Source organism: Lissotriton helveticus, chromosome 5_1 (assembly GCF_964261635.1).
Source record: "Lissotriton helveticus chromosome 5_1, aLisHel1.1, whole genome shotgun sequence".
Taxonomy (NCBI): domain Eukaryota; kingdom Metazoa; phylum Chordata; class Amphibia; order Caudata; family Salamandridae; genus Lissotriton; species Lissotriton helveticus.
This window is the reverse complement of record NC_136065.1, coordinates 124,430,729-124,719,086: the sequence shown is the minus strand read 5'-3', so window position 1 is coordinate 124,719,086 and position 288,358 is coordinate 124,430,729. Positions and strand designations below refer to the sequence as shown.

Below are 288,358 nucleotides of genomic sequence, written 5' to 3'. Positions count from 1 at the left end.
TTCAGGTGTCTGAACTTCATGCCCTCACCAGAAGCTCATTCTTGGCCAAAGATAAATCAGCTAACATCTACACTGATACTCCTCATACCTTTGGTACTTCCTCTTCGGCTCAATTATGAACCCCCAATGACAATGTTTCAAGAGATTGCTAAGCTACAAGACAAAGCACCAGAAGATGAGAAACAGCAGCGGAGGTGGGAATCATGTGAGCTACATTTGGTCCGCTGATGGTATTCCCAAAATGGCTGTTTGGAGTAGTGCTAAGGGACCTAGCCCCATACATTGCTTGCACTAATCATGGAATGGTGCATGCCAGAAAGAAATGGCCTATTGGTAATGTAAGAAATGATTACCCCATGTCTCAATACCACTTCTGGAGAAGCAAGAAAAAAATGTACCTGCCCCTTGGTCAAAGAACCACAATGTATTGGCATCCTACTCATCTCCAAGCCCCACACAATGTTTTTCTGTGTCACAACAACAGGCATGCACCTGGTGGTCTACAATTATACACAAAAGTACATATTGCATTGTGCCTATCAGGCTGATCTAATAGCATGGGTACAAAAGAGACTGTAAGGGACTGTAGAAGGAGTGAATCCTACTAGCCACAATTGAGAGCAAAGAAGTGTACAGGAAGATGTGGAAGGAATCTTTGGCAGTAAAAATTAATTTGTTAACACGATTGCAGGATTGCAGTGAATAAGGAATTGAACAGATGTCAGGAGAAGGTGAACATGCTGGGTAAGGGAGAAATTCAGGGAGTGGAAAGGTGGAATAAAATTAGCAAGGTATGGCATGTTGAATCTAAAGTTGCTCAAATGCAAAAAAGTAGGTTTAGTTTGTTTATTTTATTTAAAAAGGCACTTTTTTCGTAAATGTTCTTTAAAAATTTAACAGTGTATCCAGTAAAAACAACACCATATTAAGTATGATCAGCTCAGAGCATACTACTTTGTTCTACACTTTCTGTCTTCTAACATGATGCATCTATACTCTGGCATAGCTCAATATTTCTATACACAAATGAAATATACAATCACTCATACACAAAGAAAGATAAAACAATACTAATGATAGTCCTTTTGTCTACGCGTTTCGGTGTCTTTTGAGTTGTTTATACACCTTCTTCAGGACAGATCAGTTAAAAACAATTCATCTTTGATCTAAAAATAAATATATACCGTTAAAATCATACATACCTGTATGCGTTTACAAATACAAACCCCTATTTTTACATGCATTTTAGTGATTGTAATTCAAATAAATGTGTCATGTAGTCTGGTCATCAAAGAAATATTTCCTTACATACTTGTTTGCATTTGAACAATCTTTAAGTTGTGTCATGGTAATCATTAGATGGTCAATTCACATTGTGGTATTTAATTGAGTGACACAGAAAGGAAATCCTTTTGTTTATTGTCTATATTACCCAGTGCTTTCTGGTCTGTTTGGGGAACTCTCTCTTTTTAGAGGTATTGTACAGCTCCTGTAGCTGGAGAGTGAATTCTAGTCTGCACCATGGATACATTACGTACCTTCGGTTTTTCAGAAGACCAATTTAAGAAAATTATAGGGGGTACTTCGAAAACCATCAACTCTATGACCCTATCTAAAAGCGATGATGATAGGTGGAATAAATTATGGAATCTAAAGAAAAAAATGATCCGGACGGAGTTACATGCAGAATTTATAATTCAATACTGCAAAAAGGGTATTATCCCTAAGGGACTGCAAATTAGAAATGAGCCACGCCTCTTTGTTAAAAATGACAAGTTCAAGGAAAATTGGACATTGATCGCGAACCGTTGTAGTCGCGATTGGATGTTACTCATAATAGAAACGGCTCAGGAAATTATCATAATAGAAAGAGAAGAAATTGAAACACTCGAGAAACAGTTAAATGAAAGTACTATTCTCGAGGACGCCAAGCGTAAATTGGATGAAATATAGGAAGACATTAGTGGCTACCAAGAATATATGATTAATAAGAAGTCTAATAAATTAAGCAAAGACATAGCGAACTTTAAAACAGAATCGGTCTATCCTTATTTACAAAAAGATTACTATGAACAACCAATTTCATCTGACTATAATGCTAGGAATTACCAACATAATACAAATAGATACTTTAAGAAGAACATAACCTTCTCTGATACATCATATAACAGTACTGATTCAGAGGGAGAAAGGAATACAGAAGGCAGGAACAGAAGTGACTCCAGGGAAGAGGCAGCAGGGAACAGCAGAGATTACCCAGTTTTTTTAGGCCAACAAGAGGCGACAACCCTGAGCATTTCGGACGCGGGGGAGGGGCCGTCTGGGGAATCATCAAAAGGAGGGAATAATGAGGAGACCCTACATGAGGACACGCAGCCACAAGGACTGGGAGTAGAAGAGATCAGCTTTAAAGCCCCCATTATCAATTTGTCGGATAAGATATTAACTGATGATGAAATTTTGGTATTGGAGAAAGGTTTAGGTTTTGCTCCTAGTACTCAGGGCTGTAGATTTTCTATTGAAAAAGATGTTAGGGATTTATTCAGAAAGATCAGAATAAAAAGATTTTTTGAAAACAAAGAAACCACTACCACCAACAACAAATCAGGCCTTAGGCCACTGTCCACATGGACACCAAGTGGTGGTATGGTGGGGCAAGAGGTAGATAGCTTTGAGAAAGCAGTCACCATTGGTTTAGAAAAACTGTTAGATGAGAAAGTTTGGACTCCTAATAATTTATCAAAAGGAGAGAGGGCAGCCTTAAAAAATTTAATGAACCATGATGAGGTCACAATCAAGCCTGGGGATAAGGGCGGTAGCATAGTGGTCTTAAATACACAAGACTACAATAGAAGAATGCAGCTACGTTTGGACAATAAAGCACATTAAAAAAAATCTTGTGCCACAGAATGGGATAAACTCAAGAAGACAGTGAAAAGTGTAATAAATCTAGCCAAAGAAGATGACATCATCTGTGATGAAGAATATAGATTCCTAATAAATGAACATCCAAAAGTCCCTGCCCTATACGGGTTACCCAAGGTACACAAGAACATGGAGGACCCCCCCATACGCCCTATAGTTTCAGGTATAGATTCAATAGAGGAACCATTAAGCAAATATGTTGACCATTTTATTCGGCCATTAGTTGAAAAATTACCTTCGTACATCAAAGACACGACCGATATGATCTCAAAGGTTGAGGGATTAGAATTTAACAGTAATTGTCAGTGGCTGGTCTGTTTGGATATAGAATCCTTGTGTACGAACATACCTCAGCAAGATACAGTCATGATGATGAGTGACATTTTGAGCAATGAGATTGGCGATCTCTCTACCCTCAACACGTTTATCATTGAATGTATAGACATTATACACAGGAATAACATCTTCCTGTTTAACAGTGACTTTTATTGTCAAACGAAGGGCACAAGCATGGGAGCAACATGTGCTCCAAGCTTGGCCTGCCTTTATGGAGGTAAATTTGAAGAGCTTCATACCTATAATGAAATAAGCCCCTTCTTTGAAAATGTGAAAAAATGGTCTAGATTCATAGACGATGTGTTTTTTATTTGGGAAGGGTGTGAGGAAGACCTCAACAGTTTTCTGGAATGGATTAACTGTGGGGATTTGAATTTAAAATTCACAGCCAATAAGAGTCAGGAATCGGTAGACTTCCTTGATATAAAAATCAGAGCGAGTGAAGGCAAACTGTGTGTAGAATTATTTGTCAAACCATCGGACAGAAATACGCTTTTACATCATACAAGTTATCACCCTAAGAGTCAGAAAGAGGGGATACCTTTTAGCCAGTTTCTTAGAATTAGGCGTGACTGCAGTGATAGAAAAACATTTGAAATTCATGCAGAGACGTTGAAACTTAAATTGGCACAACGTGGTTACCCTAAAAGACTAATAAAAGAAGCATACAAGCGGGCCAAATATTACAATAGAGACAGTCTCTTTGAACCTCGCAACAAGACACCCAATGAGACACAGGGAATTGTGATTGTATCGAATTTTAATGGAATGAGCTATAAATTGAAGAATCTAATTAATAAAAACTGGTCAATATTAAATAAAACCGGCCCCATACCCTTGCAGAAACCCATTTATTCATACAGGCGGAATAAGACTATCCGCAATCATTTAGTTCAGACGTATAGAGAACCAAAGCAAGGGTATCAGATGAACATTACGAATGCAACTGCAATCAGGGGAAATCTCCCTTGTGGTACTTGCACCCATTGCAAGTATATTGTAAAATCGGACAGAGTAGAGATCAACGGGATCTCACATTGGATGAACGAGCATGTAAATTGCAGGACTTCCAATGTAATCTACCTAATAATTCGTCCATGTCAGAAATGCTATGTGGGAGAGACGGGGCGTGAGATACGTCTACGTCTCACCGAACATAGATCTGCAATTAAAAATCATAAAAATAATGCACCACTAGTTGAGCATTGGATGTCAGAGAACCACAAAGAAGAAGATTTAAAATGGTTCATAATAGAAAGAATAAGAATATCTGCCCGGGGTGGTGATATGGAGAAAAAACGGAAACAAAGGGAACAATTCTTTATGTCCAAATTTAAGTCGTATTACTTGGGACTGAATAATCGGGAAGAGTGGGAAAGAATGGTTAGATAAAAGCAAAAATGTGGAGTTAGGTAAATGTACATAAGCAGGACACATTAATGTGCATGTGTTACAGCATCCAATTTACCCTTTAGATCGCCTAAACTGAACCATATTGTTTTGTAAACTGAATAGAATGATGCAACATATAAGAAAGCCACTAATGTTGTTATTGTCTTTGGGCTAAATCACTAATGAACTGAAAGTTAGAAAATGCACTTATGATGTGAATACGGGCTTAATGAAATTGTTAAAACAAAATGTATGTACTGTAGATGGCAATGGAGCACCATAGGGGGTAATAATTCTGTAGTATATATATTTGAAAAGGGTTTTTCATAAACGTTATGCCCCACTGCACGTGGCTAACCCATAACTCTTTCACTGGGAACTGGGTGCTATACTAACAATTTAGTGTAACACCTAGTCTCTGGGGCTTAAAATTAAAAATTAATAATTAAACTTGGATGCTACGCATGAACACCATTTTCAATGTAATTTCCATTGAAATGAATGGGCACTCCATGACGAGTTACCCTTGTCATTAGCATCCAAGTGGTTAAAATTAAATGTAACCAAAATTGTGAACTCATCCAGATGCCCCATTTCCGCTACAAACTGAAACGTATGAGAAATTATTGAAAAAATTTGGCAGATTTTATGAATAATATGTACATAAAATATGATACAATTATGATAAATTGGAGACTAGGCTGAATACTATTGTTAAAAATTCAATAGATTACAGATTTTCGATATGTGATTAAGATACAAGAGCATATACATGGCCATCTAGTGAGAATGAGATAATGCCCGTAATAAACAGAGAGAATTAACTACCAAAATGGTGGCTAAATTAGAACAAAAATATATATAGAAACTGAGGAAATCACTTTCGAGCAACGATATTGATAAATTCAAATCAACACTAAATAGACGCATTAACAGGTTACCAACGGGGGCGTATTGAGATTAAAAATGAGACTGCGAGAGGAAAACATGAATACGAGTGTCTGTATAAAGGAAAAATGGATCGAAGTAATACTACAAATATGGCGCTCACTGAATCTCTATTCAACAGCTACAATGAGAAGAGCGCCGGTTCGGGCGAGAGTTAAATGTACCGTGGATTAGGAAACTCTAAACATTTGAAGACGTGTAGTTATATATAACAGCAATATATCACTAGAGTAACGGTAAATATATGACCTACAAAGAGGGAAGCGGGTGACACAATACACACCTATCGCCATGGCAAACGCAGTAACAAACTACAAATATGGCGCCGAATAGGTCAATTATTACCCCAACAAGGGTAATTGACACCAATTGGGCTAATTAAATCAGTTGAATAGGGGCATATATACGCCCGCGGTACGCAGTCATTTGAAAAAGGAGAAGACGGGAGTGAGGACGTGAGACTCGCTGAACAAAGGTAAAAGGGATTTGTTGCACTATTCCTAATAAGAACTCGAAGTGGGGAAGGTGTATCTATGTTAGGACGATCAAAGTACTTGTGAGATGTCAAATGTGAAACGCATAGGGTTAGAATGTCCGAAAACAAAAAATTGCCCTGAGAAGCTATGTAGCAATAATCACTATCCTTGTTACACAAATTTCAATATGTGGGGCACGTAGAGGGATTTGGACTGAATAGATGTAATCCGGAGTCATGCATCTTTAGTAAATAGGACTGCGTGTACTCAACGCCAATGCTGGAGAAGGTGCAAGATGTAAGAAACATAAGTATTGCCTAATGAAGCATGCGAGTGATATAAAAAAAAAAGAAATTTAAATAACCAACATGTCGGGCTGCAACCCAGGGCATTAACTTGTAGTCAAATGAACCCTCAGCCCTGTATACATACATTAGTAGGACCGCAACTATAACGGTCTATATTAGAGGGATATATATACCAGTCATGCATACATGTAGCCCTAATATGTGCTGCCAGACAGGAGATCGATGGCAAGAGTATGCATCATATCAGTGTCTCACAATAAATGATGAGTCACAAACGTGTAAATAACTGCCAGCCAGATTAAATAGTAATTAATCACTAAGGAAATAGAGAAACGAAGTGATATCATATATACTACCCCATCTTTTTAGGTGCCCAATAGACCACGATTGAACAGGTGTGGCTACAAGATATCGAATGAGGTTGTCGCAAATTAGCACCCTGTGGGACCATAACGAGTAGAAGGTTGGACCTACAGCACAAAGGGAACATAAAATAAACCCCCTTCTCATCAAGTAAGTGTTTATGGATTAATACATAGGTGATGTATATTAGGAATGAGGATAACTCAATACTAAAAGTGAGTTTCTAGCCCTCAACATCATAGGGAACGGATGTGCAAGTTGTTAAACATTCCCATGAACAAAGAGAACCTGAGAAGTAAAGGAGAAGGTTCACCACTGCATAAATGAAAACCTATGCACTGCCTATTTTATGTAAGGAAATATCATTTCTTTGATGACCAGACTATATGACACTTATTTGAATTACAATCACGAAAATGCATGTAAAAATAGGGGTTTGTATTTGTAAACGCATACAGGTATTTATGATTTTAACGGTATATATTTATTTTTAGATCAAAGATGAATTGTTTTTAACTGATCTGTCCTGAAGAAGGTGTATAAACAAGTCAAAAGACACCGAAATGCGTCGACAAAAGGACTATTATTAGTATTGTTTTATCTTTCTTTGTGTATAATTGATTGTATATTTTATTTGTGTATAGAAATATTGAGTTATGCCAGAGTATAGATGCATCATGTTAGAAGACAAAAAGTGTAGAACAAAGTAGTATGCTCTGAGCTGATCATACTTAATATTGTGGTGTTTTTACTGATACACTGTTACATTTTTAAAGAACATTTATGAAAAAAGTGCCTTTTTATATAAAATAAACAAACTAAACCTACTTTTTTGCATTTGAACAATCTTTAAGTTGTGTCATGGTAATTATTAGATGGTCAATTCAGATTGTGGTATTTAATTGAGTGACACAGAAAGGAAATCCTTTTGTTTATTGTCTATATTACCCAGTCCTTTCTGGTCTGTTTGGGGAACTCTCTCTTTTTAGAGGAATCTAAAGTTGCTACATTTGTTTGGATTGAGTGATCAACTGCACGTACATTTCACCCCATAATTAGCAGACACCATCATAGGGTGCATCAGAAGAACATCTAACACAACTACTTGCTTAGTAAGCTGTATTTGAATTAGCCAGCAGCCATGTACCTTTTGACCTGGTAAAAAATGCACATTCCACTGTAAAGAAAAGGTTACTTCTGCTGTAATGAAAAGGCTCCAGGGCATTTGGTAGGTACTTGGCTTAGTTCCATCGTCTCACATCCTGTCACCACAAATGGCCAATGACTTTCCTGGATATTGGAAATAGACATGGAAGTGTGAAAGGGCATCAGAAGTGGTCAATGGAGTGCTCCAACTACAATGCGAGTGCAGCAGTTTCAATTGATATCTCCAATGCACTCTGGAAATGATACTCACTTGGTCACCATCACCTGTGCCATATCAATGTCCCCCATCTACAGCCCCCTTGAGAGCATTGAAGTTGTGGACAACAAGTTACTACTGGATCAAGCTTACTAGATCCGAACGCCAACCACAACTTCCTAGTGGGCAAGGGGAAATTGCATGATGTATTTGAACGCACCAGACTAATCATTGTGTTCTCAGCAGGAATACTATGAGGTGCTGGAGAATTTATGCCTAGAGCTCCAGTTCCTTATGTACAGGAACTGATATATGTGAATTAATGCAAAATAAAACATTGAGAAAGCACTTTGGATGAAACCAAATCATGGAAAATCTATTTTACGGAAATCCAAATTAAGGAAATACAATTATTTATTTTATTTATTTATTTATTTATTCAAAGTTTTATATAGCGCGAACAAGATCCTTACGGATATCAGAGCGCTTCACAGAGCCAGGGTTAGGGGCAGCAGGAATGGACAGAGATAATGGGAGCAGTATAATAGTCACTAACATAATAGGATAACAATAACATACAGAAAACATAGCAATATACAATCAGGTAAACAAGTAATATAAGACGGCACAAGTCATTGATCCCACTACAGAAGGGTTCAGGTAAACCTTGGATGTGTGGATGGCTTATATCAGTTTCTTAGGATAGAGAGAACACTGGGTGGGGGCATCGGGAGGGTGATTCAATAATCCAAAGTGTGTCATATATTGGTCGGTAGTAAGAGAGTAGCGTAGTAGTGTCACCATCAAGTAGGAGTATAGTGCCAAGGACAAGGTGATCAGTGGTACAAAGCGATGCAGAGTCTCTGATCCAGCACCTGTAAAGTTCAGGAGATCTTGGCCAGAAGGATGGTTTTCACCTCTTTCTTGAAGAGTGCAGTGGAGGAGATAAGCCTGGTTTCAGGAGGGAGCGCATTCCAGATCCTGGGTGCCATTCCTGAGAAGGAGCGCTTGTATGTTTTTTCTTTCCGGAATCTACGAGGGTTCAGGAGTAGATTTTTTGTACTTCTATTGGATCTCGAACCTCCTGATATAGACAACTTTTGAGCCAGGTAGTTGGGTGCATTGTGGTGCACGGCCGAGTGTGTCATAACTGCAATTTTTAGCTGTATTCTGGCATCAAAAGGCAGCCATTTTAGGGACTTTAAGTCTGGGGATATATGCGAATGTTTTCTTGAGCCAGTAATGAGTCTCGCGGCAGCGTTCAAGGAGGCTCTTAGGGGTGCTGTTGTGGATAGCGGGAGTCCGCTGAGGGCCACAATTCCGTAGTCTATGCGAGGGATGACTAAAGCTTGTACAGCAGTTTGGAAGTCTTCGGCAGGGAGGAAGGGTTTAATTTTCCTCAGTGTGTTGATTTTGAAATTAGCTCCTTTTGTGGCTTTGTTAACGTGCTGCTGCATGTTGAGCTTGGCGTCGAGTGTGATGCCTAGGGATTTCGCAGAGTCCACGATGGTAGGTTGGACATTGAGTGCTGTTAGGTTATTGAGCCAGGTTTGGGTGGTGGAAATTTTCGCCAGGGGTGAGATGAGTAGGAACTCAGTTTTCAGAGCATTTAGTTTGAGGTGATTATCGGCCAGCCAAGATTGAGTGTTACTAAGTGTAGAATTCAGAAGTTTGATATCTTCCGGGGATTGTAGCTTTAGGTAAAGTTGTGTGTCGTCGGCATACATATGGAATTGAACATTGGATGCTTGGAGCAAGGTGGCGAGCGGTTCCATAACGAGGTTGAACAGTGTGGGGGAGAGGGAGGGAGAGGGAATTAAATAAAAAATTAAAGGAACCATTTTAAAAGAAAGATAATATTAAGGAAAAATCCCAAAATACAATAAATTTATATGGCGTTTAGGAGTACTGGGGGTTTTTTGGGTTCCAGGATGGGTGATGTTTAGGGCTGAGGAGGGTGTGTCAAGAATCAAGAATGGGTGGAGTTATGTGGCTGCAATTAGGGGTTTTAGGGTTCACGGATGAGTAGAGTTTTAGGGTTGGTTAGGACCTTTTAGGGGTTAGGGATGGGTGAAGTGTAAGGTGTGTGAAGACGTTGTAGAGGGGTAGTGAAGGGTTTTAGGGTTCATAAATGGGTGAAGTTTGGTGATAGTAAGTGGTTTTAGTATTTAGGAATCGGTGGAGTTTAGGGGTACAAAGGGCTTTTTGGGTTCAGCAAGGGGTAGACTTTAGGTGTCAGGGATAGTTGAAGCAAGCGTTTTTAGTGTTCAGGGATGGGCGGAGTTTAGGGGTAGAAAGGACATTTAGGATTCAGGGAGGGATGGAGTTTAGAGCTCAGGGATGGGTAAAGCTTAGGCATGGGGAGGACTATATTGAGGTATGACATGAATGGGGCGTAGGGGTTATGAGGGGGGTCAGGAAAGGACAGTGTTTAGGGCTAGTGAGGGGTCAGCGAATTAACAGCATCTAAACTAGTTGATTAACAGTGTAAAAGATATAAATCCGAAAGCCCTTGATGTACAGCACTAAATTAAATATCTCTGACAAAAATGTTTCTGAGAGTAAGGTCTGCACACTTTGTATTTACACCTTCAAAATATGTAGGCCTGGAAGTAAAATTTAGTTTTTGGAGTTAGCAGAATTTGGAAACTCCGCACTCCGCATGTTACGCGGTGTTTCTGCTTAACTCTGCCAATTTGTCGTGCGCTGGACTTGTTTTGTCACGTTCTGGCAAGCACAACGTAACTTGATGGCCGCTCACCGGTGCGTGTGTGATTTGCCATCTGCTAGAGTACTTCTAGCCGCAATGGCAACTTCCAGCTCCTATTTGTGACGCTAGCGAGCGCAAGCAACCTCGGCTGCACCTAGAGCAGATTCTCTGCTTGAGAAGCAGATAAATGTAATTGAAAACAAGTTTTCAAGTCAATATTCTACTCCAACATTCAAGTTGTTTTTTAGTGCAAGGAACCTTTATTTTATTGTACTTTTTTTTCAGCAAGAAGGAAGTGCCCCGGAGACTCCAACTTCCTGTTCCTGTCCAGAAGACACCTCCCAGTGCTTTGTCCATCTCCTGGTCACTTTTCATTTGGATTTGGAGCAGGAAAGATCACTCTCTTTGTCTGCTGCATATATGCCATTGGATTTAAGGAATTTGTTTTTGTGATTTCATAAGTAAGTTCAAAAACTGTTGTAAAAGAGTGTTGTGTATTTGACAGAGGGCATGCATAAGAATGTATTTGTACTGTTATTCAATATTTTGAATTGATTGTGGTTGGTGGTCTGAACTTACAGTAGGGGCCTAGTTATTATGTTGCATTTTATTTTTAATCTTTTGGAAAGGACAAATGTTGCACAGTTCAGTACATTTTTTTCTATGTTTGTTAATACATTTGTAATATTAATTTATTTTACTATGTGGCCTTCTAGCCAGCAGGCCCAGTACTAGATATGGGTGCATGAAACAACTGTTTTTGTGGTGTCTGTTGAATTAAAACATAATTTAAGCCATGAATGGCATTGGATTAAATAAACAATGTGGGTGTTTTTTTGTATTTCACATTTTTTTCTACAAAGAGTGCATAGGTGTGGTAATATATATTTGATGCCTTCGGGAGATGTGTCTTGTTGTAAGGGTTTTACAGCGCCTCCTTTGTCTGGCTAGTGTGTGAGTGAGTTTTCCATAGGCCACCATTTGTCTTTGTTCCCCATGTGGCCATGGACCAATTTATGTAGTCAGTGTCCATAAGCCTGAAAGTGTTCTTTGTTTTCCATGCCTCTTTGCTTGTTGTTTGACCATGTGGCTAGTGGCCATTTTGTGTAGTCAACCAGTGTGCTTTTTGCCATAGGCCCTGCATGTTTTCTATGTTATGGCCATGCCTCCTTGCTTGTTGTTGTTTGACCTTGTGGCTGGCGGCCATTTTGTACAGCCAACCAGTGTGCTTTTGCCATAGGCCTCCATTTGTTCTTTGTTGTGGCCATACCTCCGTTCTTTGTTGTGGCCATGCCTCCTTGCTTGCTGTTGTACTAGTTTGACCATGTGTCAAGTGGCCATTTTGAGTAGTAAGTCAATGTGCTTTTGCCATAGGACTGCCTGTGTTCTTTGTTGTGGCCATGCCTTCTTGCTTGTTGTTGTTTGATCATGTGGCTGGCGGACATTTTGTGTACCCAGTCAGTGTGTTTTAGCCTTAGGCCTGCATGTGTTTTTTGATGGTTGACCATGTGGCCAGCAGCCATATTCTGTGTAGCCAGCTAGTGTGCTTTAGCCATAGGCCTGCAAGTGTTCTTTTGTTGTGGCCATGTCTGCTTCCCTGCTGTTGTTGTTTGATCATGTGACCGGTAGTCATTTTGTGTAGCCAGCCAATGTGCTTTGCCATAGGCCTGCATCTGTTCTTTGTTGTGGCCATGCCTTCGTTCTTTGTTGTGGCCATGCCTCCTTTTTGCTGTTGTACTAGTTTGACCATGTGCCAAGTGGCCATTTTGAGTAGTAAGTTAATGTGCTTTTGCCATAGGCCTGCCTGTGTTCTTTGTTGTGGCCATGCCTCCTTGCTTGTTGTTGTTTGACCATGTGGTCAGTGGCTATTTTGAGTAGCAAGCCAGTGTGCTTTAGCCATAGGTCTGCATGTGTTCTGTGTTGTTCTTTGTGGGCTGACCATGTGGCCGGCAGCCATATTGTGCAACCAGCCAGTGTGCCTCAGACATAGGCCTGCATGTTTTCGTTGTTGCAGTCAGGCCTCCTTACTAGCTGTTGTTGTTTGACCATTAAGCCTGTGGCCATTTTGATTTTTTGGGGTCAGCTAGTGTGGGTTTTTTATCCTCAGCCTGCATGTGTTCTTTGTTGGTTGACTATGTGCAGCCACCTTTTTTCCAGTTTTTCAAAGCCATTTTCTATGGAGATTGATAGGAGAGGCCTAAGCTTTTTTGTTTGTCTTCACTTTTTTACTTAGCCCTGACATTAGTTTAATATTCATATGCCTGGGGCCTAGTCATTAGTATATTATGTATAGGACTCCCGGTTTTATGGTATTTATTTTTTTGCCATTTACGTCTGTATTTATCCATATTTATTTTTTGTCAACTTTATCTGTATGTATCCACATTTATTAACCCCTTTAAAGCTAGTAAACAAACCTCCCCAGTGCTGCGCTGTCCATTATCCGGTGCTGAACTGGACGTCCAGCGGTCGCACGCAGCACTGGGGAGGTAGTGCCCGTGACGACCGTTGGCCGACGGCAGCACTTAAGGGCTTAAGGGTTTTGTGAAAAAAATAAAGCTGAAACTAGTATATTTCCATATTTATTTAACCAATAAATATGCAGTCATGCTTGAATACCTGCCAGGTTTCAGTGATATGAACACCAACAGAAGAAAAATTAAAGCACTTATATGATCATCTGCACATTTCAGTATCAGCCTTGTGCATATCTACTGCTGTTTACGTCTCTTTACTAAAATTCATTTTTTTTAAGCCCCTTACCTATCAATCCACACAGTCTGGCCTGGCAGTCATGGCAAAGTGTATTTAGAATTACTCAAAAAGCACCCAATTTCCGTTTTTATCAACATTTAAAAATAAATACAGACAAGAAAATAAATGATTTTCTGTCTGTATTTATCTGTAAAAATCAGTAAAAACGGAAAACAGGGAGCTTTAATTATGTATGTTATGATAAGGATTGTTTATTATATGCATCTATTTGCATTTTTCACCTGCACCTCCTTGCCTCCCAAGTCTCAATGGGTTTTTCATAGTCACCTTCTAGACTGGTAATTAATGTTTTCTTTTGTATTTTTTTCCTTTGTTTTTGTTAACTTTTAATAATATTTTCCACCGTCCACCCACCCTCTGCCTGTCATAATTGCACAGCCGCACAACAGCATTAATTTTCTAAGGATTATTCCATTTCCCCTTGGGCCCCCTGCATGCCATAGGGGAACAAACCCCAGCTTTCTTTTTTAAAGGATTAGTTTATTTTTGCCTGCTCTTCTCTGACTGCCACAGGTGTCTCCCTTAGATTCACATAAAGCAAACAGTTACATCTGTATGTTGTTGGTATCCTTCCTGGTTGGAAATTAAATATTATGTTATGGTGGTGTGGTCTGACTTTGAAATGGATACACTGTACTGTTTTCAATTATTTATAACTTAGGTAACTACATTGAATTATATTGTCTTTATCTGTACTAATTCAAATGGCAACAATGCCATGTTTCACTAGTGATTTTCCTGCTTGTTTGCATTTAGGTGCACAAGATAAGAGACATCACCCATAGTACTGCCAGAGAGAAGGCCTGTACAACCTTGTTCACATGACCACACAACATGTGATGTCGGTCCTCCAGTCTCTTAAGCTTATGCAGCTAAGTGCCACTGCCAACTGACCGCTCCAAGATGGCCCCAAAGAAAGGTACTGCCAAGAAAGTGGCCAGTGAGAAGTAGCAGCTTCCCACCACTGGTGTGCCGACCTCACCCTTTTTCCAGAAACTTGTGGCTGCTGCACCGGCCTCCAGGGAGCAAGCTGCGAGCAGCACTACCACATCAATCGCACCATTCCGACCTAAGCCCAAGCCCTTGTGTGGCACTGAGGCAGTCACTGCAATCATGGCAACACAGGGATGTTGAATCGTATTGGTCTCTTTTGCAAAGTAGTACCCAGTTGTTGCCGGCAACTAGGCTAAGTGGACAACAACAGCCAGCAGTTGTAGATCCTCCCAAAGTAGGAGCTGAACAAGAGATTGAGGGGTATATTCACAAGAACGTGTGATAATTACCGCAAGAGTAGCGTAATGCAACTTTCAACATCGCAGCCTATTGCGGGAAAATAACTTTGTGTCAACATGGAATTCACAACAAGGCGGTAGCATGCGATAGACACCAGATAACGCTGCAAATGTCAGCATTAAAATCAACGCCATGCCGCACAAATGCGATACGCGAACGCAAAAAAAATGCAATGAAGCAAATCGCGGCACAAAAATCAGAAAACCAGCCACAGGCCTGCAAATCCCATGCGTCATGCGGGAAAATGCACTATAAAAGAAAGAAAAAAAATATTAACCAATTCTTACTGCATTGCACCATGGATGCACCCGGACAGAGTGCAGAGGACAAGCCAAACCGTACAAGCCCCATGGAGGATCAGCATGGAACCCAGTGTTCGGGGAAGGGCAAGGAGAAGAGGAAGAGGAAGATGGGGTTCAGTCCGCAGGAAGACCGGATCATCGTCACGGAGGTCGTAGGACACCATCAACAACTGTTAGGCACTTCCACTGCGGCACTGGCAACCCAAACAGAAATATGGCAGACAATCGTCACCAACGTCAATGCAGTCGGAGTTCGAGGAGGTCACTGGAGGAGGTCAAGAGGCACTGGCATGAAGTGCACAGCCAAACCAAGGATAAGCTCTCCGCCAACAGGAAAAGAGCAAGGGTGACTGGATGTTGGAGTCCTGCGACAGAGGAGGAGCTTGATGATCTGGAGGAAATGGTGGCCACAGTCAACAGTGTGGAGACAGTGGAAGGAATTGGGGGCCTGGACACAGCACGATACGACCTGACCCAACAGAAACAGGGTGAGTTACGACCAGGGACGGGGGGAGGGGTGGAGATAGGCAAATTTTTCGATGTTGTCTCCTTTGTTTTTTCTGGTATTAGATGCTCTGGGCGCTGTGCCACTGCCATTCAGTGCCACAGCACAAATGCTCCCTGTGTAAGTATGACTGTGAATTTATATATATCCCTGATTGGCTTATTTGGTTTACCTGCTGGTCCCTAGTAGTGTGGCTTGTGTGTGCCCAGGGCTGGTAACCCAAATGCTGCTAGTGGGTCTGCAGCGCTGGTTTGCACCACCCACAAAAGCAGCTTGTAAATGGTACCTCAGACCTGACACTGCAGTGTCTCTGTGCAGTCCAGAACTGCCATCTTGACTGAGAAGTGCCCACACTTCCCAGCCTCTGAACTTTCCCTTGGCATCATATCAGTCACCCCTATGGCAGGGTGCCTTGTGTGTGTAAAGTAGGACCTGGCTTGATATGTGTAGCATATCCTGGTAGTGAATTACACCCCATTTCGTTTTTCACTGCTGCAAGGCTACCTGTTCTCCATAGGCTGGAATGGGCTATTACATCTTATAGTCCTATCTGACTCAGGGAACATGGTAGAAATTCGAGTGTAGTATGCCTGCAATCAGAATGATAAAATACAACTTTTAGCGAAGTAGGTTTTAATATTCTGTTTTTGAAAATACCACTTTTAGAAAGTAGGTATTTTCGTGCCTAAGACTTCCAGTGTACTCTGCTGTTATGTGTATTGACTGTCTAGGTTTAGGGGGACAAGGCTGGCTGGGTCAGACCTGGGTTGATTAGAGAGATCTGCATTTGGAGTAGGGTAGGGTTGACCCTTTGATCTGAGCAGGACTGTGCCTGGTAAAGTGAATGCTGGCTCCACCTCCTCCTGTGCGTCTGATGGAAGACCCCCTCTTTCTGAAAGGAAGGATGCAGCCTGGTAAACAAAGTGCTCCAGGCCTGAGAAGAACTGGTTCTGGCTGGGTTCAGTGACTAGAGACTTTTGAGAACAAAGACTTTTGGGGTATAAATATCTGTGCCCAAACCCCTGATTTTTGGTATTGCTCCTGGATGTCAAGAGGAACCTCTGTCCGTGTTACTGGAGGAATCTGCAGGAGAGGACTGTCCTTGTGCTTGTGTGCTATTTCTTGGATTGGCCTGTAGTAGTTCCCCTTGGAGGGAAAAAGACTTTGAGAGAACTTTTATTTTACTAAAGCAATCACCCAAGGGCTAGAAGACAGCTAGCCTCCTGCTGGAGTCACAAGCACATCTGACTCCTCCACCAGCCTCCTGATTCCTCCCAGTGAGGATTTCTATCTGCAGGTGAGGCTCCTGTGAGTTCCAGGGCCTCTAGTTCTACTAAAGAGAAGAGAGTGCTGAAATTGTTGCTAACGTACATTTGCGAGCCGCCGCAGCTGAAGAGAGTAAGAAAAATCATCTCCCAGATGCTGCCGAGTGCTCGCAAACCAAAAAATCATCACATCGCACGCTTGCGGGCCACAGAGTGCTCGCTAACACCCCAAGATCATTGCATTGCACGTTTGCGGGCTTTTCAAGTGCTCGCTAACCCCGGTTCATCGCATCGAGATCATCGCATCACGACATCGCAGTGCGGGCGCCGTGTGTCCGCCATTTTCATCGCATCGTACCCCGATCATCGCTACCTCGCGGAGCACCATTTTCTTTCATCGCAACTAGATCGCACACGCAACAGGGTCAGCACATCATCCTCCCTCGCGGAAAGGATTCAACGCATCGCTGGCCTAGCGTGAAGAAGTCTGTCGCTTTGTTCCGCACGCATCGCAGCCCGGCGCATCATCCTCCCTTGTGGCAAGGATTCAACGCATCACCGGCCTCGCTTGAGGAAAATCTTCGCTACAGCCCCTTTGCAACATTTTGGTTGTTTTGCTACAAAATCCAGGTACTTTGTAAGTAAAGGGGTCGCAGAGACCACTGCCTTGAACTGAACTCCTTATTTTGCACACTTTGAACTATTTTTCCATCATCTCAAGAGAATCCCTAGTTTACAGTATTGTGGCTTTTTATCGTTATTGGTCTTGTGTTAAGTATAGACTTAACACATCTTAATATATAGATTAAGATACGTATTTTTTATAACTACTTGTGTGGTGTCCCTTTGTAGTGTTCTTCACTGTGTTAATGTGCATGATCATAAATGCTTTACACACTGCCTCTGAGATAAGCCTAGCTGCTCGTGCTACATTACCACAGGGCTGAGCAGGGGTTATCAAAGGGTGTAGCCCCCTTACTCTAACTTAGGAAGAAGAGTCCCAACTTGGACAGTGGCCAGGCATTGCCAACTAGAGACCCCCATTTCTAACAGTATGGATGAATGGCTGGATGTAGGGACAATGATTGCACATGAAGGTACACCATGGTAACTGACATGTATGCGCATGTGTGTCCCTGAGACACATGGCAAATTGGATGACTGTGAAGTTGAGTACTAGCTGTGGCCCCATTGGACATCAACAACAATCCCATGAACCCCCAACGTAGGCTCACGCCCATGTGTTGAATAGGGCTATGTGTAGGAGTGGCCAAATTGGTAGCTGGTCAGGAGTGGTGTCCTACTTCACATGTGACAACAGAACTTCACGACACATACCTACTTAAACACATCTGTTTAGACACATTCTGTTTTGATATATGACATTGCTCCACATGGTCAGAGGTTGGACACCATACTCACATTGCTGAAGTCACGCCAGTGCACATGTAGGCCAGCACTTATCCCAAATCAATTTCTGGCTCACAGAGGTTGTGCTTGCAAAAGGGACCCACCCCCATTGCACATGCGTCAGTCAGTTCCTCCCTGTGTAGGGATGATGCTCATTGTGGCACACGAATGGAAAATCAAATTAACAGACCCCACAATTAGACACCAGTGGGGTGGCATAGACTTTATTGGGATGTGCGTGTCAGTGTGGACAAAGCAATGGCCACAACAGGGAGGGACATTCTTAAGACACATACACGCAGCATGTGTACATGTCGAGGTTCAGGGAATGGTGGTGCAAAAATGTACAACAACCATCACGGATAGCAACTCTCCCAGCCCACCTTGCCTTTTACTGGATAGTCATGTGTTGTGTGGCATATGGCCATTGCCCCGTGTGAGAGGGTACGACTCACTTCCTATGGGATCTGCATAGTGCTCTGCCACCGGTGTGCTTCGATTGTCTGCTCTGCTGACAGTATTCAGGTGAAAGGGTCCGACAGGTTCACATGTCGTGCTACATTGCCATGTGTGTACTATCCCCCAGCAGTGTGTCCGAATTGGCAACGTTGACAAATTACGCTGTGTTGCTCCGACCATGGACTTGCATCACCTTGCACAGGTGTGTGTACACATGCGTTGTGCCACGCACATGCATCCAGAGTCAGGACAATAGCAGACGTGTCCTCTGTTGTGGTGGAATATGTGAGAAATCCCCATGATGCAACGAGTTGTTGGTACATGTGCTGTGGGTAACAATCGGATGTGGCTGCAGGGACGTAGTTACTAGCCCATGAGTGCCTGTGCTGCTTCATGTGTAATGTGTTCCAATAGTACGTCTTTGTCGTGTTCAAGGAACACCAGGATGAGCCAATCCATTAACTGGTCTGAACAGGTGTGCTCAGCCCATGCCGTTTAACCAATCTGCAATACAGCCCAATAGGGAAGCCCCTCTATGTGGTCACTGCACACGAGGAATTGTGAAAATTCCCATGCACAACTGCCAATACATACGCAGTATGTCAAGGCATCCCATGCTGTCTCGGTTGCACTCCTGTTCGTGTTCCAACAGTAGACGCACACTCAGTTCATAGTTCAATAAATCTATGGTTGTGTTGGATAGGCAGACATCCATGGGACACTCCAATGAGCATGTTCGGCAGTGGAACCAGGGCGGGACACAGGTGACGTAGGTAATGTGGAAGCTGAGCTGGTAACTGATCCACAGCACTGCCAGTGGCACTGCGCCCAGTAATTGCAGCATATGTACACGGTAATGTTCCACGTGACGGGGGCTGTGCACGTACCAGGTATGACCTGCCATTGCCTTGGTATGTCTCGTGGAACCAGCACTGTTCTCAACTGCGGCAGTTATGTGGAGGATATACCACAGCTCTGGGCAATGATTCAAATGTGTGTGCAACTTTGGGTTGAATGGGTTTCTGTTTCCATGAGTGTCAAGGGCATCCCATGCAGGGGCTTCTGTGTGTGGGGTGTGGATGAGTCGGATAGTTTATTTGCGCTATGTGTGGGAGTCATCCACATCTGCCATGGCATCTCTCTCAGGGTGTTCCAGGTGCATTCTGGACCAAGGTCAGAGGTGAAGGTGTCCTCCCACCTCATGCATTGGGACAATAGAGCTTTCATCCCTGATGTTTGTCTGTCATCTACTTGCGTTTTCAGACTGTGATGTGGTTTTGGCACTGAGATTGGGACACAGCCTTGGGCTCATGGTGTACGGATGGCGATGCACACACACACGTTGGGACGGCAAGCCATGTGCTAAGCAAGGCCTTGCGCTGCTTGTGCAATTTGACTCTGTCTCTCTCTCCCACTCTCTCCCTCTCTTTCCTTTGTTGGGCGCATGGCACACCTTCTTCTATTGAGTTTAGTGATCCAGGCTGTGTCCTACGGATTGTCCAGTGCGGACCTGCTAGATCTCATCCGAATGGTTGTTTTGGCATTTGTTTGAGTGGTGTTTTGTGTTGGTGATTACCTTGCTTTATGACTGTTTCTCCATTTTCTGGCCACGCATGTATGTTGATTTTCCTGCTTGTGCGAGATCATGCAAAATATTTGTTTTGGGATTCATGGTGTTGGTGTGCAGTATCTTGGTCCGGAGTTGGGGGTGGGGGGGGGGGAGGGGGTAGGTCGTTACGGGCCTGGGTGTGGTGTCAGTGAGTGTTGTGGTCCTCTTGGGTGTCCGTGCTGCATGTTCAGTTGCTCCATGGCATCTGTTTGTCTTCAGGTATGGCTGTGGGCTGTGCTCCCTTTTGCGTGGGTGCAGGCTGCGGTCTGGCTTTGCACGGTCAGAGCAGGTGTAAATTTCCTGCTACCAAAGCGCCTTATTGCGTGTTTTGTGTTCTTATCGCTGATCTGTCTGGTCGTTGTGAATGTTGAGGTGTGGTGTTGTCATGGGTTTTGTCATGGGAACGCCTACTCTGCATCTTCTTAGCGATAGTTGCGGGGGTCCTCTGTGACGATGTTTTTTGCGTCTGCTATCATGGGAATACTGGGGCTATGGGCTGTTAGCACCAGCTTGTGAATGGTGGGGTAAATTTATCATGACTTTGGATGCGATAAAGTGCCATTAATTCGGCGATAGCTCCCAGTGAGGATGCCTCCGAGTGTCCTGCTGGGCACAAAACTCCTCTTTCAGAAGATCCATTGGCTTCCAGATCTCCAGCAAAAAACGTACTCCACCATCTTCTCCACGCATCCCTTCTGATGATCAAGATGTGGATTGGAACCCGCCTGAGTCCGAGTCATACCAGGAGAGGCAAAGGAAAAGGAAAGGTTCTTGAAAGCCTCAGAATTATGGATGAGGAAGCTACCCCTCCCAAACCTGCCCTGAGGGATATAACACTGATACCACCACCACCAGCACCAGCTCCCATATTTGGAAGGCCCCTGATACCTGCATCCACAACTACCTCAGTAGAAGTACGCACTGCAGAGAGGCCATCGTCAACATACCTTCCTACCTCCACTTCTTCTGGTATTGGCAGTGGCGCCAGTGGCCCACTGAAAAAGTTCACCTCCCCAGTTTGGAACTTGTTTACGATTAGCAAGAGGAGGATAACATTGCCGTATTCTCCGTTTGCAGCGTGAGTGTCCGTTGAGGTAAGCTTGGTTCACACTATTGTACTGGAGGCCAAATGACTCATATGAAATATCATCATGCAATCTGCCTGGAGAAGCACCTTAAAAAAATAGCTGAAGGTGGTGGTAGTGAAGGTGATGAGAGCAGGGAATCTGCTCCGATCACGGTGGAAGGAGAAGGTGATGAGGATGTAGTTGGTGTTATCTTTACACAAAGCAGCCCTGTCCCCAGCAGTGCACCTGATGCGCCTGCATCAGTAACATTGAAATTAGACAAAATTCAGAGTCAGATGGAGACACCACAGCAAAAGCATACAGTGACTGCCCCAAGACATTGAGTCTACCTGCTGGTTCATCTCTCTGGAAATTGCCTGCATCAGTAGCACCATAAAATAAATCCAAGCTCCTATTACTGGCATGTTTAGGCAAGAGGGGCTATATGAACCAGCCACCCAACTGCACATTTGTACAATGGAAAGCTGGCTAAAATGTTATCACTGGACCTCCTCCCTTTTTCTTGTGTGGAAGGAGTAGGTTTTCCAGAGTTTGTGGCAGCCTCTGCCTGAAATGTAAAATTCCCAGCTGACTCAATTTTGCCTGAGTGCCTGTTCCCGCGGTCCATCACAATGTGCTGGAATTGACTGGACAAGCTTTGCAGCAGAGTTCTGTTCACACTATCCACCTCACGACAAACATGTGGACCAGTTGTCAAGTCACTGATTGCATGTGTATCACTGCACATTGGATCTCTTTTGTGGAGGTTAGACAAATAATATCGTCAGGTTTTGATGCTGAATATATTTTTAATGCACTCTGCAGCATGCAATAGTAGCCATATTTGCCATGGAGAAATCTCATACAGCTGCATACATCTTGGAAGAATTTAACAACAAGGCGGCTCAGCCTTGGATCTGTTGCCACAGCCAATGGCAGTAATATAGTTAAGGCCATGGAAGATGCTGGCTATTTCAGGGTCTTGTGTTTGGTGCACTGCTTCAACATCATTGTACAGGACTATCTCAAAAAATAAGGCAGAGTCAGCAACGTACTATCCACCTGCAGAAGAATCTGCACTCATTTCAGCCATTCTTTTAAAGCCCGGAAGTAGTGGAGGAACATTCAGTGCGATGATAGAGACCAGTTAAAGCCCTCATACAGGAGATCCCAACACGTTGGAACTTGACCTATTACATGTTGTAAAGTTTGTTTGTGCAGTACAGACCAATCAATGATTATGTCATTTTAAGAGGGGATGAAATTACTGAAAGCATGATTATTGATATGGATAAATGGGGCCTAGTCAACTGCCTGACATAGATGCTACTTACTTTTGAGGTTTTCACACAGGAAGTCAGCAATGAGGACAGTATGATGGGCCAAGATATCCTGTTGTTGCATCTGCTACAGTACCAGTTAAAAAGGTGTCTGGAATGTACGCAGGTGTGGACGAAAAGAAAGATGAGCTTTAGTTGCTCTAGGCTGTAAAGAGACATTGTGTCATCCAACAAGTACTTCTGCGCCACAACACTTGATATATGGTACAATCAATTACTGGCCACTTTCATTCCTCTTTCAGGAGGGGATGTTTCACAATACAAGATATGGATTGTTGAGCAAGCCAGAGACCTGGAAGAAGAACGACTGGAAATTAGAGGCCCACTCCCGGGCAGAAGTCCTGAGGTGCAGCCATCATCATTAAATCTTTTTTCTGCTGTTGAAACAACCATAAAAGAACAAAGTAGTACAGCAAATACATTTATACAGATATAAAACATGTGCATAAAATAAAAATGGATACAAAGTTGATATACAGACCGCTATATAAACAGAGAACCATTATCACTCAGGTCTAGAAACCCTAGATCTCAGTGTGGCTCGTAAAAAAACAAGAGACAACCTATAAAACATAGTCATTGGGAAGCAACTGCAAATACAATTTGTAAAGTGTCCTGCGGAGACCTATTGTTTCAGCCGGGGCGACATGGAGCCAGGATGAACCCATCTCCCACAGTGATGCTAACAGATGGTGTAACAAATTGAATCTGAACCTGGCCAAGGCAAATCTGTCCCTCATCTTGGGTACCTGTGCAAGGTAATGCTTCAGGCCCTGTACTGTTTTAAAAAGGATGTGTCCCCTCACTGAGGGTTTCATCAGCTCAGCCTGCTCTCTAACTAGTGATGTACACTCTAGAAACAGATCCTTTACCCTTTTCAGTTCTAAAAGTGACAAGGAATGAGATCCAGGAATATATCCGCATGCCCTAGGGAAGCAAAAGCAGCCTTCGGAGAGGCAAGCCAAGGGATTCTATGTACGTGATCAAGCGAAAGACAATCCAAAAGAATCTGTCTGTTCAACTTAAGACTCTCCAATATCCAGATCGTTGTCCAAAACTACAAAGGCCTAAGGGCAACTATGTTAGATAGATACCTTGTTCCCAAGTCTGCATGAACAGAAAAGGCAGGAGTGCTATGAGGAACCTGCACTGGTTTTCAGCTATCCTAATTTTATCAGTCTCCGTGTACCACCAGACCTCACTGCCATACAGGACTTGTGACACACATTTGGTTTGGTAGATCTTAAGCAGATTATGAAGTGACCAAGAACCCAACCTTAATGCAAAGCTGACCACTGCTCCTGGGGTCCTTACAAGCTCACTCCTCCTCCCGTCAATCAGGGGCTTCCAGTTTTTATTCACATCAAATAACACCCCTAAATATGGAAAGGCTGGGATTTTTGCCAGGGTATGATTAGCCACCTTACATGTCTTGGAACTGGTGTTCTGGGGGCCAACTATCATGATATCCAATTTAGAGAAGTTTACTGCTGAATCAAAACTCACCATGAAGGCAACAAACTTGTCCAATAGTAGCTGCAGCCCTACAGCAGTTCAGGCCATGAGAAACACATCATCTGCATATAACAATACCGTGAGCGATCTCAATCCCACCCTCGGACAATCTGCCTGGACATAGAGAAGTGCTTGCTCAAAACCAATGATGTAGAGAGTGAACAGGAAAGATGCAAGAATGCACCACTGGCGAACACCCCTACTTGTGGAAAAAGGCAGAGTGCGGTTATTTCCTTAAGGAAACCACACCGATGCCAAAGTGCCAGAGTGCAGGTCAGATGAAAGGGCCACGTGATTCTGGACCATCCCTATTGTGAAGGTACAAACCCCACAATTTAGCATGGTTAACCCTATCGTAGACAGACATAGGGTCCAGGAATGCCAAATGGAGGGATTCTGACTATGTACGTGCTAATAATTATAAGTTCGAGCATTGATCGTATGTTGACCAGCCGTGCCTAAAGCCATATTAATCCTACGATAAGATGTCATTAGCATCCGACCTCACCATCAACCTGTTTAGGATTACCCTTCCTAGAACCTCAAGTACTGCATCAATCAGAGAGATAGGGCAATAACAATAGGGTTGTCTTTATCGCTCTTCTTAAAAAATGCCGCAATCACCTCTGAAGGCCATGAGGGTGCATGTGCCGCAGGATTGAAAACCAAGGTCAAAACTGGGCCTAAAATATCAATTTAGTCCAAAAGCAAATACAGGAGGATCCCATTAGGGCCAGGGGCCTTGTTCAGAGAAATCCAGCAAATGCCCTGGGTGACTTCATCCAATGGAAAAGCCACACTGGCCCTACTCATCACAGCTTTCTCCCTATGCACTCCTCCACCATCGGCCCTAGAATTATAAATCCCTGCAAAGTGGTCAGTCCATTGTTGCTCTGAGATATGGTGGCATATTGCCGGACCAATTCTCTCCTCAAATCAGGGCCTGTTTATCACCATTCAAAAAAAGAGCTTTCTCTAAGCTCAGTCACCTTGCCTAGCTCCTCCCAGACATTATCCTACAGTACAGATTTACGGTTGGTTGGCCTTTTTGTAAACCAGCTGACAAGAGGCAACAAGATCGCTGTCTTTGGCGGCCTACTTGAGAACCTCCCTCAGACAATGAAGGCTCCCAGAAGAGACCTGATCAAACCACTTAGGGTCCTGCTGCTTGAACCTTTTTAGCAATGTCTGCAAATGCTTGTAAGACATCACTCTCTGGGGCACTTGGGTCCAGACAGGTGGAAAACTCCTGCTCATAGCTAGAAAAGAGGGACACTTTAAATTGGGAGGGTACCACTAGAGCCCATTTTAATCTCCTGCCTTGAACCACAAGGGAAAGATCACTTTGTTCCTCGCACCATGTCCCAGCAGCAATTAACCACTCAATGACTAAAGAAGCCCTTTGCATTGCAGAAGTTAACCAGTACTATCAGGGTAGAGCCCAGGATGAATTTCTTCAGCCCCTGCAACATGTGCGTATCGCATTCCAAAGCATTGACATGCCCACATATTTCCGCTGCAACAAAGGTAATCAAACCCCCACTGGCACCTACCTGCCCCTGAAGGGGGCCCTGCAGGGGAAATAAAGGTCTTATATCCTTCTAAAAAGAAAATATTTTTCTCCACCAGGATTCCTGAAGGCAAATGATGTGGTAGGATTTAACAGACTGTGCCGCGGTACTGTAGTTAAACTTAGCAGATAACCCAGTGCTTAATTTGTAAAATATTAAGTCCAGGTGCTCAAATTTTTGTTGGAGGCCACACCCACTTTCCTGACACCACCCACTTCCTTCATTGGCTCCACCCCCAGTCTATTGGCTTCACCCACATCCTCAACTGGCACTGCTGAAAGCTAGATGTAATACCGAATCTGAATTCCTACCTTGGAAATATGATGGTTGACTTGAAACACATATTGGTTTTCAAGCTTCTTGGGAAGGATATCTTAATCAAATCAAGGCAAACCCGCAAAAGAAACTGGATGTCATGACTTCTGTAAATGAAGATAAAGACTATAAAGTAATGCTGAAAAGACTATCTACTTCTGTTGTATTTTGTGTTTCCCCAGAATTGCTTTTCAAATAACACCTTACTTACTTCTCTGGACCAGTCATTTAGTAAAAGAGAATACCACACCTTACACACATCTCAATTATTTTGCTCTGAGAATTTGGGAAATTTGCCACTGATATATGTAAATTTTGTTGCCAAAGGATATAGGACATTATAGAGCTCAGAGGCACTAGCCCACTATGAAGGCATTTATCACATGAAGATTATATTGGACTCTGCAAGATGCACAATATGCACCTCTATGGCATATGCAGAACCTGTAACTGATTTATGCATATAATTCAGCCCTGTATTATGCCAATATGGACAGCTAAAACATCTGATTATACACATATATCAGATCTCCAAAATGTGCACATATCATAGGCTCCTAAAAATGTGGTGTCACACATATGCCTATTGTATGCAATACAGACCCTTTATATATGCACAATATGTAATGCTGTGGTATCTGAAAATAACACTTTTCAGATGTGCAGATGACTTAAGCATTACAGCGCATATAATGGAGGTCTGCAAACTGAACAGAAATGGTCAGAAATGTCCACCTGTGCAGGTTTCTGTTTGGACCACTCACCCTGCACTCACACAGACACACCACTCTGCCTCCACTCATACAGGCACATCGCTCAACCAGCACTTATACAGTCAGACCCCTCATTTTGCAAGCATACAGGCACATCACCTGCCCTGCGCTCATACAGGCACACACCACCCACCCTGCACTCATACAGGCATACCACTCACCCTACACTCATACTGAAGTACCGGGTTATTTAGAACCCAGCGGTGCCAGGGGACACACCCGAAGACTTCGGATTCTCCTGTCTCAGACTACAGAAACACAGAAACTTCTTGGTGACGTCAGAGATCAAGTTTATTGGCTGCAGCCAGTAACAGGTATCCTAGAAGTACAACACGGTGTATGTTCTCAGGAGACTGCTCAATTTTACAAGGCTAGTCATCCCTTTTTATACCAAATATTATGCTTCAGGCAAACATTCCTTATTTTACAGTTGACCATTCACATGTTTTCACGAAAAAACGCAGAATCATGATGACAAGCCCATTTTTCAGTTTGTCCAGCCCACAATCAATTTGTGCTCAAACCCAACATTCTTCATCAGACAGGTCGATCGAACCCACCATAAAAACGGGCACATCCCCATCGTAAACGGACCATAAAGAAAGGAGCAGAGACAGGTGTGAGCAAGATAAGACATAGTTGTGCGTAATAAAAGGTTTGATGGTGTTCTTCTTTTGATCAGCAATCTCGATCAGTTACTGGGAAAGGAACTGGCTTAACAAGTTTGGCTTCAGGCAAGAGGGTCGCTCGCTCAGGTCATTCAGAAGTCAGCTAAAGTGTACGTGTGCTTGGAGACTCGTTCGGCCACTGTCATCGGCCTATGTGAGGGCAACCACAAAATGGCTGCCGTACACAAAATGGAACCCGAGGGTTCAGAACGGAAACTCTGATTTCACGGTGATTTCGTCACTCGAATATGACGAAAATACTTGTACACCTTACACTCGCCATTTTTGGTCTGATGCTACCAAAATCGTCATGATACGACGACTTTTATGAAACGGGTTCAGAATTTCAGTACCTCAGACCCTCCTTTTGCCCTTACATAGGCAATAACCTAAACCCATGTTAGTCTGAGTCCAGGTCTATACTCATCAGGTCATCAAGATGTTGCTGTAGCAACATCTTATTACTTAGCACGTCTCTTGATACAGGTTTCCTCACACACGATGTAGCACAGAGGCCACATATAGCAGGAGCACCCTGTACGCACAGACAGAACAGGAAAAGAATGGCTAAGATCCTCCCAATGACCATCAGAATCCTCCATCCCCACGTGGATAACAGTTCCCAGAACCATCCCATTAACGACCAATCTCCTTTATCCTCATGTATAGATTCGGAGATTTTATGCAGTTTGGAAATGGCCTGGTACACTGTCGGAGCATTATCTGGAATGAAAACACAGCAACTTGATTGGATCACTTTACATACCCCACCTCGATCTGCAAGTATGACATCTAACGCAACTCTGTTCTGGAGAGTCATAAGACGATCCGACTAGAGCTCAGCAGTCAAGTTACTAAGAGCACCGGCAGTTTCAACTACGGTGGACTCAACCACCCTCGTCAATTGCCGTATGTTCCTGCTGTTACCCACAGGTCCCCAAAATGGCAGAAAACCCTTCAAGAAATCTCCCAATTCTTGTCCTGCAGTATCTTCCTTACTGAAGACGCCTCTAACTACCCTTGTCTTGTGGTAATCTGCTGCAGCTGCGTAGGTGGGAGGCAACAGGAACGAGACAAAGCATGTGCCCGAGAAATCAGGGGGCAACCATGTGTATGCTCTGTCATAACAGATGAAATAGGTACCCTTAGCTGCTAGGAATGATGGGGAAGTCTGAGACGCAAAAACATACGTCTCAGTGCAGATACTCTTCCTAACTGAGCTCTTGGATTCTTGCCATTACCTTGCAGACATAGATGACCCTGATGGGGTACAATCCAAATCGGAGAGGATCTTTTTGCTCGCTGGTTCTCGCTCAGACTCGCTCCATATCCAGTCACGTTCCATCCAATATACGCTAGTGTCTCATCTTTCGGGATAGCCTCATAGGAACTAGCTCCCTTTACCATGTCGACTATTCCCTTGACTAGAGCACTATTCTTTGGGTTGTCTTTCACAGAACATAGGGGGTGGACTTCACGAGCATAGATGAACATCGTTCGGTATGCCCACACAGAACCATTATAGCTGAATGGCAGGACTAAGTAAGGAATACCTTTATCAGTGGTATGAGGCATAAGACCACACACCCAACAGTTAGTTGTGTTCACTACTAATTGGTGTTGGTGCAGAAGCTGAATGAAGGAGTTATTGATAAACTCTAATCTTCTAACGGACTCATGTTCAGGTAGAGGGTGAAAAGAATGCGAGGAAACAGTAGAAGGGAGGTATGGGCTGTGTAGCGGGTGCAAACGTCACTCGAAAAGAGAATAAAACATATCCCATTAAAAACATCATTACGCTAAGCAACATTAAAATACATAATATCAGAAAACGTTTTCTAGTCATTATTGTACACAGTTTGGCTCTAAAATTCATCTCTTTGGCAGGTCTCTCCATCTCGAAAAACTCCATCCTTTAACCTTGCTGCTCGCGAAGGTAGGGTGTTCTGTGCTAAGGAATGCGCCTGTCAGTCCAGGGAATTCCCACGGACCAACCAGAACCGTCGACCTTGTGTCTTCGGCTTGCACTCCAAAGTCCTGACGCCGCGACCCTACAGCTGAACCCGGATGGCGGTTCGAAAAACAAAAATCTGTCAAAATAGTTTCTCAGATGGGAGAGCTGAACTTTAAAAAAACAGTAAAAAGAATCTTTTATTTGTACATGATTCTTGGTCTCAAATTATAACGGCTTTTTCCAGATAACGTCTGGTCTTGGAATAGGAATTCCAGCATTTTGCCATACTGGAGCCAACAACTTACAGATCCCTTTCACACTGATGTGAGCCATTCCATGCGCCATCGTAACCACTGCAAGCACGTACGCATCGGGTAACAACCATCGCTGATGCTCTGACAACTCAACCCAACAACCATTCGCATCCAATTTACCCGTATTCTCTCTCCACACACTCAATTCTTTCTCTGTAGCTTCAGCTTGAATAGACTTCACACTCTCTATCGTATCTTCACACATTCCAACGTCACCAATCCATCTTGCAGGGCTCGCAACATACATTCGACCCATCACATCTCTTGCTGTTTCTTTTGCAACTTCATCAGCAAACGCATTACCCCGACCAACATCATCAGTAACCTTCTTATGTGCACTGCATTTCACAATCGCGACTTGCAACGGCAAAGTAAGTGACTCAAGAAGCTCATTCACCAACTGACCATGCTGTATCTTAGTTCCATGCGAAGTCAGAAACCCACGCTCTTTCCACAATCGTCCAAAACTATGAGCCACACCAAACGCATACTGGCTGTCAGTATATATGGTCACTTTCATTCCTTTTGATAATACACACGCTCTCGTAAGTGCAATCAATTCTGCTGCTTGAGCTGAATTATGTGGGATACGTGCAGCTTCAACAATCGTATGCAAAGTCGTAACAGCATATGCCGCAGTCGTATCACCATCCGGAAGCTTGAAGCACGAACCATCCACCCATAAGGTACCATCGCACTTCACAAGAGGAGTGTCCCTAAGATCTACTCTCCCTTTCGTTTCTTCTTCTGTCCTGAGAAAACAATCATGCTGTTCATAAATATCTGTCTTTGTTACAATCGGCAACAACGTAGCTGGATTCAACGTGTTGCATCTTTTATGTGCACATGACTCTCTAAAAGTGTCAACTCATAACCTGACAACCGAGCACTAGTTAAGTGCTGTGTCTTGGTCCTGTTTAGCAAAGTGTCCACTGCATGTGGAACCATTACGATCAACGTATTGTTCATCACCAAACCAGCAGACTGCCGAATAGAAACAGCTGCTGCCGCTGTAGCTCTCTGAAGTTGTGTTTTCAAAGCCTGACTATAGATTGACGGGCTCTCACAATAGCCTTGAGGAATGCGCTTGAACGGGAAGCTTCGACCTCCTAGAGAGATTCCAAAAATATCCCTACTCTCCTCGGCAATTGGGATGCTGAAGAAGGCATTTTTCAAATCAATCACTGAAAACCAAGTGGCGGAAGCTGGAATCATAGTTAATAAGGCAGTGATATCAGGAACAACAGGAAATTGTGGCACAACGATTTTATTCACCTCTCTAAGATCGATCACAAACCTGTAAACGGGTGGCTGAGAAGAGTCAGTGCGTTTTAAGACAGGCAAAACAGGGCTATTGCAAACATTACCTCTTCTTTCTTCAATCACATCCTTTTCAATCAAATCATAAATGATCGCTAGCAACGCCTTCATTAGAGATCTTGTATTTGGGAATGCGCGGCATTTTAACATTCGCTTTCAACGTCACAACATATGGCGGTATTTCCAAAAGACCCACGTCATTAGGACCAGTAGCCCACAGAATATCAGGAAGAGATGACAATTCTGCCAGAAGTTTATCCTTCGACAAATACATCGGGGAGACCACTTTCTTATCCAATGTGAGTTGTACTCCCGAAGGAGAACAATACAATGTTGCATACAATCTTTTCACCAGATCCAATCCTAACAAGTTCTCACCACAACCTGTCGTCAGAATAAGGGGTGCTTCGAATTCACAAGGTCTAACTGAAAGAGACATAGGACTAGAAATCGGGTTCCTAACCGGGGCGCCAGAAAAACCTACTGAAACATTCGTCTCGCCAGACAAAGGTGCGCCAGGGAGTTTAGAGTGCATAATAGAACTCTTCGTAGCACCAGTATCCAACAGAAAAGGCTCTGACACACCTGATGCAATCACCTCAACATAAGGTCCATTCTGATCTACTGGAACTGAAACAACTCCCTCTCTTTGTCTATGGCTGTCCTAGCAATCATCACCTTCCATATTCTCACCTTCTGCACAGTAGTCATCAGCATAGTTCTGAGTCGTCCTACCAGACGCGTTAATCTGCTGATCAAAACTATTCATTGAATTTTGAGGAGGAAATGGACGCGCGTTCTGGGGAAAACCTCCACGTCCTCTACCTCTAGGAGCTTGTGGAACGCCCCGACCTCTTGCGCTAGAAACACCATTCATGCGCTGTAACAACACAGGGCAGCTACTTTTAAAATGACCCTCTTCTTTGCAATATGCACACTGATTAGGGCCTACAGGAAAACGTTGTTGAGAATGCTCGAACCTTTGCGAATTGCGCTGAAACTGCTGAGGTTGCTGATAGTCACGCTGGTTACTACGGGGCGGATACGCTTGCTGTAAAAGAACCTTCGTCTTTAACTCTTTAGTTTTCTTGTCTGCTCTGTCCTTCTCATCCTTATCCCTATTTCTGTAGTATTGTGCAGTAGCCAATATCTGTGCTGAAGAGGAAACGGCCCAAGAACTCTCTGAATCTTTCAATTTCTTACACCACTCCCGGAAGCAAATTGTGCACAAACTTGTCAACGAACAACCGTTGACCGCCTTCTGTACTCATGTCTTGACCACTGTGGTCGATAAACGTCTCTTCAAACCTAGTGAAGAAATCAGACACGGTTTCCTCTTTCTTCTGCTTGCATGCAGACCATTTATCCCAATTTACACGCATCGCAGGCATTAAAGTCTTCATGTAAGTAATGATCTTACCAGGGAGTTCTGCTACTAAAGGCTCAGGTTTAGCACCGCCTACTTGTCTGTCATTTGCCACACTAATATTAGCCCATGTGTCCCCTAACTCCTGCGCATGATCCGTGTGGCGAATCAAACCCCATAAAGGCTGTGGGACCACATTTCCAAACAACATGTCTATATCAGCTAAATTCATAACACATGAGTCTGCAGTCTGTAATAATTCCTTATAATAACCTGCAGGATTTTTACAGGGGTCAGGTAAGGTCTGTTTAAGAGCCAAGACTTCAGCTCGCTTCCATGGAACATGTATCCAAACACGCTGAAAATGAGGCTGAACAGGTGGATTAGCGGTTAGATCCCCTTCTTTCCAAACTGGGGGAACTTCTCTCATGGGATACTGTCTCATTTTCCTCCTAACAGAGGGGGCAGGCTCAAACAAAGACCGAGAAATAGTCTCACTCCTAAACGACAACAATGTTGCAACTGCTCTCTCAACATCGGAACCCACAATCGTTCCTTTCGCAAACTCGAACCGTACACGGCACAACTCAGGCGGCTTGGATTCTAAATCATTATCCTCCAATTCTTCACAAAGAAAAGCACACATTTTGTCAAAAACATACCTCTGCTTCGGTGCCTCCCATTGGCGGAAGACATCCATAACAGACTCTAACTCATATCTTGTAGGGTCGGTAACCCATCTATGCGCCAAATGATCCAATACTCCCTTCTCTCTAGAATCAGGCAGTTGGCTACGCAACTGTTTATGCTCTGAAACGGGGGTCGTGCTCAATGACCCAAAGAAAGGAGACAGAAGACTAGTAACAGTATCCGTCAATCTCTGTCGGACAGAAGGAGAAGTTGACAGAAGAGGAGATAGAGCAAACTGAGAAGAAGCTAATGTAGGAGCAGTGGCAGAGGAGGCAGCGAGAACAGGTGGGAAAGTCATAGGAAGTAAAGATGGAACAGGTAGCAAAGTCGGCAGCCCTTGAGGAGGCTGCACCAGAGGAGTAGGAGCCAGCTGAAGAGGAGCTAGTGGCTGTGCAATAGCAAGAGGCAAGGCAACCAGAGGTTGCGCCACTAAAGGCTGCGGAGGTGCTGTAGCACTCTGCGCATAAGGGGGGGGCGAACTCAACAAATGTGACATTAAAGGGTCTTTTTCCAGTTCCTTTGCTGCTTCTCGCTGGAGAGGCGGCAGAACTGAATAGTATTTATCAAATTGCCATTTTACGTTGCCTGTGCAACTGCTCACTTGCTTGTTCTTCTTCGTTATCTTTATACTGCATAGCAGCTTGCATTATCGAGATACCCTTTTCTCTTTTGTTCCTCTTTGCTAATTTAATTTCTTTCTGTTTGGCTTCCTTTCACCATAGGCGGAAAGAGTCAAACATCGCCGGCCGGGCTTTCTTCTTAAAAAGACTGACCTCTAGATTATCTAGAATTTCTGTGTCAAAACTACCATATCGGGGCCATTGTAGGACACTGTCCTGTTTTGTGTAACGAATCCTCACTTCGTTATATGTGATGGGGCCCACGCCATGCTTCACATAGAGTTCATAGGTTGGAGTTCCAATTGGAGGAACCGGACACGAGTCCTCCAATCGGGAATCCCTATTCCGACCACAACAAAACAAATTTCCAAGTCTGCTAAGACCAGGCATCTTCGCTCTCTAGTCTAGCTTCAAACTTTAAGGGAATATCAAGAAACGATAGTCTCGTGAATACACGAGTCCCTCGGCTTTGATACTTGCAAGTTCCAAATCAAAGATCCCAAGGGTGAAGAAGTGTGGCTCAATGGTTAGAGCGGCAGACCCTGATGCAGAGGTCTAGCCCGGGACCAGGGTTCAATTCCCCGCCTCGGCGGGTCTTGGGCTCAAAATTCCACGGACCTGATAATTCTCGCCTTGGTGCCTATTCTAATCATGGAGTCCCACTCTGCAACTCTGGGCAATAGCTTGCTTAATCTCCACAACGGCCCCCACAACGCTAAGGATGCCGGCCTCCACCTTGGGGGTGCCCAGGAGTGGACACCTCACAGGGAAAGCCAGGATGGGTTCCACAGCGGTATTCGTACAAGCGCCTTGAGACCCTTGCGGGTGAGTAGTGCGCTATACAAGTATCAATTTACATTTACAAGGGGATACCCAAAAACTAAGGACTGGGAGACGCTCCACTCATACTTAACTGAGGTATCGATGACGTCACCAGAAGACTCGTCTATCGTCTCACTCTATAAATCATCAAAGGCTCCAAGACAGGGCGATAGTCAGGGCAGCAGTCCTTCGTAGCCGTCGGAAAGCGGGGAACCTCGCAGTAAAGACTTTCGGACCACGACGACATACAGGGGTCGATGAAGTGGTTGGCCTTCCTCCAGAATTTTCACACGAAGCTCCTCACGAACCTTAGGCTTGGACCGGTACCGCTGAAATCACCCCACGCTGGGCGCCAAATGAAGTACCGGGTTATTTAGAACCCAGCGGTGCCAGGGGACACACCCGAAGACTTCGGATTCTCCTGTCTCAGACTACAGAAACACAGAAACTTCTTGGTGACGTCAGAGATCAAGTTTATTGGCTGCAGCCAGTAACAGGTATCCTAGAATTACAACATGGTGTATGTTCTCAGGAGACTGCTCAATTTTACAAGGTTAGTCAAGGTTAGTCATCCCTTTTTATACCAAATATTATGCTTCAGGCAAACATTCCTTATTTTACAGTTGGCCATTCACATGTTTTCACGAAAAAACGCAGAATCATGATGACAAGCCCATTTTTCAGTTTGTCCAGCCCACAATCAATTTGTGCTCACACCCAACATTCTTCATCAGACAGGTCGATCCAACCCACCATAAAAACGGGCACATCCCCATCGTAAACGGACCATAAAGAAAGGAGCAGAGACAGGTGTGAGCAAGATAAGACATAGATGTGCGTAATAAAAGGTTTGATGGTGTTCTTCTTTTGATCAGCAATCTTGATCAGCTACTGGGAAAGGAACTGGCTTAACAAGTTTGGCTTCAGGCAAGAGGGTCGCTCGCTCAGGTCATTCAGAAGTCAGCTAAAGTGTACATGTGCTTGGAGACTCGTTCGGCCACTGTCATCGGCCTATGTGAGGGCAACCACAAAATGGCTGCCGTACACAAAATGGAACCCGAGGGTTCAGAACGGAAGCTCTGATTTCACGGTGATTTCGTCACTCGAATATGACGAAAATACTTGTACACCTTACACTCGCCATTTTCGGTCTGATGCTACCAAAATCGTCATGATACGACGACTTTTATGAAACGGGTTCAGAATTTCAGTACCTCAATACAAGCACACAGCACTCATCCTACACCCATACAGGACACAGCACTCACACCATACAGGACACAGCACTCACCTTTCACACCACACATGACACAGCACTCACCCTTCACTCATACAGGACACAGCACTCACCCTTCACTCATACAGGAGCAACACTCACCCTGCACTCATACAGGCACAACACTCACCATGCACTCATACAGACACACTGCACTTACCCTGGTCTACAACCCATCTACAAACACAGAGATCATGTGATTTGAGCAGAATGATCCCTAGAATGTTTTGAGTTAACTTAATGTCAGAATGCATAATTTAATTTGTCATTGCCTGTTCATCCTTCCAAAGTGGGTAAATTGAATGGGGTAAATTGAGCGACAGTAACATCTGATATTTTTATAGCACTAGAAATGCCAAAAGTGTGGCGTTTAAGACTAGAGGTAAAAAACAAGATTGCTTTCTTCAACTTAATAAACTATACAACCATAAATGTACATATGTTTTAAATGTATTTAAATTTGTATTTACTTTCTGTCTTGGTTTTGTCCTTTAAGTACGTTGTGAGAAGAGTTTGCCGCATACTCGGGCACAGAGGGAGTATATTACCACTGCTGTTCATTTGTTCATAAAGTCCGCAGCTTCCAACCCCGCCGATTCCCGCCCTCCTCCCCGGGGGTATTGCCTACTTCATTGGCTCCAACGAGCCCTTGCGGTGGTTGCCGACTGGTGGGAGGGGCGCTGACCCTCCTGCGGGCCGCGCGCTGCTGGGGAGACCGACCCCGGGCCCTCCAACAGCTCCCTGGGCCCCAGGACCGGCGAGGATGCGGCGTAAAAGAGGCGCGGCAGACTCCACCAATGACTGGACAGGACGGACGTCGGCCGGGCCCCAGAGCCAATCCGAGGCTCGCTTGAGAGGGTCTCGGCTGTACAGCCAATCCGGGGCAGCACTGGTGGGGGCGGAGTCCGTGACGGCGCCCCATCACGTGATGCAGGAGGCGGCTTCGGGGCCTAGCGCGGCCCACTTTGCACTCCGGCAGCCCTCTCCTGGCACCGAGGGCCGCCGCAACACTGTGCACCTACGGGGGCCTCCCTAGGCAAGCGCCGGGCCGCGGCAGGGACAACGAGGCCTGGGCTGCCTCGCGACGGCACAGAGACCGCGCCAGCAATCCCCGGGCTGCGGGGGTCAAAGCGACAGCGCGTGACTTGGCGCCCGGGCTGCGACGGTACCTCACGGCCCCAGAGGACCTCCAGACAACGCAGGTAACCTCGGGCTGCAGCGGAGGGCGATAGCGCTCTCTGGGCACAGCGCTTGAGCAATCTACGAGGCAGGGGGCACAGTTTTGGCAATGCAGCACTCAGGAATCACGGCGCTAAGCAGTCCTTAGAGTTCCAGCTCTTCTCAGGGGCACAGCAGTTTCCAGAGTCACAGCAGGTCTGCAGATTGCAGCGCTTCTCAGGGGGCAGAGTGGGAGAGCGCTTGGGGGGCAATTTAGGCAGTTCGGAACCACAACTGCGACAGGGCAGCCCAGAGGGGTACAGGCTGAGCAGGGGAGCGCAGAGATGATACAGCACCAGTACCTGGTTGATCCTCCAGCAGTCCTTCTGGCAGATAAGTGTTTTTCTTGGCGCTTGATGGCTCCTGCGCCCCTTCTTAGACAGTTTCTTGGAGGGATTGGTGATAGGGGGGGGGTTGAGTTGGTGGCTTAAGGTCAGGCTGGTTCCTGGAAATAACTGCAGGTGGATCCCTGGGTTCCCGCCATGCTGGGCCAGATCAGTGGGTTTGGTAGAGTCCCTTACACAGCTTAGAAGGCAGTGCCTAGGCCCAGTCACTTCCAGTGGTATAGGTTCCTCCCCTAGGCCCTACCCCCTAAAACTCCTGCGCAGGTTCCCCCAGGTCAGTGATGCCCCAACTGATTAAAAGATTTCCCTCCTTTCCTTAAATAATCCCAGGTCAGGTGACCACTCTCTAAGGCGGCAAAAGAAGACCCCTCCCCTATTTCGTAAGGTTCCAGGAGCTTCCCCCAGTCTAGCTATGGGCAGAAAAGGCAGGCTGATGTTGCAACAGTATCTTAGGGTCCTAGCCAGCTCCTGGCTACTAGGGTGCTACTAAAAAGACCACTCCGCAGTAGCAGGGGCCTGTGGCAACCATGTTGGTAGGAGAGAGCACCTGCACCTTAGCACTGATTAGCAATGGTAAGGCGCCCGGAGACCTAGGTCCAACGAAAAAGAGGGTGGAAAAAAAAGGCAAGGGAGAAAAAAACAAGGAAAGACCACCCTAGGACTGACAGGTCTAACATGGCCTCACACGAAGCATTACAAACAAGAGCAATGGGTGACTGTCCAGTTGTGAATGGTTTGGAGTGCCAACATAGCCTCAGGTCTTCGTTGAGGGGAGGGCAATATATTGTTTGAGATTGTGCACAAACTGCATCCTGGTTAATAAATAAACATGCGCTGGGGAAAGAAAGAATATTTACACTAGTGCTGAAGGCATATCACGAGGAGTGTGCACTAGGGCTGGGCGTAGTTTGCGTAGCGCCGCTACGCACACTACGCAGAATTTTGGGAAACAAAATGTGGAAAACGGGGGTGCGTTCTGAGGGTCCGTGTGCCCGGGACAGGGGTCCCTCGTGCCTGGGCAGACTTCCTGATCTCCCCGGCCCGGTTGGAGCCCGGGAGCCCTGCAGCCCTGGAGCCCAGGTGCCCCGGAGCCCTGCAGCCCTGGAGCCCTGGATCCCTGCAGCCCCGGAGCCCTGCAGCCCCGGAGCCCTGCAGTCCCCGAGCCCTGGAGCCCTGGAGCCCCGGAGTCTTGCAGCCCTGGAGCCCCGGAGTCCTGCAGCCCTGCAGCCATGGAGCCCCGGAGCCCTGCAGCCATGGAGCCCCGGAGCCCTGCAGCCATGGAGCCCCGGAGCCCTGCAGCCATGCAGCCCCGGAGCCCTGCAGCCCCGGAGCCCTGCAGCCCCGGAGCCCTGCAGCTCCCGAGCCCTGCAGCCCCCGAGCCCTGCAGCCCCCGAGCCCTGCAGCCCCTGAGCCCTGCAGCCCGAGCCCTGCAGCCCCCGAGCCCTGAAAGGGCAGGCGGCAGCCCTCCCGCGGAGGCTCGGGGCAGGCAGATTGGCGTCATTTCGTTCCCGGCCGTCTGGTTGTCCCTCTTGCCTCGGCCATTTGGTCGCGCCCAATGCTTTCCTGTGGGGCGATCAGAAGGCCGGGCTTCCCTAAGTCCCGATGAGGTGCCATTCGCCTCCCGGATCCCAGCCAGGGCTCCAGGAGGTCAGGCCCATTTACGCCCTGGGTCCCCTCTGTCACCTTGTGTGCACGGATTACAAGAAATTTTCCTCCGGATTACTAGGGGCAAGGGTATGCCCAAACACCCTCCTGGGGCTGGTGGTTCCCTGCCGGGGACCAGATGGGCGATGCCCAGGCAACACCTCCCAGGCGTACGGGGCTCCGGAGCCCCGAAGCCCTGCAGCCCCGGGGCCCCGGAGCCCTGTAGCCCCGCAGCCCTGCAGCTCCCAAGCCCTGCAGGCCCGGGGCAGGCAGATAGGCGTCATTTCGGTCCCGGCCATCTGGTCGCCCCTCTTCCCTCGGCCATCTGGTCTCGCCCAATGCTTTCCTATGGGGCGACCAGATGGCCGGGCTTCCCTGGAAGTCCCTATGAGGTGCTAGTCGCTTCCCGGATCCCAGCCAGGGCTCCAGGAGGTCTAGCACGTTCGCGCCTAGGGTCCCCTGAGCCTCGCGGTTTGCACTTGTTCCCAGAAAGAGGGGTAGCCTTCCTCCAGATTAATAGGAACAAGGTACTCTGGGACCCATCTCGGCCTATCGGTGCTCAGCCGGCAGCTGGACGGGCCAGGATGCGGCCCCAGCCCCGGGTCCGTCCCCGGGCCTGCCGTGTGGCAGGGTGCCCTGGAAGGGGTCCGGAAGGGCCCGGGGAGGCACCTCCGGGCCTGGGGCCTATCCCCCGGCCTGCCGGCACTGCCAAAGGCCCAGGAAGTGGTTTTGTTGTGCCCAGGGAGACTCGCCTTGCTTGGCTGGGTTCAGGAGCTCTGGCCGGGGCCCCCCGATGGCCCCGGGGAGGGCGGCCTCCCCACCCGGGGTTCCGTCCTGGGTCCTGCCGCGTGGCAGGGTGCCCGGGGACAGGGTCCTGAGGGCCCGGGGAGGCTCCCCCGGCGCCTCCGGTCTCGGGCCCCCGGCTGGGGACTGGAACCAGGGGCTCGGCCGGGCCCCGGGTCAGGTGCTTGGGCCCTGGGCCCTGTCCCCGGGCCTGCTGCACTGCCAAAGGCCTGGGACGGGGTTCCGTTGTGCCCAGGCAGGCCTCCCCTGCTTGTCAAGGTTTTGCGCTACTGCTACTGTGCCAGGGCCAGGCCCAGTCCTCACACCATCGTCGGACGGTCGGGTGAGGTCGCACAGGCTGGCACACACACACTCAGACCTTAACAGTCGTTGGGGGCTCGGTGGTGGAGTGCGACCCTGCAGGTATGCTGGGGCGAGGCTGCGTCGCAATGCGCAATCTGAAACAATCTGCGCACGCCACCTCACGCTGCCTGCTGCCCCACAGCCCGGCCCAACTCCCACAGAACCAAAATCAGTGTACCGCCCACCGGGACGGAAACACTGTGAGTGTGAAAGAAGTTAAACTAAGGGCCGCAGCAGCCACCACCACGCCATCAAGAAGATTGAAATTGAGATTCATAATGAATCTCCATTCTCTACTTGGCTCCGCCAGAGCAGGCTCATAATGCCTTCACAGCTTCGCTGGGAGTGAGACAGATGGGACGAGCAGACAGACAGTACCACTGCAGACGAGAAGTTGTTGAAGTTGCACAACACTCCCCACGTCCAGTAGTGAGGTAAATAACTAAAAGAAAAAAGAAAAATCAATTATGTGCAGCAATGCTTGTAGACTCGGCCCTGGTAATTAAGTGCCGGTGCTAAGCACCGGAAAGCACCAGCGCAAATTAAGCACTGGTTGGCGGTTGTTTTTGTGGTGAGTGCGGAGGCAGCGTACCCATTTGAGACATTCTATTCCTGGGTCACCTTTCCTGCTGTAGTTGCTAATTCTGGCGTGTTTTACGTTTATACTCCCACCGTCATCCCTCTACATTATAACCCTTATAGGACACTGGAAATCCCTACTAATGCTTGGCAGCATCGCGTTTGGTTTGATGCCGCCCTCCCCAATCCTTAACGGCGGTTCGGTTAGACCTCTGGTTCACCACTGCCACCCTCTGATTCACCACTGCCACCCTCTGGTTCATCACTGCCACCCTCTGGTTCATCACTGCCAACCTCTGGTTTGCCACTGCCACCCTCTGGATCATCACTGCGACCCTCTGGTTCATCACTGCCACCCTCTGGTTCATCACTGTCACCCTCTGGTTCATCACTGCCACCCTCCGGTGCATCACAGCTCCCTCTGGTTCATCACTGCCACCCTCTGATTCATCACAGCACCCTCTGGTTCACCAATGCCACCCTCTGGTTCATCACTGCCACCCTCTAGTTCATCACTGCCACCCTCTGGTTCACCACTGCCGCCCTCTGGTTCACCACTGCCACCCTCTGGTTCCTCACAGCACCCTCTGGTTCACCAATGCCACCCTCTGGTTCACCACTGCCACCCTCTGATTCACCCCTGCCATCATCTGGTTCATCACAGCACCCTCTGGTTCACCACTGCCACCCTCTGGTTCACCACTGCCACCCTCTGGTTCACCACTGCCACCCTCTGGTTCACCCCTGCCACCATCTGGTTCATGACTTCCACCCTCTGGTTCACCACTGCCACCCTCAGGTTCACCACTGACACCCTCTGGTTCACCACTGCCACCCTCTGGTTCCTCACAGCACCCTCTGGTTCACCAATGCCACCCTCTGGTTCACCACTGCCACCCTCTGATTCACCCCTGCCATCATCTGGTTCATCACAGCACCCTCTGGTTCACCACTGCCACCCTCTGGTTCACCACTGCCACCCTCTGGTTCACCACTGCCACCCTCTGGTTCACCACTGCCACCCTCTGGTTCACCCCTGCCACCATCTGGTTCATGACTTCCACCCTCTGGTTCACCACTGCCACCCTCAGGTTCACCACTGACACCCTCTGGTTCACCACTGCCACCCTCTGGTTCATCACTGCCACCCTCTGGTTTACCACTTCCCCCCTCTGGTTTACCACTGCCACCCTCTGGTTCATCACTGCCACCCTCTGGTTCACCACTGCCACCCTCTGGTTCACCACTGCCACCCTCTGGTTCACCACTGCCACCCTCTGGTTCATCACTGCCACCCTCTGATTCATCACTGCCACCCTCTGATTCATCACTGCCAACCTCTGGTTTGCCACTGCCACCCTCTGGATCATCACTGCGACCCTCTGGATCATCACTGCGACCCTCTGGTTCATCACTGCCATCCTCTGGTTCATCACTGTCACCCTCTGGTTCATCACTGCCACCCTCCGGTGCATCACAGCTCCCTCTGGATCACCACTGCCACCCTCTGGTTCATCACTGCCACCCTCTGGTTCATCACAGCACCCTCTGGTTCACCACTGCCACCCTCTGGTTCATCACTGCCACCCTCTAGTTCATCACTGCCACCCTCTGGTTCACCACTGCCACCCTCTGGTTCACCACTGCCACCCTCTGGTTCCTCACAGCACCCTCTGGTTCACCAATGCCACCCTCTGGTTCACCACTGCCACCCTCTGATTCACCCCTGCCACCATCTGGTTCATCACAGCACCCTCTGGTTCACCACTGCCACCCTCTGGTTCACCACTGCCACCCTCTGGTTCACCACTGCCACCCTCTGGTTCACCCCTGCCACCCTCTGGTTCATGACTTCCACCCTCTGGTTCACCACTGCCACCCTCAGGTTCACCACTGACACCCTCTGGTTCACCACTGCCACCCTCTGGTTCATCACTGCCACCCTCTGGTGTACCACTTCCCCCCTCTGGTTTACCACTGCCACCCTCTGGTTCATCACTGCCACCCTCTGGTTCACCACTGCCACCCTCTGGTTCACCACTGCCACCCTCTGGTTCACCACTGCCACCCTCTGGTTCATCACAGCAACCTCTGGTTCACAACTGCCCCTTCTGGTTCATCACAGCACCCTCTGGTTCACCACTGTAGATTAGGGGGAGAAAGCACACCTGCCCAGCCTCAACTGGGGGCTCGTTAATGTGTTACTGAATTTGAGCTTCAAGTCCGGCACCTGCTTCCTTATCTGTAAGTGCTTCCTGTTGTGGTTTCATTTTTGTGACAGCCTGGAGCATTTTGCCATACTTGTAACTATTCTCTGACCCTGCTTCGAGGGTCAGAGCAGTGTCAGAGAATAGTTGCAAGTAGGCAACAACTCTGGAGGCGTCCCTCAAGAAGCACTTACAGAGTTACAGCATGTGCCCAAGTTGAAGTTAATTTCTTTGTAACCATTTTGTAAATGGTTAAAAAGAAATTTGCTTCAACTTGGGCACCTGCTGTAACCCTGTAAGTGCTTCATGTACTTCAGTTTTTGAAAATCCGTCCCGCACGCGATTTTGTGGATTTTTCTGCAATTTCGTGAGATTCGCGGACCGCGAAATTGCAGAAAATCCACAAATTCAGCAAACAGAACGGATTTTACGCCCATGCTTACTTGCAGCCCTGAGGAAGCCCTATTCAGGGCGAAACGCGTTGGCTGCAATTTTGGATGTTTTGTTCCATCTTCATACCCCATGAAGTGGTCCAAGAATCCATTAAATGATTATTTCCAACATCCTTGAAGAGTCCAAACCTTTTCGTTTACTATGCATGTTGACATGTTCATGTTGCCTCTCTGTGCTTTCTCTAATGTACTATAACTGTGTGGTCTGTTGGCAGTGGACCTGGGAGGTGGGCAGCTTTAACCTTTAGTCGCATTTTGACTTGTTGTATAGCTAGGGAGTGCGCCTTCAAATCATCCCTTACTGCCTTTCTTCTGTTTATAGTGTGCTAACACGAAAGGAATTACAAGCCACATACCACTCTCACCTAGGTGAACTCCAACAGTAGGACTAATCAAAGATTATCCATCACAGGCAGCTAGATTGAAAGAAAACACAAAGTTAGTGGGTTATATTATTTTTATCACAACTTTAGAAAGACTGAAACAAGACTACCACCATGACACAACAAACAAGACCTGATGTTGTAACAAAAACTAGCAATAGTAACTTCTTCTAAGCAATGGAGAGCTAATATTTAATTAAAACCAAACTTACGAAATCCTCCAGTCAGGAGAAGTAGACTCAGAGTCAGGAGTGGACAAGATTAAGTGTTTATGCAACACAACACAATGGCTGAATAATGTTGACAAATTATGTTCTTCTATACCTAACATATTTTGTGAAGTAACAAGGGCCCCCTGGTAAGGATAAGAATCCTGGGTCAGGGAAAACATAAAATGTGAAGGTAAACACCCAGGCTATCTGTCAAACAAAAACTAGCTATGTACTCAACTGCATAATTCCCAAACAGAATAGAAAACCTAAACCATAACACAGACAATCATGATGATATCAAAAATAGTATTTTTTAATAAAAACAGAGATAAATTTTTACAATGTGAATATACAATTATAATGGATTGTTGATAAAAAATGATGTATTTTTTATATTAAGAAAACATAAATTTAAAAAAAACATATTAGAAGGACAGTGATACATGTCCTATCTATTGTTGCTGTGGCTGTTGTATGTGAGTCAACGCGTTTCGACACGTCATGGTGTCTTCCTCAGGACAGTTATAGTTTCAGCCAATTTGTCTATAAAGAACAAAATACTATTAGTTCTTATACTTTCTTAAAAACAGTGTCACAGTTTACAATTTCATTTTAACCATTCATAATTGATGATTGACAATAGTGAACCCCAAAATAATTATTCATTTCATTTATGATGTTTGGTTCATTTCAGTTAGCATGGGAATATCGAATGCAGTTCATAATTTAGTTTCGAGTACTATTTAATACATAGTATAGTGTACATGGTATACAGTGTCACTGGAGGTAACATAGAGAGAACAGGCCTAGACAATTGCAATTTTTTTATATAATCTGTTTTGTCTACGATGTACATTTATTTCGCTGTTGATATTCGTTAAAAATCCTGTTCAAATTTCGTTTAATAACATCGATTTTTTTAAATATTCAACCTTCTATCAAAAGTAGGCAAGAGAAACCCAGAAAAAAGTTAAAGCAACAAGATAAGTGAGTGAAAGAGAATTTGCAACTAAAGAGATAGCAAGGTTCAGTCATTTCTTTCTCATAAGGGCTCAAGTATTAGTTTTGACCACACCTACAACCGGTATGTTAACTTCTATTAACTCATGTTGCTAATACTGCGTTTCTATTCTCAACAATACTATGTTTGCGTTTAAGTTGCTCTATACCTATTCCTATTTTTATTTTCCCACAATATTAGGCTTCCTATGTCTTTACCTGACAAGGACCTCTCTTCAGGGTTTGTCAGTCGATATCTTCAGTTAAAAAACAGAATGAGTGAGGCACCGTTATTTCCTTTCCCTAAAATCGGCATGTGAAACCTGCAGAGGAAATAATTTCATGTTTCTTAATCACCATTCTGTTTATTCCCTTGGCATGATAGAGAACAGCATATAGTTATCCGCATTATCTCTTGTTGTCATATTGCATACCTTAGTGTTAAGGATTCACTGCTCCCATCTCAATCAGTCTGTATTTCCACTATTTGGTGGTTTTCTTCAGGTAAACGAATTTCTCTAAGCTATAGGTAAAACCATATAAACTACTCATCATAATGAGACACAGAAGTCTTACACTGATACAATTAAATAGGCTTGCAGTGGTATCTTTTCTCACCTCGTGTAAAAAAAGGATCGTTCAAATATACGGGGTGATAACACATCGGGCAGTGACAGGATGATTTCCAAGCCAAACTACGTGGTGCCTTTAAGAGATTACAGCTCCCCGCGTAAAACGGCAACTGTTCGGGGAAAATGAAATGCAAAGCATGTTTATCTATTCGGACAGGTATTTTGCAACACGCTTCTGTTTAAGCCTCGTGGGATCGGTAAAAACAGCCTGTGTTCATACCTTCAGAAATCTCTTTTTCGAAGAAAGGACCGTTCGGAGTTTTCAATGTTTGAAGACAATGCTGCCCGAGAACGGGTCTCCTCGTCTCTTCCCTTCTCACCGCGGGGATCAGCAGTGTATATTATTGAGCGTTCACTTCTCGCAGGGCTCTATTCTTTTAGCAGAGTACCTGGGAGGTTTAAGACATTTATTGCATCAGTTTGTGAACTATTCTAGATCTATAGCATTAAACTAGTGGGAGCCAAGGGGACCATTTCTTTTCCTGCTTACCTTTTTGGCGCTCTTTCTCCCTCTGGGGATGGTCCAATCAGCGGGCGGCTTGTAACGGCAGAAACCGAAGGGATTCACAAGCCGTAGTTCTATTGGTATTTATACTCTACCTTGTTGACCTCATTACCCTAAAACTCCTCCCCTATTTAAAGCTACAATTACTTTTTTACCTATGTGGTTTGTTTCAGACAAAGAAAGGAAAAATAGAGATTCTTTTCGTGTATCAATTTACTTTTCCTCGTTTTTTTTCCCCACCGTTTTACATCGGTTAGTGCTTAATCTATTTGGGATAAATACATTAATCCTTTCATACTCAAGAGGTTAAGGTTCTTTGAAAATTAATTCAGCATTATATTAAGATGGAATTACCTCTACATCTTAGTGAATGGCTCCTATACAGTTGTCCATGGACTTGTACTTTCATTTGATGATTTGGTAATTTTGTCATATTATAGCATTTGACCACGGGCATTCTAAATTCAGGCCATGTTCATATGTGTCAAGAGTAAAAATCCAATATAGTTCTCGCTTCTTCCTAATCTTTTCCCCTCCTTTGTCATTTGACAACTGTATTTTCTCCAAAATTCGCCATTTTATTTCTTCAGGAGAATGTCCGAAGTCCAAGAAGTGGCTAACTAAAGGCGCTGTTACTTTTTTCGTTTTTATTGCTCGGTCAGCCTTGTTTTTATTGCTCTTCCTGTCTCGCCAACATACCCTAAATGGCAAGGACATGTAATAAGATACACCACATTTTGTGTGTTACATGTCCACAAGTCTTTTGCCTTTATTTCAACATTGTTCAGGGTCATTGTCTCTCCGAGATGGATGTTCTTACAAGACTTGCATGAACCACAGCTCGATGTGCCTTTTATTGGGTTATTATTCAAAAAAGACCTCTGCACAAATGGTGGATTTTCAGGACTTTTACTGAATCTGGATCGGACAATTTGATCCTTCAAGTTTTTATTGCGCCTGTGCGCATACATAGGTTTGGGTATTTTTTGTTGAGTATTATTCAAGTTCAGTAGGTGCCAATTAGAGTTAATAATCTGCCTAATGGTCCCATCTATGGTAGAGTGTTTAGTTATACAAACCAAGTTCGGGGCATTTTTCATTCTATTTGAATTTAGGAGTGCATCCCTATCATAAAATCTAGCTCTCTTGTAAGCCTCTCTAACTAGGCGACGTGGGTAGCCTCTTTGTATGAATTTAGTTTTCATGTTCTCTGATTGTAGATCATAGTCTCTTAACTCGGTACAGTTGTGTCGTACCCTCAAAAATTGGGAAAACGGAATACTGTCTTTTTGACATTTCGGATGGAAGCTTTTGAAGTGTAGCATTGTATTCCTAGCGGTAGGTTTGGTGTATAAGTCAACCTTTAGTCTGCCTTCATTATTCTTGATAAAGATATCAAGAAATTCTACCTTATCCTTATTAGTGTGGGCAGTGAACCTCAGGTTCACATCTGCCTCGTTCAGCCACAGAAGGAATTCCTCAAGAGTCTGTTCCCCATTGGTCGGACGAGGACTTTGCCACCTTAGTGGGCACTAGTGCTTCGTTTGGAAATAGTTCCTCGAGCAATTCCCTTAACAACAGTGACACTAACAAGCTGATAGATCTACAAAAAAAACTCATAAGGATAGAAGCCCATGGGGAATTCATGCTGAATTATCTTAAGCATGGTATAATTCCCTTAGGACTGAGAGTTAGGAATATTCCTGGACTCTTTGTTGATATCAAGACTTTTCTCAACAAATGGAGCATGATCGCTACTCGCTGCTCCAGAGATTTAATGATCCTGATAATATCTACAGCAAAAGATCTGGCCACAGATATAAGAAAAGAAATAGAGGAACTTGAAGAAAAGCTTAAAAAATCAACAACAGTTGAGGATGCAAACAAGCAATTTGACATCATAAAGCAGGATATTGCCTCATTCTCAGACTATCTAAGAAAAAGAAAGGAAGAAAAATTTGCCAAGGATAAAAGGTTCTATACCATAGAACGGACTTATCCGTATCTTGTGGAAGTTTTTTTTAAATCAGATTATCAACATGGGGCACCCAGATACGAAACCCAACAGAGAATCAATACCTTCTCTGATTCCTCAGATCCAGAATCAGAGGAAGAAGGGGGAATGGGGTTCCATGATGAAAGATCCTTTGACCCAAGAAACAATCAAAGAGGCAACCGTCGACCTTTTTTAGGGAACAGAGGGGGGAGAGGGGGACGGAGAAGAGTAAGATTCCAGAACCCAACGAGAGGGAACTATCAAAATCACCAATATGCCCAGGAACCTCAACAGTACCTGGAAACAAGAAGCAAGCAATATTGGAGGAACGGGATGTAATCCCGATATTTAATCTTTCCTCCTTTAATTTAGCACCCTCCGACCTCTCAATTCTATCAAAAGGATTATCCTTTGTCCCCCATGCTCAGGTTAACATCTTCGAATTGTATCAGGATATTCATGCCTTTTTCAGAAAAATTAGGTTAAAAAGATACTTCACAGAGAATGACCCTCTAACATTAGATAACATATCCCCTAATATAGTTGCCCTACCATCCACCTTTACACCAACCCTAGAACAGGTAGGTCCAGAGATTGCTATCTTTGAGAAAGCAGTGTTAAGTAAATTAGATCAAACCTTGAAATTTGTCCCTAAACCAATCTACAACATCACAAAGGACGAGCATGATTCAATAAATAAATTCAAGAATAACAAAACTGTCACTGTTAAAAGTAGTGATAAAGGTGGGGGAAATAGTTCCGATAGACACTGCAAGATATGAGAGCAAAATGTTAGAGATGCTTAACGATCTGACATTCTATAAGAAGATTAAGCTGAACCCCACAAATAGGATAGTGAAAACAATCAATAAGATAACAGCTAAAGCCTTAGAAACAGGAATTATAAACAAAAAGGAATTTGAATTTCTAAATAAATCCGAAGGGAAAATATCATGTATTTACGGACTACCCAAGGTCCACAAAAACCAAGAAGACCCTCCATATCGTCCAATAGTATCAACGATAGGGACCCCTTTGGAGGCCGTCTCGAAATATCTGGACAATATTTTGCGCCCCTTTATCTCTTTATCGCCCTCCTATATTAAGGACACAGGTGACATTATAAAAAAAGTGGAGAATCTCCAATTCAATCCACAGAGAGACATTTTAGTGACTCTTGACATCGAGTCACTATATAGTAATATACCACAAATTGGAGCAATAGAGACAACATTATGGTTTATTGAAGAACATCAGATCCCTTGCTGTAGTAATTTCATAAGGGAATGTCTAACTCTTGTACTGAAAGAAAACTGCTTTGAATTTGGTGAGCAACTTTTCCTACAAACAAAGGGAGTCAGCATGGGAGCCTCGATGGCTCCTTCAATAGCTAATATATACATGATTGCTTTCGAAACAAAAAATATCTTTAATGAAATGGCCCCTTTCTTCGAGTCTGTTTCCCATTGGTACCGCTACATAGATGACATTTTCTTTGTGTGGACCAATGGGGAACAGACTCTTGAGGAATTCCTTCTGTGGCTGAACGAGGCAGATGTGAACCTGAGGTTCACTGCCCACACTAATAAGGATAAGGTAGAATTTCTTGATATCTTTATCAAGAATAATGAAGGCAGACTAAAGGTTGACTTATACACCAAACCTACCGCTAGGAATACAATGCTACACTTCAAAAGCTTCCATCCGAAATGTCAAAAAGACAGTATTCCGTTTTCCCAATTTTTGAGGGTACGACGCAACTGTACCGAGTTAAGAGACTATGATCTACAATCAGAGAACATGAAAACTAAATTCATACAAAGAGGCTACCCACGTCGCCTAGTTAGAGAGGCTTACAAGAGAGCTAGATTTTATGATAGGGATGCACTCCTAAATTCAAATAGAATGAAAAATGCCCCGAACTTGGTTTGTATAACTAAACACTCTACCATAGATGGGACCATTAGGCAGATTATTAACTCTAATTGGCACCTACTGAACTTGAATAATACTCAACAAAAAATACCCAAACCAATGTATGCGCACAGGCGCAATAAAAACTTGAAGGATCAAATTGTCCGATCCAGATTCAGTAAAAGTCCTGAAAATCCACCATTTGTGCAGAGGTCTTTTTTGAATAATAACCCAATAAAAGGCACATCGAGCTGTGGTTCATGCAAGTCTTGTAAGAACATCCATCTCGGAGAGACAATGACCCTGAACAATGTTGAAATAAAGGCAAAAGACTTGTGGACATGTAACACACAAAATGTGGTGTATCTTATTACATGTCCTTGCTATTTAGGGTATGTTGGCGAGACAGGAAGAGCAATAAAAACAAGGCTGACCGAGCATCGGTCAGCAATAAAACGAAAAAAGTAACAGCGCCTTTAGTTAGCCACTTCTTGGACTTCGGACATTCTCCTGAAGAAATAAAATGGCGAATTTTGGAGAAAATACAGTTGTCAAATGACAAAGGAGGGGAAAAGATTAGGAAGAAGCGAGAACTATATTGGATTTTTACTCTTGACACATATGAACATGGCCTGAATTTAGAATGCCCGTGGTCAAATGCTATAATATGACAAAATTACCAAATCATCAAATGAAAGTACAAGTCCATGGACAACTGTATAGGAGCCATTCACTAAGATGTAGAGGTAATTCCATCTTAATATAATGCTGAATTAATTTTCAAAGAACCTTAACCTCTTGAGTATGAAAGGATTAATGTATTTATCCCAAATAGATTAAGCACTAACCGATGTAAAACGGTGGGGAAAAAAAACGAGGAAAAGTAAATTGATACACGAAAAGAATCTCTATTTTTCCTTTCTTTGTCTGAAACAAACCACATAGGTAAAAAAGTAATTGTAGCTTTAAATAGGGGAGGAGTTTTAGGGTAATGAGGTCAACAAGGTAGAGTATAAATACCAATAGAACTACGGCTTGTGAATCCCTTCGGTTTCTGCCGTTACAAGCCGCCCGCTGATTGGACCATCCCCAGAGGGAGAAAGAGCGCCAAAAAGGTAAGCAGGAAAAGAAATGGTCCCCTTGGCTCCCACTAGTTTAATGCTATAGATCTAGAATAGTTCACAAACTGATGCAATAAATGTCTTAAACCTCCCAGGTACTCTGCTAAAAGAATAGAGCCCTGCGAGAAGTGAGCGCTCAATAATATACACTGCTGGTCCCCGCGGTGAGAAGGGAAGAGACGAGGAGACCCGTTCTCGGGCAGCATTGTCTTCAAACATTGAAAACTCCGAACGGTCCTTTCTTCGAAAAAGAGATTTCTGAAGGTATGAACACAGGCTGTTTTTACCGATCCCACGAGGCTTAAACAGAAGCGTGTTGCAAAATACCTGTCCGAATAGATAAACATGCTTTGCATTTCATTTTCCCCGAACAGTTGCCGTTTTACGCGGGGAGCTGTAATCTCTTAAAGGCACCACGTAGTTTGGCTTGGAAATCATCCTGTCACTGCCCGATGTGTTATCACCCCGTATATTTGAACGATCCTTTTTTTACACGAGGTGAGAAAAGATACCACTGCAAGCCTATTTAATTGTATCAGTGTAAGACTTCTGTGTCTCATTATGATGAGTAGTTTATATGGTTTTACCTATAGCTTAGAGAAATTCGTTTACCTGAAGAAAACCACCAAATAGTGGAAATACAGACTGATTGAGATGGGAGCAGTGAATCCTTAACACTAAGGTATGCAATATGACAACAAGAGATAATGCGGATAACTATATGCTGTTCTCTATCATGCCAAGGGAATAAACAGAATGGTGATTAAGAAACATGAAATTATTTCCTCTGCAGGTTTCACATGCCGATTTTAGGGAAAGGAAATAACGGTGCCTCACTCATTCTGTTTTTTAACTGAAGATATCGACTGACAAACCCTGAAGAGAGGTCCTTGTCAGGGAAAGACATAGGAAGCCTAATATTGTGGGAAAATAAAAATAGGAATAGGTATAGAGCAACTTAAACGCAAACATAGTATTGTTGAGAATAGAAACGCAGTATTAGCAACATGAGTTAATAGAAGTTAACATACCGGTTGTAGGTGTGGTCAAAACTAATACTTGAGCCCTTATGAGAAAGAAATGACTGAACCTTGCTATCTCTTTAGTTGCAAATTCTCTTTCACTCACTTATCTTGTTGCTTTAACTTTTTTCTGGGTTTCTCTTGCCTACTTTTGATAGAAGGTTGAATATTTAAAAAAATCGATGTTATTAAACGAAATTTGAACAGGATTTTTAACGAATATCAACAGCGAAATAAATGTACATCGTAGACAAAACAGATTATATCAAAAAATTGCAATTGTCTAGGCCTGTTCTCTCTATGTTACCTCCAGTGACACTGTATACCATGTACACTATACTATGTATTAAATAGTACTCGAAACTAAATTATGAACTGCATTCGATATTCCCATGCTAACTGAAATGAACCAAACATCATAAATGAAATGAATAATTATTTTGGGGTTCACTATTGTCAATCATTAATTATGAATGGTTAAAATGAAATTGCAAACTGTGACACTGTTTTTAAGAAAGTATAAGAACTAATAGTATTTTGTTCTTTATAGACAAATTGGCTGAAACTATAACTGTCCTGAGGAAGACACCACGACGTGTCGAAACGCGTTGACTCACATACAACAGCCACAGCAACAATAGATAGGACATGTATCACTGTCCTTCTAATATGTTTTTTTTAAATTTATGTTTTCTTAATATAAAAAATACATCATTTTTTATCAACAATCCATTATAATTGTATATTCACATTGTAAAAATGTATCTCTGTTTTTATTAAAAAATACTATTTTTGATATCATCATGATTGTCTGTGTTATGGTTTAGGTTTTCTATTCTGTTTGGGAATTATGCAGTTGAGTACATAGCTAGTTTTTGTTTGACAGATAGCCTGGGTGTTTACCTTCACATTCTATACCTAACATATGCATCACTTTTATGTGTGGTATCCATTTATGGTGTAAATTAAGTCACAGGAAAGGTGATTTGGGGAAAGGTGTGACAAAGTTAAACGCTACACAGCAACAATATTCATCAGGGCGATGAGCAGCACATCAACTTCAATCTGTTATGGAAGGAAATGAAGGAGTGAGTTGACACAGTTCAGTTAAATGCATTGTAAACAGTCCTTCAGACCAAGAGACCCAAGTTATTATTATATATCTACATGTTTGGTCATCTAGGTTTGCAAAATACAAATTATGGAGTTAAGTGAACCTACACAGTTAAAAAATGTATGATTGTGCCAAATTAGGCGGTGTTTCTGCATTCTTCTTGGATTGTCCGTCAATCTTGGGTGCCTGGCTGAAGCGGTCTGGTAAGGTAAGCAGGAGTGTTATGGAGCTTTCGCCTTTTGTGCAGGAGAAGAGTAGGCCTGTGGATTGTAAAACAGAAACAATATTGTAGAGTTAAGGAGAAGGACAGAAGGTAAACTTCATGAGGAGTGTACCAAGAAAACTCAGAGGCAGAGCATGAGCATAGTCTGCTGCATCATTCAGAAGTGAGAGCAATTTACAACCATTAATGGGCAAGTAGCTGCATGTACTGGGCTGATCAATCTCACAATGGTCATCATAACATTAGCCGAGTGCTTACATAATTTGATGATGTGATGTGTCTAGTTACTTATAACAACAGGCCCCTTATCAGACCACAACCTCATAATGGAGGAGTTTCACATTTGAGCCAGCACACACACTTAGCAGCATCGCACTTCCCAAATGAACACACCTCTTACTAGTTCATAGACCTGAGTAGGCCCCTTTGAGTCATTATCATGTTGGTTTTACAGAAGTCGATAACTTCCTTCTTCTGGCTGTTGTAGAGTCCTTTCATCATCCTCCTGACTCCGAATAACGAATCAGTCCAACTCCTTCCCAACTCAAATGAGAGAGATTGACCTGTATGAGAAAAACACTGAGTATTTTTTTGTTTGTAGATTTGTGTTTGTTAACTAAACTGAATGCTCTAGTCTCTGAAGATTGAGAACCAGACAAAAAACAGTAGACCAGTGTTAGACCTGTCTGACCTTTTGCGTAGTCCCTCCAATTTATTATTTATTTTGTCCCCTTTTTGCCCCTCATGCCTTTATTTATTTCTGTGTCCACTAGATTTTTCAAGGTGTTGGTCTAGGGGATAGGTGCTCTTTCGCCCTCATAATTTTTCACCTCAGGCCTAGAGGCCTTTCCTGACAGGAATTTCCTGGGAGCCACAAAATGGTGGCTACCAACTGTCATAACTGACATACCTGGAACCTGTCCCATAGGATAGAATAGGGTATTCCAGAACCTTCTGGTCCCTTCTGGACCTCTGAGGGTCAGCCTATAAAAGGCGGAATGCTGGACAGCAATTTTGTCTTGCTAGTGAGGAACAGCTAGAGTGAAGGCTGAGGTCTGGTAGGGGTAGGGTCCTGAAGGGTGGACTGCTCTACAAGGGTTGCCCTCTGTCTGGGTTCACCAACCCCCCATTCCTGTTGTCCTAGCCGAGTTAGTTTCGTCCTGCTGACCATGGACAGTTAGGTGAAGGGGTTAATGCCAGTGGACTGTGGAACTGCGAAGGTCCCTGCTGTGAGAACGGAACTGAGTGCCCCCCTATCATCAGCCCCTGTCCAGTACAGAGAGATAGTAGGTCCCTGATAAGGATAGAGAACTGGGAGCTTATACGTGAGGAGATTCATCTCTATTACCCATCTCCTTGGGGGTTAAAGTAGGTTACTGCCCTTGTGACCCTGAGGTCCCTTACCGGTCGTGCAGCCGGCGAATCACCTTTTCCACTCGTGAGTCAGAGGAAGGAGAGGGGTGTCGGATTCCTAGTGGCAGCGCCGATTCAGCCGTGATCAGGACCCCTGGGGCACCGGCCGCGTTGGTGAGGCGGCACCACTGACCTGAGGTAAAGGGGACTGGCTGTGCGGAAGTCGGGCGCCTTTGCGCATGCCCTAGGCGGATTCAGTTCTCCCTGTCAGGAGGGGCCTAGGAGCGAGCAGGCCCGCGGGAGAGCCACTACCAGCGGTAGGCGGCAGGGGCAGACTCTGGTCTTGGTCCGCTAGTCTCCCGCACGTGCGCGGTAGTACCGCTGCGGGGGATACGTCGCGGATCGGCTGACGGGAGATCCCCAAGGAAGCGGGCGGGAAGCGAGCACTGGCGCTTCTCCGCTTGTGAAACCCCTTTCTCTGCCTAAGCTCCAACGAGAAGGAGCGGACTTGAGCAGGGGAGGAGGGGCGAAGGACCGCATCGAGTGCCGGGGAAGATTGGTTCCTTCCACCCCTGCCAGACAGAAACACAGGCCCACGGGGGGCCCAACACAAATGAAGTAAGGAGGTTTTGAGGGGGAACGTTGGAAGCCATAGAGTCTCCTTCAAAGGAACAAAGACTTCCAGTTGGCCAAACAAGGATTGGGCTGGTACTGGGGAATGCCATCAAGCTTCTTGTAAGAAACTACTGAGACATAATTTTCAATGCAGGATGTTCCCCCTCTGTGATTAGACTACTTTATACCAATCCCTCCCCCTTACTTTTGTTAGATCTGGTGAGGAGCTTTTATAGGGCAACTAAATTGAGTAAGGCTCACCAATTCTTCTGGATGTTAGTGGTGGAGAGGGAGTAAATGTGCAAACCTTTTCTAGGGAAGTGCAGACACTGCTTCTTGTGAACTACTGTAATGTGATGCAATGTTAGAAAGCCAAGTAGTGTGATTGTTTTGGCAATTCTGAGCAACTTACTAAACTCATGACTAAATGTAATGTGCTGTTAAGTTGAAAAACTGCTAAATGACATGATTTGGCAACTTTGAAAATCATAATAGTTTCATGGATAAATGTAATAGACTGAACTGTGATTTCTGAAGACAAGAGAGCAAAGAATATTTTTATAAACAAGCTCGTATTTTTCCAAACCTTGCTGTAGCGTCATTTTTGAGTGATATTGCATTGGATTACTGCTGGGTGGTTTGCAACCTTGACACATGTGCCTCTTTTGATTTTTGCCTCACCCTAGGCCAGGCTACCCTAGGTGACCTGACATCATTAGGTTCCAACAACCAGGCAAACAAATCTCGCTAAGTGTCAAAAGGGAAGGACCAATTACCTTCAGGAGAAATGATCACCCATCAGGTCCCAAACATTGCAAATCATCACAATCAATCTTAGAAATTAGTTGAACACCCTCCCTCACTGTCTGCCACCACATGAATCATCAATAATCACTCACAATTTCTCAATAATAAATCACTCATTGGTGCATTGGTTACGTTTTCCAATCCAAGCATTGTGGTACACAGTTGTATCTCCTCTTTGATGCAAACAACACACATTGGGCAGTCTTGTAAATCAAAGGTCCTGGGGCAGTCCTGCTAGGGGATGAAAAAAAAGTTTAGGCATGGGATGGAGGCAGGCATTGTCTCTCCAATGTCCTTGAATGGAATTTGAGTGTGCTTTCTTCACTGCACACTGGTCCAACTTCAGTCCGGCCATACATGTGCCTAAAATGGTGAGGCTGCATAGGTCAGTCAGACACAGCCAAACAAAATATATAATGTTCCCCTAGCTATATCCATTTTTGTGGGTAAAAATGTCTATGGTGGCCTACTTAGTCAGAGAAGTAGAGTTCATCCTCAAACTTAGGTGGTTCGCCCAGAAGTTGGTCAGCGAACACACTTTGACCTGAGTCTGACCAAGTGCTTAATTTATGCCAGTGATTTCCGGTGCTTAGCACCGACACTTAATTACCAGGGCCGGGTCTACAAGCATTGCTGTACATAATTGTTTTTTTCTTTTTTCTTTTAGTTATTTACCTCACTACTGGACATGGAGAGTGTTGTGCAACTTCAACAACTTCTTTTCCGCAATGGTACTGTCTGTTTGCTCGTGCCGTCTGTCTCACTTCCAGCGAAGCTGTGATGGCACCATGAGCTTGGCCTGCTCTGGCTGAGCCAAGTAGAGAATGGGGATTCATTATGAATCTCAATTGCAATCTTCTTGATGGCGTGGTGGTGGCTGCAGCGGCCCTTAGTTTCACTTCTTTCACACTCACAGTGTTTCCGGCCCGGTGTTCGGTACACTGATTTTGGTTCTGTGGGGGTTGGGCCGGGCTGTGGGGCAGCAGGCACCGTGAGGTGGAATGCGCAGATTGTTTCAGATTGCGCATTGCCACGCAGCCTCGCCCCAGCATACCCGCAGGGTCGCACTCCACCACCGAGTCCCCAACGACTGTTAAGGTCTGAGAGTGTGTGTGCCAGCCAGCGCGACCTCACCCGACCGTCCAACGATGGCCCTGGCCCTGGCACAGTAGCAGTAGTGCCCGTACTGGCAGCAGCACCAGGTGAGGTTGGCAGGCAGTAGGCCTAATCAGTCAATAGTTGAACTGGTAAGTCACTCTTAGTCTTAACAAAGTTAAGCAAGCAAGCAGAGCTGCAGCACTGAAGAAGACGTTTAGTTAAGTAACTAGTAGTAGCGTAGCCCGGCTGCCATGATGACAATAATATGCCGTGGGTGGGTGGCGGAGGCTGTTGTGAAGTTGTTGTGTACCTCACCTCGTTATTGTGTGCCTGCGATTAAGTGCGTACCTGGGCCATGCATCCTGCACATGTGACGTCACAGCCGCCGCAGGGACTGCTAATGGATGATAGTGAAGCAAGGAATGCGCTGGGCCGGCTCTGCTTTGTGGTGGCTTATATTGGCGAGGTGGGTGGATCAGGTCTGGGGCGCAGTCGTGGCCCAGCTCTGGACTCGCAGCTTCAGGCTGTGTATGAGAAGACTGAGCTGTCTATGCTTCGGGGGACTGCCGGGGGGGAGTCGACGACCCAGGCGGGGGCCACGCCATCGCACCGCAGCCATCAATCCGCAGTGCCGTCTTTCACACACTGACTAGGCGAGCTGCATAATGGCGGGGGCAGACATTCATCTCTCATCTGTCTCACTGTTTTACAAGATGGCAAGAGTAGCTGCCCGCCTTCATTCACCAGCCAACACTTGAACGCTTTTATCACTCTCTGTGGTGGTGGAGGGGTATTTCCGTGCGTGCCCACAGTTTGTGTCTGAAGCCAACATCCTGCGATGAAGTTCACGGAAAGCGGAACTCATTTAAGCCTATAAAAGTGCCGCTGAGCTGGCACCGACTCTCCTGACGCCCGGAGCCAGCCATGCCTCGACCGGGTCAGACGCTGGCACTGCTGCCGATCGGACAACTACACCCCAGGGTACCCAGAAGGCCGGGTCCGTGCTGTAGCACAGGCCCATCCCTGAATGGCACGCTTCTAAAATTTCACTATACATTTGCAGCCAGGCATAGCCCCCAACTGATATTTCTAGCGCGGGGCTAGTTGCCAGAGAAGAAAAGGAGCTGTCACTCATAAAGAACCACGTGGTGCACACTCCTCGTGATATGCCTTCAGCACTAGAGTAAATATTCTTTTTTTCCCCAGCGCGTGTTTATTTATTAACCAGGATGCAGTTTGTGTACAGTCTCAAACAATTTATGGACCCCCTCAACGAAGACCTGAGGCTATGCTGGCACTCCAAACCATTCACAACTGGACAGTCACCCATTGCTCTCGTTTGTAATGTAATGCTTCGTGTGAGGCCTGTAGTCCACTTTCTCCCTATAATTACTTAACTTTCATGTTAACTTGCAATGACTAGGCCTCCGTGAAGCCACCCAGGGAATCGGCGGGGTTGGAAGCTGCAGACTTTATGAACAAATGAAATCAGTGGTAATATACTCCCTCTGTGCCCTAGTAGGCAGCAAGCTCTTCTCACAAGGTACTTAAAGGACAAAACCATGACAGAAAGTAAATAAAAATGTAAATACATTTTAAACATGTGTACATTTATGGTGGCTTGGTTTATTAAGTTGAAGAAAACAATCTTGTTTTTTTACCTCTAGTCTTAAACACCAGACTTTTGGCATTTGTAAGTGCTATAAAAATATCCGATGTTACTTTCGCTCAATTTGCACCATTCAGTTTACCCACTTTGGAAGGATGAACAGGCAATGAACAAAAATAAATGTTGCATTCTGACATTAAGTTAACTCAAAACATTCTAGGGATCATTCTGCTCAAATCACATGATCTCCGTGTTTGTAGATGGGTTGTAGGCCAGGGTGAGTGTTGTGTGTCTGTATAAGTGCAGGGTGAGTGTTGTGCCTGTATGAGTGCATGGTGAGTGTTGTGCCTGTAGGAGTGAAGGGTGAGTGCTGTGTTCTGTATGAGTGAAGGGAGAGTGCTGTGTCATGTATGGTGTGAAGGGTATGGTGTGAGTGCTGTGTCCTGTATGGGTGGGAGTGCTGTGTCCTGTATGGGTGTAGGGTGATTGCTGTGTGCTTGTATGAGTGTAGGGTGAGTAGTATGCCTGTATGAGTGCAGGGTGGGTGATGTGCCTGTATGCTTGCAGAATGAGGGGTCTGACTGTATGAGTGCTGGTTGAGCAGTGTGCCTGTATGAGTGGAGGCAGAGTGGTGTGCCTGTGTGAGGAAAAAAGACAAAGTTTAAGAACTGTTGCAGGGATTCTGCTCCTACATAGAACTGTGCACAGAGACCCAGGACCTCAGTGAATTGTGGTGGACCAAAAAACTCACCTAAGTATCTAGAAACCCTAACCAGCTAGCATCAGTGTCACATTAGCTCTTCGTCCTATAGCAAAGGAACCAAGGATTAGACAACCCAGAACAAGCGACATAGGTTATACTCAGGAATGGTGAGATGCAACACTCTTTCGTTATACTCTCATACCAGTCCATAACAGGAGTAAACAAGCATTAGAAATGCAATCGGGCTCGGATTTATTTGAGTTTGAGCTAATGGCATTGTAAATGCCAATGTATTGCTGCTATATGTTATGGAGTGTGTTCATGTGGTGTGTACTGCCAGTGATCTCCTTGTGAGTGTGAGAATATTGCACCGTTACTGCCTGTGATGTCCTTCTTGTGAGTGTGAGAAGCTTGCACCTCTACTGCCTGTGGTCTCCTTGTGAGTGTAAGAAGCTTGCACAGCTGCTGCCTGTGATGTCCTACTCACTACTCTACTCTACTCACTACTCTGCACTCACTACTCACTACTCACTACTCTACTCACTACTCACTACTCACTACTCACTACTCACTACTCAACTCACTACTCTACTCACTATTCTACTCACTACTCTACTCACTATTCTGCACTCACTACTCTACTCACTACTCTACTCACTACTCACTACTCAACTCACTACTCACTACTCTACTCACTACTCTACTCACTACTTTCTACTCACTACTCTACTCACTACTCACTACTCTACTCACTACTCACTAAAAAACATACGTCCTTAAAAGTGTGCAATGCAGAGTGGAACGACACAAGTACAGAGACAATGTTCCAGGACAGACACAAAATGGATAAGGCAAGCCACCGAATTTTAAGCAAAAAAATTAGCGTGGCAGGACCAATGATTAGCAGTGTGTGTGATTCAAGCCCAATATGTGCTTGGTAAGCCCACAATTTGTCTCGCAACAGACAATGCATGTACCGTCTAATAGGCACAACCAAAAAAGTATTCCCTAATAAATAGAAAACCATTGTGGTATGAAATAATTATCCCTATTTCATTCAGCTAAGAAGCATGCTCAATATGTCACTGATCTGTCAGACAAAACTATTTGAGGGCTTTCAGTCCATCCTGTTGTTCTTTGACTGTATGTAAAACACATACATCCGAAGTGAGCAGAACCCAACCAACACATACTAGCAAACACTTTTTTTTTTTTTTTAAATCCCTTTATTCGCATCAGATTGGTCCGTACAAGCATACAAGCACATAGTAAACAAAGTACAATGAAAACTGTAGCAGTCATTATACAAAATAAGCAGCTGGTGGACGTGACCAATAGTATTACAGGCGGTGCAACACATTCTAGAAGACTCATTTTCCTTTTTCCAGTTCTACAGTGGAATCGCACATGTGGAAGAATGATGTAAAGAGATATATATGCTTTCAAACATAACGAAAATGAATATGCCATCGTGAGAGAGAGAGCGACCAGCAACACAACAATCATTATTAAGGTGGTAACAGCATTAGTATAGGCAGACGTTGATCAAGGAAATGACATATGAGGAGATGTCAGTTGTGCAACATCATCAAATAGGGGCCAAGTAGGCAATGACATAGAGAAGAAAACACCCTTTCCCAAACATCACTAACCATGGAATCAGCAGTTCCCGCCCACCCCGTCCCAGTAGTGTTTTACTGACGAGACCTTCATAACGCAACAGGCAAAGCTCAACTGTCATGCTAGTGATACTTATCCCACCCCTTGCGGGACAATAGAACTGGCAGCTTGGGATTGTGTAGCTTGCGTTAATTTGCTAACGTACTGTCGGTATGGGCCCCAGATATCAGCTGGGCGTGAAGCTGTTGGGACCTGCGTGGAATATTCCACACTATTGATGTTGCATTGGGCAAGACTGCATAACCATGCCTTGGAGTTGGGGATTCTTCTGGACCCCCATAATAAAGCAATTTCCCTTTTCGCTAGCAAGAAGCCTATGGCAGCCAGCTTCCGCGTGGCGCGGGGGAACTCAACCACAAAACCAAGCAGTGCAATCTCTGGTATGGGCTGCAGCTCACATTCCAGAATGTCACCTAAGATGTGGTGTACTTGTAGCCAGTAGTCATGCAGTTTGGGACAAGTCCATGTAAGGTGTGCAAAGTCGGCATGCAGGGCCTTGCATTTGGGGCAGCTATGAGGCCTGGTTGGGTCGATTTTGTGGGCCAGGTCCGGTGTGAAGTACACCCGCCTCAAAAACTTGAAATGTATCAATTTGTGCCTACTATTAATGGAGACATCTTTAGTAGCTCGGCAACAAGCGGCCCATTGGTCATCCGAGATAGTTCTACCTAAATCGGTTTCCCATGCCGCACGGACCCTCGCGTCCGAAGCAGGAAGGGCCGCCACACAGAGTCCATACAGCCTAGAAACCATATGTGCGCCTGTGTGGGACTGGAGTAAGAAGGTTAGGGCAGCCATGTCATCTGGGGGTAGTGGGAACGAGGGGAACTGTGCTCGTAGCATGGATCGCACTCTGGTCAATACAAACGAATCCATAAACGTCCGGTCAGTGAATCGCTGATCCTCTGACACTGAAAAGACATGTCCGTCTGGGAACAGGTCCCCTATTGTGGTGAGCTGATATTTGGATAGTGTGTTGCAAACCACTTTTTCAGCGGTGATTGGGAACCAGTGTGGGTTCGGTAGTGGAAGAGCCGGAGAATACAACACGTCTAACTGGAGTAGTCTACGCAGTTGCATCCAAGCCCATGATGTAGTGGAAACAGTCTGTATGTCTTGCGGGTCTCGGGGTAAGCCTTTTGGCAGTACCGTGTTGAGGGCAAGCGGCAATACCAAGTCCGCCTCCGGCGCAGATATGGAATCCGAGCGTCCGGGTGGAACCAGGGGTGTGCATAGGCGCATTGCGCGACCAGGTAGTAAAGATAAAAATCGGGCACTCCAAAGCCTCCTCTTTCATAAGGCAGTGTCAGGATTCGGCAGGAAACTCGCGGGTTCTTGTCTCCCCACACCAACCGTAGCAACAACGAGCGTAGTTGGGTGAAGAAGATTTTAGTGAGTGGGATCGGAATGTTGTTAAAGAGATATAAAAAACGGGGGAGCACGATCATTTTAATTATGGAAATACGGCCAGCCATCGATAGAGGAAGGCGAAGCCAATGTGCCAGATTATCTTCCGGGAAGTCCAACGCCCGGCCATAGTTCAGTCGAATCATTGATACCGTGTCTAAATGAATGTGGATACCCAAATATTTCACCGAATCAGCATTCCATTCAAGCGGGAACGGGCAGTCCCAGCGTTCAGTGGAGGGGGTGAGTGGAAAGATGTCGGATTTGTGCCAATTAATACGAAGGCCGGAGTATTCCCCAAAGCGGGTGATCTCCAGTAGCAGGGGCGCCAGATTCGTCTCCGGGGATCTGACATACAAAATGGTATCGTCCGCGTATAGGGAAATAAGAAGCGGACCCGTTCGAAACTGGAGCCCACGGTGCATGTGGTGTTCCTGAAAGTGCCGCACCAAAGGGTCCATGGCCAGGATGTATAGCAGAGGGGACAGGGGGCAACCTTGCCGGGTTCCCCGAGAGAGAGGGAAGCGATCAGGAACAGTGCCATTCAGGCGCAGCCGTGCCCTAGGGGCGGTATAAAGCAGTTCGACCGTAGAGACGAACAGCGGCGGCATGCCCATCCGTCTCATGACAGACAGAAAAAAGGGCCATTCTAAAGAGTCAAACGCCTTTTCGGCATCCAAAAACACCGCAGCCGCTGGTGTATCTGGGTCTATTCTGTGGAGCACCGAAAACAACGTCCTGAGATTAAAGGAGATGGATTTGTGGGGGACAAATCCAGACTGAGCTGGCGAGATAATAGACTCCATCAGTAAAGACAGTCGGGTTGCTAGTACTTTGGCTAAAATCTTGTAGTCTAGGTTAAGTAGGGAAAGGGGTCTGTAAGAGCCGCACCTCGCAGGGTCCCGGCCCGGCTTAGGGAGTAGAACGATAACAGCTTCTCGGAGCGTGGGTGGCAAAACCCCTGTTTCGAGTGCCTCCGCATACATCTCTATCAAGCGGGGTACCAGCTCCTCTTTGTATTCTTTATAAAAAAGTCGGCCGAAAACCCATCAAGCCCCGGTGCCGAGGAGCCCCTCAATGCATCTATAGCCTCAATGACGCAGTCCGGATCGATAGGCATAGCCAGGAAATCCTGCATATACTTTTCCAGGAACACCATGGAGATCTCGTTGATATAGGGGCCTGGGTCGCGATGATCCCCTGTCAGAGTGGAGGTGTACAATGTTTTGTAGTAGGATAAAAAGGTTTCGCAGATGGCAGGGGTGGTCTGATGTCGAACGCCCAAGTCATCCACCACTTCAGAGATGTATGAGGCCTGTCGGGGAGGGCGGAGCAATTGAGCCAAGAGCCTGCCAGGTCTGTCTCCTTCTCCGTATTGCCTAGCTGAGTGTTGTGCGCCTAGATATTTCAATTCCCTATCTGCAGTATCCCTGAACTCCTGCAGTAGCTCTAACCTCTTCGCCTCTACCTTACCGTCGGTGTCCGTGAGTGTGTCCCTGTCCAGTTTGGATATTTCTGTCTCGATACGTGTCATGGCGGCCCGAATCTCGCGCAAGGCCCCTACGTGTTTAGTGATGCAAACCCCTCTAATAGTGGCTTTGAATCACTCCCACAGCGTGGCCCAAGTGTCTACAGTGCCCGTGTTGTGCTCAAAATACTCCTCTATCGCTGTACGAATGTCTTCCTTGAAGACCGGGTCAGATAACGCCTTGCCGGGGAAACGCCAGTGTCTCTCGTATCCCCCCAATCTGGGAACCAGTAGGGTCAGTACAATAGGAGAGTGATCCGACAACGTGCGTGGGAGTGTCGAATGATCCTTCACCCAACCGGCCACTCCTGGAGAAAGGAGCCAGTAGTCGATCCTGGTGCTAGTGTTGTGATATCCAGAGTGATGTGTATAAGTGGGCGTGCTAGAGTGCAAACGAGCCTCAATATCAATGAGCGGGTAGTGTGTGCACATGTCTGTCAGTACCGCACGTGAGCGGGGTTTGCAGTCTGGGGAAGAAGACGTGCTATCCCTGGCAGGGTCCATCAACAAATTAAAGTCTCCACCTATCACCAACATATCGGTGTCCAGGCGTAGCAAGGCATCATGGAGACTTTGGAATAAGACAGGGGAGTCTGAGTTGGGACCATACACTCCAGCAAAGGTGATCTTGAAGCCAAGAAGTACCCCCGTAACAATGACATATCTGCCTCCATCGTCAATTACACTGAGTGCACAAAGGGGACCCGCCTATGTATCATTATCGCCACACCCCTCGCATATCTGCTGTCGCCGGAGAAGAACCTATAGGCGCCCCAACCCCTGGCAAATGAGGAGGAGTCATTCCGCACTAAGTGTGTCTCTTGTAGAAACAATACATCAACCCCATGTCGCGCTGCGTAGTTTAGGACCTGACGTCGTTTTCTCGTGTTATTTAAACCTCGGACGTTCCATGACATCAGGGTAAGTCTGGAAGGCCCAGGTTGCTGTCCTACCTTAGCCATTCAAAACCGAAGGAATCACAATGAAACAAGTGTGTGCACAGCAGCCGCCTCCCTCCCGCAAAATAGGCATCATTCATGAATAAAAACAGTGCAATGTCATTAACATTATAACCGAAGAATGAAACAATCCCTCCCACCCTCCCACCACCCAGCCTCTCCTTAAGCCCCAGGAGGCATCTCCCATCCCGAATAAGAACACCAATATCATCCGACAAATGCAATGGTCCAGTAATACAACTGAAAAGTAAAAGCCAACTAAGAGAAAAGCACAATACGGCTCGTGCCATGTGGGGGGTGGCAACGCTCCGCCACGCGGGTACCCCGGCCGGGGCGACATTCAATTCTCAACAAATATAGAAAACACTGCAAAAGTTACATCATCGTTAGGCGCAGAATACTGAAAGGAACGGCCATTCCAAAGAGAAGGGGTACAATTCAGCCTTGACCGCTCTCCGCAAAAAGGTCAGTACTAGCCTGCGAGTCAGTGTGTGGCGGAGATTTTTGTGCTTCGCCTGAGGACCTAGGCGACCCTCTGTTTTTGTAAGCTTGACAAAATTCCTGTGCCTCAGCGGGGGAATCAAAAATACGAAACCTGCCATCCACGTCTACTCTGAGCCTGGCAGGGTACAGCATTCCGTAGCGCAACCCCAACTTGCGCAAAGTGGCTTTGACACCAGTGTATTTTCGGCGCGCGTCCTGGACCATAATTGTGAAGTCTTGGTAAAAGGATAGCACTCCGCCTTGCCATTTCACCTCGCCAGCCTCCCTGGCAGCTTTTAGTGCCGCGTCTCGGTCTCTGAAGTTCATGATTCTGGCTATGATGGGCCGGGGTGGTAACCCCGGATTAGGGCGAGGCCCCAACGATCTGTGTGCGCGCTCCACTATGAAGCCAGCCGTGAATGTGTCCCTGCCAAATAGTTCGATCAAGAGATGTTCCACAAACGTGTCAAAGCGTCCGGTCGCCGTCGTCTCCGCAACACCAATTATGCGAATGTTATTGCGCCTACTGCGTGCTTCTAAATCCTCGTTCTTAATAGCAACATCCTTAAGGATCTTCTCCACGCGTTCCAATCTTTTCAGCGTCGACGCAGCTCCATCTTCTAAGTCGGAAACTCTGGATTCAGTTACATCCAAGCGCCGATCCTGCGATTGAATCTTCGCGCCCATGTCCGCCATTTTTTTTTCGAGAGTGTCGAAGCGGGAGTCCAAGGCCTTAAATCCAGCACGCATTTCGCCCAACATTTCGGCGACCATACCAGCGGTGTCTCCCGGTGTCACTGGGCCTTCAGCGTCCGCAGCATGTGTGGGTGGGTCTTCAACTGTACGGAGGGCAGCCGCTTCGAAGGTAAGTTTCCGCTGGTTAAGATCTCGTTTACCCATAATGGAAATGGCGGTGGACAAGCACCAGTGCGTCAAGATACAGCGACCAGCAAGAACGTTGAGCACAGTTACAGGGCACCTTGCAGGCGAGGTGTACAGACCAGGACAAATGGATCAGGGGTCGTAAACACAACTCCGCGTTAGGTGCTATCCGCACCGTGGAGATCGCAGGGACGCCAAGGCAGAACCGCGCAGTCCAGGGGGTCCTATGCCAGGGTGACAAGGCAGCCTGGAGCAAATCTGGAGGTCGAGCTCTTGCAGTAGGGAGGGCCAGTGGAGGGTCGCGGTGGCAACAGTGAACCAGCAGGTAAGTCTATACCCTCACTGTCACAAGGCAGCAAATGGCAGCGTAGTAGGAAGACCAAGCATTTAGTTCAACGAGGCACAGTCAAATGAGTCACCAGGGCCATACAGACTGCTCATGGTATTCCAGCATGCTCACAGGCGTGTAGCGTGGGTGGCCGGTTGCTGCATTCAAGGGCTGGAGAGTGCGCTGTACGTGGGCGTGTTGGGGGACAGGCGCGAGTCGGGGAAGCGTGTTGGTGGTGGGGGCGAAGATGTGGAACCCCCACCAAATGCAGGGATGCGGGGCCGCCTGGAAGTCGCCCTGGAGCCCCCCGGTTGCACCTCACGCCACCCCCCAATCACATGCAGGGCCCGCCGCCCGCCTCCCCCGCCCGCCGCCACGCAGCCCAGGCAGCCACCAAAATCGAGGCCCCGGCTCCCAAGGCCGGACTAGGCCGCAAGGGCCGGTCCCGAACCGAGGGTCCGCTCCTCCACTACTGGAGACCACCGGGGGCAAGCAGCAGGCCCGGGAGAGCCCGACAGCAACCCCAATGCCATGGGGGGGAACCAAAGGGCCACCCAGAGGACTCACCAGGCGCTCCGGCGCAGCAGGGTAACGTCCGGCGAGGCCCGAGAGGCCTCACCACCCCTCCGCAGCTGCACCCGTTCTCGCCGTCCCCCGGCCTCCAATCCCAGCCAGTTCCATCAGGCGGTGTCAGGGGTTGGCATCTCGCAGTTTCCGACCCCTGTGCAGTGTCGGATCTCCTGGAAACGGCCCCGTTTGCGGCCCGCTCGGCGGAGCTCTACGTTCAGGCGGCCATTCCGCTCGCCCGCGTAGCCACGCCCCCCCATACTAGCAAACACTTCAACCTCCCAATACCATCATCTGATTGTTTTAAATATGAGGATAGTGAAGTGACATAAGGCATCAGAAATCTATTGAGATAAATAAACATATTTTCTGTGATCCCGCTTTTATACTCACATTGGTACTGCCTCTTAGTTTCATCTGGTCTTATGTATGTTGGCTAAGACATATGTTGAGGGACCCTAGTTCTTCTGAACTTTGCGACTAGATAATGAAACTTCTAATGTCTCAAACAGGAAAACACCTGAAACTAAAAGTAGTTGTTCCCCAACGTGAATTAACACAATCACAGCATTTACCGTTTGTCTATACCTTCCTCTTGTAGTAAAATCCGCCTACAGTGGGCTGCAATAGACTGTTTTTTTTGCAGGTTTTCATAAGGAATGAATTCTCACTAATACACTTTACAGTGTGGTTTACTTAGTGCTGCCTACTTAATTATGTGCATAAAGCTGTATTCCTAATTTTTATTCAGTTTCGGGTTTACTTGATGTTTACCACACAGGGACTTTAGAAGAATGTCTTTTGAACTAGAAACAGTCTGACAGAACGGTAATGTACATTACATGTTCATTACATACATGTCTCTCTAGGATCCACTTTAAGTTTCATGTCATCAGAGTTTGAAAAGAGATACAACTCGTGTATGATTGTTGCACTCTGGGCACCCTCTTGGAAACGACTGCTGCTTTGACAACACTGGGGTGTAAATATGAATCTGCATGAAGAGTGAAACTGAATCTGAATACGAGGTGGAAGGGGCAATATTGTCTTCCTTTTTAATTACATTTAAATCATGTTTAGGGCGATTGTTTTCAACTACAGGCAAAACACCTGCACACAGTCCATATTGGTAACTGTTTCACTCTGTGTTTTACAACTCTCGGAGAAGGAAACGAAGAGAGAAGAAAAACTGAGCGTGAAAATAAAATAAGTACATTGAAGAAGCTATGGCCACAGAAATATGTTTTTCCAGGGGCACTGGGTGCTGCATGAATGGCAGTGCAAGTGTTTTTCCTATCAAAAGACATGTGTTGCATACATGATGAGCAGGAGACAGAAGAGGTAGATCAGGCCACAGCAATGCAAGCTTCTCTGACTTAGAGAACAAATAGGACACTGGTATCAACAGTACAGGCTTCCTTCACACGGCACTGGCAGCCAGTTCAAGCTTCCCTCACACAAACAGAACATTTCTCCTATCAAAGCACATGCAAATCTGCACCCAGTGCTTAATTTAAGCGGGTGGTTGCTGGTGGGGGGCTTTGGCACTTATGTTTGGGGACTACACTTATTTTTCCTCATCAAACTTTTACCACAGCAAGAGAGGGAAAAAACACAAACAGGAAAGAAAGAGGAAGAGAAAGGTGGGGGGGAGGGGGGGGGGAGTCACAGAGGGACGTAGCAGGAACATGAAAGAGTGAGTTAAAGGGGAGGGAGTGCCTGGCAGTTGATTAAAGAGTCGTGAGGTGGTTTGAAGACTACACAGCCTTGGTGTGTGGCCTGTCAACATTAAATAGCGCCGGCCGGGCTTCTGAGGGCGGCTTTGGGCACTAGCACTCATTCTTCTACAAATTAAGCACTGCTCCAGATGACTTATGGGACAGGCAGTTCCTTTGCAAGCTTTGCTAAAGTCCAGAGAAAGGTCAATCTAAGGCTGATGCGGCTGAGATGCAGTCACAGGCAGACTAGGTACAGGAAATATAGATAACTTTAGTGCCAGTACAAAGAACTGGTGCAGTACTGGCATCAGCGCCAGCTTCACACACAAGCACAAACACACACTAAAGTAGAGCTGACCCCCTGAGGACAACACGCAGCCAACGCTGCTTTGGATTACATGCGCTGCTCGCATTTTAACGCCTGACAGTCGCGCTCCAGGGGGCATGCATCAGACCGGATCACTTCGAGCCAGTGGTGATGGAACGAGTTCCAGGGTGGATCAGCGTTGCATCTCCCAAGTCAAGGGGATTGTGTCTGTGAAACATCCAAGGTCACACAGGGAGCAAATGAGCCACGCGGCCGCCGATCAGCAGGAGAGTGAGCGTAGATTACATGTGCCATGTGGCTGGCGGTGCATGTTGGAGCGCACTGTCACACATGTATTAATAACGCACGGTGTGGTATGTACCGCACTGGCTTTTGCAGACAGCACATTTCCCATTGACAGGGCCACTAAATTTGAAAAGAAATGCAGTTTTCACAGGTGCACAGATAACACTGTGTGGAAATCGGGCAGGAAGACAGGGAGACATGCTAGCAGGGAGGGATGCAAACGGACAAGTCGATCAGCAAAATGTCATGGTGAGCACCTTTCAAACACTGTAGACATGCCATAATACGCAAGCATGCTGCAGAGAACGCTGCTGTTTTCCTGCGGAATTGACCACGTGCAACGGACTACCAACACCCCCCTCGCTACAGTAAATCCAAGAGGAGAGAGAGATGTTACCTATAAGGACTCGGGCTTGGTGTGCGTCGATCCACATGTACAGAGAGTCCTCGTGCTGCCCGGCCTGGGAGGGCTCCGCCAGCCACAGGAGGGCCGTGCAGAGAAGGAGGGCAGCTGCCGGGGCCATGCTGCTGCAGCGCGCTCTGCCTGCGTCCTCTGCGCGGTGCCTGGTCCTTGTCTGGCTCCGGTACTTTGTTTGACTCTGTCTTCTTGGCGCTGTTGTCCGCCCGTCGGTTCATAGCCAAACGTGTTTGCGCGTGGAGCAAAGTAATTCACTTTATGCTAAAGGACACAGTCGCAGTGTGAATCTCTTCGCGCTTATGAAATCTGAAGCCTGTGTGCACGTGAGGAGGACGCGCGCCCGACAAACACACTGCTCTATGGTGAACGCGCGCACACCATCTGGAATGCATTACACGGCCACCCTGACAGCTCCTAATTAAGATTAATGCACTGCCGAGCACGTAACCGCACGAAAAATGCCCAAAATGGCGCCCAAAAATTACAACTGCCCAATAGCATCAAGACTACTAAAAATACATCACCGCGAAGACCAATGACCATTCAGATAATAAAAAAAATAAGGAATGTGTCTTTCCCGAGCCCTTAACACACTTTTTTTTCTTTCTGTACTAATAGGATCTCGGCACTCCGCCCCGAGCCCTAAAAAGAGACACAGGAAAGGTTAAAATATTTCTTTTAACAACGTGCTGACAGATGCAGTATCTTTGCTAACATAAGCAGACATATGATTAGAAATAATATGATCAGCATTGTTACAACTCCATGAAACACAAAAGGAGAAATCATATTACAATGATGGTGAAAACAGGTATTATAGCACCTAGTATATCACCCTCCCTTGCTAGGAACTGTGGGGCATATTATCAAGGAATCGGTGTTAAAATTATCGCTGTTTTATCGGTTTTTATCGTTTTATCAAGCCCATTATCGCCGATTTATCGGCAGTTTACTGCCGATAAAACAGCGATAATTTTAACATATGTTGTATAAAATATAGATGGTCTCTTAGGCTTGTGTGGGGGACCCCATACCTCTAAGATCAGCAGGAATGAATCATATCAGGATCTGCAAAAGCTCTTTCTCTCTAGAAACGGAATTCTTCCAAGTGCCTGAAATCATGCCTACAGTGTAATATTAAAGGCGCCAGAATGTCCGTTGGCTCACACCTGCATGTATGTTATGGCTAAAACGTGAACCGATCAGTCCGAGCAACAGCTATCTTGTTATGATAACCTTGGAGGCTTTAGCACTCACTGTGCAGACTAGGGTCGCGATCTAAGTCTAGGTATGCCGAATCTCAATTTCAATCTTCTTGATGGCGTGGTGGTGGCTGCTGCGGCTCTTAGTTTAACTTCTTTCACACTCACAGTGTTTCCGGCCCGATGGGCGGTACACTGAGTTTGGTTCTGTGGGAGTTGGGCCGGGCTGGGAGGCAGCAAGCAGCGTGAGGTGGTGTGCGCAGATTGTTTCATATTGCGCATTGCCACGCAGCCTCGCCCCAGCATACCCGCAGGGTCGCACTCCACCACCGACTCCTGCAGTACTGAAGAAGATGTTTAGTTAAGTAACTAGTAGTAGCGCAGCTCGGCCGCCATGATGCCAATAATATGAAGTGGGTGGGTGGCGGAGGCTGTTGTGAAGTTGTTGTGTATCTCACCTCTTTGTTGTGTGATTGCGATTAAGTGCGTACCTGGGCCATGCATTCTGCACATGTGACGTCACAGCCGCCGCAGGGACTGATAATGGGTGATAGTGAAGCGAGGAATGCGCTGGGCCGGCTCTGCTTTGTGGTTGTTTTATATTGGCGTGGTGGGTGGATCAGGTCTGGGGCGCAGTCACGGCCCGGCTCTGGACGCACAGCTTCAGGCTGTGTACGAGAAGACTGAGCTGTCTATGCTTCAGGGGACTGCCGGGGGAGTCGAACACCCAGGTGGGGGCCTCGCCCTCGCACCGCAGCAATCAATCCGCGGTGCCGTCTTTCACACACTGACTGGGCGAGCTGCATAATGGCGGGGGCAGACATTCGTCTCTCATCTGTCTCACAGTTTTACGAGATGGCAAGAGTAGTTGCCTGCTTCCATTCACCAGCCAACACTTGAACGCTTTTGCCACTCTCTGTGGTGGTGGAGGGGTATTTTCGTGCGTGCCCACAGTTTGTGTCTGAAGCCCACACCCTGCGATGAAGTTCACGGAAAGCGGCACTCATTTAAGCCTATAAAAGTGCCGCTGAGCTGACACCGACTCTCCTGACGCCCGGAGCCAGCCATGCCTTGACCGGGTCCGACGCTGGCACTGCTGCCTATCGGACAACGACACCCCAGGGTACCCAGAAGGCCGGGTCTGTGCTGTAACATAGGCCCATCCCTGAATGGCACGCTTCTAATGTTTCTCTATGCATTTGCAGCCAGGCATAGTCCCCCGACTGATATTTCTAGCGCGGGGCTAGTTGCCAGAGAAGAAAAGGAGCTGTCACTCATAAAGAACCACGTGGTGCACACTCCTCGTGATATGCCTTCAGCACTAGTGTAAATATTCTTTCTTTCCCCAGCGCGTGTTTATGTATTTACCAGGATGCAGTTTGTGCACAGTCTCAAACAATTTATAGCCCCCCCTCAGCGAAGACCTGAGGATATGCTGGCACTCCAAACCATTCACAACTGGATCGTCACTAAGCATGAGCGCAAAATCCGCTACGCTCGCGGATTTTGCGAATTTTCGGTAAATCCGCGATCCGCGAACTCTCGCGAATTTACCGAAAATTCGCAATCCGCGACCGGCGGATTCCGAGGCCAAAAGTTCAAGCCTTCCTGGCCTGTTGTTGTAACTAATTTACGATGGCGCCGGCAAGCTGCCAGCGCCATCGTAAAATAGTTACTAAATTAGCTTCAACAGGAAGCACTAATAGATAAAATCAAGCAGGCGCTCGTGCATCTGCTTTATTTTATCTATTCGAGCTTCCTGTTGAAGCTAATTTAGTAACTATTTTAGGATGGCGCTGTTAGCTTGCCGGCGCCATCGTAAAATAGTTAACAGGCCAGGCAGCTGTGCCCTCTTCCCAAATATACCATCGAAAATCGGCTGTGATGCTGGACAGAGGCCTTTGCATCCTTGACTGTCACGAGCGCAATCCTCATGCTGTTCCTGGGGACAGGAGCTTTTATAGCTCACTCAAGGGACCCCTGCGCCCTTCGGCGCTATTGCATAGTAACACACACCTGGTCGCTGTAGACAACTCTCTGGCACTTTAGGCAGCTGTAGTGTAGTGTAGTGAAAGCACTATACATTTAGCCAACGAGGTATGGCACAAAACGGTGGGGTCTTCTTGAATAAATATGAAGGGCAGGGTTCATTCTGGCACGATGGTCCTGGCACAAAAATTAAACCTCAACCGGAAGCACTTACAGATATCATTTAAGCATGTGCCCTAGTTGAAGCTTAAATTCAGTGACTCATTCATCGGCCCAAAAAGCAATCGTGAGCGTTGTCAAGGCTGGGCAGCTGTGCCCTCTTCCCAAATATACCATCGAAAACGGCTGTGATGCTGGACAGAGGCCTTTGCATCCTTGACTGTCACAAGCGCAATCCTCGTGCTGTTCCTGTGGACAGGAGCTTTTATAGCTCACTCAAGGGACCCCTGCGCCCTTCGGCGCTATTGCATAGTAACACACACCTGGTCGCTGTAGACAACTCTCTGGTACTTTAGGCAGCTGTAGTGTAGTGTAGTGAAAGCACTATACATTTAGCCAACGAGGTATGGCACAAAACTGTGGCGTCTTCTTGAATAAATATGAAGGGCAGGGTTCATTCTGGCACGATGGTCCTGGCACAAAAATTAAACCTCAACCGGAAGCACTTACAGATATCATTTAAGCATGTGCCCTAGTTGAAGCTTAAATTCAGTGACTCATTCATCGGCCCAAAAAACAATCGTGAGCGTTGTCAAGGCTGGGCAGCTGTGCCCTCTTCCCAAATATACCATCGAAAATCGGCTGTGATGCTGGACAGAGGCCTTTGCATCCTTGACTTTCACGAGCGCAATCCTCGTGCTGTTCCTGTGGCCAGGAGCTTCTGTATCTTCTTCATCCGCTGCTCTGATCGGTCTCTGACCTTTTATACACACAAGAGGCATGTGCACTTGCATGGAAGCCCCGCCCCAAATCAGCAAATCCGCTAATCCGCAAATACGCGGATTTTGCGGATCCACGATCCGTGAATACGCAAATCCGTGAATCGTGGATCCACAAAATCCGCCCATGCTTAAGATTCGTCACCCATTGCTCTCGTTTGTAATGCTTCGTGTGAGGCCTGTAGTCCGCTTTCTCCCTATAATTACTTAACTTTCATGATGACTTGCATTGACTAGGCCTCCGTGATCCCGCCGCCCCCCCCCCTCCCGGAATCGGCGGGGGTGGATTCTGCGGACTTCATGAACAAATGAACAGCAGTGGTAATATACTCCCTCTGTGCCCTAGTAGGCAGCAAGCTCTTCTCACAAGGTACTTAAAGGACAAAACCATGACAGAAAGTAAATAAAAATGTAAATACATTTAAAACATATATACATTTATGGTGGTTTGGTTTATTAAGTTGAAGAAAACAATCTTGTTTTTTACCTCTAGTCTTAAACGCCACACTTTTGGCATTTCTAAGTGCTATAAAAATATCCGATGTTACTTTCGCTCAATTTGCACCATTCACTTTACCCACTTTGGAAGGATGAACAGGCAACGAACAAAATAAATTATGCATTCTGGCATTAAGTTAACTCAAAACATTCTAGGGATCATTCTGCTCAAATCACATGATCTCCGTGTTTGTAGATGGGTTGTAGGCCAGGGTGAGTGCCGTGTGTCCGTATGAGTGCAGGGTGAGTGTTGTGCCTGTATGAGTCCAGGGTGAGTGTTGTGCCTGTATGAGTGATGGGTGAGTGTTGTGCCTGTATGAGTGAAGGGTGAGTGCTGTGTCATGTATGAGTGTAGGGTGAATGCTGTGTCCTGTATGAGTGAAGGGTGAGTGCTGTGTCCTGTATGGTGTGAGTGCTGTGCCCTGTATGGGTGGGAGTGCTGTGTCCTGTATGGGTGTAGGGTGAGTGCTGTGTGCTTGTATGAGTGTAGGGTGAGTAGTATGCCTGTATGAGTGCAGGGTGGGTGATGTGCCTGTATGCTTGCAGAATGAGGGTTCTGACTGTATGAGTGCTGGTTGAGCGGTGTGCCTGTATGAGTGGAGGCAGAGTGGTGTGCCTGTGTGAGTGCAGGGTGAGTGGTCCAAATAGAAACCTGAACAGGTGGACATTTCTGACCATTTCTGTCCAGTTTGCAGACCTCCATTATATGCGCTGTAATGCTTAAGTCATCTGCACATCTGAAAAGTGTTATTTTCAGATACCACAGCATTACATACTGTGCATATATAAAGGGTCTGTATTGCATACAATAGGCATATCTGTGACACAACATTTTTTTTTATATTTCTTTTTATTAATAGTGAAAAAACGAGAGGAAATAGTATACGTAGCGGGCATCATACAATAAGATATTATTCAATGGTGAGCAGGCGTATAGACCAATACGACAAAATCAAGCAAGGGGTATGAAATGTCAACATTAATACGTACGTAAAGAAATCAATACAATCATCAACCCCGCTAGCTGAAAACATCAATGCCCGTCTACCCACAACTCAGGATAATTAAGACAAGAGTAGACACCCAGAAATGCGGAAAGGTTCAAATCAGGATAAACAAACACCTCTCTAAAGGAAAGAAAAAGGCCATAGAACTAAAACAAAGACAAAACAAACCCCCCCCCTCAATTCTCCCCACCCTGCACCCCTGCAATGGCTACGGCCTAACCCTACTAGCAGCGTGCCTGTCGCCCAGAAACTAAAGACCTAAAAGAAGGAAAAAGTGGAGGAGGAGAGATCATACAGTCTCCCGGTCTCCCGTATCCCCGGCCAGAAGCAAACCACCCCTAAGTATAATCAAAACATTATGTAAGCGACAATTATAAGCCAAACATACCGGGGAAGGTTACAAAAACCACCTGACTCCCGCCACATTATAAGCTGCAAGTCCCGTTTCAAATAGAGTCTTTATATAAAACCCAGACAATAGAACTCATCCCTGGCCCCTGCGATCTTTAGTACGAACTCTCTCTGCTCGAGCTGCCATCTTGAATGAAAATCCAAAGCGTTTTACAGAGTCAAAACCATTACAGTTAAGTCGATACCACAGTGTTAGTTCTCGAAGTCCCGGAATCAAACAAAGATATCCGTCCATCGACAATGAGTCACTAGGACGTACTAGGACCAACTGGGAGGGGAAGAGCAATAAATCAGTCCGATAGGTATTTAGGGCGTTGTCCAGGAGTATACGATCGACTATGTCCCGCTCGGGTGGTATCACCACTGAGAATGCTGAATGTTTGGTAGTACCAAGTTCATAGGCTGTAGGTCGGGAGCTGACAAAAAACATCAGATCTGGTTTCCGTACGGGGCCCTCTGTCTCAGGCGGGATCAGATTCGCGGGAAACACAGCATGTTCCAAATCTGGCAAAGGGTCGTGGTCCGGTCTCAAGCACAGATTTCCAGCTGTTGCGATCATTTTATGGAAGATGGCAGTGACTTGCCTGTGTAACGTCCCAATGGCGGCTATTACGGTCTGCAGCGATGGCGTACATTCCGCCCGTTCCATCTCCTCTCGCGGCAACAAATCAAATCTATTGGCCCCGGAGGTCGACTAATCCGGGGCCACAGGCACAGGCTGCGTAGACGTGACGGCGTGTATCCGTTAAGCTCACAATCTGGACACCATCGCCGACCGCCGGGATCCAAATCCGTCGACCCCGGGGGGTCAGCAGGGTCTTCGGACGACAGACCCCCGTCCACAGCTATCGATGCTTCTGGCCGCCGTACACTTGGTATCAACCCGGTCACAATACCACCATCCGAACCGGGAAGGATATTCTCCACTTCAAGAGACCGGACACAGCCCAGGTCCCGCAGCCGATGTTGATCAACTCCAACCCGGATGGGTCAGAAATCAAGGCCCCGGCTTCCACGCTGGGTTAGGCCGAGAATGAAAACACGACGTAGCATCACCATTCGAGATGATAGAAAGCTCGGGATTGCAGCTTTAGGCTCAGCGACACTTCAGCCACACGGGAGTCCGGTGCGAAATCAGGATCAATAGCAGGATTTATGAGCAACTGCCGGAGGTCGACGGAGCCGGGAGCTTACGCGGCCATCTTGGTTCCTAGTGTAGCTCCACCGACACAACATTTTTATGAGCCTATGATATGTGCACATTTTGGAGATCTGATATATGTGTATAATCATATGTTTTACCTGTCCATATTGGCATGATACAGGGCTGAATTATATGCATAAATCAGTTACAGGTTCTGCATATGCCATAGAGGTGCATATTGTGCATCTAGCAGAGTCCAATATAATCTTCATGTGATAGATAGATGCCTTCATAGTGGGCTAGTGCCTCTGAGCTCTATAATGTCCTATATCCTTTGGCAACAAAATGTACATATATCAGTGACAAATTTCCAAAATTCTCAGAGCAAAATAATTGAGAATTATCTTCGCACTCTTCCAGCCTGCTGGAACCTGTCCCTTAGAGAGGGAAGTATTCAGTACACAATTAACGGTAGGAATCAAAACCTTGGCCATGGATGCCAAAAACTTGGCTGGGCAAGGGTCCACCGGCGAGCCCGTTTTCAGGCCCTTCATTATTGCCAATGAAGTTGTTAATGGCATAGGTGTCATGAATCTTCGAACTCCTCAGGATCAGGGCGATGCTTAAAGGGGTCCACCTCCTGATTTCCCCACACTCTGACTGAATGACCAAACACAGAGCATAGAGGTAATCATGCCAGAGATGATAAAGGGAAGGAGCAGCAACGGAAGGGATACCTGAAACAAGAAGATGAAAGGGATTAACAACATGTATCTCTAACTACGCTCAATAATTCTCGTTAATTTGTACACCTACCTAGAATAACTACTTACGAAGGCGAACTCTTCCTCTCCTGACTGGTGTAGTAGATGCGTCTCTAATACACTGATCAGTAGCTTCCCATAACACAAAACAAAAGTTACACTAATACAAAGCTCCCCCCACTCGGAGGAAGACTCCCTGGTGCACAGCGCAAAGAGACACGGGGTGTCTTATAAACAGTTCATCAGATTAAATCCAAATGTTAAATCCAATACTCAGAGAGGTTCCATGATTGTTTAATTTACATCAAATCAATAGTTCATCAATGTTTCGAAGGGACGTATACATCATCCAACTTAAAGGGTCATCCAGCAATTAATCCTCCCAATGCATTTCGGGCAGATGACTAGCCCTTCCTCAGGGGACAGCTCTACAAACATAAAAGAAAATATCCAGATATCATAGGTATTCAACTGACTTCTTTCTAAAACACCAACTGGTTCTAAATATGGTGTGGTGAATCTCATGCGTGTGAAATGAAAAAATAAATAAAAAATGTCATCAAAAACCATCAGAAACTGACCTGTGTCAGCAGTAAAAGACCAGGGTAAATGCCCGTGAAAGATTTATGAACAGTGAACAAGACTAAACCAAACATCGTGGTGAGCGAACTATTATTGTCAAAGCTCAAGACAAAGTGAACAGAAACGAAAATTCTCCTGATGTGAACGTGAGGAAAGGATAGAGTGCCAGACAGTCTCAAGCCACCAAGGTTACCCAAAAATGCTGAATCACCGAGGGATTCATGGAAACCACAGTTCAGTACTCACGGAACAATTACATCCGTGGTTGATCGTTACGCCAAATCTGCGAATGAACGCATAAACATAAGTATCACATCGTTAACGTGAGCGCACTTATATGCATGCTAAGTCAGGTCCCCCGTGAGGAGTACTTACAGGATAGCCGATATGTGGTAAGTCTCTATTCAACGCGGTGACTAGGAACCCCGAGTATACTGGGTCCCGATCAGTTTAAAGTCGGCGTGTGACGCACACATAAAGATAGAAAGTGGACTAAGGGTGCAACGCCGAATGGGCGCCATCTTGAGGTAGAAAAAAGAAATGAATGCTCCTAATGAATAAGCTAAAGAGAAGTTCCAATGTCAGATAGAAAGCCGAAACGTAAATGCAATATATCAAAAACATTACAATAATAAATCAGGGATGTGCCAACGTATTTTGGAAAATAAACATAAATAATGAGACTGGAAGGTGATATCACCATGAATGTAAGCACGCGAGTGTTCACAAATATTCACATCATCAAATCAAAGAATCATCATGATAGGACAGGCATATACAGATCACAAATAACACAGAAATTCCATCCGGTCATTTAAACCGTGTGGTTGCATCGTCGCCATGTAGCGGATCCAGAAATTCTCCCTCTTTAGGAGGGTCTGTTTGTTGTTGTGTGTGGGGGTCACTTGTTCCAATACAAGATACTTGAGTTGAGCCACTGTATGTTTTTGTTCAGCAAAGTGTACAGCTATTGTGGATTTAGTGTTCCCAGTCCTTATGTTACTCTTATACTCCAGTAAACGGGTTCTGATTTTTCTTTCCGTGTGGCCAACGTAACATTTCCCGCAGGGACATTTCAACATGTAGATCAAATTATTAGAGTTACAGGTGGCATTCACTCGCAGTTTGATGGGGTGACCCTTCATGGGATGGTTGGTGATATTGCCCTGTATGCAGTTATTACAATTGCTACAGTAGTAGCAGGGTCTGAGTCCTTTGAAGGTTTCGGGTTCAATCTGTACATTGGGTTTAGACAAGATCTCCTTGAGATTGCGTCCCCTTGTGTACGCAAACATCGGCGGCTGTGCAAAAATTCCTTGAAAATCAGGTTCTAGACTGAGTAAGGACCAGTGTTTAGAAATTATGTTCCTAAACCGGTTACTCATGATGGAGTATTTAGAAACAACGACCATCCGGGGGTTGTCAGTTTTGACTCGTATTTGTAACAAGTCATCACGATTCATTGCGTCAATGAGATTGACAGCCTTCTCCAAAGTTTGTGGGGGATAACCCCGGATCTTAAACCTTTCCAACATGTTGGTTATTTCTTCTTGACACACCTCTTCAGAAGATACTATTCGTTTGACACGCATGAGTTGTGATAGGGGTAAGTTGCGTTTCAACCCAGGTCTATGAAAGCTTTGATGATGTAACAGAGAATTGCGATCAGTCGGTTTACGAAATATGGTGGTGTTCCATTTTCCCATTTTTCGTTGGATCTCGACATCCAGGAAATGAATGCTTACTCTATCTAGGTTCCATGTGAACTGGACCCGGTCATTGATTGAATTCCAAGTACTCAAAAAATCAGTCAATTCATTCTCAGTACCCTTCCACAGGATAAAGATGTCATCGATGAATCTCAAGTAGAGTTTCCCATGATTCTGCCACACTACCTGATTAAGAATGTGTTGTTCTTCGAAGGCCTTCATGAAGATATTAGCGAACGACGGAGCCGCACAATTTCCCATGGCTGTTCCACATAGTTGGTGAAACCACTTATTGAACACTGTAAAATAACTGTGGTAAAGTGTGAATACCATGAGTTCCATCAAAAAAAGTTGCAGGTCTGCATCAATATCAGAATTGGATAATTCGTGTTCAATGGCCGTCACGCCCAAGTCATGAGGTATGGATGTATACAGTGAGCATACGTCCACCGTGCAAAGTATGAGATCTTGATCGTCCAATTTGTTGGTGGCTTCTTGGAATTTTACCAGAAAGTCTGTGGTGTCTCTAACATGTGATCTGGTGTTTACCACAAAAGGTTGGAGGTATTTATCCAAGAATTTTCCAATGTTCTCGTGAATACTTCCTTTAGTGGACACAATGGGTCAAACAGCAGACAAGGGAGGCGCCCTTGTGATCATGGATGCAACAGACTTTAAACTGATCGGGACCCAGTATACTCGGGGTTCCTAGTCACCGCGTTGAATAGAGACTTACCACATATCGGCTATCCTGTAAGTACCCTGGTCTTTTACTGCTGACACAGGTCAGTTTCTGATGGTTTTTGATGACATTTTTTATTTATTTTTTCATTTCACACGCATGAGATTCACCACACCATATTTAGAACCAGTTGGTGTTTTAGAAAGAAGTCAGTTGAATACCTATGATATCTGGATATTTTCTTTTATGTTTGTAGAGCTGTCCCCTGAGGAAGGGCTAGTCATCTGCCCGAAATGCATTGGGAGGATTAATTGCTGGATGACCCTTTAAGTTGGATGATGTATACGTCCCTTCGAAACATTGATGAACTATTGATTTGATGTAAATTAAACAATCATGGAACCTCTCTGAGTATTGGATTTAACATTTGGATTTAATCTGATGAACTGTTTATAAGACATCCCGTGTCTCTTTGCGCTGTGCACCAGGGAGTCTTCCTCCGAGTGGGGGGAGCTTTGTATTAGTGTTATTGTTCCACGCTGTTTAGGTACAGACAGCGTTCTTCCCAGGCAGCACGCCACAAATTACTACTGTTAAATTTTGGTCGTACTGAGCTGTGCAAGTCCGTTCTCTTTCATTTCACAAAACAAAAGTTACCATTACCGCCTATTAACCTCTCTATGGTTCTTGAGTAAAAGCACACCATGCCACATACATACCATTTTAGTGCTCCCATTAATCCAAAAGAAATACCCTCTCCAGTAACTAAGGTAAACTATAGGATTGACGTGAACATGGAAGAGATAAACAAAGTACTTTATCCAGGAAGATGCTGTTTGACAAAGTTATAAAAAGAAAGAAAAGTTTTCACAGTACCAACAGCTGCGCCCAGCAATAAAGTTAGAGGTAGAGTGGTAAATTAGAACTGGATCCTTAAACGAGTACACATTTTAAACCTCCTCCGAGGCTTACCAGACCGAACTCTGCCGATTCCAGAATGAAATGGCCACGAACGGAGCTCCGAAATGGGGTGGAGGAGGATTGCTCTGAATCTCCGATGTAGCTGTCCGCCAGCCATCTCCAATGAGTTGGAGTCACACTAGACTCAGAAGAAAATAGAAATCTTTCCCCGCCGCAGCCGCAAGCGGGAAGGAAATAAGAAAATGCTCTGCCAGTTCAAAGCAGAATGCTATCAGAAGCGCGTCTCCGTCGAGAACGTGAGGAGCCCTTCCCCGCTGCAGCCGCAAGCGGGAAGGACAACAGGAAACAGATCCGGCTCAGCCGAGCAGGATCAATGGAGCGAAATTCCCAGAGGAAGGACCCGCGTCTCAGCTGAGAACGCGAGGGGGTCCAGGAACAGAATACAGCAAACAGAGCGTACCGCTCTGTAACAGGTCAAGAACACACTTTGGATGGAGAATCATGTACGGCACTGCCTGCGCGACGTGAGCTTAAATATCCTAGCACCTCCCAGCCGGCAGGAATTCTGGGACTTGTAGTTCTGTAGTCAGTAGATACGGCACGCGCCTCGGTCAGACCATGACAGTATGCCCTCCTCCCAAGCGCCTCCTAGCTCCAGGCTTCCCCGGGTTCCGGACATAGAACAGACGCACTGCACGAGGGCTTGGACCCCTGGGCAAGGTTCCCAGGAATCGTCCTCCGATTGATAACCTTTCCAAGACACCAAGAACCAGAGCCGGCCCATCCGATACCTGGAACACAGTATACGCTGCACCTCGTACTCCAATTGGCCATCCCTCATCACTGGTGGAACTGCCTTGCGATGCGCAGTCCGTGCTGGCTTCAGCAAACTGCAATGGAACACTGGATGGATCCTCAACGAGGCGGGGAGTTTCAATTTGTACGCCACCAGATTGATTCTACGAATAACAGAATAAAGCCCAATATACGGTGGATGGAAGATACTGCGGAAACGGAAACGTATGTTCTTCGTCGACAGCCAAACCTTGTCGCCCACTTGATAAAGGGGGCCCACTTGTCAATGCTGATCCTCCCACCTTTTGTAGGTCGACTTTGCCTTGTCTAGGTGTTTTTGTATTCGCCGGTGGGATCTGAGAGAGCCTTTATCTGAGCTGCGACGGTAGGATGGTTCTGTACATCACTTGGAATGACATGGGGCAACGTATTGGCGTCGAAACTGGTGTTTGCCCTGAAAGGAGTCTCTCCAGTGGAACAATGCCACACGTTGTTGTATGACAGTTCCGCCAGCCACAACAAGGACAACCAGGAGTCCGCTGCCTCCTCCGAGTAACAACGTAAGTATTTCTTGAGAGTCTGATTCAACCTCTCTACCTGCCCATCGGACTGGGGATGGAAGCTAGTTGACAAGGCATCTTTCATATGCAATGCCTTACACCACATGTGCCAGAATCGTGCAATGCACTGGGGATCTCTATCGGATATGATGACCCTAGGGATTCCATGTAGGCGCACCACCTGCGTCAACACCAGTTGCGGCGTCTGGTTGGCAGTCAGTAGATTTTTGCAAGGGATGAAGTGTCCCATTTTTAGCAGACTATCCACCACCACCAATATCGCGTTGCATCCCTTATCCAAGGGCAATCCCAAGACAAAGTCCATGCTGATCATTTGCCATGGTTGAGATGGAGTGGGCAGAGGCATTAGCATTCCTTTGCTCTTTGTCTGTTCACCCTTAGCACGGGCACATGTCTCACATTGACCGACCCATAGTTTCACGTTTTTTGAAATCTCTTCCCACCAGAATTGTCTCTGCAGTGAGTGTAATGTTTTCTGATGTTCCGGATGGCCTGCCACTACAGCGTCGTGGCACCAGTTGAAAGCCAGCAGCCTCAGGGTGTGTGTAGGGAGGTAGAGCCGGTTTCAATACTTCGGCATTCCATGTTTAAGAGTACGCTGGACGTCTTGATTGGCCCACTCCCTCCATTGCATCTGAGAATGATTGTTTGTGATTGATTCAAGAAAATGATCCACTGTTACTGTACACAGAACCATTTCCGGCGATATAATGGGCCTATTCTCTCCCTACAGAGGTACTGCCATGTCTCCTTGTCTGGACAGGGAGTCTGCTTTCTTGTTCTTGGTCCTTGGCCAATAAGTGATCGCAAACTCATACTCCGCAAAGAAAAGCATCCACCGCATTTGTCTCTGCGATAAATGCCGAACGTTCTTCATGAACTAGAGGTTCCTGTGATCGTAGTATACTGTGACGGGATGTTGTGCCCCCCAGAGGTAGTGCCTCCATTCCTGAAAGGCCCTCTTGACAGCCAAGAGTTCCTTCTCAGCCACAGTGTCCTTGACTTCGGCTGTGTTAAGTTTTTTCGAAAGAAAGGCCACCGGGTGCAGTTGACCGGTATGCTTGTCTCTCTGGGACAGCACTGCTCCAATCGCTACATCTGAAGCATCTGCCTCCACAATGAAAGGGACGTCTGATGAGGATGTCTCAGAATTGGAGCAGTACAAAAGGCCTCTTTCAATTGTTGGAAGGCTTCCATAGCTTCAGGTGTCCAACAAAATGGAGTGCCTTTCCTCAATAACCGGGTTACTGGAGAGGCCAACTGAGAGAAATGAGAGAGAAATCTCCTATAATAATTGGAGAACCCCAAAAAACACTGAGCCTCTCTCACATCCTTGGGGACCAGCCACTCCTGAACCACCTCAACTTTCCTCTCAGCCATCCTGAAACCTCGGGGATTTAAAATAACTCCCAAAAACTCAACTTCAGTGACATTAAACTCACACTTGCTGAGTTTGCAATACAAACTGTTTTCCTGCAGTTTTTTGAGTATTAAGATTACATGGCTGACATGTTGAGTCGGAGAGACTGAATAAACCAAGATGTCATCGATGTAAATGACAACAAACTGGTCTATATAGTCCTTCATCACGTCATTAAAAAAATACTGGAATGCCGCAGGGGCGGTACACAACCCGAACGGCATAACCAAGTATTCGAATAGTCCAAAACGGGTTTTGAATGCCGTCTTCCACTCATCCCCATCTCGTATTCTTACCAGGTGATAGACCCCTCTTAAACCCAGCCAGGTGTAGATGTTTGCCTCTCTCACCTGGTCCAACAACACAGGGATGAGCGGAAGAGGGTACCGGTTTTTCACGTGTTTTTGTTTAGCTGGCGATAATCGATGCAGGTGCGTAACTCGCCATTAGCTTTCACAGTAAAAATGAGAGGAGAGGCTGCCGGGGAACGTGAGGGGTGTATAAGACCAATGGAACAAAAATTATCCAGATACGCCCGCAAATGTTTCGTTTCTGGGTCAGACAAGGCATAAACTCTACAAGAAGGTATGACAGACCCTTCCACCAGATCGATCCGACAATCATAGTCGCGGTGAGGTGGAAGTCTCTCAGCCTTCACCTCACTGAACACATCCCTAGACATTTGGTAGTCGGCATGCAACACCACTTCCTTTTCGGCCGCTGTAGCAACCCGTAATGTCTGGGCCAACGAAAACGTGTGTGACTCATTGTTTCTCATAAAGCAGGATAGGCAGTCGTCTGAGTTAAAACTGATAGTCTTAAGCCTCCAATCCATTGTAGGATTGTGTTGTCATAACCATGGCATACCTAAGATAACCTCGTATTGAGCCTCAATGATGTTCAAGACTATGTCTTACACGTGATCCTGTGGATGACCCTTTAATATCAATTCCACCATCTCAGTGTGTTCGGTGATGGGATATGACTTTAACGGGGGTACCATCCACTGCTAGGACCGTCTCAGGTTTCGAGGCAGGCACTTTCACTAGTCCCAAACGATGGACCAACCCATAATCAATGAAATTTCCGGTAGCTTCATAATCAATCATCGTACATATCGGATATTGTTGTTGACCATTTCTTAGGATCATGGATAAAACGATGTGTGATTCCGACTCTTTTATCCCTGAGACCGCAAGTGAAGGTATTTTCCACTCCTGTGCAGTAGTGTCTTCCCTCATGGACCTCTCACTGTCAGTCCGCTCTTTTGGGATTCTCCCCCCCTGTCATCGTAGCCACCTGTTTTCCTGGGTAGAAGATATTTTTCTTTTTAGGCTTCATGGTACACTCGATCACATAGTGCATCTTCTTACCACAATACATTCAGAGGCCTTGAGCCCGCCTACTCTCCCTCTCTGTTTTTGTTAACGGGAGACGAATGGCCCCAATAACCACCATGGGTTCGGGACCTGCCTTTTTCTGAGTTGATCGGCCTGCATGTTCCATTCTAACCCCCTGTTCTCTCGCTTCTCTTACGATCTCCTCCCCTCTCCGCCATCCGATGATCCACCCATAAGGTGAGGTTGATCAAATCGGTACAGGTGGTGGGCTGTGGGTCTATTTGGGCTAACACATCCTTAATCTCATTATTCAACCCTTGATAATACAACGCCATCCTTTTCACTTCTGGCCATGCTGTTTCCACAACTAGCCTGTTGAAAGTTGTCATATATGTCACTAGGTCTTTCCTGCCCTGTGCAAATCCAGTAATTCCCGGTCTGCACTAAGAGTGGTGGCCCGCCGATCGAACACCCTCTCGAATTCCCTCCGGAATTCGGCCCAGTCTGCAAGTACGGGATCATCATATCGGACCAGCAGAACCGCCCAATTGGCCGCCTCTCCGGTGAAGTAAGAGATAGCAAAAGCCACTCTCAAAAGGTTAGTGGGAAAAGAGGCCGGCCTACAAGAAAAATGTAATGTGATCTGAGTCAGAAATGTCTGGATTCTATGGGGGTCGCCTGCATACCTCTCTGGACTAACCAACGGTATAGGGGGGGGGAACAGTCACCTGAATCTGAGGTGCCCCTGTAGAAGCATCAAAGGGATTTCTAGTCTGCCTGTCCAACCTTTCCTTGAGAGCTGCTGTCTCGGCACTGGATGTTGCCAATTCTTGCTGCACCAATACCAAGGCTTGTAAGACATCATCTAACGTAACCATCTCTAAGCAAACCCCTGACCGGGAGGTGACAGTTTCGTGGGTACGTGCTTCTGTCACGAATCTTCGAACTCCTCAGGATCAGGGCGATGCTTAAAGGGGTCCACCTCCGATTTCCCCACACTCTGACTGAATGACCAAACACAGAGCATAGAGGTAATCAAGCGAGGGATGGGAAAGGGAAGAAGCACCAACGGAAGGGATACCTGAAACGAGAAGATGGAAGGGATTAACAACAAGTATCTCTAACTACACTCAATAATTCTCACTAATTTGTACACCTACCTAGAATAACTACTTCCGGAGGTGAACCCTTCCTCTCCTGACTGAGGTAGTAAATGCGTCTCTAATACACTGATCAGTAGCTTCCTATAACACAAAACAAAAGTTAACATTACCACCTATTAACCTCTCTAAGATTCTTGAGTAAAAGCACACCATGTCACATACATACCATTTCAGTTCTCCCATTAATCCAAAAGAAATACCCTCTCCAGTAACTAAGGTGAACTATAGGATTGACATGAACATGGAAGAGATAAACAAAGTTCTTTATCCAGGAAGATGCTGCTTGAACAAAGTCGTAAAAAGAAAGAAAAGTTTCCACAGTACCAACAGCTGCGCCCAGCAATAAAGTTAGAGGTAGAGTGATAAATTAGAACTTGATCCTTAAATGAGTACAAAGATTTAACCTCCTCTGAGGCTTACCAGACCGAACTCTGCCGATTCCAGAATGAAATGGCCACGAACGGAGCTCCGAAATGGGGTGGCGGAGGATTGCTCTGAATCTCCGATGTAGTAGTCCGCCAGCAATCCCCAATGAGTTGGAGTCACACTAGACTCAGAAGAAAATAGAAATCCTTCCCCACCGCAGCCGCAAGAGGGAAGGAAATACGAAAATGCTCTGCCAGTTAAACGCAGAATGCTGCCAGAAGCGTGTCTCCGTCGAGAACGCGAGGAGCCCTTCCCCGCTGCAGCCGCAAGCGGGAAGGACAACAGGAAACAGATCTGGCTCGGCTGAGCAGGATCAACAGAGCGGAACTCCCAGAGGAAGGACCCGCGTCTCAGCCGAGAATGCGAGAGGGTCCAGGTACAGAACACAGCAAACAGAGTGTACCGCTCTGTAACAGGTCAAGAACACTTCAGATGCCTGCGCGACGTGAGCTTAAATATCCTAGCACCTCCCAGCCGGCAGGAATTCTGGGACTTGTAGTTCAGTAGTCAGTAGATATGGCAGGCGCCTCGGTCAGACCATGACAACAGGTGGAAATGTAGACAGTGAAGCCCCTTTGAGGCGATTTGTAAAAAGGCTGGTACCTCTATCACAGCAGGGTCAAAGAAAGCGGATTGTATGATAACAATTTTTGAATAGAAAAAAAATGTTAGATTACCAATCCACTCATCCGAGAGGGGGGTCAACCTAGCCTCCGCCTTCGGTGAGGAGAAGCTTTTAAGGATGTTGAAAATGTCCCTGCTTTTATTCCCCGCCAATTCAATTTTTGAGGCAAAAAAGCTCTTCTTCGCTGCCTGTATTTTTTTATGGTAATCTTTAAAGGCCTCTTTATAGTTCTTTTTATTTTCCACCTCAAAGTCCTTCCTCCAAGCTCTTTCCTGATGTTTGCAGTTCTTCCTGCATTGACGTAGGGTGTCGTTATACCAAGGGGCTAACATTCTAATTGCTCTGGTGGGGCAGGAGATGGGAGGAGCAAGGGTCAGAGCGCCCTGTGCAATCCACTCTACTAGAGCCTCGGCATCCTGCTCTATATCACCAATAAGCATAGGAGGATGTAAATCTAGCACATGTTTCAGAGGATCCGTGGTGATTTTATACAGAGGTCTAGAAATAGCCGACGGCCTCTTGGCCTAAGACTATGACTGTTTGGACAGCCTCGGTAAACTAAAAGTGACCAGATAGTGGTCTGACCAAAGCAAGGGTACAGGAAATTCTGTCTTAATTCGGCAGTTCGCAAAAATCTGATCAAGCGTATGTCCTTTCTCATGCGTAGGGGCAAATACACAGGGAACCATGCTAAGCGAACCCAGGTATTCTAGCAAAGAAATGGTCTCGGAAGTGTCCTGTTGGTCCATGTGTATGTTAAAATCACCCAGGACAAGAAAGTGTTTAAATCTGGAGGCCACCGGAGCACTTACATCCCCAATGGACTTCAGAAATGCTCCAGCCTGTCCCGGGGGTCTATACAAGAGAACTCCCGCAAGGCACTGATGGGGGGACAGGGTAGCCTGAAAACAAGCATTCCGCCCCTTCTAACTCCTCCAAGGCAATGCAAGTGGTGGCAATCTCGGCCTTGCTCATAATAGCAATTCCGTCTCCCTTGCAACCAACCGGATCTTTTCTCATAATGGAGTAGCAAAGGGGAATGGCTGAAGGTATAGAAGGATTGGACGAGTCCGACAGCCATGTTTCAGTCAGAAACACTAAGTCAGGTGTAGACTCCATCAAAATGTCATAAATGTGTAAAGCATGTTTGTTTAAAGAACGACAATTCAAGAGTAGAGCCTTAAAAAATAGCTGTTTGTTAGATGTACCCCCCGACTTAACTTGTTTATGGGTATGGGTATTATACACAGGCATCCTATTAAGGCTACCAGTAATATCACCCCAACTACAGCGTTGGCACCCTTGGAAGTAAGGGTTAGTCACTATGTCTGTTACATTTTTACATTTATGAACTGAGCCCAACTCAATAAGAGTCTCCTTATCATAGGTGAGTACCTTGTTAGGAAGTCGGTTGAGACCAGCAGAGTTCCTTGCCCCGGCCGCAAACACACAAACTGAGGGCACGCACGGAAATACCCCTCCACCACCACAGAGAGTGGCAAAAGCGTTCAAGTGTTGGCTGGTGAATGGAGGCGGGAAGCTACTCTTGCCATCTCGTAATACAGTGAGACAGATGAGAGATGGATGTCTGCCCCCGCCATTAAGCGTCTTGCCCAGCCAGTGTGTGAAAAATGTTACTGCGGATTGATGGCTGTGGCGCGAGGGCGAGGTACCCGCCTTGGTGGTCGACTCCCCCGGCAGTCCCCCAAGCATAGACAGCTCGGTCTTCTCATACACAGCCTGAAGCTGCGAGTCCAGAGCTGGGCCACGACTGTGCCCCAGACCTGATCCACCCACCACGCCAATATAGACCACCACAAAGCAGAGCCGGCCCAGCGCATTCCTCGCTTCACTATCATCCATTATCAATTCCTGCGGCGGCTGTGACATCACATGTGCAGAATGCATGGCCCAGGTACGCACTTAATCGCAAGCACACAATAAAGAGGTGAGGTACACAACAACTTCACAACAGTCTCCGCCTCCCACCCGTGGCATATTATTGGCATCATGGCGGCCGGGCTACACTCTTACTAGTTACTTAACTAAACATCTTCTTCAGTACTGCAGCTCTGCTCTGCCTGCTTCCTTAACTTTGTTAAGACTAAGAGTGACTTGTCAGTTCAACTATTGACTGATTAGGCCTACTGCCTGCCAACCTCACCTGGTGCTGCTGCCAGTACGGGCCGGTCACTACTGCTACTGTGCCAGGGCCAGGGCCATCGTTGGACGGTCGGGTGAGGTCGCGCTGGCTGGCACACACACTCTCAGACCTTAACAGTCGTTGGGGACTCGGTGGTGGAGTGCGACCATGTGGGTATGCTGGGGCGAGGCTGCGTGGCAATGCGCAATCTGAAACAATCTGCGCACGCCACCTCACGCTGCCTGCTGCCCCACAGCCCGGCCCAACCCCTACAGAACCAAAATCATTGAACAACCCACTGGGCTGGAAACACTGTGAGTGTGAAAGAAGGGCCGCAGCAGCCCCCACCACGCCATCAAGAAGATTGAAATTGAGATTCATAATGAATCTCCATTCTCTACTTGGCTCAGCCAGGGCAGGTCAGGCTCATGATGCCATCACAGCTTCGCTGGGAGTGAGACGGACGGGACGAGCAGACAGACAGTACCACTGTAGACGAGAAGTTGTTGAAGTTGCACAACACTCTCCACGTCCAGTAGTAAGGTAAATAACTAAAAGAAAAAAGAAAAATCAATTATGTGCATCAATGCTTGTAGACCCGGCCCTGGTAATTAAGTGCTGATGCTAAGCACCGGGAAGCACCGGCACAAATTAAGCACTGGGTCAGACTCAGGTCAGAGTGTGTTAGCTGACCAACTTCTGGGTGAACACCTAAGTTTGAGGATGAACTCTACTTCCCTGACAGAGTAGGCCACCATAGAAATTTTTACCCACAAAAATGGATATAGCTAGGGGAACATTATATATTTTGTTTGGCTGTGTCTGACTGACCTATGCAGCCCCACCGTTTTAGGCACATGTATGGTCGGACTGAAGTTGAACAAGTGTGCAGTGAAGAAACCTCACTCAAATTCCATTCAAGGACATTGGAGAGACAATGCCTGCCTCCATCCCATGCCTAAACTTTTCTTCATTCCCTAGCAGGACTGCCCCAGGACATTTGATTTACAAGACTGCCCAATGTGTGTTGTTTGCATCAAAGAGGAGATACAACTGTGTACCACAATGCTTGGATTGGAAAAGGTAACCATTGCACCAATGAGTGATTTATTATTGAGAGATTGTGAGTGATGATTGATGATTCATGTATTAGCTGACAGTGAGCAAGGTTGTTCAACTCATTTCTAAGATTGATTGTGATGATTTGCAATGTTTGGGACCTGATGGGTGATCATTTCTCCTGAAGGTGAATGGTCCTTCCCCTTTGACACTTAGCGAGATTTGTTTGCCTGGTCTACTGCTTTTTTCTGGTTCTCAATCCTCAAAGACTAGACCATTCAGTTTAGTTGACAAACACAAATCTACACACAAAAAAACTACTCAGTGTTTCTCTTCTTGCTCATCAACAGCCCTGCACAACAGGTCGATCGCTCTCATTTGGGTTGGAAAGGAGTTGGACTGATTCGTTATTCGGAGTCAGGAGAATGATGAAAGGACTCTACAACAGCCCGAAGAAGGAATTTATTGACTTCAGGAAAACCTACGTGATTATGACTCAAAGAGTCCTACTCAGCTCTATGGACTAGTGAGAGGTATGTTCATTTGGGAAATGCAATGCTGCTAAGTGTGTGTGCTGGCTCAAATGTGAAACTCCTCCATTATGCGGTTGTGGTCGGATAAGGGGCCTGTTGTTATAAGTAACTAGAGACATCACATCATCAAATTATGCAAGCACTCGGCTAATGTTATGATGACCATTGTGAGATTGATCAGCCCAGTACATGCAGCTACTTGCCAATTATTGGTTGTAAATTGCCCTCACTTCTGAATGATGCAGCAGACTATGCTCTTGCTTTGCCTCTGAATTTTCTTGGTACACTCCTCATGAAGTTTACCTTCTGACCTTCTCCATAACTCTACAATAGTATTTCTGTTTTATAATATGCAGGCCTACTCTTTTCCTGCACAAAAGGCGAAAGCTCCACTCCTGCTTACCTTACCAGACCGCTTCAGCCAGGCACCCAAGATTGACGGACAATCCAAGAAGAATGCAGAAACACCACCTAATTTGGCACAATCATACATTTTTTAACTGTGTACGTTCACTTAACTCCTCCATAATTTGTATTTTGCAAACCTAGATGACCAAACATGTAGATATATAATAATAACCTGGGTCTCTTGGTCTGAAGGACTGTTTACAATGCATTTAACTGAACTGTGTCATACTCATTCCTTCATTTCCTTCCATAACAGATTGAAGTTGATGTGCTGCTCATCGCTCTGATAAATATTGTCGTGGTGTAGCGTTTAACTTTGTCACACCTTTCCCCAAATCACCTTTCCTGTGACTTAACTTGCACCATAAATGGATCACACACATAAAATTGATGCATATTTTAGGTATGGAAGAACATAATTTGTCAACATCATTCAGCCATTGTGTTGTGTTGCATAAACACTTAATCTTGTCCACTCCTGACTCTGAGTCTACTTCACCTGACTCGAGGATTTAGTAAGTTTACTTTTAATAAATACTAGCTCCCCATTGCTGAGAAGAAGTTACTATTGCTAGTTTTTGTTATCACATCAGGTCTTGTTTGTTGTGACATGGTGGTAGTCTTGTCTTAGTCTTTCTAAAGTTATGATAAAAATAATATAGCCCACTAACTCTGTGTTTTCTTTCAATCTAGCTGCCTGTGATGGATAATCTTTGATTAAACCTACAGTTGGAGTTCACCTAGGTGAGAGTGGTATGTGGCTTGTAGTTCCTTCCGTGTTAGCGCACTAGAAACAGAAGAAAGGTGTTAAGGGATGATTTGTAGGCACACTCCTCAGCTATACAACAAGTCAAAACGTGATTAAAGGTTAAAGCTGTCCACCTCCTAGGTCAACTGCCAACAGACCACACAGTTATAGTACATTAGAGAGAGCACAGTGAGGCAACATCAACATGTCAACGTGCACAGTAAACGAAAAGGTTTGGACTCTTCAAGGATGTTGGAAATAATCCTATAATGGATTCTTGGACCACTTTATGGTGTATGAAGATGGAACAATACATCCAAAATTGCAGCCAACGCGTTTCGCCCTGAATAGGGCTTCCTCAGGGCTACAAGTGTAACATAGGTATAGTCAGATATTTCTTTCATAGCACAAATCAATTACATTGTATATACTCATGTTGAAAATAATGTTCCGTGATATACAGGTTACACAATATTGCCAAAGGCAATTTCTAACACATCATGTTGGTGATAATCACCAGTGAAACAAATTCCTCTACAAGTTTCAAAAACCGAAAAACAGCCCAAGAATAAAGGGGAAGAAAAAAGACATAAAGTTTAAGAACTGTTGCAGGGATTCTGCTCCTACACAGAACTTGTGCAGAGAGTACCAGGACCTCAGTGAATTGTGGTGGAGCACAAAAAGCACCTCAGTAACTAGAAACCCTAACCAGCTAGCATCAGTGTCACATTAGCTCTTCGTCCTATAGCAAAGGAACCAAGGATTAGACAACCCAGAACATGCGACATAGGTTATACTCAGGAATGGTGGTAAGCAAGAACACTCTTTCGTTATACTCTCATACCAGTCCACAACAGGAGTAAAAAAGAGACACAGGAAAGGATAAAACACAAAAGGAGAAATCATATTACAATGATGGTGAAAACAGGTATTATAGCACCTAGTATATCACCCTCCCTTGCTAGGAACCATGTTTCTATAAAATATAGAAGGTCTCTTAGGCTTATATGAGGACCCATACCTCTAAGATCAGCAGGAATGAATCACATCAGGATCTGCAAAAGCTCTTTCTCTCTGGAAACGGAATTCTTCCAAGTGCCTGAAATCATGCCTACAGTGTAATATTAAAGGCGCCAGAATCTCTGTTGGCTCACAGCTGCATGTATGTTATGGTTAAAACGTGAACCGATCAGTCCGAACAACAGCTACCTTGTTATGATAACCTTGGAGGCTTTAGCACTCACTTTGCAGACTAGGGTCGCGATGTAAGTCTAGGTATGCCGAAAAACAAGCCTTTCTCGTGTGAAATAATTCACGCATCCTAACTTATTATAACAGCTAAAAAGCAGTGTTGTGTGCAAAAGCAGCAAAAGGTAAAATGGCATTTAAACTTCTAATAAGCCCATGCTAACATAGCAATGTGCGCAAACGAGGCTCAGGCCACACTACACTCTCCCTTAATCGGAGAACGGTCATTTGTTAGAATGCAGAGTTCAAGTTCGAATGAGATAGAACCAAGTTTAACATTTTGCCAAACTGGATAATTGGGAGTAAATTCCGAATTAGTAACCATAAAACCTATGAAATCCAAAAGGGGGCTATAGTGTCAAAACACATTTGATGCGTAAAAAAAAATGAAGGAAAACATCAAGAGTCCAGTAGGTGTCTATGAAGCATAAAAAAATCAGCACTTCAATCCAACAGCGTATGGGCACAGTACGTTGCAATTGCCTATAATAGGAAGTCATCGTTTCCTTCAGTGAACAATTCAGCCATCCAATTCAGTAATGAAAAAGAACACACATGTTCTTCAAAAGCCAGAGCCTCTAGCACCATCAGAGGACAACTCGAGTATTCTTCGAGATAACTGCATGCCAGAAAATGATGGGCTGCAGTCCATATATTCCAATTGCCCAGGACTCCATGTGCCGCTGCGCAGGCCATTATTCCAATACCAGAACAGTCTAGTTCATGAGCAACTAAGGGACTCATTAGTAGATCATAATCTTGGTTAGAAGACACCGTATTGCAGAAACACAAATCCAGAGCCCATTCAAATTCACAATCCAGGCAGTGGAAAACAGGCTTCACGCATTCAAAGTATGAAAACCGGAAAGATAAACCATACGCCACACTCAAAGTAGCCAAAGGCAGCAATCCATAGTATTCAAGCATCCGGTCACGAAGTAAGAGCAGCCGGGGCAGATCGCCGTGGGGCACAGAATGTGCAACCATTTCGGAGTAAGCAAATTAACAGCAGTACAATGGCAGCTAAGGCAAGAATTAACGGTAAACTGTCAAACAGGCTGGAAAAGATAGAATGAAAAAATGCCGGTATCACCCCAAATATAGTTTGGAATGAAGTCACAAGGCCAGAACTTACTACTTTTAAAAAAGTGCGCCAAGCCCGAGGTTGAATATAGTGTGAATCAAAGCACCGAAATGCAGGGGTAGAAAAGTATTTAACAAGGCATGTACCTCAGTACGAGTGTTAGCCACGTGAAGGACGAATGTTTCACGCGCAGATGTAAGGGTGACTTCTTTTTGAGACAAAGGAGCTCTTTTTCGACTCATCTTGTTGAACTCTGCTTTCAAGGTCGGAATGGAAGGCCAGATGGATACATCGAGCTTCCCATGCGGAGGAGGAAACAGTACATTCTTACAACAGACTACACGTTGGGAGACAGTCACTATGTTCGGTATCCCTGCCAGCATACCACAGCAATCTTCATTATTTAATAATAAATAACTACCGTTTGCTAACAACATGAAAGTGGGTGTAATAGCCGGAACGGGTGTACCTTTTAAAATACAGGCCAATTTTGCTGCTTGTGATTTGCAGGAGCTGTGCAATTGTATACGTCTACAGACCAAGGAGTGGGCGGGAGTGGAAGTGCTTTATTCTCCTTTCAAATAAACCTCTTTACCATCCCTCAGACACCTATAGGTGAATGGCAGAGACCAAACTTCATGGAGATATGCGCTACCTAAAGGTTCATATCTGTCTGTGGCATTATGTTTCATGCATTCTTCAAATTTAAACAGTGGAAAAGGCAGCGTGATTAACCCATGTATTAGCCAAACAGCAGAATTTTTCTCAGCTACAGAAAACGGTAATGGTTCTAACTTTTCAATAGGCAAAATGTTGCATCTTTCATTGACATGAATTGTTGTTTAACAGTCAAATTAAATGGTAAAAACAATAAAGAAGTGTTCATATAGTCCCAAGGCACTTTCCCAGCCTTTAAACTTTGTAAAGTCAATGCAAACTGCATAATAGAACACAATTGATTTTGACCATGGTATAAAACTGGGACTTCATCTTGCACAGTGTCACCGACAGAAGAAACAATATTGTCTAATGTGTAAATTCAGAAAGAAAGTGTGTTAATGCTATTATCTACAACTCCAAGCACTTTTTCTAAATGAGCTTGATCAATAGCCCTTAACATAGAAGCAGCTTCATTTTGGGACAGTTTCCAAACTTCGTTGTAAACAGCATAAACCCATCTTTTGCGTCTACCTTTTACAGGACCTTTTACAAAATCATTCAAATCAACATCGTCAGTCAATTTGGATAAATGAAGCTTAACTGACGCTAAGGTGGAGTGTTTGAGCCAGTTCTGACATAACTTGCCTACAGGATAGGTAGTGACAGAATGGTCACTCTCAAAACGGAGATCCACCCGAACCTGTGTATAGCCAGGGGCCAAATTCAGAAAACCATGCTGACAGGAATCTGCACTCTTTTGCCATAATACCCAGCCCCGGGGATCCAAACTGGAAATATTAAAGGATGAATTTTGTAACAGTGTCTATAAGTCACTAAGAGACATACTGGTGTAATTATCCCATTCAGGGTATTCTCCCAAATCAGGAATAGAAGGAGCATTCAATTTTTTAGACGTTGCCAATCCAAATCAGGTGGTTTGTGAAACAGTAGAATTCAGAAACAACATATGATTCGGGATGAGACATGCACGATGCAAAGCCTCAGTGCCTTGCACTTGCCAATATTTAGAACCCCAAACAGATTTAAGATCAATAGTATCTTTTCACAGCCCATTTCGAGTGGGTGAGTCTAACTTTGGAAGAGGACTTCTCTGTCATCTTAAAATAAAATGCACCGGGATTGGACTGATTAAAATCAATAAAATAAGAAAACTTTTTCAAAAGAGTTTTGGAGCTGCCTTCAACAGGAGCGGGACAATGTTCCCATTGTATGTAATTAACCACATTTCAAAATGTGTTTACTTTGTGCAGAAAGTTTGTGCCATAATGTTGGTAACAAAATAAATCAGCATAATTCACCGAATCTAAGTACAAATCTTCAGCATCAAAGGCAGCATAATATTTCAAATCAGAAAACAGAGCCTCTACTGCCTGGACGTCCCAATCATCAGAGCGTATATTTTGTTTAACCAATCCCCCATTGAAACATGAAGTACATTAGGGACATTAATAACTTCAGTGGGTCCGTGGATTTGAAACTTAACAGCATCCCATACAATCCCATCTAAGACAGGGATATTCACAAAAGTCTGGTCCCTCTTCATAATGTGCGATGAGGAGTGGGGTGCCAAAGTCCCATCAATTAGTGTAATTGTAGTTCTGTCTTTGACGTAGTGTCCATTCACAAGAGGGAAAAAATACACCGCAAATCCAATGGACATGAATAAAAAAATTGAAAAAAGCACCAGCCAAATGTAAGTCCAAGGGGGAATCAAAACATTTTTTTTAAACCAAACTGCAAAAATCGAAACTTTTGATGGGGACTTTGATGTGGTAGAGCCAGTGTCAAATGAAAAACGTGATTGGTTAGCCACACAGGTCTCTACATCTGTCATCGATAAGTCTGCGGGATAAGTGTACTCAGTATCATCAAGAGGATCACCAGCTGGTGGATTCAATAAAGGATTCATAACTGTATTCATATCAATGGCAACATTAGGCCTGGTGGTAGGTGCCGGAGCTAAAACAGAGTTTCGCAGCATAGCTGGACAAGAGACCGCAGGTGTCATACTAAGAAGAATTGGCCACTTTGTGTAGTTTGAAATTGTCAATGGAGATGTACCTGTTTTCCTTTCAACCAGGAAGTGGAGGTAACATGACTGTTCTTGTACCCTGCACACCAGTCACAGGAACTGGAGCTCGATATGAGGGGCCGAATTCCTTCTTGTTCTTGACCTTCTCTCGGACCAGTTCACCAACTCGGGGTAGCCAGTAAACTACCGGAATCTGCAACGCAGCTTCAGCTGTGGAGGGCAACTGCTCCTTTGCAAGATTGTCTGGGGTCTTTTGTAGATTATGGAAAACAGCACAATGTTCATCTACGTCAAAGGGAGCAGCAGACGCTGCTTGGTCTAGAGCCTCAAGGTCTGGAACAAACATTTTGATACCAAAGAGCATTTCATATGGGGTCCGCCCACCCAGAGACCTTCTAGGGAGATTATTTAGGGCAGCTGTACGCCATTGAGGTGGGCTAGCCAGTTTCAGCCTGTTAGATCTGGGGTCACCGATTCCGACACAGTAGCTTGGCGGGAGGCAGGAAGGCACCTGAAGGCAATGTGAAAAGCAGTGGTGCGGCACACACTCATACTGACTCAGGGATACACATGCAATGAAGAGACACCACACCAGGCTGTTTTACAAAACAACACTATCGACTTTTATACAGGTAGGTAACCCTACGTTCTCACTTGAAACAGGGTAACCCATTCGCATAACCTTAGATCAATGCAGGTAACACTTCTTAGGCACTCGGCTAATGTATGCAACATTGCTTAGGCATAAATTCAATTCAGGGAACAGTTCTGATATTCAGGGACAACATAGGCAACGTCTCTTGCGCAAACATTAATAAAGGTAACATCCCTTCTGCACTTCTCAAATAAGGCAACACTTACTGTACACAGATTTAGGGCCAGTGACCATATCTATGCATGTGCACCCTAAAAGCAACAGTCCTTATGAAAAGGTTAATATAGGGCACAGTCAACTTATCTCCTCCGGTCTATAGGCACTACCAATATATATAACCGTATTCACCATGACGGGATTCATTTTAACCCCGACCGGTCCAACTGGACGCGGAGCAGTACCAGGTGCACCCACCTGGACGTTGCATGTCACATATTGTACCAGAGCCCTGTGCACTCTAACCAAAGAGGTATAAAGCACACAAAACTCCTAAACAGTGACCATGTTATAATGCTGATGCGGCGTATAGCCGGCCAAGACCGGCCACGTGGCCCCAGGAATGGACAAAGGGCCTAACCGAACCGCCGTTAAGGATTGGGGGATGGCGGCATCAAACCAAACGAGATGCTGCCAAGTGCCCCAGGAATAGAATATCTCAAATGGGTACGCTGCCTCCGCACTCACCACAAAAACAACCACCAACCCATCTACTGTAAGGCCGTACGCCAGCAAATGATTGCAGACTGCCACCCTACTATGTTGTGGAATGTCAGCATCAAACATAATGACACGGAAAAGAATAATAATAATGCAAAGTAAATGTAGCACAACTGGGTAGTAATCCAATAGAATCCGTTTAAATGATCAAGCTTGAAAAGACCTATGTGACTATAGGCAGGTTTATTCGTCACCACTGTCAACCGGAAACAATAGTGAGGGCGTCATGGACTGATATAAGCACTACTCGAGAGTCTCAAAACAAGACCACAAAGTTGGGTGCGCCATGTTGCAGGGATTCTGCTCCTACACAGAACTGTGCACAGAGACCCAGGACCTCAGTGAATTGTGGTGGACCAAAACACTCACCTCAGTACCTAGAAACCCTAACCAGCTAGCATCAGTGTCACATTAGCTCTTCGTCCTATAGCAAAGGAACCAATGATTAGACAACCCAGAACATGTGACTTAGGTTATACTCAGGAATGGTGGGAAGCAACAGCACTCTTTCATTAAACTCTCATACCAGTCTACAACATGAGTAAAATAGAGACACAGGAAAGATTAAAATATTTATTTTAACGACGTGCTCTCAGATGCAGTATCTTTGCTAACATAAGCAGACATATGATTAGAAATATGATCAGCATTGTTACAACTCCATAGAACACAAAAGGAGAAATCATATTACAATGATGGTAAAAACAGGTATTATAGCACCTAGTATATCATCCTCCCTTGCAAGGAACTCTGGGCCAGATGTAGGTAGCCAAATACCGGTCGGTAACGGCCGAATTCGGCCGTTACCGACCGGTATTTGGCTTTTGACATGTAGGGGGAAGGAAACAGGCCAAATCGGTAATTTTACCGAATCGGTAAATATACCGGTCGGTAAATTTACCGACCGGTATTTTTACAGAATCGGTAAAAGTGAGATGTAGGTGGGACTCTTCTGAGTCCCACAAGCCCTACGAATTCGGTATTTTACCATCAAATTCAATTTGATGGTAAAATACCGATTCAGGTGTGCATGCACATGTGTGCATGCACACCTGTGCCATATGACAGGCAGACCTGCCCTTAGGGCAGGTATGCCTGCCACATGGCCCCCGAACCTTTTTTGGGGGGTGCTAGAGGGTGTCAAAGTGATACGCCCTGCACCCTTGTCAAAATCGATATTTACCGATTCGGTAAATACCGACCGGCAATGCCCATTCATTCCTATGGGCTTCAAAGCCCATAGGAATGAATGGGCATTACCGGTCGGTATTTACCGAATCGGTAAATACCGATTTTTACCGATTCGGTAAAAGGAACATCTGGATGTTCCTACATCTCCCCCCTTCTTATTTACCGATTCTTATTTACCGAATCGGTAAAATTCGGTAAATAAGAATCGGTAAATTTTCCCTACCTACATCTGGCCCTCTGTTTAGTAAAATATAGAAGGTCTCTTAGGCTTGTGTGGGGAGCCCATACCTCTAAGATCAGCAGGAATGAATCACATCAGGATCTGCAAAAGCGCTTTCTCTCTGGAAACGGAATTCTTCCAAGTGCCTGAAATCATGCCTACAGTGTAATATTGAAGGCGCCAGAATGTCCGTTGGCTCACAGCGCATGTATGTTATGGTTAAAACGTGAACCGATCAGCCCGAACAACAGCTACCTTGTTCTTATAACCTTGGAGGCTTTAGCACTCACTGTGCAGACTAGGGTCACGATGTAAGTCTAGGTATGCCGAAAAACAAGCCTTTCTCATGTGAAATAATTCACGCAGCCTAATTTATAATAACAGCTAAAAAGCAGTATTGTGTGCAAAAGCAGCAAAAGGTAAAATGGCGTTTAAACTACTAATAAGCCTATGCTAACATAGCAATGTGTGCAAATGAGGCTCAGCCAAACTACAGAACACCCAGTGAGTCCTTGAAGAATACAAGAGAAAAGCCTGAAAATACAACCAGCATTTAGACATAGTTTATCTAAACTAATCCTAGAAAAATCGAGGCTCAGCCACACTACAGAACACCCAGTGAGTCCTTGAAGAATACAAGAGAAAAACCTGAAAATACAACCAGCATTTAGACATAGTTTATCTAAACTAATCCTAGCAAAATCTAAAAATGTTATGCAAAATCGAGTAGAGGTAATCATCACACTGAACTAACCATGCCAAATGTATACACAAGACACCGTTTAGTGCCTACCACTCAAGTCCCAAAAGGAGAAATCACACCTGAACTCAATCCTCACCAATAATCAAAAGGTTCAAATCCAAGACCAAAATTCAATTTCTAGATCTGGAACTATATATAGATCATGGCAAAATACAGACCTCTCTGTATGGAAAGGAAACTGCTGTAAATAGTCACATTACACTTTGAGAGTGCCCACTCAGCCAGCACCAAACGTGCAATTCCCTTTGGTGAATTGATCCGAGTTTGTTGCAATTGTAGCGATGATACCCAGTTTGAGAAACAGGCAAAGGAAACCCTACAAAGTCTTAAAAACAGGGGGTATAAGGATCAGGAACTCAATTGGGCACTGTACAAAGTTAGACATGTCCAGAGAACGGACACATTAAAAATAAAAGCTAAGACAATTACCAAAAAAGAACGTTTGGCTTTCATTACAACGTATTCACAGCTTAACCAGTATGTATTTAAGATATTGCAAATATAATAAGACATTGGAAAATCTTGAAGGGCACGCAAGGTGTAGGACCCCTCCTTTATGACAAACCTTCCATAACCTACAAAAGATCAGGCACATTGAGGGAGGTACTGTGTCCTATACACGGCTGTTTGATCAAATACTGCAGATACATGGCTTACACGTCCAAAGGGTTTCTTTATCTGTGGAGACTGTAATGTGTGACATATGGGCATGAATAAGACCACACGCTTTACATACAACAGTGGATATATACATGAGGTGAAACAATTTTTGAACTGCCAATCTACATTTGTAATTTATGTCATTATTTGCAATTGTTGTAAAATATATTTTGGCAGCACAGTAAAACAACTATGGGTACGCATCCAGGAACATCAAAGAGCAATTGCTAGAAATGATGGTACCAATGCCCTGGGGGCTCATATCTGTGAATCTGCTATTCCGAAGGGGAATTTTAAACTCCATGCAATTGATCTTGTCACACTGGACATACGAGGTGGGAATAGGGAATTACGCCTTAGACAACTGGAGGCTCACTGGATGTGTAAGTTGAGGGCAGTTACATCCGGACTGAACTGAGATAATGAAATGCATTATTTGCTATGATATATGTCACGGTTCATTCTATCTAAAAGTACTGTAAGCCTTTGTGTGATTCTCAGTAATTAGCTTATCAGTGTATAGGCATTGTGTTTTGAAATGAGTGTTACTGAATATTAGTCTGTATTTGAAGCAGTGCTTAATTTGTAAAATATTAAGTCCAGGTGTTCACATTTTTGGTGGAGGCCACACCCACTTTTCTGACACCACCCACTCCCTTCATTGGCTCCACCCCCAGTCTATTGGCTTCACCCACATCCTCAACTGGCACTGCTGAAAGCTAGATGTAATACCAAATCTGATTTCCTACCTTGGAAATATGATGGTTGACTTGAAACACATATTAGTTTTCAAGCTTCTTGGGAAGGATATCTTAATCAAATCAAGGCAAACCCGCAAAAGAAACTGGATGTCATGACTGGAAATGAAGATAAAGACTCTAAAGTAATGCTGAAAAGACTATCTACTTCTGTTGTATTTTGTGTCTCCCCAGAATTGCTTTTCAAATAACAACTTACTTACTTCTCTGGACCAGACATTTAGTAAAAGAGAATACCACACCTTACACACTTCTCAATTATTTTGCTCTGAGAATTTGGGAAATTTGCCACTAATATATGTACATTTTGTTGCCAAAGGATATAGGACATTATAGAGCTCAGAGGCATTATCCCACTATGAAGGCATCTATCACATCAAGATTATATTGGACTCTGCTAGATGCACAATATGCACCTCTATGGCATATCCAGAACCTGTAACTGATTTATGCATATAATTCAGCCCTGTATTATGCCAATATGGACAGCTAAAACATCTGATTATACACATATATCAGATCTCCAAAATGTGCATATATCATAGGCTTATAACAATGTTGTGTCACAGATATGCCTATTGTATGCAAATCAGACCCTTTATATATGCACAGTATGTAATGCTGTGGTATCTGAAAATAACACTTTTCAGATGTGCAGATGACTCAAGCATTACAGCGCATATAATGGAGGTCTGCAAACTGGACAGAAATGGTCAGAAATGTCCACCTGTGCAGGTTTCTGTTTGGACCACTCACTCTGCACTCAGAAGGGCACAGCACTCTGCCTCCACTCATACAGGCACACCGCTCAACCAGCACTCATACAGTCAGACCCCTCATTCTGCAAGCATACAGGCACATCACCCACCCTGCACTCATACAGGCACACACCGCCCACCCTGCACTCATACAGGCATACTACTCACCCTACACTCATACAACCACACAGCACTCACCCTACACCCATACAGGACACAGCACTCCCACCCATACAGGACACAGCACTCACACCATACAGGACACAGCACTTACCCTTCACACCATACATGACACAGCACTCACCCTTCACTCATACAGGACACAGCACTCACCCTTGACTCATACAGGCACAGCACTCACCCTTCACTTATACAGGACACAGCACTCATCCTTCACTCATACAGGACACAGCACTCACCCTTCACTCATACAGGCACAACACTCTTCACTCATACAGACACACAGCACTCACCCTTCACTCATACAGACACACAGCACTCACCCTGGCCTACAACCCATCTACAAACACGGAGATCATGATTTGAGCAGAATGATCCCCAGAATGTTTTGAGTTAACTTAATGCCCAAATGCATAATTTATTTTGTGCATTGCCTGTTCATCCTTCCAAAGTGGGTAAATTGATTGGGGCAAATTGAGCGACAGTAACATCGCATATTTTTATAGCACTTAGAAATGCCAAAAGTGTGGCGTTTAAGACTAGAGGTAAAAAAACAAGATTGTTTTCTTCAACTTAATAAACCAAGCCACCATAAATGTACACATGTTTAAAATGTATTTACATTTTTATTTACTTTCTGTCATGGTTTTGTCCTTTAAGTACCTTGTGAGAAGAGCTTGCTGCCTACTCGGGCACAGAGGGAGTATATTACCACTGCTGTTCATTTGTTTATGAAGTCCGATTCCCTGGGAGGGGGGGAAGGGTTCATGGAGGCCTATTCTTTGCAAGTTAACATGAAAGGTAAGTAATTATAGGGAGAAAGCGGACTACAGGCCTCACACGAAGCATTACAAACGAGAGCAGTGGGTGACTGTCCAGTTGTGAATGGTTTGGAGTGCCAGCATAGCCTCAGGTCTTCGTTGAGAGGGGGGGCTATAAATTGTTTGAGAATGTGCACAAACTGCATCCTGGTTAATAAATAAACACGCGCTGGGGAAAGAAAGAATATTTACACTAGTGCTGAAGGCATATCACGAGGAGTGTGCACCACGTGGTTCTTTATGAGTTACAGCGCAGTTTCTTCTCTGGCAACTAGCCCCGCGCTAAAAAATATCAGTTGGGGGCTATGCCTGGCTGCAAATGCATAGTGAAACATTAGAAGCGTGCCAGTCAGGGATGGGCGGTATACAACCTTAACAACGCAACTTTTACAACGACATACCATTACCACGCATTTTTTACAACGCAGGAACCATTACAACGAAGTACCATTACAACGCATGTATTTACAACGCAGGTACCTTTACAACGCATACCATTACAACGTAAGTATTGGTAAGTATATAATTTTATCTAAATTATTATAAGTTTGGGTTTTTGGGTAAAGGGTATTTTTAGGGTTCAGGGTCAGTTTTCAGTTTTTGGGTAAAGGGGTATTTTTAGGGTTCAGGGTCAGTTTTGGGTTTTTGGGTAAATGGGTATTTTTAGGGTTCAGGGTCAGTTTTCAGTTTTTGGGTAAAGGGGTATTTTTAGGGTTCAGGGTCAGTTTTCAGTTTTTGGGTAAAGGGGTATTTTTAGGGTTCAGGGTCAGTTTTGGGTTTTTGGGTAAAGGGGTATTTTTAGGGTTCAGGGTCAGTTTTCAGTTTTTGGGTAAAGGGGTATTTTTAGGGTTCAGGGTCAGTTTTGGGTTTTTGGGTAAAGGGGTATTTTTAGGGTTCAGGGTCAGTTTGGGGTTTTTGGGTAAAGGGGTATTTTTAGGGTTCAGGGTCAGTTTTCAGTTTTTGGGTAAAGGGGTATTTTTAGGGTTCAGGGTCAGTTTTGGGTTTTTGAGTAAAGGGGTATTTTTAGGGTTCAGGGTCAGTTTTGGGTTTTTGGGTAAAGGGGTATTTTTAGGGTTCAGGGTCAGTTTTGGGTTTTTGGGTAAAGGGGTATTTTTAGGGTTCAGGGTCAGTTTTAGGTTTTTGGGTAAAGGGGTATTTTTAGGGTTCAGGGTCAGTTTTGGGTTTTTGGGTAAAGGGGTATTTTTAGGGTTCATGGTCAGTTTTAGGTTTTTGGATAAAGGGGTATTTTTAGGGTTCAGGGTCAGTTTTAGGTTTTTGGGTAAAGGGGTATTTTTAGGGTTCAGGGTCAGTTTTGGGTTTTTGGGTAAAGGGGTATTTTTAAGGTTCAGGGTCACTTTTGGGTTTTTGGGTAAAGGGGTACAGGGTAAAAATTAAATACAATTAAATTTAAATTACATTAAATTAAATTGATTAAATTAAACTAAATTAAATTAATTACATTAAATTAAATTAATTAAATTAAATTAAATTATATTAATTTTAATTATTTTACATTTAAAAAAAATATTATATACTTACCAATACTTACGTTGTAATTGTATGCGTTGTAAAGGTATCTGCGTTGTAAATACATGCGTGGTAATGGTACTTCGTTGTAATGGATCCTGCGTTGTAAAAATTGCGTGGTAATGGTAGGCGTTGTAAAAGTATGCGTTGTAACGTCATACATCCGGGATGGGGCTATGCTACAGCACAGACCCGGCCTTCTGGGTACCCTGGGGTGTCGTTGTCCGATCGGCAGCAGTGCCAGCGTCGGACCCGGTCGAGGCATGGCTGGCTCTTGGCGTCAGGAGAGTCGGTGCCAGCTCAGCGGCACTTTTATAGGCCTAAATGAATGCCGCTTTTCGTGAACTTCATCGCAGGATGTTGGCTTCAGGCACAAACTGAGGGCACGCACGGAAATACCCCTCCACCACCACAGAGAGTGGCAAAAGCGTTCAAGTGTTGGCTGGTGAATGAAGGCGGGCAGCTACTCTTGCCATCTTGTAAAACAGAGAGACAGATGAGAGATGAATGTCTGCCTCCGCCATTATGCAGCTTGCCCAGTCATAGTATCAATATCGGCCACACTCACCAGCCCTCATGCAGCAATATACATGTCACATAAATAAGCAGACAAGACAACTTTTGATGGGAAAAATTGCTGCAGGTTTATTAGCATACCAACTATGCCAACATGGTGGGTTATCTTACAGATGATCCAAACTTGCATCGTGGCATTAGCCAATCGGTGCTTAGAGGTTGTGGTGAGTGGATAGACCCTCCCACATCCGGTGAACCATTGGTCCACCCTCTTGCTCACACCCTCCCCCTACGAGGGGTGGAGCGTTCAAGCGACCCCAGGTTGTACAGGTTTCCAACTACCCGTAGGATAGACGGGGAGCCGTCGCACCCCAGGGTCTACCGCACAGACTTCCTGGGGATATTAGGCCTCAGCACCCTTTGTGCTCCTGAAGAGGGTACCCCTTCCATAACAGATTGAAGTTGATGTGCTGCTCATCGCCCTAATGAATATTGTTGTGGTGTAGCGTTTAACTATGTCACACCTTTCCCCAAATCACCTTTCCTGTGACTTAATTTACACCATAAATGGATCACACACATAAAAGGGATGCATATTTTAGGTATAGAAGAACATAATTTGTCAACATAATTCAGCCATTGTGTTGTGTTGCATAAACACTTAATCTTGTCCACTCCTGACTCTGAGTCTACTTCTCCTGACTCGAGGATTCAGTAAGTTTAGTTTTAATTAAATACTAGCTCCCCATTGCTTAGAAGAAGTTACTATTACTAGTTTTTGTTATCACATCAGGTCTTGTTTGTTGTGTCATGGTGGTAGTCTTGTCTCAGTCTTTCTAAAGTTATGATAAAAATAATATAACCCACTAACTCTGTGTTTTCTTTCAATCTAGCTGCCTGTGATGGATAATCTTTGATTAAACCTACAGTTGGAGTTCACCTAGGTGAGAGTGGTATGTTGCTTGTAGTTCCTTCCCAGTGTTAGCGCACTAGAAACAGAAGAAAGGTGTTAAGGGATGATTTGAAGGCACCCCCCCAGCTATACAACAAGTCAAAATGTGATTAAAGGTTTAAGCTGCCCACCTCCTAGGTCCACTGCCAACAGACCACACAGTTATAGTACATTAGAGAAAGCACAGAGAGGCAACATCAACATGTCAACGTGCACAGTAAACAAAAAGGTTTGGACTCTTCAAGGATGTTGGAAATAATCCTTTAATGGATTCTTGGACCACTTTATGGCGTATGAAGATCGAACAATACATTCAAAATTGCAGCCAACGCGTTTCGCCCTGAATAGGGCTTTCTCAGGGGTGCAAGTGTAACATGGGTATAGTCAGATATTTCATTCATAGCACAAATCAATTTCATTGTATATACTCTTGTTGAAATTAATGTTCCGTGATATACAGGTTACACATTGTTGCCAAAGCCAATTTCTAACACTTCATGTTGTTGATAATCACCAGTGAAACAATTTCCTCTACAAGTTTCAAAACCCGAAAAAGAGCCCAAGAAAAAGGGGAAGAAAAAAGACAGAAAGTTTAAGAACTGTTGCAGGGATTCTGCTCCTACACAGAACTGTGCACAGAGACCCAGGACCTCAGTGAATTGTGGTGGACCAAAATACTCACCTCAGTACTTAGAAACCCTAACCAGCTAGCATCAGTGTCACATTAGCTCTTCGTCCTATAGCAAAGGAACCAAGGATTAGACAACCCAGAACATGCGACATAGGTTATACTCAGAATTGGTGGGAAGCAAGAACACTCTTTCGTTATACTCTCATACCAGTCCACAACAGGAGTAAAAAAGAGACACAGGAAAGGTTCAAATATTTTTTTGAACAACGTGCTGTCAGATGCAGTATCTTTGCTAACATAAGCAGACATATGATCAGAAATAAAAGGATCAGCATTGTTACAACTCAATAAAACACAAAAGGAGAAATCATATTACAATGATGGTAAAATCCGGTATTATAGCGCCTAGTATATCACCCTCCCTTGCTAGAAACTATGTTTTATAAAATATAGAAGGTCTCTTAGGCTTGTGTGTGGGACCCCATACCTCTAACATCTGCAGGAATGAATCACATCAGGATCTGCAAAAGCTCTATCTCTCTGGAAACAGAATTCTGTGAAACAACTGTGCACAAACTGCATCCTGGTTAATAAATAAACACGCGCTGGGGAAAGAAAGAATATTTACACTTGTGCTGAAGGCATATCACGAGGAGTGTGCACCACGTGGTTCTTTATGAGTGACAGCGCAGTTTCCAATTAGTCATTGCCCACCTCCTAGGTCCACTGTCAACAGCATTAGCCAATCGGTGCTTAGCGGTTGTGGTGAGTGGATAGCCCCTCCCACATCCGGTGAACCATTGGTCCACCCTCTTGCTCACACCCTCCCCCTACGAGGGGCGGAGCGTTCAAGCGACCCCTGGTTGTACAGGTTTCCCACCGCCCGTAGGATAGACGGGGAGCCGTCGCACCCCAGGGTCCACCGCACAGACTTCCTGGGGATATTAGGCCTCAGCACCCATTGTGCTCCTCAAGAGGGTACCCCTGAGTACCTTTCCACCTCTGGATCGTCCTTTGACTCCGCCACAGCCCTGGGTGTGGTGACCGTCACAACCAGGGTCTCCCACCAAGGCCGGCTCTCTTACTTACATCCCGTTACTTCCAGTGCCTCCCCCAGATCTAGGAGTAACAAATACATGCCTACTCTGGAAAGATGTCCCCCAGTATCCTCAAAACACCTTGTGGATTTGGCGTGCAGCAGCCCGTGTCTTATGAATCCAAATCCCATTTGCTCTGTGAATTTACGCATAGCGCAGTTAACTCTCCTGCGCGCATCCTCCATTGCTTGCCCAGATCGTGCTCCTTGCCACAATAGCAGTGGAGTGATCTCTGACCACCACAGTTCACATGTCCCTAACATGTTGATTATTTTGCAAAGTGTGGCTTTCATGTTCTGAAGCAGTGTCCTTTTACCCAGGGCCGTCAGGTCGTTCCCCCCCTGGTGTATAACTAACATGTCTGGGGGAGGGGAGATTCTACCCAGTTGCTGCTGTAGCATGCCCAACAACCCATTCCATCGCATGCCCGGGTATCCCAGCGAAGTTATCTCGGTGTTGGAAAAACCATGCCTCCACTTCCTGCTTTCCGCCCACTCTGCCAACCTGGAGACACACGAGTTGCCCATCACCCAGACCTTTGTTCCTGGCAAAAAAGAGATATGATGTTGCAAAATTGTTTATTTAACAAAACAAAACACCACACTGGAAACCGTAATAAACACCACACAACACACTGCTGTCAGTCCCGTGAACCGGTTGCTGCCAGCCAAATAACTTTAGTGGCAACAGGCCATACAAAATTTCAAAAGCAAATTCACTTCAAAACTCACTTTGGCTAGTCCCAGGAAACAGCTGTTGACAAATCAGATAATTCTTGGGCTCATGGCCGAATGTATCTTTTGAAACAGTGGGATTCCCACCGCCCCACCTGTTTGATACCCTCTGCTGACAAGCCTTCCTTAAACGCTGTAGTTGCTGCCCCTATGTGAAAAGAATGACTACAGAAACGCTTGCTAGGGTCATTATTACCAGACAGCGCCAGGCATGCGTGCATTATATGTTCCACCTGGTACTTTGTGAGGGGCGTGCTGTCTGCATGGAGAAAAAGGTAACCGTCTGCTACCAGGTGCAGGGCCAGGTATGCAGCGACTAGACTGACTGGGCAATACCTGCCTTATCCCAGGCTGTACAGCCAAAACACCCTTCCTTCCCCGCGCTGATCCGTCTTTGACCTTCTTAACGTCATTTTGAGTGAATCGCCTGAGTGCAACACATCCTGTATCTTCAAAGCCACCCCAGACATGTCATTCTTGGCTCTGGCCACCAACTCACTAATCCTAAATGCCCCAAAGAAAGCCATGCTGAACGTGGCAGCAAACAGTGCTGCCTCAAAAGTCGAGTGAGTGGCTTTGTGCACCCAATCTAGCATCCCCTGCAGTGTCTGAAAGTCTATGGGGGATCTATTGTCCGGTGCCTTTGGTTCGCTCCTAGCCCACCCTTTTAATGCTGCTTTGAGCACAAAGGATTTGGTTGGATCTGATTGGCCCCTTAGTCTAGCGTGGTGGCTGATTGCTGCCAGATGGCCTGAGATCCAAGAGTGACTCTTCCCGCTGTCTTTAGCCCACAAAATGAATGACTGTACTCTTATTTCTAAGGAAGCCCCGCCTTCTTCCCATGCTCCTACCATTGAACAAAATTTTTGAACGCAGGCCCTGTATCTCTTGTTTGTCCTTGGTGCTGGTAAAGCTCTCCCAGCCCCCTCATTCGATTTTTCACTTCAACAGGTATCAACGATGTGCTGGGAAAGGGGTCCCCTACTATCTTGCTCTCGGCCATGCCTCCCGGAATTGGCACCGCTGAAAATGAGAGAGAGCATCAGCCGTAGTGTTCTGTACGCCCTAAATGTGTCACGCCCTGCATTCAACATTACTGTAGAGACACGCCCGCACCAACTCCCTCAGGAGGCACAAAACCAGGGGGCAACTTGCAGACTGGGAGTTTATGGCCTGCACTAACGCCAGATTGTCTGACCACAAGAGGACCCTCTTAGCTGCCAGCACAGCAGGCCACAAGTGTAATGCCACCACAATCGGGAACAACTCTAGAACTGTGATCTTGGCCGTGATCTTTTTCTTGTGCCAGGCGTTGGGCCATTTCTCCGCGCACCATTTCCTGTCCAAAATGGCCCCAAATCCTTCCCTACCTGATGCGTCTGTGTATAAAGCTAGGTCAGGGCTGCCTGCCCAGGGTGCCCTCCAAATTACTGAGCCGTTAAAGTTGACCAGGAACTCTGCCCACATGGCCAGGTCTTGTGCATGCCTTTACTCAGTTTCACCATGTGGTGTTTCTTAGTGACCTTGGCAGTGGCCCTGGCCAACCTCCTGGCAAACACCCTACCCACTGGGATGACCCTGACTGCAAAATTCAATTTCCCCAATAGGCTTTGGATGCATTCCAAGGTGGCCCTGTCTTATCCAGCCATGGACTGAATGTGTTTTGCTAGGTCACAAACTTTGTCTGTTGGCAATCTGGCCTCCCCTGCAATGGTATCAATCTCGATCCCCAGGAACGGTAAGACCTGCACTGGACCCACCGTTTTACCTGGTGCGAGAGGGACCCCTAAGTGACCTGCTAATCGTTCAAAATCTGCAAGGGCCTGCTTACAGTCCTGCGTGCCGTCGCTCCCTATGAACAAGAAGTCATCTAGATAATGTGTCACTCCGTCCACCCCGTAGGTGTCCTGGAGAGCCTATTGTAGGAAGCAACTGCACGCTTCAAAATACGCACATGACACTGTGCAACCCATGGGCATGCATTTTTCATAAAAGTACCTGCCCTCCAACTTGAAACCCAGCAGGTGATGGTTGCTCGGGTGGACTGGTAGCAAGCGAAAAGCAGATTCTATGTCCGCCTTAGCTAACCAGGCCCCTCTGCCCGCCCTCCTGACTAGGTCCAATGCCACATCCAGAGTACAATAAGGCACAGAGAAGGTGTCCTCCTCCAGCTCATGGTTAACAGAAGCCCCTTCTGGGTATGAGAGATGGTGAATTAATCTAAACGCACCAGGTTCTTTCTTGGGCACCACCCCCAGGGGCGAGACCACAAAGTTTTCCAGCGGGGTTGCAAGAATGGACCCGCCACCCGGCCCAATGACTTCTCCTTCTCTACCTTTGCCCGGACTACTTCTGGTTGTTCTCTCCCCGATCGGAGGTTGTCGGCCTCTCTGCTGCCCAGGGCTCCCACGTAGTGAATCTTAAAGCCTTCGTGAAATCCAAACAGCAGCAAGCGGCTGTCTGTTTCATTGGGATACCGTCTGAGGAGAGGCGTGATGTTGGCCAGGCTGACAGGGGAATGGCCTATGGGTGTGTGCCCTGGGAGTAGGTGACTTGTCTTCAGAGAAAAAGCTCCCTGTTTGGACTAGGATGCTATCAAGGACCAGATGTTGTGCAGGAGCAGGAGATGGTTGGGGAAGAGGGGGGGGCTCGAGATACTGGTAATCTAGCCGCCTCAACTTTGTTGCCCACCTTTGCCGGCTGGATGTGTGCCCTGCTTACAGTGACCAGAAGCCGCTGGGTGAGGGCCACCACATGTGTGACATGCATGCAGGAACTTGCACGTCTTACCCCAGGAGCATGACCCGTTGTTAAAAAGGCGGCATGTTCCTGGGGGGGACCTCCTGAAACCACCTCTCTGTCCCCCCCTGCGTGCTCCGCGAAATGATTGTTTGCCCCTTGCACCTGCTTGAAAGGATCCCCTGTGTGGAGCCTGTCCCACCTGTGAATTAACCTGGGGGCCTGTGTTCTGCTGTGCACGGGCACCCATATGTTCCATCCAGAGCTGTATCTCTTTTTGATCCCAAACCATTTCCGGGCACTGGAACATCTTCCTCCTGAACTCGCTATTATAGTTCATCCAGCCATTTCCCCCCCATTTCATGGCCTCATTGTGAATGGTCCTAGAATACTGTACTAGGCCAGGGCCCTGTTCTGGAAGTTTCGCCATAGTTACAGAAGCTAGGATAGAAAAAGCCTCAAGCCAGTTGGCAATGTTCTTCTCTGGCCAAGGCTGATATTTTACTTTTTTGTCGTCCTCCTTCGCCCCTATCTTCCTGGCGTCCGGGCCCTCTTGTCCCAACATGAGCAGGGTAAAAATATCTATGAAATCCTGCTTCCAAATCCCTTCTTTGGCTGCCTGAGGCACCTGCCATGCCAGTGAGCATCGCCGAGACAGCAGCGGGGTGGTGGTGACGTTTTGGACCATGTGGGGTGTGGGTGTGGGTGTGATGGTGGACATTACTGAAGTGACCCCGCACTACTGCTCACAGAGGACGGAACCAGGCTGGATGTTTGAGGGAGGAGCGAGACAGGTGCTGTCACCGTGCTTTGCCTCCCGGAGGTAGTAGTTTCCAGAATACCCACAGCCCCCGTGACGCCCAACTGTCCCACTGGCTCACCTGCGGACCATACACTTGCTGCTGTTAACGTGGCCCCATCTTTATCCCTTACGCTTGAAGGACTGGACTTTTAAAAGAACCAGCGGTGCCAGGGAACAACACCTATAACCTTCATGGGATACCTGTTTCGGCGCACAAGTGACAGAGACACGGGACACTTCCTTCGGCGTCAAAGATCAGCGTTTATTTACTGCAGGGAAACAAGAGTCATTAGAAGTACATCGGCATGTAGGTTCTGCGAGTCTGCTTCAATTTGCATATGTAGGTCGCTCTCTTTTATACAAAATGTTGCCTTTGCACAACATGCGAACAAAAGATTACAATCCAGTTCCCACAGTAAACTTCAAAAGGGTCGCTTTCATGTTTTCAGAATCCCGGAACACAATTACAGTAGCAATGCCGGTTCCCAACTGTAAAAGCACATCTTCCCACCATTAGGCACACCCATTAGAGTTGTAAATGACCAAGAAGAAGAGACAAGAGCAGCTGCAAGGAAGTCAGACACGTGTAGAGAAAAGAGTGTGAGGGTAATATCGGAAGCATGATCGTAGGATCAAAGAGTTGAATCCTATCGCCTGTACGGCTGTCACAATAGACCGGCACGACCAGATTACCCTCAAGCTGAGCCATCTGCCTTCGCTGTGTCATTCCTCCGGCCATAAAGACGCATGAAAGGAATATGCGTCTTCCGCAAGGCTTGGGAAACAGAAGGTCAGGAGGCGAACAGTTACCTGCTCGCTGACTACGTGAGGGCAAGAAACAAAATGGGTGCCGTATCTAAAATGGAACCCGAGGGTTCAGATGAAGAACACGTAATATTAGGCGAACCCTATCAGGTAGTGTAGCGAAAATGCGTACACTTATCGAACTCACCATTTACGGTTCGTAGATACCAAACTCGTCCATATTCGGTAATGCCCAAAACGTCGTAATAATTTTTACGGAACCTCAGACGCTCCTTTTGCCCTCATGTAGGCAAGCACTAGTCGGAATCATAATCGATTTCGATATTCATCAGATCATTTAGATGCTGCTGATACATTATTCTATCCATCAATGCCTCTTTGGTGACAACTGGCTGTCTTATACACGTTGTAGCACAAAGGCCACATAAGGCAGGACCACATTGCACACAAAGACAACATGTGAATAGAAACGTCACAACAACCCCTATGATCATCAGAATCTTCCAACCCCAAGTCGATATCAGGCCCCAAAACCATCCCAGAAGCGTCCAATTTCCTTCGTCCACGTGTATGGACTCCGAAATTTTGTGCAACTTAGAGATGGCTTGATAAACCGTTGGAGCGTTATCAGGTATGAATATGCAGCAGCTCGAATGGATGACCTTACACACACCACCTCTATCTGCTAGAACAACGTCTAGAACCATACGGTTCTGTAACGTCATCAGTCTATCCGCCTGAAGCTCGGCTGTCAAATTACCAAGGGCACTTGCAGTTATGTTGGCAGTTGATTCTACTACACGAGTTAACTGCCTCAGGTTCCTGCTATTGACCATAGGGCCCCAAAACGGTAGGAAACCCTTAAAGAAGTCTCCTGCTTCTTGACCGGCAGTATCTTCTTTGTTGACAACACCTCTCACAACTCTAGTTCTGTGATAATCTGAGGCCACAGTGAAAGTCGGAGGCAAAAGATTTGCAATGTAGCAGGTACCCGAGAAGTCATGAGGTAACCACGTATAGGCTCGATCATAACATACAAAATAGGTACCCTTGGCAGTTAGGAAGACAGGGGATGAGAGCGTTGGTAAGACATATGTCTCAGTACACGCACTCTCCCCAAACTGAGCTCTCGGATTTCGACCGAGACCTTTCAGGCAGAAGTTACCAAGGTGAGGTACAATCCATATCGGTGATGAGCTTTTAAGCTGCCTATCACCCACTGATACACTATACTCAGCCTCACTTAGTTCCTTATATGCTCGCACCTCCTCCTCTGGGATAAGTGATGCGTCAAAAATATCTCTATCTAAATCAGCAATAGCTCTCGCCAGAGTCTTGTGGTATGGGCCAGGACCAAAGTTTGCTGAGCGTGGTTCTCGATGGGGGTAGGAATCTAGTGCGCTACGGAACGTAGTTTGCAATGCTCGAGCTGACCCTTAGGAACTATAAGGCAGCACCAAGTACGGAATACCCTTATCCATGGTATGTGGCATTAACCCACACACCCAACAATTGGTAGTGTTTACCACTAACTGATGCTGATGCAAGAGTTGAATAAAGGAGTTGTTTCTAAATTCTGCACGTCTGGCTTGTTCATGTTGAGGCAGAAGATGAAAGGAATGTGGAGAGACAGTTGAAACGAAATTTAGATCATGAGATGGAAGAGTAGGTATAGTAGAAGGCAGTAAGAATTGGGACCCAAAATATACTCCCCCTACCAGTAACATAGATATAGTCAGGAACAATATGAAAACCTGTAGCAAAAACCATTTTGTACGAAACATTTTATCTAATGCAGATCTTTGCGCCGACATTTTCTCTCTTTTCGACAGCTCAGACAATGACGATTCCATCCCCTAACGACCGTCCGCGACGTTCTGGACGCACTTCGTTCTGAGTAGCGATTATCAATTCCCAGGAGTTCCCAGAAATCGACAAAAGAAACCGACCTAGTGTCGATAGCTGCTAAACAAAAGGAAGTACCCGCACGGCCCTACGGCCAACCTGGATGATAGGTTCTAGCTAAATTGAACATTCAATTTATTATAATGTTCTTGGCTGTACGAAAAGGAAAAAAAATATACAATATACAATGTCCACTATGTTCAGGGCAAGTGTGAAACCTAAAAACAAAAATCTTTTTATTAGTTTCTTGTACGTGGACGAAGAAAGTATCAGCTGCTCCCAGGGCGAGTCTGATCTTCAAATAGTGGATTGGACGGCAAATAAGTGTCCGATTGTTCAGATGACTGTTCAGCACTCGAATTTTCCAGGGTTGACGGAAAGGAAATTGTTTGAGGGGGATCAACAAGGGTGTCAGAGACAAGCTGAGCTTCGCTGAATGGGACAAAACGTTGTGGAACGTCGGTTTCAGATGAAGTAAAACCTCTTCTCATCCAGGTGTCCGACGGCAAAGGAAGCGGGACCTTCTTGGTGTGGGTAGCATGTACCCAGTGCTTCCGTCCCTCCAGCCGAACTGCTGTCCTCGTTGCTAGTTGCACCTGGTATGGTCCCACGAATCTCGGCTCAAGGTTCCGTTTTCGGCCAAAATTACGGACAAGGATCCAGTCCCCGGGTTGGAGCCGATGACCAGGACCCTCTGTTTGTGACGGCAGAGCCTCAAAGACCTGTTGATGAATCAAACTCAATTTAGCAGTCAGATCATGAAGATAATCAATCAACATTGGATATTCGATTCTATCAAACTCTTTAGGCCTTGGGACTCCCCATATATTAGCAGGACGACCGAACACAATCTCGTATGGGCTAAGCCCTACTCGTGCGTGTACAGTTGCCCTGGTCGATAGGAGAGCTAGGGGCAAAGCGTCGGGCCATGATAAACCAGTTGTTGCCTGAATTTTTGCCAATTTTAGTTTTAAGGTGCCATTGTATCCTTCCACCAAGCCCGCTGATTGTGGATGATTGGCACTATGAAATTTTTGATTTATACCGAGGCCACGACACACACTCTTCATCACACTTCCCACGAACTCACTTCCGTTGTCTGACCATACAACCCGAGGCATTCCATATCGGGGAAAATACTCCTTGAGCAAAATTTTTGCCGTGGATAAGGCAGTATTATCCTTAAGGGGGTAAGCCTCAATCCATCTGGAGAATGCACATACCACAACCAACACGTATTTCAAGTTGTTGCATCTCTCCATGTGGATGAAGTCCAACTGGATAACTTCGAAAGGGTACGTAGGAGGGGCAAAATGGCCAGGTGGAGTGGGAGTGCCCTTACCGGGATTGTGCATCAAACACACCATACAATTCTTAACCACTCTCTCTGCACACTTAGTAATCCCATCATTCTTCCATACATGAGACAACAACTTGCATATGCCTTTTGTGCTTATGTGTGCTGTACCATGGGCCATTGTAACAACAGCGAGCACATACGCATCTGGTAACATCCATCTCTGTTTTTCTGACAAATCAACCCAACATCCGTTCTCATCCAGCCTTCCCGTGCTCTCTTTCCATTTAGTCTTTTCCGTCTCAGTGGCTTCATTCTGTATTCCCTTCACACTCTCAATCGTGTCTTCGCACATACTAGTCTCCGTTGGCCATCTCACTGAACTCGTAACATACATTCGATTCGTCAAATCTTTAGCTGTCTCTTTAGCCGTCTCATCAGCAAACGCATTACCACGACCCACATCATCCGTCACTTTCTGATGCGCACTACATTTGATTACGGCCACCTGTTTAGGCAATGTGAGTGCATCTAAAAGGTCATTCACAAGCTGACCATGCTGAATCTTCGTGCCGTGCGACGTAAGGAATCCTCTTTCTCTCCACAATCGCCCAAAACTATGGGCCACACCAAACGCATACTGGCTACCTGTAAACACATTCACCCGTTTATCTTTAGACAACACACACGCTCTTGTCAAGGCGATCAGCTCAGCAGCCTGAGCCGAATTCTGACCCAATCTTGCGCTTTCTACAACCGTACTCAATGTTACTACAGCATACGCAGTCGTCACATCACCATTCGGCAACTTAAAACAGGAACCATCCACATACAAAGTACCATCGGGATCTACCAATGGAGTATCTTTTAGGTCAATACGACCCTTTGTTTCCTCTTCAGTTCTTAGATAACAGTCATGTAGTGCTTCACCACTTGACTCCGTGTCGATCGGCAGCAATGTTGCTGGATTCAACACATTACATCATTTTATCCGTATATGACTGGCCAGTAACGTTAACTCATATCCAGACAATCTTGCGCTCGTCAAATGTTGAGTCTTCGTTCGGTTCAAAAGAGTGTCGACTGCATGCGGAACCATCACCGTAAGCATATTATCCATGACCAGCCCTGCGGACTGTCGAATGGACGCCGCAGCTGCCGCTGTTGCTCTTAAACAACTCGGCAAGGCTCTAGCTACTGGGTCTAAAGTCGAAGAAAAATAGGCGCATGGGCGTTGTTTGCCACCAAAAGGTTGTGTCAGAACACTCAATGCACAACCATCCCTCTCGTGAACGTATAGTGTAAACGGCTTACTGTAGTCAGGAGTACCCAACACAGGAGCCGAACACAACGCATCACGCAATTCAGAAAAACCTTTCTGACACTCTTCAGTCCAAGGCAAAGGAGATGAAACATCCTTGCACGTAAGGGCTATCAATGGTTTCGCCAACAATGAAAAATTTGGAATCCATTGTCTGCAGTAGGACGTAATACCTAAAAAGGCACGAACATCTCTCTGGGTTTTTGGCGCAGTCATTCGGGAAATCGCTGCGATTCTCTCTGGGGTCAACCTTCTCCCTTCTTTTGACAATAAGTGACCTAAATAGGTAACTTCTTGACAACAATATTGTAGCTTAGAAGGTGATACCTTGTGATGTAAGTCATGTAGGTAATGCAATAATGATACTGTAGTCGTTTTGCAAATAGCTTCTGTATCAGCTGCCACTAGCAGGTCGTCAACGTATTGAATCAAAGCCGCACCCGTCGGTAAAACAAAGGCATCAAGCTGACTTTTAAGTGCTTGACTGTAGATTGACGGACTCTCACAGTAGCCCTGTGGAGCGCGTTTTAGCCTAACTGCGACCACCTAATGCGAATCCGAATAGGTCTCTGCTTTCCTCAGCAATCGGGATACTAAAGAAAGCATTCTTTAGATCGATCACCGTGAACCAGGAGGCAGAGGCCGGAATCATTGTTAGCAAGGCCGTGATATCAGGGACCACGGGAAATTGTGGAATCACTATTTTATTTACTTCTCTCAAATCTATTACGAAACGATACACAGGAGGTTTGGATGGGTCAGTTCGTTTCAAAATAGGCAATACAGGGCTATTACACACGTTTCCACGAGTTTCTTCAACAACACCTTTCTTAATTAGATCATGAACGATTGCTAACAGCGCTCGCTCACCATCAAGAGAGATACGATATTGAGGTAAACGTGGTAATCGCACATTTGGTTTCAATTGAATCACATAAGGTGGAATGTCTAACAGACCCACATCATTGGGACCTGTGGCCCATAGAGACGCAGGAAGGGAACTCAATTCCGGTGGGAATTTATCGATCGACAAGTACATAGGAGAGATCACTCTCCGACCTAATGTAAGCTCCACTCCTTCGGGAGAGCAATACAAAGTCGCATATAGTCGTTTCAACAAATCCAGACCCAAAAGATTCTCACCACAGCCGGTAGATAGAATCAGCGGAGCCTTCAGCTCACGAGGGCCAATCGTAAGGGGCAAAGGACTAGAGACGGGGTTGCTAACAGGGGCGCCAGAGAATCCAACGGAAACGTTCGTTAAGCCAGACAAAGGTGCGCCAGGGAGTTTCGAATGCATGATGGAACTTTTCGTCGCACCAGTGTCTAACAGAAAAGGCTCAACTACGCCCGATGTAGCCACTGCAACGTAAGGTCCACTCTGATCAACCGGAACTGATACTACTCCCTCTGTTTGTCGGTGGCTGTCCTAGTAATGGTCATTTGCAACAGTCTCATGTTCCACGTAATAATCGTCCACATTATATTGTGCAGATCGAACTGACCCCGCATTTCGCTGGTCAAAACAATTATTCGTATCTAATGGATTTTGAAGTCGCTCAATTTGATTTTGGGGGGCACCGCGACCTCTACCTCGTGATGCCCGTTGAGGACCACCACCACGGTTTCCTCGTGTTGACACACCATTTAGACGGTCACGTAAAGCAGGACAATCATATTTTATGTGTCCCTCTCTTCTACAATATGCGCACTGATTATACCCAAGTGAAGATCTATAGTCAGAGTTGTCAGAACGCGGCTGCATCCTATCGGACTGTGCTCGCGGTCGATACTGCTGTTGTGAATCATTTTGGTTTGATCGTGGAGGATACGCTTGCTGCAACAAAACCTTCGTTTTGAGCTCCTTCGTTTTCTTATCTACACGATCACTTTCTTCCTTTTCCCTATTCTCATAGTATTGAGCCGTTGCTAATATCTGTGCAGTGGTTGAAACCGCCCATGCACTTTCTGAATTCTTCAATTTGTTGCATAGTTCAGGCAACAAATTCGACACGAACTTGTCGACAAATAACCGCTGGCCTCCCTCAGCGCCCATGTCCTGACCGCTGTGGTCGACAAACGCTTCCTCAAACCTTGTGAAGAAATCCGAGACACTCTCGTCTTTCTTTTGCTTACAAGCTGATAACTTATCCCAGTTCACCTTCATCGCTGGCATGAGAGTTTTCATGAGCGTAATGATTTTCTGAGGTAAATCCAAGATCAACTGCTCAGGCTTAGCCCCACCGACTTGCAATGCATCAGCCGCTATCAGTGCAGCCCAATCACCACCTAACTCATTTGCGTGGTTTGCTTGACGAATTTTCGCCCAAACTGGTTGTGGTACAACATTACCAAACAACATGTCGATGTCGGCAAGGTTCATAACAGAAGCTTCCACCAATTGGGATAGCTCCTTATAATAACCAGCCGGATTCTTACGCGGATCAGGCAAGGATTGCTTCACTTGCAAAACTTCCGATCGTTTCCATGGGAGGTGTATCCACACTCTTCGAAAATGCGGTAAAACCGCAGGGTTAGCTTGCGGATCACCAGGCACCCAAAGTGGCGGAACCTCTCTCATAGGATACTGACCAGGAGCCGCTTTCCAATTCTCAGTGGCATCATCAAATGACACTCGAGAATGCACTGTGGATCTGAACGCTAACAAACGTTCCAAGGCACGTCGTACATCACCCCCTACAATCATACCGTTCGAAAAGTGACTCTGGAGTTCAGTTATATCGGGCGGTACGTTATCTAGATCATCGTTATACCATTCTTCCCTCAAAAAGTTACACATTTCTTCGAACACGAATCTCTGCGTAGGCTCATTAAACTGAGAAAACGTGTCGAAGACCACACGTGGAGTGTAGTTAGCAGGGTGTCTTATCCATCTATGTGCCATAGTCACTAATGTCTCTTTTTCCCTTCCACTAGGGATCTGGCTCCGTCTCTGGGGAGTTTTGGAAAGATCAGACGGGAATAACTGACCAGAAAGCGGTGAATAAAGGGTAGCAACAGTGTTAGGGATACGATTACGAACAGAAGGAGAAGAAGAAAGAAGAGCAGGAGCAACGACATTAGAAGCGAAGGAAGGCATAGTAGAAACAGACAAGGTAGTCGGGGTAACAGGAATAACAGATTGAGGAGGTACAGGTACAGGGGCAGTAGGGACAGGGACAAGTGGTGGGACAAACGTAGGATTAACGACGGGCGGACCCGCAGCCACTGGAACAACGGGAGGAACAACAGGAGGAACTACAGGAGGAGCTACAGGAGCCGTAGCACCCTGTGCATAAGGAGGTGGTGATTTCATCAAATACGCTAACAAGGAATCCTCCTTCGAATCTTCTTCTTTTTTATCTAGACCAGTCGATAAAACCGGATAACATTTATCTACACTCATATGATGTAGTCTAGTGGAAACTGCCATTTCTTTTTCTTCTTTTTCTCGCTTACATTGTTGTACAACTTGCATTATCGGAACAAACCCTTCTCTTCGATCCTTTTTAAACTGTTTGATTTCTTTCTGCTTGGCCTCTTTACGCCACAGCCGAAAAGAATCAAACATAGCTTTCTTTTGAAATAATTTTGCTTGAAGATTATCTAAAATCGTAAGTTCAAAACTTCCATGTGGTGGCCAACTAAGGACACCGTCTTTTTTCGTTTAACGGACCCAGTATTCATTATATATAATAGGGCCCACACCATGTCGACTGTAGAGCTCATATATCGGAGTTCCAACTGGAGGTATCGGGCACGAGTCCTCCAACCGGGAATCCATTGTGCAACATTTGAAGATACCAAACAAAACACTATGGCTAGGCATCGTGCACACTAACCTAGTATCAAACTTCAAGGGTTACCGAAGTGCTAAATCTTCGTGTAAGACAAAACCCTCGGTTTTTGGCAATTGCAACTGTCAAATAAATACTAAGAACCACGACTAAGAACCACAAATGCAATGGAACCATGCAATACAACAAAGCCTTAAAAAGCTACAACAAAGCTTCAATGAGCTACAACAACAAAGCTTTAATAAGCTACAACAAAGCTTCAAGAAGCTAGAACAACCACTAAGGACTGGGAGCGACCCACAAATACTTAACTCAGAACTTCAATGGCGTCACCAGGAAGGCCCGTCTATCGTCTCGCTTGTACGCAAGGTCTGCGCCGGGCGTTGAAGACAGGTCGACAGTCAGGGCATCGGTCCGTCGTAGCCGTCAGGAGGTGGGAATCTTCGCAGGGAAAATCTTCGGGCCACTTATTTCGACAACAGGATCGATGAAGCGGGGTGCACCTTCCCTCGGAGATTTCACACGAAGTTCCTCACGATCGTCAGGCTTTGGACCGGTACCGCTGATGTCGCCCCACGTTGGGCGCCAACTGAAGGACTGGACTTTTAAAAGAACCAGCGGTGCCAGGGAACAACACCTATAACCTTCATGGGATACCTGTTTCGGCGCACAAGTGACAGAGACACGGGACACTTCCTTCGGCGTCAAAGATCAGCGTTTATTTACTGCAGGGAAACAAGAGTCATTAGAAGTACATCGGCATGTAGGTTCTGCGAGTCTGCTTCAATTTGCATATGTAGGTCACTCTCTTTTATACAAAATGTTGCCTTTGCACAACATGCGAACAAAAGATTACAATCCAGTTCCCACAGTAAACTTCAAAAGGGTCGCTTTCATGTTTTCAGAATCCCGGAACACAATTACAGTAGCAATGCCGGTTCCCAACTGTAAAAGCACATCTTCCCACCATTAGGCACACCCATTAGAGTTGTAAATGACCAAGAAGAAGAGACAAGAGCAGCTGCAAGGAAGTCAGACACGTGTAGAGAAAAGAGTGTGAGGGTAATATCGGAAGCATGATCGTAGGATCAAAGAGTTGAATCCTATCGCCTGTACGGCTGTCACAATAGACCGGCACGACCAGATTACCCTCAAGCTGAGCCATCTGCCTTCGCTGTGTCATTCCTCCGGCCATAAAGACGCATGAAAGGAATATGCGTCTTCCGCAAGGCTTGGGAAACAGAAGGTCAGGAGGCGAACAGTTACCTGCTCGCTGACTACGTGAGGGCAAGAAACAAAATGGGTGCCGTATCTAAAATGGAACCCGAGGGTTCAGATGAAGAACACGTAATATTAGGCGAACCCTATCAGGTAGTGTAGCGAAAATGCGTACACTTATCGAACTCACCATTTACGGTTCGTAGATACCAAACTCGTCCATATTCGGTAATGCCCAAAACGTCGTAATAATTTTTACGGAACCTTACGCTGTTGCCCAACTGCGCCGGGCTGGTGCCCGAAGTACCTGCTTGTAACCGTAACATGAAATTGTTCATAGTGTCCATCATTTTAGCCAGATCATCCTTAGTAGCGTAGTTACCTTGGGCAGCGGGACTGTCCTTCGAGGTGGGCGGACCCTGGGGCGGGGGAACAACCGACTGTGCTGTGACCTCCTTGGGGGTCATCACTGTTCTGCTTCTAGGTGGCAGCAGTGGGTCTTGCGGGAAATCCTTGATCGTGGGCTTGCGGACCCGCTTGGGTCTGGAGGGGCCCGCCTCTGCGCTGGGCTGCTGTTCTGGAGGGGGTGAATCGCCTACGATCCCAGAGTCTTCCTGCTCAGGGGCGTTCATAATGCTGGTCACCCACGCTAGGCCCTTAACCATGGCCATCTCGATAAAATTCGCCCATTGCGCATCTTGTGAAGAACCCGGCAACGAGTCCTCCACCTGGGACGTCTCCGGGAAAAGTGGGGGTGAGCACTGGCTGTCCATGCTGACTTCTGCTGTCACACGGAACGCCAATCTGAGAAGAAAATATTTGGATCAGCAAAAGGATTCACTGTGTTGTTCACTTACAGAGGACCTCTAAGTCCCCTGTTCTTGCAGACGTTTCGTGAACCCCACCTTCCCATATACTTACTTATCGTGTGGTAGCGTAAGTGACGTAGTGTGTAAAGTGTGCAAGAATCGCTGCGGTTAATCCTCTGCGAGCGAGGAAGGAGGGAGGGTAGGATGAGAAAACATAAATTTAGCTGAAAAACATGGCATGTGGTATGAACCAACAAAGTACTTCCTCTTTATGTTTCTGATACCCCAACTGTGGGCCAGACGCTATCTCCCTTGCTCCCCCCTTGCCTGCCATCCCATGACCCATACCTGCTGTCCCATGACCCATACCTGCTCTTAAAACATCTCTGTTTGTCCTTTTATCTGTAAGACCGCCTGCGCCCTCGCCACCAAAGCGATTGACTCTTCGTTCTGTAAATACAAAGACAAGTTGTAAAATTGCCAGTTTCCGACACCTTGACCCCTGCTGCATTTTCGACATTGGCCCCGTTCCCGTTCCAGCGTGTGCATTGCCCAATCCTCAGAAGCGTGCATGGTATTGTAAAACTAGAACAGAGAATGAAGGAATCCGCCCAATTTATTCACACTTGGAAATCATTAGGGATTTTATAAGAAGCCCTCACTCACCACCCTGGGTGGTGACATGCTTCATCATCGGGCCCACCAGGAGAAGCCGAATGCAACCCTGGTGTGCTACAACGCCAGATTACTGCGGAGCTGGTTTTGTGACAGTGGTGTGAAAAAATGGTGATTAAAATTGTCAAGAACCTGTACCATAGGAAAAACTTTATTCAGTGGTCAGCTTGACAAGATAAAATCATATGTGTTTGGAAATCTACCAAAAGTTATATTGGATATTTCCACTTAAAGTGGGGTCGACATGTTTCTGCCCATATGTGTGTAATTTAAAGGGCTTTCTTCAGGACCGTATGGATGTGTACCTAGGCGGTATGGGCACTCTAAGGCCCACCCTTGCCTTAGGACGTGAAAGTTAAAAATAGGTGAAAAATAGGTGCAAAAAACAAACCAACAAGTAGTGGGATTTACCTCAAAATTAGAGGAACCTGTATAGTCTGAAAAATAGAAAAGACATACAAACACATAGTTAGTGCGATCTGTCTAAGGGGTTTCGGCAAGAAACAGATCTCTGAATCGGTGTGCTTAAAACTTGTCCAGTAGTATGACCATGGTGTTCTTCATATATGTTAAGTGCAGAAAAACGCTGCTCTTGGATCAGGTCAGCGTGTGAACATGCACTATGGTAGGAGATGACTGCTCAATTGATGAAGTACGTTTAGTGCAGGAAACCGCTGGTCTGGGGTCAGAAAAGCGAGTGAACATGCACTATGGCAAAGGACGACTGATATGGCATCACTTGTGGTTAGCGATCAATGGGCCTGAAACACAGGCCAAAGGTGATGCAGTCACACATAGGACTTGGAGAAAAACTTTACACTAAGAAGTAAACATTCTTAAAATAAATGAAAGATTTCTCACTTGAAAGTTAAAATATCCACACCTCATAGGTCTCGGGAGCGGGGTGGGGGCGACAGTGGCACACCCTGCAGGGGGACATTAGATTAGGTAAATACGGGTAAGTTACATCGTAATGGCAAAGACAGTTCACTTAGCTCAGTAGTGGTAAAAGAAGAAAAGATCTTACGCCCTCAATGCCCAGCACCCATTTGGCACCTAGCGTTATCCTGCAACCGGACCTCGTGGATGTGGTCTCGGAGTCGGAAAACGCTAAAGTGAAGGTGTCGGTAGGGGCGGGGCCGGCCGGCAATGCGCAACAGCCAATCAGAACTCTGCCATTAGAATGAGGCTTGAAACTCAAGCAGGCTTGTGTGCTGACATCAGAGCAATGATCCACCAGTCAGCTACGGGAATGGAAGCGAGGCTTGGAACTCAAGCCAGGGTCATCGCGTGAAAATAACTTTATTAGTTCATACGGGGATAAACAGACAGAAAGTGACAGAGAGGGAACATGGGAGGGAAATGTCAATTTTATTGGTATCAACCTAAAATGAAGGTAAACCAAATAATCGCAGATCGATATCGAGTGATAGAAGGCAGAGGCCAGGACAGGTCTTCATTTGGTGGTGATTAGAGTTATTAGGGGAAACTAAGGAAGAAAGACATTAACAAGGGAGATGGTACTGCCACTAAGGCCACTACAGTGGAAGCAAAGGCTAAACAGCACCTAAGCTAGGTGGCTAGCGTCTAAGTACTGTGGACCAGGGAATTTGGTCGTTCAGGCCATTCAGATTCGTCCCCAGTCTATATATCCAACGTTGTTCTTTCTCGAAGAGGACACTGCTCGTGTTCCTTTCAGTGGTAATTTGTTCAATGATGGTCCAGCGGAGATCGTTGGGGGTATGATTATGTTGGATGAAATGTTCACTCATTTTGGTAGTCATTTTGCGGCATCTGATGTTACTGCGATGTTCGCAGATGCGTTGTTTAACTTTGCGGGTGGTCATTCCCACATACCTTTTTTGGCACGGACAGGTGATAAGGTAGACCACATTGGTGGAATTACAGTTGGTATGTGTTCTTTGCGTCCATGTTTTGCCTGGTTCCAGAGAGAGTTGTTTGGTATGTGTGGTCAAATGACACACATTGCAATTCGAACATGGGTAATGCCCAGTGATTGGAGGTAAGCCCCATACACTTGTGACAGATCTTACATTTAGTGAATTAGATGTCTGGGGTGTTGGATGTGTGTGTACCAAGGAGTCCTTCAGGCTCCTAGCCTTTTTGAATGAAAAAAGTGGTTTTTCCCAGGTTTTTCTGTTGCTCGTGATGATCTTCCAATGTTTGTTAATGGACTTCTTCATGGCGTCTGATAGGCAGCCGTAGGTAGTAACGCATGTCAATGGTATCTCCGTTTGTTCCTTAATGGTTTCTTCCAGCAGTGCTTCACGCGGTTGGTTTCTTGCCCGTTTGTTTCCTTTCTCCAGGATGTGAGATGGATAACCCCTTGATTGCAGTTTAAGAGTAAGGTCGGTGGCTTGAGTTTTGTAGTCTTTGATGTTACTACAGTTCCTACGTAGTCTGAGGTATTGACCATAGGGTAGGTTCTCTCGGAGCGGTCTAGGGTGGAAACTGGAGAACTCAAGTAGATTATTCTTGGCCGTGGGTTTGTAGTGTGTCTTTGTGGTTAAGACCGTGCCACTCACTGTGACAACTACATCTAGGAATACCACCGATTCTTTGCTAGTACAGTGGGTAAACTTAAGATACGAGTCTAAGGTATTTACCCAGATCAAGAACTGTTCCAAAGTAGTGTCATCACTTTTCCAGATGAGGAAGATGTCATCAATGTACCTCCTCCATAATCCTATGGAGGAGGTAAAGGGATTGGTTAGGGGTAGAATGTACTTGGCATCGAAATCATGGACATATAGTCCTGCTATGCTAGGAGCAAATGTGCTCCCCATAGACGTTCCAGTACTCTGGAGATATAGTTTGCCTTGGAAGTCAAAGTAGTTTTCTTTCAAGGCCATTTTTGCACATTGTAGTATAAATTCTTTTGGTGTATTGTATTCCCACACAATTGAATCCAGGGCAACCTTAACGACCCTGAGAGTGTCGTCCTGGGGAAAGCTCGTATATAAACTCTCAATATCAAGAGTGACCAAGATAATGGAGTCTTCCTCAAAAGTTACCTGTTCCAGTAATTGCAGAAGATTTTTGGTATCCTTGAGATACGAGGGGGTGTTTTGTATCAAGGGTTTCAGGTAATAGTCACAAAATGTGGAGAGGGGTTCTAGGAGCGAACCAATCCCTGACACAATTGGTCTGCCTGGGGGTGGGGTTATGTTCTTATGGTCTTTGGTAGCGTGTAAAAGTAAGGGGTGGTGGCTCCACCTGCCATAAGAAATGCCGCCTCATGTCTGGAAATCTGTTCATTCTCCTCAGCTTCCTTGACTAGGTCGTGAATACGTGCTTTGAGTTCTGGAGTAGGATCAGTAGCGAGGGGGGTATAGTTGGTTCTGTTGTTGAGGAGGTTGAGACATACTTTCTCATAATCCAAAGTGTTTTGGATCACGATGCCACCGCCCTTGTCAGCAGGCTTGATTGTGATTCCTTTGTCGTTTTTTAGGCCTTCCAGAGCCTGGTATTCTAAGGCTAGAAGTTTTTGAACGGCGTGGGTGCTGGTAAGGATTCAATGTCATTGAATACCGCCTGTTCAAATGCTGTTATTTCGGCTGGAATAGTGTGTGGAGGTGGCACAAAGGTTGACTTCAACCTTAGATTGGTATCGAACATAGGAGGATTCAATGTGGAGTCCTCTTTAGATTAAAAAAATGCTTTTAGTTTCAACTTTCTGAAGAATTCAGATAACTCACAGTGGAGTTTGAATTTGTCTGGTCTGGCAGTAGGCACAAATCCAAGTCCTCTCTCTAAGACCTTTGTTTCTGTAGGGTTTAATTGTTTGTTGGAAAGGTTTGTAATTAAACTCCCTGGGCACTTGTGCCCGGTGTCGGTGTTTTGCTGCGGGTATGATTCCCCACTGGGTCCTCTGTTTCCCATGATATCTGGTTGTTGCCTCGTCTCCTGCCTCTTCCCCTCCCGCCCCTCTCTAAAAAAGGCATCCTGTGTTGATTTTGGGGAAAGTGGGGCTGCATGTATGGGTTCCAACCCATCAAAGGGTAAGGTGGTGGTGGTTGGAAGAAAACCGGGGGAGGTTGTCCATTATTTGGTGTCCCATATGATGGCCATCTGGGTTGTTGATTCTGGTAATTTGACCTGCCTCTACCACCTCGTCGTCCTTTCTTTTGGCTGTAATTACTGGATGTACTGCTGTTGGAGGAGTTACTATCCGAGCCGTCTGATTTATTAGACTTCCTGCGTGATGCAGTGTAGTCAGGGTGTGAGTAAGGGTATACTTTCTCAAACTCAAATTTCTTCAAGTCTTTTTGAAACTTTGTAACTTTGGATTGCATTAGTGAATCCCTGTATTCGTTAAGTTCTTTGTTAAATTCGTCCAATTTCTTTTTATAGCCGGTTATGGTTGTTTTAAAATGAGATTCTGTTTTTTGGATTTCAACCATTAAAGTTTCGGATAGGCGTAAAGCTGTTTTGATGATTAAAACCAACCAGTCTCGAGTGCAGTGTCAGGCTATCATTGCCCATTCTTTTCGGAATGTGGCGTCATTAAGGAAGATACGTGGGGCATTGGTTACAAGCAGCCCTTTGGGTGCGGTGTTGGTTGTAAGATATTGTTTTAGTATTGTCCCATGTAAGATAGTTCTTATTCGGTCACGTTTCTGTTCAGTCAGCTTCTCCCATTCTGAAGTGTGGGAGATAGCTTGTGAAATAGCTGGGTCCGCAAAAAGATTGGGATCAGCAAGTAGTGCGTCCACCTCTGCATCGGAGTAGGTGAGACCAAAGTTCGCCATTCTTAGAAGAAGAAAAAGGGGGGAGAAGGTATGTACCTTCACTAAAAAACAAAAAAGATTATACTCTCACAGCTGTATGCTGCTCGATCAGTAATAACAATTGGAGAGAGAGGGAAACACAGGGACACTCTCAGTCCCCCGGGTCTATTTATGTAAAACAACAAAAGAGTGTCAAGCTAAATGTAAGCACTAGAACAGAGAATGAAGGAATCCGCCTAATTTATTCACACTTGGAAATCATTAGGGATTTTATAAGAAGCCCTCACTCACCACCCTGGGTGGTGACATGCTTCATCATCGGGCCCACCAGGAGAATCCGAATGCAACCCTGGTGTGCTACAACGCCAGATTACTGCGGAGCTGGTTTTGTGACAGTGGTGTGAAAAAATGGTGATTAAAATTGTCAAGAAGCTGTACCATAGGAAAATCGTTATTCAGTGGTCAGCTTGACAAGATAAAATCATATGTGTTTGGAAATCTACCAAAAGGTATATTGGATATTTCCACTTAAAGTGGGGTCGACATGTGTGTAATTTACAGGGCTTTCTTCAGGACCGTATGGATGTGTACATAGGCGGTATGGGCACGCTAAGGCCCACCCTTGCCTTAGGACGTGAAAGTTAAAAATAGGTGAAAAATAGGTGCAAAAAACAAACCAACAAGTAGTGGGATTTACCTCAAAATTAGAGGAACCTGTATAGTCTGAAAAATAGAAAAGACATACAAACATAAGACAAACACATAGTTAGTGCGATCTGTCTAAGGGGTTTCGGCAAGAAACAGATCTCTGAATCGGTGTGCTTAAAACTTGTCCAGTAGTGTGACCATGGTGTTCTTCATATATGTTAAGTGCAGAAAAACGCTGCTCTGGGATCAGGTCAGCGTGTGAACATGCACTATGGTAGGAGATGACTGCTCAATTGATGAAGTACGTTTAGTGCAGGAAACCGCTGGTCTGGGGTCAGGCAAGCGAGTGAACATGCACTATGGCAAAGGACGACTGATATGGCATCACTCGTGGTTAGCGATCAACGGGCCTGAAACACGGGCCAAAGGTGATGCAGTCACACATAGGACTTCGAGAAAAACTTTACACTAAGAAGTAAACAATCTTAAAACAAATGGAAGATTTCTCACTTGAAAGTTAAAATATCCACACCCCATAGGTCTCGGGAGGGGGCTGGGGGCGACAATGGCACACCCTGCAGGGGGACATTAGATTAGGTAAATACGGGTAAGTTACATCGTAATGGCAAAGACAGTTTACTTAGCTCAGTAGTGGTAAAAGAAGAAAAGATCTTACGCCCAGCACCCGTTTGGCACCTAGCGTTATCCTGCAACCGGACCTCGTGGATGTGGTCTCGGAGTCGGAAAACGCTAAAGTGAAGGTGTCGGTAGGGGCGGGGCCGGCCGGCGATGCGCACCAGCCAATCAGAACTCTGCCATCAGAATGAGGCTTGAAACTCAAGCAGGCTCGTGTGCTGACATCAGAGCAATTATCCACCAATCAGCTACGGGAATGGAAGCGAGGCTTGGAATTCATGCCAGGGTCATCGTGTGAAAAGAACTTTATTAGTTCATACGGGATAAACAGACAGAACGTGACAGAGAGGGAACATGGGAGGATAATGTCAATATTATTGGTATCAACCTAAAATGAAGGTGAACCAAATAATCGCAGATCGATATCGAGTGATAGAAGGCAGAGGCCAGGACAGGTCTTCATTTGGTGGTGATTAGGGTTATTAGGGGAAACTAAGGAAGAAAGAGATTAACTAGGGAGATGGTACTGCCACTAAGGCCACTACAGTGGAAGCAAAGGCTAAACAGCACCTAAGCTAGGTGGCTAGCGTCTAAGTACTGTGGACCAGGGAATTTGGTCGTTCAGGCCATTCAGATTCGTCCCCAGTCTATATATCCAACGTTGTTCTTTCCCGAAGAGGACACTGCTCGTGCTCCTTTCAGTGGTAATTTGTTCAATGATGGTCCAGCGGAGATCGTTGGGGGTATGATTATGTTGGATGAAATGTTCACTCATTTTGGTAGTCATTTTGCGGCATCTGATGTTACTGCGATGTTCGCAGATGCGTTGTTTAACTTTGCGGGTGGTCATTCCCACATACCTTTTTTGGCACGGACAGGTGATAAGGTAGACCACATTGGTGGAATTACAGTTGGTATGTGTTCTTTGCGTCCATGTTTTGCCTGGTTCCAGAGAGAGTTGTTTGGTATGTGTGGTCAAATGACACACATTGCAATTCGAACATGGGTAATGCCCAGTGATTGGAGGTAAGCCCCATACACTTGTGACAGATCTTACATTTAGTGAATTAGATGTCTGGGGTGTTGGATGTGTGTGTACCAAGGAGTCCTTCAGGCTCCTAGCCTTTTTGAATGAAAAAAGTGGTTTTTCCCAGGTTTTTCTGTTGCTCGTGATGATCTTCCAATGTTTGTTAATGGACTTCTTCATGGCGTCTGATAGGCAGCCGTAGGTAGTAACGCATGTCAATGGTATCTCCGTTTGTTCCTTAATGGTTTCTTCCAGCAGTGCTTCACGCGGTTGGTTTCTTGCCCGTTTGTTTCCTTTCTCCAGGATGTGAGATGGATAACCCCTTGATTGCAGTTTAAGAGTAAGGTCGGTGGCTTGAGTTTTGTAGTCTTTGATGTTACTACAGTTCCTACGTAGTCTGAGGTATTGACCATAGGGTAGGTTCTCTCGGAGCGGTCTAGGGTGGAAACTGGAGAACTCAAGTAGATTATTCTTGGCCGTGGGTTTGTAGTGTGTCTTTGTGGTTAAGACCGTGCCACTCACTGTGACAACTACATCTAGGAATACCACCGATTCTTTGCTAGTACAGTGGGTAAACTTAAGATACGAGTCTAAGGTATTTACCCAGATCAAGAACTGTTCCAAAGTAGTGTCATCACTTTTCCAGATGAGGAAGATGTCATCAATGTACCTCCTCCATAATCCTATGGAGGAGGTAAAGGGATTGGTTAGGGGTAGAATGTACTTGGCATCGAAATCATGGACATATAGTCCTGCTATGCTAGGAGCAAATGTGCTCCCCATAGACGTTCCAGTACTCTGGAGATATAGTTTGCCTTGGAAGTCAAAGTAGTTTTCTTTCAAGGCCATTTTTGCACATTGTAGTATAAATTCTTTTGGTGTATTGTATTCCCACACAATTGAATCCAGGGCAACCTTAACGACCCTGAGAGTGTCGTCCTGGGGAAAGCTCGTATATAAACTCTCAATATCAAGAGTGACCAAGATAATGGAGTCTTCCTCAAAAGTTACCTGTTCCAGTAATTGCAGAAGATTTTTGGTATCCTTGAGATACGAGGGGGTGTTTTGTATCAAGGGTTTCAGGTAATAGTCACAAAATGTGGAGAGGGGTTCTAGGAGCGAACCAATCCCTGACACAATTGGTCTGCCTGGGGGTGGGGTTATGTTCTTATGGTCTTTGGTAGCGTGTAAAAGTAAGGGGTGGTGGCTCCACCTGCCATAAGAAATGCCGCCTCATGTCTGGAAATCTGTTCATTCTCCTCAGCTTCCTTGACTAGGTCGTGAATACGTGCTTTGAGTTCTGGAGTAGGATCAGTAGCGAGGGGGGTATAGTTGGTTCTGTTGTTGAGGAGGTTGAGACATACTTTCTCATAATCCAAAGTGTTTTGGATCACGATGCCACCGCCCTTGTCAGCAGGCTTGATTGTGATTCCTTTGTCGTTTTTTAGGCCTTCCAGAGCCTGGTATTCTAAGGCTAGAAGTTTTTGAACGGCGTGGGTGCTGGTAAGGATTCAATGTCATTGAATACCGCCTGTTCAAATGCTGTTATTTCGGCTGGAATAGTGTGTGGAGGTGGCACAAAGGTTGACTTCAACCTTAGATTGGTATCGAACATAGGAGGATTCAATGTGGAGTCCTCTTTAGATTAAAAAAATGCTTTTAGTTTCAACTTTCTGAAGAATTCAGATAACTCACAGTGGAGTTTGAATTTGTCTGGTCTGGCAGTAGGCACAAATCCAAGTCCTCTCTCTAAGACCTTTGTTTCTGTAGGGTTTAATTGTTTGTTGGAAAGGTTTGTAATTAAACTCCCTGGGCACTTGTGCCCGGTGTCGGTGTTTTGCTGCGGGTATGATTCCCCACTGGGTCCTCTGTTTCCCATGATATCTGGTTGTTGCCTCGTCTCCTGCCTCTTCCCCTCCCGCCCCTCTCTAAAAAAGGCATCCTGTGTTGATTTTGGGGAAAGTGGGGCTGCATGTATGGGTTCCAACCCATCAAAGGGTAAGGTGGTGGTGGTTGGAAGAAAACCGGGGGAGGTTGTCCATTATTTGGTGTCCCATATGATGGCCATCTGGGTTGTTGATTCTGGTAATTTGACCTGCCTCTACCACCTCGTCGTCCTTTCTTTTGGCTGTAATTACTGGATGTACTGCTGTTGGAGGAGTTACTATCCGAGCCGTCTGATTTATTAGACTTCCTGCGTGATGCAGTGTAGTCAGGGTGTGAGTAAGGGTATACTTTCTCAAACTCAAATTTCTTCAAGTCTTTTTGAAACTTTGTAACTTTGGATTGCATTAGTGAATCCCTGTATTCGTTAAGTTCTTTGTTAAATTCGTCCAATTTCTTTTTATAGCCGGTTATGGTTGTTTTAAAATGAGATTCTGTTTTTTGGATTTCAACCATTAAAGTTTCGGATAGGCGTAAAGCTGTTTTGATGATTAAAACCAACCAGTCTCGAGTGCAGTGTCAGGCTATCATTGCCCATTCTTTTCGGAATGTGGCGTCATTAAGGAAGATACGTGGGGCATTGGTTACAAGCAGCCCTTTGGGTGCGGTGTTGGTTGTAAGATATTGTTTTAGTATTGTCCCATGTAAGATAGTTCTTATTCGGTCACGTTTCTGTTCAGTCAGCTTCTCCCATTCTGAAGTGTGGGAGATAGCTTGTGAAATAGCTGGGTCCGCAAAAAGATTGGGATCAGCAAGTAGTGCGTCCACCTCTGCATCGGAGTAGGTGAGACCAAAGTTCGCCATTCTTAGAAGAAGAAAAAGGGGGGAGAAGGTATGTACCTTCACTAAAAAACAAAAAAGATTATACTCTCACAGCTGTATGCTGCTCGATCAGTAATAACAATTGGAGAGAGAGGGAAACACAGGGACACTCTCAGTCCCCCGGGTCTATTTATGTAAAACAACAAAAGAGTGTCAAGCTAAATGTAAGCACTAGAACAGAGAATGAAGGAATCCGCCTAATTTATTCACACTTGGAAATCATTAGGGATTTTATAAGAAGCCCTCACTCACCACCCTGGGTGGTGACATGCTTCATCATCGGGCCCACCAGGAGAATCCGAATGCAACCCTGGTGTGCTACAACGCCAGATTACTGCGGAGCTGGTTTTGTGACAGTGGTGTGAAAAAATGGTGATTAAAATTGTCAAGAAGCTGTACCATAGGAAAATCGTTATTCAGTGGTCAGCTTGACAAGATAAAATCATATGTGTTTGGAAATCTACCAAAAGGTATATTGGATATTTCCACTTAAAGTGGGGTCGACATGTGTGTAATTTACAGGGCTTTCTTCAGGACCGTATGGATGTGTACATAGGCGGTATGGGCACGCTAAGGCCCACCCTTGCCTTAGGACGTGAAAGTTAAAAATAGGTGAAAAATAGGTGCAAAAAACAAACCAACAAGTAGTGGGATTTACCTCAAAATTAGAGGAACCTGTATAGTCTGAAAAATAGAAAAGACATACAAACATAAGACAAACACATAGTTAGTGCGATCTGTCTAAGGGGTTTCGGCAAGAAACAGATCTCTGAATCGGTGTGCTTAAAACTTGTCCAGTAGTGTGACCATGGTGTTCTTCATATATGTTAAGTGCAGAAAAACGCTGCTCTGGGATCAGGTCAGCGTGTGAACATGCACTATGGTAGGAGATGACTGCTCAATTGATGAAGTACGTTTAGTGCAGGAAACCGCTGGTCTGGGGTCAGGCAAGCGAGTGAACATGCACTATGGCAAAGGACGACTGATATGGCATCACTCGTGGTTAGCGATCAACGGGCCTGAAACACGGGCCAAAGGTGATGCAGTCACACATAGGACTTCGAGAAAAACTTTACACTAAGAAGTAAACAATCTTAAAACAAATGGAAGATTTCTCACTTGAAAGTTAAAATATCCACACCCCATAGGTCTCGGGAGGGGGCTGGGGGCGACAATGGCACACCCTGCAGGGGGACATTAGATTAGGTAAATACGGGTAAGTTACATCGTAATGGCAAAGACAGTTTACTTAGCTCAGTAGTGGTAAAAGAAGAAAAGATCTTACGCCCAGCACCCGTTTGGCACCTAGCGTTATCCTGCAACCGGACCTCGTGGATGTGGTCTCGGAGTCGGAAAACGCTAAAGTGAAGGTGTCGGTAGGGGCGGGGCCGGCCGGCGATGCGCACCAGCCAATCAGAACTCTGCCATCAGAATGAGGCTTGAAACTCAAGCAGGCTCGTGTGCTGACATCAGAGCAATTATCCACCAATCAGCTACGGGAATGGAAGCGAGGCTTGGAATTCATGCCAGGGTCATCGTGTGAAAAGAACTTTATTAGTTCATACGGGATAAACAGACAGAACGTGACAGAGAGGGAACATGGGAGGATAATGTCAATATTATTGGTATCAACCTAAAATGAAGGTGAACCAAATAATCGCAGATCGATATCGAGTGATAGAAGGCAGAGGCCAGGACAGGTCTTCATTTGGTGGTGATTAGGGTTATTAGGGGAAACTAAGGAAGAAAGAGATTAACTAGGGAGATGGTACTGCCACTAAGGCCACTACAGTGGAAGCAAAGGCTAAACAGCACCTAAGCTAGGTGGCTAGCGTCTAAGTACTGTGGACCAGGGAATTTGGTCGTTCAGGCCATTCAGATTCGTCCCCAGTCTATATATCCAACGTTGTTCTTTCCCGAAGAGGACACTGCTCGTGCTCCTTTCAGTGGTAATTTGTTCAATGATGGTCCAGCGGAGATCGTTGGGGGTATGATTATGTTGGATGAAATGTTCGCTCATTTTGGTAGTCATTTTGCGGCATCTGATGTTACTGCGATGTTCGCAGATGCGTTGTTTAACTTTGCGGGTGGTCATTCCCACATACCTTTTTTGGCACGGACAGGCGATAAGGTAGACCACATTGGTGAAATTACAGTTGGTATGTGTTCTTTGCGTCCATGTTTTGCCTGGTTCCAGAGAGAGTTGTTTGGTATGTGTGGTCAAATGACACACACTGCAATCCGAACATGGGTAATGCCCAGTGATTGGAGGTAAGCCCCATACACTTGTGACAGATCTTACATTTAGTGAATTAGATGTCTGGGGTGTTGGACGTGTGTGTACCAAGGAGTCCTTCAGGCTCCTAGCCTTTTTGAATGAAAAAAGTGTTATTTTTTTTTATTGTGTTTTCATTCACTCTGTTTTTATGTGGGTGTTGTAATCTAATATGTTTTGGTATGTGAAAAATTGAAAGGCTGGTCCTCACCATATGTGATAGATTGTAAAATGTAATTGATTGTTGAACTTAATAAGGTGATACGATAAATTAGGGATTATTTGTGCAAGCACCATGCAACGATTATGTAATAAGGGGGGCAACTTTTGACTTGGGTCCCCCTTTTTGTCTAGTCCATAGGCTAGGCATTTCATGTGAAGATGATGATTGTGTCTTCATGAAAGTTAGATGTTGCTCTCACCAAGGGTGGTTCTAATTTCTATTCTCTCTTATCTTTTACTCAATACTAAGATAAGGTAGTTTTTCTACAAGAGGATATGGCCTATAAAGTACTGAGCAAATTTAAAATAATGAAGTCTGTGATAAAAAGTATTAAGGGAGCAATAAGGTACGCGTTCTGAACTTTTTGGGGCTCCCCACGTGGTTCGTTGTGATCTGTCTACCATTATCGCCGAGATCAACGCCCTACTGAAAAAACCCAAGGCTGACCCAAGAGACCTCAAGAACTTCCGGCTCATCTCTCTGCTCCTCTTCCCGGTCAAGGTCATCGAAAATCGTTAACAGATAGCTAACCCGATACCTCGAAGAAAACAGAATCCTGGACCTTTCCCAGTCAGGGTTCCGCAGCAACCAAAGCACCGAGACCGCCCTCATCGCCGCCACCGACGACATCAAGACCATGCTGGCCAACGGCAAGACCGCAGCACTAATCCTCCTAGACCTCTCCGCTGCCTTCGGCACCGTCTGCCACCATACACTATGCGCACGCCTCCACGCCGTAGGGATCCGAGACAAGGCGCTGGAATGGACCTCTTCCTTCCTCTCCGGCAGAACCCAGAGCGTACCCCTCCCTCATTCCGATCCGAAGCCTCTGAGATCATCTGCGGCGTACCCCAGGGATCCTCCCTCAGCCCGACACTGTTCAACATTTACATGGCCCCGCTCGCACATGTCGCCCGACAGCATGACCTCAACATAATCTCTTACGCCAACGACACTCAACTGATCCTCTCCCTCACCAAGGACCCCATCACCGCCAAAGCCAACCTCCACGAAGGAATGAAGGCCCTTTGCGACTGGATGAAGACCAGCTGTCTGAAGCTGAACTCAGACAAGAAGAAGGTCCTCATTCTGGGCTCCAACCCTTCAGCCTGGGACGACTCCTGGCTGCCGACAGCACTGGGAGCAGCCCCGACCACGCACGCAACCTGGGAATCATCCTCGACTCAACACTTTCAATGACTAGCAGGTCAACGCCGTCTCCTCCTCCTGCTTCAACACCCTCCGCATGCTCAGCAAGATCTACAGATGGATCCCGACAGATACAAGAAAGACAGTCACCCAGGCCCGCATCAGCAGCAGACTCAACTACGGAAACACCCTCTCGCGGGAGCCCCGACCAAGCTCATCAAACGACTACAACGCATCCAAAACGCTTCGGCACGACTGATCCTCGACGTAGCACACCACATCACCCCCCACCTGAGGGACCTGCACTGGCTCCCCCTCAGCAAGAGGATATCCTTCAAGCTCCTCATCCACGCACACAAGGCACTCCACAAGACCGGCCCAGCCTACCTCAACAGACGGCTCTCCTTCTACATTCCCAACCGCCAGCTACGCTCCACCGGCCTCTCACTCGCCACCGTCCCGCGCATTCCAAGAACAACCACTGTTGGGAGATCCTTCTCCCACCTTGCCGCCAATGCATGGAACACCCTCCCACTGAGCCTACGACAGACCCAAGACCTGCTGACCTTCAGGAGGATGCTCAAGACCTGGCTGTTCGATCAGTAGCACCCCCCCCCAGCGCCTTGAGACCCTCACGGGAATGTAGTGCGCTTTACAGATGACTGATTGATTTATTGATTGATTAAAGTTGATGTTGAAAGTATTGCAAGAGCAGCTGCGTCTCTGGTTACCCACGTTTTTGTGTGGATATGTCTACCATTAAAGTTGTTGTTGAAAATATTGAAAGAGCAGCTGAGTGTACGTAACGAGGAGCACTAGAGTATGCAGTCCAGACTTTTTTCTGGTATTCGACAGGAGCATGGCTAACGGGAGGGCGCTGTTCACCAATAGGCTATAAACGAGTCATGCGACTAGTGACTCATTTCCGTTGTGTATCCTTGGCTGACGGCGGGTCGAGAGACACGGCGTTGAACGCGGGCCTGAAATGAAGTGCCTACTTTGGACTACCGTTTCAAGTGAGTGTATGCCCACCACAAGTTTGGTTTACCTATTGAGATCATCGAAATTATTGTCATTAGATTTATTAGGTTAAAATCTTTTCGAGTATCGCGGACATGGTGATCTCCGTTTAAAATGTTTAAACTGTCTATTAACTATAGCAAAGTTATGTACTGGCTTTTAAGTATGCAATTATCGAATACATTTCTTTGAAACCTTTGAGTATTGTGTAATTTTAATTATCGTGTTTGTCGTATTTACGGAGGCCACGAATTATGTTGTGTAGCGATCCTATGAGATCTCAAGAGGATCGCGGATATGGCGGTTCTCTTTTTAATGTTTGGGATAATAATTTTTGTGATACTACTTAATTGAATTTAAAAGCACGTTTAACTCACACTAGAGTAATAATGAATGTTGATTCTTGAAACCCAATTTTATAGAAAAGTAGTAATAATGTACGTAATCCCTGCGTGGAATTTCGTAAGGGCTTGTCTTTACTCTTCCATTTAATGTTTCACAGCCCTAGAAGTTTCACCTTTTATTGTGAACTAAAGAATCTAGAACTTGGACATTTTTGGAAGAGGTGTACATCGCGTTTTAAGGTAAAAATGACGGTTTTGTTTTTCTCATATATTTAGTGATCTTTATAACATTGTTGTGCAACGGTAGTGATTTTTTTAAATATCTGACTATACCCAGGTTACGCTTGCAGCCCTGAGTAAGCCCTATTCAGGGCGAAATGCATTGGCTGAAATTTTGGCTGTATTGTCCCATCTTCTTACGCCATAAAGTGGTCCAAGAATCCATTAAAGGATTATTTCCAACATCCTTGAAGAGTCCAAACCTTTTCATTTACTGTGCATTTGTGCATGTTGACATGTTGATGTTGCCTCTCTGTGCTTTCTCTAATGTACTATAACTGTTAGCGCACTAGCCTGCTACCACCACCATAAGATGGCACCTTGGGAAATCCTGCAGTAAGAAGACTGAGAGAGGTAGCAGCCCTCGCTTCAACTATTCAGGTAAGAGAACTATGGAGTGAAGTGAACTGGTTTAGTTAGTAACTAACTTCTACTGAAGATGTTGTTTATTTAGGTTGTTGTAGGAAATATAGGCAATGGAGCCCCCCACTGGGCCATATAGTAACAGATAGTACTAAGACAAGGATATAACTAACTGGTATTCAATTTACATGTATCCCCTGTGGCTGGGATAGTGGAGGGGTTTGGAGTTAGGATTGTGTCATATGCAGATGACACCCAGCTGGTCATCTTGCTATCACGGACACCGGGTATGGCGGCCTCCAACTTCAGAGCATGTATGCAGGAGCTTGCCACCTGGATGGCGGGCAACTGCCTGAAATTGAATGGAAGCAAGACGGAGGTGATCGTGGTGGGCGGGGGCCCATCTATATGGTCATCGGCATGGTGGCCATCGGATCGGAACCTGGGCGTATGGGTAGACGCTGACCTAACCTTTGAATCCCAGATTAGACGCGTGGTGGGGACCTGTTATGGTGTCCTGAAAAGTCTGCGAAAAACCATAGATCTCCTCCCGATAGAGGCCAGGAAAACGTTAGTGCATGCACTTGTTACATCACGCCTAGACTATGGCAACATTTTATATCTGGGGGCAACGGTTAAGAGTCTGAACCGGCTCCAAGTTATGCAAAATTCAGCTGCACGGTTTGTTTTAAGACAACCTAGGCGGGCTTACTCTAAAAGGGCTTTGGATACTCTTCACTGGCTTCCTGTCAGGAAGAGAATTATGTTCAAAGCCCTTTGTTTCTGTCACCGTATTGTTCAAGGGAGAGGCCCCAAAGATCTTCGGAGTCTCATCACCTTGTACGAACCCGCACGTCCCCTTAGATCTAGCGGGACTGGACTGGTACTAGTCCCAAGAGTGAAGAGGGCTCGGATGGGTGGACGGTCTTTTAGGCTCCTGGCGGCCAAGAAGTGGAATGAACTCCCCATCCAGCTTTGGCTGGAGCAATCGGAGAGTAGTTTTTGGACAGAGCTCAAAACGTATCTGTTCCACCAATAATGGGAGTATGATGTATCTTGCAGGGAAGGGGGGACTTGCTCTTCTACTCACTACAGCACGGGGACATGCCATCTGGCGTAACCAGGGGCTTTACAAACTCCCTTATTATTATTATTATTAATATAATACACTTTTTTGAGGAGATTTAAAAAAACGACTGTGCTAAAAGTCAGCAGTGCATAGTAAAACATCCCCCTAAAAAAATTTGAGGCATAAATAAAGTAAATTACTAATTTCCCTTTAATTTTTTTAAACAATAAAACCCACCCTTTCCAACCTTAACAGGCTCAGCCTTCCCCCCAAACAAATCACCCTGTCCCCAAGCAATGTCCAAAGAAAAATTAACTATCCAAAGTCGAACCTCCGGCTCAAACTCCCTTTCCCAACAAAAACTAAAAATGAAAAAGGGGCTTAGAGGGTGTCATCTATGTGAGTCTGGTGGCGGACTAGGTTCTGCTTGATCTGGGCTACCCATGCTTCCAGCTGCATCAGATGCTGCAAGACGCAGCACTGGAAGTGACGGTCTGAGTGGCAGGGGAGGCAGCAGTGATGTTTAGCCAGCCACCTGACAGCTGGTGGCGATGTTACCAGGAGGCTGGGGCTGCAGCTGTCTGGAAGAATTGGGGCCCAGGGCAGCAGCAAATGCTTCAGCCTCCTCCTCCTTCTCCTCCTCCTCCAGAGTCCAGCTGGATTGTCTCCATACTCTGCTGCAGCAGCTGGGCCGCTATCTCCTACCGTGTAAATGTGGGTGGTAGACCAGAGGAGAAGCTATATCAAGAAAAAAAAGAAAACAATTGTGAACAATACTCTGTGCAAACTCTTGTTTCTAATTAAATAGTGGCACAGTAGCATTACATTGCTAGTCCCCTAAGGCCATTGGATTAGGGGAGTCACAGAGCTGTTATTTACCCACACATGCCTCACATAAAATGCAGTGACTGGCTTGAAAGAATTAAGCCAGAATAACACAAGCATAAAAAAATACAGAGTGATTTTTTTTCTTTCAAAGGCATTCCTAGCACAAAACTAAACAGACACTTTGGGGCTGATTACGATATCAGTCGTAAAGCCTCCAACCGCTGTTCGGAAGCTGTCCAAATCAGTCGGAGGCTTTTTGACTGACTCGGTCGGATTCCGTTCCGACCGCCTGGTTATGATGTCAGCGGTTGGAGAGTAAACTGCTCAGTCAGTCTGACGCGGTTCCGACCAGCTCTCGGAGTATTACCACAATGTTATCCTCTAAGGACGGCGTTTCCGACTGTCCTATTATGATGCTGGTTTCCGACAGCCTTTCCGTGCTGACCTTTCTGACACGGAAAGGCTATCGGAAAGCGACTTGGGTTGGCCACTAGCAGGGCCCCCTTCACCCTGTTGCTTACAGTTGTTGGCCGAGGAGGTCCCCAGGGTGCCCCCCTGCAAATCTCCTCACTGTCATTTTTCTACCCCCCCATTTCCCCTATGGGAGGTTGTGTTATGACCGGTGAACTGTCATAACAAAGGCTCCCATAGAGGAAAGAGAATATCCGACCGAACAGTGTTCAGTTGCATCCTATTCAGGCTGTCGAAACTGCCGACCGGAGGTTAGTCGGTCAGAAGCAATTTCGACCAACATCATAATAGGCCCCTTTGTGGGGAAAAATACAAAGAAATTACCTCTTATTAATGAGTAAGGCATTATGTACTGTAGGGTACAAGTTGTTGTGCAAAATGAATGGAGGCACACTAGATAGCGCATTGGGTACTTTGCTACTCTCTGCAGTCTGCAGCTGGGACAGTTGTAATGTACATATAACTTACTTTAATTCCAATGGCCCAGCTTTTCTCTAAATGCCTTTCAATTCTACCCTGACTTCAAAGAGGCAAATAAATAATAAATAAGATACTACATCTCACACGTCACGTATAAAATGCAACTATCCTGTCAGCCACCAGTAGATGGCGGTAAAGACGATGTACTGCAAGACAGGAAAGGAATGGGATATATAGATTGTATCTGGCATGTTTGTCACAGAGTATCCCATCTGCAAAATTTGAAATCAGGCACTCAATCCAACTTCACTCCCTGGCCTCGCCCTCCACTACAAATTATTCCCAACAAATTCATTTGCTTGGCAGTAAGGAAAGGAAACAACTTACTCAACTGCAGGGTAAGTGAGAGGGATTAGCCTGGGTAGGAAGAGTTTTTGCCATAGAATAGGGGGAGGTATGTCACTGATCATCATCATGTGCCTAAGCTTTGGCTTATTCAGTCACTGTAGTTGATGAAGTCAAAAGGGAAAAATTTGAACAGGTGTACATCTGTTATGAAAACCATGAAATATATGAATCACTTCACATGGCCAGAAAAGTGTGGCACATGCCACTAATGGATTTTTACATGTTTTGGTAGGCTGGGACAGAACTTAGAAAAGAATAAAGAAGTGAAGGGGCGCTAGGTGGCGCACAAGCGGAATGGCCGCCATTGTGTAAGGCTCCCCCAGTTCGGCGCTCATATCCATTAATTATCCTTGTCCCAGCAATGTAATATGCCCGGGAAAACAAGGGAAAGTGCAGCACAACAAGCGAGAAACTATCGGTGCAAGTTTTAGGAATGCCCGAGGCGAACTGAGGTGACTATTGCCGCAGAGCAGCAAAGGCCAGACCGCGCTACTGGTGACCCTGGTATTGCTGCTGGGCTGAGGCAAGTACGCAACCACCGCGGCTCCCACGAGGTGCGCAGGCCAAAGCAGTGTGACGGCGGTGGGGAATGAGCACTGAGTGCTCTGGAGAGAAGCGCCCCTTTCTGAGCTCCGGGCGGAGAAACACACATAGGTGAGCCGAGTGACTGTCGTAAAACGCTGCGCTTGAAAGGATTGGGCTTGTAATGGCGTCCTGAGCTGCGGCGTCCATACAGAGCAGGTGGATGGCAGAGCGGCATTGAACAGCAGGGCAAGAGTAAACGACTTCCTGAAGGTGTGGTACTACTGGGCTGGGAGTGTGTCAAACATAATAACACACTTGTTTGTCGGTGCTTGGCTGGGGACCCTGACCGATTGACATCTATGAGGCCATACATTGAAGTGACGCAGTGCTGAATCAACCGCAGGCTAGAAGGCAGGGACAGGGCTCAAGGCAGACATATTGGGTGTAACGGAAGGCCAGAGAAAATGCTTCACCCGCTCCGCCCGCACCAGCACAACAGAGGCGCGCGATAAACACGGCCCAGCCAAAGGAGCAGCAAACTTTGTCACAAGCCTCACTGTAGCTCCACTTCCCACAGCTGGGGGATCACATAGCACTGTTCTATATGTCGCAATAAAAAGCAGGGGATCAGGGTGAGATACCCAGACAGACCAGCATACAACCACTGCTCTCACACCAAACCGCGAAATATAAGCTACTACAGATGCGTGCGCTAAGCTGGGGAAGCTGGATGCGCGCCAACCGCGGCTAACTTTTGACGCAAAAAAATCCACTCTGCAGCAACTGGCGGATGCTGATAATGAGGCTGAAGGATCGCAGTAGGAACCACAAACAGCACGCCAGGTGATGATGTGAAATCGATCCTCTCGGAGGTCCGGCAGGGCTTAGCGACCATCGCAGACAAGATGACAACACAAATGGACGCAATAGCTCGAAAAATTGAGGGTCACGAGACAAATATAAAAGACGCCGAACAACGAATCTCAGAAGTGGAGGATGCCATGACCCAGGTGCAAAGTGCAACGACACAGATAGAAAAGCTCTTAAAGGCCATAGCGACCAAAAATGAGGACAGAGAGGCGAGAAGTAGAAGGAACAATATTCGCATATTAGGTATTACGGAGAGTACAAACGCAGGCAAAATGGAGGAGGATATTGAGAAGTTGCTGGAGGCAGTAGTGGGAATAGATCTGTTATCTCCTCACTTCATCGTTGAAAGAGCTCACCGCTCCCTTGGACCGCGACCTCCCCCTGGTAACACTCCCAGACCTATTATCGCGCGTATTTTGAATTATAGATACAGGGATGTGGCTCTCCGGGTGGCCAGGGAGAAAAGGTAATTGCATTACGATGGGGTGCCCTTCACGATGTACCCAAATTTTACAATACATGTCCAGGAGGAGCGTCGCAAATTCCTCGCACTAAAACAAAAGTTGAAACAAGGCCAAATTGACTATGCCTTACTTTATCCCGCTTGCCTCAGCATCACGCACCAGGGGACCCAAATGTTCTTCACGAAGCCTCAACAGGTCGAAGAATTCCTAAAGCAACTTAAGAAACAAACAAAGACCCGCCTACAACGGAAGACTAACTAAGGACAACATCATCGGACGTGGAGTGAAAGTTACTAAGGAAAATTAATGTTCGCTGATATTTTCTCATTACGCACCATGAACACAGCAATGTCTGCATTGCGGCAGACAACTGCGGAACAAGACACCATGCCCTTGACAAGCACGACCTCGAAGACGACGCAGATATCGGATGAGACATTAAAACATTAGGCAGCCGGACACCCTAAAAGCCTATTCAGGGACTTGATCAACAACGCAAGCTACCTGGACTGGTGAGAGGTACCGGTGGGCCACCCAGCTGTGTTTCCCCAAACGGGTGCACCCCAATTTCTTTCTCTTATTGTGTTTAGTTCTAATTGGTTTTTTTCCAGGACTGTTCCGGGATGGAGCAGAGCCATCTATTGTCGCAGTTAAGTTCTGGGGTACTAGGAGGGGGGGGCTGAGGACAACTGGCATAATTGGGATGCTTCAATGGGAGGGGGAGGCAGGGAAATGGGTAGTTGAATGTTGCAACAGGAATAACATGTGGTATACTCTTAAGAATTATGACTCTCTCAATACACGCATGCAGTACTATACAACTTTGCAGCATATTCATTATGGCACAATAGAATGGTGTAATGACACTGGAGGATAAATCCATACTGAGGGTGATGTCTTGGAACATCAGGGCCGTGGCGATCCAAGATAACACAGGCAAGTTCCTGCCTAGCTCGACAGACAACAGATACAAGTGGCACTATTACAAGAGACACACCTTAACCCACGGGCCCCGGTAACGTTCGCAAGTAAATGAGGCTCTTCTCCTCATACTCATCATATGTGCGAGGCACAGCCATATTAACCAAAAAGCAGATGCCCTTTGAACTGGCGGGTGCGATAGAGAATCCAGAAGGAAGATATGTCATAGCATGGGGGCGGCTTGGAAGGGACTCGCTCACAATAGCAAATTGTTATGGCCCTAATGGGGACACCCCCGAGGACTTTTTCGGAGCATTGCCCCTTGAAATTATCACTTACTCCACCAGGATACGACAAACCCAGACCTAACTGGAGACTGCAAAATAATGCTCTACTAGACAAAGTTTTTCAAGCTGAATTGGGTGATGAAATAAAAGATTTTTTCTCCAGAAATAAAGGGTCAGTGGACAGCGTTGAGGCAATATGGGAAGCTTTTGAAGTCACAATCAGGGGGTACTGCATCTCAAAGAGCTTTGGGGTGCTTAGGGGCATACAAGGAACAATCAGGAAACTGGACCAGGAGCTGAAAGAGCTGGAGGGACGGTTGGGACGGGGGTAAACAGGTCAGGGGCAGAAAGATTTCTGAGAGAAGCTATCAGAGTATGAAGACGCAGCATCGAGGGAGGTGAAATTTAAGGTGCGTTAATAGGGGGCCTGTCGGTTCGGCGAAGGGGAGCGGCCAGGTAGAGCATTGGCTGAAGTAACCAGATGTCCACGTTTCACAACCCATATATTAGAAATTGAAGGGCCTGGGGAGGCGATACAGCGCTATTCACTCAACATACTCGAAATGTTCACCAGACACTATAAACAGCTATATACTTCACAGCGACAGAGACCAGTGGATCTCGACGGTTTCATGGGGGATGGGATGTGGCACTTGGGTGGCTCAGCGACACACAGAGGGAACTCCTGGGCCTCCCTTTCGAGTTAGATGAAATCAGGGAAGCAATAATGCAATTGAAAAATGGGAAGGCACCAGGATCAGACGGGCTACCTGACAAATTTTATAAAAGCTATATTGATATCATGGCACCGGTTCTTAAAGAAATATATGAGGAATCCCTGGAAGCTGGGATACTCTCTCCTTGATGAGGGAAGCAATGGTCACATTTCTCCTGAAGCCTGAAAATCCCCTAGGTCATGCGACTCCTACCGGCCATTGTCGCTGATAAATTGCGACACAAAGATATTGGCTAAAGTACTGGCTAATCGCCTAACTCAAGAAACAATCAGAATTAGGGAGGAGGAATACGTGTCTAGTCGAATCCCCAAGAAGTATGTCAAATCAAAAGATCGAGTAACGTGATCAAAGAGTATACCCAATTGTTTTTTAATAACAAACCACACCTTCTCAGAATAAAAAATCATAGGTGAGGTTTGTTCTGAATATTTAACCTTCAGTGTGGTGATATCTGTACCTCATCTCTGGACACTGCCACGTTGTCCCAGAGTAGTCCTCAGGCTTGAGGCTGGCATAACGCACTATAGATCACCCGATGATACTTGCCACAAACGTTTATGTGGGGCGGAGAACACAATACACCGCACTTTCGAACAAACATAACGTTTATGAAGGTTTTCTATACTACTTGGCATAACGTAGTTACAAGTGTCCTAGTCTCTTTTGATTTGACATAATCGCCTAACTCTTCTGATGGACAAACTCATACTCCCTGACCAGTCAGGTTTTGTTCCGGGTAGAGCTACTACCCATAATCTCTGCAACTTGTTCTCACTGATTCAGACGGTGGCACCTGAGTTCCCACTTGTTGCTGTATTTTTGGATGCCACCAAGGCGTTCGATTCTGTGGAGTGGGACTATCTCTTTGGAGTGTTGCAACGTATGGGCTTCCCGCTCCTATATATATCTTGGATAACATTATTGTACCACCAACCCACTGCCAAGATATTGATGAATGGCCATTTATCTCCCCTGTTCTCCATTTCAAGGGGCACTCGGCAGGGATGCCCGCTGTCCCCACTCCTATTCGCCATAACGATTGAACCGCTGGCCTCTAGGCTCCGTCAGTGCCACCAAAATAAGGCGTTCCGCAGCTGTCTGCATCAGATCCTAATCTCGCTATATGCGGATGATGTGACACTGTATATTAGAGATCCCCAACAGAACATAAATCCCCTATTACGGGAATTCATTGTGTTTGGTAGATTATCTGGCGTCAATATTAATTGGGGGAAATCTCAGGTTTTCCCTCTCACATCGGCGATCCCTAAGTTTCAGCTTGACTTTCCATTGCAGTGGTGTGACACAGACATCCAATATCTTGGTATACAGGTGACCAGAGATAGAGAGGACACGATACGGCTCAATTATGGTACAGCTATTACACGACTGTCTAGTAATTTCACGGGCTGGCTATCTCTACCTCTCTCATTTGCAGGTCGAGCATCCCACATAAAAATGATTATACTCCTGCAGTTCCTAAACGTATTCCTAAATATACCTTACCACCCTATACCCTACTTTTAAAAAACCCTACGCACTGAATTACTCAGATTGCTCTGGGAAGGGAAGCAGCCATACTCACGAGGCTGTACAATCAAGGTGGCTTTGACATCCCAGATTTTGAGGTCTATTTTCTGAGCGCGCAGGCGCATTATGCCCATTATTGGATATACCCCCCTATGTATATGCCGCAGGTGGCTGCGGAGGAATGGCTCACAGACCCTATACCGTTGAATGGCATTATACACGGTCCTATTTGCACCCGTACGACGCCACCCACCATGGTCATCGGCACGGTTGATGCAGTGAACCGGATAAATGAGCTCCTCGCCTCACCCCTCCTATATTCCTCTAGGTTCCCACTATCTTATCACCCCTGTATATCGCTACTGCAAGAAAAGGGGTTTCTTAACTTATGTAAGTGCACTCACATCACTATGTGGGGAGACCTCTTCCATGAAGGAATATTCCGCTCCTCAGCTCATCTTTTCCAAGGGATACAACCCTTGGACATGTTCCTATACGTGCGCCTGAGACATGGGATACGGTTGGTTGTCCCAGAATTCCCACAGGAACCCCCGAACCGAACCCCATTACACCAAATGCTCGGGTCTACAGACGGAAAACATACAGTGTCTGGCCTATACAGTTGCATACGCACACAACAAGAGGGAGTCGCTAGCTCGGCCCGCACACATTGGGGGGAAGAACTGAGACGAGAGGTAACTGACGATCAATGGCAATACTGTTGTCTCCAAACCGGACAGATCTCTGCCAGTTGCAGACTGCGGGTTATCCATTATAAATTCCTGCAGCGCCTTTACTACACACCTGCCCAAAAATACAGATCGGATCTAACGGATAACGATAGGTGCGGGAGACCTGGGTCAGGGTTCTTGCATCTGGCGTGGGAGTGTCCGATGGTGCAGGAGTTTTGAGAGCAGGTGTTCGGGGCACTTGAGAAAATGACAGACAGCATACTGGAGGGGGATCTCTTGATGGCGCTATTAGTTTATACAGAACAGGTACCCAAGTCATACCGGAAATTTCCTGCCATATCACTGCTACTGGCCAAACGCAGGGTGGCTTGCAGATGGGGTAGGGGTCGCGCACCGAACTTTAAGGATTGGCTAGCAGATTTAATATATTGTCAGGAGCAAACGACCACATATGCTGAAATGCTTCCGAGAACCTCCAAACCAAAGGATATATTGGGCCCTCTTCAAGGCTATCTCCTCTCACGAAATCCGGATGAGACAGACTCCACTCCCAGAGATCTTGTATGATCGATATGTGACATTTTATGTTGGTTTTAACCTTAGCCTCACGCATATACAGTGTTGCTGTTGCTTGTGCTTGACGATGGGTGGACTGGGGAGATATGGCTATGATAACACTGTTTGTTAATAATAATTTGCCTCTGGTGATCCAAGTATGCTATTGTTGCACCGTCTATATACATTTGATATGGAATGAATATATGCTGTACAGAATGAGTCCATTCAACGTATTGGTTGTGTGTTATTATGTATGACAAAATCATAAATAAACAGTTTAAAAAAAAATAAAAGAATAAAGAAGTGAAACACTGGGAGGTGACTGAGTGGGCACTGGGAGGGAAGGGAAAAACACCTTATTTTCAGTTTGCAATGCATTGAAAACTTTGTAAATGCCGCATTAACTGAAGCAGGCACACATTGCACAGCCAACACTGCGGTGACTAATTGAACCATGCTTAACTTAGATCCTGGGTGGCGAAATGCCATGGGCAGGGAGGGAGGTGATGAATGATGATGGGTGAGATACATATCTGCCTCACTTAGCAAATACAGTGAGACAAGGGAGTAGACAAAACATTAAAATACCCCATACTTTATAGCTTTGATAAAACCAAGTAAGCAAAGTAGGTGAGCATGCCCCACTCCAGAAGAGCTCCCTTGTTTCTTCATTCAAGCAATTATCCATTCATCCTTTCATAACCACCATTTAAACTTTACTTTCCCTCATCCAGACTTTCACCAAAATTTCCAATCCATCCTTTCTAATATCCATAAATCTATATATCCATCCATTTAACATCCACACTTTCAACCATACTTTCACTCATCCCTCCATTTACCCACCCACGTGACCTTTCACTCACCCATGCATCCTTTCATTCACCCACACATCCGTTCATTCTTATACCATTTATCCTATCCTTTCTTTTAACCTTCCATCTTTCTTTCCCCTTTCCATCAACCCATAATATTTTATGTTCATTATGAGCTTCTGTCCCTTGAGTTGCAGATGGAAGAGGCCAGAAGAACTAAACTACCACAGTCGCTGCTATAGCGGGGATACATGAGTCACAATGCCCATACAGTGAATATTATAATAATTATCAATAAGTAAGTAATGGGACTTATCAAGACCCGTCCCTGCCGCCGCTGGGTCTCCCCCTCCAATCGCCACCACATCTGCAGAACTGCCTCTGACGTCGGCTGGCCTTGGCACTGGTGATTTTTGCGGCTAGAAAAAACATTACACTTTTTTAGATGCCATGTAACTCTCCCCTTATTATTATGTTTTTTAAACAAAATATAACCATACTACATCACTACAGTTCGGTCAGCAGGATCTAAATAAGCACTTTTGGCATTTATTGGTTGACAGTGTTAGAAAAGCCAGGCAGTGAAGCCAACCAAACACTTTTCATATGGCGGTGCAGAGCTCTGATGACACCGAGTCGTTGAAGCGCAATAAAGGGGTGGAACAATGGTCAATGAAGGACATATCAAGTTGGTTGGCAAATGCAATGGGATATCATAAATTCCTGCCATGCTGCACTGTCATGAAAACTGCTGGTATACTGTATAAATGAATTATAGCACACCATTGGGGGGCCCACCTTGACGGTGGCCACTCCGCCATGTTAACTTTTTGAGCATGAGCAAGAAAAAGAAATCCTTCTCAACAAACATGTGTGGTGAATAATACTAGCTTACTGGGCCCGCAATTTTCACAGTAGACAGTAGAGTACCATACATCTCTTAGTCCTACAATACCACAAGACATAAAGGAGAGAAGGGACGCTTACTAACAAAGCAGACGGGAGGAAGTCTACCACAAAATCATGAAATGTAGAAAAAAGATAGTGCAGGGAAAACAAGAATTTAACGAGCATTCAATAGAGGAGTTAAAAAAAAGAGACAGCATAAAGAAAATGAACAAGGCAACATTGTAATTATTCTAATATTTGAAAGAGATAATAGTTAGGGAATTAATAATAATGTAAACAGACTCACTGAGATCAGCAGAACCATTGTCAGCGAGACTGGTGTTGGCATTCCCGGCTCCCTAACCCGCCTCAGAAGAATTATCCCTCTTCTTATCCTTGGGTGCTGATGTAATTAATAAAGAAGATTACAAAAATAGATTACTGGTACAGTTAATCTAACCACAAATATATGGCACTGGAAGGTGGCACATAAAAACAAGTGCTGCCACCTCCGCCTCTGAAAAAATGATGTAGGCTTGCACCATTTGACACTGCCAACAACAGCAAGGTATGCGGCTAGCAGACACACTGGTGTAGCCGCACCCTCTCTCACACCTCTTACCCTCCTCTGCCATGGTGCTGGGTGGGAAGAAAAAATCTGAAAGAAAAGGAAGGACGGAAGGAATAATAACCAAGTAAAGGGAAAAGCAAAAAAAGTACAAAAAAGTCATGAAAAACACACAAAAATAACATGAATGTAAAATACACAAAGACACACTGATAAAATAAAGGAAAATGAAGTGTGGATGAGGCAGATGGGGGAGAATTGAAAAGATTAAGGCTGGATTGAAAATAAGCCTAGCAGCACCATGCATAGAGGAGAAAACAAAACGGCCACACCCATGCAAACCACGTGGTGCCATTCACATGCAGTTTCCATTACAGAAACGCGCATTGTGCTACTCCAGTGGTATTCCGTGGAATCTCGTAGAGTTTTTGGGCCGCTCCGCGGAATTCCATGTAGCAGAACTCTGCAAGCATTGCCCTGGCCTATATATAAGCATGTAAAAGCCAATTTTGAAAAGAAGAACATTCTATGAATTGGTTTCTATAGAATGGTAAATTCCATTCAGTCTGCAAATTTCGATTAAACAGTTTAGGTGAAATGAATTCTCAGTAATGGTTTTCCATGAGTCGTTTTTCTATAAGATCACATCCAACTACTGGAACACTTGTTCGTCCTTAGTCCCATTATGCATGCTCTGATGGGGGGGCGTGGCTTGGACAGCAATGAGGACGGGAGCCTGAGTCCGTTACCTCAACCAACCCGAGGAAATAACGGCGATTTAGCGAGCGAAACAAACCAGCGCAACAGCCAAAACTACAAGCACAGACGTCTGAATGTCAAGCGCTCAGACTGAAGTACCCCACCACAGCCATAGAAAACCGCAAAGCCAAGAATCGGTCCTCAACACAAGACCAAGACAGACGCGAAGAGGAGCAGAAATGGCGTCACTGCACCGGTGCTAACCAGGGCATGAGAAGACCTAGCCCCGAGAAAAAGGAGAGTGAAAGGGTCCGAAACGGAGCACCCACCTGAACTACCAAGCCAGGTTAGTGCTAAGAGTTTGGGCAAAAGAGAGCACTAAACCGCGAAACTGCTAAAAAGGGACTAATAAACAATCTGGCAAAAACAAAAATCAAGGTGCATACTGGCAGTGGCCATCTTGGCCAGCACACAACCGCAGGACGCAATAAAGTAGGCGAGTATGCGCAGAAGTAACTCATAGGCGTGCCTGCTACACCAGAGGAACATCCTTAAGCACAGCCCTAGGAGCCGGTGAGCCCATGAACCTGAGAGTGCGAACAAGCAAGACATATCGAAAGGCAACTAGCCAACGGGATATACGAAACTGGAAGTGCACGCTGGTAGCGGCCATCTTTGCTACCCACCAAACATAAGAACAACCCTGGTCGATGGCACGCCGGTGAACCAGCGAGTGCGGTCAAACTCAACGAATCAAAGACAACAAGACAACGGTGAATACAAAATTGCAGGTGCACACTACTAGCAACCGGCGTACCCAAGATCAAGGCAAACGGCCACACGAAGCTGGAGGTGCCTGCACAATCAACCTCCCATGCCCACACTGTCCTACCCAGTGCGGTAAAGTAAGCTAACAAGAATAGAAGGCTAACTGTCCGACCCAGGGCACAGAGTAAGGGGAAAACGGCGAGCACAGCGAAGACCACACGAGAAATATGAAACTGAAAGTGCACACTTGCAGCAGCCATCTTGGCCGCTACAAGCTCGGCGAACAAAGCAGAAGGCAAAACGAGTGCCTGTACAGAGGGGTAAGCTGTTAACAGGCCGACCCACGGGACGCAAAGTAAGAAAAAGACAGCGATTAAAGCAACAGCACCACGGGGCATATGAAACTGAAGGTGTACACTGCCAGCATATCAACAACAAAAGGTACCAGAGGGTCTCGAGGAGTGTGCCCAAAAGAAACAGAGAGCCAACCTTTCCCAGCAGACCAAAGTGATACAACACAGAAAATTCTCAACAGGATGAGGAGAGTACCCATCAGTCACCATACGGATCCGCCCTTCATCATTTGGGATTTTATCCGTACCACCCGTCTGAGAAGCTCGGTGCCACACTGTGAGGTCAACCCGGTGGTAAGGGGGTTCCTCAAAGGGGAATGGCAGTGACAGTGTGGTAGACCACTCGATATAGGTAAGTGGCCCTGGATGTGGGACTGGGGTGTGCAGTGCTAGAAAAGGTGATAAAGTGAAAGAAACCCATAAAGTGTATGTTTAAAATTGGTTTGAATAGGCACTTGAAAAAAAGTTTATTCCGTGTTTGCCTAACATACCAACAGTATAAAAACAATATAACCTAAGGCCTTCTCATAAGGTAGACTGCTCTAGGTCAGAGTAGGTCGACTAGTTTCTGCAATAATGGGACTATAGTTCCCTTGCATTCTTCAGGACCAATATAAATAAAAACTACTGCACCAAGTGAATTAAAAAATAGTAGGTGAAAGATGACACCAGGGTAACAGTGCAAGTGCTAATAAGTCACCTGAACGCTCCCGGTGCCCTTACAGTCTGTGTTGATCACTAAGGAGAAAAAAGTGGGTTAGGTATGGTTAACAGTATAAATTGGGCTGACCAGAAAGTCTGTTTCAGTACACTGCCAGCAGCCATCTTGGCCAGCACACACGTACCTAACACTACAAGCTCGGCGAACAAGCAGAAGGCAAACGAGCGCCAGCACAGAGGGGGAAACAGCTAACAGGCTGACCCAGGGGGCGCAAAGTAAGAAAAAAGACAGCGATTGAAGAACCGGGTTTTCTTAGAACCCAGCGGTGCCAGGGACACAAACGAAGTCTTCGAGTTCTCCTGTCTTGGAATACAGAGACACGGAATACTTCTAGGTGGCATCAGATATCAAATTAATTAGCTGCAGCTAGTAACAGTAAACCAAGCAATACAACACGGTGTACAACTCAGGAGACTGCTCAATTTTCATAGAGCAAGACATCACTTTTTATGCTGTTTTTGATTAATTACGAATGCACACCCACTGCGGCAAATTCTGACCAATGGAATACATTTTCACATACATTATTACATTCCAAAAAGCTCACTTTACATTGTACCAACCCACAAGTTAATTATTAGGACTGTCCCAAATTCAATTTCCACAAGCCGGACAAACCCATGATTGAAAGCACTACCCATGAAATGAAAAGTCGTAAGAAAAGAAACAATTCAGATGTTGAGTAGGATAAGATATGTGCAAGAAACTAAAAGTTAACGATATCCTGAACATTGATTGGTAACCTCAGACAACGATCAGCTAGGAAAATTGGCTTTGTGAAAGGGTCAGTTTCAGGTGACGGGGTCAGCATCTTGCAGTTCACTCGCAAGTCGAAAAGAGCCTGTTAATGCATACATGAACAACGAAGCCCATGTAACTTTGTTTGTTCGTTTACCTCCATAGGCCTACGTGAGGGCAACACAAAATCGCGTCACAAACAATGCAAACAAAATGGAGTCCGGTCCCGAAAACCACGGAACCTCAGCCCCTCCTTTTGCCATTACGTAGGCAATGACCTAAACTCACGTCAATCTGAATCCAGGTCTATATCTATTCTCATTAGGTCATCAAGGTGTTGCTGTAAGATCATCTTATTATCCTTCGCTTCTCTCGGGACGGGTCTTCTCACACAGATCGTAGCACAAAGGCCACAAATGGCGGGACCACACTGGATGCATAAACAACAGGAGAAAAGAATTGCTAAAGCCATACCAAGGAGCATCAGAATCTTCCATCCCCATTTGGACAGCTGTTCCCAAAACCATTCTATCAATGACTAGTTCCCTTCGTCTACATGTATAGACTCAGCAAACTTATGCAACTTCAAGATGGCTTGGTACACTGTCGGGGCATTATCTGGTATGAAAACGCAGCAACTACACCCGATCAATTTACATACTCCACCTCTATCTGCAAGTATAATATCTAAAACAAAACGGTTTTGTAATGTCATAAGACGATCTGCTTGAAGCTCAGCTGTAATATTGCTAAGGGCACCTACAGTCTCATTTATCGTGGCCTCGACCACTCTCGTGAGCTGACAAATATTCCTACTATTAGCCATAGGACCCCAAAAGGGCAGAAAACCCTTAAAGAAGTCTCCAACTTCTTGTGCGACAGTATCTTTCGCATCGATAACACCTCTACCATATCTTGTCTTATGATAATTGAAAGCAGCTGTATACGTAGGGGGAAGCAAAAATGCCACATAACATGTGCCTGTAAAATCAGAAGACAACCATGTATATGCTCTGTCGTAACAAACAAAATACGTGCCTTTAGCTGGCACGAACGGTGGAGATTTCTGCGACGTATAGACATAGGTGTGAACACACACACTCTTACCAAGCTGAGCTCTCGGATTCTGACCATTACCTTGCAGACAAAAATGACATCGGTGGGGTACAATCCAAATAGGAGGAGACCTTTTCTGTCTCTCTTTCTCTGTCAAGCTAATGCTATATCCAGTCTTGTTCCAACCAACATATGCTCGTACCTCATCTTTAGGGATAGCATTATATGCATCAATATCTCTGATCATATCTACTATTCCTTTGTATCAAGGCATTATTACTCGCATTATCTTTGACGGAACGTACAGGAGATGCTTCATTCGCATAGATAAACATTGCTTGGAGTGCCCATACTGACCCATTAGGCGAAAAAGGCAAAACTAAATATGGCATTCCCTTATCTGTCGTATGTGGCATAAGAACACAAAGGAACCACTTTCCGGTTACCACTGCCGCGACAACCTATTTTAATGAATTTAATTAATCAAATTCATACTCAATTCTTTGTTTTGTTCACAATATATCCAATAATCTTGATCTAGTTTATTCTTCAATCCATTATACTCATTGCCATATTTTCTCTTTCACTCTTAACTTTCCACAAAACGCAGGAGATTCACTGTTTCCACATGCCATAGATTTTATTGGAAACCCAATGCATTTCGGGTAGGACCCTTCCTCAGGGGTTTCTAAATTACAAAAGGAATTCATCGTATTTAATACCAATGTTCTGGTAATACTTGAAACCAACCAAATTTACATTTTTCTAAAACAATTCATTTATACATAAAAGTACACTCGTTTTGCTTATAGCCCGATCGTGACTACCCACTCACCCTTGCTCGATATCAAGACTGCACATCCCCTCTTTTGTTTAACATCCTGATATCTATACTATACTATATATACGTAAGACCACATAAGACCACACCCCCAACAATTAGTGGTATTTACAACTAACTGATGCTAATGCAACATCTGTATAAACAAATTGTTCACAAATTCTGATCTTCGTGTCTGTTCATGTTCAGGCAACGTGTGAAACTCATGTGGGGAAACAGTAGAAAAAGAAAGAGTAGGTTGTGTAACATAGACAATCCAACCCACGCAAGCCAATGTAATATTCAAAAGCATTAGAAAACACAGTATTAAAAAACATTTGTTACGGACCAATGTACACATTTTCACTTTACAATCAATTCTCTTAATACCCTTATCAGACTCAAAAGACTCCATCCTCTAACGTGCTGCTCATGGCTATTACCTTCTTCACTTAAGTGTGCGTCAAGATCGTACTAACGACCATGAACTACAGACCTTATGTCAATACGCGGCTCACCCCTTAAGGCTGTACCGCGACCTTGCAGCTGAGTCCGGATGGTGACTCGAAAAAGAAAAAGAAAAATAGTCTCTTGATCTGACAAGGTGTAATTCACTACATAAAAAAAATTCAATCTTTATTTGTCCATAGGTTCAGTCTTTCTTGGTCTTAGATTGTAGCGCTCTTTACCAGGCACAGTTTGCTCTTGAAAAAGGATTTCCGGATTTGTTGTGTCAAGTCTCAAATGGGAAGGCACAGCAGCTTGCAGAATGTTGTCATCCTTGCGTTCTGACTCAGTCCATGTCAAATGTGCATCACTAAAAGGTACAAATCTAGGAATTCTTTCACATTCAGAGTCGGCTATACCATCCCTCACCCACTTATCATACGGTAAGGGCAAAGGAACTCTTTTGCAATGGGTGGCATGCACCCAGTTTTTTTTACCAGCTACCCTAACAGCAGTTCTAGTGGCCAAAAGGACCAAATGTGGTCCAGTCCATCTTGGTTCCAAATTCTTAGTTCGTTGGAAATTCTTCGTCAAGACAAAATTGCCAGGTTGAATGGTATGGCCTGGATCTGCAGTAGCTGTCGGCAAACTGTCATAGACCTGTTGGTGGAGAACACGTAATTTAGCAGTCAAGTCATGTAAGTAATCCACCAACATAGGGTACTCAATCTCACTGTATTTCTTAGGACGAGGCACACCCCAAACATTCACTGGCCGACCAAAAACTATTTAGTATGGGCTAAGTCCCACACGAGAATGCGTCCTTGTTGACAAAAGAGCCAGCAGCAAGGCATCTGGCAAGCTTGATTCCGGTCCAGGGAAGACATGGCTTGGCAGTTCGGGCTGGACTGTTCCCATGAGGCTCAGGGTCAGACTGATTTGCATATGGCCATGTCTGAACTGGGGTGGCGGAGTGAGCTAAAGAACGGCGATGGATTAAACCCAGATCAGTTGACTGGGGGTGAGTGTTTGTATTTTCAACCCTCCGTCCATCACCACCTTTGTTTTTTCTTTGTTCGCCCTAAGTTGGCAGGGTATGCTCAGATGCGAGTCCCTTGCTCACTTTGCCACTGGAGTTAAGCAAGCCCGGCTGAAGACGGCTGTAATGCCAGAAACCGGCCCTGGGAAGCTTGATTCCGGTACATGGGAAGACATGGCTTGGCAGTTCGAGCTGGACTGTTCCCATGAGGCACAGGGTCAGACTGATTTGCATATGGCCATATCTGAACTGGGGTGGTGGAGTGAGCTAAAGAACGGTGATGGATTAAACCCAGATCAGTTGACTGGGGGTGAGTGTTTGTATTTTCAACGCTCCGTCCATCACCACCTTTGTTTTTTCTTTGTTCGCCCTAAATTGGCAGGGTATGCTCAGATGTGAGTCCCTTGCTCACTTTGCCACTGGAGTCAAGCAAGCCCGGCTGAAGACGGCTGTAATGCCTGAAACCGGTCCTGGGAAGCTTGATTCCGGTCCAGGGAAGACATGGCTTGGCAGTTCGGGCTGGACTGTTCCCATGAGGCACAGGGTCAGACTGATTTGCATATGTCCATGTCTGAACTGGGGTGGCTCAGTGAGCTAAAGAACGGTGATGGATTAAACCCAGATCAGTTGACTGGGGGTGAGTGTTTGTATTTTCAACGCTCCGTCCATCACCACCTTTGTTTTATCTGGCCATGTAAGGCCAGTGCTCGCTTGTATTTTAGCCTATTTCAACTTCAACATGCCATTATAGCACTCGACAAGTCCAGCAGACTGGGGGTGATTCGCAGCATGGAATTTCTGATTGATACCCAAACCAGCACACACTTTCTTCATAATCTGACCCACAAATTCATTCCCATTGTCGCTCCATACAATTCTCGGCAAACCATATCTAGTGAAATACTCTTTGAGCAAAACCTTGGCTATAGACAAGGCAGTATTATCCTTTAGGGGGTAAGCCTCTATCCATCTGGGAAAGGCGCAAACAACCACAAGGACATACTTCAAATTATTGCATCTCTCCATGTAAATATAATCTAGCTGTATCACCTCAAACGGATACGTCGGAGGAGCAAAATGACCAGCTGGAGTTGGATTTCCCTTTCCAGGATTGTACTTCAAACAAATCATACAATGTATCCCCACATTCTCAGCACATTTAGGAATTCCAGCATTCTGCCATACTGGAGCCAACAACTTGCATATCCCTTTCGAGCTAATGTGAGCCATTCCATGAGCCATAGTAACCACTGGGAACACATACGCATCAGGCAACAACCATCGCTGGTGTTCCGACAACTCAACCCAACAACCCGTCTAATCCAACATAGCCGTACTTTCTCTCCATGTACTCACTTCCTTTTCTGTAGCTTCAGCCTGAATTGACTTCAAACTTTCTATTGTGTCTTCACACATTCCACCAGCCATAACCCAATTAGCAGGGCCTGCGACATACATACGGCTCATCATGTATTTCGCCGTTTCCTTCGCAACTGCATCCGCAAACGCATTTCCTCAACCTACATCCTCCACAACTTTCTTATGGGCACTACACTTCACAATTGCAATCAGCTGTGGGAGAGTAAGTGATTCTAGAAGTTCATTCACTAACTGCCCATGCTGTATTTTCATACCATGGGAAGTAAGAAATCCTCTCTCTCTCCACAAACGCCCAAAACTGTGGGCAAAATCAAACTGGCTATCAGTATAAACATTCACTCGCTTTCCCTCTGACAATTAACCCTGGGCGTAGTGGGCGGAGTTGGGCTCCGCGGAGCTACGTGAAGTGGGCGCACAACTACGCCCACCCACGCAATCCGCGTAGCCCCACTCCGCGCCGCCCGCCTCCCTCCCGCCCTCCCTAAATACATAAATAAATGAATAAAAAGCTTTAAAAAACACTTACCTTGTCTGCCGCGTCCCCGTGGCTCCCTCTCGCCGTCCCGCGATTCGCGCCGCCACCGAATCGGATCCTAATGCGCATGCGCGGGCGGCCGCGCATGCGCATTCCTCACAAGAAATGCGCATGCGCGGCCGCCCGCGCATGCGCATTAGGATCCGAAATGGCGGCGCGCATCGCGGGACGGCGAGAGGGAGCCCCGGGGACGCGGCAGACAAGGTAAGTGTTTTTAAAAGCTTTTTATTCATTTATTTATGTATTTAGGGAGGGCGGGAGGGAGGCGGGTGGCGGCCGGCTACGCACCGTCTGCGGAGCGCGCGTAGTGCCGCCTGGCTACGCCGGCTACGCAAAATGCGTAGGGGACGGCACTCCGTGCACTCCGTGCACGGAGCGTAGCTGGCCGCCCACCCTTACTGACAATACACACGCTCTAGTCAATGCAATCAACTCTGCTGCTTGCGCAGAATTCTGTGCTATGCGTGCTGTTTCAACAACTGTATGTAAAGTTGTGACAGCATATGCCGCAGTCGTCTCACCATTCGGAAGCTTGAAACACGAACCATCTACCCATAAGGTACCATCAACATTCGTGAGAGGAGTATCTTTTAAATCAACTCTAGCCTTCGTTTCCTCCTCTGTCCGGAGAACACAATCATGCTGTTCCTGAACATCTGTCTTTACAGAAATCGGCAACAACGTAGCTGGATTCAGCACATTACATCTTTTAATGTGCACATGGCTAGCCAAAAGCGTCAACTCATATCCTGACAGACGTGCACTAGTAAGGTGCTGAGTCTTAGTCCTATTCAATAAAGTATCCACTGCATGTGGGACCATCTTAATCAATGTATTATCCAATACCAAACCAGCAGACTGTCGGATAGAAACAGCCGCTGCCGCTGTAGCTCTCAAACAACTCGGCAACGCTTTAGCTACCGGATCTAAAGTCGCTGAAAAATACGCACATGGGTGTTGCTTGTCTCCAAATTGTTGCGTCAACACTGACAATGCACATCCTTCTCTCTCGTGAACATACAATGTGAAAGGTTTACTGTAGTCCGGAGTACCCAATACCGGAGCACAATGCATCACGTAATTCAGAAAAACTTTTATGACATTCATCAGACCAAGGGAGAGGAGAGGGAGTATCTTTAAGAGTCAGTGCTAACAGAGGTTTCGCTAGCAATGAGAAATTCGGAATCCACTGCCTACAATACGACGTGATACCTAAAAAAGCATGCACTTCTCTATGTGTGGATGGCGCACTCATTTGGGCAATCGCTTGAATTCGTTCTGGGGTCAATCTTCTTCCCTCCTTCGACAAGAGATGACCTAAGTAGGTTACTTCTTGTCGGCAATACTGTAACTTGGAAGGTGACACTTTATGATGAAGGTCAGACAAATGTCATAACAAAGAAAGAATAGCCTTTTTACAAATCTCTTCATCATCAGCAGTAACCAGCAAATCATCAACATACTGGATAAGAGTAGCACCAGTAGGCAACACAAAATCATCAAGCTGAGTTTTCAACGCCTGACTATAGATGGAGGGACTTTCACAATAACCTTGAGGAGCTCTCTTAAACCGGAAGCTTCGGCCTCCTAAAGAGAAGCCGAAAATATCTCTACTGTCCTCGGCAATCGGAATACGGAAGAAAGCATTCTTCAGGGCGATAACAGAAAACCAGGCTGCTGAAGCAGGAATCAGAGTCAACAAAGCAGTGATTCAGGGACAACAGGAAACTGTGGCACAACAATCTTGTTGACCTCTCGAAGGTCAATCACAAACCGATAGACAGGTGGCTGAGAAGCATCAGTACGCTTAAGGACAGGCAGAACAGGACTGTTACACATATCCTCTTGTTTCTTCAACTACACCCTTCTCAACCAAATCATAGACAATCGCTAGAAGAGCTCTCTCGCCATCGCTCAATATTTTATATTGGGGAATACGAGGTAACCTAGCATTCGACTTGAGGGTAACAACATAGGGTGGAATCTGCAAGAGACCAACATCATTGGGACCTGTAGCCCCAAGTGTATCAGGAAGAGAACGCAATTCCAGTGGAAGACAATCTTTAGACAAATACATCGGAGAAATCACTTTCTTACCCAAGGTAAGATGTACTCCCGAAGGAGAGCAATGTAATGTCAAATGCAATCTTTTCAGCAAGTCCAAACCCAATAGATTCCCACCACAACCACTCGTTAGAATAAGGGGAGCTTCCAATTCACAAGGACCAATAGAAAGGGACAGAGGACTAGAAACCGGGTTACAAACAGGGGCGTCTGAAAATCCTACTGAAACATTGGTCAAGCCAGACAAAGGTGCGCCAGGAAGTTTAGAGTGCATAATAGAACTCTTTGTCGCACCAGTATCCAAAAGAAAAGGTTCTACCACACCTGATGTAATCACTTCAACATAAGGTCCACTCTGGTCTACTGGAACTGACACTACTCCCTCTCTTTGCCCCATGGCTGTTCTAACTATCATGATAACCAGTACTCTCACTCTCGACATAATAATCCTCAACATAGTACTGGGCAGACTTAACAGTCGGAACATTCTGTCTGTCAAAATAATTCGCAGAATTCTGAAGGGGAAAGGAACGCTCATTCTGGGGTAACACACCATGCCCCCTACCCCTAGGAGCTTGCTGGAAACCACCACGACCTCTTTGACCAGATACACCATTCGCACGCTGTAACAAAGCCGGGCAACTATTCTTGAAATGACCTTCATCTCTACAGTAAGCACACTGATTAGGTCCAGGAAAGAATCGCGGAGCATAAGGCTCGGGCTTCTGTAACAATCTCTGAAACTGTGGGGGTTGCTGAAACTGAGGCTGATTCGGACGAGGCGGATAAACTTGCTGCAAAAGAACTTTCATCTTTAATTCTTTAGTCTTCTTCTCTATTTTACCCTTCTCATCTTTATCCCTATTCTCATAATATTGTGCAGTAGCCAATATCTGGGCTGACGAAGAAACAGCCCATGAACTCTCAGAGTCCTTTAACTTATTAGAAAGTTCGGGTAGCAAATTAAAGACAAATTTGTCCACGAACAACCTTTGACCACCTTCCGTACTCATGTCCTGACCACTATGATCGATAAACGTTTCCTCAAACCTCGTGAAGAAATCAGACACACTCTCATCTTTCTTTTGCTTGCATGCTGCCAACTTATCCCAATTTACTCGTAAAGGAGGCATCATCGTTTTCATTAAATTAATAATCCTACCAGGTAATTCTGCAACTAAGGGCTGCCGACCATCTGCAGCAACAATATTAGTCCACGTATCTCCTAATTCTTGCGCATGATTCTCATGACGAATCTTCGCCCACAAAGGTTGAGGAACTACATTACCCATTAACATATCTATGTCAGCTAAATTCATAATACATGCTTCAACTGTCTGAGACAACTCCTTGTAATAACCGGCAGGATTCCTACGGGGATAAGGTAAGGTCTGCTTAAGAGCCAAGACCTCTGCTCTCTTCCAAGGAACATGTACCCATACTCGCTGAAAATTTGCCGGTACACCCTGAATACCCTGATTAACATTAGCAACAACTTCCTCTCTCCATACTGGAGGAACCTCTCTCATAGGATACTGTTTCACTTTCCTCCTAACAGAGGAATCAGGTTCGTATAATGTCTGAGGCGGAAGCCTAGACCTAAAAACAAGTATCGTCTCTATGGCTTCCTCAACATCAGACTCCACTATCGTCCCGTTAGCAAATTCAGACTGAACATCAAGCACTTCCTGCGGAATTGGACCCAACTCATTATCTTCCCATTCCTGACAGAGAAAAGTACACATTACATCAAAAACATACCTTTGCTTCGGCGGATCCCACTGAAAGAAGACATCCATAACCGCTTGTAAATTATACCTGGAAACATTTAAAATCCATCTATGAGGCAAAAGATCCAACACTGCCCGTTCCTCGGGACCAGGAAGCTGACTACGACTCTGCTTACGTTCCGAAACAGGGGTCATACTCAGTGACCCAAACAATGGAGACTACAGATTAGCAACAGTCTCAGTCATTCATTTTCGAGCAGAAGGAGAAGAAGCAGATATAAGAACAGGAGAATAAGTATTTTGAGGGAAAAGAGGTGTAGGAACAAGAACAGTAGGAATCGAAGATGCAGAAGTAGAAGGCAAAGGAGTTTGAGGAAAAGCTGGTAGCAAAGCTGGCGACCCTAGAGTGGGTTGCACAGTAGGAGGCAAAACCATCTCTGGAGCACCGGGTGGCTGAACAACAGCAGGAGGTTGAACAACAAAGGGTGGAACAACCGGAGGTAATGGAGGTGCAGTAGCACCCTGCACATAAGGGGGTGGTAATCTAAGTAAATGAGAGATCCAAGGATCTTTTTCAAGATCTTCATTTACTTTCGGAGGAGAAGACGACAAGGCCGGATAACATTTATCTATGGCCATGCAACGCTGTCTATCTAAAACTTCACTCGCACGCTCTTCTCCATCTTCCCTAAACTGCCTAGCAGCTTGTAGTACTGACATATTCTTATCTTTCCTATCTCTCTTTGCTTGCTTAATTTCTCGCTGTTTGGCTTCCTTTCGCCAGAGGCGGAAAGAGTCAAACATTGCCGGCCGGGCTTTCTTCTTAAATAGCGCAACTTCCAAATTATCTAATATATTTAATTCGAAACTACCATATTGGGGCCATCGCAAAACACCATCTTTCCTTGTATAGTGGACCCACACTTCATTATAAGTGATAGGACCCACTCCGTGTTTTGAATAGAGCTCATAAGTCGGAGTTCCAACCAGAGGTATCGGACACGAATCTTCCAATCGGGAATCCCTGTTGCAACCACAACTAAACCATTTCCCATATTTGCTAAGACCAGGCATCTTATAGCTCACTAGTCTAGCTTCAAACTTCAAGGGGTTATCAACTATCGATACACTTGTAAATATACGAGCCCCTCGGCTTCGATTTTTGCAAAAATCAAATCAAAACCAAGAACCAAAACAAAGTCGTGGGAGCGACCCACTTATACTTAACCAAAGTATCTGTCACGCCACCAGAAGACCGTCTATCGCCTTGCTTTACAAAGGATCAATCAAGGGTCCAAGACAGGGCGAAAGTCAGGGCAGCAGTCCTTCGTAACCGTCGGAAAGCGGGAAGCCTCGCAGAAAACACCTTCGGTCCACGTCGACATGCAGGGGTCGATGAAGTGGCGACCTTCCTCCCGAATTTCCTCACGTGGCTCCTCACGATCCTTGGGCTTGGACCGGTACCGCTGAAGTCGCCCCACGTAGGGCGCCAACTGAAGAACCGGGTTTTCTTAGAACCCAGCGGTGCCAGGGACACACCCGAAGTCTTCGTGTTCTCCTGTCTTGGAATACAGAGACACGGAATACTTCTAGGTGGCATCAGAGATCAAATTTATTAGCTGCAGCTAGTAACAGTAAACCAAGCAATACAACACGGTGTACAACTCAGAAGACCGCTCAATTTTCATAGAGGAAGACATCACTTTTTATGCTGTTTTCGATTAATTACGAATGCACACCCACTGCGGCAAATTCTGACCAATGGAATACATTTTCACATACATTATTACATTCCAAAAAGCTCACTTTACATTGTACCAACCCACAAGTTAATTATTAGGACTGTCCCAAATTCAATTTCCACAAGTCGGACAAACCCGTAATTGAAAGCACTACCCATGTAATGAAAAGTCGTAAGGAAAGAAACAATTCAGTTGTTGAGTAGGATAAGATATGTGCAAGAAACTAAAAGTTAACGATATCCTGAACATTGATTGGTAATCTCAGACAACGATCAGCTAGGAAAATTGGCTTTGTGAAATGGTCAGTTTCAGGTGACGGGGTCAGCATCTTGCAGTTCACTCGCAAGTCGAAAAGAGCCTGTTAATGCATACATGAACAACGAAGCCCATGTAACTTTGTTCGTTCGTTTACCTCCATAGGCCTACGCGAGGGCAACACAAAATGGCGTCACGAACAATGCAAACAAAATGGAGTCCGGTCCCGAAAACCACGGAACCTCACGATTAAAGCAACAGCACCACGGGGCATACGAAACTGAAGGAGTACACTGGCAGCAGCCATCTTAGCCAGCACACACGTACCTAACGCTACAAACTCGGTGAACAAAGCAGAAGGCAAAACAAGCGCCTGCACAGAGGGGGGAGCAGCTAACAGGCCGACCCAGGGGGCGCAAAGTAAGAAAAAGTTGGCGATTAAAGCAACAGCACCACGGGGCATACGAAATCGAAGGTGTACACTGGCAGCAGCCATCTTGGCCAGCACACACGTACCTAACGCTACAAACTTGGCGAACAAAGCAGAAGGCAAAACGAGCGCCTGCACAGAGGGAGTAGCAGCTAACAGGCCGACCCAGAGGGTGCAAAGTAAGAAAAAGACGGCGATTAAAGCTACAGCACCACGGGGCATACGAAACTGAAGGTGTACACTGGCAGCAGCCATCTTGGCCAGCACACACGTACTTAACACGACAAGCCCGGTGAACAAAGCAGAACAAAGCAGAAAGCAAAAAGAGCGCCTGCACAAAAGGGGGAAGCAGCTAAACAGGATGACCCAGAGGGCGCAAAGTAAGGAAAAGACGGCAAATTAAGCAACAGCACCTCGGGACATACGAAACCGAAGGTGCACACTGGCAGCAGCCATCTAAGCCAGCACACACATACTTAACACGCCAAGCTCGGCCACCAAAACAGAGGGCAAAACGAGTGTCTCACAAAGAGGGAGAGCAGCTAACAGGCCGTCCCAGGGGGAACAACCCGGAAATACGCAGACCAAAACAGCAAGGGTGCACAGTAAGAAAGAATCACCTCATCCAGCACCATCAAGCGGAACTGGCGGGAGCTAAAACAAGAACAAGGGCCATCCGAGAACCGAGCAGGTATAGACTAGACCGTCAGTACATGAGCAAAGCCACACTGGGTTCAAGAGGAGAGCAATCCAGCTCAGCCACACAACGCAAGGGCGACAGATTGGACAGCTACCTAGCCAGAAGGCGCCTTAGCGAGATGTCCAACCCAGTAGGGAAGGTTGCCAACGAAATAAAGAAATACAAAAACAATCCTGACTCGCCCTTGAAGCTCAAAACCGACACAACGCTGGACACAATCCTCAAGAAAGTCAATGAAGGCAACGAGGTTCCCAGATTCACCAAACAAACTATTGACAACATGTAACTAGAGCTGGCAGCCATTAGAGCAGACCAACACAACACAACCACTAGGATTGACTCGGCGGAATTGAGAATCAGCGAGATCGAAGATGCCAACACGAATTCCAGCAGGGCCCTGCAGTCAATCTCCAAAGCCAACTACAGCCTACAGAAACAGCTGGCCGAACAAGACGACCGCACAAGAAGAGGCAACATAAGACTTCTTGGCGTACCAGAAGGGAAAGAGGACAAACCCGGATCCTGCGCAGCCCTCCTAGAGGAGCTCATCCCACATATCACTGGTCTCAGCTTTGACAAACATTTCGAACTAGACAAGGCCTACCGAGTACCAGCGATGAAACTCCAAAGCGCACGTGGCCCCCGCCCGATTATCTGCAGACCCCTTAGATCGCAACAGACCGAGGCAATATTTGCAGTGGCCAGGAAGAACCAAACACTAAAGTGGAAAGACACCAAAATAATAATCACCCAAGACTTCTCGCGCCAAACTGTCGAAACAAGGAAAGGCTTCCTAGCTCTGCGGGACAAAATGAGGAAAGACAATATCACCTTCAGCTTTGCAGGCCCGGCAAGGCTGAGAATCGTGGACAAGGGGCACCCACTAATCTTCGACGACCCGGGAGAACTGAGAAGACACTTACGAGGTCCCCCGGTGGAGGACATGGAGTCGCAACACACAAAGACGGCGAAGGGAAGAGCATCATCGGATAACACGAGTGCAAATGACCAGGCCTGCAGTGGACAATAACCAGGCACACAAAAGAGCTCGATCACACAATCAACGACTCTACCTCAACTAACATTCTACCTCACGGTATAGCCTGTATCTAGATCAGGTCCGCACGATAAGACGCTCCCGTTCCCCAGGGTGGACACTGTCACCGTATCTGCAAACCGACACTACCTCAACACCCTGGGACAAGTGGAAGGTCAACATGGCATCAACTCCTGTATGGACCAATTGTATATCCTTTTCTGATATTCAGGGGTTCGTGCACGGCGCAAATATCGCAGACAACTGTAACCCTTGGGGGGAGGAGCGGGGGGAAGGAACTTTGCTGTTGCACGCCCATCTATCGAAATGCGGGAGGGGGGTGGGGGTTTGGGGGGGTAGGAGGGGTAGACCAGTACAGACTATTTATTCCTTTTTTCTTTCTTTCTCTACTTCTTTCATTCTCAACGGACACACATACACAGCCATCACGCATTGCAGACAGTCCAGACGGGGCACGCGGGGAGGTACCAGGAAGGGAGCGGATAGGGCAAAATGCATAGAAGCCAACCATACAACACCAAGCATGGGCGATAACATACATTCACGATGACAATGCACAACGACCACCCAACTACTATCTGACCTGAAGATAACCTCACTTAATATCAAAGGGCTCAACCACCCGATAAAAAGGAAGAAGATAATGAACTATCTAACCAATCTAAAAAGCGATGTATATGTCCTGCAGGAAACAAAACTTTCTGAAGAGGAAGCAAAGCGCCTAAAGGCGAGCTGGGTTGGACTAACCCTGTGCTCACCAGCCATACACAAAAAAAGAGGAGTAGTAACGATAATAAATAAGAAAGCCAGACTGACCTTACTCGAACACCAGGCGGACTAAGATGGACGCCTGCTAATCACTAGCCTGAAGCGGGGGGAAGAAACGATACACATCGCCAACATCTACGGCCCCAACACGGAGGACGAGTCCTTCTGGGGAGCAGTGGGAGACAAACTCGGCAATCTCCCCCAGGAGGAACTACTGATAGTAGCAGGGAACCTTAATCTGGTACTAGACCAAAATCTAGACTGACACCCACAAAGGACTAGCCACCAAACACAGCCCCAAAACACACTTAGGAACCTATGCGCAAAACACCATCTCAGTGATCCATAGAGACTCCAGAACCCAGACGCCAGAGACTACACATTTTACTCTCACCCCCACAACTCTTACAGCAGGATTGAATACATCCTGATATCAGCCACTCACACTCACCTCATAGAACACACGGAGATTGCACCAAGAACAGTGTCCAACCACTCCCTCATTAGCCTAACACTTAGCGGTCGCCACAACGAACCAACTAGCTGTAGATGGAGATTCAATAGCGATGTCATTAAGGACCCGACCAATGCAGCAGCCATAGAGGAAGCCATTAAAGAATATCTAGAAATTAACGACAAGCCAAACATAGACAAGGGTGTACTCTGGGATGCTATGAAGGCCACAATAAGGGGGAAAATTATAAGCATCAAGGCCAAAATGAACAGGGACAGGAACAAAACAATAGCAGATTTAGAGATACAAATCAAAGACCTAGAGATGCACCACAGCGTCAACCTAGCAGATAGGAACACACTAACTAACCTGACTAGGAAAAAATACGAACTAAATAAGATAGTTAGCGAGAGAGCGGGCACATGGATCAACAAGTACAAAGCCATAAATCTCTGTTCAGCAAACAAAGCAGGGAAGGCCCTGGCCTCCTACTTTAAAAGCAAGCAAAGACAACACACCATAGCAGCCATAACCGACACCAACAAGAAATCTCAAACATCCAACAAAGAAATTCTCAGAGTGTTCAAAGAATTCTATGAGGTATTATACAAAGAGGACAAGAACCTCAACCCCGACGGGGGGGTAACCCTCCTAGGTGAACTTAGTCTACCCAAACTAACAGAGGCACAATGCGCATCACTAGAATCTGTAATAACAGGGGCAGAAATAGATCTGGCAGTAGCGGCCTTAAAAGACAATAAGGCACCGGGTCCGGACGGATACACAGCCAAATTTTACAAACACTTCCTCCCCCATATTAGAAACACACTGAAAGAGGTTTTCGCACGCTGCATCAAAGCAGGGAAGATGACAAACTCAATGGCAGAGGCCAATATCATAGTCATCCCCAAAGAAGGCAAAGACACGCAATTTCCGCCGAACTATAGACCCATCTCTCTAATTAACGTAGACTGCAAAATATACGCAAAAATACTAGCGGGTAAACTCAATGCGCAACTCCCAAACCTCATACACAAAACGCAAGTGGGCTACCTTAAAAACAGACTATCCCAAGACCACACTAGACTCCTCTGCCACGTAATTAACTGTGCCTCCTCCAACACCAAACCAGCGGTGATGATCGCGCTAGACGCAGAAAAGGCCTTTGACAGAGTTTCTTGGCCCTTCCTTGACCAGTGTATGCAGAAGTTCGGCCTAGGGGAGAAGTATAGGTCAATGGTCACAGCTCTGTACAAAGCACCCAAAGCCCGAGTCATGGTTAACAGTGGCACATCAGAGGCCCTATCCCTGGAAAGAGAAACCAGACAAGGTTGCCCACTATCGCCTGCTCTGTTCCTACTGACCCTATAACCCCTTCTGACCATGATCAGGAACAATACCGAAATCAAGGGGGTGGAGGTCAACGGGAACACGGTCAAACTAGTAGCATATGCCGATGACATACTCATTGTGACAGAGAACCCCGAACCCTCAATAGAAGCACTAATGAACACCATCGAAGTGTATGCCAATGTAGCAGGGTACAAACTTAACAGAAGCAAGTCTGAATGCAAGCCTCTCAACGTTCACACCACCAGGGAGGTGTTAGGAAACTCTGGCCTACTCTGGCAGAAGAAGGCACTTAAATACCTAGGTATCTACTTTGACAGGGACCTCAGGTCAACACTGGAGCATAATGAAAAATCAATACTAAACAAAATAAAAGACAGACTTGACACGTGGTCCCCCAAGTACGATAGTTGGTGGGGCAGAGTAGAAACCATTAAAATGATGCTAACTCCAATGGTCAACTACCTGCTGAGTATGCTGCCACTGATAGTCACGGAAGAATTCCACAAAAAACTGAACACAATGATAAACTCGTTCCTCTGGAGGGGTAAAAAAAGCAAGGATTAGCCTCCAGAAACTCAGGCTCAGCAAGGACCTAGGGGGGCTTAACGTCACAAACTTTAAGACTTACCAAGCAGCCTGCCTGGCCAGGCAAGGCATATACTGGCTCACGCAGTAACAGGGTTACACACCAGCCTGGCTGGAACTAGAGATAGCTCTGATGGGAGGCATAAACCCGGCGGCCCTCCTCACGGCTAACAAACATCCGGCAGCCACTAATATAATCCTCAGAAACACCAAAAAGGCCCTCCTGCAAGTAGACAAATGAATGAAGAAAAGTATAAAAAACACAAAATACGAATCCATTTGGTTCAACACAAAAATTAAATACAAGAACAGAGTACTTAACATAACCCCCTGGCTCCGGCGTGGTATCCACACCCCATCCCAACTAGAGGAACGAGGGTCTGCTGCCACCTTCTCCAACCTACAAAAGGGGCATGACCTCCCAGACATAGAACTATATAACTTCCTCAAAATCAAAGCGGCCATCACTAGAGCAAAATTAAGCAAAGAGGTGCCAACAATACACCAATACATGTCAAATCTCAACAAACTCGGACACCAAACATCACACCTCTACAAATTACTTAGGGCAAAAACAACAAATTTGAACAAGAAAGTAAAGGATCACTGGGAGACACTAAACGAGGGGCAGTTTAGCGAGAAAGAAAAGGCCCGCCTCTGGGCCTCGGCAAGCAGGCACAAAGTCACCTCAACACTAGCGCAAACGAAATTCTGGCTCCTACACAGGGCGCACTGGACCCCGGCGCGCATTGCAGCAGTCGGTCTAACTGACAACGACTTATGTTGGAACTGTCAGAAACAGAGAGGGGACTTAGAACACATAATAGTCCATTGCCCTAAAGTCAAAAACTTCTGGGGGAAAGTAACAGAGTTCATCCACAATGTAACTGGGTACACTCCAAAAATGGATCTCCTCAGCATAGTGTACGCATTCACGGCACCGCAGATCCAATCTGCCAATGACAGGAGCCTCATTGACCTGCTCCTCACGGGGGCAACCAAGACAATCCTGTCTAACTGGAAAGATACAGGGAGGGCCACTTTCAAAGTATGGTTCAACTGGGTCACCTTCGTAAGGGGAGCAGACAACATAACGAAAACCCAAACACCACAAGTCGGACGCAGCAATGAGATGTGGCTCTCCCTGGACAAATACCTTACCTCACAAAAACCGCCGTGAATGCACTTCTCGCCCCTACACAGACTCCCGCCACCCCCCCTCCACCTCCCCCGCGTGGCGCAACCCGTCTGCAAAATCGATCTGGCCATACCACCTCTATTCATCGCACCTGTGTCCGTCTTTTCCCTCACTCCCTCTCATCTCTGTCCTACTTACCTCTACTCACGACCTTTGCCGACCGTAGGGGGCCACGCATTTGACCGGTATGTAAAGACAAGGACTCAAGCAGCCTATGTATTACCAGCTCACATGCGCCATAACAAGCCCTTATGTATTATTACCGATAAGTATGTTTACACTTACCAATGTTGCCTTCGATCGGCTTACTTTGTACTGTCTTTGTAAAAACTTCTTCTAATAAAATCTTTTGAAATAAAAAAATAAATAAATGCTCTGACTGCTTGGAAAATTCACACAGACCTCATCCTGTGCAATGATAGTGTCATAAATACAGAGAACGAAGTTAGGAACAAGTTAGAAAGGATGAGGAGTAAACTAGGCGCCAATATGGAAGTCATAGTCATAGTCCATGAATCACTTATTGAAGACAGCTAAAGGCCACTTCTCAAAGCAGTATGAAGCAGGGGGTAGTGGGCATTAACACAATTCAGAAGGAAAGGTGTGGCATTCTCACTTCTCCTAGGCACGGGGGCTCATACGTTTACCCTAAAATTATGTTTACTTATAATCTTTGAATGATCACTGTGCTTTGGGTCATAACAATATATATGTGTTGTTTGACAAACAAAGTGTTCAAGAGGAAAATTCAGGGGTTTGTAAACGAAACAGGGCACAGTAGGTGGAAGGAAAAAGAGGGGTATAAAAAAAGAGATATGGAGACTGACGGTCATCCTAAGTGATTTTAAGTGTGCCCAAGAAAGCACAAAATAGGAGATTGTAAAAGAAAAACAAAATTTCCCATAATGAGAAAAAAAGCACCTGTGCAGATTTAAACTGGTTTCCTGTGGCCTCCTAGCCTGTGCTCCTCTCCTCAACATCAAGAATATGTGAGCAGGTCATCTTATCTCTCTGCTGGCCCTGGAAAAATGTAAGCTAGCCCTTACTGCTTTGAGACAACTGCTGTTCCTAGACATTGGTTAGAGTATATCCATCATCATCATTATGTCTTTATTTCGAATAAAATTCATAAAAGACGACATACAATACTAATACAATTAAAAACTACTACAGACATATCCCCAATTGACTAAAAAGAGTATGGCAAGCAAACACATGTAATCATAACAATTAATTTAAAAATATGTTCAATTTCTTTGTGCGGATCAACCACGCCCCACCCAGAAATTTAGCTACACAAATCACTGACATTTCGGTTCTAATATCACGTAATTTCTGCAGGGCTTCCCGATGTCCCCCACAATCCGAAATTGGACATAAGGGTTTCAGCCATTTAATTCAAGGGGAACGATATGCTGGACATGCAAAAAACAAATGACCAAGGCTTTCTACCTGGTCGGGACACCAAAAACATTTATTGCTTGCATTCTTCGCCCACTTTGTAGTAAAGGAGTTGATGGGTAATGTACCTATACGAAACTGGTGATACAGTTTACGGTCTAGGGTTTTGCAAATCAGTTCCCAGTAGGGTTCAAGGGACGGAATTACCTTGTGTGTTAAAAAGAGTCCCGTTAAATTATTGTCCGAGGATTGGGTGACCAGTATAGATTTTTTCGAGGCCCAGAAAAGATCCTTAAACTCTAGTTTTAAAGGAAAACTGGAGCACCCAGGGTTTGTCCATAGCTTGGGCAGGCCCATTGTGTACAATATTTGTTTGACTTCCCTGAGCCATGGGATTTTGTGAGCACCCCACAGTGATTTGACCTCATCCAATTCATGGGCAAAAAGGCTAAGCTCTGGAGTCGTCCAAAGCCGACGCCATAGTGCCACTAGACGGAACTGTGCCAGCTCATCTAAAGGTCTACAACCAAGATCTAACAGCAGTGGTTTAATGGGTGAGAATTGTGGAAGCCCTACCAGGTTCCGAAGGAACCTGTTCTGTGCAGTGGCCAAAACTGACAAGTCCTTATAACCCCATATGTCCGCTCCATACAAGGTTGCTGCATTGACCTTGGCCTCATAAATTTTTAGTGCTGGAGTGATGCGTTTAGTCAGGGTTTTTTTTCGTTCCTGCAATAAGCAGCCTGTAAGGCGGACGAATTTGAGTTTTAATGTCTCCAATTGAGGATTCCAGCTAAGTTGATGATCAAGGGTCACACCCAAATACGTCATGACCTTGACCTGCTCTATTGGGACACCATTCAAAATAACCGAACTTTTAGTAGGGGTTTTCTTGCTAAAGACCATGAATTTAGTTTTATCAACGTTGATCTGCAAGTCGATATTCTTGCAGAACTCTGAAAACCTATTCAGGGCTACCTGTAACCCGCTCCGGGTTTTAGAAAGGAGCAGGGTGTCGTCGGCGAAAATTAACATGGGATATTTTAATCCGCCCAGGGTAGGTGCGTCAGTCTGTGTATTGTTAAAAAATTGGACTACCTGGTTGATGAAAAGGAGAAACAGGGTAGGATCCAACACGCAGCCCTGGCGCACCCCTCGTTGGACTGGAAAGCTGTTGGTCACCTGACCCTGCCTCCCCCACCTTACCTGAGCGAAATTATCCTCATGTAAACGCCTGACTAATTCCAGCAGTTCTAAGGGAAGACCCATTAATCTAAGAGCCTCCCATAGTTTCACTCTTGGAACTAAGTCAAAAGCCGACTTGAGATCGACGAATGCGGCATAGATAACTCCACCGCCCAAAAAGACCACCTTCCAATAGAGCATGGTGAGTCGAAACACCTGGTCTATGGTGCTGGTGCCTAATCTAAATCCTGCCTGCATAGGGGAAAGTATATTGTTCTGCTCGATCCAACCCTGAATTCTTACTAGGACCATTCTTGATACTATTTTTTGGATCGAATCTATCAGGCTTATGGGGCGATAGTTATTTGGCAGTGAGCGATCCCCTTTTTTATATACTGGCAGTATCTCAGCCCCTTTCCAGGATTGCGGAATCCTTGCCCCTGCTGCGATATTATTTGCCAATAGCGTGATGTATGGGACCCATAGATCAAGGTTTAATTTAAAAAGGTCCGCTGGTATAGCATCTAAACCTGGAGCTTTACCAGACTGGACAGACTCTAGGGCATGTACCGTATCTAAGGCAGAAAATGTGAGTCTATCCCCGGGGTTTATAGGTATTGTCTTCATCACAGGTTCGGTTATCGGTTCATGCTCGGCGCTAGTGTCTTTGAATTGGGTTGAAAAAAATTCCACCCAGTCCTGAGCAGAAACATGGTTGACCGATGTTTGGGAGTCCGGGTCCCTGCCCCATCTAACTGTCTTCCAAAATTTCACTTGATTAGATGACTCACAGGCTTTAAGGAGATCTAACCAGTAGGAATCATCCCAGTCCCGCTTAGCTACCCAAAGGACTTGTTTATAAAACTGCCTAGCTTTCCTAATGTCATAAATTATCCTAGATTTGACAGCTGCTATTAATTTACTGTGAGCATCTCTACAGCTCTTATTGTACCATCTTTTATGTGATTTAACAATCTTATTATTTGATGGCTTGGTGAGGAAGTTTTTGAGATCCGTAAAACACTTCTCATGAAGATTAATGATTAAGGGATCAACCCCACCAGAGGGGGATAATGCGATCATCCTACCCCTTATGTCAAGAACCGACTCCTCTATTTTACAAATAAGCACAGGGTTGTCTATAACTCTAGACCATTTAACTCGTCTTCTGTTGTCACACAAGACTAAGTCAGACGTTAAGTAGGTTGTTTCCATTTGACGATCACCCAGTCCAGGAACCCTGAGCCCCAAAGAGAGAGGGTTGTGGTCACTCTCTGGCCTAGTCTCTACCACCATATCTATTACATGTGACCAAGATTCTATATTGACCAATATATAGTCAATGCGACTTGCACTGAGCCCATTATCAAAAGTTGGCTTCCCCGAGTTGTCAGACGGAGTGCGGCCATTCACTGCCCGAAGGCCCCACTCCAGGCAGAGTCCCAACCAGTGAAAGGCCGCCTCTGTGCCCCTAACACCCTTGCTTATAGTTAACGGGGGAATATTCCAAGCAGTATCCTCTTCAATTCCCACATCTTCTGCCAGACTAAGGATGGGCTCAAATGAGCAGTTCAGGTCGCCTGCTATTATGACAAAATAATCGCCTTTGAACTTCTTCAGAAGATATTCTAAATCATTCAGAACTGGTTGCTTCCTCCCACCCTGACAGCCTCGGGCGTAGATATTAATTAGGAGAGTGTCCTTGCTGTTATCCTTACTCAGGCTAATACATAGGAGGTCGGCATTCTCTACCAGAATTTCCTTGACACGGAATCCCAGGGTATTTCTAATCCACACCGTGAGTCCTCCTGAAGCCCACCCCTAGGGCCCTGTATGGCCGGTTTATGATAATTCAGGTAGCCTACTCTAAATAGGGGGACAGTTGACCAGGTTTCCTGGAAAATGATGACATCATGTGTGTCGATAAAATCGACCCAATCATCGTTGTCCAGGCGACCCCTTAGTCCTGCAATATTCCATGAGGCCACCCTGATTGTATCCACTGGGCTACTAGATGAGATAGTCTGCGGTAAACGCAAGTCCCCTGTCCTGGTCTTAGTAGGAATATTAATAAGATCCAGATTTAAACCAGAACCTTTGGGAGAGGTTAAACAATCCGTACAGATTACTAGGGGGGTAGGGGGAGCAGTCACTTGTGGGAGAGTGGGTTCCATAGAGTGCATTAAGGCGTCAATCCCCCCAAGTCAATCAACCTCATCCAAACAACCAAACATATTAGAAGTGGGCGCCCCTTGCCACCAGTTATGTTGACTTTGCCCACCATCTCTTCGACCTTTCCATCTGGTGTTTTGAACTGTTGACCAAGGCCCCTCCATCTCAATCTGCTGCCGTGGAGGATAGAAAAAAGTAAGGGGTCTGACAACAATGGAAGGGTTGACATCTCGTGAAGACCATACACAGAGATGCTGAGCTGTATGAGGATCTGCAAAGGATACTACTATACAATCCCTAGCAATGGACTTGTGAGTAGGGCCTACCCAAGGTACTCTACGTACCATTAGTACCCGACTTCTTTGGTGATTAGGAAGCTGTTTATTTTCATTGAGCCAGTAGATAACTTTATTTTTTAGGGAATGATGGTTCTCTTGGGTTTGCGGACCCAGTGCAGGCACTCCAGCTAATACAATAACATAAGGCCCAGCTTCTGGTGGCAGATCAATAAAACCCCCACGAAAATTTGGACGACTGGGTTGCCGGGGTAGTATATTCACAGATTCTGGCTGTTTAGACTGATGTGGAGCAGCTTGTGACCTTAATTTGGAAGGGGCTATACTTTGGGGGGGACGAATGTTTGGTGCTGTGGATCTAGGAGTAGTAGCAGTGGGGTTACAGACTGTTGTACGGGGCTTTGGTATGGGTTTGAGTATTGGGGGGGCACGGGCGGAGGTTCTGGAGCCTGAGCCTGTGGGGTACAATCCTCACCCTGGGGAAACTTTGCTTCCATTTGTTTTAGACTAAGACTAGCCAAGGTGACTATAGTCCTATCCATTTCAAGTAAGTTGTCTTCTATATGGGAAAGCCTAAGTTCCAGGGGGGTGAGTAGCTGTTTTAGTGTACCCCAAACAATTTTAAGAAATTCTTCATCGCCCCCCCCTATCCTTCCCTGTTTCTCTCAACCTACTCTCAGTTTGCCTCTCTTCGATCTTAACTGGAGAGGCTCCCATTGTAAGATCTAACACAGCACTACGTAAACCAGAATCAATTTCCTCACCCAGAGTGCAAGTGTTAGTTTTAGAGGCTTCTTCATTGACCCCATATGTGACCAGCGGTCTTCTACTATTAAAAAACTGGGACCTCGTGATTTTAGCCTTTTTACGTGCATAAATGGATCTAGCAAGACATTTCTTTTTATAGATGGCAACTTTCTTAGCACTTACTGATGACTTAGAAAAATTAGGTTTAGTGGGGAAGTCTATACCTGCCTCGCGGACATATGGTACAGACACTTCAGTGGGGTTTAAAGGTAGTGGTGATGGAATATGAAGGGGCTCAGGTAGAGATATGGTTGGAACAGGGTGGATATCTGCCGACGTTAACAATGGGCGAGGGCCTGATGTACGCTCAGGAGTTAAAGCTGAGGCAATATTGCCCAGAGATGATTTTTTAGAGAAAGCTAGGTTCTCAGAAAGCCTTCGTGCGGCTTCTAAATCCAACGATACCCTATGCTGCATTTTACTGATCTCCACGTCAATGGCCAAATTGGTCTTGGTGAGGAAATCATCTAGGGTTCCATTGGACTTAGTCGCTCCCTTAGCGGTTTTGCTGCGACTACCCCGTGAGCACATTATGAAGATTAGAGTGTACAAAGTGGCAGAGATGGAATATATCTACAACAGGGCAAGGGGGGTGGCCCAGCCCAGACCTCTCTGCCCTCGAACGGCCTCAAACAGCCCGCTCTTAGCCCGGTCTTTGCCCCGAGCTGCGTCCCGCGCTGCGGGAAATCCGTTCCTATATATAGTGAGAGAGTGTTATGGGCGGTGGGCGGGCCAACAGGGAGAGCGGACCGGAAGCTGTTAGACGGTCACGCAGGGACTCCTGGATAATGGAGTCCCTGCAACGCTCGCAGCCCTGCAGCCCTCAGCCCAAGTCCTGCTCAGTTCTGCACCCAGTAAAAAACCAAGCTGCTGCCCCTCTCGGATTTCAGCGAAGCGGCACCCGCGGAGCGGGTGCGGCGAGGTCCGGTGTCCGGTCGAGGTGTGCACGTGGTGAGGTAAGCGCCTCCTGGCAAATGCGCTCCGTTTAAGGAAATGGTGTCCCAAGGATGCTAGGGCAGAAAGGGGTTTAAAAAGCCCTCCAGTGGGCGGTGGGCGGGCCAACAGGGAGAGCGGACTGGAAGCTGTTAGACGGTCACGCAGGGACTCCTGGGTAATGGAGTCCCTGCAACGCTCGCAGCCCTGCAGCCCTCAGCCCAAGTCCTGCTCAGTTCTGCACCCAGTAAAAAACCAAGCTGCTGCCCCTCTCGTATTTCAGCGAAGCGGCACCCGCGAAGCGGCACCCGCGGAGCGGGTACGGCGAGGTCCGGTGTCCGGTCGAGGTGTGCACGTGGTGAGGTAAGCGCCTCCTGGCAAATGCGCTCCGTTTAAGGAAATGGTGTCCCAAGGATGCTAGGGCAGAAAGGGGTTTAAAAAGCCCTCCAGTGGGCGGTGGGCGGGCCAACAGGGAGAGCGGACCGGAAGCTGTTAGACGGTCACGCAGGGATTCCTGGGTAATGGAGTCCCTGCAACGCTCGCAGCCCTGCAGCCCTCAGCCCAAGTCCTGCTCAGTTCTGCACCCAGTAAAAAACCAAGCTGCTGCCCCTCTCGGATTTCAGCGAAGCGGCACCCGCAGAGCGGGTGCGGCGAGGTCCGGTGTCCGGTGTCCGGTCGAGGTGTGCACGTGGTGAGGTAAGCGCCTCCTGGCAAATGCGCTCCGTTTAAGGAAATGGTGTTAGAGTATATCACTGTGCAATGCTAAAAAAGAATTGTACTTATCATCTTTTGGTAAGCTGGAACTATTTCCAATGGCAGGAAGCCCTGTTTGAATTATGTTGCTCATCTGTCAAGCTGCAAAATACCATTATTTGTGTAGGCCTCAAATTACGAAGAACCAAGTGACCTCTGACTGTGGTGGATTCTATAATTACTGGCTATGCTTTCAGCCTCAGAAAGAGTTTGGTGGCTGCCTAGAATGTTCTTGTCAGTCAACACACTACCCCGGCAATCTAAATAAATGTGTATTCTGGTATTACCTGAGAAAAGAGTCCTTTTTTTCACATCTCTTTTAGACGCGTCTGTCTGTGCCTCTGGAGAAGTGGTGCACCCTTTGTGTGATAGAAACCTATCCCACGATTCCACCAAACTCTCAACATACTGTAAACATTTCTCTCAACAGTGCACTCCTTGTGGTCATCAAACCTTCCATACCCACTCCTTCTCCTATCCTGGTGACCATCTGTTCCCCCATGTGGCCCACCATTTCTTACCATACTCATGTTTGGGTTCCTCCTGCTCTGCTTCTGGTTCTCTAACCATCTGGGCTGTTTCTCTCTCCCACCCCTCTTGTCATTCATCTTCCACCAGACCTGTGCTGCTTTTCCCTCTGTGCCTCTCTGCCCATTGCATTTGGGCTGCCATCATCACTTGGTCACCTTTCTTGGTCCTAAATGCCCCCACCGGACTTCCTCTTGCCCTCTCCTCCATCAGCTACACTGGCTCCCGGTATGAGAGCGGGTCAAGTTTAAGGTTTGCTGCACGGTTCACAAAGCTTAAAACCATCTTGGCCCGCCTACCTTGCTGTGAAAAATTCACGCCTTACACACCCTCTAGGTCCCTCCACTCTGGTACCCGATCTCTACTCGTGGTCCCCCCGAGTAAGGAAGGCCAGACTAGGTGGATAGGCATTCTTCTACTTTGGTCCTCTTAACTGGAACAAGCTCCCTTTGTACTTGAGACAATGCCCTGACCACCTTCAATTCAGGAAGCACCTTAAGACCTTCCTTTTTTGTCTCTGATCCTGATCCAGTCCCTCAATTTTTCAGTTGCTTGTCTGCAGCGCAGAGATACCCCTCCGGGGGTTGATTCTGGCGCTATATATATAAATAAATATATACATTTCTTTATCCGAAATGCCTCCAATTTGCCCTATTATGGCCATTTACCTTTGTACATGTCCACCCTGGACTCCCTAGAACTCATCCCTCTCTGTAATCTTTATTTTTTTCCTCTAACCGTTACCACATTGCAAGACCCTGGATCTTCTGCTATCCGAAATGTGTTCATCTATCCCGAACTCAAACAAGTCTACTATGCAATCTCTCTGTTCCAGGGATGTATAGCACTGCTACACCACCCTTCTGAGTTTTTCCTTTCTCTCCCTTTCATTTACATTGCACATTACTCTGTCGTAAGACAACCTGTCAAGCTCTGACTCAACGCACCTCCCATCCTCTGCCATATCATTGTGCGGCATATGGCTGGTGGTGCTATACTGACCCTTTTGAACCCTTTAGGACTAGAATCTTGGAGTGTAAGCACCTTCTATTTGGTTATCCACCACACCTTCTCCATCCTTCTGTTTCATCGTCGGCTGACAAGCGAGTCTGGGGTTGATCCCTGACCCTGTGGCTCCAGTCTCTTCTTGGTCACATTGTCCAAGTCCCATCACACTGTGGACCCACCACAGTACCATCCGCTCCTCCACATTCCCTACAGGGGGAAGCTTAGGCAGTCTGCCTCTGTATGATCTCTGTTGCACTGCCAACCTTGGTGCACCTTAGTCTTCCTGACTCTGGTCATTCCTGCATCACCTGTTACTGATAAACTGTTCGTCAGAGGTGCCCTTAATCACCTCGATGCCCACCAATCAGTGTGCCCTTAAGACTCGCTCACCAGCATTCCTTCTCCGGTCTTCTGTTCATGCTGCCTCCTCTGCTGCCATAGCCTCACTCCTGGTTCCAGGGACCACCTTGGACCCCCTACCGTCAGTTGTGGGAGTGGGGTGACACAGCTTACTTCTTGCCCTCTCTGCCAGTCTTGTGGGTTATTTTCTTAGTGTCATCTTCCCCTGCATATGGGGTGGTACCCTCATTTGGGAGTTCGGGCTGCACTGTTCCCATGAGGCACAGGGTCAGACTGATTTGCATATGGCCATGTCTGAACTGGGGTGGCAGAGTGGGCTAAAGAACGGTGATGGATTAAACCCAGATCTGTTGACTGGGTGTGAGTGTTTGATTGGATCAGATGCTCCGTCCATCACCACCCCCTTTTGTACCGCTGTGTCTTGGAACATGGCACACATTGTGTGTGGCATGTTGTTTTTTTGTTTTTGTCTGCACAATTTCATGCAGCCTGCAATGGAGGCCGCATGAGTTTGGTGGTAGGTCCCTTAGGGTGGGAAAGTACATGCTGCAGTCCTCAGGGACCCTCTTTAATACCCATGCCCTGGGTACCATTTACCAGGGACATACAGGGGTGCTAAATGTCTTGCTAACTGTGGAACAATTGCACCGCTACCTTGTTTTTGGGACAGAATTATCACTGGGGACCTGGTTAGACCTGAGGACCAGGTTAGCAGGAAACCAGTGCACCTCAGGCAAAGTTTCATCAAATACCAGACAAAAATTGTGGGTGACCATGTCAAAAAGGGGCACTTTTCTACAACGCCTCTCTATTCCTCATCACTGTTTCCCTCCCCAAATACCCCTGGCGGAGAGGGTGCTTCCCCACCCCTCCTCCAATATCCTGCTTGGCATCCTATGAAAACCTGTACTCAAAAGGCCGGTCTCAGCAGCTTCTCATAGTGAAAATCTTTCCTCAAAAGAACAGTTTAGTTTCCGGAAAAAAACTACTCAAATCAAGGATGTCATAAGCCATGTTTCGAACAATAACAAACCAACCGGAAACGTTTTTCTGGATGAAGCCAAAGACTTTGACAGAGTATTGCATCAGACCTGCCAACATTCAGATATGTCTCACCACGTGAAAGGAGGCAGTTTAAAGGGGGGCAGGTCCCTGAGCCCATTACTTTCCCGAGGCATGAGGGGTGATGCCATGGAGAAAGGAAGGGTCGCAGTGCTAAGTGCTCTAACCTCAAGTCACTGCCCCCCAAAAACATACAGAAACAAAAGCTTCCAAGGCTGCTGCTGGTGTCCTGGGGAGGTTGCAAAACCCCCCATGGATATTTGCTGTGCCCAGCCTCCAAACACAATCTGGAACCCCACTATGTGCAAGGGTTTCCACTTCATGTTATCTCCCATAGGTGATTCCTGACCTCGCCAGAGGTCTGATCGCTCCTCTCGCCGCACAGCCACCCCGGAGTGCTCGTGCCCCTCCCTCCTCCCAAACGCTACTGCCGAGAGTTCGCGCCCCCTGAGCTGCCCGTCCTGCGCGCTTGCACTGGTTTCTGTTTTGTACTGTGCCCACTGTTCGGTTTTCTGTGCCACATTTCTGCCCCTTTTGCTTCCTCCTGTTGCCCTTTTGCCGCTTTTGCTTCCTCTTGTCACCCGCTATCTCCTGTCCCCCTCGCCGTCTCCCGCCGCTGCTCCCCTGCAGCCCTGCCCTCTCGACAGCCCATTGGCTGCCCTACTCCCGCCTCCTAGCTGCTCCTCCCTCCCCTTCCGCCATAAATAGTGGCCGCTGCACGACCGTGGGCGTGATTCCTGACCTCGCCAGAGGTCTGATCGCTCCTCTCGCCGCACAGCTCCCCCAGAGTGCTCATGCCCCTCCCTCCTCCCGAACGCTACTGCTGAGAGTTTGCGCCCCCTGAGCTGCCCATCCTCCGCGCTTGCACTGGTTTTTGTTTTGTACTGTGCCCACTGTTCGGTTTTCTGTGCCACATTTCTGCACCCTTTGCTTCCTCCTGTAGCCCTTTTGCCGCTTTTGCTTCCTCATGTCGCCCGCTATCTCCCGTACCCCTCGCCGCCTCCCGCCGCTGCTCCCCTGCAGCCCCGCCCCCTCAACAGCCCATTGGCCGCCCCGCTCCCGCCTCCCAGCTGCTTCTCCCTCCTTCCCGCCTCATATGACGACCACTGCGCGACCGTGACGCTGGCGCACCGGAGGCGTGCCAGAGGCAAGCCCGTCTGCGCCCATCCACGTCTGGACCGTGCCCAGCGCCAGGACCCTGGACCCCGCAACCATTGGACCAGACTCCGCCATGACGCCAGCGCCCTCCACGCTCTCAACACCGGCCGAGACCACCACTGCTACCAGGCCGCCCAGAAAGGCACCCACGGACCTTTCTCCTGCCGCAGTTGCAGCTTCTCCTGCAACAGAGCCGCCAAACCCATCAGGACAGGTGCCAACTACCTCCGGTGCATACTCCTCAACACCAGCTCTGCATGCAAACACGCCGTCAAGCTCTGGAACCTGCTCGACACCCTCGCCCCAGATGTCGCCTTCTTGACAGAGACCTGGTGGAACGACTCCTCGGCACCCGACATCGCCATAGCCATCCCGGACGGCTACAAGGTCACCCGCAGAGACCGCAACAACAGGTCTGGAGGAGGAATAGCCATCGTCCACAACTCTACCCTCAAGGTCTCCTCCCACTCAGATGACACCCTCAGTACCGCCGAACACTTGCACTTCCGGATCCACACCGACCCAAACACCACCCTCAGAGGAACACTCATCTACAGACCACCTGGACCCCAGCCTCAGTTCAGCAACTCCCGCGCCGACCTCGCCAGCTCCCACGCACTCGCCTCCATGGACTACATCCTCATCGGGGACTTGAACTTCCACCTCGAGAACAACAATGACACAATTTCCACCACCATGATCGACAACTCATTACGGCTCCAACGCAGGCCGCTGGCCACATGCTTGACCCTATCTTCTCCACAAGCCCAAACGTCACTTTCAACCACACCACCGAACTCCACTGGAGCGACCTCCGATGCATCCACTTCACCTACAAGAAACCCACCACGCACCACTGCACCCAACAGCTACCCGGCCGGTGCTGGAGCAAAGTCACCAAGGACTAGCTGTCTGCCTCCCTTGCCCAGAACCCTCCCATCGACACCACGGACCCAGACCCCGCCGCACGCAACCTCAACCAATGGATCAAAAACTACGCCAACACTCTCGCCCCACTCAAGAAACCACCCAACAGCCGCACCAGCAAGAAAGCCACCTGGTTCATAGAAGAACTTCAGTCCTCCAAACGGACGTGTCGTAAACTGGAAAAGAAATGGCTACACGAACGAACACTAGACAACCGCGCAGCCCACAAGGACGCCTCTCACGGACATCACCACCTCATCAGACTAGCCAAGAGAGTGTCCTTCAAAAGCCGCCTAGAAAACAACGCACACAACAGTAAAGAGCTCTTCAGCATTGTGAAGGAACTCTCCAACCCCAGCGCCAACGCAAACGACATCCCGCCATCTCAAGAACTGTGTGACTCACTGGCCAGCTTCTTCTACCGGAAAATTGCTGACATCCACGCCAGCTTCCACAACACAACCGCCCCTACCACACTGGACTCCACTGCCCCAGCGAACACCACCCACGGCAACCACCTGGCCTCCTGGACCAAAGTCACCGTCAATGAAACACGCAAGACCATGAACTCCATTCACTCAGGATCACCAGCAGACCCCTGCCCACACCACATCTTCAACAAAGCTGACACTGCCATTGCCCCCCAACTACAGAACATTATCAACATCTCCCTGGAGACTGCCACCTTCCCAGAGAGCTGGAAGCACGCCGAAATCAACGCCCTCCTGAAGAAACCCAATGCGGATCCCAAGGACCTCAAGTACTTCCGGCCCATCTCCCTGCTCCCGTTCTTGGCAAAGGTCATCGAGAAAGTCATCAACGCGCAGCTGACCCACTACCTCGAGGACAACAACATCCTTGATCCATCCCAGTCTGGATTCTGAAGGAACCACAGCACTGAGACAGCCCTCATCGCAGCCACAGACGACATCAGGACTCAATTAGACAACAGAGAAACTTTGGACCTCATCCTCCTGGACCTATCAGCCGCCTTTGACACAGTCTGCCACCGCACACTAAAAGCACGCCTCCAAGAAGCAGGTATCCAAGAAAATGGCCCTGGACTGGATTACATCCTTACTCGCCGGCAGAACACAGAGCGTGCACCTCCCCCCTTCCGCTCCGAAGCCACCTCCATCATCTGCGGCGTACCCCAGGGATCTTCCCTCAGCCCGACGCTGTTCAACATCTACATGGCCCCCCTCGCCAACACGACCTCAACATTATCTCCTACGCAGATGACACCCAACTGATCCTTTCCCTCACCAAGGACTCGACCACTGCCAAAACCAACCTCCACGAGGGATTGAAAGCAGTCGCCGAATGGATGAGGAACAGCCGACTGAAGCTGAACTCGGACAAGACGGAGGTCCTCATCCTCTGCCCACACCCTCAGCCTGGGACGACACCTGATGGCCTACCATGCTAGGAACATCACCTACTCCCACCGACCACGCACGCAACCTGGGAATCATCCTCGACTCCTCCCTCACCATGTCAAAACAGGTCAACGCCGTCTCCTCATTCTGCTACAACACACTCCGCATGCTCCACAGGATCTACAAGTGGATCCCCACCGGAACAAGAAGGACTGTGACTCAGGCCCTCATCAGCAGCAAGCTAGACTACGGCAACACACTCTATGCAGGCATCCCGGCCAAACACCTGCGACGACTGCAACGCATCCAGAACGCCTCCGCCTGACTGATCCTCAACATCCCTCGCCGCACTCACATCACCCCCCACCTGAGAGATCTTCTCTGGCTCCCCGGTCGAAAAGAGGATCACCTTCAAATTACTCACCCACACACACAAAGCCCTCCACAACACCAGACCAGCCTACCTCAACGACCGATTCCGCTTCTACACCCCTACCCGCCAGCTCCGCTCAGCCAACCTCGCCGCAGTCCCCCGCATCCACCGGACGACCTACGGCGGCAGATCATTCTCCTTCCTCGTCGCCAAGACCTGGAACACCCTCCCCACCCACCTACGGCAGATCCAGGACCTCCTCACCTTCAGAAGACTCCTCAAGACCTGGCTCTTTGAGCAGTTGCAGCCCCCCCCCCCTCACACTCAGCGCCTTGAGACCCTCGTGGGTATATAGCGCGCTTTACAAATATAGTGATTGATTGATATCAGCTCCTAATATGAGGCTACTGTATGACACACAGGTGCACTGTGGGTGTGGCCAGGCCTGAGGCCCACAGTTCTGATCTATTCATTTATTAAACTCAAGTTTCCAAGTTTCCTAGTAAACCTGCGGTCTAAAACTTACTGAGTAAACAAAGCACGATATCCTTGTTAGGGTGCCTCTGGGCTTTTTTGGGGGGAGGGCTCTCTTTATCCGGTGCCCTTCGTTTGCAAGTGGGAGGGGTTAGGCCAGCTACAAGCTCCCCTGAAGCCGGTATCAGCGGCTCATCCACCTAAACAACAGAGGCGTCAGGAGCCGAGCTGCCAGGAGCAACCCAGTGAGTGTGAGGGAGAGCCGGGAGTTGTACGGGTCTGAGGAGCTGATACACACGAGAGATGGAGTGCTCTGGTCTTTTTGGGGCCTACAAGGGGTGTTGTTGTCTGGACTGTCAGGATGTTGGGGAGGGGAGGACACGACGTGTTTAAATACTGGAAACTTGAAGGAGCCTCGTCCCTCAACCTCCGCAGGCATGGTTCACTGTCACGCGACTTTATCTGGTGAAAGTAGAACGCTTGTAACAGAATTCACAATGCTAGTGAGTCTCTAAGGGAAAGTTTGTTAGACACCCACCCCCTGGCTCGACTAGTGATGGCTCAGCTCCAGCCGGCCCTTGAAGGGCTCAGTGTATGTGAGGTAGGACAGCTGCTGGTTGGACGGTGAGACTGGGCTCCATACCGGTTGGTCTGTGAATACAGCTTCACTCGGGCTGGATTGGGCAAGTGGGCATCGGTTCTGGTGAGGGAGGTGTGCAGGTGGAGGCCGTCTGCAGGGCCGGTGTTAGGAGATTGCCTTGGGCTTGCATAATGGCTGTTCTTTGTGTTAGGCTCCTGGCAAATTCAAATTGGGTATTTGCATATGGCAATCTATCTATCTATCTATCTAGTATCTATCTATCAATCAATCAATCTATCTATCTATCTATCTATCTATCTATCTATCTATCTATCTATCATCTATCTATCTATCTATCTATCTATCTATCTATCTATCTATCTATCTATCTATCTATCTATCTATCTATCTATCTATCTATCTATCTATCTATCTATCTATCTATCTATCCCTGCACAAAGGAAGCCACACACACCCATACACACACACACATATATATATATCCACATGCAATCTATTTTCTCGAAAAGATCGAAGCGGACACCTTCTGCAGTGTAACAATGTTGTTTTATTGATCTTCCACTATGACGCGTTTCGGCCGACCAGAGCGGCCTCGGTCAAATATATCCTGCCCTCGGAGTGCCTCCGGTCTGCGTTCTCTGCTTTGGGTGCAGGTGGGCTTGTCGTCTTGTCGCTGGCCGCCTCACGCGTCTTTTTTCTCTCTCTTTGCAGACCTGTCACCATGTCGGTTTCTCACAGCTCCAACCTGAACAAGTGTGTCCGGGAGCGGTACATGAAACTCCCCCAGAGGGGTCAGGTACTGGTCACCTATGTCTGGATCGATGGCTCCGGGGAGGGCGTCCGCTGCAAGACCAAAACCTTGGACTACGAACCCACGTGCCTAGAAGGTATGGGTGTGAAAGGGCGAGATTTTGATCGATACCTTATCTCTATTGATCTAAACCTCGATCTGGTCGACTGAACCTTTGTTGCCTGTCTTGGAGGAAAACAGTACACCCATCTGCAAGTTAGTTCACCCAATAAAGGACTCTGCTCCCAAAGATCACAAACAACTTCTAGCTTTCAAAGGTTTATTGTAAAGATATGATAAGCTGCAAATACAGGCATCTCAAAATGAGATTCACGAGATACACAGGTCCAATTACATACATGTGCTCTCGGAAAGCCCTCAGACGAGCAACAGAAATCACTAACACAAGTTCTAAGAATAATAAAGCTATCAGCATGGACGCATATCTCTCCTTCATTTAGGTTGGAGGAAAACGCAAAGGTTAGGCTGTCCCTACCCTGCTCTAGATGGTATCCCTACTTAACCAAATCCCAACCTAACAAAGGTGTCAGCAGTGAATGACCCCCAAGGGAAGTCACCCACTCTAAGTCTCTTGGTGAAAACCTATAGTTCTCCAGTCATGACCCCTCTCTGCCTACCCATCCGCTCTCTAAAGGGTCCTCAGGTATCTGCTCTAACTCCACCCAGGGGTGCTGTCCCTAATACAAAACAGTCAACAACATTTGAGACGCCCCTTGCGAAACGCCTCTCACGTGGTGTAGCTTCAGGCTTTTTCCATGATGCTTTGTATTGGGCCTCAGACGTTAGAGTTGACCTTGCTTCTCAGGCTCTTCTCCGGCCCGCTGATACCCCTTAAACATTCCAGAACCCTCCTCCATGTCTGGGCCGTCTACTGAACAGACCTCTATTCATTCATTTATAATTGGATCCCCCCTTTCCTGTTGCAGACAGATATCTGCCGCCAAGAACCCAACTCTCATAGACTTCTAAAAAGGCTTGCAACATTTCTCAGCCCAGACATGTACGTGTAAATCAATGCTAAAACATTTCAGGCCTACAATATTTCATAACGATTATAGCATTCAACTTCTTCATTAATTAAAGCATGTTAATACTCTTATTCTATTATTCAGTAAACATTTTTATATATCCTGGCCCATTAATGCAATGACCAAAACGGTAATACAATCTGTGTCGTGAAAAGAACCACCTTCCCTTTTAGCTCCAGCTCTGGCCCTGAGGCCTACCACATTCTGCGTTTAACCACAGACCATCTTACATTTTAACAGCTACACGACATAGATTCAAAAATAATCACGTCTAATAAAATCATATAGTGTCACACATTTCTGTATTAGTTCCACTTCTACTTAAATCTCTACATTAGCTATACATTTAGAATATAATTGCAGGTACTATTAGCACTCATGGCATTTCTCCTCATGATTTGTGCTTACTACAGGTAAGTGTGATGCACTCATACATTTAGATCAGTTTGCGCTCTCTCAGTTCCCCCCTTTGATGACCTCTCGGGGTCATCACTAACATTTAAACTGACGTTATTGCTGGCATTCTCTGCGCTTCCAGAGCCCTCAGACTCCTGTACTGATTATCTTGTATGGCAGCCAATCTCTGCAGCTGTTCTCTTTGGGCCCTTTCTGACCTTCTTGCTCTGTACCATTTGAATACCCTCACCAATCCCCACAATATAATCCCACAGATCAATATTATGATGACAGGTTTTAGAATATACCAAACAAAGCTTTTGCCTAAGGTGGAAAACCACCCACCAACTGCACTCATTCCGTGGCCCACCTTTTCCCAGACATTTTCTCTACTCAAGTCTTCGATCTCCTTGTGAATATCAGTTATGTTCCTAATAACCTTCTCAAGGGGTTTTGAATTGTCTGGAATGTAAGTGCAACATTCCTGGACCTTCAAAGCCTTACAGACTCCGCCCTCTTTTGCTAATAGGACATCTAATGCAAGACGGTTCTGAAGAACCATAGCCCTTATCGATTGCATCTCTCCTTCTACCAGCATTAAGGACTGAGCAGTGCTGGCAGACAACCTGTCGACAACTGTTGCCAGTCGTCTAATTTTAACATCATTAAGGATTACTCCCAAAAGAGGGAACATAGCTCCAAAGACATCTCCAACCATTTCTGCATCCCCTACATCCCTCTTTCCCCTCGATGATGTCTTGCCCTCAATGATCACTAAGTCTTGTGCATGATATATTTTGGGGAAGACAATTGCCAAGTAACATGATCCATACCAGTTATCAGGTAGTCTCACGTAGGCATTTCTTCCACATACAAAATACACATTTGGAATCACTTGCATTCCCTTCAGGAAATCTTTAGTATAGTACTCTAGATTGAAAGCATGTTCACAGTCTACTTCACCCACGTATACATTTTCATAATACGTTTTGGCTCGGTGAAGACATAGCTTTCCTCTCTGCGCTTTATCTAAAGCTATTGGACCACTACTACCCTTTCTCTGGTGTGACTTCTCTTCCTCGGTCCAATCTGTTTTCCCTTGTCCTGATTTTTTCAAAATCTTTTGTCTTCTGTAACGATCATCCACCTGCCCTATGAACTTCTTCTCGACTTCTGACACCTTGCATGTCAGGTTATTTCTACGGGCATGTGAAGTATCTAAGGTAATCCAAGGAATGAAGAACTTGGCCAATCTGTCTTCACTCTTCCAGTAATCCCATTTGTTCATCTGCTTATAATTTGGGACTTCTGGCAACACTGAATCATAATTGGAGAAATAGTATTCAAAACTATCTCTCTCATAAAATATACTAAGCAATAAGCTACATGTAATGCCATATGTCAGCGGGAGGTGATGATAGCGAATTCCTTCATCTACAGATGCCGGCAACTGCATGCAGACATAACAATCCTTAACCTCCATGGCATCCACGTATTCATATAAGAGTTTAGCATAAGCATTTGACCTAAAGTCTCCTTGGGACTCGTCTACGTGTAACCTGCGGGCTTCTGCAGCCAATAACGCTTTCTCTTGAGTGTTTTCCCTTTTCTCACCAGCAACAGTAGGTGTAAGCGTTTCTACAGATTTCACATCAGTTACCTTTGCCTCTTCCTCATGTCCCTTTACATAAGAAATTGTTACCACTAAAGCTATTAATATTATCACTCCTACTATTAGTGTACCTATTATACATTTAGCTCTGCGGTTCGGGGCGCCGGCCTCCATTTCGTCAGACTATATGGCTCTCTCTTATCTTTAGCAAAAAGTTCTTTTCCTCTCGTTCCTTTACAGTCTCTTTTCAATCCTTTTGTCTTTAGAGTCCACACAACTGGAGGCTGACAACCTTCTTCGCAAAAGTCCTTTAACAGTTCAATAAAGACAACCCTAGCCCTTCTCCATCAACTCAAGGGAAGTTCCCTAAAATTCTCTGCTTCCTGGGCGCTAGGTAATCTTCTTTTTTCTGCTTGCTTTATTTACAAAGTCCTTTAACAGTCTACTATCAGATTTGTGGTTGCAGCTTCAATAGCATAGTTCAGTATTTCCAAACGAAGATTGTGCTCTTCATGTGCTGTTATCGTTGTACCAAAGTCGGGGAATTGCAATTCTGTAAGAAACATGTGTTTTAACTTGCTGAGGCGGGGAGGTCTGGGGAGCATGAATGTTAGTGACCCTTCTTGTTCGACACCGGGTACCAACAGTCTTATTTCCACGGTGATAATGGGCTCAGAACTGGACACCACCACCGCTCGGATCCTCCCTGTCTCCGGTTTCACAGACATTTGTCGCCAGATATGTCCACTCAGGTGTGGAGTATCTTCTGTTAGGCACACGCACTCTTCTTGACCTTCTTCGGTCGGGTGCTTCAGCGCCCTGAGCACCTTCTTCCGGGTCTGAGTCTTCTGATATCGGAGGAAGGGTTGCTTCTGGAGTTGACCTCAGGCTAGAGCTCCTTCTTTGCGGCCAATTTGCTTCTCCACGTGCCCTTCTACTCCTTCTTCTTCTTGTCTGTTCTCGCTCTCTCTCAGACCTGTCAGGGTCTGACTCGTACTCCCAGCTACTTTCTCCTTCTGTAGCGTCTTCAGTTTCGCTGTTGTACTGACCGTCCTCAGCTTGGTCAGACTCGTTCCCTGCTTCCGCTGGCACCTCTACAGCTTGGCTAGCCCCCTCTATGGCTTCTCGGTCCTCTGCTGGACGTCTATCCGAGAGAGGAGCTGTTTCCAGAGGTGCTGGAACCCTTCGCGTATGTGACGCGTGGATCCAATTGGGCAGGCCTCCCACCTTTACAGCTGTGTTCGTGATCAGGATGACCTGGAAGGGCCCACGCCAACGAATATCCAAGCAGCTTCTTCTCACATGTTTCTTCACCAGGACCCAGTCCCCAGGGTACAGGTCATGGCACGGGCCCTGGCACGCTGGAACCTCGGCAGCCTGCACCTGAAGGGACACAGAACGCATGGCGTCAGACAGCCCCTTACAATAATCCAGGATCATATCATCTGTGATATTTAACAGCGCAGTAGCTGGGACAGATGGCAGCCTCATTGCTCTTCCCATTAACACCTCATGTGGTGACAACCCTGTTCTTCTGTCTGGGGTACTACGAAGGCTCATGAGAACCAATGGCAGGGCATCAGGCCAACTCAGGGTCGTTGAGGAGCACACTTTTGCTATCCTGCTCTTGATCGTGCCATTGATCTGCTCCACAATCCCTGAGGCTTCTGGTCGGTAACTGCAATGCAACTTCTGGTCAATATTTAGCGCAACACAAATCATCTTCACAAGCTCGCTGTTAAAATGTGTTCCCCTATCTGATTCCAAAAAGGCCGGCACCCCGAAGCGAGGAATGAGTTCTCTAAGCAGTAATTTGGCCACTGTGAGGGTGTCGCACCTACGTGTAGGGTATGCCTCAACCCATCTGGAGAACACACAAACCACCACCAGGACATAGCGGAGGCGGTTGCACCTCGGCATTTCAATGAAATCTATCTGCATTCGATTGAATGGACCTCCAGACCTTCCTATGTGACTTAGTGCAACTGGTGTTCTTTTTCCCACGTTCAGCTGCTGACAGGTCACACAACGCTGGCACACTGCTTCTGCTGCTATTCTAAACTTAGGATTGTACCAAGTCTGTCTAAACACTCTCAGCATAGCATCTCTCCCTAAGTGTACGGGACCATGTATGAGTCTAGCCATTGGACTCACCATCTCATTGGGCAACACTGCTCTGCCATCTGCTGAGACCCAAAAATGGGTCTCACCCATTACACATCCTGCCTTTTCCCATGTTTCTTTTTCAGAATCAGGAGCATTTTCTTGCATGGTTGACAGTTCATCCCAAGTATCAACAGTTTCCAGTATCATGGCTAATTCAGTTCTTACATTTATTCCACCCACATCCACCTCTGTGAAAGAGTACCCTTGTTCCGCGCAATACCGTGCAACTTCATCTGCATATCTATTGCCTTTCGAAACGAAGTCCTCATTTCTGGTATGTGCGGTGCACTTTACAACTGCGATACTTGCTGGGCATTGCAATGCCTCTAACAACAGGCGCACAAACTCTCCATTGCGAATGGGAGAGCCTGAAGAGGTCATGAAACCTCTTTGAGACCATAACTGCCCGTAATCATGAACTACCCCATACCCATATTGGCTGTCGGTGTATATGGTGACTCGAATCTGATTGCTTGCCAAGCAAGCACGTGTCAGGGCAATAATCTCGGCTACCTGAGCGGAGTGTACTCCTTCCAGGCACCCAGCTTCCACAACTCCCGTAATTGTACAAACAGCATAAGCTGCTCTCAACTGCCCAACTTCGTCTCTTACACATGAGCCATCGACAAAGAAAATTTCATCTGGGTCAGTCAGTGGCTCATCTACGATGTCGGGTCTGGGTTTGGTGCATAGTTCAGTCACATCAAGGCAGTCATGGTCTGTATATTCATCATCATCATCGATATCATTTGGAAGTGGCATCAAGGTAGCAGGGTTCAAAACAGAGCATCTCTTGAGGGTCACATTCTCTGCAGCAAGAATAACTTGCTCATAGCGCGTGAGCCTGCTGTTGGTCAGATGCTGTGTTTTGGTTCTGGTCATCAACAGTTCAACAGAATGGGGCACGCACACCTCTAACGGGTGCCCCATGACGATATTTTCACATCTTTCAATGCTGACACCCGTTGCAGCAACGGATTTGAGACATCCGGGCAACGCTGCGGCTACTGGGTCTAAAGTAGCCGAGAAATAAGCAACTGGTCTACGGGCATTCCCATGGATTTGGACCAACACAGACAACGCGCAACCTTCTCTCTCACAACAGTAAAGAAAAAATTGTTTATTGTAATCAGGCATTCCCAGTGCCGGAGCACGACACAGGTCCTCTCGCAGCTGTAGGAATGCCATCAAACAGTCTTTGTCCCATGGTACCGGATCACTCACCTCCTTGTGCGTCAGTTTTTGCAAGGGCTTTGCTTTCAGTGAAAAGTTCACGATCCACTGTCGGCAATAACCCACCATCCCTAGGAACATCCTGACCTCTCTCTGTGTCTTAGGCGCATTCATTTTCATGATTGCCTCTATCCTGTCTGGTGACACTTTTCGTTTGCCTTTCTCTATTCTGTGTCCCAAGTACTGCACCTCTGTCAGGCAGTACTGCAATTTTCCCGGGGACACCTTGTGCCCATTGGCAGCTAGGTGATTTAACAAAGCAATGGAGTCTTCCCTGCAAGCTTCTTCTGTTTCTGACGCCACAAGAAGGTCGTCTATGTACTGGACCAGAACTGACTTCTGGGGCAGCACTAGACTTTCAAGATTTTTCTTCAAAAGCTGGTTAAAGATCGATGGGCTCTCTGTATACCCTTGAGGGATACGACACCATGTTAGGACGCGATTTTCCAGCTTAAATGCGAAAAGAAAATGGCTTTCTTCGTCCAGAGGGATCGAAAAGAAGGCCTGACAAAGATCGATCACAGTGAACCACTCAGCTTGGAATGGAATCTGAAACAGTATCACGGATGGATTCGGTACCACTGGACAACACGAAACGACTATGTTATTAATCTTTCGAAGGTCCTGCACTATCCGAAATTTCCCATTTGGTTTCTGCAGACCCATAATCGGGGAGTTGCATGGACTACCCACGATTTCTTTCAGTATTCCCTGTTTAATCATGGACTCGATCACGGGTTTTATGCCTGCAATCGTTTCTGGAGTCAATTTATATTGGGGTGTTCTTGGGAACTCAGCATGCGGTTTCACTACAATTTTCACTGGGTCCACCCCTTTGACCAAACCTATCTCTTCCCCAGTGAAATCCCATACTTCTGATGCCACTGTCTCTCTCAAGTCCCAGGGGAGCTCATCTACTGTCAAAGTAGGGTACAGCTCCACGCATATTCTGGAGTTTGCAACTTTGAAATCTGCATCATCATCATTGGTCAATACCTCCACTCCCTGAGGTGTACAATATATAGTACAATTCAATTTACACAACAGGTCCCTTCCTAGCAGACACACAGGACTTGAATCGCAAACCACAAATTGGTGCTCATCGCTGTACTTCCCTATTTTCACCTGTACCGGTTCTGTCAATTGGCTGGTTATTCTCCTATTTGCGACCCCTACCACCTGTATGGTCTCTCCAGACATGGGCAGGTCTGGAACTGCAGCTGATCTTATCGTGGATCTAGTGGCTCCTGTGTCCACCAGAAATGTCGTAGGGCACCCTGCTACTTCTGCTTCCACATAGGGTCCCCTTTGGTCTACCTCCAAGGCTGCCCCGAGGGTGCAGTCTTCTCTTTCCACTCTCTGTCCGGTTAATGGGTCCACATAATAGCACTCTTCCCCTTCCACAAACAGGGGCATTTGTCTATAGGTCTTACCCATACTCCCTACTCGAGGAGGTTGCGGGAACTGGGCTCGGGGAGGAGCCCCCCCTTTGAGCACCTTTCCTTGGTATGGCATTACCCCTCTTGTAGGCGCGCTCTGGACCTCTTCCTCCTCTATCTCTTGTTCTCCTATCTCTACATTGTAGGGGCACTCGCGTTTCCAATGCCCCACCTCGTTACACTGGTGGCACCTTGTCGTTTTCTTCAAGGCAGCTATATCTATTCTGGGTCTAAAGGTGGAACTCTCCTCATTGCCCTTGTTCTGGCTGTACTGCTTCTTTCCTCCTGTACCTGTCCCTTGCTGCTGTTGCTGTTGTCCCCCCTTTCCTGCTGCCTGCATCTGTACCACCATCAACTTTTCTTTTAGTTTCTTAGCCTTAGAGTCTATCTCATCACAGCAGTACCTGGCATATCTCAGTATTTCATCTAGGGGTTTAGTTTGCCAACAAATCGAGTGTTGCTGAATCATTAAACTAATATCCGGTCTCAGTCCCAGGACGAACTTGGACACAAATTGCCCTATGTCTTTTGGATCCATTACATCCAAGCCGCTATACTGTTTAAACGCCTTCAGCAATCTCTCGTAATATTCATGAACTGTCTCTTTGGGTTCCTGTCTTGTTCGGTCTATTCTGACCCAATCTATGTCTTGCATTGGCACTTTCTCTTTCAGCCAAGTCATCACTCTCTCGAATTTTGCCATCACAATCTCGGACGGCCCATTAGTTTTAGCATCTCTCTCTGGCTCCGTTGTGGGCCACTCAGCGCTAACCTTGCATGCTGTCCACAGATCGCCTGGTACTACAATGTCAAACAGCGTGTTCAGATCTATCCAAAGGACCTTTGAGATTTTTACAAATCTCTCGACTTGCTTGTACCACTCCACAGGGTTTTCCCGCAATTTGGGGAAGGAGGTGGTAAAAGCAGCTAAATCTCCCCTACTCCAAGGGACATGTACATAGTTCCCATTTGCAACTTCACGCAAAGGGTAAGCTTCTATTCCCTGCTGTCCTGGTGTCATACCAATCATGCTTCTCCTGCCGGTCCCTTTCTTGGACCACCTCTCTTCCCACTTATCTAGTGCTCTCCATGTCCTTATTCCAGTAATCAGTTCCCTTATGTGTGTTTTCAGCCCAATCGTTCTCCTCTCATCTAGGTCTCGATCTGTATAATGTAGCCTGTGGTTACCCTGTAATGCTTTGGTTCTTGACAGATCCACCATATATTTGCCTGCTAGTTCGACTAACTTCTCATGGACTGCTCTCGCCTTTCGAGTGATGTCCTTTGCCATATACAGTATTTCATCCTGTTCATACATTTCCATTCTTTCTAAAGGCAGGGTACCATCTACCATGTCATCCAGGTCTGACCTTAAGCTGGTGACATCAAGTCTCTTGGCTTTTATTTCAGCTCGCAATATGTCTTTCGAAGGGGGCTCACTGGTCTCCCTACCATCCCAACTTCGAGCTCTACGTTTGGGTTCGGGAGAGTTAATGGGTGCCCTCCCTTGCTCCCATCTCTCCAGGTCCCATGCTCGGCCATCCGATCTTGGAAGGTGATGGAACACGGGCCTGTTACCCCCACTCTTGCTCTGCCCACTCTCTTCTTCTCTCCTCTCCCCGCACACCTCTCTATTATTTTCCCTCTGCTCTCTACTCTCTCTTTGCCTAGTATCGCTCAGTATCTGATACGATCCTTCCTGGTTCCCCATATTCCCTGGGCTGCGCTCATTTCCGTCATCACAGGGACTATGATGCGACCTCTCACAACTCCCATTCAGTTCTCTGGTGCCAGGTACACAGTGTGGACACTTAAAGCTGTTTCTGTACTCTTGCGCTCTCCTCTCCCCTTCACTGAGTATTGGGCGCGCCACCCCTCCACTCCCGGGGCCCCCGTTTTCCAGGTCTGTTCTACCTCCACTCCGGGCCCAATGGGTGACTCCCCTACTCCCTCTACAGTCCCACTCCGGGCTACTCTCCCCAGCCCCGCAGTGAGTCCGTGCTCTGCTGTCCTGACTTTCTCTTTCAGCTTCCGCAGCATTGATGCTCTTTTGAGCCTTCACTGCCTCATCCCACTGCTTCATGTACTCATTTAGCTCTTGAAAGGATTTTCGTCCAGATCCCCTCAGATCCATTGGCCATCTAGGGCCCCCGGGATCTCCTCCTGGGTCCCCTGCTGTGTGCATCGGGGTGCTCCACTCTCTGGGTATCGGCATCTGACTTGGGGAATTAGTGGTATCGTTCCTCCTTGCCCTCTCCGCTCTCTCTCCGTCCCTCTGCCTCCGCTCTTCCCCTCTTGCTCTCTCTTGGTCATATATCGATATTATAGGACCTATGGTAACAGGTACCTGTAGTGCATCTGGTAATGGGTAGGATGTGGCGCTTTCCGTTTCCGGCGCTCTTTGTACCACAAACCTCCCGACTACCTGTTGCACCTGACTAGGCTGGGACAGCTCTTTCTTTGGCTCAGGATCCCACTCTGAACTGGGAAGCGGTCTATGCTCTCCTGCAATGCCCCCCTTTTCTCCTTCTGTATTCTCGACCTCTCCCCCTTCTCTATTATACGGGGGTGGCCTGTCTGTCAATAATCTGTTTATCAGGCTGTCCTCTGTTTCGCTCTCTTCATCTTCTTCTAGGGGACTTTTATTTACTGGCGCCTCTAACACTGGGTACAGTTTATTTACTTCCATGTTATGCACTCTCCATCTTTTAGCATCCGCATCCCACCTGGCATCCTGCACTGCCCTTACCGATCGTTTCACCCTTTCTTGTCGTCTGTTCATATTCTTTTCATGCGCTGCCCTAATCCATGCATCAAGAGCTTCAAACTGGGTTGGTCTAGGCAAGGGTCTCTTTGAGGTCATGACTGATTTCAATCGATGTAACACCTCTAATCTGAACGTCCCGTACTTCGGGAACGTCAGTTCCTCATTTCCTTCAGTAATCTTACTCCACTCTGATATCCAAAGGATCGTATGTAGCCCAACATTCACTGCCATATAACGAGCTGGCGTACCCTCCGGCGGGGCTTCTTCCCCTTCATACGATCCCCGCTTCTCTTTTTTAAACACCGCTTTCAGCCACTTAAAACACTTCATAATTATGCGCACAAAATCCAGCCTCGCTACTCTGTTTACTTCCTGATGACAATCCACCAATCCTGTCGCGGCTTTGCTAGCTTGGCCTATCGCAGCGCGGTCTTTCTCCGGTCGGCCAATCACGTCGCGACCCTGTCTGACGTCTTTGCTAGCTGGCCTATCACAGCGCGGTCTTTCTCCGGTCGGCCAATTACTGCGCGACACTACCTGACGTCACTTTTCTCCGCTTCGCAGCAGCACCCCTCCTTTCTCAACTCGTCTCCCGGTTATGCATGCGTCCCATTCATACACCGAAAAATGACTACTTCCGACCAAGCGGTCACTTCTCTCGACTGTACGTCCACAGTCTATCTGTAATTGTCAACACAACTGACGAGATGTCTATCGTCTCTCTGATAGGTTGCTTACACACACAGTAACTTCCGACCAGCGTCCGTTACTCACGCACTCACTCTTACGTTCCCCCTATCTCGGTCTCTCGGGTGATCAATGGTACCTCATGACCCCCTTCACACTAGTTGACAATTACTCTGGGTGTCCGATACACCCGAACCACTTAAGCTCTCCTTGAACTTAAGATTTCCACCGGTTGCGCGCGCTCACAACCTGTTCCACAGTCACTCTACAGACATTCAACTCCGCCAAACATTACAACATAGATACAATACAAAACACCGCAATCTAACACGCATAACCCTTTATACTCACTCTCGACCGATACTGCTGCTGTTTCTGTCTCACGTCTCACGTCATCCGGATCTTCTTCGGCGGGCTGTTCTTTCCAATCATCTAATTCTAGGGGCCTTGGGGTAAGCTAACCTGGCCTAGGTTACCGTCCTCAAGAAGGCAACCATCCTCTATAGCTACCAACTGAAAGGGCGAGATTTTGATCGATACCTTATCTCTATTGATCTAAACCTCGATCTGGTCGACTGAACCTTTGTTGCCTGTCTTGGAGGAAAACAGTACACCCATCTGCAAGTTAGTTCACCCAATAAAGGACTCTGCTCCCAAAGATCACAAACAACTTCTAGCTTTCAAAGGTTTATTGTAAAGATATGATAAGCTGCAAATACAGGCATCTCAAAATGAGATTCACGAGATACACAGGTCCAATTACATACATGTGCTCTCGGAAAGCCCTCAGACGAGCAACAGAAATCACTAACACAAGTTCTAAGAATAATAAAGCTATCAGCATGGACGCATATCTCTCCTTCATTTAGGTTGGAGGAAAACGCAAAGGTTAGGCTGTCCCTACCCTGCTCTAGATGGTATCCCTACTTAACCAAATCCCAACCTAACAAAGGTGTCAGCAGTGAATGACCCCCAAGGGAAGTCACCCACTCTAAGTCTCTTGGTGAAAACCTATAGTTCTCCAGTCATGACCCCTCTCTGCCTACCCATCCGCTCTCTAAAGGGTCCTCAGGTATCTGCTCTAACTCCACCCAGGGGTGCTGTCCCTAATACAAAACAGTCAACAACATTTGAGACGCCCCTTGCGAAACGCCTCTCACGTGGTGTAGCTTCAGGCTTTTTCCATGATGCTTTGTATTGGGCCTCAGACGTTAGAGTTGACCTTGCTTCTCAGGCTCTTCTCCGGCCCGCTGATACCCCTTAAACATTCCAGAACCCTCCTCCATGTCTGGGCCGTCTACTGAACAGACCTCTATTCATTCATTTATAATTGGATCCCCCCTTTCCTGTTGCAGACAGATATCTGCCGCCAAGAACCCAACTCTCATAGACTTCTAAAAAGGCTTGCAACATTTCTCAGCCCAGACATGTACGTGTAAATCAATGCTAAAACATTTCAGGCCTACAATATTTCATAACGATTATAGCATTCAACTTCTTCATTAATTAAAGCATGTTAATACTCTTATTCTATTATTCAGTAAACATTTTTATATATCCTGGCCCATTAATGCAATGACCAAAACGGTAATACAATCTGTGTCGTGAAAAGAACCACCTTCCCTTTTAGCTCCAGCTCTGGCCCTGAGGCCTACCACATTCTGCGTTTAACCACAGACCATCTTACATTTTAACAGCTACACGACATAGATTCAAAAATAATCACGTCTAATAAAATCATATAGTGTCACACATTTCTGTATTAGTTCCACTTCTACTTAAATCTCTACATTAGCTATACATTTAGAATATAATTGCAGGTACTATTAGCACTCATGGCATTTCTCCTCATGATTTGTGCTTACTACAGGTAAGTGTGATGCACTCATACATTTAGATCAGTTTGCGCTCTCTCAGGTGTGTACAGCCAGCACTGTAAAAGATATGTAAAGGCAGGCCCGGTTCTAGAGGGTGGGCCGGGTGGGCCGGGCCCACCCAAACATGAGCCCGGCCCACCCAAACAGGAGCCTTGGCCTGAGGCCTGATGTGAGCCGTTCCTCCCCCATCAAGTGTTCGGGCTGGCTCTCCTGATTCAAAGTCAAGAGGCTGCTGCAGCCTCTGTGCAGCCAAGCACAGATTATCGCGGCCCATTGTCACATATAGAATGACAATGGGCCAAACCCAGCAGGCACAGCATGTGGTGGGAGCTCCGGCCCTGGCCTTAGGGCACAGGTCTTCAAACGGTGGTGCACACCTCCCTGGGGGTCCGTGATTGCATTCCCAGGGGGGCACAACTGCGTCTGCAAGGAAGGAATTGTGAATGAAGATCGCCTGCAAGCGTCGACATGTATCTGGTGAGTTCACAGGCTGTCTTCTTTTATATGCAGAAGTTAAACAGCATAAAAAGTTTGCACCTGTAATCCTGAGTTTTTCCTGGGGCGCTGTTAGTGAGTAGGGAGACGGGGCTCAAGGGTAAACACAACATGCTAATAACTATGTAATTTTATCATCTTCATATAACTGCATATTTAAAAAAAAAAAAGCGCACACACAGTAAATGATAAAACAAAGCAAATGAAACGAATTTTGCAAAAATATACTCTCTTACGTTATAAACCTCAGTTATCTAAAGCAATCACTGCAGAATGAATGATGTATGGATGCAGGATGGGTGGGTGGATGGATGGGTGGATGCATGAATGATGTATAGATGGATGCATGCATGATGGGTGGATGGATGCATGAATGATGGATGCAGGTTGGATGGGTGGGTGGATGGATGGATGCATGCATGAATGAATGATGTATGGATGCAGGATGGGTGGGTGGGATGGATGGGTGGATGCATGAATGATGTATGGATGGATGCATGGATGCATGCATGATAGGTGGATGGATGCATGAATGATGGATGCAGGTTGGATGGATGGGTGGGTGGATGGATGGATGGGTGGATGCATGAATGAATGATGTATGGATGCAGGATGGGTGGGTGGATGGATGGATGGATGCATGAATGATGTATGGATGGATGCATGGATGCATGCATGATGGGTGGATGGATGCATGAATGATGGATGCAGGTTGGATGGGTGGGTGGATGGATGGGTGGGTGGATGAATGAATGAATGATGTATGGATGCAGGATGGGTGGGTGGATGGATGGGTGGATGCATGAATGATGTATGGATGGATGCATGGATGCATGCATGATGGGTGGATGGATGCAGGTTGGATGGGTGGGTGGATGGATGGGTGGATGCATGAATGAATGATGTATGGATGCAGGATGGGTGGGTGGATGGATGGGTGGATGCATGAATGATGTATGGATGGATGGATGCATGGATGCATGCATGATGGGTGGATGGATGCATGAATGATGGATGCAGGTTGGATGGGTGGGTGGATGGATGGGTGGATGCATGAATGAATGATGTATGGATGCAGGATGGGTGGGTGGATGCATGAATGATGCATGCATGGATGCATGCATGATGGGTGGATGGATGAATGAATGATGTATGGATGCAGGATGGGTGGGTGGATGGATGGGTGGATGCATGAATTATGTATGGATGGATGCATGGATGCATGCATGATGGGTGGATGGATGCATGAATGATGGATGCAGGTTGGATGGGTGGGTGGATGGATGGATGGATGGATGGATGGATGGGTGGATGCATGAATGATGTATGGATGCAAGATGGGTGGGTGGATGGATGGGTGGATGCATGAATGATGTATGGATGGATGCATGCACGATGGGTGGATGGATGCATGAATGATGGATGCAGGTTGGATGGGTGGGTGGGTGGATGGATGGGTGGATGGGTGGATGCATGAATGAATGATGTATGGATGCAGGGTGGGTGGATGGATGGGTGGATGCATGAATGATGTATGGATGGATGCATGGATGCATGCATGATGGGTGGTTGGATGCATGAATGATGGATGCAGGTTGGATGGGTGGGTGGATGGATGGATGCATGAATGAATGATGTATGGATGCAGGATGGGTGGGCCATGTCTGAACTGGGGTGGCGGAGTGAGCTAAAGAACGGTGATGGATTAAACCCAGATCAGTTGACTGGGGGTGAGTGTTTGTATTGTCAACGCTCCGTCCATCATCACCTTTGGTTTTTCTTTGTTCGCCCTAAGTGGCAGGGTATGCTCAGACGTGAGTCCCTTGCTCACTTTGCCACTGGAGTCAAGCAAGCCTGGCTGAAGACGGCTGTAATGCCAGAAACCGGTCCTGGGAAGCTTGATTCCGGTCCAGGGAAGACATGGCTTGGCATTTCGGGCTGGACTGTTCCCATGAGGCACAGGGTCAGACTGATTTGCATATGGCCATGTCTGAACTGGGGTGGCAGAGTGAGCTAAAGAACGGTGATGGATTAAACCCAGATCAGTTGACTGGGGGTGAGTGTTTGTATTGTCAACGCTCCGTCCATCATCACCTTTGGTTTTTCTTTGATGGGTGGATGGATGCATGAATGATGGATGCAGGTTGGATGGGTGGGTGGATGGATGGATGGGTGGATGCATGAATGAATGATATATGGATGCAGGGTGGGTGGATGGATGGGTGGATGCATGAATGATGATTGGATGGATGCATGGATGCATGCATGATGGGTGGATGCATGATGGATGGGTGGATGCATGAATGAATGATGTATGGATGAAGGATGGGTGGGTGGATGCATGCATGAATGATGTATGGATGGATGCAAGGTGGTTCGGGCTCGCTCGCTGCGCTCGCTCACTGCGGTGCAATATGCAAATTAGTTTACGGCTCACCACTTTCAAATGTCACCAGCCGCCCCTGCTGACTGCTCTACCAACCTCCCATCTGAAACTCAGGATTTAACCAGAAACCAACCCCCACCATACCTATCTCTTTGAGATGTGGCATTTAATGTATAGGCTTTGTCAGCAGATGCCCTTGGCAGCGAGGTTCCTGGGCCCTAGGGCCACTGCAGTGTAACTTTTAAGTTACCTCAGTCAAAGGAGGGCCACCACAGAAAGTGTTATGGTTTTTCTGAGAGACCAAATGTTTGATCATGTACTCCTTCCTTGGAAAAAAAAATAAAGCCCTTTCAATCAAAACCAGCGAAACTGAACATGTTTACGCCATAGTTATTTGTTCAGACAGCACAGTCATTAACTGCTGCCTGCTGGGGTGTATTGATATAACCAGGGCCACTGGAATTATGCACCATTAGGGAGGGAGCCTGGCTGCTTGCATCCTGGGCAGGAGCTGAGAAGCCGTGGCACCTGGTAAGCTACATTTAAAAAAAAGATATTATTAAATTACCCCCCCCCCCGCGTGACCCCCCTGCCCCCTCTCCCTCCCCCAGTGAGTCATGCCGGACGCGACTAACTCAGTGGCCCACCCAAATACACCATTGGCCCACCCAAATAAAAATTCCTGGAGCCGGGCCTGTGTAAAGGGTGTGTAGCTGCTAAACCCAGGTCATTTCCGTGGTCGCCTCTCCCACCCGGCAACACTAGCCAGGGGGATATTTGAGGCCCGGGCCAGCCCATATTTACGTTAGCCCTCCCCCAAATGACCGAGGCAGCTGGCCCAGTGTTTAAAGGGGCGTGACTTCTGAAGGTTAATGAATGAGCCATAACAATGGCTTTAACATTTGATGTTATCTTTTTAGATTTGCTGCATGTTCCAAGGCAAGTAAAATGCTGGGCTGTGTCTTCTGACAAATTAGTTGCGTGGAGATGTTGTTTACTTTTCTTTCTTTGACTGAAAAAGTGAGAGGATTTTGTAAAGTGAACTATGTAGCAATCTCATTGGGGTACAGACAGGGCCACTGGAATTATGCAACAGGGGAGGCCTACATTTTGAATAAATTATGTGGCAAGAAAACACAAATTATGCAGCTTAATGTGGCGCATTATGTGATGGTATCACTTCTTTTTTAAATAATTTTTACATGTTAGGGCTGTCACGGCACGGCAAAGGTTTCACTTTATTAGTACCAGTTCCAAATACAGTTATAAATAATTGAAAGGTGACCAGTCAACCTTTGAGAAGGACCTTCCACTGTCCGGCAGCACATGTTGCAGCGTTTTAAGTAACTTTTGACCTGGGTTAAATAGAAACAAAATTAGTTTTTTGTTAAAATCTGTCAATTCCGCAGCAGATGATGTATTATGTGGCAAAGTCATAGTTTATTTTTTAATAAATATTTTTAATCAAAGGTTGCTCAGTATAAACCAATACATGTCAAATATGAAATTCAAAGCAAAGGTCAATTGTGGGTGTTAAAGACTACATCCATCCACGGTTGTGATTGCCATGCAAAGTATAGTAACCATACATTGCTGCAGGTGCTCAATCCTACCCTGAGCAGGTTCAGCAAGAGGTGTTTCCCATTCCTCCTTAAACCCCAGCCCCGCCCTCATCAGGTCCCATATATTGTGTCCAGTTGCCGCATTCTTTCTCATCATACTTGCGCGGACAACTCCGGCTCCGGTAGACCTTGCGTTCCACCAGTTGACGGCACTCTAATTCTTTTTTCCCGTCCCGGATATCTGAGAGGTCTGTTTGCTCCCCATGCTTTAGCAATGTTTCACTTAGCCACCCCCGCTGCCAGTGTCAACTACAGACCGAGGTATCTGGGCCACCTCTTTTCGCTGGAAATAGCCAAGATCAGCCACCTAGCCTCTAGTGATACCTCCACGCTGTAACCGCAGTCATGACAGCTGTGACCTCCCTCCTGTAGCCCTGGATCTCAGGCCATTCCCAAAGTGTGTGGAAATAAGTGCCCACTGCTCTGCAACCCCGAACGCACTTCATCCCATGCGGTGTATTCTAGATTGAGAATAGTAAGATCTGTGTAATATACGCAGTTGTGTAAGACGGAAGTGAGCCCTTATGGCTATTTCCCTAGGGCTTTGGATGGCCTCTCCCCAGTTGTCGTCCTTCATAAGCTCTAAATCGCCCTTCCAGGCTTCCCGTAGTAAGCAAAGGAGATACAGTGAGTTATTCACTAACTTCTGGTAGACAATGGAGAGCGCTTTGGCCGGCATTTGGTCCAGCAACAGTCGGTCTTCCGTGGACGCGTATTCTGGAAATTGTGTCCCCTCGGGTAGGCGACACCTCAAAGCATGCCACTATTGTAGGTACTGGAATCTCTCCCCCTGTGCCATATTATATTCTGCCTACAGGCCCCTAGTTTATCTATCCCTGTCAGACTCAACCTGATAAGACTTCTCAATTTCTTTACTTCACTAAGGTGATCACTGTCCCGTAGTGGGGTAATTTCCCTTAACAAAGAGATGATGGACGGAGTGCTGAAACGTTTCAGACACTCACCCCCAGTCACAGATCTGGGTTAAATCCATGATCATTCTTTAGCTCACCCCAGTTCAGACCCAGCTATATGCAAATCAGTCTTGACACGCTTCCTCATGGGAACAGTCCAGCCCGAACTCCCAAGCCAAGTCTTCCCTGGACCAGAAAAAATGCATCCTGAGACCGGTTTCGGGGTCCTCCTCCAGACGTCCCCTAATTTATCCCTGTCAGACTCCACCTGATAAGACTTCTCAGTTTCTTTACTTCACCAGGTGATCACGGTCCCATTGTGGGGTCATGGCGGTTAATCTGCCTTCCCATCCCAAGTACTGTTGACATCATGCCATGCTGCCACCACTGCCCGAGTATGACTCGGAAGTGTATCCATCTTTTTCTTAATATACAGAATGGCAGGGTATCCCCGATTACCCATGGTATCATGGTCGATCCTATAGGCTGGCTCCTCCCTATCCCAGAAAACCCACTTGTTGATCACCATCAACTGTGTGGCCCAGTAGTATGCACAAAGGTCTGGAAACACCAATACTCCCTCGAACACTCCCCTCTGCAGCTTCCTGTGGGATATACGTGAGCTGCCTCCAATCCAGAGAAGTATGCAAAGTTCTCTGTTAACCCTAGTGAAGACATTTTCTGGCACTTTATACAGGTATTCTGGAGGAAATATAGCATACATGACAGGGCCATCATTTTAAAAAGGACAGCTCTGTCCATCAAAGAGTTCAGTAGTACCCTACAGTGGGCCAAGTCCGCTTGGAGACGCTCCAACTGAACGAGTAGCTTCTGTTGAAGGAAGCCCTGCGCGGTCGAGTGATAAAAATTCTGAGGTAGCGGGATCCCCGCGTTGCCACTGGTGTGGGGAAACCTGGTGAAAGGGTAGAGGGTCCCTCCCGTTAGCGGGAAGATCAGAGATTTATCCCAGTGGATTTGATAACCCGAGTAACTCTTGAAGAGGTCAAGGATGTGTAAAAGTCTATGAACAGAGGATCAGGGCCGGGAAGCATAGAGCAAGGTGTCGTCAACATAGATATAGATTCTTTCCTCCCATTGCTGATCCCCCAAATGAGAGGATCTCAACGGATCCAGGCTGCCAGAGGCTCCAGATCCAGGGCAAAGATCATCGGTGAAAGGGGGTACCTCTATCGCGTTCCCTTACACAGGGCAACGGTGCGGAACAGCACACCATTGACTGGTACCCTTGCCACTGAGTCCTGATATAGGAGTCGAATCCACCAGCAGAACCTAGGACAAAAGGCCATGCGGGGGAGTACTGCGAAGAGATAGGGCACCTCTATACTATCAAAGGCCATTCTCGCATCTAGAGATAGCACCACGGCCTCCACTTATTCCTGGTCTGCCATCATGTGTATCACTCCGTAATAGGCACCTCAGGATTAGACGGGCACTCCAACGTGGCAAAAGCCAGACTGGTCAGGAATGGATGAATGACTGAGGCTATGACCCTTATCAGTCTATTTGCCAACGCTTTGGCCAACACCTTCACCTCCATGTTAAGTAATGATCTAGGCCGGTACGAGCCGCAGACCGTGGGTGGTTTGCACCACAATTGTAACTGTTCTCTGATCTTCTGGAAGGGCCCCGTCCTTCTATGCTGCCTGGAACATATTAAGAAGATGAGGTGCGATTTTTAGTGCCACACATTTAACCTCTTGAGTGCTCATGACGAGGTCAGCTCGTCATGAGCCACGGCGCCCCGGTGTTCATGACGACCTAAGCTCGTCGTGACCGCGCCCGTTAGATGGAACGCTTGCACGCTGGGCTAATTCCCCTGCTGTGCTGAGCGTTCCATTGGAACGGGCGTGGTCATGACAACGCTCAGCTCGTCATGAGCACCGGAGCGCCGTGGCTCATGACGAGCTGACCTCGTCATGAGCACTGGGGCGCCGTGCGTGCCCTCCGCCCCCCCTTCACAGTGGGGGAAACAGCCCCGCACGGAAGGGGTTAAATAGTTCAACCAGTAGGCCGCTAGGCCCCGCTGCCTTGTCCGACTGTAACCCTCAGATGGCCCTTTCTAACTCTTCTACCATTAGGTCTTGTTCCAGTGCCTCCCTGTCCTCTTCTGAGAGGACGTCCAGTGTCAAATCTTTCAGGAAATCTGTACAGTCATCCTACGTCCTGCGGGTCCCTGAAGAGTATACGCTCTCATAGTACTTTGCAAACGTTTATGCTATATCACTCACTCTGAAATGCACTCCCCCCGATCATGTTTCTCAGTGACCCAGTATCTGTCCCTGTCTCTCTTGTCCAGCCATGCGATCAACTTGCTGGCCTTGTCACCCACATCATAAATCCATCTCTGTGCTGCCAGGGCTTGCAATCATGCAGCATTTTCTGCAAGATCTCTCAGCTCTCACTACACCAACTGGAGATGGTGAACCATTTCTGTGTCTGTGGCGTCCCCCTCACTATCTCTTCCTCCAGGTATTTGATTTCCCTTTCCAGTTCTAAACTTTGCGCTATCCCCTCTTCTTTTTGATCCCGATGAGAGCCTGAGTATTTCCCTGCAGGACTGTTTTGTACTCTTCCCATAGGGTGCAGGCGGAGGCGAACGATCCTTCATTGACCTGAAAGTACTGTTTCGTGCCTTCCACCACCCGGTCCGAATGGTCTTCTCCTTCAAGTGCCATGCTCCTATCCTGGGAGGTAGGCCTGTTAATCTGACCGGCTCGAGAGCCAGGTCACCACTGGGGAATGATCTGATATGCCGCGTGCTAGGTGTTGTGCATTGCTGAAGTGGCCCACACTGACACAGTGGGTGAATATATAGTCATGTCAGGAGAGACTTCCATGCCTGGCAAGATAACTGTGTGACTTGTGTTTCAGTCTGGTGATGTGCCCTCCATAAGTCAACCATGCCCATAGCGTCCGTGAATGAGTGGAGTTGTATCCCACACTGAGGTTTGTGTCTCCCATACTAAGGTTTGTCTCTCCGCGGCCACCTATCCCACCCCAAAGACATGATATCATTCATCCAGGATCAGTGTGCCCACAGGCATGTTTAAGTGTTGGGCGCCCAGTCCCCCAAAAGTGTCTCCTTGTAGTCTGGGTGGTGCATAAACGCAATATAAATTTAATTGTATGGCCCACCCATATGCCTGTCATCTGCACGAATCTTCCCAACGGGTCATGCCACTTTTTGCCTGCCGTGTATGGTGTTGTAGACTTTAGTAGGATTCGCGTGCCCCGGGATCCAGAACTGTAGCCTGCATGTGCCACCAAGATGTAACCCCACCAGTCCAAAGCCTTACAGTATTGGACTTTTAAATGTTTTTTTGTAGGAGGACCAAGTCTGGGGCCCGCCGTTTAATATACTGTAGCGCCAAAGTGCGCTTATTCCTGGAGCCCAAGCCATTCTCATTCCAGGACAGAATCTTCAAATCAGAGTGTGCTTGCGTACCCATTAACATTCAGCTGTGTTGCTCAATCCTAAGCCTACCCCCACCCTCACAGTCTGGCTGCTTCCCCCCTTGACCCGTTCAGGAATCCTAGCTGTTATTGTAGACCTTGCAACCATGAAAATATCAAACTCAAACAGAAAGAACCCAGCAACACCCCCTCCCTCCTACCCTGAACTGTAGGTCTGAAACTGCCCAACAACCCAATTTGCAGAGTGCCTGTTGCCCCAAATTAAACACTGACTGTATCGTGGGTTGGCTGCTCTGCCTTTATATTCTACCATACCCAAAATACGTGCAGACCCTTGTGAGATCGAATGAAGTACCAATGGCCCAAATGTATTTGGAACTTGCTGATTTTACTCAGTCACCTGTCCCCAGACTTCCAAATATGAATACAAGACTCCAAGCCCTTCCCGGTGCCTCTTAACCGCACCCCCTCATCCGTTACATCAGTTAACACACACTGGAAAACGTGCAGTTTGGTACTTGCTCCTGGCTTGATCATCTCTCGTTAGAGCCCTCTGAGGCTGTCCCATCAACTTGCTGGCTGTCGTCTTGTACTGAGGAGTTGCCTCTGTTACTGTCCTGGGGTTGGCCTTGCCCACCCCCGGGGTTGCTGCCGCCGAGGTGCGCCAGCCGTCCAGCCTGTCTCTTACCTCCATTGGTGAGGTGAAGAACCAGGATTTCCCCTCTGATACCACACAAAGTTTGTACAAAAGGGGGGTGGTGATGGACGGGGCATATGAATCAATCAAACACTCACACCTAGTCAAAAGATGAGTGGCAGGGTATGCTCAGATGTGAGTCCCTTGCTCACTTTGCCACTGGATTCAAGCAAGCCGGGCTGAAGACGGCTGGAATGCCAGAAACCGGTCCTCGGAAGCTTGTTTCCGGTCCAGGGAAGACATGGCTTGGCAGTTCGGCTGGACTGTTCCCATGAGGCACAGGGTCAGACTGATTTGCATATAGCCATGTCTGAATTGGGGTGGCAGAGTGGGCTAAAGAACGGTGATGGATTAAACCCAGATCTTTTGACTGGGTGTGAGTGTTTGATTGACTCAGATGCTCCGTCCATCACCACCCCCTTTTGTACCACCCAAAGTTTGGCTGGGAAAAGCATCATGTATTTCAAGTCCTTCTCACAGAGCGCCCTCTTGACCTCCTCAAAGTTGCATCGCAGACATTGTACTTGTAGACTAAAGTCCAGAAAGAACGGCACTGTTGTGTTCTCATACTTCAGGTCCTCTTGAGAGTAAGCCACCTGAAGTATAGTGTCCGTGTCCCGATGGTTGAAGATCCTGGTGATAATGGAGCGGGAAGGGGCTCCCAGCTTTGGCGGAGGCACAAGCGCCCTATATGCACGTTAAACAGAGAAGAATTTTGATAGGCATTTAGTACTCAGAAAGTTAGTTATCAAATCTTCAACAAAGAGATCCACACTCAGACCCTCTAAACCCCCTATCACTCTAATGTTTTTACTCTGGGCCCTGCCCTCCGGGTCCTTGACCCTGGCCGGAAGGAGTTCTTGTTGCTTCATAGAGGTGCGCACCTGTTCCTCCAGTGACTTTGAAGTAGTCTGGAGAGTGTGGATGTTGGTCTCGGTGGATTTAACCTTGTCGAATATTTTCTAGAAGTTTGCCTGCAGGAGGCACACATTAATCGTTAACGCATCTTTTTGGGTTTGAGCAGGGATTTGAGGTCCTAAATGGCCGCTATAATTGCGCTTATGCCCCCAACTGGTCTGGCCCCTTCTCCGATCTTCCTAGGGACAGAGTATTTATCCATCTTGTTGGTTTGTAATGGCATCTGACCCTTAGGTTTCACCATGATCCCTGGTGCAGCTACTGGTGCAACAGGCAGTCGACGCAGACCAAGGCATGCCACCGCTGACCGGTCCCACTCCCGTCTCTGGAATCCCTTGGTCTCCTCAGTGAGATCAGTGAAAGACCCCATTCTCTTTTCTTCCACGGCCATGCTTGCTATGCCTCGTGCCTTTCAGTTGGGCTGTCATTCCAGGAATACACCCCGGCCACCCCGAATCACTAAGGGAGGGCTCGGGCCATGCAGAGGGCGCACCAGGGCACTCAACCCAGCCTTCGCTCCGCGTCCCCAGTTCCATCGTCTCATAGGCAGCAGTGACAAGGTAACAAGCTGTAGGCTTTTTAACCTTTTGTATGGCCTCTTGCTGTCCTTGTCGTGTGCCCTCCTATGACTGGGATGATACAGGATCCAAGTGCATCCCCACTAGTGGCTAGCGATTCCTGCCCTCCCACACGATCATTGAAGGGCGTGAGGCTTGATGGTGAGGCCACTCAACAGTCCACGGAGCGAGTCCGGGGCCCGTCCACTGCCCCTGGCTCTTCTCCCTGATTTCCGGGGCATCCCACAGACCATCTTCAAAGGCGTCGGGCACCCATCAACCGGCCCCAGGGCTGGAGTTGGTGCCATAGTTGTGTGCCCTCCTACGGCAGGGGTCTGATAGTATCATTTTGTCTGTTGACCAGGTACGGTGAGGCCCGGCTACCAATGTGCGCACATAGCGCTCCCATACCTGGGCCTCTGTCAACACCGGTCATGCTACTCTTCCTCGTGGTGTTTCATCTGGTGCTGAGTTGCCTGCGGGGGACGGGCATAACTCACCCCAGCTTTTCTGTTGCTGCTGCATTGCTCCCAGGGATGACGCCCCGGCCTTCTTCCCATCCACGTCCGCTGTCACGCTAGAGATCAATCTTGGGCGGTCCGTCCCAGAGATGCACGGGGTGGGTCAACATTTACTACAGGGGGTCAAGCTTACCCCCAGGGCACACAGTTAGGTTCTGGAATGCCAATTGGGACGGATTTCAGGACAGATGGTGGATCTGCAACATCTGGCTCAACGGAGCTCGGTTAACTTGCGGCCATCTTGGCTGGAGCCAAGCCATGCCCCTCGCAAAGTCATAGTTATGAGGAAAATGCCACAAATCACACAATTTCAGTGGTCTTCCATATAGGAAGTGCGAAAAGAAATATAGTATGATGTCAATTTGTTTCTAATTCATTTAGTCAATAAACGTTTATTCAGCTTCAGCCATAAAAAGTACTTTTCATCAATTTAAAACTAACTGATTGTTTCTAATTCACAAAAAATTTAAATGTAAATGAACTGTGCAAATCATTCAACATATACCAGCAGGTATAAAAGCACAAATGAAGCATATTCTGTTTTATAATTCTGAAGTCTGATGGAAAAAATATTTGAATAAGATCAAAAAATGTTGGGGATACGCAAATGATAAATTTTGCATTGTATTGCACATTTGTATAGCACTTACTACCCCTATGTTTAGCACTGAAGCTCTTACCTACATGGGCAGCAAGCTACGCTATATAGAGTAGTGTATGGTTGGAGGGGTTTTGTCTTTGTTTTGTGATCCTATGTGGGAAGTGTTTCCCTCTCATGTGTGATGACCACCTTTGTGCGGTTATCGTGTTACGAGATGCATCGCATAGCAATGCGGTGGATAATGACCTGTGCGATACACAGATGCATAGTTTGTGGTTTTTCAGTACACTGGCAGCCTTGAAACAGCTCTGCAGGTGCCTTTATGGTGCTGCAGATGATAAAGTCTGCTTCACTGGTTACTGCACTGAGTTGTCCAATCAGACACTTTGGATAAATGTCTGGGGCAGAGGTGGCATTACTGGAGGGAGAGAGAAATGGAGAGATCTGATGGGATGTGCACTGCTACTATCTTCTCATATCTAAAAGTCATTGTGAGATGCAAAGTAGCTGCCATAGTGTATAGATATTTGGACCCAAAGTCATGGACAGAGCTCTTCAGTTATTCTGTGCCTGTTCATTTGGTGATGGTTTATTAACTGCACGGTACTTTGATGGATAACCCTTGTAGAAATATGTCTTATGTGAGCATAAGAGGAGTATGTTCCAGTTGGCTGCTGACAGCTGTGGGTTATGGTAGTAGTATTAGTCTGGGCCGGAAATGTTATGTACGGTCTTACATGACTACATAATACTCCAGCAAAGCATAAGTCAGCCCTCAACTTACCAGCTTATCGAAAGTAGTTTGCTCATTCAGTTGTTTTCAATCAGTGGATTCTGAGCTAAAGACTGAGCTTGAGGGTGCGACTATCTTTCCAGGTTCTGGTACCTGGATATGTGGTGCTTTAGTAGTCTTTGAAATAGCCATGGTTTCAACTGTCTTCTGAAGTTTACATGCTCCTGAATGCAAAGAATGCGCCTGGTAGGGAGTTCCAGAGCTTTGTGGCTTATACGGAGAAAGCAGTGACTCCTATGGATTTCTTATGGTAAGGTGGTATGATGATGAGTGGTGCAAGCCTGGAGCCCAGTGTCCGGATTTGTTTGTAATGCGTGAAGTTAGCTTGTAAGTATAGTCGTCCTTCTTCTTGGAGGTTCTGTGAACAATGCAAAGTGCCTTGAACATTGCTCTTCTATCTATAGGTAGCCTGTGTAGTAATTGCAAGACTGGAGCCATTTGTTCTCTTGGGTGAAGGCAGAGAAGGAGTCTTGTAGCAGCATTTTGTTTGAGTTGTATTTTGCATATGATGTAGGTGCGCCAAGGTATAGACTGTTGAATGAACTAAAAGATGTCCCAGAACCTCATACTTGAATTATGTAGCTATTTCACAATAAGACCAATTGAAAATTAATTAAACCTGGTCAGGTACTTTTATTTATACCTTTCACTCATGTTTTTACTTTTTTTTAGAAACTTGTTTTTTAAAGGCAAAAAGAGATATACATTTATACCATAACATTACAAAATACACAAAACTTCATAACAAGACGTAAATCAAGAAAACATCCACATAACACAACACATTATACATTGAAAATACAGTGCATCATAATTTACAAATCAAATCACTTTTCGAAATAAACAAAGCGTAATACAATCATAAGAGGACAATAATATACGTTATTTTAGTATATCAACCAATGATGCAATTCACTCTTGTGGATATGCCGACGCGTTTCAGGTTCGAATAACAAATGTCCGAACCCTCATCAGGGCTTTGTTAATTATCTGTGGAGGATGCAGAAAAACAATAAAGTTTTATTGACAACCTGTCCACCTTCAAGCTACCACCCTTGGAATAAAGAGTTATCGTGTTCTACCTGTATCCTTTGGGATGACGTTCTTTCCAAAACAAAGGGCGTGTTTCAGGGCTTCAAGTCCTATTTCTACAACAAATAAGGCGCATATTATATGCCAGTTGATGGCTATAGCGCTGGAGTTTATCACTAACAAAGTGAAATTGTCATTTCTACGTACCTCCATATGCACCATCCGGCGCCCCTATGGAGGGAGGAGTTTGTGGTACTTGTCTTGAAAATCCTAATTCAAGAGAAGGATTTTTCTCAGTATCATTCTGCTACATTCATAAAACATCTACTAAGCACAACATGGCCATTTCTAGTCAGTTCCATACCTTATCTCCGTGTTTACGGTGGGGGAGACGTGACCCTGTCCATGGGCGAATGTTTTAATGGCTTGGCAACCTACTAAGAGGTAAAAAGCCAATTATATATACCTCATGGCTTGACAATTCACGTTGCTCATGTGTCCTGCTTTCATACAAAAAATAGATCGTACCTGTGCTTACGATCAGTTTCTCCTTCGTTTCATTTTCAAAATATTTTTTAGAAGTGAACGAGTCCCCACGCTGTTGTATAAATAAAGAGTACATTCAACAACATTGTGTACACAAACAATTGCTTTGAAAGGTACGATGTAGTTTTTGATCCAGTTGGCTCGAACTATATTCCCCATAATACACTGGGGCGTTGAATTTGCGGTTTTAAAACTGTCCAAGATGGCTGCCGCAGCTTAGTGAGGCGATTCATTGAGAGCGTCCACAGCGGAGTCCAAGACTAGCGTATTCAGGTAGGGACGGCGGAGCGATTAAATCTTTACATTACAACCATGACCAAAACAGGTTTTAAAGTCATGGGCACTTTGTTTTTTTTTATATAGTACGCGGGGAGAGACAGCAGATCGAACCCCGGGGGGACTCGTTCACTTCTAAAAAATATTTTGAAAATGAAACGAAGGAGAAACTGATCGTAAGCACAGGTATGATCTATTTTTTGTATGAAAGCAGGACACATGAGCAACGTGAATTGTCAAGCCATGAGGTATATATAATTGGCTTTTTACCTCTTAATAGGTTGGCAAGCCATTAAAACATTCGCCCAGGGACAGGGTCACATCTCCCCCACCGTAAACACGGAGATAAGGTATGAAACTGACTAGAAATGGCCATGTTGTGCTTAGTAGATGTTTTATGAATGTAGCAGAATGATACTGAGAAAAATCCTTCTCTTGAATTAGGATTTTCAAGACAAGTACCACAAACTCCTCCCTCCATAGGGGCGCCGGATGGTGCATATGGAGGTACGTAGAAATGACAATTTCACTTTGTTAGTGATAAACTCCAGCACTATAGCCATCAACTGGCATATAATATGCGCCTTATTTGTTGTAGAAATAGGACTTGAAGCCCTGAAACACGCCCTTTGTTTTGGAAAGAACGTCATCCCAAAGGATACAGGTAGAACACGATAACTCTTTATTCCAAGGGTGGTAGCTTGAAGGTGGACAGGTTGTCAATAAAACTTTATTGTTTTTCTGCATCCTCCACAGATAATTAACAAAGCCCTGATGAGGGTTCGGACATTTGTTATTCGAAGCTGAAACGCGTCGGCATATCCACAAGAGTGAATTGCATCATTGGTTGATATACTAAAATAACGTATATTATTGTCCTCTTGTGATTGTATTACGCTTTGTTTATTTTGAAAAGTGATTTGATTTGTAAATTATGATGCACTGTATTTTCAATGTATAATGTGTTGTGTTATGTGGATGTTTTCTTGATTTACGTCTTGTTATTAAGTTTTGTGTATTTTGTAATGTTATGGTATAAATGTATATCTCTTTTTGCCTTTAAAAACAAGTTTCTAAAAAAAAGTAAAAACATGAGTGAAAGGTATAAATAAAAGTACCTGACCAGGTTTAATTAATTTTCAATTGGTCTTATTGTGAAATAGCTACATAATTTAAGTATGAGGTTCTGGGGCATCCTTTAGTTCATTCACTTATATAACGGTCCAGCCCAACCTCAGTCCCGACAAGGACCTAACTCCTTTGTGTGTCAAGGTATAGACTGTTGGCATAGTCAAGCTTGGAGAATAACCAAGGTATGGGAGGCTGAAATGTAGTGTTTTCATTGTGTAGATGCCTCTCTGTGGATGGATGGGGTTGAAGGATGTAATCAGGATTGGCAAGTGGGTTAGGTAGATGTTGAATAGTAGAGGGGATATGATGGACCTCTGTGCGATGCAGGAGTGTTGTGTGAGAGGTTGATCTAAAAGGTGGCACCAACACTAGTTTACTGTCAGAGTTGAAATGCCAAGAATTCAGTGGGCATAAGCTGAACTCCCTTCACATCTTTTGTTGGAAATTGTGTCACTGGTTGATGGGGGTGAGACCTTTCTCAAGCAGCAAACATCAAATTAACCTGGGCGTAACCCTGTGGTAGCTTGGAACAAGGCAGGCAGGCACAACTTGGATGCAATGTGTAAAGTCTTTCTGTTGTACTTCAAACAATAATAAAGTGATAACACAACACGTGGAAAACCCTACACCATTTTAGAAAAATAGAGTAAAATTGTGCAAATTATTTGACGCCACAACAACAAACATCGAATCAGTTGGACCATAGAGACGCAACTTTAAAGATTTAGATAAAACAGTGCCTAAAAGCTCAAAATGCAACTGTGATTATCCGTCTGTGCTGGACAGGGACAAAGTCACAAGTTTGGTCAAAAGAGATGGAGTGTGGGCCAGATACAGGGACCCAGTTAGGACTGCTGTAGCCTAAATCCTGGTTTGCAAATCATTGCGAGACCCAGGGTTGAGGATGCGTCGCACAGCGGCCATTCTGATGAAGCTGCAATGCAGAGTCCTGCATCGTCGTCGAGAATGCTGTTGATGAGGTGCTAGCAATTTAAAGGCCTGCATTGAGGGTGCGTCGCACAGCAGCGGTTTTGAGGAGACTATGGGTTGTGATTAAAGCTCCCAGTTTTCCGTTTTTACGGATTTTTACAGATATATACAGACAGAAAACAATGTGTTTTCTGTCTGCATTTATTTTTAAAAGTGGATAAATACAGAAAATTGGGCTTCTTTTAAGTCACTCTGTGCTGCCTTTCATGAACTATATATAACAGCTGAGCAGATGCATGGGAAATTTAAAAAGAAGATGCAATTTCATTAAATAATGCCATGTGTCAACATACATTTGTGGTATAATGCTAATATTTACCAGTGGATGTTTTGTTATATAATATGCGGCAGCTGAAATAGCTAAAACAGACAGACATCAAAGTATGTGTGCGCGTCTATCAGTTAAATAAATATGGAAATATACCGTTTTACTACTTCATTTATCCCCAAAACACAAAATAAATATGGATAAATACAGATAAAGTGGGCAAAGAATAAATATGGATAAATACAGACGGAAATGGTAAAAAATACCATAAAACTGGGAGGCCTAGTTGTGATGCTGAGTTCAGCTTGGGGTATTGGTCGCTCTGTGGTGGTGCTGATGCGACTGCGAGGAGATGTGTTGCGCTGTGTCGGCTCTGCTTACAGGACCACGGCTGGACTGTCAGAGCAACTTCAGGCCAACTTCAAATGATCCAGGACTGAGGTGGACCCTCTTAGGGGCCAAGACTCACACCAAGTAGAGTCCAAGTGCTGGGTTCAAGATTGTTGGAGCTTTTTCTGTCCCTGAGGCTCTGATCAGGAGGCCAGCCATCTAGTCCTTGGGTTCACTCTGGTGGAGCCAAAGCAAAGCTCTGCCCAATTCATTTAGAGTCAGGCAGAACTTCAGTATATAGACAGAGAAGATTACTTCGTATTTGCCGCCTTCATACACCTTTGATCCCTCGACAGAGTAAGGGCTGCCAAAGGTTTGGCCATATGTTTTCGCACTCTATATAAAGTGTGCGCCAAGTAAAACCTGGTGGTGACAGGCAGTGAAAACTACAAAATAATTCTCACGACATGGGAGAAATCTCCCATTGTGACGGGGTGACTGTTTTTCTTTTTTTTTTCAAAAAGAAAACCTCTCTTTCATTTTGTTTTTTAATGTAATAAATAGTATTGAAAGTTTGACATACGGATCGGTCACGTTTACAGAGCCATCTGTGAAACTTTCAATGCATTTACAGGAACCACCACAACAGCAGTTCTTGTAAATGCAAGAGACGTCCGCTGGGCAGGATGACAATTCTAACTTTGGCGGAGAGTTTACCCTTGCCATGGCCAGAGTACAGTACCCCGCCATGGCGACGGTACATAATCCATCCACCAAAGTATAAATCAGGTCCAGAGTTTCTCCTGTGGGCCCTATTACGAGTTCCCCGGGAGATACCAGGGCCAGAATCACCAGTAAGATAATGGTGATTACAAGTTGTTTCCAAAAGAATGAGAAATAACATGCGGAATCTGGAATACTGGTACCAAGTCCACATGTTTCCCCCCTTCTAGAGGGCTCAAATCTGCGAACATTTATCATCTGCTTGGAGTAGGTGATAAATGCTCCGCGGGCTTTTTCTTGTGCCTGTGTGAGGATGGAAGAGACCAAGGACAGCATGAGGAAAAGTTCTTCTGCAGGGAGGTGGGGGCTGAGCACAGCAGCTACCTACAGCACTGCAGCTCCACTGCTAATTCCGGATTGGGTATTTCCGGACCCACAATTATCAGGTTTGGATTTTGAGGACCCGCTAATTACAGGTCCGCAGACACCATAAAACTTGCAGTTGACTCGAGAGGTAATCACCCGTGCAACTTGTTATAGGGCCCTAGTGTGTGTGCAATTGAGGTGGGTGGGTGTTGCTAACAGGTCACAAATCAGAGTTCAGAATTGCGTCTGAAGCTTGTGCATGTTTTTCACAGTGCCTATCAGTGGGTCATAAAAGTGTTCAGAACACACGCTCATCTAATCCTTTACCGGTTTGTAGTTTACACTCAGCAATGGAGATGTGTGCCAGTTGTGATTATGGTTCTATGTGATAGTGTAGGAAGGAGGTACACAGCTTTCAAAGTATTGACAGTAAGAAAGTAAACAAGCATTGGCATAGCCAATAGGTCTCGCTTTTGGGACCTTATAAGTATTCCGTTATGCAGCACAATATCCTTAGTGCAACAATATCAACTGTTGCATGGCTAAACACTCATAAGATCCCAAAGGGGAGACCTACTGGCTATGCCAATGCTTGTTTAAATAAGTTAGCCTGTCTACCTTTGGCCCATTATCAGCATGCCGTTATCTTTTGCAGAACTTGATAAAGTGTCATTTTGATCTAAATACTGATTAGTTACAACATCAGGTAACACACGTCTTATGCAGGCCCCCCCAATATATACATCAGAAGGTTTAACAGTAAATAAGGAAAGTGAAAAAGTAGTACGAGTTGATGTATTTTCATCCTACTTGTTCAGATCAGATGCATCTTGAATTTTGGAAAATCACCACTTGATATTGCAATGCTGGCTTTACATCCATAAACACAGAGCCATGGTACACATATTGTTTTTCAATCCACCCATGAACCAGGTATTGCAAGACATCCAGGAATGGTGCACTTCCCCACCTGGGGACAACAATACTGTTCAAAGAAAGAGGAGGAAACAAAAGTAGCGCTTCACTGCAAAGTCTGTAAAGTGAGGCTGATGTGTTTGGATGTGAATAAAACCAATCTGGCCACTTTGAGACCACCACTCTGGCTTGCTTCATTTAGTTATTTGTTTATTTTTCATATTTAAAACCTTTTATTTCTCTCCATCCTGAGGCTGCACTTTGGAATAGAAAAATGGCAGAAAAAGGGCATTTCCTGCAAGAGTATTTTTCTTTTTTGGATCAATTTCACAGGAAAGCAACTAAATGAATGAAGGAAAGAGAGGTTGTGAACCGTTTCTTCAAGTCATTGTTTTCAGTAAGTGAGGAGCAAGACAGAAAGAAAGGGAATAATAGGAAGAGGGGGGCAGCTGCCAGAACAGAAAAGAAGAGGACATTGTCCGTGTCTTCTCTGGGCAGTAAGGAAGAGACAGAGTCCTTTTCCTTCTCTGCCAGTCCCTCCCGTCCCCGATCGTCCACGAAAGCAAACTGAGCATTATCTGAATGCCTTTGCTATTTCTGCCGTCCTAGGACAAAGTTTGGAGAAAAAAAAAGTAGGGGAACAGTATCTTTTCAATAAAAGAAGTAGGGGCACACCGTGCCCTTCCGATCCCACCCACTTCGACCACTGCTCAAAGCGCTAGCTAAAGGCTGACCCTGGATTACTCCTTCTAGGACAGGAGGTGGCACAAGCCTGCATTTCAAGGGCAAGTGTGAGCAGAGGCGATGAGCCAGTCTGACCATCCTCTGGGTCAGTCTTGAACAGTGGTCGAAGTGGGCAGGATCGGAAGGTTACTGAGCGCCCCTACTTCTATTATTAAAAAGATTCCGTTCCCCTACTTTGTCTTTTCAAAACTGTATCCCAAGATGTCAGAAATAGGAAAGGCCTTCAGAAAAGGCTCTGCTTGCTTTCGTGGACGTTCGGGACGGGCAGAGAAGGAAAAGGACTCTGTCTCTTCCTTACTGCCCAGAGAAGACAGGGACAATATCTATAGACCTACCTAACTTCAGATAAGAGCTCTTGTTTATAATACAATATGAAGTACCTGTGAGGAACAAATGATTGGAAGCACACACAGGGAACGCCCAATTTTATATTTCAAGATATTATGCCTCATAATTGTGTCTTTTTTTATTTAGCAGATTTAGAATTTATTAAAGAACTTCTGAGTGCTGGGAAGTTGTTGCAAGCTGGTACTGGTGGAATTTTTACTATTGTTTGCCTTGTAATCCCAAGAAATGGCCCTGAGAAACCCCCTTGTGAGTGTCCCAATATAACATATTTTTTAAAAGGATGCTCCATTAACAGATTTAACATTGGATACAAATGTTCTATAGGGACTTTTGAGAATAGTGAAAGGATGCTAGTCTGGAACCACGCCCTCTTCATAACCCTCATTTTTGGGAATACCTACAGCCGCTGACACTAAATACACAAACATGGATTGGTGAGAAATCTTAGTACGGAAACACTGACTTCTACTCTAACCCCCATCCCCTCCTCTAAAACCCCTCCTTCGCTCCCCAAAACATGTTTCTAGATCTCTCCTTTAGGAAACATTATGATTAGGGCAAGTGCTTCCAGAAGGCAAGGTAGGGTGTCATACACTGATCATTCCTAATTACTCAAAAGTTCTTTAAATTAGCATTTTTTTGTGTAGGAAGTGCTCAAGATGGCAACATGCTATTCTGCTTGAAGCACTGAAAACCCTTCTGCAATTCCTGCTTGCACACAGCAATCAACACACCCAGACACTTATTCTGTGCCACCAGGTCAAGAAAAAGAAAAATGCTGTCAATCAATCAATGGCTTGTAAAGCGCGACTAATCACCCCCCTCGCAAGGCGCTGGGGGGGGTGGCATAAGAGGAGCTACTGGTCCATCGAAGGCGCTATGTCATGCAAAAAGCAGCAGGTATCATAGAAGCAAAAGTTTGGACCTGATTGTAGGTTTCATAGGATTTATCAAAATTATCAATGCAATATGTGTGGCTAGAAGTAGATTATAATAACGGTGCAATGACGTTGTGAGATGCAGGTGGCTCTAATGACGTCAGTCCCTCATAGATTGTGTCATTGTGCGTCTATTTGTGCCTTTTTAATATTTTTCTAGACCACATGCAATGTCCAAGCTACAGTTGGATGCTTCAGATGCTTGTCCTGTCCTGACCATGATGCTCAGATTGTTACAACTGGGCATGCCTTCTCTTCTTCGTCATTATTATTATTATTATTACTACTATTATTATTATTATTATTACTGGTGGTTTTGTAGCGCGCTCAATTACTCACGAGTATCCTGGCACGTAGAAATGCAGAAAGGCAGAAATATCTGGAGTAATTACAATGAAAGTTTAAAAAGGTGGGTTTTAAGTGCTTTTTTAAAAAGATTGAGGTCCTGGATAGCACAAAGCGGAGGAGGGAGAGTGTTCCAGGCAGTGGCTGCCTTAACGGTAATGGACTGGCCACCAAGGCGGGAACGCTTAAAACGAGGGACAACCAGCAGATGTTGGGAAGTGGACCGTAATGGACGGCTAGGTGAATACCAGGCAAAACGCCTCCTCAAGTACACCGGCCCTTGGTCGTGAATGGCTTTATGCGCAAGAGTGAGAGACTTAAACACAACCCTTTGTTTGACAGGGAGCCAATGTAGACTACACAGATGTTGACGGACACTAGACTGCCGTGACATATTGAAAAGTAGTCTGGCCGCCGCGTTTTGTATAATTTGAAGACGATTGATGAGGTAGGCAGGAATGCCAGAGAACAGGGCATTTGAATAATCGAGGCGGGAAAGAATGAGAGCCCTTGCTACTGACTCTATGGCCGTCCTTGGCAACAGGGGAAAAAACCTATGGAGGGCTTTCTGAGTCCCAAAGCACACACAGGTGGGCTTTTTAATATGCTCTTCAAATTTTAGATTTTCCCCAAACCAAACTCCTAGATTTTTTGCTGATTTACCAGCAGCGCTGGGGAAGGGGACGTCAGATGGCCATAACGATTCACTAAAATTGGGGGGAGACTGCCCATAGAGGAGTATTTCTGATTTATTTTCATTACATTTTAATTGGGCCAAAGCAAGCCAGGAAAAGACTGAGGAGAGGCAAGTCTGGACCGCAGATGTATCCAGAACCCTGCCAGGCCAAGTGAACAACAGCTGCATGTCGTCAGCGTAGGCAATTATTTTTGCTCCTAATTCTTCGGCCAGGAAGGTCAGGGGGGTGAAATAGATGTTGAATAACAGTGGGCTTAATGTAGACCCCTGTGGTACCCTAGTGGAAAGCAGCCTGGCCGAAGAAGCATAGGGGGGCATCCACACCTGCTGAGTTCGATTGGTCAAGAATGAAGTCAGCCATTCCAATGCAGAACCAGCAATGCCAATGGATGCCAACCGCGAGATCAGCTGCTGATGGGGTACCGTATCGAAAGTGGCAGAGAGGTCTAACATAATCAGAACCGCTCTGCCGCCCCCGTCCAGGCACTCCCTTATAGCCTCAGTGATTTCCACTAATGCTGACTCAGTGCTATAGGTAGAACGAAACCCAGACTGAGCAGGATGAAGAGCATGAGAGTCTTCCACGAAGGCATTCAACTGGCGGAATGCTATTTTTTCAGTTACTTTTGCCAGCGCTGGTAGCAAAGAGATGGGGCGATAGTTAGCTGGGACAGCTGAGTTTAGTCCTGATTTTTTGAGAAGCGGCAGGAGTTTGGCCTGTTTCCAACAGTCAGGGACTGTGGCAGTCCTGAATGAAAGGCTAATAATCTCTACGACCTCGGAGCAGACCACCTCCGCCACACCCCCTAACACGCGGGCCGGACAAGGGTCAGTGGGGGAACCAGATTTCATAGATTTGAGGACAGCTAAAGTAGCTGCCTCCGTGGGAGAGGAGAATGCCTTAAAACAGGAGATTTAGGGGGAGGGGGACCGGAGGGAGGCATATCCTGGTTACTCTGATCCTGGCAAATAACGCGTAGGCTGTCCTGGATCCCAACGATTTTGTCTATAAAAAAGGAGGACAAAACCTCACACCATTGGGCGGAAGAGGGAACCAAAGGTTGTTCAGCACAGGGGGAGAGAAAACTTTTTACAATCGAAAAGATTTCCTTGCTATTATTATTTGCCCTAGAGATCCTGCCTGCATAGAACTCGCTCTTAGCTGATTTTATGGCATCATAGTATACCCTCTGAGCCGCACGTAGAGCCCCCTTAGCAGTGGGGCAGTGGGCGCGTCTCCAGCACCTCTCCAGCTTTTTGCAATTAAGCTTCAGTTCTTTCAAAGCATGAGAAAACCAGGGCTTGGAGGGAGTGACGCGCTTAATTGAGCCGATGCCCTGTTTGACAGAGGCCTGCACCCCGAGCCGATCCAGGTGTCAAACTGCTGCACGGCAGCTGGAAGCTCGGGCCAAGCGTTGGACGACTCTGCTGAAGACTGTTGGTCAGGGCTAGCAAGTTAATCTTCTGATGGTAAATGATAGGCAGGGTCGAGCAGGGGGATTTAATTAGAGGCCAAGAACACCTAATGAGCCTATCAATCAATCAATCACAGAAATTTGTATAGCGCGCTACTCACCCGTAAGGGTCTCAAGGCGCTTGAGGGGGGGGGGGTCGCTACTGCTCGAACAGCCAGGTCTTGAGTTGTTTCCTGAAGGCGAGATGGTCCGGGGTCAGCCGTAAGCGAGTGGGGAGGGAGTTCCATGTCTTCGCTGCCAGGTAGGAGAAGGATCTTCCTCCGACGGTGGATTTCCCGAATCGTGGGACGGCGGCGAGGGCGAGGCTGGCTGATCGAAGCTGGTGGGTGGGTGTGTAGAAGGTGAGGCGGCTGTTGAGGTACTTCGGGACCGCGTCGTGGAGAGCCTTGTGTGCGTGGGTGAGGAGTCTGAACGTGATCCTCTTGCTATGGGGAGCCAGTGCAGGTCTTTCAGGTGGGCAGAGATGTGGCTGTGGCGAGGGATGTCCAGGATGAGTCGTGCTGAGGCGTTCTGAATGCGCTGGAGTCTTTTCTGGAGTTTGGCCGTGGTTCCAGCGTAGAGGGTGTTCCTGTAGTCCAGACGGCTGGTGACGAGGGCCTGGGTGACCGTCTTCCTGGTTTCGGTGGGGATCCATCGGAAGATCTTTCGGAGCATGCGCAGGGTGTTGAAGCAGGTGGACGAGACGGCGTTGACTTGCTTGATCATCGTGAGGGAGGAGTCCAGGATGAAGCCCAGGTTGTGTGCGTGGTCCGTTGGCTTGGGTGCGGTGCCCAGGGCAGGGGGCCACCAGGAGTCGTCCCATGCAGAAGGAGATGGTCCGAGGATGAGGACTTCCGTCATGTCTGAGTTCAGTTTCAGACGGCTGATCTTCATCCATTCTGCGACGTCTTTCATTCCTTCCTGGAGGCTGGCTTTGGCGGTGGCGGGGTCGTTGGTGAGGGAGAGGATCAGCTGGGTGTCGTCGGCATAGGAGACGATGTTAAGGTTGTGTTGGCGAGCGATGGCTGCGAGAGGGCTCATGTAGACGTTGAAGAGGGTGGGGCTGAGTGAGGATCCTTGCGGAACGCCTCAGATGACTTCGGTGGCCGCGGATCGGAACGGGGGGAGGCGGACTCTCTGGGTTCTTCCGGCGAGGAACGAGATGATCCACTCCAGTGCCGCTCCTTGGATTCCAGTGTTGCTGAGGCGCTGCTGAGAGGTCCAGGAGGATGAGGGCAGCAGTTTCCCTGTTGTCGAGCAGGGACCTGATGTCGTCGGTGTGTGGTAAATAAATAATTAATTACCGGTTCTATTTTTTAATACAGTGAATGAAACAGATAGCTCAATAAATAAGAGTCTGGATTCGAGGTATCTTGAGTCTACAGGCTTTAATCAGGCATAAAGGACAGGAACAGGACAGCCTGCAATAGTACGGGATGGCAGCTGCCAGGGAAGGGACAAGGGAAACTGGGTAACTTTTTGTAACAGTTCATAGTATATATATCAAAACAATTGCATTACATTCAATACAGTAGGCGTAGCAATAGGCGTGACTCGTATCAGTCGCGAAAGATAAGGGCAAAATGATGTAACAAGAAGGCGTGTACAGGGCGTATACATAGACATGTGATGTAAACGTAACAGAAGTGTCATAAACGGGGCGGAAACATGGAGGGGGCTACCTGAGCAGCTGGGACCTCTAAACTAGTGGTGCGCGCAAACGGGCAATGACGTGTTACCAGGGAGAACTGGGGGCTATGACTTCTGCGCTAGAAGAGGAGACTAAAGTCTGGAGTGTCAGAGCGACATGTACCTAAGGCATATCTGGTATCTGGTGTTTGGAGTACATATTGATAGAATCCAAAAGTTATCAGGGCAAAGGCTACTAGACATTAGGACTGATGCATGCATAATTCTAGATATATTGCGTGTACGAGGAATATTCTATGAATATTAATACAGTATTTCTCTTACATGGAGACATAAAGGCTAGACCATGACGGAAACTATTGATGCGATGCAGTAGCTTAGGAATGCAGAGAAGGAGGGCTGGACTGATAACTAGAAACATAACATACTCTTGGCAGACTGGGAGGCAGAGCCAGGCCGGGCCGGGCACTGCGAGGCATGAAGTAAGCGAAGGGTCAGGGATGCAGGTGGGGGCTGTATCGCTCCTCGGAGAGGGTTCCAGGAGACAGGAGCTGAATCTGGTGTCCGGGCCCTTTTGAGGCCTAGAAACGGGGACAATTCAATGAGTTAACGTGCACACTGTAAAATGCGGCAACCTAGGCCGAATACTCGTTGCTTTCACGAGGACTGGAAACTGGCATACTAGAGATGGACACAACTGTAATTGCGTCTTTAATCGATCAGAGGGGTATACATGCATATCGATCATGCACATATAGCATAATATGGGGAACACGTAGGCACATACAACATGGCAAAATTTACTTTTCCACATTCCCTCCTTGTGCCCTACGTTTCCATCAGGAAACATCAATATTCATGATACCATCTATCTGTTCATATAGCATCATTTGCTCGTCTCGAATTGTCTTGGAACGGGATTTAGGACTAGGAATACAAGAAGTAGCACACATGCCGCAAATCGCAGGGCCACATTGTAAACAGAGGCAGCAACTGAATATGATCATTACTGCTATACCTAGGAATGACAATACTTTCCATCCCCAGGCAGATATAATACTCCAGAGCCAACCGGACCATGTCCAGGTGCCTGGATTCTGGTGTAACTGATGGGCAATTTTATGAAGTCTGGTTATAGCTGAATAAACAGACGGCGCGTTATTAGGAATGAAAATGCAGCAACTAGATCCGATGACTCTACAAGCTCCTCCTCTATCGGCCAGTATGACGTCAAGAACGAGACGATTTTGGAGCACAACAAAACGCATAGCAGATTGTTCTTCAGTTAAGTTACCTAGAGCGGAAGTAGTCTCATTCACTACTGCTTCAAGGGTTCTGGTTAGCCTACGTATTAACTTACTATTCTGGACAGGTCCTATAAAGAAAAAGAAACCTTTATTGAAGTCTTGATACTGTTCTAGAGCAGTTTCAGTTTGATCGACAATTGGGGACTCAGTCTCCCTTCTATGTCTAACGTGTACTAGATGTGTGTTTCTGTGATAATCAGATGGGGCTAGAAAAACTGGTGGCAGTAGGAAGGCGATGTAACAGGTTCCATCCCAATCGAGGGGCAGACGAACATATGCGGTCTGACCACAAACAAAATAAGAATGACGTGAGACTTTGAAAATAGATTTCCCACTGTCACTATACTCGACAGTAGTAGTACAATCACTATGTCCTACATGTGCGGAACCATTCTTTCTGATACATAATTTGCCTTTGACTGGTAGTACTGAAATGGCAGGCAAATCTGGAGTAGTATCGGACTGAACATTCAGGACCATGAAATTCGAAGAATAATTACCTAAATTATATACTTCATTTTCTAGATCTAACCCTGTTCTATGGGAAAGACCTTGCTTGTCTGGGAAACATGTACGATTCAGAAGGGACATATCAGTTGAGGATGACGTTAACGTGGACCATCCTCCACACGAACCATTATGTGAAAACGGATAGGGAAAGAGTGGCAGAACTCCCTTCTGTGTCTGGAAAGGGGGGAGTCGACCACACACCCAACAATTAGTGGCATTGCTGGTCTGGTGTGAATAATGCAACATTCGGATAAAAGTATTATTTCGCATAGCAAGACGATAGGATAACTCGTGAGGAGGCAGATCACTAAATGTGTGCTCTACTGTAACATTAGAAAACATATGTACATGTGAAATAGGAAAACATAAATGTAACGCATAACTTATGCATGTAACCATAAGACTGAGGAACAATAAAAAGAATAGAACGATGATACATCTCTTAGAGTTTTGACTAACTCTCTCACTGTGTGGGTCTATCTCATACATGTCAGGAACCTGTCTAACCGTTTCACCCGAGAGGGACTTAGACAATTAATCTGGCTGACTTACTAGACCGCAACTTTGCTTTATACTCCTGCTGCGGAGTTTTCTCTAATAGAGGAATTTTGAGTTCAGAGTCTGTTTTTAGGCAGTCTTTAGGAATAAGGCAGTCCTTAGCAAAAGTCTTTTCTCGTAATCCATGGAACTTCTTTATATGGCTCAGGTGGACCCACCCCTTTCTGCCTTCAAGTTTGACAGCGGTCCTTGTTGTCAACAACACCATGCGAGGCTCCTTCCAACGGGGCTCCAGCGGACTTGAACGATCAAAATTCCGGACGAATACGAGGTCACCGGGAACGACTTCATGCGGTTTCACCTCGGTGTTGTCTGGAAATGCGGCGGCAACCTGTGAACGACAAGAGTGTAGGGCAGACATCAAGGAAGCTAGGTAATCTGTCAGCATATTACTGGAAACATCTGTAATACTGCGGGGTCTAGGTGTACCCCACATGTTTGGGGGGCGGCCGAATACGACCTCATACGGGGACAGACCTGATCTGGAATGTGCAACCATCCTCATATAGAACAGAGCAACTGGCAGAGCTACTAGCCAGTCTACACCTTTTTCTCTACATACTTTTGCAATGCGGATTTTCAAAGTCTGATTATGTCTCTCTACGAGACCGGCTGCTTCAGGATGGCGCACACAATGGAACTTCCACTGGTACCCTAACAGAAGGGAAACATGTTTCATGAGCTCAGATGAGAATGGCTGGCCGTTATCTGAATACACGACCCTAGGGAGTCCATAGCGGGGAAAGAACTCACGAACCAACTGCCTGGCAGTGGTCGCAGCTGTGTAATCCGGAACTGGATATGCTTCTGTCCACCTAGACAAAGCGCATACAACTACGAGGACATACTTGAAACCTCGACATCGCTCCATCTGAATATAATCCATCTGGAGGACTTCAAAAGGGTGGTCAGGAGGTTGGAATCCGCCTTGTTCCACCGGGACACTTTTACCTGGATTGAACTGACAACATATCATACAGGTACGGACTTTCTGCTTGGCTGCAGCTCGTAAATGCTTGTTGAACCAAAGGTTCTGAATACTGTCTAACATAGCTTTTTCTCCTAGATGTGCTGGACTATGTGCGGTATTAATAATGACTTGAACCATAGAGTCGGGGAGAAACCATGTGGCTTTTCCCTTCGTCAACCATCCTTGATCTGTCTGGACCCCTCCTTGTTCGGACCATTTCTTTATTTCTTCAGGAGTAGCATGTAACTGTATGTCTATGACATCTTGTGTAGGGTCCTTAACTGTCATACAAGTAGTCTGATCTGGAGTGAGTGTCTGTGTCGTGTTAACTGGAATGTCTGGAATCTGAGCTGTAAGCTTGGCTGTTCGATCTGCTAGATCGTTACCTTGGGAAATGATGTCAGTGACTTTCGTATGTGCCTTGCACTTCATGATAGCAATAGCTGTCGGTAAATGTATTGCATCTAACAGAGCTTGAATAAGAAGACCATGCTGGATCTTGGTTCCATGAGAAGTCATGAAACCTCTCTCCTGCCAGAGCACTCCAAAGTCGTGTACGACTCCGAATGCATAACGTGAATCTGTGTATATGTTTACTTTCAGGTTCTTGGCACGTATGCAGGCTTGGGTCAGAGCGACTAGCTCTGCTGCTTGAGCAGACAGGGTGTCAATACGATGTGTTTCTATAACTTCGGTGTCAGTAGTCACTGCATACGTGGCTACTAGTTCTCCTGTACTTGTTCTCATACATGAACCATCCACATAAAGTGTCAGGTCGGGATTAGGTAATGCAATGTCTGTCAGATCTTGTCTTGGCTTAGTCATAGTGTTAACAACTTCCACACAGTCATGTGTGGCAGGATTTGAAATAACTGACGGTAACAGTGTAGCTGGATTTAAAATGCTGCAGCGTCTGATTTCTATGTGTGGCTGAAATAATGTCAGTTCATAACCTGTTAAACGTGCAATTGTCAAGTGCTGAGTCTGGGTTCTGTTTAAAAGAACTTCCACGGAGTGTGGAACTTGTACTGTCAGGGAGTGTCCTAACACTATGGAATCACTTTGTCTGATAGCTAGAGCTGTGGCTGCAACTGACTTGAGGCACGCAGGCAGAGCCTGGGCTACTGGATCTAATGTGCTAGAAAAATAAGCACAAGGCTTGTATTGTCCTGCTTGATCTTGTGTGAGAACAGATAATGCAGTACCATCGCGTTCTGTATCAAAAAGTGTAAAAGGCTTACTGTAGTTCGGTGTTGCTAGAACGGGTGCTTGGCATAAGGCTTTCTTTAATTCATTGAATACAAGTGTATGTTCCTGGGTCCAAGGGAGGACAGTCGATACGGCTGCCTCCTGTGTCGTTAACTGTATCAGTGGCTTGGCTAGAAATGCATACTGAGGAATCCATTGTCTGCAGTAAGAAGTGAGGCCGATAAAAGCTCGTACCTCCTTCTGTGTCTTGGGCTGTGGAAGACTCGCTATTAACTGGATACGGTCTGGTGTCAACTGCCTACCCCACTTGGACAGTAAGTGTCCCAAGTAGACCACTTGCTGGACACAGAATTGTAATTTGGAAGGGGACACCTTGTGCCCCTGCTCGGCCAGAAAATACAGAACCGTAAGTGACGCACGCTCGCAGTCACGTACAGTACGGGCTGTGATCAGTAGATCATCGACATACTGGAGCAGGGCAGTGTCAGTTGGCATGTGAATATTGTCTAGTTGTCTTTTAAGTGCTTGACTATAAATGCTAGGGCTTTCTGTGAAACCTTGAGGAGCTCGTGTGAATTTATAGCTTCTTCCATTTAAACAAAAACCGAAAAGGTACTGGCTGTCTGGGTGAATGGGGACACTGAAAAATGCGTTCTTGAGATCGATAACTGTGAAGAACGTAGCTTCAGAATCAATGGCTGTCAAGAGGGATGAAATATCTGGGACTACTGGATACTGAGGTATGATACATTTATTAAGTTCTCGGAGGTCAATCACTAATCGATATACTGGAGGTGCATTTGGATCAGTACGTTTCAGGACTGGAATGATAGGAGAATTACATATATTGGAGTCAGTTTCTACAACCACTCCTTGAACAATAAGTTCGTCAATAATCTTGGATAAGGCTGCTACAGCCTCAGGTGGCAATTTGTACTGTCTGATTCGTGGTAAAACTACACCTTGCTTTAGAGTCACACGATGGGGTGTGATATGCATACAACCTACATCAGTTGGACCTTGCGCCCATAAATGCTGTGGTACATTCAATAATCTTGGATCAAAATCACGTAATACATAATGACCTTTGAAGTCTCTCAAAAACAAACGGACCCCTTCTGGGGAGCAGCATATGACTGCTCCTAATTCTTTTAGTGTTTTAATGCCTAACAAATTTTCTGGACAAGATTTCGTAAGTAACAAATCAGTAGTTCGGGACAATGGACCAACTTCTAGAGTAACTGGTTTCGAAATTTCATTAACAATAGGCTTTCCTGAAAATCCAAGGGAAACATTTCTAGAGCCTGAGAGCGGAGCCCCTGGAACCTCGTCATGACTGATGGTAGTCCTACTTGCCCCTGTATCAATCAGAAACTTTCTGTCTTTCCCCAATACTTGACTATGTACATAGGGACCCTCTTGATCTACAGGTATCTCAATGAGAGGCAAGCCTACCTCCCTCTCTAGGCTGTTTCATGAATACGGCTGATAATCTGGGTACTCTGACTGTGCATACTGGTACATCTGTTGTGTAACATGCTGTGTTGCAGCGATAGGCTGCGATGCTGGAACTGTCTGTTGTGCATTCTGGGGTGGCTGAGAAGTCTGTGAAACTTGTTCTTGTCTAGGCGGACGTGGTCTCTCTTTAGTCTTACCAGTAGCTATGTTGTGTTTCAGAACTGCACACTCGTTTATAAAATGACCTGGCTGTTTACAGTAATTGCATGTCCCTTTAACGGGAACTGCAGGATGACTGGCTTGATTCGGATTCCTCTTTTGACTGTCTTGTGGAACAGATTGTGCAACTAATACTTTCATTTTCGTGTCTTTCATACGTCTCCTTTCGTGTTCCTGCTCTTCCCTGATTCTGTTCTGGTGATACTGGAGCATTTGTAACATTTGTGACGGAGTATTAGCTTGCCAGGTACTTTCGACTTTCAATACTCGATTTTTAACTTGTGGACTTGAATTCTCGACCAGTTTGGTAACAAAGAGATGAGGGTACGACTCACTACTTGTTTTCAGACCACTATTAATAATAAAACATTTTTCGAATCTAGAATAAAAATCACTAGTGTCTTCATCTTGTTTCTGTTTACAAGCTGAGATTGCATCCCAGTCTTCCTTTTTCGTGGCTAGTAATCTTGGCAAAACCTGTATCAATAACTCGGGCAATTCTTTAGCTTTATCCCCAAGACCGGTACCTGGTACTCGTAAATTATCTTCAGCTTCTAATGCTGTCCAATCTATCTTTTTCTCTCCCACCTCCCATTCTTTTTCTTTGAGTTTTTCATATATGCCTGCTGGCAACAGGACCTTTAACATTTTAATGATATCAGGATACGTGTATTCTCCCATACGGAGCATGTCTTTTAATTCACGGTGGAACCCTGCTGGTTCTTTATCGTGACAGGGAATTAACTTTTTCATCTCTAAGAGTTCCATTTTTGTGATAGGGGTGTAAACAAATACTCGTTCTAGGTCTCCACCCGCTGTCCTAACTGGGTGTACTTCTCGTAACGGATGCTGTCTATCTATGTAAAATGATTTACTTTCTGGAGGTGAGACATGAACAAAATGCGGATTCAGAAACGTTCGATATTTGTGGCGCTGTTCTAGAATGATACTAATTAAATCAGTACCTAGACCTCTCCATCTATACTGGAGTAACTCGTTCAAAACATCATGTAACGGACCTGGATCAGAATGCTGTCCCTCATACAGTGTAATGAGGTGCTGGATCATATACATACCCACCAGTCGCTGCTCGGCTGGGGGCAGTTTCAGAAACATTTGTGCCACTATTTCGTCTGGAAAAGTGGTAGAATCAGTAGTCCACCGGACTGCTGATCGGGCTAATTCTTGTTCATGCATGGTACTAAGTTCACTATAACTGATTCGTGATTTCAGAATGTGATCGGTAGCTTGGAATACTTGCTCAAGAGAACCTTGTTCTGGTGCTGGAGGAGGGAAACCTTTCTTGTGGTCTAGGCGTAAATGTCGGTCGGGAAGTCTAGTTCTACCTACATACGCTATTCTGGAGGGATTCTCGTTGTCTACCTCTTCATTAGGAGAGTCGTCTTCTTTCTCAGTTACTTGTGCTGCTTCCCGTTTCTCGTGTAACTTTATTATTTCCCTACGAATTTTCTTGTACATACTCTCTATACAATTCTGTGTCTTGTGTCTTCCCTCGGCTATATGGTCACTCCACCTGGTCAGGACCTTCATTTCTTCTGGATCTTTATCCGGATAATCTTGTTCTCTTATCAAACAATTAATTAGAAACTTTAAAAGCATGAGCTGAATCTCGACTTTTCTTTGAATCATGGCGTCGCGAACACTTTCTGGATCTACTCCTGTACGGATAAAACGATATATTCTGTCTAGATATTCTTTCATATTGGGCAGGGTGTCCAAATAGTCGGTCACCCGTCTTAAACGTAATGAATATATGACCATAGTACCATCGCCTGGAACTGGATCATAACGGCATTCGGTAAGTGCTCGCTTGATATCTGTAAATGTCTGAATTTTTGGCGAACGCTGTAACGCTCGTTCATGTAGCTCAAGTATTGTCATACGTCTGTGTTGAGGCGGGGTTCCAGGAGGACTTCCCCCCGTTGCTCCTAGACTAGAATCGTCGACAGGCATGGTACGTGCGGGCAGAGTGACTGATGTGGCGGGTTCATGGTTCATGTACTGTAGGCTGGACCGGGGGTGCCGTGACAGGTGCTGCAACGGGTGCCCCGGTGGCTGGAGGAACAGGAATTACATTATTTACAGGAGCAGGCGGAACAGGATTTGCATATTCTGGGACTGTATCGTCCAAATAGGACGAGAGAAATATATCAGCTGCGGTCGGTTTGTGACGTAGCTTAGTCGGAACTAATGGCGGCGGAAAATTACATGGTGCTTCCGGGGTTGCTTTTGGCAAGCCCTCGGCAAGAAGAGGATACATACCCTTAATAAGGGCACTTCTCTGTCTGTCTGACTGTTCGGCTTTAACTCGTTCACCTACTTCGATTAATTCCCTTTCTTGGGCTCTTTCTGAGGATTCCCTATTTAATTCTGTTTTTCTGATTTCTTTTTCGGTTCTTCTATGAGATTCTTTGCGCCATAACTCGATGGCATCTTTCTGGGACTGTCTGGCTTTCTTTTTCCATAATGCTTCTTCTACTCGCATGATGCACTCGGCATCCCACGTACCTGATACGGGCCATCTATATTTCTCTTCTAATTCCTTGGTGTAATCCACCCATAAGTCTAGATATAATATGGCACTTAAGCCATGCTTATGATACATAAAATGACCTGGACTGTCCCTAGGCGGGACAGGAACTGCTTCCTCTAATAACCCTTTTCTGGTTTTTAACTGACGTAATTTCGAGAATAGAGGCATTGTCTAGGCTGGAATCTGGACACAATACAATACACGATAAACACAATAATAACTGGAAAAACAAATCACTCATACCACGACATTGAAAACACATTGAGTAACATTTAGAATAACAGTTTGGACAGAACACATGAATTTCTCGAGAACAGAACTTACTAGAATGACTAGATGCACTGCTAAAACAGCGCGAAACTTACCGGTCCCATAAAGAGACACGTCAGGACCTGCGTCCACCTAGGTGAACACTTCGTGTTGGATCTGCGTACCCAAACCCACGGACCAGAGACAAATTAATTGACCCTGTCTAGATACTACCCCAGCAACGGTACTCACCGGGCAGCAAGAACGGAAGGCCTCGGACTGGACTGGACTGCTACGACGACGGACTACGAACTTCGGACTTCAGTTACAGGTGGGCCTCCGGATACCTCGGACCTTGGACTCTCGGCTTGGGCTCTGGTCGGGACTCGCCGCGTTCCTCACCGCCTCGTCTGGATGCTGGACCGCAACCTCCGTCTCCTCCGTGGACCTGAGGGATACTTGAAGCAGAAATATCTGCCGGTGCGCAGTAGAGTTCCGTCACGGCTGCAGAGGGTCAGGGGGCCTGCGTGGCTTCGCCGGCGTGTGGGGAAAGGGCAAGTCCCTATTCGGGCGCCATTATGTGGTAAATAAATAATTAATTACCGGTTCTATTTTTTAATACAGTGAATGAAACAGATAGCTCAATAAATAAGAGTCAGGATTCGAGGTATCTTGAGTCTACAGGCTTTAATCAGGCATAAAGGACAGGAACAGGACAGCCTGCAATAGTACGGGATGGCAGCTGCCAGGGAAGGGACAAGGGAAACTGGGTAACTTTTTGTAACAGTTCATAGTATATATATCAAAACAATTGCATTACATTCAATACAGTAGGCGTAGCAATAGGCGTGACTCGTAGCAGTCGCGAAAGATAAGGGCAAAATGATGTAACAAGAAGGCGTGTACAGGGCGTATACATAGACATGTGATGTAAACGTAACAGAAGTGTCATAAACGGGGCGGAAACATGGAGGGGGCTACCTGAGCAGCTGGGACCTCTAACCTAGTGGTGCGCGCAAACGGGCAATGACGTGTTACCAGGGAGAACTGGGGGCTATGACTTCTGCGCTAGAAGAGGAGACTAAAGTCTGGAGTGTCAGAGCAACATGTACCTAAGGCATATCTGGTATCTGGTGTTTGGAGTACATATTGATAGAATCCAAAAGTTATCAGGGCAAAGGCTACTAGACATTAGGCCTGATGCATGCATAATTCTACATGTATTGCGTGTACGAGGAATATTCTATGAATATTAATACAGTATTTCTCTTACATGGAGACATAAAGGCTAGACCATGACGGAAACTATTGATGCGATGCAGTAGCTTAGGAATGCAGAGAAGGAGGGCTGGACTGATAACTAGAAACATAACATACTCTTGGCAGACTGGGAGGCAGAGCCAGGCCGGGCCGGGCACTGCGAGGCATGAAGTAAGCGAAGGGTCAGGGATGCAGGTGGGGGCTGTATCGCTCCTCGGAGAGGGTTCCAGGAGACAGGAGCTGAATCTGGTGTCCGGGCCCTTTTGAGGCCTAGAAACTGGGACAATTCAATGAGTTAACGTGCACACTGTAAAATGTGGCAACCTAGGCCGAATACTCGTTGCTTTCACGAGGACTGGAAACTGGCATACTAGAGATGGACACAACTGTAATTGCGTCTTTAATCGATCAGAGGGGTATACATGCATATCGATCATGCACATATAGCATAATATGGGGAACACGTAGGCACATACAACATGGCAAAATTTACTTTTCCACAGGTGGCTGCGATGAGGGCGGTCTCGGTGCTGTGGTTTGCTCGGAAACCGGACTGTGAGGGGTCGAGGGATCCGTTGGTCTCGAGGAAGGAGGAGAGTTGTCTGTTGACGGTCTTCTCGATGACTTTGGCTGGAAAGGGGAGGAGCGAGATGGGGCAGAAGTTCTTGAGGTCCGTGGGGTCCGCGGTGGGTTTCTTCAGGAGGGCACTCAGCTCGGCATGTTTCCAGCTCTCCGGGAAGGTGGCGAATGTGAAGGAGCTGTTGATGATGTTCCGGAGTTGGGGTGCGATGATGGAGTCGGCTTTGTTGAAGATGTGGTGAGGGCAGGGGTCGGCGGGGGATCCGGAGTGGATGGTGTTTATCAGGCGGGTGGTGTCTTCGGTGCTGACAGGGGTCCAGGTGCAGAGGGTGGTGGTGGGGGGTGCTGGTTCGGTGGTTGGGTGCGTGGTTTGTGCGCCGAAGCTGTAGTGTATGTCGGCGATCTTTCGGTGAAAGAACGAGGCGAGTGAGTCGCAGAGGTCTTGCGGGGGTGTGAAGTCGTTGTTGCAGGCACTGGGGTTGGAGGGCTCCTTAACGATGCTGAAGAGTTCCTTGCTGTTGTGGGTGTTGTTGTCCAGTCGTTCTTTGAATGCTGTCTTCTTGGTGGTGCGGATCAGCTGGTGGTGTTTGCGGGTGGCGTTCTTGAGGGCTGTCATGTGTTCTGCTGTCTGGTCGCGGCACCAGGCTTTCTCGAGGGTGCGGCAGGTTTTCTTGGAGTTCTTGAGGTCGTTGGTGAACCAGGAGGCTTTCTTGCTGCCTGGTCTGCAGGGAGGGTTCTTCAGTGGTGCGAGTTCGTCGGCGCAGTTGGTGAGCCACTGTGTGAGGTTGCAGGCTGCTTCGCAGGGGTCCGTCGTGTTGGTGGGCGGGTTCTGGCTGAGGGTGGTGGTGAGCTGGTCGGCGGTGATCTTGCTCCAGCTTCTGCGGGGAACCTGTTGAGGGTGGTGGTGGGTCGTGGTTCTTCTGAAGTTGAAGTGGACGCAGCTGTGATCTGTCCAGTGTAGTCCGGTGGAGTGGCTGAAGGAGATGTGTTTGCTGGAGGAGAAGATGGGGTCAAGCGTGTGGCCGGCGTAGTGGGTGGGGGTGTTTACCAGCTGCTTGAGTCCGAGGTTGCCGAAGTTGTCCATCAGGGCGGCGGTGTTGCGGTCCTTGTTGTTCTCCAGGTGGAAGTTGAGGTCCCCTAGGAGGATGTAGTCTGTGGAGGTGAGGGCGTGCGTACTGATGAAGTCTGCGATGGCTTCGCTGAATTGTGTGCGTGGTCCGGGGGGTCTGTAGATGAGGGTGCCTCTGAGGGTGGTCTTGGGGTTGGTGTGAATCTGGAAGTGAAGGTGTTCGGCGGCGGTGAGGGTGTCGTCGGAGTTGGTTGTGATGCGGATGGTGTTTCTGTGGACTATGGCGATGCCTCCTCCGGTTTGGTTGACTCTATGGTCCGACCAAGAGAGAATTTGGGGGTCGGATATTGTCAGAGCAAAATTAGAACAAATTAGATCCAAGAGATGGCCACCCGAGTGCGTAGGCAATTGTACCCACTGGGACAGCTGGGCTAAATTAAGGGATTCTAGCAGGCTAAGCGAATCAGATGACTCCTTCATATCCAAATGAATGTTGAAATCCCCCAAAAGTAGAAACTTTGTGAACCTCAGGGCCCGAGGTACGATCACATCCTCCAGCGCCTTAAGGAAAAGTCCAGAGGGACCTGGGGGGTGGTAAATCAGTGTGCCACCCAGTGTAAAATGAGGCGAAAGAACAAGGGAGAAGTGGAGAAACTCCCCATCTCCCAGTTCACTGGAGGACTCACTGTGGAAAGACCAAGAGTCCCTGAAAACGACCGCCACCCCCCACCTCTCCCAGCTACACGGTCAGCCCTAGTGATTTTGAAGCCTCTCGGGAAGGCAAGTTCAACCACAGGGGTGCAAGAGCTATTAAACCACGTCTCTGTGATGAACAAGATATCAAGATTGCCCTCAGAAAGCAGCTCAAATATATCCGCAGCGTGTTTCACCATAGAGCGAGCGTTAATTAGTGAAGCCGATATAATATCTTTGGTATTAGTTTCAGGAACTGGCGCGATTGATATTGGAGGGAGGGTGAAGTTACAAAGGGAACAGATTTTATGGGAGCAATCGGAGACCGCCCGCGGTTGAATGCCTTTGCAGATGGTATTGTTAAGAGCCATGAGCTCCTTCTGGGAGTACCTCTTTAGACCAACCGCTGAAGGGGAGGTAAAAAGGGCAGCATGGCCGGCACTAGGAGCGCCCTAGGCGTGGACGGGCGCAGACGGGCTAACCTTTGGCTTACCTTCGGCACGCCAGCGGCGCGCCCACTGCGCGTCCGAAAAGGCATGCGTAATTTATATGTGTACCTCACTCCCCCAGCTAGAGCGCTGCCACTAGCCCAGCCGGGGTCCGGGACTACACCAAAGATGGCCGCCCGCCCTCCACACAATCGGCACAGCAAGCCGCGGTGGAACGGGGCAGGGAAGGCACACCTCGCACCCTGGAGTAAAGCTGACAGGTATGCAATGCACAGAACAAATTTTAAAACGATAAAATTCAGCAAGAGCGCTTTCGCCCAAAAGATCAGTTTCAGCAGCAGTTTAAAAAAGAACTAGCACAGAGGAGCATACTTTGGAGAGAAATACCTCTGCAGGTCTGAGCGGGACCGAGTAGGAGCTGCCACCAACCTACTCTAACCGCAAACAACCCAGTTTGGCAAGTAATTTATATGTGTACCTCCCTCCCCCAGCTAGAGCGCTGCCACTAGCCCAGCCGGGGTCCGGGACTACACCAAAGATGGCCGCCCGCCCTCCGCACAATCGACACAGCAAGCCGCGGTGGAACAGGGCAGGGAAGGCTCACCTCGCACCCTGGAATAAAGCTGACAGGTATGCAATGCACAGAACAAATTTTAAAACGATAAAATTCAGCGAGAGCGCTTCCGCCCAAAAGATCAGTTTCAGCAGCAGTTTAAAAAAGAACTAGCACAAAGGAGCATACTTTGAAGAGAAATGCCTCTGCAGGTCTGAGCGGGACCGAGTAGGAGCTGCCACCAACCTACTCTAACTGCAAACGACCCAGTTTGGCAAATAATTTATATGTGTACCTCCCTCCCCCAGCTAGAGCGCTGCCACTAGCCCAGCCGGGGTCCAGGACTACACCAAAGAGGGCCGCCCGCCCTCCACACAATCGACACAGCAAGCCGTGGTGGAACGGGGCAGGGAAGGCTCAGCTCGCAGCCAGGAGTTAAGCTGACAGGTATGCAATGCACAGAACACATTTTAAAACGATAAAATTAAGCGAGAGCGCTTCCGCCCAAAAGATCAGTTTCAGCAGCACTTTAAAAAAGAACCAGCACAAAGGAGCATACTTTGAAGAGAAATGCCTCTGCAGGTCTGAGCGGGACCGAGTAGGAGCTGCCACCAACCTACTCTAACCGCAAACGACCCAGTTTGGCAAGTAATTCATCTAAATGAAATCCGTGCTTTCCTGGGCAATCTGTGTTTTTTAGAGGTTACTTACTGAAAACCGTGACTTGAAGAAACGGTTCACAACCTCTCTTTCCTTCTTTCATTTAGTTGCTTCCCTGTGAAATGGATCCAAAAAAGACAAGCGCAAGCCTAGCCCTGGCAGGAAGGGGAGGGGAGTGTGGAGGGGGCCTGTGCCTGTTTCCCTTGTGAGAGTGAGCAGGAACCATATGGTTTCAAGGCTCGCTCCCGCAAGGGAATCGCCAAACGTGCACACGTTGCCATTGAAAGCAATGCAACGCGTGCATGTTTGTGGGGCCAAAACAGAATCAATCACTAGAGGTCTCCTAAGCAGCGCATTTGCACAGCATAGTCGAGACCTAAAAAAATGCAGTGCTTACATGTGAGTTGATGCCTTGTGTTTGGGTGGATGGTGACATGAAGAAAATGCAAGGAAGTATATGCAGGACAGAGTGAAGAACAGAGAGATGAGGTGTGTGATAGGTATACAGAGGAATTCAGAAAGATGTGGGAGAAAAAGGATGTAAGTGTGTGAGACTGAAGAGGAAAGTTGTGTAAAGGGAAGAATAGAAGTGACTGAGATGCTCCAGAGACTACCACCCCATTCTACAGACCTTTGTAATGTTTAATTCACAGTCTCATATTTTCAGAATTTAAACACTTTCAATTCTAATTATTCACAACAAAATCATTGTTTATCTGATATGGCTAACAAACATTGGCAAAACCAATAGGTTTGTTTTGGGTGCATATCCATTACTGTGCAATATGCCTGCATACAATAATGGAAACTCAAGGGAAGGACAAAAATACTGATCGGGAGGTGTGCTATGGGGCGCGCAGCATTTTTGTTTCCATGTTTAAAGCCACACCCTATATCATATAAGCCACGCCTCTTGTAAAGGATTCCTAGTTATGCTTCTCAGACCATGATACTTATAGAGACCACCATTTTTCCCATCTCCCTAAAAGCCCTGTCAAAATGTTCACTGCTGTCAACATAGAACACACTGTATCGTCTTTAGTACCAACCTACTGCTGTGCCTGCAGCTGTATCCCAAGTGGCTTTGCACCTCACTCCTGTGTGTATATGTGTGTCTAAGAATGATGCACATCTTTGGCCATTAATGATTTCTTGATGCAGGTAGAGCTGTTGGTACGGTCACTCTGTGCGCTCTATGTGTAGCTTTGACGACAAGACTGTTGCTAGTCTTTAAGATTGATAGTTTGAGGATCAGGCTTGGTGAGAAAGCATCAGTTGTAGTGCTTGTCGAATCTCGATTCAATACATTTGAAGTCCTGTGCAAATCGAATGCTCTAGTAAGTTTTCAACCCAGTTCACTTCAGTTCCGCTCTTCTCCCCCTTCCCTTTACCCACTGCTTTATCTCCCAGTTTGCCATCTTCATGTCCCCACCTACCTCCTGCCTCTCCACAATGCCCTTGCTCCTAGCTCTTTCCATACCACAGTCCACTGCTATGTAGTTGGGTTTGCAGTGTTAAGGGCCAACACTGCTTCTTGGAAATGGAGGTGAGACTCCTGGGGAGAGATCAATGTGTCTATGATTGCCATTCAGTTATGGTGGTTCCCCGACCTGACTCTGCATTGTTTCACACCATAAAGAAACCCTCGCCGTTTTTGTACTGTGGAGAGGGACGCTGTCGGTACGGTGGGCTGTCGTCGGTTGGAGACCCTGATACTAGTGGCCTATCATAGCCTCATCACTATTTGAAGAAGGGTCATCTGCACTGATTTATTTATACCTTGATACCAATGGCCCATTATAGCCTCATCAACTATTGAAGATGGGTCATCCGCACTAACTATTCGTTTTATACCTACAGATTCTGTTATTGAGTCTGGTACGAGATTATACCTTGATTTACCATCTTTGAAACTACATTTGTCATTTGTCTACACCAATCAAGATCCCCGCAACATTGGATGCGTTGGTTCTAATTAATGACTCTACTTGCCCTGATGAAGTTCCCATGTTTGGAACGAAACGCGTTGGCTGTTGTCCAATTATGAATACTTATCGAAGAATAAAAAAGAATGAAACATATTATACTGGCTGCTTTCTGACTTCCTTCCTGGTGCTGCCTCCACGCATGTTTTTGAAATTTTGTTTTTGGATTTCCAGTGAGACCCAACCACAGCAGGTCTCGGAGGCTGTTGGCACAGGACTTGATACTTTGTTGGGACTGAATGATTGAGGTGCACGACATCTAGTCAGCTGCGGTGTTGTGTTTTTCTCTACATAAAGGAACCTGTAACCTATTTGACTTTAAACTTCCCACACAGACATCCCAGAATGGGCCTTTTCGGGCTTCGCCACCCAGCAAGCAGAGCCCTTCGAGAACTGCATGTACTTGATCCCGGTCCAAATGTTTAGAGATCCCTTCTGCTTGGACCCCAACAAACTAGTGATGTGCGAAGTACTGGAAGACAACAGGAAGGCAGCAGGTGAGGACTAAACACTATAATGTGCCTGAAGTGAATGCACCCACCCCACTGTTTGCACATGACCACTCTTGGTATAATTATTATAGTATTTTAAGGCGAAGCATGGGTACCACTTCTGGGAAGATAATATTATTTTTCTTAACTCGTAATATGATTGAATGTGAAAGGCCCTGTACTTTGTGTAGCTGGTAACCTCCCATGTGTTGCTGATGATCTACATAGCATGTCTTGGGGTGCTTCAAGCATTTGATCCTGAGTCACAAAGATGACCATTAGCTGATGTTTTGGGAATTACAGGCCATTTTCTTTCCGGTGTATTACTTGCCAAGAAGAGGCATGTCTTCCTCCATCCTCATTTATAATTACTAATATTTCATTGTATTTGTGCTACTTGAGCTACTGTTTTAATATATATATTAATGGAGGCTGGCAGACTACACCAGATATATTGGCTTTACCATTGGTTGCTGATAACTGTCACCTACGTGCACACCTTGAACACAGTAGCATGTAGCTTCCAAGGATCTTAAGTATTTTAAGATTATCTCAGTCCATCTGTCGGCCTCTGGCCCATAAGTTATCACCTGTCCCAAGGGTGCCACTCCACCCTGCAATCCTCCACCACCTCCTAGCATCCATCTATGTCCAGAATGTAACTTAATAGTGAATCAAAAAATTGCCCTTTACCTTGACACACTCTGAACTCTCCCTTCTGCAACCTAAACACCACCATTGAGTAGAGTGGGAGCTCTTTTCCTTTTCAGTGGTGTAATTATGGCTGCTGTAGGATTCTGTCTCCTGTGATCAAACCTGGTGTGCATTCACCTAGAAATGCAAGAATTGCTACCATCGTTTTTCCAGAATGACATTTTCGCAACACTTTGCGGGAATCGAAGACATAGACTAGATTTTCCGCCCCTATTCTACTTCCAAACAGTACCACTTTGAGTACAGCTGGGATCTTAGCGTTCATGCTGGGTTGTGCATCGACCTGTCTCTACTTTTTTGTTTGACCAGTTATGTTTTACACCACAGATACCAACCTCCGGCACACATGTAAGACAGTGATGGAGAAGGTGAAGGACTTCCACCCATGGTTTGGCATGGAGCAGGAGTACACACTGATGGGGGTAAACGGACGTCCATTTGGCTGGCCAGAGAATGGCTTTCCAGAACCCCAGGGTAAGGGCGATAGCAGTGGGTAAGTGGCTCTGGAGGATGCGTGCTGCTTTCATGTTGGATCGAAGGACTATATCTTAAAATGAATAAGATGTTTGTAATCTTGATGGTAGTTAAATCAATCAATCAATCAATCAAATACTATCTGTAAAGCGCTGCACTGTCACTCCACAGGGTATCTGGGCGCTGTGTCTCTGTTTAAGAGCCAGGTCTTGAGTCTGTTTCTGAAGTCTGCCAGCGAGGAGGCTGTACAGAGCTGGAGGGGAAGGTCGTTCCATATCTTGGCAGCGATGTAGGAGAAGAAGCGGCCACCGCTGGAGATGTGACAGATGTGGGGAGTGTGTGCAAGGGAGAGTGAAGAGGAGCTCAGTTGTCTAGCGAGATGGTGGAAGTTCAGTCGGTGGTTGTGGTAGGCATGTCCCAGGCCGTGGAGGGCTTTGTAGGCTTGCGTGAGGATCTTGAACTGGCATCTTTTCTGGATTGGGAGTATTGTCATAATCGGGTAGTGAAACCATGCTGTGATTGGTGTAGTGTGGATATCCAGCAGGTCTGCATTACCTGGCTGAATAGTATTAGTTGCAACACCCCAAGTAGAGGGGATACTCCCATGCTGTTCCACACTGATAGGAGCTGTCTGCATACTGAAGGTGACATTATCTGCCCTAAATGTATTATTCTGTAATGAATATTTGGGTACAGGTGCTTTCAGTCATGTATGGTGAGGTGTCTGCTGGATTTCACCTGGGATTTTTGCACACACACAGACAACACAGACAAAAGCACACACACTTGTTAGTGTGAAAATTATTGTGCTTTAAGTACTCCTAACAATCTGCACTCCTCTCCCTTTCCACTGCCCCTTAAGCTCCCCTCATACCCTGCTTCTCATATAATGTACTTTAACTAGGGGTGGGCGAAGAGTTCCGCTCTGACGGCGGTGTTCGCAGAGTTTTGTGCACTCTGCGTTCCGCAGGGATCGCGAAGTTCAGCACAACTGCGCAAAGTGAGGCACAGCAGAGTTTTTTCTCTCAAATAGCTCACCAACATTAAGTTTGCGAGTGCCAGCAAGAAAAAAATCACACGCTAGAACACCTCCTGGTGAGATTTCTCAATGCGGGTGGTCGCGGCTGGTCGTGACCGCTCGTGTGAGAAATCTGCTATTCAAGTTGAAGATGCTGCAGCTTGAGTAGAACATATACTCGAACAGCTGAACAAAGCTGCGCCCTCTTACGCTGCGCGAAGTGCTGTTCGCACAGATTTTACAGTGCAGGACAAATTCCTGGCGCTAAAATTCAGTTCGAGTAGTGCTACTTGCTAAACTCTGCTGCTTGCTGATCCCGACACAGCTTAACTGAGTTTTGTATCACTTCGGGAAGTTTCGCGGAGCAGAACTCCACAAACTCCGCCCAGAAATGTCAGTGTAATTGTTGGGAAATCTGATGCTCACCCTCCGTTGTATTGACCAAGGTATGCCCCTGACAGTCAGCTGTTTACCTTCACAACTTTGCCTTGTGCTCCATTAACTGGAATTTGCTTTTCAGAGCATTTCTTTCATACTTTTATGCAGTTTTTTTATATAGCACAAACTCGACCTTAAGGTATTGGAGAGCTTTACATAAGCACCAGTTACGTTACACAAGGATACATTCATTCTTTGGTAGGCACAGGGAGATTAAGCGATTTGCCCAGAATCAATGGCTTTTGAGCAAACGCCGAGACTCGAACCTGGTTCCTCAGTTCCAAAGTTGGCAGCTCTGAATGTTACGCTACATCCTCTCCCCATATCTCCACACCATGGAGCTCTCTAGCTGCTGATTAGAAACCCACTCCCACACACAGGTGTGTGGGCAGCATTGTACTCCCCTCCACCCTCGGCACCGACGAAGAGTAAATATGGCTAACTGTTACCTACTGTGGTTGCTAGGGCACAATCCACCTAAGCATGCTTTCTGCCCTCCCCAATAAATGGCACAGAGTGCATAACTCAGACATTCATCCAGTGTTTCAGCATGATTTAACTCACTGGGCAAATGGAACATTTCTGCCTCCTGTAAAGCACTTAGGGCATGCCTAATGATTCGCTCAGGGCTTTAGGTGGGCCAGGTCCCTCCGGGTCTCAGACCCGGCAGTCATTAAAACGGATATTGAAACATGTCCCTATCAGGCCCTACATACATATCCTTAATTGTAATGGCAAAAACGCTGATCGATTTCCGAACAATAAATGTAGAAAATGGCAAGGTAATGAATGTCAGAGATTTCGTTCCCTGTGAATTGATCTTACATTTCCTAGGGGGTTTATAACTGGCCACGATTGAGCGCTCTGGATTTGAGGGCTATGTAGCTGAGCACTCTGCAGTGAGAGTTTCTTACTGTGCCTGTCATTTGATCAAAAAAGGTGTTAAGAATTCATGGTCATCCAATCCTTGGCCTCTCTTCAGAGAACAATTGTTACCAATTTGTGTTGGAATTGTGACTGGGCAAATATGTGTAAAGGAGGTACAGAGATATCAAAACATTTAGAAAGCAAAATAAAATGAGGCTCTTACAGGTGAGTGGGTGCTCTGTATGTGTAGAGGTTGGTGAAGTGAAGGAGATGCAGGAAAGTGCGTTCAGAAGGGAGTGAAAAGAGGGTGCTGAGGAGGAAAGAGATGAGGCGCAAGATACACAGATGGACAAGATGTGGAGAGAACAAGGGCGCACATGTCTAAAATAGAGTCAACATGACAGGGTTGATTGAGTCACTCTGCAGACCTCTACCCCTTCCACAAGCCTCAGTAATGTTTATTTCACAATCTCATAATTTCAGAACTGGAATTTTTTAATATGAATTGTTTACAACAAAATCATTGCTTTTACTCACTTATCTTAAACAGCTAATACGATTGACAAAGCCAATAGTCCTGGCTGTGTTTTTTTGCTGTACGTGAGTTATGTTAAATATCTGGATACGATAAAAGAAAGCTCAGAGAGGAATCAAAATACCGTTTGGTGGCACAGTATGAATCACAGAAATTTTTTATGTTTTTAAGCCACACCCCTATTGCATAGGCCACACACCCTTAAGAGCCCCCCACGCACTTTTTACATTCAACTTAATGCCTTGATTGAGACTCAAACGAGTCCCTCAGCGGCAGCGACTGCCATAAGCAAAGGGTTGTGGTGCGGGTGGGGTCACTCAGGGGGTGTGGTGCGTGGAGGGGGGTGACAATATTGTATAAAATATAAATAAAACGTACCTTACCTTCAGCGCAGGCCGCCTCCAGAGTCGTGCCGCTTCTTCTCCTTTTCCTGGGTGATGTCCCAGCAGCCCCTGGGATGGACTCCCATACAATCCTGCAACGCAGTGATTGGTCTGAGCAGGCAGGAAAGACATCCTACTCAGACCAGGGAGTTTGTGGGGTTTCTCCAGACCGGGCTGGAGAAACCTAAGTGTGCATGTGTGTTTTGCTTGGCCTGAGACGGCCGGCCGGCCAAAACACGTATGCACACTTAGGGACTGGAGATCACTAGTACTCCTCCTCCCTCCTCCTTAGCCTCAGCCCGCCCCTCCCAACACAGCTGTCTAAGAGCCGGCAAATGTAAATTAAAACGATGCAAGAACATCATTTTAATTTACATTTACTAGCTCTGAGTCAGGCTGTGGAGCGACACTCCTCCGCCATTGCAGAGGAGCCGCCACTTTCCCTCGGTGCCTCAGAAGGCTACCGCTTCAGCACATTCTTGAATGAAGGCCTGAGTCGCTCTTTTTATCAATCAGGGAATTTTCTTCTTGATGGGTTCTTGTTTACAGGAAAGGTGAGGAGTGGCCCGGAGGTCCACACCATCAGCTCTAGTTCACCGTTGGGCCTGCGGTTTACTACTCCATAAATAGCTGGACAAGCACGAAGTGTTCTAATGAAGGTTGTTTGTTCTAGGTCCATACTACTGTGGTGTAGGTGCAGACAAGATGTTCGGACGAGACATTGTAGAGTCCCACTACAAGGCGTGCCTGTATGCCGGGGTCAAGATCGGTGGAACCAACGCTGAATGCATGCCTTCTCAGGTGATTTAGCCAAATTTGGGCCTTGCCTTACCTTCCAAATTTAGCAATGATGGTCTTTTATTTGCCTGCTGAAAGTTGTCGAGGGGAAGAAACACTTCAAGATAATACTTACAATGTAGTCAAGCATTAAAGACCACAGACTCCGAATTCTAGTTTATGGGTCTAAAGCCAAAATAGCTGAATATATACACAACGGAGAATTAGCGAGTATAGGTACAAGAAAATTAATACAGAGCCAAATCTACGCATATAATTGATTCGGCATAGAAGACACACAGTCATAAACCCCAAGATTAGTACACAACCCAAGATGGAGGCTGAATCCAAATCCTTTTTCATTAGGAAGGAAAGCATGAATTATCTTTCCCTACACTACTCTCATTAATGGTGTTTCTGGCTAGTTCCCATGTCTTATTTCTCACAGGTGTGCGCACGTGTAGACTTCCTTAGAAGTACTCACGTCAAAATGGGTCAAATAAGCGTAATGCTATAGAGCTCGGACTTAGGATGTTCCTTCTCTGAAAATCTAGAAGTCTGGTCTTTCTGTCCCTGCGCCTAATACAAAAAGGACAAACTCAGCCCCCTCCCAAATGTATCACATGACGAATCATTTCATTCTCCAAGGTTGTGGTGATTTTCCATAACTTCTTAAATTAAATCTTCTTTGCTTCTTGTGACCTTGGAGTGTCGATAGGCCAGGCACAGAAGAAATCCTCCCTTCCCACTTCTCAGACTTTTCAAAAACGTTCCGGTTATCTCCTTAAACTAACTAACGATGTTGAATTCTTTGTACCTGCAATGGGATGAGAGCATACTGTTCTGGCACACACAACAAAACATTTAATTATTTCTTCAGTAACCGAGGCTTTCGAAACCATCAGCAACTTTTAACTCTGGGCCTACAGTGCAGGCAACTTTAACACACAATTACATTATTATGAATATAATATCATTCTGCACATATGCATACAGAAATGATGGTGTCTCTAATACATGTAAATCCTATTTAAAGATATACATTATGATTCTATGTTTACGATGTTGAATAAATGCATTTGATAAACGTAATACACTGCACACGATAGAAATATAGATAGATGCGTTTAAACCATGAGTATAATGCACCCCTACATTTTAGAGTGCTGTGTGCGCTCTATCACAGGTGAGCACCTGACGAGCTCATGAATGTTCTCAAATGTAGAGCTTTTTGTTAACTCAATATTTCGAAACAGTCTGTAGCTTGTATGCGGGGTGCTCAGGGGGGTTGAAGGCAGTGTGAGTGATGCTGTTGGAGATGGCTGAGGGATGGTCTGTCTGTGAAGGTGCATGGAAGAGCCTTGACATAATTGTCCTTTAGTCAGAAGGCAGGTGGTAGATGACTACTCTGGCTTCCTGGCAATTTCTAATTTAAAGCTCTCTTCATCAACAACACAGCCTTATGCTTACAGGCTCTGTGATTTATTTGATTTTTTAAATTGCAAATAAACTAAAGACACCGCCCACAAGAACCTTGCACTCTGCTACAACTAACTTGCCAATTCAAAAATTCCACAGAAACAGAGTTGGTGACCATCTCTTTTTGGTGTGCTCAGCTAAGCTCTGGAAGTTTCTGCCAGATAGCCTACGTGCTACAATTAATAATTTCTCCTTCAGGCATTCTTGAAAAAACGTGACTGATTCCTGTTTAAGTGGTCTAGCGCCAAGAAACCTACGGTAAAAGAGCGTTCAAGACCTTATCCTATAGGGTCTCTTCTGGTGCTGGGAAGCAGGTGATAGGGCAAGTTTAATTTTATTCCTGGGCAGTGTTGTTAGACACCGATGTTGGTATGAAGCCTTAGGTCTTATGTCATTTGGGTGATCATATCTTCTAGTACACTGTGCAGTAAGCTACCTCTAGGCACTCTGCATTCCCTAGTCTAACTGTGCAGCAAAAATGATAAAGAGTATTTTACCGTGCCCTGAATGGATATGATACGATGGTCAAATATGTCCACAAAACTCAGGGTTGACTAAAAACCTGTGGTCACCCTCCCTGTGGGTCTAGAAACTGTGTACAATTGATATTTGGGGTGCACATCAGTGAAATTTCAGTGGATGAGGGGAGGTTATATCTGCAAAGTGAAGGGCTTATGTCCACATAGAAAGCGCTCTCGAGTGTAAAATAGATGTAACCGTTTCCTTCCATCGTTGGGAAGAGACACTTTTTCTGAGCACCATCCCAAGTGACTTTCAGATAGACTAGTGTTTTTCACTGTGTGGAAAAGCTATTTGAGCAGTCGCAGCCGGCACCGATCGGGGGTATCAAGGCGGGGGATGGGGGGTGGGGTGGTGGTTAAGGAGAGTGAAATTAATAAACAAAACAAGAAGAAAGAAATTACCGTACCCCACGTCTCTCCTCGTCTCTTCTCCTCATCCCTCAGCTCCACCGGAAAAGGATAGGAAGCACACCCAGACTTCCTAAGCCAATCACAATGCTGCAATACAGGGTTCTAATGGGTAAACACCCAGGCTACCCAAAGCCAATCACAACGCTGCAGCAATGGTCTGAGCACAGCCATTCGCCGGGGAATGGGAGCCTCTGCATGTTCTCCACCAAGGCTGTAATGCAGCCAAGGTGGAGAACATGCTAAGTAACAATGAATGTTTGGGTGGCCCCAGATGGCCAGCCAGACATTCATGCACACTTGCAAAGTGTGCTCACCACACCCCCTGATCCTGTGTCAGAGCAGCCCACCCAACCCTGCAAAGCTGCCGCAGCAGGAAAACATAAAATGATAATAACCTCGAGCTATTATCATTTTATTTTTCCTTTATTTCACTGCTGCACAGCAGTGAGGCGACGTTCCTCCGCCTTAGTGGGGGAGCCGCCACTGAATGTGAGGAAACCAGGAATATGCTCAGAATTGAGGACTCTGGCTGGAAAGATGCAAGAGGCAATGTTTCTGCTGCTAGCTTTGGTGCATTCATTTATCAGTTTGGTTGTACTAGCTGTGGTTTTCTGTAAATGGCTGAGGTTGAGCTATTGGCCTAGAGGTCCAGCAGTGGCCTAACATATGCATACGCAAAGAAACAAACCCCTGAACCCTTCCACAGGTTGTAGTGTGGGTGTCAGTAGAATGCACCTGTAATACTTTCTAAAGTTTCAAACTCCAAGTGGAGGTGTGCTTTTCTTGGGCCCATAGAACAGTGGGGCCCTTTAGCATATGGCTTGGCACTGCCCTTTGAACATCTTATTAAATAGATGTCTAAATGTTTCTCTTTGAGTAAAATTAAACCAGCAGTCCTGTTTCCCTTTTTGTGCTCAGTGGGAGTTCCAAGTGGGTCCCTGCGAAGGGATCATCATTGGAGACCACCTCTGGATGGCTCGCTTCATTCTGCACCGAGTGTGTGAAGACTTTGGGGTCGTGGCCACGCTGGATCCGAAGCCGATGGCTGGACACTGGAACAGTGCCGGATGTCACACCAACTTCAGCACTGAAGCCATGCGCAAGGCAGGTGGGCTCAAGTAAGTCACCTGACCAAACTCTGCTGTAGATTTGTTTTCAGATTGTTCTGGTTCAAGCTTTATGATTGAAGTTATAGAAGCTAATCTTGTGTTATAGCATGAAATGAGTGGTGTCTCAGCTCCCAATCCTTTTCCTACCCCAATATGCATAATTCCCTTGGATGGTACTTGTTTATGGGCTCAGTGGAACACCACTCTAAAATAAAGGGTTATTTTTCTCTCTGAATGGTGAATTGCTGCAGTTTGTATGATCTTCCAGTACAACTGGAAAGTGGAAGGGAGAAGGGGCAAAAATGGGTTTTGTTATGGGCAAGCGATAGGATTTTACTGTAATATTGATGTGAGTGAATGAAAATAGTTTACCGGACTAGTGGGACAGCATTGTTTCGACAGCTAGGTGGCTTTTGGATGCGGATGGCTGTCCATTGTGTTTGTTACTTGTGGTTTCCTCATATGCATAGGAATGTGGTGTGGTGGCATTGCTTAGCCATCAAGATGGCCTTGGTGAAGTATTTTCCTAAGGGTACAGGGATGCTGTTATACAGCCAATGTCAGATGCAGTTTGTATGGAGCTGATTGCTTTGTTAACTTGGAAAAACGCCTGTAGTGTGAAGAGATGGCAAACAGAAGTAGGCAACCGCATGCCTAACTGAAGTCATTTATTTTTTTGGGTAGGTGAGTGAGGGAGGTCACTCAACTCTAGCCTACCACGTGGTTGATCAAAAACGACACATGGGAATGGCTCATTCATTGCAATGTGGGGGTCTGTACCCCTGCGTGACGATCAGCCAACAGCCCTCATGCAGGCAAGGTACCTCAAATGAGCACTCTAGTAATGTGTTCATATGCTTTTTTTTAGTTCAGTTTTTTTATTGTATATAAAAGAGAGTGACTCTACAAGGTATACATCATCATCATGTTCTAAGCTCATTACATAGACAATAAGAAAATAATTGGACTAGTAATACACAATTAAGTCATAGAGAGCATAATAAATGAGACATGTATGCATTTAAGGTACATAAAAGAAACATTTGGAACTATTAGGGAAGTCAGGGTGGTTTTGGAACCTCCTGTTGAGAGGGCTTTGGTAGAGAATATCGTCTAGCATGATCATATGTTTTTTAATGCTAGCCTATGCTTTTTCCCTCTTCCTCTCTTCAGATACATTGAGGATGCCATTGAGAAACTCAGTAAGAGACACCACCACCACATCTGTGTGTATGACCCCCACGGGGGCAAGGACAACTCCCGGCGGCTAACTGGACAAAATGGGACCTCCGTAATCCATGACTTTTCTTCTGGTGTAGCCCGACTCGGTGCCAGCATCCGCATCCCACACCAGGTAGCCCAAGAAGGCTTTGGCTATTTTGAAGACCGCCGACCTTCGGCCAACTGTGACCCTTATGCTGTCTCAGAAGCCCTGGTTAGGACATTACTTCTCAATGAGATCAGCAGTGAAACTAGAGACCAGAATTAGGCTTTTTTTTTTTAAATAGCCACATTCTGCCTGCATTCTTTTTTTGTAGTGTGTTTACCTGTACACCTTGAGAGGGTGCTTTTATTAAACTTACAATAATAAAACAAGTGTACAGAATTAACATGCGACTTGTATTAAAATGGCACAACATTTGAAGGAGAAAAAACGTAGTACCCAAACATACTTGTTAATGTAGATCTTAAACATGCTTTAAACAGCATGCTAAATAATGGTTTGAATAAAAAGTGCAAGGACATGCACAAAATGCTTGAAAGGCTGACCTCATCTTAGCCCTGTCTTTTAGAAGAAATATTGCCTGAAATTCTGTAAACTGTTTCAGTTAGTATAGAAAATGATGTTGTCTTTCCTTTTGTGAAATAATGAAGAAGCTTCACATAAATTACAGTACGTAACTCTGAACTTCACCTCTTCTTTTCCCATACTTTGTGTTGAAAATGTATTTTAGGCATATTTTGTTTCGATCAAAAGCTGTTAAATGTTGCTGTTCATTCAGAAAACCATTCATAAATTTGGACTAAGCTTTCTTTTATTTGCTGAGAAAACACACTTATTAAAAAATGCACTGCCCATGTAATGACCTTTTCTTTTAACATTGTGGGCCTGATTTGGATGTCGGGCAGGATTCCTTCTGCCCGACACTGACTCGGTCCTGGGACCAACCGACACCTCATTAGGATGTTTGGTCGCATTCCTATATTTCTCTATGGAAGCATGCATTACGACCATAAACTGGCCATAATGCATGCTCCAATAGTGAAATGGGAGGTGCAGAACCTCAAGGTGCCTGCCACAAGGTGCATGACTCAACAGGGGGGGCATGATAGTGCTCCCTCGGCCTCTTAGTGAAGGACGTGCGGCCCCCAAACATGCTTTCCGACATGGTTTTCATGTCGGACAGGCTGGTATGGAAACCATGTTGGAAACCGTGCATTGTAATTGCAAGGGTGAAAAGGCCTTCCCTTGAGATTACTAGCTGGCTATCGACTGGCGGACAGGCTCTCCGAGCCCATCAGAAGCAAGCCGGAATCACTGGCAGGTTTTCTTTCCGACTGCCTCCATCATAATGAGTGCGGTCGGAGAGGAAACTGAGTGGCCCATTACGATGCCGCCCTGACCTCTAGGGGTGCATTGTAATCGGCCCCTTTGTGTTTCATATGAATGAATTTCCTTCTTAATAATTTCTTTTCTTGCAGCTGATGTAATGCTTATTGTTTAATTAAAATATATTTTGCTTTAGTGGAAGGTCAGGGACCAGTGGATCTCGACGGTTTCATGGGGGATGTGGCACTTGGGTGGCTCAGAGACACACAGAGGGAATTCCTGGGCCTCCCTTTCGAGTTAGATGAAATCAGGGAAGCAATAATGCAATTGAAAAATGGGAAGTCACCAGGATCAGACGGGCTACCTGACAAATTTTATAAAAGCTATATTGATATCATGGCACCGGTTCTTAAAGAAATATATGAGGAATCCCTGGAAGCTGGGATACTCTCTCCTTGATGAGGGAAGCAATGGTCTCATCTCTCCTGAAGCCTGAAAGTCCCCTAGGTCATGCGACTCCTACTGGCCATTGTCGCTGATAAATTGCGACACAAAGATATTGGCTAAAGTATTGGCTATTATTTACAACAAGGGGTGGTGAGGGACAGAGTCTCTGAATTAAGCAGAATACTCTCACCCAGTCAAGAGATCAGGGCTAGATCCAACACCGTTTTTTAGCTCATTGCACCATCCCAGTTTCAGAACCTGGCTGTATGCAAATTAGTCTGTTCCTGTCCCAGTGCATGATGGGAACAGGGCAAACCAAACTACAAAAGCCAATTCTTACACTGCATACAGCCAGGTTCTGAAACTGGGATGGTGCAATGAGCTAAAAAACGGTGTTGGATCTAGCCCTGATCTCTTGACTGGGTGAGAGTACTCTGCTTAATTCAGAGACTCTGTCCATCACCACCCCTTGTTGTAAATAAAGTATTGGCTAATCGCCTAACTCTTCTGATGGACAAACTCATACTCCCTGACCAGTCAGGTTTTGTTCCGGGTAGAGCTACTACCCATAATCTCTGCAACTTGTTCTCACTGATTCAGACGGTGGCACCTGAGTTCCCACTTGCTGCTGTATTTTTGGATGCCACCAAGGCGTTTCGACTCTGTGGAGGGGGACTATCTCTTCGGAGTGTTGCAACGTATGGGCTTCCCGCTCCTATATATATCTTGGATTACATTATTGTACCACCAACTCACTGCCAAGATATTGATAAATGGCCATTTATCTCCCCTGTTCTCCACTTCAAGGGGCACTCGGCAGGGATGCCCGCTGTACCCACTCCTATTAGCCATAACGATTGAACTGCTGGCCTCTAGGCTCCGTCAGTGCCACCAAAATAAGGCGTTCCGCAGCGGTCTGCATCAGATCCTGATCTCGCTATATGCGGATGATGTGACACTGTATATCAGAGATCCCCAACAGAACATTAATCCCCTATTATGGGAATTCATTGTGTTTGGTAGATTATCTGGCGTCAATATTAATTGGGGGAAATCTCAGGTTTTCCCTCTCACATTGGCGGTCCCTAAGTTTCAGCTTGACTTTCTATTGGAGTGGTGTGACACAGACATCCGATATCTTGGTATACAGGTGACCAGAGATAGAGAGGACACGATACGGCTCAATTATGGTACAGCTATTACACGACTGTCTAGTAATGTCACGCGCTGGCTATCTCTACCTCTCTCATTTGCAGGTCGAACATCCCTCATAAAAATGATTATACTCCTGCAGTTTCTAAACGTATTCCTAAATATACCTTACCACCCTGGACCCTACTTTTTTAAAACCCTACGCACTGAATTACTCAGATTGCTCTGGGAAGGGAAGAAGCCATACTCACAAGGCCGTACGATCAAGGTGGCTTTGACATCCCAGATTTTGAGGTCTATTTTCTGAGCACGCAGGCGTATTATGCCCATTATTGGATATACCCCCCTATGTATATGCCGCAGGTGGCTGCGGAGGATTGGCTCACAGACCCTATACAGTTGAATGGCATTATACACGGTCCTATTCGCACCCGTACGACGCCACCCACCACGGTCATCGGCACAGTTGATGCAGTGAACCGGATAAATGAGCTCCTTGCTTCATCCCTCCTATATTCCTCTAGGCTCCCACTATCTTATCACCCCTGTATATCGCTACTGCAAGAAAAGGGATTTCTTAACTTATGTAAGTGCACTCACATCACTATGTGGGGAGACCTCTTCCATGAAGGAATATTCCGCTCCTCAGCTCATCTTTTCCAAGGGATACAGCCCTTGGACATGTTCCTATACATGCGCCTGAGACAGGGGATACAGTTGGTTGTCCCAGACTTCCCACAGGAACCCCCGAGCCTCACCCCATTACACCAAATGCTGGGGTCTACAGACGATAAACATCTAGTTGATAAAGATCAATTCAAACTGGTCAGGCGATTTAGTTGATGTTTCCTAAGTTAAATTTGCCCGGCGTTAAACGCCTCTAATACCATACGAAGTTACCCAATAAAGAGGCAGGCGCTGGAGACAGGAAGACAGGAAACAAGTTTTATTCCGACGGATCAGAACACGTCAGATCGGACAACAAGGTATCGTCTCGAGGTGCTCTCTCAACCTCTCTGAGACCTGGTCTTTTATACACTGGTTCAAGACATGTGAACGCTCTTTATTACAACAAAGACATTGTGAAGTATGAGGATGACATCCCCGGCACCCCCCAGTTCCGGCCCCCTCCAACACATGACAACAGTAGAGGCCCTTGCCCCTCATACAATGGGAGGGGGCTATCACGCAGCTGAGTGTTCTGCCGATTCCTTTGGAATGTGTGCGCCTGATCGAATCTCAGAGGCCCCACCCTCTGAGATTCGATCAGGCGCACACATCAGGTCATGATCAATAGTGGCTCCTTTCAAGAGAAGCGGGTGCATACAGTAGTGGGCAATAAACTGTATCCTCAGGCTAAGGGATGACCAGTGGTTCGTGCAGGCAATCGGGCTCAGAGGAAGGGGTCATAAAAGGAGGGGTATTCATGGACGGAAAGAAGGTGTTGGTCAGGCGCGGGGTGTGATTCTCAGAGACAGAGTCATGCGGGAGGGGAGAGCTTATGCCTTGTGCATGTGAGAGCGGGGACAGCCAGGGTGCGTGGGGGAGGCTCGCAAGGTTCAGGGAAATGCGCTGACGGGTGATCGTGAACAGGGAGACCATGGTACCTAAAATGGCTGTCGTGTGTGTTCATATGTGAGTCTGCAAGATGGCGTAGATGATGTTCAGTACACGAACTAAAATTCCACAGTCCTCCCTTTTAACATGTCTCGCCAGCTTGTCAGTTTGGATCGATCCCCATGAGACCCCGTACCTCTATCTCGTATAGGGGACTCATGTGCTCAGTTTTAAAGTCCAAAGTCTTAGGGCACATACAGTTGGAAGTGAGTGCACACAAAGATGGTAAACATTGAATATCTAAGCAACACCCACACAGTATCATGATTGGTATCAATATAAACGTGAACAATCTCCATCCCCAGTCCTTCAAAGTGTCCCAGAACCAGCCTCCAAGCGACCATCCTTCTTGCTCCTGGTGAACCTCTGAGGACAGTCTGTGAAGGTGTTCGATTGCCTTGTAGACTGAAGGCGAGTTATCTGGCACGTAGGTGCAACAGCTGGAGCCGATGATGCGGCATGCACCTCCACGGTCGGCCAGAACCACATCTAGAACAAGGCGATTTTGAAGGGCCACCAGGCGGACTGCCTGAAGCTCAGCCGTGTTGTTAGCAAGGATGCCAGCGGTGATGTTAATGGTTGTTTCTACTGCCTGTGTCAGGTGTCGGATAGCGCGGCTATTTGCCATTGGGCCCCACAGAGGAACAAGTCCCTTTGCCGCATCCAGGAACTGTGCTCCGGTGGAGTCGGCTTGTCCAATGTCTCCGGCGCGCTTTAGCCGGTGATGGTAGGCTGGGGCCACGTATGTGGGAGGAAGAATGAAGGCGATGTAGCACATACCCCTCCAGCCTTTTGGGAGCCAAGTGTAAGCTTTGGTGCCACAAACAAAGTACATATTCGGGGAAGCAACAAAGGAAGGAGGATCAACTGAGACCAGTGTTCTGGTGGTGCGGCAGGAACTGTGACCCACCAGCTGTGTTCCCTGGCCTTCAAGACACTCGAGTCCTGTGACATTGATGACAGACAGAGCCACGGTCAGGGTGGCAGCTGTTTGCTTCCGTAGGTCGGAGAAGGTGGGTCTGGCTGGATTGTGGAGTACTTGCATTTCGACTCTTTCTTTGGCAGGGATGTTCATAAGGAAGGCGGAACCTGAGACCGCAGGACAAATGGGGGCAGACGTTCTTCCTGCTTTGTTCAGCCAGAACCTATAGTAGAAGTGTGACACTGTCTGACCAGAAGCGGCGTTGTCCTTGTTGCTCTCCTGCAAGAGGATCAGCCAGGCGAGGCAGGAGCCGTGAACTGAGAAAGGAGAAGGGATGAAGGGGATGGAGTGTCCGGTAGCATGCGGGAGCAACCCGCAGATCCAGCAGTTCGTGGCATTTGCAGCAAGGTTGTGCTGGTGCAACAGTTGCACGAAGGAATTGTTCCAGAACTCCTTACGCCTTTCTCGGAGCTGAGGTGAAAGGGTGGTCAGGTGGTGCTCTTTCATGGTGGTTGACTGTACAGTGGTCGGCAACATCTGGTGAGCGGGTGTGCTTTCCTCCAAGATCCAGAAGGAAGTCATGAGGAGGAGGCAAAAGAGGAAGAGAGAATGAAGAAAGCGATTGTCTTTGATTTGTGCAAATTATCAGTCTTTGGGTTCCTGTAGTGGGTATTTCCTGTTGCTTCCGACGTCTTCTTATCTGGCGCTTCCATCATCTTCTTATCTGGCGCTTCCATCATCTTCATCTTCAAGGTGCTCGGTAGTGGGCAGAACCACAGACTTTGTTTAGCTTCTCTCCGGGTAACCCTTGGTTGCTTTGGGTCACCGTTCTGAGATTTTTAACTTAGTCAGTGGCCTACTTAGCCGAAGCTCCCTCCTTTCGACGCAGGAAATACCCTTCTCGAGATGGCACAGTGGGATCAGAGTGTTTTGCAAGTTCAAGTGCCTCGGTATCAGGATAGCAGTTCAGTGATGGTCGGTCTTTGTTCAGGAGCTCTTCCTGGGTGCTGACGTTGTCTGTCGTGGCCAGGGTCGAGGATACCTTCTTGCAGTGGTGTGCATGCAGCCAGTGCTTTTTCCCCTCCACTCGAAGAGCCGTCCGAGTGGTGATCAGTACTTGCCAGGGGCCCGTCCACAGGGGTTCCAGACTCTTTGCCCGTTGAAAATTCCGGACTAGGACATACTCTCCCGGTTGGATATCGTGACCGGGACCCCTGGAAGCATCGGGGAAGGCCTGCTGCACCTGTTGATGAATGACAGACAACGTGTTAGTTAACTTGTATAAATAGTCTGACAGCAGGACGTCGGGGACGTCGTGAATGGAGGTCGGCTTGGGGGCAGTCCAGAGGTTCATCGGTCACCCAAACACAACCTCGTAGGGGGTCAAGTGGTGCTTAGTGGGAGTGGAGCGCATCGATAGTAATGCCAGTGGGAGGGCATCTGGCCACTTAAGTCCTGTGATGGCCACTATCTTTGACAGTTTCAGTTTCAGTGTAGCGTTGTGTCGCTCAACCAGACCAGCGGATTGGGGGTGGAAGACCGCATGGAACCTCTGTTTTACCCCCAACCCCTTCAGGATTAGTTGGATAACTTCAGCTATGAAGTGGGGGCCATTGTCGCTCCATAAAATTCGACAAAGGCCGTAGCGAGGGAAAAACTCTTTCAGTAGTACTTTGGCAGTAGTCATGGCAGTGTTATCTCGGGTCGGATAGGCCTCCACCCATTTGCTGAAGGCACATACAATGACTAATACGTACTTCAAGCCTTGGCACCTTTCTAGCTGGATGTAATCCATCTGGAGGACCTCAAAGGGGTGGTCGGGGATCCCAAACCCTCCCCGGGGTACTACAGTTCCTTTCCCGGGGTTGTGTTGTAGGCAAATAAGGCACTGCTGGACCAGGCGTTTGGCTGAGTCGGGGATCTTGTTGTTGTGCCAGACTTTGGAAATGAGTTCAATCATGGGGGCAGAACCTATGTGTGCAGGGGAGTGTGCCATTGTCAGTATGGGGATCAAGTATGCATCGGGCAGCAACCATTTGTTCGTGTCTTTTGTCCGCCAGCAGCCTTCATCGTCCCTTAAACCCACCCGTGCCCACTCAGTCAGTTCGTGAGGTGTGCTGGCCGACTGGATGTCCTTAATCGTTTCCCTAGCGTCCGTCCATTTTTCTGCTTGTGACCTAGTCACATACATGTGTGTCATTGCCCTATTCTCAGCTGTGGTTCGGGCAGTGATGTCGGCCAGTGCGTTTCCCTGTCCAACTTAGTCCGTCACCTTCTTGTGTGCCTGGCATTTGATTACTGCTAATCGTTTGGGGAGAAGAACTGCTTCAATTAGGGCGGAGACTAGATCTCCATGAAGGATGGGCGTGCCGTGGGACGTCAGGAATCCCCTTTCCCTCCACAAGAGCCCAAAATGATGAACCACCCCGAAGGCATACTGGCTGTCTGTGTAAATGTTCGCCGTGGTTCCTGCTGCTATGATACATGCTCGTGTGAGGGCAATTAGCTCTGCTGCCTGTGCGGATCGTTGTGTGATGCGAGCTGTCTCAACTACTGTTCGAGCTGTCGTCACCGCATAGGCAGCAGAAGTGGTGCCGTCTGGGAGTTTGATACAAGAGCCATCTACCCATAGTTCTCCATCAGGGTCTGTAAAAGCAACGTCTCGGAGGTCAATTCTACTCCTGGTCTGTTCGTCCGTGAGGGTCACACAGTCGTGTATAGGGGGCACATCGGGGTCATTTTCAGGCAAGGGCAGCAGTGTAGCAAGATTCAATGTCGTGCATCTCTTCAGGGTGATGTGGGGTGCAAGTAGAGTCAATTCGTACCCTGTCAGTCGTGCACTAGTCAGGTGTTGAGTCTTGGTCTGGTTCAAAAGGGTGTCAACTGCATGGGGTACTAATACCGTGAGAGAGTTCGAAAGTACAATTCCCTCACTCTGGCGGATAGAGACAGCAGCAGCGGCTACTGCTCGAAGGCAGGCAGGTAGAGCTCTGGCGACTGGATCAAGAGTGGCAGAAAAATAGGCACAAGGGCGTTGTTTGGCGCCGATGGGCTGAGTTAGCACAGACAATGTGCATCCCTCCCTTTCGTGAGTGAAGAGGGAGAAGGGCTTGGAGTAATCTGGTGTTCCTAGAACGGGTGCCGAGCAAAGGGTATCCCGCAGCTCCTTAAAGGACGTTTGGCATTCGGGGGTCCAAGGGAGTGGGAAAGGGACATCTTTGGCCAACAGGGAAAGTAGGGGTTTTATGATGAGACTGAAATTCGATAACCATTGTCGGCAGAAAGAGGTAAGGCCCACTAATGAACGGACTTGTTTCTGTGTTTTGGGAATGGGGGTGTCTAGGATGGTTTGGATTCGGTCGGGCGTAAGTTTCCTCCCTTCTTTGGACAGGAGATGGCCTAGGTATGTTACTTGGGGCTGGCAGAACTGCAGTTTCTTTTTGGAGACTTTGTGGCCATTCTCTGCAAGAAAGTGCAAGAGTTGGATAGTGGATGTGATTGCAAGCGGAGTGGTGTCGGCCGCCAAAAGGATATCATCGACATATTGGATCAACACCACTCCATCTGGTAGCTGGACGGCGTCCAGCTGTCTTTTGAGGGCCTGGCTGTAAATGCTGGGACTTTCAGTGTAGCCCTAGGGAGCTCTACAAAATCGGTATGAACGGTTTTTTAAAGTGAAGCCGAAGAGATAGCGGCTGTCTGGATGGATGGGGATAGAGAAAAATGCATTTTTAAGATCAATAACGGTGAAGGTGGTGGCGGTGGACGGGATGAGAGTCAGAATGGTGGCGATGTCTGAGACTACGGGGTACTGTGGTACCACCACTTTGTTGACTTCTCGCAGGTCGATGATAAAGCAGTATGCTTTCTCATCTCCCTCACCTTGCTTTTTAACAATGGGCAGGATAGGGCTATTGCAGACATTACTAACCACTTCCTCTACCACTCCTGCATCTACCAAGGACTGAATAATCGCTACCAATGCCTTCTCGCCTTCGGGCGATATCCGGTACTGTGGGAGTTTCGGGAGTATTGCATCTGGTCGAACAGTTATGTGTACGGGATCGATCATCATTCGTCCTACATCCGAGTCGTTTCTGGCCCATAGGTACAGGGGTAGGGTATCGAGCGAGGATAGGTCAGCATCTGTTATGGCGTACATATGTCGTGTGGGGTAGGGTCTGGACATGCTTGGATTGTCGTACAGGATGACTCGGACTCCATCCGGGGAACACCTAATAGTGGCTCGGAAATGTTTCAGTAAATCAATACCCATAATGGCGTCAGGGGAGTTGGAGGAGAGCAGAAATGTTGTGTCAGTGGGATTGTTTCCTAGGTCAAAGGAGATAGGTTCAGACTGGGGGTTGGTGGAGGGCGTTCCATCGAAACCTATCGATGTAATGTGTGAGCCAGACAAGGGTGCCCTTGGAATCAGTCGCTTTGATAATACACTAAGTGTCACTCCAGTGTCTACCAAAAATGGAGACTTTGTACCCAGGACCTTAGCAGTGACGTAAGGACCTTGCTGGTCAACTCAGAGCTCGACTGGATCCCTCCCTTGCCCCTGGCCGTCCTATGCAAATGTTTCAGTATTGTTGCCGTCGGACTGTTGGCACTGATTCTGTCGGGGGCGGTCAAATGTGTTTGGTCTGCCAGGTCGGTCATTGGTGGTGTCGTGGGTCTGCCCTCGCCCCTGCCCTCCAGTTTTGGGGCCATTCGTCATGTCCCTTGTCTCTTTATTTTTAATCATTTCCCGAAGGGCCAGGCATTGAGACTTCCAATGTCCAAATTCTTTACAAAATGCACACTGGTTCTCATCGAGGTCAGTTCGTGGAGCACCGGGTGTGGGGTTGCGGTCTCTAGTGGGTGGATTCCTAGGGGCATTCGACTGGTAGTTCCCCCTATACCGTTCCCTTCCTGTAGTCATTCCCTGTAATTGAGCAATCATCACTCGTTCCTTTAAGTCCTTTTTCTTTTTCTCATTCGCCCTCTCGTTCTCGTTCTTTTGGTGTTCGTAATACTGAGCCATCTGAAGGATAGCTGCAGGTTTGGAGGCTCCCCAACTACTCTCGCTCGTCTGTAACTTTTGGGAGACCTCTTGCGATAGCCCCTTTACGTAGTTTTGCACGAAGAGGTGTTGTCCGGTTGCGGTGGTCATGTCTTGGCCACTGTAGTCGGAGAACACTGTTTCAAATCGGGAGAAATATTCTGATACGTCTTCCTGGGGTTTCTGACGGCAAGCCGTGACTACCGACCAGTCTACCTTCTTCTCTGGGATTAATGTCTTTAGTTTCTGCACTATTTTGTCTGGGAGTTCCAGTATGTCTTTTACAGGTTTCTTTCCGGGTTCTCGCTGCCCATCTAGTTCATTGAGTTGTTTCCAGGTGTGTCCGAACAGATCCGTGTGGTCGGCTTTCCGGATTTGCTTCCACACATCGGCCGGCAGACACAACCCGAAAAACAAATCAATGTCCGATAGAGTCATTATAGTTGAGCCCAAGGCTGTGCCTAGTTCGGTATAAAATGCTGTAGGGTTCTTTCTTAAATCGGGCAGGGTTTGCCTAAAAGTTAAAATATCTTGCCGATCCCATGGTTGGTAAACCCAATTATACACAACCCTCCCCTTTGCATCTGCGTGGTTGATATCATCGTTTGTTCCCTGACCTCTTGGGGGAACCCAGTAGGGGGCGGCTTCTCTGATAGGCATCATAGTGTTGGCTGCTTCTAATGAGGGCTCAATCGTCTCAGGGACTGTGATCTTGACCTCTGGTTTCTGTTCCGCGAGGTGGCGGAAGACCTCAAGCATTTGCATGAAGAGGTCCGTCACATCGCTCTCAGTCCCATCTCCAACATCGACCCTTCTATATAGAGTCGTCAGTTTTGCAGGACCCTTATTCTGGTACCTATCCTCATATGCGTTCAGGGTGTGGTAGCTGAACCGCAGAATGAAATGCCGTCTATGACTACCGGCATGTGAGTTGTGCATATTCATCATATATTCTTCGCTCTCCTTCCGTTCTACCAGTGTTTTTGCTATCTTGTCGATTCCATCCCGCTCATGTTTGCTCAACCTATTTGGTCTGGCTGTTAGCTGTTTGTCAGTCTCGAGTTCATCTGGTGTTGTTACCAATGCGGCCGGTGCGAAGGCTTTAAGAGTCGGGGCACTAGCGCTAGGGTTACCCTCGACCGCACTTTGAACTGGTGAGTGTTGTGCTAGAGGCTGGCTGGGAGCATAAGGAGGGGGCATGTAGATAATTGGAGGACCGAGCAGTAACTCGTCATTTGCCCGCTGTTTGGAGGGCATCTCAGGGTAGAGCGTAGGGGGGGTCCTGACAGGGCATTGGCCTGCCAGTCCTGATTCTTGTGTTTGTTTAACTTCCTCTCTTCTTCTTATTTCTTCATCTAGTTCTTTTGCGGCCAGATGGGCTGCTTTTCGTAACTCTTTCACTATTTTTGCTTCTTCTCTTTTCTTTCGCTGTTCTGCTTCTTTGCGCCACATGCCAATACTATCGAGCATAGTGGGCGTTGCCTTATTTATTTTTACAGCTGCTTCTAACGTTTTTATTTTATTTTCATCAAAAGAACCTATCAGTGGCCACTGACTTTCGGGATTCTTTTTTGTATATTTATGCCATAACTTACTATAAGCTATAGCGACTAGTCCTTGCTTAGTAAACATGTCCTTATTAGGGGTGCCTTCCAATGGAGCTGGATGGTTCATCTCTAATAAGCGGTCCGGGTTGACCCAACTACTAACCAATGGGGAGAAGATAGGCATGACGGATTACAATGGGGGGCAAAAGCCTGCACTACCTATCTTTTCACTACTTGCAAAAGACTGGACAGAATATTCTATTCTACGCTGTTTGCAAACAGAGAATACCTCCAGAAGGAACCAATTCCAAGCAGTCAATGTTTGGATAAACAATCAATCAATGAAGAATGAAATAGGCACGACGGGTTAAAAGCTTGCGTTACCTACCCTTCACTATCGGCAAAGGGAGAGAGAATATTCCTATTCTTCCCCGTTTGCAGGCAGAGAAGATCCTTAAGAGAACCAACTTCGAACAATTCAATGCTCGATCAAACAATCAATCAATGGGGAGAAAAGTAGGCACGGCAGATTACATTGGGGGACAAAAGTCCGCGTTACCTACCCTTCACTATCTGCAAAGACTAAACAGAGTATGGCGACTCTGTGCTTGTTTGCAAATAGAGAATCTCTCAGAGACAATAAAAATGAGTAATACTAGTATTTTCAAACAATCAAAACAATCAATTTCGCAATTTGTCGTGTGTCACGACCTTACCCGGACCGCATGGACAGTTTCTCGTCTTCCGCTTCCAGCGCCCGATCGTCCTCTACTCTCTGTTGCTATCGCGGCACTCCTGGTGGTTCCCAGTCAGGACCGTAGATCACTCGGGAGAGGTCTGCTCGGAATCAGTGAAGTTCAGATGATCGGCTGTCAGACGAGGGTCTATCGGACAGGAGCTCTCCCGATCGTTGCAGTCGTTCACTCTGTCGTCGGGACCTCTCCAACTGGATCCACGTGTCGCTGATGGGCCCCGCGTTTGGGACGCCAATTGATAAAGATCAATTCAAACTGGTCAGGCGATTTAGTTGAAGTTTCCTATGTTAAATTTGCCCGGCGTTAAACGCCTCCAATACCATACGAAGTTACCCAATAAAGAGGCAGGCGCTGGAGACAGGAAGACAGGAAACAAGTTTTATTCCGACGGATCAGAACACGTCAGATCGGACAACAAGGTATCGTCTCGAGGTGCTCTCTCAACCTCTCTGAGACCTGGTCTTTTATACACTGGTTCAAGACATGTGAACGCTCTTTATTACAACAAAGACATTGTGAAGTATGAGGATGACATCCCCGGCACCCCCCAGTTCCGGCCCCCTCCAACACATGACAACAGTAGAGGCCCTTGCCCCTCATACAATGGGAGGGGGCTATCACGCAGATGAGTGTTCTGCCGATTCCTTCGGAATGTGTGCGCCTGATCGAATCTCAGAGGGTGGGGAGGTCATGATCAATAGTGGCTCCTTTCAAGAGAAGCGGGTGCATACAGTAGTGGGCAATAAACTGTATCCTCAGGCTAAGGGATGACCAGCGGTTCGTGCAGGCAATCGGGCTCAGAGGAAGGGGTCATAAAAGGAGGGGTATTCATGGACGGAAAGAAGGTGTTGGTCAGGCGCGGGGTGTGATTCTCAGAGACAGAGTCATGCGGGAGGGGAGAGCTTATGCCTTGTGCATGTGAGAGCGGGGACAGCCAGGGTGCGTGGGGGAGGCTCGCAAGGTTCAGGGAAATGCGCTGACAGGTGATCATGAACAGGGAGACCATGGTACCGAAAATGGCTGTCGTCTGTGTTCATATGTGAGTCTGCAAGATGGCGTAGATGATGTTCAGTACACGAACTAAAATTCCACATAGTGTCTGGCCTATACAGTTGCATACGCACACAACAAGACGGAGTCACTAGCTCGGCCCGCACACATTGGAGGGAAGAACTGAGATGAGAGGTAACTGATGATCAATGGCACTACTGTTGTCTCCAAACCGGACAGATCTCTGCCAGTTGCAGACTGCGGGTTATCCATTATAAATTCCTGCAGCGCCTTTACTACACACCTGCCAAAAAAGACAGATCTAATCTAACGGATAACGATAGGTGCGAGAGGTGCGGGAGACCTGGGTCAGGGTTCTTACATCTGGCGTGGGAGTGTCCGATGGTGCAGGAGTTTTGAGAGCAGGTGTTCGGGGCACTTGAGAAAATGCCAGACAGCATACTGGAGGGGGATCCATTGATGACGCTATTAGGTTATACAGAGCAGGTGCCTAAGTCATACCGGAAATTTCCTGCCATATCACTGCTACTGGCCAAACGCAGGGTGGCTTGCAGATGGGGTAGAGGTCGCGCACCGAAGTTTAAGGATTGGCTAGCATATTTAATATATTGTCAGGAGAAAACGACCACATATGCTGAAATGCTTCCGAGAACCTCCAAACCAAAGGATATATGGGGCCCTCTTCAAGGCTATCTCCTCTCACGAAATCCGGACGAGACAAACTCCGCTCCCCGAGATCCTGTATGATCGATATGTGACATTTTATGTTGATTTTAACCTTAGCCTCACGCATATACAGTGTTGCTGTTGCTTGTGCTTGACGATGGGCGGACTGGGATCTGTGGGAGATATGGCTATGATAACACTGTATGCTAATAGTAATTTGCCTCTGGTGATCCAAGTATGCTATTGTTGCACCGTCTACATACATTTGATATGGAATGAATATATGCTGTACAGAATGAGTCCATTCAACGTATTGGTTGTGTGTTATTATGTATGACAAAATCATAAATAAACAGTTTAAAATAAAAAAAAAAGAATAAAGAAGTGAAACACTGGGAGGTGACAGAGTGGGCACTGGGAGGGAAGGGAAAAACACCTTATTTTCAGTTTGCAAAGCATTGAAAACTTTTTAAATGCCGCATTAACTGAAGCAGGCACACATTGCACAGCCAACACTGCGGTGACTAATTGAACCATGCTTAACTTAGATCCTGGGTGGCGAAATGCCATGGGCAGGGAGGGAGGTGATGAATGATGATGGGTGAGATACATATCTGCCTCACTTAGCAAATACAGTGAGACAAGGGAGTAGACAAAACATTAAAATACCCCATACTTTATAGCTTTGATAAAACCAAGTAAGCAAAGTAGGTGAGCATGCCCCACTCCAGAAGAGCTCCCTTGTTTCTTCATTCAAGCAATTATCCATTCATCCTTTCATAACCACCATTTAAACTTTACTTTCCCTCATCCAGACTTTCACCAAAATTTCCAATCCATCCTTTCTAATATCCATAAATCTATATATCCATCCATTTAACATCCACACTTTCAACCATACTTTCACTCATCCCTCCATTTACCCACCCACGTGACCTTTCACTCACCCATGCATCCTTTCATTCACCCACACATCCTTTCATTCTTATACCATTTCTCCTATCCTTTCTTTTAACCTTCCATCTTTCTTCCCCTTTCCATCAACCCATAATATTTTATGTTCATTATGAGCTTCTGTCCCTTGAGTTGCAGATGGAAGAGGCCAGAAGAACTAAACTACCACAGTCGCTGCTATAGCGGAGATACATGAGTCACAATGCCCATACAGCGAATATTACAATTATTATCAATAAGTAAGTAATGGGACTTATCAAGACCCGTCCCAGCCGCCGCTGGGTCTCCCCCTCCAATCGCCACCACATCTGCATAACTACCTCTGACCTCGGCTGGCCTTGGCACTGGTGGTTTTTGCGGCTAGAAAAAAACATTACACATTTTTAGATGCCAGATAAGTCTCCCTTATTATTATGTTTTTTAAACAAAATATAACCATACTACATCACTACAGTTCGGTTAGCAGGATTTAAATAAGCACTTTTGGCATTTATTGGTTGACAGTGTTAGAAAAGCCAGGCAGTGAAGCCAACCAATCACTTTTCATATGGCGGTGCAGAGCTCTGATGACACCGAGTCGTTGAAGCGCAATAAAGGGGTGGAACAATGGTCAATGAAGGACATATCAAGTTGGTTGGCAAATGCAATGGGATATCATAAATTCCTGCCATGCTGCACTGTCATGAAAACTGCTGGTATACTGTATAAATGAATTATAGCACACCATTGGGGGGCCCACCTTGACGGTGGCCACTCCGCCATGTTAACTTTTTGAGCATGAGCAAGAAAAAGAAAGCCTTCTCAACAAACATGTGTGGTGAATAATACTAGCTTACTGGGCCCGCAATTTTCACAGTAGACAGTAGAGTACCATACATCTCTTAGTCCTACAATACCACAAGACATAAAGGAGAGAAGGAACGCTTACTAACAAAGAACACGGGAGGAAGTCAACCACAAAATCATGAAATGTAGAAAAAAGATAGTGCAGGGATAACAAGAATTTAACGAGCATTCAATAGAGGAGTTAAAAAAAAGAGACAGCATTATGAAAATGAACAAGGCAAAATTGTAATTATTCTAATATTTGAAAGAGATAAAAGTTAGGGAATTAATAATAATAATAACAGACTCACTGAGATCAGCAGAACCATTGTCAGCGAGACTGGTGTTGGCATTCCCGGCTCCCTGACCCGCCTCAGAAGAATTATCCCTCTTCTTACCCTTGGGTGCTGATGTAATTAATAAAGAAGTTTAAAAAAAATAGATTACTGGTACAGTTAATCTAACCAAAAATATATGGCACTGGAAGGTGGCACATTAAAAACAAGTGCTGCCACCTCCACCTCTGAAAAAATGATGAGGCTTGCACCATTTGGCAGTGCCAACAACAGCAAGGTTTGCGGAGAGCTGACACACTGGTGTAGCCGCACCCTCTCTCACCCCTCATACCCTCCTCTGCCATGGTGCTGGGTGGGAAGACAAAAGCAGAAAGAAAAGGAAGGACGGAAGGAATAATAAGCAAGTAAAGGGAAAAGCCAAAAAAGTACAAAAAAGTCATGTAAAAAAACGCAAAAATACCATGAACGTAAAATACACAAACACAAAGACACACTGATAAAATTAAGTAAAATGAAGTGTGGATGAGGCAGATGGGGGAAAATTGAAAAGATTAAGGCTGGATTGAAAATAAGCCGAGCAGCACCATGCACAGAGGAAAAAACAAAACGGCCACACCCATGCAAACCACTTGCAGTTTCCATTACAGAAACGCGCATTGTGCTACTCCAGTGGTATTCCGTGGAATCTTGTAGAGTTTTTGGGCCGCTCCGCGAAATTCCACGTAGCAGAACTCTGCAAGCATTGCCCTGGCCTAAAAATAGGTTGACAGGGTATGTTCAGACGTGAGTCCCTTGCTCACTTTGCCACTGGATTCAAGCAAGCCTGGCTGAAGATGGCTGTAATGCCAGAAACCGGTCCTAGGAAGCTTGCTTCCGGTCCAGGGAAGGCATGGCTTGGCAGTTCGGGCTGGACTGTTCCCATGAGGCACAGGGTCAGACTGATTTGCACATGGCCATGTCTGAACTGGGGTTGCAGAGTGGGCTAAAGAACGTGATGGATTAAACCCAGATCTTTTGACTGGGTGTGAGTGTTTGATTGGTTCTCCGTCCATCAACACCCCCTTTGTACCGCTGTGTTTTGGAACATGGCACACATTGTGTGTGGCATGCTGTGTTTTCGTTTTTGCCTGCACAATTTCATGCAGCCTGCAATGGAGGCCGCATGAGTTTGGTGGTATGTCCCTTAGGGTGGGAAAATACATGCTGCAGTCCTCCGGGACCCTCTTTAATACCCGTGCCCTGGGTACCATTTATCAGGGACATACAGGGGTGCTAAAGGTCTTGCCAACTGTGGAACAATTGAACCGCTACCTTGTTTTTGGGACAGAACATTACCACTGGGGACCTGGTAAGACCTGAGGACCTGGTTAGCAGGAAACCAGTGCACTTCAGGCAAAGTTTCATCAAATACCAGACAAAAATTGTGGGTGACCATGTAAAAAAGGGGCACTTTTCTACAACGCCTCTCTATTCCTCATCACTGTTTCCCTCCCCAAATACCCCTGGCGGAGAGGGTGCTTCCCCACCCCTCCTCCAATATCCTGCTTGGCATCCTATGAAAACCTGTACTCAAAAGGCCGGTCTCAGCAGCTTCGCATAGTGAAAATCTTTCCTCAAAAGAACAGTTTAGTTTCCGGAAAAAAAACTACTCAAATCAAGGATGTCATAAGCCATGTTTCGAACAATAACAAACCAACCGGAAACGTTTTTCTGGATGAAGCCAAAGACTTTGACAGAGTATTGCATCAGACCTGCCAACATTCAGATATGTCTCACCACGTGAAAGGAGGCAGTTTAAAGGGGGGCAGGTCCCTGAGCCCATTACTTTCCCGAGGCATGAGGGGTGATGCCATGGAGAAAGGAAGGGTCGAAGTGCTAAGTGCTCAAACCTCAAGTCACTGCCCCCCAAAAACATACAGAAACAAAAGCTTCCAAGGCTGCTGCTGGTGTCCTGGGGAGATTGCAAAACCCCCCATGGATATTAGCTGTGCCCAGCCTCCAAACACAATCTGGAACCCCACTATGTGCAAGGGTTTCCACTTCATGTTATCTCCCATAGGTGATTCCTGACCTCGCCAGAGGTCTGATCGCTCCTCTCGCCGCACAGCCTCCCCGGAGTGCTCGTGCCCCTCCCTCCTCCCAAACGCTACTGCCGAGAGTTCGCGCCCCCTGAGCTGCCCGTCCTGCGCGCTTGCACTGGTTTCTGTTTTGTACTGTGCCCACTGTTCGGTTTTCTGTGCTACATTTCTGCCCCTTTTGCTTCCTCCTGTTGCCCTTTTGCCGCTTTTGCTTCCTCTTGTCACCCGCTATCTCCTGTCCCCCTCGCCGTCTCCCGCCGCTGCTCCCCTGCAGCCCTGCCCCCTTGAGAGCCCATTGGCTGCCCTACTCCCGCCTCCTAGCTGCTCCTCCCTCCCCTTCCGCCATAAATAGTGGCCGCTGCGCGACCGTGGGCGTGATTCCTGACCTCGCCAGAGGTCTGATCGCTCCTCTCGCCGCACAGCTCCCCCAGAGTGCTCATGCCCCTCCCTCCTCCCGAACGCTACTGCTGAGAGTTTGCGCCCCCTGAGCTGCCCATCCTCCGCACTTGCACTGGTGTTTGTTTTGTACTGTGCCCACTGTTCGGTTTTCTGTGCCACATTTCTGCACCCTTTGCTTCCTCCTGTAGCCCTTTTGCCGCTTTTCCTTCCTCATGATGCCCGCTATCTCCCGTACACCTCGCCGCCTCCCGCCGCTGCTCCCCTGCAGCCCTGCCCCCTCAACAGCCCATTGGCCGCCCCGCTCCCACCTCCCAGCTGCTTCTCCCTCCCTTCCCGCCTCATATGACGACCACTGCGCGACCGTGACGCTGGCGCACCGGAGGCGTGCCAGAGGCAAGCCCGTCTGCGCCCATCCACGTCTGGACCGTGCCCAGCGCCAGGACCCTGGACCCCGCAACCATTGGACCAGACTCCGCCATGACGCCAGCGCCCTCCACGCTCTCAACACCGGCCGAGACCACCACTGCTACCAGGCCGCCCAGAAAGGCACCCACGGACCTTTCTCCTGCCGCAGTTGCAGCTTCTCCTGCAACAGAGCCGCCAAACCCATCAGGACAGGTGCCAACTACCTCCGGTGCATACTCCTCAACACCAGCTCTGCATGCAAACACGCCGTCGAGCTCTGGAACCTGCTCGACACCCTCGCCCCAGATGTCGCCTTCTTGACAGAGACCTGGTGGAACGACTCCTCGGCACCCGACATCGCCATAGCCATCCCGGACGGCTACAAGGTCACCCGCAGAGACCGCAACAACAGGTCTGGAGGAGAAATAGCCATCGTCCACAACTCTACCCTCAAGGTCTCCTCCCACTCAGATGACACCCTCAGTACCGCCGAACACTTGCACTTCCGGATCCACACCGACCCAAACACCACCCTCAGAGGAACACTCATCTACAGACCACCTGGACCCCAGCCTCAGTTCAGCAACTCCCGCGCCGACCTCGCCAGCTCCCACGCACTCGCCTCCATGGACTACATCCTCATCGGGGACTTGAACTTCCACCTCGAGAACAACAATGACACAATTTCCACCACCATGATCGACAACTCATTACGGCTCCAACGCAGGCCGCTGGCCACATGCTTGACCCTATCTTCTCCACAAGCCCAAACGTCACTTTCAACCACACCACCGAACTCCACTGGAGCGACCACCGATGCATCCACTTCACCTACAAGAAACCCACCACGCACCACTGCACCCAACAGCTACCCGGCCGGTGCTGGAGCAAAGTCACCAAGGACCAGCTGTCTTCCTCCCTTGCCCAGAACCCTCCCATCGACACCACGGACCCAGACCCCGCCGCATGCAACCTCAACCAATGGATCAAAAACTACGCCAACACTCTCGCCCCACTCAAGAAACCACCCAACAGCCGCACCAGCAAGAAAGCCACCTGGTTCATAGAAGAACTTCAGTCCTCCAAACGGACGTGTCGTAAACTGGAAAAGAAATGGCTACACGAACGAACACTAGACAACCGCGCAGCCCACAAGGACACCTCTCACGGACATCACCACCTCATCAGACTAGCCAAGAGAGTGTCCTTCAAAAGCCGCCTAGAAAACAACGCACACAACAGTAAAGAGCTCTTCAGCATTGTGAAGGAACTCTCCAACCCCAGCGCCAACGCAAACGCCATCCCGCCATCTCAAGAACTGTGTGACTCACTGGCCAGCTTCTTCTACCGGAAAATTGCTGACATCCACGCCAGCTTCCACAACACAACCGCCCCTACCACACTGGACTCCACTGCCCCAGCGAACACCACCCACGGCAACCACCTGGCCTCCTGGAGCAAAGTCACCGTCAATGAAACACGCAAGAGCATGAACTCCATTCACTCAGGATCACCAGCAGACCCCTGCCCACACCACATCTTCAACAAAGCTGACACTGCCATTGCCCCCCAACTACAGAACATTATCAACATCTCCCTGGAGACTGCCACCTTCCCAGAGAGCTGGAAGCCCGCCGAAATCAACGCCCTCCTGAAGAAACCCAATGCGGATCCCAAGGACCTCAAGTACTTCCGGCCCATCTCCCTGCTCCCGTTCTTGGCAAAGGTCATCGAGAAAGTCATCAACGCGCAGCTGACCCACTACCTCGAGGACAACAACATCCTTGATCCATCCCAGTCCGGATTCTGAAGGAACCACAGCACCGAGACAGCCCTCATCGCAGCCACAGACGACATCAGGACTCAATTAGACAACAGAGAAACTTTGGACCTCATCCTCCTGGACCTATCAGCCGCCTTCGACACAGTCTGCCACCGCACACTAAAAGCACGCCTCCAAGAAGCAGGTATCCAAGAAAATGGCCCTGGACTGGATTACATCCTTACTCGCCGGCAGAACACAGAGCGTGCACCTCCCCCCTTCCGCTCCGAAGCCACCTCCATCATCTGCGGCGTACCCCAGGGATCTTCCCTCAGCCCGACGCTGTTCAACATCTACATGGCCCCCCTCGCCAACACGACCTCAACATTATCTCCTACGCAGATGACACCCAACTGATCCTTTCCCTCACCAAGGACTCGACCACTGCCAAAACCAACCTCCACGAGGGATTGAAAGCAGTCGCCGAATGGATGAGGAACAGCCGACTGAAGCTGAACTCGGACAAGACGGAGGTCCTCATCCTCTGCCCACACCCTCAGCCTGGGACGACACCTGATGGCCTACCATGCTAGGAACATCACCTACTCCCACCGACCACGCACGCAACCTGGGAATCATCCTCGACTCCTCCCTCACCATGTCAAAACAGGTCAACGCCGTCTCCTCCTTCTGCTACAACACACTCCGCATGCTCCACAGGATCTACAAGTGGATCCCCACCGGAACAAGAAGGACTGTGACTCAGGCCCTCGTCAGCAGCAAGCTAGACTACGGCAACACACTCTATGCAGGCATCCCGGCCAAACACCTGCGACGACTGCAACGCATCCAGAACGCCTCCGCCTGACTGATCCTCAACATCCCTCGCCGCACTCACATCACCCCCCACCTGAGAGATCTTCTCTGGCTCCCCAGTCGAAAAGAGGATCACCTTCAAATTACTCACCCACACACACAAAGCCCTCCACAACACCAGACCATCCTACCTCAACGACCGACTCAGCTTCTACACCCCTACCCGCCAGCTCCGCTCAGCCAACCTCGCCGCAGTCCCCCGCATCCACCGGACGACCTACGGCGGCAGATCATTCTCCTTCCTCGTCGCCAAGACCTGGAACACCCTCCCCACCCACCTACGGCAGATCCAGGACCTCCTCACCTTCAGAAGACTCCTCAAGACCTGGCTCTTTGAGCAGTAGCAGCCCCCCCCTCACACTCAGCGCCTTGAGACCCTCGTGGGTATATAGCGCGCTTTACAAATATAGTGATTGATTGATATCAGCTCCTAATATGAGGCTACTGTATGACACACAGGTGCACTGTGGGTGTGGCCAGGCCTGAGGCCCACAGTTCTGATCTATTCATTCATTAAACTCAAGTTTCAAAGTTTCCTAGTAAACCTGCGGTCTAAAACTTACTGAGTAAACAAAGCACGATATCCTTGTTAGGGTGCCTCTGGGTTTTTTTTGGGGGGAGGGCTCTCTTTATCCGGTGCCCTTCGTTTGCAAGTGGGAGGGGTTAGGCCAGCTACAAGCTCCCCTGAAGCCGGTATCAGCGGCTCATCCTTCTAAACGACAGAGGCGTCAGGAGCCGAGCTGCCAGGAGCAACACAGTGAGTCTGAGGGAGAGCCGGGAGTTGTACGGGTCTGATGAGCTGACACACAGGAGAGATGGAGTGCTGTGGTCTTTTTGGGGCCTACAAGGGGTGTTGTTGTCTGGACTGTCAGGATGTTGGGGAGGGGAGGACACGACGTGTTTAAATACTGGAAACTTGAAGGAGCCTCGCCCCTCAACCTCCGCAGGCATGGTTTACAGTCACGCGACTTTATCTGGTGAAAGAAGAACGCTTGTAACAGAATTCACAATGCTAGTGAGTCTCTAAGGGAAAGTTTGTTAGACACCCACCCCCTGGCTCGACTAGTGATGGCTCAGCTCCAGCCGGCCCTTGAAGGGCTCAGTGTATGTGAGGTAGGACAGCTGCTGGCTGGACGGTGAGCCTGGGCTCCATAACGGTTGGTCTGTGAATACAGCTTCACTCGGGCTGGATTGGGCAAGTGAGCATCGGTTCTGGTGAGGGAGGTGTGCAGGTGGAGGCCGTCTGCAGGGCCGGTGTTAGGAGATTGCCTTGGGCTTGCATAATGGCTGTTCTTTGTGTTAGGCTCCTGGCAAACTCAAATTGGGTATTTGCATATGGCAATCAATCTATCTATCTATCTATCTATCTATCTATCTATCTATCTATCTATCTATCTATCTATCTATCTATCTATCTATCTATCTATCTATCTATCTATCTATCTATCTATCTATCTATCTATCTATCTATCTATCTATCTATCTATCTATCTATCTATCCTGCACAAAGGAAGCCACACACACCCATACACACACACACATATATATATATATCCACATGCAATCTATTTTCTCGAAAAGATCGAAGCGGACACCTTCTGCAGTGTAACAATGTTGTTTTATTGATCTTCCACTATGACGCGTTTCGGCCGACCAGAGCGGCCTCGGTCAAATATATCCTGCCCTCGGAGTGCCTCCGGTCTGCGTTCTCTGCTTTGGGTGCAGGTGGGCTTGTCGCCTTGTCGCTGGCCGCCTCACGCGTCTTTTTTCTCTCTCTTTGCAGACCTGTCACCATGTCGGTTTCTCACAGCTCCCACCTGAACAAGTGTGTCCGGGAGCGGTACATGAAACTCCCCCAGGGGGGTCAGGTACTGGTCACCTATGTCTGGATCGATGGCTCCGGGGAGGGCGTCCGCTGCAAGACCAAAACCTTGGACTACGAACCCACGTGCCTAGAAGGTATGGATGTGTACAGCCAGCACTGTAAAAGATATGTAAAGGGTGTGTAGCTGCTAAACCCAGGTCATTTCCGTGGTCGCCTCTCCCACCCGGCAACACTAGCCAGGGGGATATTTGAGGCCCGGGCCAGCCCATATTTACGTTAGCCCTCCCCCAAATGACCGAGGCAGCTGGCCCAGTGTTTAAAGGGGCGTGACTTCTGAAGGTAAATGAATGAGCCATAACAATGGCTTTAACATTTGATGTTATCTTTTTAGATTTGCTGCATGTTCCAAGGCAAGCAAAATGTTGGGCTGTGTCTTCTGATAAATTGCGTGGAGATGTTGTTTACTTTTCTTTCTTTGACTGAAAAAGTGAGAGGATTTTGTAAAGTGAACTATGTAGCAATCTCATTGGGGTACAGACAGGGCCACTGGAATTATGCAAGAGGGGAGGCCTACATTTGAATAAATTATGTGGCAAGAAAACACAAATTATGCAGCTTAATGTGGCGCATTATGTGAAGGTATCACTTCTTTTTAAAATAATTTTTACATGTTAGGGCTGTCACGGCACGGCAAAGGTTTCACTTTATTAGTACCAGTTCCAAATACAGCTATAAATAATTGAAAGGTGACCAGTCAACCTCTGCGAAGGACCTTCCACTGTCCGGCAGCACATGTTGCAGCGTTTTAAGTAACTTTTGACCTGGGTTAAATAGAAAAAAAATTTGTTTTTTGTTAAAATCTGTCAATTCTGCAGCAGATGATGTATTATGTGGCAAAGTCATAGTTTATTTTTTAATAAATATTTGTATTCAAAGGTTGCTCAGTATACACCAATACATGTGAATGACTGAAATGAATGAATGAATGAATGAAAAGACATTTATAGAGCGCATGGCTACCCGGAAGCGTCCCAGCGCTAAAACCAACACGGAAGGGAGCAGAGGCTCAGGGGTAAGTTGTTTTCGGAAGAGCTGGTGGCTGGGGTTGTACGTAGGTACAATGGAAGCGAGTTCCAGAGTTTGGCGGCATTATAGGAAAAGAGCCGTCCCCCACATCTGGTTTGTTTTATTCTGGGGACGTCTGCCAAACACAGTTTATCTGAACGGAGTTCCCTCTTGGCTTTGTAGGGGCGAATCAAGGCCGAGTTAATAGGGGGGCCGGAACCTTGCAAAGTTTTATAGGTGATGCACAGGGCCTTGAATTTGATTCGTTCTTGAACTGGGAGCCAGTGTAGGGACCGTATTGTAGGTTTTGCAGAATGTCTGTTCGGTAGTCCTGACAGCAGTCTTGCCGCACTGTTTTGGACTACTTGGAGTTTAGAAATGACTGAGGCGGGGGAACCTAGGTACAGTGCGTTCCCGTAGTCCAGCCTCGAGAGTATAAGAGATTGAATCATAACTTTTTTGGCCAGGGGAGGGAGAAGAGGAAGGATTTTACGTGCCATTTTAAGAAGGCCAAAACAAGTTGCAGTGGTTCTTCTGGCTTGCGTCCTGAAATTCAGATCCTGGTCCAGTCAAATACCCAGACTCTTAATCTCGGTCTTAGGAGCTGGTGAAGGACACATGCAGGGTGGCCACATGAGACTGGGATTGAAGCTGAGGGGGTTTCCCAGTATCATGATCTCTGTTTTATCATCATTGAGCTTAAGCTGATACAGGTTCATCCAGTGTGACATATTTTCAAGGCAGTGTACAGACCGTTCAAATTATTATCCGCTTGTTTAAGTGCGACCACCAATTGAGTGTCACCGGCGTATGTCACTATGCGGATTCCGGAAGGGGCGACAATAGCTGCAAGGGGGGACATATAAACATTAAAAAGGGTGGGACGAAGAGAGGAGCCCTGGGGGACCCCACTTGTCAAAGGGGTGGGTTTAGAAAGGATATTATCCTCAAAAACCTGAAAGGATCTTCCTTCCAAGAAGGAGCGAAGCCATTGAAGTACAATCCCTTTCATTCCTATGCTACTCAGATGGTATATCAAGGTCTTCTGGCTCACCGTATCGAACGCTGCATTGAGGTCCAGGAGGATAATAGCTGTGGATCCTTCTGAGTCCAGAATTTTTCTGCTTTCCTCAACCACTGCTAAAAGAGCCGTCTCGATGCTCTGGCGAGGTCGAAACCCGGTTTGGGATGAATGAAGCAAATTATGTGTTTCGAGGAAGCCCGAGAGGATATGATTATTATATTTCTCTGCTACTTTGCTTATTCCTGGCAGAAGAGATATAGGACGAAAGTTGCCTAGCTCAGTTTGGTCTAGGTTGGGCTTCTTCAGTAGAGCATTAACCATGGCCCTTTTCCAGCTAGTGGGGACTATTCCTGAAATAAGTGAGGCGTTAATCAGATCTGTTAAATTGGGAGCTATTGTGGCTGCTACTTGTTTCAGGATGTTAAAAGGTGCTGGATCACTAGGTGATCCGCTTTTGACTGAGGAAAGCAGGGTGAGCAGAGTTTCCTGGTCCTGGGACAAAGGTGGGAAAGTCTCTAAGATGTACTCGGGGATAATAGGATCCTGATTAGTCGGAGTTTCCCATTTTTTGTCTGTTGGAGGCAGGGATTTCAGAATTGATTGGACCTTAGTGGTGAAAAAACTTGCCAACTTGTTGCACCGTTGGCCCGAAGGGTCCTGTGCAATACAAGGGATGGGCGTTTTCAAGAGTTTGTATAATGATATTAAACGTTTCTCTGGATGAGTTGGCGGCTGATAGGATCCTGCCCTCATAGTAGGAGGCCTGGGCCTTTTTGGCTTCTGCTTTGTAAATGCGGATCGCTATTCTGTATTCAACTTTTTTTGAGGGAAGGAACTGTTTCCTCCACTGTCTTTCTTTAATTGTACATTGTTGTTTTAATAGCCGCAGATTAGGGGAGAACCAGGGTGAGTTATGAGGTCCGCCGTTTTTTCTTATTTTGGTCTTAAGGAGGACCGAATCAAGCGAATCCTCTATCCAATTAGCAAAGTCTTCACTAGCTATCATTGGGCAGGGGTCCGGGCTAGGTTTGGTCCTTTCTAATTCTTGAATCTAATTTTTTAACCGCATCCGTGCGGTGCCGATTCCGCCCCTGTGCTGGACATTCCAGAACAGGGAGCGGTCGTGACGGAACCGTTCCGTCATCAGCACAGCTCAGCCGTGACTGATGACGGAACGGTTCCGTCACCAGCATCGAAGAGGCTAAAGGAAGCTTGGACCAGGGGCGTCCTTGGGTCCAGGTGGGGAGGGTGGTGGGTTTGGAAGTCAAAGGAGCCCATGAGCAGGTAATCAAGAAATGATCTGTCCATGGGAAGGGAGTGGGATCTGACCCTTTTATGTCCTCTAAACTGGAGAATACTGGGTCCAAAAGGTGACCTTTCACATGAGTAGCCTGCAGAATTTTTTGGATCAATTGGAGAGCTGCTAGGTCTCTTGTTAGATCAGTCGCAAGGGCTGCTTGAAGGTCCTCGAGATGTAGATTAAAATCTCCAAGAAGCGTAAAATTGGGTGCAGAGCTTGCCAGGTTAACCACTGACTCAAGAAGTGACTCCTTGAAGGATCCTAGTGCTCCCGGGGGCGATAAATGAGGATGCCTGTAAGTGAGAGGAGGGGGGTAAATTCTAGGTTAAAGAGGGCATTCTCACAATCCATAACTGGATTCCCAAGTAAACGGCATGTGTATTGCTCCTTGTGAATTATAGCAATCCCGCCCCCTCTATTTGTAGGACGGTCCACCCTTTGTATCACAAAGCCATAAGGCAGCGATTGTACAATGTCTGGTTCTGAGCAGGGGTTTAACCAAGTTTCCGTAAGAAATAGTACATCAGGGTCTACGTCTTTAAGAAGCATCCATATTTCCGTGAAATGTCTCCGGAGAGATCTACAGTTTATCAACAGTAGTCTAAAATGTTTTGAGGGGGTGGTGGGCTCAAGGCTATAGGGGATAAATTCATGCTGCCAGTGAGGGCATTGATCTGGGAGGTTTTCAGGGGCAAAGGAATGGGAGCAGGAGGTTCCACTTGATTTATTAAGCTGTTTAAGCTGTGTGTTTGAATACTGATGCTGCTCGGGTGTAGGAGAAGCAGGGGTTCTGGCCCCTGGGCCCGATCGGGCACGGACGGGCGCCCGATGCTTGTGCTTTGATATGAAATTCAAAGCACAGGTCAATTGTGGGTGTTACAGACTAAATTCATCCACGGTTGTGATTGCCATGCAAAATATAGTAACCATACATTGCTGCAGGTGCTCAATCCTACCCTGAGCAGGTTCAGCAAGAGATGTTTCCCATTCCTCCTTAAACCCCAGCCCCGCCCTCATCAGGTCCCCATATATTGTGTCCAGTTGCTGCAATCTTTCTCATCATACTTGCGCGGACAACCCCGGCTCCGGTAGACCTTGCGTTCTACCAGTTGACAGCACTCTAATTCTTTCTTCCCGTCCCGGATATCTGAGAGGTCTATTTGCTCCCCATGCTTTAGCAATGTTTCACTTAGCCACCCCGCTGCCAGTGTCAACTACAGACCAAGGTATCTGGGCTGGAAGAAATACCCAAGATCAGCCATCTAGCCTCTAGTGATACCTCCACGCATGACGGCCGTGACCTCCTTCCTGTAGCCCTGGATCTCAGGCCATTCCCAAAGTTTGTGGAAAAAAGTGCCCACTGCTCTGCAACCCCGACCGCACTTCATCCCATGCAGTGTATTCTAGATTGAGAATAGTAAGATCTGTGTAATATGCGCAGTTGTGTAAGACGGAAGTGAGCCCTTATGGCTATTTCCCTAGGGCTTTGGATGGCCTCTCCCCAGTTGTCGTCCTTTATAAGCCCTAAATCGCCCTTCCAGGCTTCCTGTAGTGAGCAAAGGAGATACAGTGAGTTATTCACTAACTTCCGGTAGACAATGGAGAGCACTTTGGCCGGCATTTGGTCTTCCGTGGACGAGTATTCTGGATATTGTGTCCCCTCGGATAGGCGACACCTCAAAGCATGCCACTATTGTAGGTACTGCAATCTCTCCCCCTGTGCCATATTATATTCTGCCAACAGGCCCCTAGTTTATCTATCCCTGTCAGACTCCACCTGATCAGACTTCTCAATTTCTTTACTTCACTAAGGTGATCACTGTCCTGTAGTGGGGTAATTTCCCTTAACAAAGAGATGATGGACGGAGTGCTGAAACATTTCAGACACTCACCCCCAGTCACAGATCTGGGTTGAATCCATGATCATTCTTTAGCTCACCCCAGTTCAGACCCAGCTATTTGAAAATCAGTCTTGACACGCTTCCTCATGGGAACAGTCCAGCCCGAACTCCCAAGCCAAGTCTTCCCTTGACCAGAAAAAATGCATCCTGAGACCGGTTTTGGAGTCCTCCTCCAGACGTCCCCTAGTTTATCCCTGTCAGACTCCACCTGATAAGACTTCTCAGTTTCTTTAATTCACCAGGTGATCACGGTCCCATTGTGGGGTCATGGCGGTTAATTTGCCTTCCCATCCCAAGTACCTGTTGACATCATGCCATGCTGCCACCACAGCCCGAGTATGAGTCGGAAGTGTATCCATCTTTTTCTTAGTATACAGAATGGCAGGGTATCCCTGATTACCCATGGTATCATGGTCGACCCTATAGGCTGGCTCCTCCCTATCCCAGAATACCCATTTGTTGATCACCATCAACTGTGTGGCCCAGTAGTATGCACAAAGGTCTGGAAACACCAATACTCCCTCGAACACTCCCCTCTGCAGCTTCCTGTGGGATATACGTGAGCTGCCTCCAATCCAGAGAAGTACGCACAATTCTCTGTTAACCCTAGTGAAGACATTTTCTGGCACTTTATACAGGTATTTTGGAGGAAATATAGCATACGTGACAGGGCCATCATTTTAAAAAGGACAGCCCTGTCCATCAAAGAGTTTGGTAGTACCCTAGAGTGGACCAAGTCTGCTTGGAGACGCTCCAACTGAACAAGTAGCTTCTGTTGAAGGAAGCTCTGCGCGGTCAAGTGATAAAAATTCTGAGGTAGCGGGATCCCCGCGTTGCCACTGGTGTGGGGAAACCTGGTGAAAGGGTAGAGGGTACCTCCCCTTAGCGGGAAGATGAGAGATTTATCCTAGTGGATTTGATAACCCGAGTAACTCTTGTAGATGTCAAGGATGTGTAAAAGTCCATGAACAGAGGATCAGGGCCGCGAAACATAGAGCAAGGTGTCGTCGGCCTAGATATATATTCTTTCCTCCCATTGTTGATCCCCCAAATGAGAGGATCTCGATGGATCCAGGCTGCCAGAGGCTCCAGATCCAGGGCAAAAATCATCTGTGAAAGGGGGTACCTCTATCGCGTTCCCTTACACAGGGCAACGGTGCGGAACAGCACACCATTCACTGGTACCCTTGCCACTGAGTCCTTATATAGGAGTTGAACCCACCAGCAGGACCTAGGAAAAAAGGCCATGCCGGGGAGTACTGCGAAGAGCTAGGGCACCTCTATACTATCAAAGGCCATTCTCGCATCTAGAGATGGCACCACGGCCTCCACTTATTTCTAGTCTGCCATCATGTGTATCACTCCAAAATAGGCACCTCAGGATTAGACGGGCACTCCAACGTGGCATAAAGCCTGACTGGTCAGGATGAATGACTGAGGCTATGACCCTCATCAGTCTATTTGCCAACGCTTTGGCCAACACATTCGCCTCCATGTTAAGTAATGATATAGGCCGGTACGAGCCGCAGACCGTGGGTGGTTTGCACTTCTTGAGAAGAACCACGATTGTAACTGTTCTCCGATCTTCTGGAAGGGCCCCATCCTTCTATGCTGCCTGGAACATATTAAGAAGATGAGGTGTGATTTTGAGTGCCACACATTTAAATAGTTCAACCAGTAGGCCGCTAGGCCCCGCTGCCTTGTCCGACTGTAACCCTCAGATGGCCCTTTCTAACTCTTCTACAATTAGGTCTTGTTCCTGTGCCTCCCTGTCCTGGTCTGAGAGGACGTCCCGTGTCAAATCTTTCAGGAAATCTGTAAAGTCATCCTACGTCCTGCGGGTCTCTGAAGAGTATACGCTCTTATAGTACTTTGCAAACGTTTATGCTATACCACTCACTCTGACATGCACTCCCCCGATGGATGTATGACGTTACAACGCAGGCTATTACAACGCCTGCCTTTACAACGCGGTTTTTACATCGCATACCATTACAACGCATCGCATACCATTACAACGCATAGCACTTTTGGGTGCTGGATAGTGAATAGATTAATTTACTATTCCAACTCCAGTCCCCGTGGACACTAGGGAAGGTGTTGGATAGTAAATTAAACTTATTCCCTATCCTAGAGCGCCCCCCAGCGCAATGCGTTGTAATAGTTTGCGTTGTAATGACCGCTTTGTAATGGTAGTGCGTTGTAAAAGTTTCGTTGTAAGTGATGTTTACCTCCCCCGATCATGTTTCTAAGTGACCCAGTATCTGTCCCTGTCTCTCTTGTCCAGCCATGCGATCAACTTGCTGGCCTTGTCGCCCACATCATAAATCCATCTCTGTGCTGCCAGGGCTTGCAATCATGCAGCATTTTCTGCAAGATCTCTCAGCTCTCACTGCACCAACTGGAGACGGTGAACCATTTCTGTGTCTGTGGCGTCCCCCCCACTATCTCTTCCTCCAGGTATTTGATTTCCCTTTACAGTTCCAAACTTTGCGCTATCCCCTCTTTCTTTTTGATCCCGATGAGAGCCTAAATATTTCCCTGCAGCACTATTTTGTACTCTTTCCATAGGGTGCAGGCCGAGGCGAACAATCCTTCATTGACCTGAAAGTACTGTTTCGTGCCCTCCACCCCCCGGTCCGAATTGTCTTGTCGTTCAAGTGCCATGCTCCTATCCAGGGAGGTAGGCCTGTTAATCTGACCGGCTCGAGAGCC

General features: G+C 46.5%; 1 protein-coding gene and 1 long non-coding RNA gene across 2 annotated transcripts; both read left to right on the top strand.

Annotated features, from left to right (window-relative positions):
* The first annotated feature begins 91,850 nt into the window (after positions 1-91,850).
* LOC144754248 (uncharacterized) lies at positions 91,851-93,539 on the top strand. Its single transcript, XR_013594684.1, has 2 exons — positions 91,851-91,952; positions 92,279-93,539. It is a non-coding gene; the product is annotated as an uncharacterized LOC144754248 (long non-coding RNA).
* A 14,812-nt stretch (positions 93,540-108,351) lies between these two features.
* Positions 108,352-257,294, top strand: LOC144754247 (glutamine synthetase-like). The gene is made up of 7 exons (XM_078641850.1): positions 108,352-108,372; positions 190,723-190,898; positions 246,337-246,498; positions 247,534-247,680; positions 251,595-251,722; positions 255,028-255,227; positions 256,392-257,294. Exons 2-7 carry the CDS (start codon positions 190,733-190,735, stop codon positions 256,705-256,707), a joined length of 1,119 nt encoding a protein of 372 aa, XP_078497976.1. The 5' UTR covers positions 108,352-108,372; positions 190,723-190,732; the 3' UTR covers positions 256,708-257,294.
* The last annotated feature ends 31,064 nt before the right edge of the window (positions 257,295-288,358 follow it).

Excerpts from the sequence above, each read along its gene's own strand:
- LOC144754247 (XM_078641850.1), top strand. The coding sequence starts at position 190,733 with ATGTCGGTTTCTCACAGCTCCAACCTGAACAAGTGTGTCCGGGAGCGG. Across the intron at positions 190,899-246,336 it reads CGAACCCACGTGCCTAGAAG|ACATCCCAGAATGGGCCTTT; the intron begins GTATGGGTGTGA and ends CTTCCCACACAG. Across the intron at positions 246,499-247,533 it reads AGACAACAGGAAGGCAGCAG|ATACCAACCTCCGGCACACA; the intron begins GTGAGGACTAAA and ends TTTACACCACAG.